This window comes from Chlorocebus sabaeus, chromosome 23 (assembly GCF_047675955.1).
Source record: "Chlorocebus sabaeus isolate Y175 chromosome 23, mChlSab1.0.hap1, whole genome shotgun sequence".
Lineage (NCBI taxonomy): Eukaryota > Metazoa > Chordata > Mammalia > Primates > Cercopithecidae > Chlorocebus > Chlorocebus sabaeus.
The window spans coordinates 27,360,323-27,636,668 of record NC_132926.1 but is presented as its reverse complement, the minus strand read 5'-3'; the positions used below and the strand labels follow the sequence as shown (position 1 = coordinate 27,636,668).

At 46.9% G+C, this 276,346-nt stretch overlaps 2 protein-coding genes and 1 long non-coding RNA gene across 12 annotated transcripts; 1 reads left to right on the top strand and 2 right to left on the bottom strand.

Moving 5' to 3' along the window:
- Window positions 1-99,339: 99,339 nt before the first annotated feature.
- Window positions 99,340-237,488, top strand: LARP1 (La ribonucleoprotein 1, translational regulator). Of its 9 annotated transcripts, none has more exons than XM_038005679.2 (19): window positions 99,340-99,396; window positions 210,572-210,633; window positions 210,892-210,957; window positions 212,784-212,958; window positions 213,767-213,895; window positions 213,972-214,073; window positions 214,272-214,434; window positions 215,308-215,452; window positions 219,830-220,004; window positions 220,118-220,287; window positions 222,263-222,655; window positions 223,546-223,669; window positions 223,796-224,001; window positions 224,457-224,563; window positions 226,066-226,217; window positions 228,646-228,790; window positions 231,122-231,231; window positions 231,386-231,513; window positions 233,743-237,488. In XM_038005679.2, exons 4-19 carry the CDS (start codon window positions 212,835-212,837, stop codon window positions 233,950-233,952), a joined length of 2,583 nt encoding a protein of 860 aa, XP_037861607.1. In that variant the 5' UTR covers window positions 99,340-99,396; window positions 210,572-210,633; window positions 210,892-210,957; window positions 212,784-212,834; the 3' UTR covers window positions 233,953-237,488. The 9 variants fall into 9 exon arrangements, with proteins under 9 accessions (XP_037861607.1, XP_008013288.1, XP_037861608.1 ...); XM_008015097.3 differs by having other exon boundaries at window positions 213,972-214,172; XM_073010565.1 differs by lacking the exon at window positions 99,340-99,396 and adding an exon at window positions 130,603-130,891 and having other exon boundaries at window positions 213,972-214,172.
- On the bottom strand, window positions 172,449-176,927 carry LOC140709963 (uncharacterized). Its single transcript, XR_012090805.1, has 2 exons — window positions 176,503-176,927; window positions 172,449-174,554 (listed from the first exon to the last, which is right to left on the bottom strand). It is a non-coding gene; the product is annotated as an uncharacterized lncRNA (long non-coding RNA).
- An 867-nt stretch (window positions 237,489-238,355) lies between the features above and the next one.
- FAXDC2 (fatty acid hydroxylase domain containing 2) lies at window positions 238,356-269,985 on the bottom strand. 2 transcript variants are annotated; one of them, XM_008015101.3, is made up of 9 exons: window positions 269,785-269,985; window positions 257,366-257,413; window positions 255,044-255,135; window positions 254,822-254,925; window positions 250,642-250,763; window positions 243,252-243,457; window positions 242,339-242,444; window positions 241,122-241,288; window positions 238,356-240,328 (listed from the first exon to the last, which is right to left on the bottom strand). In XM_008015101.3, the coding sequence occupies exons 2-9, from the start codon at window positions 257,411-257,413 to the stop codon at window positions 240,172-240,174; spliced, it is 1,002 nt and encodes a 333-aa protein (XP_008013292.2). In that variant the 5' UTR covers window positions 269,785-269,985; the 3' UTR covers window positions 238,356-240,171. The 2 variants fall into 2 exon arrangements, with proteins under 2 accessions (XP_008013292.2, XP_008013293.2); XM_008015102.3 differs by lacking the exon at window positions 257,366-257,413 and having other exon boundaries at window positions 240,038-240,328.
- Between the last annotated feature and the right edge of the window lie 6,361 nt (window positions 269,986-276,346).

Sequence of the window (276,346 nt, the reverse complement as noted above, 5' to 3'; positions counted from 1 at the left end):
GAGGGTGGGGATTTGCAGAGCACAGCCAGGAGGAAAGAAGAAAAATGAAAAGGAGGAAGAAATGGTCGGGCACGGTGGCTCACACCTGTAATCCCAACACTGTGGGAGGCCGAGATGGGTGGATCACCTGAGGTCAGGAGTTTGAGACTAGCCTGGCCAGCATGGTGAAACCCCATCTCTACTGAAAATACAAAAATTAGCTGGGTATGGTGGCACGTGCCTGTAATCCTAGCTACTTAGGAGGCTGAGGCAGGAGAATCGCTTGAACCTGGAAGCCAGATGTTGCAGTGGGCCGAGATCGTACCACTGCACTCCAGCCTGGGCAACAGAGTGAGACTCTGTCTCAAAATAAATAAATAAATAATATGAGGAGGAAGAAAAAGATCACAGAAAGAGGAGGAAATGGACATAGCCAGCTTGATCATTTTCAGAATCTCTGGAAAATCCCCAGCCTCAGGGAGGTTGAACCTGGCAGGTCTTCCTGAAGGATGGCAGCCTCCCCAGCAGCAGGTGAGGTTGATCCAGCAGGACTTCCTTGAGGAGGCACCAGGAAAACGTGTCTTTCCTTCTCAGAGAGCCACCATGAGGCAAAAGATCTGGGTGAGGGCTTGCCTTTCTGTCTCCCGGCTTCAGCCCAGCATCCCGGGCTCTGAAAAGGAGTCAAGTATCTTCACACCACACACCTGCCTCCCAGGGGCAGGCAGGGCTGGCAGGCCTCAGGGGACCCCCCTCAGTGCTGGCTGCACAGACTGTCCGGGGGTCCCACACTGTCTGTACCGGTTCCTATGACTGCTGTGACAAAGTACTCCAGACTGGGAGGCTGAAACCACAGTTCTCACCATTCTGGAGGATAAAAATCTGAGGCCAATGTGTTGGCAAGGTTGGTTCCTTCTGAGGGCTGTGAGAAAAGGATCTGTTGAGACCTCTCTCGTCAGCTTATAGGCTACTTCTCCCTGTGTTTCCGGATTTTCCCTCATCTTCCTGGGTCTGGACATCATTTTCCCTCTATGCATATCTCTGTGTCCAAACTTCCCCTTCTTATAAGGACTCCAGTCGTACTGGATTGAGGCCCACATTGACGACCTCGTTTTAACTTGATTAGCTCTATGAAGACCCTCGCTCCAAATGAAGTCACATTCTGAGGCCCTGGACTGAATAGTGTGCCCCCCTCAAATTCAGATGTTGAACTTTACCCCCCATTTTAATGGGATGAGAAAATGGGGCCTTTGGTGGGCGATTAGGTCAAGAGGGCAGAGCCCTCCTGGATGGGATTAGTGCCCCCACATATAAGTGACCCCACGGAGCTCCTCCAGCCCTTCCACTGTGAGAGGACGCAGCAAGAAGACGGTCATCCATGAACCAGGAGCAGACCTCACCAGACCCTGAATCTGCCTGTGCCTTAAGGTGGACCTCTCAGCTTCCAGAACCTGGAGAAACAAATCTGTAGTTTCAGCCACCCAGTCTATGCCATCTTGAACAGACTAAGGCAGGGCTTCAACATATGAATTTGGTGGGGTGGGGGGGGGGACACAATTCAACATATCACACTGTCCGTGGGGAGTTCCCCACTGCTGTCTTGGGGAGGGGAGGGGGAGGAGAGACAACAGTCCTTGGCAAAACTCAGCACTCCCTAGCTCCAAGCCTTGAACAAATCATTTCACTTTCAAGGGCCTTGGCTTGCTCATCTGTGAAATGGACATGGTAACACCACCACCACTGGCTGGAGAAGAGGTGCAATAACACCATGTTTCCATCCCTTTTACATTTCAGAGCTGGAACACATCCTTGGAACTCCTGTGTGCTTTCCCTTGCCAAATTTAGGTTCCCCCAAAACTGAGAACTGCTTTCCACATCAGAAGGTCCAGCTCTGATAGCCTTTCTTGCTCCTTCATGTCCTTCTCCTCCTCCTCTTCCTTCTCCTTTTTCTTTCTTCCTTCTTCTCTTCTTTGTTCCTGTTTTATTGATTCCCGAAGCTATCATTATTTGTTGTTATTGGCTACTGCTTATTAAAGACACTGTACAGACATTGTGCCAAATGCTTTATAATCTTTATCTCATTTTATTCTCACAATAACCTTACAGGATAGGAACTACTAATATTCCCATTTTATAGATGAATAAACTGACGCTCAGAGAGTTTGGGGGAGAGGCCCAGAGGACAGAGCTAGGAGGCTAATGAGGAAAAGAGCAGAAGGCAAATCTCAGCTCCAAGGAAGAAAAGTCTTCCTCCCGGGCTGCCTGGGGAGGGAGGAAGATGCCCACTCCAGGATGACAGCAGAGGCTGGATGACAAGATAGCAGAAGTTAAAGAGGAGCTTTTGCACAGGGCTCAGGGGAGGCGCTGACCTTGGCAACTTCTCAAATCCCTTTCACCTCGAGACTCCAAGGGTCTCAACCTCAAAGCCCCAGCTGAGGAGAGACCTGCAGGAAAAGAAAGAGACTCTTGCAAACCCTCCCAAGTCAAGCTGCCTGGTCGCCTCTCCTAGAGGCACAGCACATAGCAGGTACTAAATAAATATTAAATAAACAAATACATATGACAATCCACTGCAGTCACAGAAATCTTGGCTATTGCTGTGAGAGGAACATCTGCTGGGAGTGGGCTAAGTTTCTCACCTAGAATATCTCATTTCATTTCCTCTTCTCCCAAGCCCTTACCAGGTAGGTGCTATTCTTATCCCCATTTTACAGCTGAGAAAGCTGAGACCCAGTCTGCCTGACTCCAAAGCTCTTAACCACTGTGTTAGCAGATATCAAACCCCGCCCACAGATTCATTTAACCATTCCAGCAGTCTTGGGTCTCCAGAAACAGCCAGCATACAGTGGGTGTTTAATAATACTTAATGAATCATTGAATTGATCCATGCATCAAACCTAGCCTACTGAGGTAGACATACAGCCTAACAAACAAAATCTTTGGTTCCATAAGAGTCCCCTAACCCAGTGCCTGGCACACAGTAGGCACTCAATAAATATTTGTGGAAAGAATGGCCTACTGGCCCCTAATGTAAGCTCCTCTGCACATAAATTTCAGCTCCAGGCACTTTGAAGTTCCCCCAGGGGACAGCTGCTTTTCCTGTTATCGATGCTCCCCCAGCCCCTCCTGGCCCCCTGGGCCCATCCAGGCCAGGGACCTGGGGCCGCCACAGCCAGGAGATAAGAATGATGGATGGCCAGCCTCCTGGCTCCACAGAAGCCTGGGGTTTCCTGGGAGCGGGAGACAGTCTAGTGATTCCAAAGCCCCTCGGAATTCGAGTGGAGAGAGCTCAAGGCGGGGGTGGAGGCAGCAGCAGAGGCGTCCCTATCTCCTCAGAGATGCTGGACCCGACAGGAGGTTTCAGCACCCCCCCAGCCGCCTTGATCTCCTTCTATGTTGACAAGGCTTCCTTTCAGCATGTGCTGGACACCAGGACCCATCACTGGAGCTTCCAATGGGAGAGGGGAAGATGGCACCCCTCTCCCCTCCTCTCCTTTCCTCCTACACCCCAGAATCTGGAAGCAGGGCAGGCTTCCTTCCCAGTTTGTAATTCAGGCCCTATCATTAATTAAGCCCTTGGCAAATTAAAAAGTCACAATATCTGAGCCTCAGTTGCCCCGTTTGCAAAATAACACTGGGGGAAGTGTTCCCTTCCAGCTCTGCTGAGGCAGGACTCTAAGTGGCTAAGGAGGGAACCTGCTGTGTGGCTGAAAGTAGTGGTTGCTGCCTAGATGGGGAGGCCAGGCTTGCTGTTAGACTCAGGCAATAATACACATAGGTTTGTTTAATTTAAAATCTCTGAACCCCAAACTGAGATGCTTCCTAACTTTGGGTAGAACCTGACCATGTTAGATTTTGAAGGACTCCAAAAAATTGAAACCTATTAATTTGTTTTTGTCCTTCCCTGCTCTCTGGACCTAAGTTTATTGTAAATTTTTTTTTAAAAAAAAGTTTTAACGGCAAACAATACTTGAATGTGTCTTCCTTGTTTTAAAAAAAAATGCTGATGAAGTTAAAATGCTCCAGACAAGTCTCATCCTAAACTATTCCCCTCTCTTTCCAAAGGTCACACCATCATTTGGGGATGTATCCCCAACACTTCCACAGCACCTCTTCATATGCCTGTCTACCCACACACAAACACACACAGATTTGTCCTGTAGGAAATGGGATTTTATTAAAGGAGTCGTCTCACATTGGGTGTGGCACCTTCCTTCCACCACTCACTCCCGGGCCTGGAGACCCACCCATGCTGGGACACCAGGATCTATCACCTTTCACCTACTGGGAATATAGCTCAAGACAGAGCAGACCTGCCTTCCAGGTAAGCTTAAAGAGAGTGGAAACTTGGTCTATTTTGTTCACCACTGATTCCCAATGTCTAAAACAGGGCCTGGCAATAGTTACTCAATAACCACTGAATGAATGAATGAATGAATGAATGAAGAGATAAATAAATGAATGATTCAATGCATTTAACCCACCCACTCCTGGTGGATATGTCAGTTGCTTCTATTAATAATTTTTGGGCCGGGAGTGGTGGCTCACGCTTGTCATCCCAGCATTGGGAGGCCAAGATGGGCAGATGACTTGATTTCAGGAATTTGAGACCAGCCTGGCCAACATGGTGAAACCCCATCTCTACTGAAAATAAAAAAATCTCTACTGAAAATAAAAGCTAGACATGGTGGTGTATGACTGTCATCCCAGCTACTCAGGAGGCTGAGAAGGAGAATCACTTGAACCCAGGAGGCGGGGCTTTGCAGTGAGCCAAGATCACACCACTGTACTCCAGCCTGGGCAACAGAGCAAGACTCCATCTCAAAAAATAATAATACCTTTTCAACAACACAAACACAGGTATCCCTGAATATGCCTCTCTGTGTTCATTTTTGAGGAGCTATAACATGTGGGCCCCAAAGGGCATTGTTTGAAATCCTCTGGTTAGGCCAAAGCCTTCATTTCACAGGTGAGCACAGGGAGCCCAGGTGGTGCAAACACCTTGCCCCAAGGTCACCTAGCACATTAGGGACTGAATGAACGGGACTTTGGGGATAGTGTGAATTTCTCTTCTTTCATTCACCCTCTTAGTGCTTACATTTTCTCTCTCCCACCACCCTACTCCACCCCAAAACTCCAGCCTATGTACATCAGGAGGGGTGACTTTAGGGGCAGAAGTCTCATTCAGTCACAAAGAGAAGGAAGCTCCCACAGCATCAGGTGGCCAGGGGTTTAATCCCAGTGCCAAAGCATTTATTTTCCTCCCTAGGCTTTCATTTCCCTAACCTGTAAAATTGGCCTGATGAATCTTGCCTAACTCTTGAAGTGAGGACGACGAGAAAGAGTTTGTAAAATGGAGAACAGGGATAAAAATCTAAGAGAAGGCTAGTTCAGTTCCTGCCTAACACAGTGAAACCCCGTCTCTACTAAAAATATGAGAGGAAAAAAATAGCCGGGCGAGGTGGCGGGCGTCTGTAGTCCCAGCTACTCAGGAGACTGAGGCAGGAGAATGGCGCGAACCCAGAAGGCAGAGCTTGCAGTGAGCCAAGATCATGCCACTGCCCTCCAGCCTGGGCGACAGAGCAAGACTCCGTCTCAAAAAAAAAAAAAAAAAAGAATTTTGAAAAAACAAATTTCAGCTGGGCACGGTGGCTTACTCCTATAGTCCCAGTGCTTTGGGAAGCCAAGGCAGGTGGATTGCTCGAGCCCAGTTGGAGACCAGCCTAGGCAATATGGTGAAACCCTGTCTCTACAAAAAAAAAAAAAAAAAACACAAAAATTAGGCAGGCGTGGTATCCTGTGCCTGTAGTCCCAGCTACTCTGGAGGCTAACTAAGCTGGGAGGATAGCTTGAGCCTGAAGGGCAGGGCTGCAGTGAGCCATGATCATGCCACTGCACTCCAGCCTGGGCGAAAGAGCAAAACCCTGTCTCAAAACAAACCCAAAACAAAATTCAGGTTAAAAGATAAAGTATGTTTCTACCTTTATAAAAAAGAAAAAATGTGTGTGTGTGTATACACACACACACACACACCCCCCCCCCCCATATATACAATTATATATATAATTTATATTTGAATGTTTGTGTAAGTACAGAAAAAGTGATGGCAGTTACCAACTGCAGAGGAAGAAAGGGAAGGCTATTTTCTTTCTTTTTTTTTTTTTTTTTTTGAGAAGAGTTTCATTCTGTCGCCCAGGCTGGAGTACAGTGGTATAATCTCAGCTCACTGCAACATCTGCCTCCCGGGTTCAAGCAATTCTCCCTGCCTCAGCCTCCTGAGTACCTGGGATTACAGGCGCCTGCCACCACGCCCGGCTAATTTTTGTATTTTTTAGTACAGACGGCGTTTTGCCACATTGGCCAAGCTGGTCTTGAACTCCTGACCTCAGGTGATCTGCTGGCCTCAGCCTCCCAGAGTGCTGGGATTACAGTCGTGAGCCACCTGGCCCAGCCCCGGGAAGGCTATTTTCTAACATTTTCTTGTTACATTCGCTTTTGTTACATGCTTTGGTAAAAGCTTGACAAAACAAAAGACGTAATTATATATTAAGTATGTAACCTCAAAAACTCAAAAATAACAAGACAAATACTGCTCTAGAAAAAAAAAAAAAAAAAGCCAAGGCCACAAATAATCCATTTACAGAAGTAAAAATACAAATAGTGAAACAAAAAAAAAGTAGTTAAATCTTAGAAGGATCAAATAGAAGCAAATTTAAAAAAAAATAAAATTCTCTTTTGCCTATCAAAGTGTAAGAAGTGATATGAAATAAAGGCCAGTGTTTTCACTTTGGGTACTGGTGATGGAGATTAGCTGGAAGGTGGGGACTCTGCACCCCTCACAGTGATGACATGTCCTTCCTATGCTGCCCCCCAGCACTCTGATAGAGCCATCTCGAGGCCAAGGAGAGATGACAGGTCAGTCTCCGCTTCCCTCGGTTTCCACCTCCTTCCCATTATAGAGACCAACTGTGGCGTCCTCTAGCCCACTGCCCCAGCCAGAAACACTCTACCCTCATCAGACCTAAATCCCCCTTCCTCTGATAAAAGAGCCCTGTATCCTGTGACACAACCAGAAATGATTGGTAAGGTGCCTGGTGCCTGAAGACCATCTCCAAAGGAATCCTTCCCAAAGGAATTGATAGATTCAGAACAGAGAATCCAGTCGCTGGGTCAGAGGTCATCTCTGTTAAGCCCCTGCCTCTAGGCAAAACCACCCCCAATGGCTTTATTTTGGTAGGTTTTTAGGAAAATACAATAGCACACTAGGAAAAGCCATTAGCAGTCATCCAGCCCCATAAGTTTATTTTACATAAGGGGAAACAGGAATAGGACAGCTATGAGAAACCCAAATCACACAGATGAAGCTGTATCTAGAAGCAAAGTCTCTTGACTCCCAGTCCAGTGCTCTTTCTGCTCAGACTCATTGAGACCACATCTTTTTTTGTTAGCTGGCTCTGTTCCCTTAATCCTTATATATCAAAATCTATCTCCCTGGTTGTGGCTAAAAATCTTGCTTGACCATTTGGGGAAGGAAGGGTCCCTGAGGTTTTATACATATACATAGATCATATATTTAAAAGTAGAAAAGATATAGTTCTGATACAGTAATAATAAATCACTTTTTTTTTTCAAACAGGATCTTGCTTTGTTGCCCAGGCTGAAGTGCAGGGGCTCAATCATAGCTTACTGCAGCCTCAACCTGCCAGGCTCTAGCAATACTCCTGTCCTCCTGCCTCAACCTCCCAAGTAGCTGGGGTGACAGGTGCATGCCACCACATCTCTTTTTTTTTTTTTAATTTTTAGTAGATATGAGGTCTCACTATTTTTCCCAGGTTGGTCACAAACTCCTGGGCTCAAACAGTCCTTCTGCCTCAACTTCCCAAAGTGCTGGGATAGCAGGCATGAGCCACCACATCCGACATAAATAGCATTAATTTTAAAATAGTAAATATCTGAGAGACCAAGACAGGAGGATCACTTGAGGCCAGGAGTTTGATATCAGCCTGGGCGACGTAGCGAAACTGACTCTACAAAAGAAAAATAAACAAAAACAAAAACCTGGCGTGGTGGCCCACGCTTATAGTCCCAGCCACTTGTGAGGCTGAGGCAGGGGGATCGCTTGAGTCCAGGAGTTTGAGGTTACAGCGAGTTATAACTGCGCTCCAGCCTGGGCAACAGAGTGAGACTCTGTCTCAAAACAAAACGAAACAAAAATGTAAGTATCAATCAAGAAGTAATAAAATTAGAAATCATTTAAAATAATAAAAAATTGTTAACTAAAAAATTAAATTCTGCTGATTGTATCATAGCGTACAAATGCAAAACACAGGGGTCTGTTAATATGCTTGGCACACTGCCTTGTGTTTATTTTACCTGGCACAAACCCTTGACCAAGATCTGCTTAGAGGGAGACAAAGAAAGGGTGGAAGACACACCCGGCAGGAGTGGAATCTCTGTCTATCCCAGGAGTCACTCTGAGTACCTCCTGCCTGAAAATGTGTCTTGGTGTTAAGCAGATACTATTTTAAAATTCTTAAGAAAAGGCTATAAAATGGTGATTAAAAGCAGGCGTAGGCAAATGTTTTTGGTAAATAGCCAGAGAGCAAATATTTCCAACTTGTGAGTCACAGCGTCTGTTTGCAGTGACTCAGCTCTACTATTCTAGTTCAAAAGCAGTCAGGAACAATACATAAACAAATGAGCATGGCTGTTTTCAATAAAACTTTATTCACAAAAATAAGCTGTGGGCAGGATTCGGCCCACAGGCAATAATTTGCCAACACCTGTTAAGAGTATGGGCTTGGGACTCCGACTTGAATTGGAATTCCAGTTCTTCACTTGTGAGACCCTGAGCAACTGGTATAATCATTTGAGACTCATCTGTAGGATGCAGATAATTATACCTGGTTATAGAGTACCTACTCAGTGGGACATCACTCAGTTCAGGCACGTTCTAAGTGCTCAGTAAGTGGGATTAGACAGATAAGCTACACCCCCCTTGGATGAAGGAGACTTGGGTTCTGATTCTTTTGTTTGTTTTTGGAGATAGGGTCTCCCTCTGTCACCCAGGCTAGATTGCAGTCGTGCAATCTTGGCTCACTGCAACCTCCGCCTTCCAGGCTCAAGCAATCCTCCCACCTCAGCCTCCTGAGCAGCTGGGACCACAGGTTTGTGGCACCACACTCAGCTAATTTTTGTATTTTTTTTTTGGTAAAGACAGGGTTTTCCCATGTTGGCCAGGCTGGTCTTGAACTCCTGGACTCAAGTGATCTGCCCACTTCGTGGCCTCCCAAAGTGCTAGGATTACAGGCGTGAGCCACTATGCCCAATCGTGTTCTGATTCTAAATCGATTGTGGCTACCAGCCATTTAACCTTGGGCAGGTAGGACGCACAACAGCTCCAAAACTCTGTTTCCTCCCCCGTAAAATGGGAATGGAAACTCTTTTGTTGCCAGGACCTTTATATGCATCATCTTACTTAACTCTCACAACAGAATCTTGTAGTTGTTTCTATCCCTGTTTACAGAAGAGGAAACTAAGTCACAGAGAAGTGAAGGGCCATTTAGTTAGTAAGTGGTGAAAACCAGAAATTTAAACAGGGACTTTTTGGCTTCAAAACTTATGATCTTTCCTTCCACTAAGTCATGCTGCCTCCTTAGAAAATGAGAAGAGCTAGCTGGGCGCAGTGGCTCACGCCTGTAATCCCAGCACTTTGGGAGACCGAGGCAGGCGGATCACCTGAGGTCGGAAGTTCAAGACTAGCCTGACAAACATGGAGAAACCCCATCTCTACTAAAAACACAAAATTAGCCAGGCATGGTGGTACATGCCTGTAATCCCAGCTACTTGGGAGGCTGAGGCAAGAGAATCACTTGAACCCCAGAGGCGGAGGTTGCGGTGAGCCAAGATTGCACCATTGCACTCCAGCCTGGGCAACAAGAGCAAAACTCTGTCTTTAAAAATTAAAAAAAAAAGGCCGGGCACGGTGGCTCACGCCTGTAATCCCAGCACTTTGGGAGGCCAAGGCGGGTGGATCACCTGAGGTCGGGAGTTCAAGACCAGCCTGACCAACATGGAGAAACCCCGTCTCTACTAAAAATACAAAAACTAGCCAGGCATGGTGGCGCATGCCTGTAATCCCAGCTACTTGAGAGGCTGAGGCGGGAGAATCGCTTGAACCCGGGAGGCAGAGGTTGCGGTGAGCTGAGATCACGCCATTGCACTCCAGCCTGGGCAAAAAGAGCGAAACTCCGTCTCAAAAATAAAAAAATAAAAATAAAAATAAAAAGAAAGAAAGAAAGAAAAGAAAATGAGAAGAGCAAGAGGTGTGGGGCTTCCTAAAGTACTCCAGTCCATACAACCATAAATTCCTGCACATCTATCTGGTACATGAATCTCCTCCCAACATCCCTGCGCAGCCTCTACTTCCACACTCTGGAGAGATGGGCGGCACTGACTGCGATTAGGTTTGGACTGAATAGATCTCCACCCTGTCACTTCCACAAATCCAAATGCTATTTGAGGACCCCTCCCAACCCTTTATCATCCTCATGGCACCTCCACCCAGGGGACAGAGCATGGAGCCCCCCTCCCCGCCCTTCCTGCTGCCCCACCCTGGGACTGTCTCGGTGTGTCTATAGTCCTGGAAGACTGTGGCGCCCAAAGCTGCGTTCCTGCCCAGCGGGCTTAGATGTTGCAAGGGTGAGTCAGCTCATGCCCATGATAACATCTGCACAGTCCGCCTGGGAGGCAGGTGCTTCTTGAATTGGTGGGATGGGTTTGGGACACAGAGGAGCCTATTCTGTCCCTGCTGAGCCTGCCCTTCAGGCAAGGAGTGGGGGTTGGGAGAACAACAGGAAGAAAGGCCCCCCAGCTCTCTGAGAACCTCCCGAGAAAGGAGTCTCTCCCTCTGACTCAAAGAAACCGAGTCTTTAGGAACCTGCCTGGAGAAGTGAGATAGGAAGTACTGGCCAGGAAGGGGACAAGGTCCTTGTGAAAATGAGCTCTGTGTTTTCTGAGGCTGGCAAGGTTGGATCATACCAATGTGATCATTCAGAAGGCACTGGATCTTCCCAGCTGCTGGCAGGGGCAGGGGGATGGAGCCAGGATACCTGGGTTCCATTTCCAATTCTGTTGAAAAACTCCTGTGATACTGAACCAATCCTGTCTCCTCTCTGGGCCTCAGTCTTTCCATCTGCAGGATGACTGGGTGGCGCTCCTTAAGCCCCTCAGAAGGATGGTATGGCAGAGTGGCAGGAGCTTGGAGTTCTGGTCAGACAGCCCTGCATATGAATCCAGCTCTGCCTCTTCCTAGTTGTTTGTGCACAAGTTACTCAACTCCCTGAACCCTGGTTTTCTCATCTATAAAATGAGATAATGAGTGTTTCATGTGTCTGGTTCTAGTAGGTGCTCAATAAACAGTGCTTGGTCTGGTGGCTATCTAAGGGTTCACCCACCTCAACATCCCTATGAGTGACAGTGGGAGAGATTAGGTACGTGAGTAGGGTGGGGCAGCTGGTAAGACCCTGAATGATCCCCGGGCCAACTTTGACGGCACTGGAACTCTGGCTGCTTCTGCTCTCTGTGCACTTCCTGCATGCTCCTCCCTCTCTTTCTCTCACCTCTCAGGATCTCTCCCCAGTCCAGATGCCTTTTGTGCTCCATTGATTCAGTCCTGTTCACCCCCTTAGGGCTCTGCTCCTACCATCTCCCCTTGAGCCCTCTCTAACCTCTCCTACCTCTGCCATCCTACAGCCTCTCTTTCTGAAACACATGCTTGGTGACAGCCACCTTATGTTTTGTATTATCTGGTGGGTAAAGCTGAGCTGCAGGCTGGACCAGTTTACCCATTAGGCACAGTATCAAGGCCCACAATACATTTAGTAGTCCATAAAAATGGTTTAATGTTCCTATCTTTTTAAATCAGAAGAGAAAAAGGAACATAAGAATTAATATATAATAATGAATCCAATGTGGATTCACAACACAGTGGCAAATATTTTAAAATTCTTTCTAATCGAAGAAGGGACACATGAAGGCAAAGTGTCCAAGACCCATGAAAGTCACAATGTGGCCCCGACAACAGGGTTGTGTCTGTGCCCTGCTGCACCCCCAGGTCTGGCACAAGTCTCGTCCCAGTACTGCTAGACCATATGCTCCATGGAGGCAGGGAAGGGTCATCATGCTCACCACCATACCCCCAGTGCCTAGCACATAGTAGGGGCTTGAAAAACCTATGTATGTCAAAGGAAAGGCAGTCAGAAGGCCTGCTTGTGGGTACCTGTAACATGCAGACAGGTGTTTCTCCTGCAGATCTTTGTTTCTGTCTGCAGAACATACCTAAGCAGAATGAAACTGAGTGTTTAGAATGATAGACTCTTGGAAGGTAGGAGTTGGAAGGGATCATTCATTAATCCCACAAACATTTCTTGAACACCTATCAGCTGTGGTCAAGGGCTCTTATGGAGAGTCCTTAGAAGGACTTCAAAGGCTGGCATGGTGGCTCATGCCTGTAATCCCAACACTTTGGGAGGCCAAGACTGGCAGATCACAAGCCCAGGAGTTTGAGACCAGCCTAGGCAACATGGAAAAACCCTGTCTCTATAAAAAAATGAAGGGCCGGGCGCGGTGGCTCAAGCCTGTAATCCCAGCACTTTGGGAGGCCGAGACGGGCGGATCACGAGGTCAGGAGATCGAAACCATCCTGGCTAACTCGGTGAAACCCCGTCTCTACTAAAAAATACAAAAATCTAGCCGGGCGAGGTAGCGGGCGCCTGTAGTCCCAGCTACTCGGGAGGCTGAGGCAGGAGAATGGCGAGAACCCGGGAGGCGGAGCTTGCAGTGAGCTGAGATCCAGCCACTGCACTCCAGCCTGGGCAACACAGCGAGACTCCATCTCAAAAAAAAAAAAAAAAAAAGAAGAATAAAAAATGGGCAACTGGGAGCAGTGGCTCATGCCTGTAATCATAGCAATATGGGAAGCCGTGGCAGGCAGATCACTTGAGGTCAGGAGTTCAAGACCAGCCTGGCCAACATGGTGAAACCCCATCGTTACTTTAAAAAAAAAAAAATTAGCCGGACGTGGTGGCGGGCACCTGTAATCCCACCTTCTAGGGAGGCAGAGGCAGGAGAATCCCTTGAACTTGGGAGGCGGAGGTTACAGTGAGCCAAGATTGCACCATTGCATTCCAGCCTGAGCAACAAGAATGAAACTCTGTCTCAAAAAAAAAAAAAATTGACCTAGTGTAGTGACTCATGCCTGCAATCCTAGCACGTTGGGAGGCTGAGGCGGGTGGATGATCTGAGGTCAAGAGTTCAAGACCAGCCTGGCCAACATGGTGAAACCTTGTCTCTACTCTAAAAATACAAAAATTAGCTGGGTGTGGTGGCAGACACCTGTAATCCCAGTCACTCTGGAGGCTGAGGCAGGAGAAATCGTGAACCCAGGAGGTGGAAGTTGCAGCAAGCTGAGATTGCACCACTGCACTCCAGCCTGGGCAACAGAGCAAAAACTCTGTCTCAAAAAAAGATTTAAAAAAAGAAAAAAAGAAAAATTAAAATTAACCAGACTTGGTGGCATGCACCTGTAATCCCAGCTACTCAAGAGGCTGAGGTTGAAGCTGTAGTGAGCCATGATCATGCCACTGCACTCTAGCCTGGGCGACAGAGACAGACCCTGTCAAAAAAAAAAAAAAAGAAGAAGAAGAAGAAGAAGAAGAACTTCAAAGCCAGGCATAGTGGCTCACGCCTGTAATCCCAACACTGGGAGGCTGAGGTGGGAGGATCGCTTGAGATGAGGAGTTTGAGACCAGCTTGGGCAACATAGAGAGATCCCATGTCTGCTGAAAGAAAAAAAAAAATTAGCCAAGCATGGTGGCACATGCCTGTGGTCCCAGTTACTTGGGAGGCTGAGGCAGGAGGATTGCTTACACCTAGGAGGTCAAGGCTGCAGTGAGCTGTGATGGCACCACTGCACTTCAGCCTTGGTGACAGAGTGAGACACTGTCTCAAAAAGAAAAAAAAAAAAAGAGGACTTCAAGGGTTCTAAGAACCCCTGAATGTGTAAGTAAAACTTGGAATCTGCACATGTAACCTGCATTTTCTAGAGAGATATTCTGACATCAGACATCAGATTGCCAAAGGCCAATGTCCCCAGAATGTTAAAAGCTACTGGTTAGAACCCTCTACCCAACAGGTTCTTTTTACAGTTTGGGGAAAACTGAGGCCCAGAATAGGGAAATGACTTATTCAAGGTGGCACAACTAGTCAAGAGCAGCAGCAGCCTCCCCATACCTTGACATCCTCAAGAAAGGACTCCTCCTGGCTGGGCGGGGCGCAGTGGTTCACACCTGTAATCCCAGCACTTTGGGAGGCTGAGCCAGGTGGATCACAAGGTCAGGAGATCAATACTATCCTGGCTAACATGGTGAAACCCCATCTCTACTAAAAATACAAAAATTATCTGGGCGTAGTGGTGTGTGCCTGTAATCGCAGCTGCTAGGGAGGCTGAGGCAAGAGAATCACTTGAACCAGGGAGTCGGAGGTTGCAGTGAGCCGAGATCACACCACTGCACTCCAGCCTGATGACATAGCAAGACTCCATCTAAAAGAAGAAAGAAAGAAAGAAAGAAAGAGAGAGAGAGAGAGAGAGAGAGAGAGAAGGAAGGAAGGAAGGAAGGAAGGAAGGAAGGAAGGAAGGAAGGAAGGAAGGAAGGAAGGAAGGAAGGAAAGAAGGAGAGAGAGAGAGAAAGAATGGAGAGAAAGAGAAGAAAAAGAAAGAAGGAAAGAAAGAAAGAGAAAGAGAGAGAAAGAGAAGAGAGAAAGAAGAGAGAGAAAGAGAAGAAAAAGAAAGAAGGAAGGAAGGAAGGAAAGAAAGAAAGAAAAAGAAAGAAAGAAAGAAAAGAAAAGAAAAGAAAAGAAAAGAAAGACACCTCCATTCATTGGCAGGGGGTGGCAGGAGAAGGGCCAGAAACCAGGGTGATTCTGTGGGTCTCTGGATTCCAAGGAACCTCTCCTCTGAACCCCTGACTCCCCCACCACACACACACACACACACACACACACACACACACACAGACGCCTTTCTCAACATCCCCCAAGTTCCCCCATTGGAGGCCTGGTGTTGGTTCAAGTCAAATGGAGATAACCTCTCCCAGGGATGTGTAAACATCCAGTGGGCGTCCGGGGCAGAAGAATGTGGAAATGGAATTTTTTTTTCCCTCTGAGGGCTGCACATCTTCTGCCAGACTGTGTCAAAGTGGTAGTGGCCTGAGGTCCTTGGGGTCCCCATCTGTGTGTGCCCTGATGCTTTCTCACTGTGGATGACATCTCCAGCCTTAACAAAAAAAGGCTTCTTAAATGGCTGTGACCCCACTCTCTCTCAGCACACGCCTTTTCCTGAGCCACACACCTTCTGTGGCTTGCAGCCAGGGGTTGCCAGCTGGGGCTGGCCCTTCCTTCAGAAGGGTGTTAAAAGGGGTGGGGAGATTTTATGTGGAGACAAGTGGTTTGAATTTAGGAGGAGGACACAGGGGAGCTCATTAGAAAGCCCAGTTGTGGTAAAGAGATATTTGTTTTATCCTACTTTTTAGAAAACCAGATCTTAGAAAAATAGCACTGAGCTTGAAATGAAGCAACACCTTTTTTTCTCCCTCAGCTACAATTTGTTTTCAGGTTTAAAAGAAGAAAAGCACCTCTTTTTTCAAAAATTTGGCCAAAAGAATCAAGCAGAAATGCACTAAAGTTCCATTCAAAACACAAAATGCGACAGTTGATCCTCCCGGCCACTCCTGGGGTTGTGGGTTTGCACATTCACCCTACATGCCCTCAGCCCTGAGTAGGTGAAAGGGAGGCAGACACCGAGTGGCTTAGAGGGTTGGTAGACCTGGGCTGTCCACCTGGCACTCAAAACAGTGTTGCAAACTGTTGCCAATGTTTGGAAAGAGAAAAAAAAATGGATCCCACCCCCTATCTTTATTCTTCTTGCTCTTTGCCCATTGTACTTAATCTAGAAGTACCAAGATGATTTCCATATATGTTTGAACGGGCCTGGAATTCACTTTTGGAATCAGAGACCGTGTCACTGAATTGCACAAAACTTTTGCATGGCCAGCGTGCATGGGCATGTGTGCACATGCACACACACACACACTCCGCGCTGAACAAATGCCACCTTTCTCACATGGCCCTCTCCTCAGCCCCCCACTCGGACTCTGCTTCTCTTCCTTGGGATTTGCAGAGAACTTGGCAGGTTCCTCTTTCCTGGAGCTGATTATGCTCGGCCTCACATCAGAATCACTTGTGCAAATGAAAATCCTCTCCAATCATCAGGAGAAAATTCAAAGTCCCCTTCACATGGACAACAAAGAATAATAGCATTAAAATGTCTTAGAGTCGGCCAGGTGTGGCGGCTCACGCCTATAATCCCACCGCTTTGGGAGGCCAAGGCGGGCAGATCACAAGGTCAGGAGATTGAGACCATCCTGGCCAACATGGTGAAACCGCATCTCTACTGAAATACAAAAAATTAGCCGGGCATGGTGGCGTGGGCCTGTAGTCCCAGCTACTTGGGAGGCTAAGGCAGGGGAATCGCTTGAATCCAGGAGGCCGAGGTTGCAGTGAGCTGAGATCGCACCACTGCACTCCAGACTGGCGACAGAGCAAGACTCCATCTCAAAAAAAAAAAAAAAAAAAAAAAAAAAAGTCTTAGAGTCAGAGGCACTTATAGAACCTCTTCATGGGGTTATTGTGAAAATTAAGTGCCGTAGCTTGGCCCAGAATATAGTGAGCACTCATTGCAAATATTACCAGTATTTGCTGCAATGCATTATGGCAGGAAAGGAAACGCTTAAGGTTGTCACTTTTCAGCCAAGCTCCTTCCTTCCCTGTAACAAAATTAAGACAGTAACATGTGGGGATCCGTTGAGTCTGTGTGCCCAGGGACACACCTTTGAGGACCAACCAAGCAGCCAAGGACCATACATAGAACATGGAAACTGAAGTGATCATTATTCAGTTGTGAATTCGAGTAATATTTGATAGTTGTTGTTATGTTATTAGTTTTATGGTTGGATCCTAAGTCATAAACCTGTGGAGTTGTTGACTCCAAGCTGGAAAATATCTCAGAAGCTCAACTTCCCATCTTCCTCAGGTATCTCCCTAATGGATGGCCATTCAGCTTTCTAACCCCTTCCACCATCGACACCCAGAGGAGTGAGAAGGTACATTCTGGTGTTGAGCTGAAATCTGTCTTCCTGCAACACCCACCCACTGGAGACCCACTTCTGTCCCTCAGGACTCCTCAAGTCTGCTGCTCGTCATCAGCAGGGAGCCTTGAGTTGTGTGGAAACAGCTCTCCTGCCCCCACCTCCCAAACTGCAAGTCTTTTCAGGCCCGAAGTGAAAACGTTAGAAAAGGAAAGGAGACGCTCCCTCATCATTGTGGTTCAGGTGACTTCCCAGGACATGTGTGCATCCTGTGTTTTCATTTGGCAAAAATAGCCTGAGTTGTCCCCAAGTCCTGAGTCTGTGGGCTCAAGTGTCATGTCTCTCTATGCATGTGGAAAGATGGAGTCACCCATGTCCCTTCTCCCTTTTGGCCAGTTCTCCCAAGGCATGTCCAGATGAGAGAAATCCCCATCTTAAAGAAGGGATGAGGAAAGGATCCAAATGCGGTCAGGAGGACTGGGTTCCCCATGGGCAAGCTGTGACCTTAGGAAAGCGCCTCCCTATGACTCAGTTTCCCCATTTATTTAAAGGACTGAGTGATTCCTGAGAGCCTTTCTAGAGATAAAGTTAGGACAAAGAAAAGGGCTGTGGTGTCTCTGGGCAGAGGTGCGTGATGCTGGGTTTCCATGGCAACCATGTTCTCCATCTCTGATGTTCTCCTACATCCGAGGGGAGTTGCTGCTGCTCCTCCTGCCTGGATGGTTTTCCCTTGCTTTTCATAAGACTGACTCCTCTCTTCCTCTAGGCCTGAAGGTCTTTCGTGGCCACCTCCAAACAAGCTGGTCTCTCCTGCGCCCTACTGCTTTCCTCCCAGTGCTGGTGGCCTTCAGAGACTATCTTATTTCATTTGATGTGTTTGTAACATCTGTTCCCACTGGTAGGCACTCCATGAAGACAGGAGCCCTGTCTGCCTTATTTGCTGCTGCATCCCTTGCCCCCAGCACGGGGTCTGGCATGTGGTAGGCATTCAGTGCATGTTGAATGAATGAACGAATGAATGAATGAATGAATGAATGAATGAATGAGTTGATGGACCTGGCTGGTGGTTTCCTGTGAGCCATGTCCCTCCCACCAGCCACTTCCTTCTCTTCCCTGCTTCTCTGCCTCCCTTCTCCCCTCTCCCTCCCCCTCCTTTGTCCAAATCTGTCATTTTTATTCCAGGTGTTTTGTACCAGGTGTTTTACTCCTGTTCTTCTCTCTCTTCCTCTCTACCTGCCTGCTTCACAAGTACCCTTCAAGGTCAGTGTGTGCCCCATCACCAGCACCTCCCTGGAGCCTAGAAGGATAGGTTCCGACCACAGGACCCTCTGCCCCTTCAAACATCTAAGCCTTATTCACCTGGTGCCCTGCCATTCACTGCAGACTTTTCTGGATGGTTTCTTGGCCACAATCTCTGGAAGGGACAGAGCAGGCACACATAAAATGCGCCACTTCTGGCATACAGTGGTGCTAGATCCAAGTTACTGACAGGTAGCTGTAGATCGAAGTCTTCAACACTACATTAGTGTAGTCTAAATACACTAAACCCATGAGTGGGGAGGTGCACACCAGTCCCCAACCCCAGGCCATTGGGCTTCCCTGCACTCCATGAACTCCAATGTGCTGTTTTTAGCTTTTCTTATGAAACCTATCTATTCAAACGTAAACCAAAAGGAATAGTATGATGGACGGCTACATGCCCATTTCATGGCCTAGTACAATATCTTAGCCCTTCATTAACCATTGTTCTAATCTCCAGGATGAGTTTGTACGTCTGTTTTTTTGTTTTTTTGTTTTTTTTTTTTTAGACAGAGTTTCGCTCTTGTTGCCCAGGCTGGAGTGCAATGATGAGATCTCGGCTCACTGCAACCTCTGCCTCCCAGGTTCAAACGATTCTCCTGCCTCAGTCTCCCGAGTAGCTGGGATTATAGGCGTGTGCCACCACTCCTGGCTAATTTTGTATTTTTAGTAGAGACGGGGTTTCACCATGTTGGTCAGGCTGGTCTCAAACTCCTGACCTCAGGTGATCTGTGCCCCTCGGCCTCCCAAAGTGCTGGGATTACAGGTGTGGGCCACCACACCAGGCCATATCTGCTTCTTAGATCTCAGATTTGCAAGGTCAACTTAACCACCTCCTCTGTTCATGGCATATTACCACTGTCAGTCCACAATGCCTGAAGCTTACAAATTTGTTTTCTGTCTTCCCATTTATCCTCATCACTCACTCCCCTACTCACATGGGACACACACACATACAACACAACACATACACATACAACACGCACATTTACAAAGGCAAGCGTTATATTGGCTTAATGTACACCTTTTAAAAATAAAATATGCATCATAATTTTGTGTGTGTGTGTGTGTGTCTGTGTGTGTGTGTGTTTACTTTTTTTCTGAGACAGAGTTTCAGTCTTGTTGCCCAGGCTGGAGTGTAATGGTGTGATCTTGGCTCACCGCAACCTCTGCTTCCTGGAGTCAACTGATCCTCCTGCCTCAGCCTCCCAAGTACCTGGGATTACAGGCATGCACCACCACATCTGGCTAATTTTGTATTTTTAGTAGAGACGGGGTTTCACTATATTGGCCAGGCTGGTCTCGAACTCCTTACCTTGTGATCCACCCACCTCAGCCTCCCAAAGTGCTGGGATTACAGGCATGAGCCACTATGCCCAACTTGTTCTTACTTTAAGTTCTGGGATACATGTGCAGAATGTTCAGATTTGTTACACAGATATACATGTGCCATGGTGGTTTGCCGCACCTATCAACCCAGCATCTAGGTTTTAAGCCCCAAATGCATTAGGTATTTGTCCTAATGCTCTCCTTCTCCTTGCCCCCCACCCCCCAACAGGCCCTGGTGTGTGATGTTCCCCTCCCTATGTCCATGTGTTCTCATTGTTCAACTCCCACTTATAAATGAGAACATGCGGTGTTTGGTTTTCTGTTCCTGTGTTAGTTTGCTGAGAAGGATGACTTCCAGCTTCATCCATGTCCCTGCAAAGGATATGAAATCATTCTTTTTTATGGCTGCATAGTATTCCATGGTATATATATGCCACATTTTCTTTATCCAGTCTATCATTGATGGACATTTGGGTTGGCTCCAAGTCTTTCGTGTGTGTGTATGTGGGGTTTTTTGTTTTTTGTTTTTTTTTTGTGGTAAAATATACCTAACACAAAGTTACCACTTTAACCATTTTTAAGGATGTTATTCAGTGACATTAAGTACATTCATGATGTTGTGTAACCATTACCACTATCCGGCTCCAAAACTTTTTCATCACCCCGAACAGAAACTGCGTACCATGAAGCAATAGCTCCCCATTTCCCCCACCCTTGATCCCCAGTAACCATCATTCTACTTTCTGTCTCTATGAATTTGCCTATTCTGGATACCACATATAAGTGGAGTCATATAATATGTGTCGTTTTGTTTCTGGTTTATTTCATTTAGCATAATGTTTTCAAGGTTAATCCATATTGTAGCATGTATCAGAAGGTCATTCCTCTTTAAGGTTGTATAATATTTCATTGCATGTACAGTAGTGTCCCCTTATCTGCATTTTACTTTCTGTGGTTTAGATTACTGGCAGTCAACCACAGTTGGAAAATATTACGTGGAAAACTCCAGAAATAAAAAATTCATAAGTTTTAAGTTGCATGCCATTCTCAGTAGTGTGATGAAATCTCACAATGTCCCACTTCATCCTAGCCAGGACAATGAGTCATCTCTCAGTACAGCATCTCCATGCTGTATGTGTATGCATAAGGAAAAAAAACCAGCATATATAGGGTTCAGTACTATCTGAGTTTCAGGCATCCACTGGGGGTCTTGGAATGTATCCCTTGAGGATTAGGAGGTATTACTGTATATGCCACATTTTGTGTACCTATTAATCTGCTGACGGACACTTGGATGGTTTCTATATTTTGGCTATGGTGAATATGAACACTGTTGCTATCAACAGTGTTATACAAGTATCTGTTGAGTCTCTGTTTTCAATTATTTTGGGTGTATACCTAGGAGTGGGATTGTTGTATCATATTGTAACTCTACGTTTAACTTTCTGAGGAACTGCCAAAGGATTTTTCACAACAGCTGCACCCTTTCACATTCCCACTAGCAATGCCCAAGGGTTCCAGTTTCTCCACATCCTTGCCAACACTTGTTATTTTCCATTTTCTGGTTTTCGTTTTTTTAATAATAGCCATCCAAGTGGATGTGAAGTGGTATCTCATTGTACTTTTGATTGGCATTTCCCTAGTGACTGAAGATGTTGAGTATCTTTTCATGTGCTTACTGGCCATTTAGGTATCATCTTCAGAGATACGTCTATTCAAGTCCTTTGCCCCTACTCTCTTTTCTTTTTTTAAGACAGGGTCTTGATCTGTTGCCCAAGCTGGAGTGCAGTGGCTAGATCATAGTTTATTGTAACCTCAAACTCCTGCGCTCAAGCAGTTCTCCCACCTCAGCCTTCTCAGTTGCTAGGACTATTGGCGCATGTCACCACGACTGCCTAATTTTTTTCAATTTTTTTTTTTTTTTTTAAGAGATGGAGTCTCTGCCAGGCATGGTGGCTCATGCCTGTAATCCCAGCACTTCGGGAGGCTGAGGCGGGCATATCACCTGAGGTCGGGAGTTGGAGACCAGCCTGATCAATATAGTGAAACCACGTCTCTACTAAAAATACAAAAATTAGCTTGTCTGTGGTGTCACGTGCATGTAATTCCAGCTACTCACAAGGCTGAGGAGGGAGAATCACTTGAACCTGGGAGGCAGAGGTTGCAATGAGCCGCGATCGTGCCACTGCATTCTAGTCTGGGCGACAGGGGGAAACCCTGTCTCAAAAAGAAAAAAAAAAAGAGAGAGTGAGTTGGAATCTCACTGTGTTGCTCAGGTTGGTCTCAAACTCCTGGCCTCAAGTGATCCTCCTACCTCCACCTCCCATAGTGCTAGGATTCCAGGCCCGAGCCACCACACCCAGCACCCCATTTTTTAATCGGGTTGTTTGGTTGGTTGTTGTTGAATTGCAGGTGTTCTTTGTATATTCTGGATGTTACTCCTTTATCAGATATATGATTTGCAAATATTTTCTTCTATCCTGTGAGTTTTACTCCTTTGATGGTGAGAGAAAACCTTCAGTGCACAAAAGTTTTAAATTTTGTGATAAAATCCAGTTTGTTTCTGGCATGTGTGGCCTGCGCTTTTGGTGTCCTATTTAAGAAATTAAGGCCAGGTATGGTGGCTTATGCCTGTAATCCCAGCACTTTTGGAGGCCAAGGTGGATCGGTCACCTGAGGTTGGGAGTTCGAGACCAGACTGACCAACATGGAGAAACCCCGTCTCTACTAAAAATACAAAAATTAGCTGGGCACGGTGGCGCATGCCTGCGATCCCAGCTACTCGGGAGGCTGAGGCAGGAGAATCACTTGAACCCAGGAGTTGGAGGTTGCAGTGAGTCAAGATCTTGCCATTGCACTCCAGCCTGGGCAACAAGAGTGAAACTCCACCTCACAAAGAAAAGAAAGGCCGGGCACAGTGGCTCATGCCTATAATCCCAGCACTTTGGGAGGCCGAGGCAGGCAGATCACAAGGTCAGGAGATCGAGACCATCCTGGCTAACACGGTGAAACCCCGTCTCTACTAAAAATGCAAAAAATTAGCCATACGTGGTGGCGGGCGCCTGTAGTCCCAGGTACTTGGGAGGCTGAGGCAGGAGAATGGCGTGAACCTGGGAGGCGGAGCTTGCAGTGAGCCGAGACTGCGCCACTGCACTCCAGCCTGGGCAACTGAGCGAGATTCTGTCTCAAAAAAAAAAAAAAAAAAAAGAGAAAAAAGAAAAAAAAAAAAGAAATCAACACCAAATCCAAGCTCATGAAGATTTCCCCCCATATTTTCTTCTAAGCGTGGTATAGTTTTAGCTATTAAGTTTAGGTCTTTGATCTATTTTGAGTTAATTTTTGTATATAGTGTAAGGTAAGGGTCCAGCTTCATTCTTTTGCATGTGGATGTCCTGTTGTCCCAGTACCATTTGTTGAGAAGACTGTTCTTTTCCCATTGAATGGTCTTGGCGCCTTTGTCAAAAATCAGTTGGCCATATATGTAAGGGTTTATTTCTAGACCCTCTATTCTATTCCATTGGTCCATACATCTACATTTATGCCAATACAATATTGGATTTTGTTTGTTTGTTTTTGTTAGTAGAGATAAAGTCTCGATACATTGCCCAGATTGGTCTCGAACTCCTGGTTTGAACTTGCCTCAGCCTATCAAAGTGCTGGGATTACAGGTGTGCGCCACCATGCCCAGCCAATATCATACTGTTTTGATTAGTATGGCTTTGTAGTATGTTTTGAAATCAGGAAGTATCAGCCAGGCACAGTGGCTTACACCTGAAATCCTAGCACTTTGGGAGGCTGAGGTGGGTTGAGCTCAGGAATTCCAAACTAGCCTGGGCAACATATTGAGACCTTGTCTCTGCAAAAAAATTTAAAGACAGAAAAGCTAGCCAAGCATGGTGGATCATGCCCATAGTCCCACTACTCTACAGAAAAATTAGCTGGGCATGGTGGCATGCACTTGTGGTCCCAGCTACTTGGGAGGCTGCGGTGGGAGGATGGCTTGCATCTGGGAGGTTGAGGCTGCAATGAGCCATGTTCAAGCCACTGCACTCCAGCTTGAGCAACAGAACAAGACCCTGCCTCAAAAAAAAAAAAAAAAAAAAAAAATCCATACTAATTTTAGGATGGGCTTTTCTATTTCTGCAAAAATGTTTTTGAGGTTTTTTTAGGGATTGCATTGAATCTATGTGTAAGCATGTATTTTTAAGTCATGTGATTGCTACTGTGTCATTGCTGTATCTCTTTTCACTCTACTTTTAAGATACATTTATGGTACTGTATGAAGTTAGTCTGTCATATTTAACTTCTGTAGAATCCTTCATGGTTACCCATCTTTTGCCTCAGTGAGAGGCACTAAGTTTCCTTCTAATTCCCTATGACCACCATAAAGCTGCAACACATACCCTAGGGCAGTCCCCATCATGTGAGAATCTCTGGCATAGCCCAGTGTGGTCTGATAATAATGCAATTATTACTACACTATTCCACTCATGCAATAATTATGAATAACTAATACTTCTGGACTCCTTCCTAGGGGCCGGGTGCTGTGTAAGCATTCTATATGCATTCTCTCATTCCATTATGACAGTAATAACTCTGTGAAAACTGTACTATTGTTGCCATTTTAGACATGGGGGAACTAAGGCTCAGAGAATCATAGGAAATATCTGAGCCAGAATCTGAAATAAGGGCAGCATTCCAGGCCTGTCCCTCCACCAAGGCCAGTTTCTAGTTCCTTTGGCTTCCCCACATGCTCACGGTATGTCAGCTGATCAATGAACACCTGGCCTTGAGGGGTCTGGAGCCCAGAGAGGGAAAGGGAGCCATCCAACAGCAGCAGTACAGTTGAGGGAGTAGAGTGGGGCCCTGCATCCAGGCAGCATGACCCCTGCCCATGAGGATGCTCCGGCTAGCGGTCAGGAGGAGCAGGGTCACTCCATGTACACCCCCTGTGGTGAAAGGCCTTGCTGGCAGCCCATAAATCTGGCTGGGCCCTGCTGATCCTGTTTACCAGATTAGTGGACTGGGTGTCTCCGTATAAATCACCCAGGGTGATTTACAGGGAGGCCCTGGAAATTTCGAAGTCCGGACTGACTCAGGCCCCCAGGGAGGGGCAGATAAGGGCCGCCCGAGCTCACTCAGCATCTCCCGACCTAGTGAAGGCTGATGGTGGGGACCCTCCTGCTCCACCCGCCCCCACCGCGTGAGTCTCTCTACATTCCTGTTTAAAGCTGATCCTCTTGTTGAGGGTTCCTGGCATAGTTTAAAAGTTCCCAAGGCAGGCCAGGTGCAGTGGTTCACACTGGTAATCTCAGCACTTTGGGAGGCTGAGGCGGGCAGATCACTTGAGGCTGGGAGTTCGAGATTTGCCTGGACAACATGGTGAAACCCCATCTCTGCTAAAAATACAAAAATCAGCCAGGTGTGGTGGTGCATGCCTGTAATCCTAGTTACTTGGGAGGCTGAGGCATAAGAATCACTTGAAACCAGGAGGTGGAAATGGCAGTGAGATCATGCCACAGCACTCCAGATTGGGGCAGCAAAGCAAGACTCTGTCTCAAAAAAAAAAAAAAAAAAAAAAAAAGTTCTGGCAATTTTAGGAACAGCCAGTATCAAATAATGTACAGCAGGAATGATAGGCCAGCCTCCAGGGCTCACACCTATAATCCCAGCACTTTGGGAGGCCAAGGCAGGAACATTATTTGAGGCCAGGAGTTTGAGACCAGCCTGGGCAATAAGCAAGACCCTGCCTCTGTAAAAAATAAGAAAAGAAAAGAAAAAGAATGTAAAATAGGATAGGCAAATTGTGAAAAAACAATAAAGGTAAATTGTGAGATAGATAAGGTTGCAATTTTTTTTTTTTTTTTTTTTTTTGAGACAGAGTCTCACTCTGTCACCCAGGCTGGAATACAGTGGCGCGATCTTGGCTTGCTGCAACCTCTGCCTCCTGGGTTCAAGCAATTCTCTTGCCTCAGCCTCCTGAGTAGCTGGGATTACAGGCGTGTGCCACCACGCTCAGCTGACTTTTTTGTATTTTTAGTACAGATGGGGTGTTACCATGTTGGCCAGACTGGTCTCAAACTCCTGACTTTGTGATCTGCCTGCCTTCGCCTCCTAAAGTGCTGGGATTGCAGGCATGAGCCACCATGCCCTGCCAAAGTTGCAATCTTTATACAATAAAATGAATAGCTAACTTTTATGAGTTGCTTACCATGTGCTATCCATCAAGCTACCTTTTTTGACATGAATCATTGTTTAACTTCACAATAAAACTAGGAGATAGGTACTATGATTACCCCCATTTTATACACAAAACCACCAAAACATAGAGAGGCTAATTGACTTGACCAGGGACAAGGTCACCAAACTTGAGTCCCAGTAGTGAAGGTGAGATTCAAATCAGACAGTCTGCCCGTCAGAGCCATGAACTTACCCACTTCAGTGTGCAGCATTCCTCCTGCTTATCACTCACTTGTTGACACAGGATTACGAGGGTAGAGGATGGCTAAGGCAGTAAGTGGTGCAGTGTTTAAGAGATGGCATTTGCAGTTGGAAAGCCTAGGATGTAGGTCCCAGCTCTGCCACTTACTAGCTTGTGATACGGGCAAATCACTTAATTATCTGTGCCTTGGTTTCCTCATCTGTAAAATGGGGATAATTAATAATAGCACCTCCCTAGTAGGAAAGCTCGTCCCCTTCTGTGTATTTTGACTAATAAATAACAGAATGTATTTAAAATGTGTTCATCACAATATCAAGCATGTAGTTGTGAACACCAAATATGTGGTAGCCTATTATTATTTATTTTAATTCTGACCTTAAGAAACTCCTGAGCCAGTGGTGGAGACTCGAATTTACACAAGGAACTCCAAACAAGATGGAATACAATACTGCAGAATAGAGGTCCAAGCTAGAAGGGGTAGTGAACTCTAAGAGGAAGGACCATAAAAGTTCCATGGAGCAGTGGCTGGGACCTGAGCTATGAAACCTGAGCGAGATTTCCTAAAACTACGAAAATGGGGAAACACTGAGAGCACTTTCTTATCAAAAATACATGGCAAGTGATGGAGTACACACTATCAACTGCCAGGCCATACACTGTTTGCACCTGTTGACATCTCCCCTTTGGCTGTGATATTCCTATCAGTGGAGATGGTATCTAGTTCTTCACAACATTTCTTCCATGCCTCCCCATGACTGAATCATAACAGATCCCCAGTACATGTTGGATGGAGGGATGGATACATGGATGGATGGACGGATGGCGGGGAGAATGGGGGGATGAAGAGGTGAGTGGATGGGTGGATGAATGAATGGATGGATGATAGCTGGATAGATGGGTGGATGGATGGATGATGGCTGGATAGATGGGTGGATGGATGGATGGATGGATGAACAGTTAGATGAGTAAATGGATGGATGGACAGGTATACAAAGTAGATGGACAGGAGAATAAGTGGATGTTTGTTTGTTGGATGGATGGATGGATGGATGGACGGAAGTTTGGGTGGATGGGTGGATGGAAGGATGAGTGGGTAGATGAGCTCAGGTGGATGGATATATGGATGAGTGGGGTAAGTGATGAGAATGTGACTGGAAGTCAGGTGCACGCATGGTGGCTGCCTACTGAGTTCCCACCTCAGGGCCATTGTCTTTAGGGTTATGCTCCAAAATATTCCCTTGCCTTGGCTTAACGCCCTTATTTCATGTAAGGCTGCAGTTAAATGTCACTTCCGCAAGGGAGCCTTCCCTGATCACTCAATCTAAAACAGAACCTGCTTTGACTTTGTGCCTCCCTATGTTTCTAGCAGTGTTTAATCCTCCCTAGCATAGCAGATATTTGCTTGTTTGTCCTCTCCCATCGAATGTAAGCTCCATGGTGGCAGATGCTTTCTCTGTTTTGCTCACTTCTCTATCACCAACACCTAATACAAAGCTTGACACAGGGAAGGTCTTCAATGAACATTTGTCAGATAAGCAGCGAGGAAGGAAGAGTGAGGTCTGATCTTGGAAATCTCTGAAACCTCAGCAAAAACTGAAAAAGTGCTCTATTAATGATAATGCTGATGTTTTCTCTCATTTGTTCCACAATTTACACATCACAAAGGACTTTGTCATTCATTATCCCATCTGCACACATTTGAAGTAGGCAGGAAAGACAGTTGAGTCATTTTTAAAGTTTTCACAATAGTGATATTGTATTGTTCGTACTGATGTGTTGCAAAGTTCCCACTTGATACTGGAAGGGTAAAAAATACAGTAAAATTTGGCCGGGTGCGGTGGTTCATGCCTGTAATCCCAGCACTTTGGGAGGCTAAGGCAGGCAGATCACGAGATCGGAAGTTTGAGACCAGCCCGGCCAAAATAGTGAAACCCTGTCTCTACTAAAAATACAAAAATTAGCTGGGTGTGGTGGCACGCACCTGTAGTCCCAGCTACTCAGGAGGCTGAGGCAGGAGAACTGCTCGAACCCAGGAGGCAGAGGTTGCATTGAGCCAAGATGGTACCATTGCACTCCAGCCTGGGTGACAGAGCAAGACCCTGTCTCAAAAAAAAAAAAAAAAATACATATATCTATAGTGAAATTCTTTCCATGAGCCTCCCACCCTTCTTTTTGCCTTGAGATATTCACTGTGGAGAGCTGAGGGCTACAGTTACAATCCTCACTTTAATGTGTGGGGAAACTGAGACTCAGATAAGCTAAGAGACTTGCCCAGAGTCACACAGCTACTCAACAGCAGAGGCAGATGTATTTGTTTATTCCACCTTGGGTATCTTTTTTTTTTTTTTTTCGGTAGAGACAGTCTCATTGTGTTGCCCCGGCTGGTCTAGAACTCCTGAACTCAAGCAATCTTCCTGCCTCGGCCTCCCAAATTGCTGGGATTACAGGTGTGAGCCACCATGCCTGGCCCACCTCAGGTATCTATTAAGCACCAATTACACAGCCCATGAGATATTATTTCTTGGACCCCCAGTTCCCCTTAACCCAGGGCAATCCCAGGCAGAACTAAGTAGGGTGGGTTTAAGAGGGACTCAGTTGTCTTCCAGCACATCCAGCAGAGGTGCTTTTCCTGCTAATCCCCAGTCTTGGATGAGCCCACTCAGCCCCACATGGCTCCTGGGCAGCCAAGATGGGGAAGGATGCCAATCTGGGCTGATTGGAAATATTCTGAGCACCTCTGCTGGCGCTCTCAGCTGCCTAAACATCCTTTCTCCCCTCTCTTGTTGATCAGCTACTCACTGTGTGCCAGGCACTTGCCGTGCAGTATCTTCCCTAGCACTCGCAATAATGACCTATTTATTTATTTATTTATTTATTTATTTATTTATTTTTATTTATTTATTTTTTTGAGACGGAGTCTCGCTCTGTCGCCCAGGCTGGAATGCAGTGGCGCGATCTCGGCTCACTGCAAGCTCCGCCTCCCGGGTTCACACCATTCTCCTGCCTCAGCCTCCCGAGTAGCTGGGACTACAGGCACCCGCCACCAGGCCCGGCTAATTTTTGTATTTTTATTAGAGACGGGGTTTCTCCACGTTGGCCAGGCTGGTCTCGAACTCCTGACTTCAAGTGATCTGTCTGCCTCAGCCTCCCTGTGCTAGGATTACTGGTGTGAGCCACTGCGCCTAGCCAGGCCCTCCTTGATTGTGACAGTTAATTTTTCTTTTATTGTGATAAAATATGTGTAACATAAAAGTCACCATTTTAACTATTTTAAGTGTGCAATCCAGTGGCATTAAGTACATTCACATCATTATGCGGCCATCACCACCATCCGCCTTCAGAACTGTTTAATCATTGCGAATTCACACTCTATACCCGTGAACAGTAACTCTCCAGTCCTCCTTCTCACAGCCCCTGGTAACCACTGTTCTACTTTCTGTCTTTGTGAGTTTGACTATTCGAGGTATTACACAGAAGAGGAATCATACAATATTTCCTTTGCGATGGTTAATTTTATGTCAATGTGGCTAGTCTATGGTACCCAGCTATTTGGTCAAAAACCAGTGTAGCCGGGTGTGGTGGCACATGCCCGCAGTCCTAGCTACTCCAGAGGCTGAGGAGGGAGGGCTGCTTGAGGCCCAGAGTTCGAGGCTGCAGTGAGCTATGATGGTGCCACTGTAACCTAGTTTGGGCAACAGAGTGAGACTCTATTTCTAAGGAGAGAAAAACAATAGTGTAGATGTTGCTGTGAAAATATTTTTTAGATCTGATCAACATTTTAAACCAAGAAACTTTGGGTAAAACAGATCAGCCTCCAGGAGGTGGGTGGGCTTCATCCACTCATTTGAAAGACTTAAGAACAAACACTGAGGTTCCCCCAAAAGGAAGAAATTCTGCCTGAGTTTCCAGCTGCCAGACTCAAGATTCAGCTTCAACTTTTGCCTGAATTTCCAAACCTAGAGATAGATGTGTCAACTCCTACAATTATGTTAGCCAAGTCCCTAAATTATCTCTCTCTTTCTCTATCTATCTGTGATACATGTGTATGCTATTGATTCTGTTTCTCTGCAGAACCCTAACACACTGGCCCTACGCCCTCCACATACACTCTGTCCCCTTCTCCTCCCTCTGCCCAGATACCACCTCCTCCAGGAAGCCTTCTGGAGCATCCTCTCTTGGGATACTTACTGCATGTGGCCTCATGGAGGGAATTTTATCCACATGAGCAGGGACCACTTTTGCTCTTTGCTTCAAATGTTTGTTTCACTCTGTTTGCTCTCAGCAGTACTGGAGAGCTGTACTTTGTAGGTGTGCATAGTATTTGTAAACTTTGGTTAATTTGTGTAATGGCTCCAGGGAACTTTGTAGAAAAACTATCCCCATCTCAGGAAGAGCTCTGTCCTCACACCAAAAGTTGACTCAGAGGAGGATCCCAGCCAAGGGGTTAAATTCCACACCACCCTCCCCAAAGCCAATTCCTGGGACTATCCCACCCTCAGCCTAGAGCCAGAGAAACCCTTCAGGCCCATGTGAATAAATGAGACCCTTCCCCTCTTAGACTTTGCCAGGAAGCTAGATGGAAGCAAAGGCCCCAGCGCCCCTGTGTCCCCACCTTGCCCTTCGCCAGTCAGAAGGCCCTGGGATGTGCCAAGGATCCTTGTCAGGCCTGGGATCTGACAGCAGGGCGCCCAGGACCACTCTCTGGCTCCCTGGAACATGATGGAGACTGTGACAAGGATGAGGAGGACAGGTCTGCCCCTCAGAACCCCACCCAGGCCCCAGCCACAGGAGTCTGTCTTGCAAGGTAATTGGGAGCCAAGTTTGGCTTTTTTTTTTTTTTAAACCAGTCAGATTTAGCAATGGGGGTTGTATACCAAAGATCTGCTTTTGAATCCCAGCTCTGCCACTTACCAGTCATGTCACCTGGAGAAATCACCCAACATCTCTCAGACTATTTTCTCATCTCCAAAATGAGAAAAATAAGGCTTACCTCATAGACTACATGGAAGAGCAAATGACGTCACACACAAAGTGCCTGGTACGTGGCAATCACTCCATAATGACAAATATTGTTGGTGAGGCTATTTTTATTACTAGCTGTGTGACTTTGGGCAAATGACTTAACCTCTCTGTACCCTCCTTTTCTGATATCTGAAATGAGGATAAAAATAACAATAAATGCTCCACAGGGTGGCCATAAGGCATTAACTGAGATGCAACACACAAAGTGCCCTAGAGATAAGTAATCTCTCAATACACAGCTATTATTAGTCATCCATATTTATTATTGTCCTTATTATTATTTGGGCTAAACAGCTGAGGTAGCCCCTTGATCCCTCCAGCTCTGATGAGACATCCAAGGCTCTGGGTAGAGGAAAAGCCCCACTCAGAGTCCTCCAACCCCCACCGCTCAGGCCCCTTTGAAGTCCCCAGGGGCCCCAGGCCGTGATAAATGTCCCAGCCCTATAGGTTATGACTTGCTGCCAGATTTGACGTTAACCATCATGCCCTGACTGGGTGTTTGAAGAAAGTGGCTAAATGCTGCTGGGGCTGATGGGGGAGATAGCAGCGAGGCCGGTCTTTGAAAGCCCCAGCCGGCCGCCCTGGCGAGAGGGAGCGAGGAGGCCGGCTCCGCTCCAGCTGTTTAGTCTACCAATCATGGTGGTGACAGGGAGTCTGCGCTGGCAGGGAGAGGGCTGCTGGGCGCTGGGTGGGGAGGGGCCGCCCCGTGAGTTCCTCGCTTGCTTGCTTTTTCTAAAGTGTGTGTATGTGCGTGTGCTTTTCACACCTTCAGGGCAAGCGGAGAAAAGGTTGTAAAGGAGAAAGAGTGCTGAACTGGGAGCCCAGAGACGTAGGCACTGCCACTGTCCTATCTCTGCTCCTTTTCCCCTAGGGAAGGAGGCCACATGTCACGAAGGGGTTCAAATTCCAGGCTGCAGAGTCAGCCAGGTCCTCCTTCCACCCTGACTCTGCCTCTCATTGCAGTGAGTCACTGGGAAAGATCCTTGACTTCCCTAAACCTCAGTTTCTTTACCTTTAAAATGGGAGTGAATAACTGCCCCTCCCCCACAGGATCAAAGGCAGATTAAATAAATCGATGCATGGAAAGCATCTTGGATGGAACTTGGTGCACAGTAGGGACTCAGTCGATAGAAACTGACCTTTCAGATCAGATGAGAACACAGGGACAGAGAGCCAGGTTTGCTTCTCAGCTCCCAGTGTGTCCTCAGGCACCAAATCCCAGCTTCCCCTTCACTCTACCTTTCTCCACTCATTTGTTCTCTCAAACAACTTCCATCAGAGGCCGAGTAGCATCAGAACGAAAAACAATAGCCAGCACTTTACATGTCACAGCCAACTTGAGAACAAGCATTATTATTAAGCCATTTTACACTGTGGAAACTGAGGCTCAGACAGAAGTGATTGGCCTATTGAGTTGCAAGACAGACCCCTCATCTGTGGTATGTGATATGTGACTCTTCAAGTAAAGCACTAGAGATTACAGACTGGCTTCCCAGGCCACTTGGTAGCCAGAAATGTTCCTCATCTGCAAAATGGGAATAGTGATGCCTGACATACAGGTGGTTGGCAGTTTTAGATGAAATAACAGGGAACCAAGCCTGGCACTTAGCAAGGTCTCAATAAATGGGAGCTGGTGTGATTCTTGAGCACTATTCTGTGCCAGCCTCTGCCAGGAACTGGAGACAGAAAGCACAATCAGAGAGGGCCTCAGGCTTCAAAGCACCTATATCAGTCAGGACAAGCCAGGTTATCCTACAGTAACAAAAAAACCAGGCTTGGCCAGGCGTGGGATTACGCCTGTAATCCCATCACTTTGGGAGGCTGAGGCAGGCAGATCACTTGATGTCAGGAGTCTGAGACCAGCCTGGCCAACATGGTGAAACCCCGTCTCTACTAAAAATACAAAAATTATCCAGGCACGGTTGCAGGTGCCTATAATCCCAGCTACTGGGGAGGCTGAGGCAGGAGAATTGCTTGAACCTGGGAGGCAGAGGTTGCAGTGAGCCAAGATCATGCCATTGCACTCCAGCCTAGGTGACAGAGCAAGACTGTCTCAAAAAAAAAAAAAAAAAATACCCCAGGTTTATTTCTTACTCACACTGCATGTCCAACACAGGTCAACATGAGTTTCTGTTCACCTAGTGACTCAGGGACAGGGGCTGATGGACCCTCCACCTTGACACATTTTCGAGATCACTGTGGCAAGGTGAAGCAAACTTGGGGACTCACACACTGGCTTGTAGTTTCTACTGCTAACATTTCATGGTTAAAATAATCATGTGGATGTGTCTAACCTCAAAGGGGACAGGGCAGTATAATCCTACCTCGTGCCGGGAAGGAGGAGGAAAATGACTTCCACATGCCCCACAGTCCAGGGCGAGAGGCGTAAACAGGGTAAACCACAGCTCTGATGGAGTTGAGTCCTTACTGCATTGCAGGAACACAGAGGAGAAGCAACTTTGTTGGGAGGCCTGGGGGCCTTCATTGCCCAGGTGACCTGTGAGGCTAGCATGGAGATCAGGGGTTATTAAGCTGGGGTCTGAGGATCCATAATTGCATGGCTGAACTTCGGGAACCCAAAATTTCCACAAACTTCAAAATCTTGGATATAGGTGAGTGTATGCATTTTCCCAAGAAGAAAGTCCTTAACTTTCATCATCTAAGACTTGGGCTGCCAGATAGTCACTATGTCTTTCTTCTGGCTTTAGTCTTTCTATTATAGTGTACCATATCTTAAAGTGCAATGATCAAACCACCTGCAGCAGACAATCTAGATAGTTGTCAAAAATGCATAGCCCGAGGCCCAGCCCTGACCAACTGAATCGGAATCTCTGGGAGTGGTTCCAATCTGCATTTTAACAAGCTCCCCAGGTAGCCCTCATACATCTTGAAGTTTGAGGTTCTCTCAGCAGAGATAGCACTCTCCCAGCCCGGTTAGACTGTGAAGAAAGCACAGAGAGAGCTGAGCCACATGGTTGAGAAGAATCCTCCATGGCCAGAGAGTACTTTACAGTTTCCAGAGGGCTGCCAACTCGTGCCTTATCCAACCTCACTGCAGAAAGGTGGGGTGGAGGTGCCAGCTCTCCAATGGCACAAAGGAGGTGCTCAGTGAATACCACCAAGCGAAATGATGACAGGAAATGAAAAGGGAGCCAAACAAGACAGCATGGCCTAAAAATGACATGCCCTGAAATCAGACCACCCTGAGTTCAAATTTCAGTCTTGCCAGTTCCTAGTTGGGTAATCTCAAACAAGTTACCCAACCTCTCAGGACCCCAGCTTCCTTGTCTGTCATCAGGAATGTGTCTTTCTTCCCTCTAGGACTGTGTTGGCACACAGCACAGCTTCTCTAAAGGTCGCCAGAAGGATCCTAAGTGCTTTAATAATTCTCATGTCAGGCCTCCACAACTCCATTCTAGAAGTGAGGGAAGAGAGACCTGGAGACAGCTCCCCTGGAAGCACTAGAGGGTTAATTCACGCCCTGGCAAAGCCATCCCCACCAAGTCCTGGGTCTTGTCCTCGTCTTCCCAGAGTCATGCTGGCCAGAGCTGAGACTGCCGTGCTATCATGTGAGCAGTCAGCTCTAGACACTCACATTCACCCCTGCCAGGACAAGGGGATTCCTTTGTCCCTGATAACTCCTGGGGACCCACCCTCGCACAGGTAGGCAGACCCCCAGGAGGCAGGGCTGATGGTTAAATCAGGGGTTCCAGCCTAGCTCTGCTGAAGAAGAACCTGGAAAGTGTGTTCAATGCCCAAATTTCTGGTCCCACCCCAGGCAATTCTCATTCTGCAGGTTTGGATTAGAGCCCAAGGATTGCATTTTAACAAATTCCCAGGGATTCTGATCTTCAGCCACATCCTGGAGCTGCTGCTCTGACCTCTAGGTGGTTCAGAATGTGTGGTTTGGGGGCCAGGTGCAGTGGCTCATTCCTGTAATCCCAGCACTTTGGAAGGCTGAGGCGGGCAGATCACCTGAGGTCAGGAGTTCAAGACCAGCCTGGCCAACATGTGAGACCCCATCTCTACTGAAAATTCAAAAATTAGACGGGCATGGTGGCAGTCACCTGTAATCCCAGCTACTTGAGAGGTTGAGACAAGAGGATTGCTTTATTTATTTATTTATTTATTTTTGAGATGGAGTCTCACTCTGTCACCCAGGCTGGAGTGCAATGATGCAATCTCGGCTCACTGCAACAGGATTGCTTTAACCCAGGAGGCAGAGGTTGCGTTGAGCCAAAACTGAGCCGTTGCACTCCAGCCTGGGCAACAAGAACAAAAAACTTAGTCTCAAAAAAAAAAAAAAAAAAAATTGTGTGGTTTGGAATGTCTGGTAGGCAGATGGAATCCTGGCCACCCAGGATCTTATCCCCAGTAGGGATGCTGCTTCATGCTGAGCCCTTTCCCTCTTCAGGTTGCCACCGGCCCACCCATCTCCACTATGCCCCATGCTACCCTTCCTTGCGGCCTGAGCCTGGGGGTGGGAGCAGGTCTGCAAGGAGAAGGGACAACTGGATTTTTAGATGGGTTGGGTGGTAGAATGAGCTCTGGGCTGGGGGATAAGAAATTGCAGCAGAAACCCTTCTGTTTTCTATATCCCTTTCAGGCTCTCAGAGCCTCAACTTCCTCATCTGTATACAGGGCTTATTCCCCTGATGGAAAATTAGAGATGGACAATTACCATGGAGCTAGTGAAACTTAGGTATCAGGGGACCTCATGTACACATGGCCCTTCTAAAGCCCTGCACCTAATTTTGTTTTCTCTTCCTTACAGGGGCCCATAAAATCCACACCAGGCCCTGACTATAAGAGTGGCTGTGAAATGTCAAATGAGGGATAAAACCAGAGAGCTTTCACCTAGGGAACTCACCACCTCCAAAAGGGTAAGAGAGCCCTCCGAAGGTGCTCCTGGAGCCCCCCTCCTCTCCAGCTTTGGTTTCTCCACTTTCCTACCAGATGAGTCCTGCCTCTTCCTGCCTGGGAGTTTATCAGCAGGGAGTGGCAGGGCCTGCTAATCAGGGGCCGCTCCAGGCCCCCGGGATTAACCCTGCAGACCCTGGGCCAGGGTCAGCAGCCCTGGCTACCAGTTATGCTCCCGGGTCCTCAGCTGTGGATGAGATTGCTGGGGAGGGAGGAAGGGGAACTTTAGGGAGGGACTCACTAGCAGCCAGAGAGATTAAAACTAAATGAGAATACCTCACTCTCCTACTTAGAACCCTTCAGGGGGCTGCCTCTGCATCTAAAATGAAACCCAGATCTTGCCCCACCCATCAGGCTGCCCTTCTCTCTGATCTCAGCCCTGGCTCTAGGATGCTCCAGCTTTGCCTGCCTGCCTGCCTTTCCTGCCAAACCCCTTCCCTCCTCATTCGCTCTTGCCCTGAGACTTTGGCGATGGCTCTTCCTGTACCTGGAACCCCCTTCCCATATCTTCAAAAGGCACCTCCTGCAGGTCTCTTCTTAAAGATCACATCCCAGAGATGCCTTCCCTGGCCACATTTCTAAGTTCATCCCCTACCCACCCCACTGTGCCACTCTCATTTTTCCCTGTTTAATTTTATAATCAGAGGCTGACATTCGTATCTATTTTCTGCTATTCATCTGCCTCTGCCATGAAGAAGTGAGCTGAGATTCTCCCCTCAGCACTTCAGACAGAGCCTGGCGCATAGAGGGGGCTCAGTAGTAATTTGTAGAAGGAAAGGATGAGGGTGGTAGATCTGTCAAACCACCCTCCTGGGTTCTCAGCCAGGCTTGGGGTAGGGGGATAGAGGGTGGCTAAGCCAGGATCCCTGCCCAACAAGCCACATTCTTCCTATTGTGAGAGAGCAGATCGCATAGGTGGGTTTGGAAAGACAAGCAACACTGCTGGTTTCAGCTGCAAGCCGAGAGCTGGTTTGGACCTGCTGGTTTCAGCTGCAAGCCGAGAGCTGGTTTGGACGAGGTGGTTCCCTGCCTGCCTGTGTTAGAACCCTCAGGGAGCTTATTACAGAGGTGGCTGCCTGACCTGCCCCTCCAGTGGAAGGGAAGGCTTCCCAGAGGAGCTGGGCTGGGACATTGGTAATCAGGCACACCTGCCGGGGCAAGGAACTACGAGATCATGAGGAGAAGACAAGTGGCCTGGCTGCGGAGGGCTGGGAGCAGCAGGGCACCTCCCCTCCTCCCCAAGCCCAATAGTCCCAGGTGGGTTATGCTGAAGACCAGGGAGGCCCGAAATGGAGGAGCCTTGGGCTGGCTTCAGACCCCTGCTGGTCCTGCCAGCACCACCTCCTGCAGCAGGTGCAGGTCTGCCCTCAGCTCCCAACAAGCAGGGTCAGAGACCAGCTCCTAGCATGCCTCCAGAACAGTCCCAGGCAACCCTCAGCCCTTCTTCCCCTTCCCTACAGCAAGAGCCTTATTTTGCTCACTCTGAACTGGACTTGGGCCGTGTTCCTGCTACACACAAACTGGGTGACCGTAAGAAAGCTACTTAAGGCCTAGTGCAGTGGCTCAGGCCCGTAATCCCAGCACTTTGACTTTGGGAGGCCAAGGTCGGGGGATCACAAGGTCAAGAGATCAAGATCATTTTGCCTAACATGGTGAAACCCCATTTCACTAAAAATACAAAAATTAGCTGGGCATGGTGGCGGGCGCCTGTAGTCCCAGCAACTTGGGAGGCTGAGGCAGGAGAATCGCTTGAACCCCGGAGCGGGAGTTTGCAGTGAGCGGTGATCGCGCCACTGCACTCCAGCCTGGTGACAGAGTGAGACTCCGTCTCAAAAAAAAAAAAAATTCATCTCTAATTCTAAGTTATGGAATAATAAACAAGACCATGGCGGGGGGCGGTGGGGAGCGTGAACAAGTTCATCGTGAAAGGCCCGAGCACATGGTCCCAAGCACGGCGAGAGCTCCTAACTGCAACTGCGATGTTTGCCCTCTTTCTCCAGAACCCAAAGCGCCCGGGCCTGCGTAGCGCTGGCCTCCAGCGTCACCTGCTGGTCCAGTGGGAGAATGACGCACCCTGCCGTCGTAGGGTGAAGGACTCCAGAGCCCCGAGTGCCAGCCTCAGCCCTGCCCCAGCTCCCACCCTGCAGCATGCGAGACGAGCCCCAGCCCCAACCCCCGCCGCCGCAGGCCGGACCTTCGCATCTGTAACTTGGACACGGCAGTCCCCCTCTGCCCGTTAGCAGGGTTCGGGGGCTTCCCGAGAGCCGGGAGAGCCAGGAAATAAATGCCCTCTGAGGGACGGGACTGGCTCAGCCACCGGCGCCCATGGAGCAGGGTAGAGCAGGTGCTCCGACCCCCGTTTCACCTGCCAGGCGCACAAACTCCCGGACCCATACCCACGCCCACGCGCCCAGCAGGTTCCTGGGTGTTTTGTTTTGTTTTCTAGCATGATTTGTTTAATGTTTCTCCCCTCAACCCTCCCCATCCCCTCAGCGTCACCTCCTGGAGAGAGGACAGAGCCTGGACTGCGTGTCCCAGCCCCTGGATTCCAAGCCCCTGGCACACGACTATGTGTTAAATAAATAAAATAAATACTGTTTAAGAAAGAAAATGAAATATATTGAATTAATAAAATAGAACAATTCTGACGACACACACAGGCACGCCAGTCTCAGTCACACTCGCCCCCGGCACAGACACTGTCACCGTTATTTGGCCCCCTGCCGCCCCACGCTGGAGAGCAGCGCCCTCACAGAAGGAGACTTCTGCCCAGCCGCGGACGGGCCGCACACCCGCGTGCACACACAGTCCGAGAACGCACACACATGCGCACCGCCTGGCCTTCACGCACAGCCAGCCCATCCGGTTTCCATCCCAGCTCCACAGCTTCCCCCACCCTTTGGTACTAAGGGCTCAGGTGGATCCTTTTGAAGCCATCAAGGGAGGGAGTTGGGAAGGGCCCCAGTGACAAACAGGGGGACGCAAGAATTTTATGAACTTAAGGGCTGTAAATTTCCGCCAGCAAATCCCCGCCCCTGTCCGTCCGCGGCGCCTTCCTTCTCACGAGGAGGGGGGGCGTATCTTCCCACCCTCTGCTCATCCCCACCCTTCTCAAACTAATCAGCCAGTTCAAATCGTACCCTTCACCTATGATCACACCATTGTCATCACCGCCACCGCCACTTAGATTGCCAGTGTTTGAATCCAACTCTGCTCTGAACAGTAGGTGCCCTTAGACAATTGACCTCTGTGTCTTCCACCGCAAAATGTGAATAATAATAGTGCTTACTCCTGGGGGAAGAAGTGAGAATGAAGAGATCATGCACTAAAGCCTGGGGTCGCTATGCCTTGTCATTGTTAAATACTCATAAAATGGGAGGTATAGTTATTCTTATTATAGAGTCTTTAAAATGATTATTCTTAGGATGCTATTTAAACTTAAAATAGCAGAGTTGGACAGGTTCTTAGAGACCCCTATTCCAGCTCTGTCTTCGTAAGTTGGAGATAAAGAAGTCCAGAGAGTAGCTTGCTCGAAATCACACCGCTAGTTGGTGGTAGACTCACGTCAAAAGTTCAGATCTCCTAGGTGAGGAGCTGTCAGACATAACACCAAAAGCACAATCTGTTTTCCGAAATTGATAAACTGGGCCAGCCACGGTGGCTAACGCCTGTAATCTCAGCACTTTGGGAAACCAAGGCAGGTGGATCATTTGAGGTTAGGAGTTCAAGACCAGCCTGGCCAACATGGTGAAACCCCATCTCTACTAAAACTACTAAAAATTAGCCAGGTGTGGTGGTGCACTCCTGTAGTCCCAGCTACTCGGGAGACTGAGGCACGAGAATCACTTGAACCTGGGAGTTGGAGGTTGCAGTGAGCCGAAATTTGTGCCACTGCATTATAGCCTGGGCCACACAGTGAGACTTTGTCTCGGAAAAAAAAAAATGAAATTGATGGATTTTATTGAAATTAAAAACTTCTGTCCTTTGAAGGACATTGTTAAGAGGATAAAAGAAAACAAGCCACATATTGAGAAATATTTACAAGTCATATATCTGATATATAAGTTGTATCAAACATACATAAAGAACTTGCAAAAATCAGTAATACAAAAACAATCAAATTTTTAAATAGTCAAAAAACTTGAACGGACACTTCGCCAAAGAAAATGTATGAATGGCAAATAAGCACTTGCAAAGACGCTTGTGATTAGTCATTAGGGAAATGCAAATTAAGATAATAATGAGATACCACTACGAATTTATTAGAATGACTAAAATGGGGCCAGGCACGGTGGCTCATGCCTATAATCCCAGCACTTTGGGAGGCTGAGGTGGGCGGATCACCTGAGGTTGGGAGTTCGAGACCAGCCTGACCAACATGGAGAAACCCCCATCTCCATGGCAAAATTGGCAAGGCATCGTGGCGCATGCCTGTAATCCCAGCTACTTGGGAGGCTGAGGCAGGAGAATCACTTGAACCCAGGAGGCAGAGGTTGCAGTGAGACAAGATCACACAATTGCACTCCAGCCTAGACAACAAGAATGAAACCCTGTCTCAAAAAAAAAAAAAAAAAAAAAAAAAAAAAGACTAAAATGGGAAAAGAAAGCCAACAATACCAAGTGCTGATGGAGATGCAGAGCAACTAGAACTCTGATGGATTGCTGGTGGGAACACAAACAGGTGCAGGCACTTTGGATTACAGTCTCACAATTTCTTGTAAAGTTAAACATACTTACAGTAAAACCCCAGAAGGCTGGGTGTAGTGCTCACATCTGTAATCCCAAAACTGTGGGCCGCCAACATGGTAGGATCACTTGAGGCTACGAGTTTGAGACCAGCCTGGGCAACACAGTGAGGCTGCCCTAGTCCCATCTCTACAAAAAAATTAAAAATTAGCCAAGCATGATGGTGCACACCTGTAGTCCCAGCTACTCATGAGGCTAAGGTGGGAGGGCTTCCTGAGCCCAGGAGTTTGGGGTTACAGTGAGCTAGGATCTGGCCACTATACTGCAGCCTGGGTGACAGAGCAAGACCCTCTCTCTAATAATAATAATAATAACAACATGTAATGGGGCCGTGGCAGCCAGGAAGGGGAGTGAGCACAATAGAAATGATATTCCTTGCCCAGGTGTGGTGGCTCACACCTGTAATCCCTGCACTTTAGGAGGCCAAGGCGGGTGGATCACCTGAGGTCAGGAGTTCAAGACCAGCCTGGCCAACATGGTGAAACTCTGTCTCTACTAAAAATACAAAAATTAGCCCAGCATGGTGATGAGAGCCTGTAATCCCAGCTACCTGGGAGGCTGAGGCAGGAGAATCGCTTGAAACCAGAAAGTGGAGGTTGCGGTAAGCTGAGATCGTGCCACTGCACTCCAGCCTGGGCGACAAAAGCAAAACTCCATCTCAAATTTAAATAAAGGAAATGACATTCCTTAAGGGCCAGTGACCTTTCATGCTTAGCCCCAACGTGTTTGGTGATTTGAGGGTGATAGTCCTACTTTGAATAATAATAACAAAACCCAGGGATCCCATTTCTACTCATTTATTTACCAACTGAAATGAAAATGTATATTCACACAAAAATCTGTATATAAATGTCTGTAGTAGCTTTATTTGTAATCAGCAGGAATGGAAAAGAACCCAAATGTCCTTCAACTGGTGAATGGATAAACAAATCTTGGTACCTCCTTATAATGGAACACTACTCAGTAATAAACTTTGCTACTATATGTATTATGCTGACTGAAAGAAAACTCAAAAGGCGACACACTCTATCATTCTGTGTATAGAACATCTGCAAAAGGCAAAACTTTGGAGACTAAAGAGAGTGGGCAAAAGGACTGACACAGGAATTGGGTGGTAATTAAATTATTCTATGTCTTGATTGTGATGTTGGTTACATGACTTCAGCATTCATCAAAATTTGCAGGGCCATACTTGTGGAACCATAAAAAAGGTAATTTTTGCTGTAAGTAATTATGCCTTATTTTAAAAGAAGAATTCAGATCTCCAGGCTCCCAGCCCAGCATGCTTGTCACTGTACCCTCTCCAGGTGCTGTGTGATCTGTGGGCCAAAGTTCTGCCAGTGATTCTTAAGCTTATCTGGGTTTAGAAATCCTTTCCAAGAAAGCTGAGGCTCAGAGAGGGAGAGGAACTCACCCAAGATCACACAGCCAGTTAGTGAGAAAGCCAGGATGAGCTATTCAATCTTCTGACCCACATCCTGAGCTTCTTGCATGTCACCACGTTTCATCATTCACCTTTATGTTTCCTTGGAAATAATTTTTGGTTTATTAATCACATTTAAGTGGTAAAAATGTGATGTAGCATAGGGACGCTTCCTCCCCTGGCCAACATTCAGGGAACCACCCAGGGCACAAGAAAAAGCCTGGGTGAAAATCACAGCTCCGCCTCTTGTAGCCCTGTGACCTCAGACAAGTGCCGTGACCGCTCTGAGCTTCAGCTCCTCCAATTGTGAGATAGAGATAGAAATACCAGTGCCACTATGGGAGGCCAAGGTGGGTGGATCACAAGGTCAGGAGTTCAAGACCAGCCTGACCAGCATGGTGAAACCCTGTCTCTACCAAAAATAACAAAAAATTAGCCGGACTTGGTGGCAGGCATCTGCAATCCCAGCTACTCAGGAGGCTGAGGCAGGAGAATTGCTTGAACCCGGGAGGCGGAGGTTGCAGTGAGCTGAGATCGCGCCACTGCACTCCAGCCTGGGTGACAGAGTGAGACGGCGTCTCAAAAAACAAAACAAACAAACAAACAAAATATCAATACCTACTCTATATGATTTTCAGGAATGCTAAATAAGATAAACCATAGACAGCACCTAAGTGCCGGGCACATCACATGTCCTCAATAAATAAATGATAGCTATTTTTATTATTCCTATTAACTACCCAGGGACTCAGACTGAACCGCTATGCAGGGTGACAACAGCGGCTCAAATAAAACCGTGGAAACCACTCCTTGACCCCATGATCTCAATGGGACTGTGAGTGTGCCACAGTAGGAACTTTGATACAGGGAGTGTATTTAGGAAAGGAAGGACAGGGTAAGGTGGTCCAGGAGTGTCCCATTGCAACCACTGACTGCCTTGTAGCCTTTGGCAAGTCCCTGCTTCTCTCTGGGTCCCAGTCTCCTCCTACTGATGGAATTGAACTAAATAATCTCCAAGTGCCCTTTCAGCTCATGGCAGGGATCTCAAAAGTCAGGGTGCCTAAGGAGTTTGTCAAAATGCTAATCCCCAGGCCCACCATGGATTCTGGAGCAAGGTGTGGAAATCTGCAGTTTACACTCACATACCCCCAGGGGTACACTTTAGAAAGAGCTAGGCTTGTGCTCCCTGACACCGTGTGCAATCACCCTTCTGGGCCCCTGCACGTGCTGTTCGTTCCCGCTGCTTAGAACGTTTTTATCCAGATCTCTATCTGGTTAACAGTACTCATTCTTCAAAACCCTGCTCAGAGTCCCTTCCTCCAGCCTTCCCTGATTTCCACGTCCTCCAACTGGATTGGGCACCCGCAGCACTCTAGGCTTCCCCTTCTTTCTTAGCATATATACCACATCATGGTGATTGTTCTTTTAAAATTATGCACACATTTTCTTTGTAAAAACTGAAAACATGGCAATGGAACACTAATCCCCTTGACAACCTGCCCCACTGTTTAATGTACTTTCTTCCACACACATTTCAGTGCATTTACAAATATATCCCTGGTGTATCAAAAAGCTAGGATACTGTTGGTGGAATTTTATTTTGCATAACTGGTATCATCCTTGCTTTTCCCTCATAGGATGCATAGGAGACCCATCTGCATCGGTACCCACCGTATTCTGCTTAAGTATTGCACAGCATACCAGAGTGGGCCCATACCTCCACAGACTTAACAACCCCTCTCTTAATGAACATCTTCCCTTCACTATTGTGTTTTATATCTCCACCTTTCTCCCTCAACGGTCCGCTGTTTGATCCAAATAACAGGCTCTGGAGTCACTGCCTGAGTTCAAATGGCAACTGCCATAGGCAAGTTCCCACTCTCTCTGTCTCATCTGTGAAATGAGGGCAATGATAATTGAGACCTCACAGGTCTGCTCTGAGTTACAACAAACAAGTACTTAGCCCAGGTTCCTGGTGCATAGTCGGTGCTCAATAAATGTTTGTTAGATGAATCAGCACGGATATGGGCAGAAAGCAAGTCCCATTGCACCCCCCAGAGCATAATGGCCCTAAATAATAATGTAAAGGGCCATGGTTAGCAGATAGGCGATGCCTGGCTTTAGAATGCCTACATTCTCCACAAGCTAAGAAGCACCGGAAGCTGGGTTAGCACGGAGTTCCTTCTGGTCAACAAGGAGATCTGTATGGCAGGTTTGCCATCGACGTCTGTACAGCCTACAGCATAGTCACAGGGAGTTAAGTTAGGGGGCCAGGATTTGCCTAATGGTAAAAAGTCCAGCCTTGGAATCAGACAAATTCCAGACAGAACTGGGTTCAAGTCTGGTTCTGCTGTTTGCTAGGTGCACTGACCTTGGGAAGCTCCCTTAACCTCCCTGAGCCTCGGCTTCCTCCTGTGTAAAGTGGGCAAGTGCTGATGTATGTTTGGAAGGACGTCATAAGGATAATGTGTAAACAGCTTGCCTTGGTGCCTGGGGTATTGATGTTGCTCAGTTAATACTAGCTGGAGTGGTGATAGTGATGATGAAACAACGAAGAAGCAGGGTCGGGGAGGATTAAAGATGGCAGCCAAGTCTTAATTACTTTCATCACTGAGGAGGGTGTCTAACTCCTCTTCCCTAGAATCTGTCCTGGCCTTAACGACTTCTTTGACCCATAGAATGTGGCACAGTGACATTCTAGGAATTCCAAGATAGGTTATAAGAAGTCTTGTAAGGCTGGGCATAGTGGCTCACACCTGTAATTCCAGAACTTTGGGAGGCCGAGGTGGGGGTATCAGATCTTTATAAAACCATCAGATCTCATGAGATTTATTCACTATCATGAGAACAGCACAGGAAGGACCTGCCCCCATGATTCAATTACCTCACACCAGGTCCCTCCCACAACATGTGGGAATTGTGGGAGCTATAGCTCAGGATGAGATTTGGGTGGGGACACAGCCACAGCGTATCGGCTGGTTACCTTAGAATAAAATAAGTTCAGTGTTTTGCATGTTCCATCTTTTTCTTACTTGTTGAAACCCCATTTCACATGGTCTTGGGAAGCAGAATTTATTCCAGTGAGTCACCATGAAGGCATGAGCTTTCCCATGTGCTTTCAGCAGCTCAGGCATCCTGGCCCTGGAGAAGCCCTTTCATGAGTCTTTCTCCACAAAGCGCCCTCCTCAACTACTCCTGAGTAAGCAAGCTGTGTCTCTCTGCTTCTGGGGGTATCATGGGAAGCATGGAAAGGAATAACCTTGGATCCAATAGTGCTTCATTTAAAACTCAATTCTGCTACTCACTTGCTGTGATCTTGGGTGAGTTACTTGTCTCTCTGGTCTTCATCACTTCTACTACTAAAATAAAAAAGGAGACAATATTATCTGTCTCAGGAAATTTTGACATAAATTATATATGATGTTAGTACAGAGTAAGTCTTCAGGAAGTAGTAATTATTGTTATTAATAATAGCAAAATGGCCTGGCGCAGGGGCTCATGCCTGTAATCCCAGCACTTTGGGAGGCCCAGGCAGGGGTCTCCTGAGGTCAGGAGTTCGAGACCAGTCTGGCCAACATGGTGAAACACCAACACTACCAAAAATGCAAAAATTAGCCAGGCACAGTGGCACGCACCAGTAATCTCAGCTACTCAGAAGGCTGAGGCTGGAGAATCGCTTGAACTCAGGAGGTGGAGATTGCAGTGGACTGAGATCGTGCCACTGCACTCCAGCCTGGGCGACAGAGCAAGACTTCATCTCAAAATAATAATAATAATAATAATAATAGCAAAACAAGAAGGATTGATTGAGTCCAAGAGATCAAGTCTGCAGTGAGCTATGATTGCATCACTGCACTCCAGACTGGGCAATAAAGTGAGCCTCTGTCTCTGAAAAACTAAAAATAAATTATAAATAAAAATAATAGGTCGGGCACCATGGCTCATGCCTGTTATCCCAGCACTTTGGGAGGCTGAGGCAGGTGGATCACCTGAGGTCAGGAGTTTGAGACCAGCCTCACCAACATGGTGAAACCGTGTCTCTACTGAAAACACAAAAATTAGCCAGGCATGGTAGCACGCCTGTAGTCCCAGCTACTCAGGAGGCTGAGGCAGGAAAATCACTTGAACCTGGGAGATGGAGGTTGTGGTGAGCCGAGATTGCGCCATTGCACTCCAGCCTGGGCGACAAGAGTGAAACTCCGTCTCAGAAAAAATAAAACAATAAAAAAAGCAAAACATTTAGCACAATGCCTTGCATAGAACAAGCAGGCACTGAACAAATATTTGTTGAAATTTTGTAAGTTCAAGTCAATGTCATGAAAATGAGGTGAGGGGGAAACTGTGGTATATTTTTAAACACTTTTTACAATATTTAAAACATATAAATCAATGCAAAGAGTAGACTTTGTTTGGACCTTCATTACTATAAGCCAACTGTAAACACAGTCTTTTTGGCATTTGGAAAATTTTAATTTGACTTGAGTATCAGATGACATTAAGGAACTTTTAATTTTGGTAAGGGTAATAATCACTTTGTGACTAGATTATGCAAGAAATTGCTTCTCTGTTTTTTGAAATGCATACTGATGACTCTGGAGGTGACAGACACCATCTCTGAGATTTGCTTTATAATACCCTCCCCTTAAAAAAAGAAAATTAAAGATGGGTAAGGTTAGATGAAGTAAGTATGGCAAAACGTTGATGCTTATTGAAGTTGGGTAATGGATACATGGATGTCAGTTGCACTCTGTACTTTCGTGTATGTTTGGAAATGATCACAATCTTAAAAAATAAAAAACTGAAAAACAACCGAAAAAATGAGGCTGGACACAGTGGCTCACGCCTGTAATACCAGCACTTTGAGAGGCCAAGGAAGGAGGATCACATCGAGCCCAGGAGTCCAAGACCAGCCTAGGCAACATAGACCTCCACCTCTTCAAAAAAGTTTAAAAATTAACCAGACATGGTGGTACTCCCCGGTAGTCTCAGGAGGCTGAGGCAGGAGGATTGTTTGAGCCCAGGAGGCTGAGGCTGTAGTGAGCTGTGATGGTGCCACTGCATTCCAGCCTGGGTGACAGAGTGAGACCCTGTCTTAAAACACACACACACACACACACACACACACACACACACACGCCTCTTCTTGTTGTCCAGGAACTTGGTTCTCCCTCACTGGGGCTCCTGACTAAGTAAGACACAGGCTTGATGGTGAGCTGAACAGCCCATGATGCAGCTAAATTGGGAGTCTCAACCAAGATGCCTCTTGGGCACAGGGGTCTCCTGGCGGGGACAGTTTCCCATCTGATGGAAACACAGACTGATGGAATACCCCACGGACTCCCCACCCCACCATGCCCACTTTAACACACACAAAACTGGCCCCAGGACTAGTAGAAAACCAGAGCTGCTTCTGACACAACCCCTAATTAGAGGAGGCCTGGGTGGGATTAAACTTCTTAAGTACATTATTAATTCAGACTAGAGACCCATTGTGATGTGGCTGTTTATGACGACATCTAGAATTTGTGGTCACTTCAGAAATACCCACCATTTGAGAAGTCTGCCACGAACATTGGGAGGTTCCTTGAGGTCACTGCGATCCCCGGGCTAACCCTGGAGAATCCCTGGTTGGATCAAAAGGAAGGAACACAGCAGGGTGGGAAGGTGCACTGGGAAGGGAGTCAGGAGCCTCAAGCTCCACTCCTGATCCTGCAGCCTCTTTGGCAATGACCGCGGATAAGGCACTCACGCAGGGTTAGAAGGGGACCTCTGGAGTTGCACAGACCGGGCACAGAACTGGTGCCAATTCTGGGAGAATCAAAATGACGTCCAAGCTCTTTCACTCACCTACTTCGCCCATCTAGGCCTTGGTTTCCTCTTCTACCAAATGGGGAGGTGGACCTTCCTGAGGTCCAAATGCATGTCACCTCCCTGACCTCCCTAAGGGGGGTCCCACTCATTCACTCACTGCCCCCACGCTTTGCCCAGTTTGCAATCACACAGTTATGTTTACTTGCTTATTCCCCGTGTCCCTCTCCAGCCGTCCCCACCCCAACTCTCAGCTCCAGTGGTTGGGCTCCATTTTATCCCCGTTCTTTTTTTTTTTTTTTTTTTTTTTTTGAGACAGAGTCTCGCTCTGTCACCCAGGCTGGAGTGCAGTGGTGCGATCTCGGCTCACTGCAAGCTCCGCCTCCCGGGTTCACGCCATTCTCCTGCCTCAGCCTGTGGAGTAGCTGGGACTACAGGTGCCCGCCACCACGACCGGCTAATTTTTTGTATTTTTAATAGAGACAGGGTTTCACTATGTTAGCCAGGATGGTCTCGATCTCCTGATCTTGTGATCCACCCGTCTTGGCCTCCCAAAGTGCTGGGATTACAGGTGTGAGCCACCACACCCGGCCTTTATCCCCGTTCTATCCCTGGCACCCAGCCCTGTGGCTGACAAAGTAGGCCTTCAGTAAATATTTATTGGATGGAACCATGAACAGGTCTTGGCCCTGTGTTGACACTTAGTAAGTGCTCAGTAAATTACAGTTATGAATATGATCATTCTTACTATTATTTCTGGGTTTCAGTTTCTTCTCTGAAACATGAAGTTGCTCTTACTTATACCTCTAGAAGTATCCTGAGAATTGACGGGATTAGTGTTTGGAATAGCCTTGGTGAGCCAAGATGTAATGCAAAGAATTGCTGGCACTCCTTGCCTAGAATGCCAAGCCAATGCCAGTGAGCTGCCAGGCTGTAGGGAAACAAGGTTAAAATGGGTGCAGGGCACCAGGCACGGTGGCTCATGCCTGTAATCCCAGCACTTTGGGAGGCCGAGGTGGGTGAATCACGAGGTCAGAAGATCCAGACCATCCTGACTAACATGGTGAAACCCCATCTCTACTAAAAATACAAAACATTAGCCGGGCGTGGTGGCAGGCGCCTGTAGTCCCAGCTACTCTGGAGGCTGAGGCAGGAGAATGGTGTGAACCCGGGAGGAGGAGCTTGCAGTGAGCCGAGATCGCGCCACTGCACTACGGCCTGGGCGAGAGAGCGAGACTCGTCTCAAAAAAAAAAAAAAAAAAAAAAAAAAAAAAACCTTGGGTGCAGGGCTACAACCTAAGCACAGCAAGGGAGGCATCTCTGTGAGACGTTGGGCATGGTCTTTCTTTGCTTTGCTTTTCATTCTTCATGCAAGGGTTATGACTTTTATACCGTTGCACAACAAATAAAAGGGATTCGTATTTCACAATTTTCAAGAATCTTTTAACCATTCTAGCCTGGGTCTGACAATTGTGGTTTCCCCCTCTGGAATGATACATGAAGACACTCAGGAAAGAGCACTGAAGTGAAGAGGAGTCCTCAGCTATGATTATGGGGACACCTACACTCTCCTGGGTAGAGTACAGAAGACAAGCCATTCCCAAGGCTGTGGGAGACAAAAATCAGTGGGGATGGTGGAACAAAATGCTACTGTTTATCTCCATCATCCAAGATCTAGTCTCTCCTTCTACCTTAGCAACAGAACAGAATTGTCAATGTGCCCAGTTGAAAAACTGAATTTCTCAGTCATCTTTGCGCATAGAGGAGAACAACAAGATCGAAGCAAAAATCATCAGTTAGGACTTTCAGGAAAGTACCTGAAAGACAACTGACTAGGAGGGCGAGAGACAGATTGATGCTGCTTTTTTTTTTGCTTTTCTCCTCCTTCTTTACATAATACTAGAACTCAGATGCAATGGCTGGAGCTCCAACAGCTATCTTGGACCATGAAGTGACCTCAAGAATAGAAGCCACGTACTAAAGATGGCAGAGCAGAAGGAGCCTAGGCTCTCGATGCTATCATAGAGCAGCCATCCCCGTCATAGACTGTCTAGCTGTAGGTTCTCAGGATGGGAAAAATTTGAAACTCAAATTTGTTGGAACATTAGTCAGATTTGTGTGATTGCATGCTCAACACAATTTGTCACAGGCACAGGACTGATGGAGGAAAGGGTTTGGCACAGTATCCAACACATAGTGAGTAAATACATGGATGAAATAATTAACTATTGGCCCAGCGCAGTGACTCACGCCTGTAATCCCAGTACTTTGGGAGGCCAAGGTGGGTGGATCACTCAAGGTCAGGAGTTCGAGACCAGCCTGGCCAACATGGTGAAACCCCATCACTTCTAACAATACAAAAATCAGCCAGGTGTGGTGGCACCTGCCTATAATCCCAGCTACTCAGAAGGCTGAGGCACGAGAATCGCTTGAACCTGAGAGGAGGAGGTTGTAGTGAGCCGAGATCACACCACTGCACTCCAGCCCGGGTGACAGAGTGAGACACTGTCTCACACACACACAAAAAAAAAAAAAAGAAAGAAAGAAAAAGAAAAGAAATAATTAACTATTGAGTAAGCTCAGGAAGGAAGGGTAGAAGGGAGGGAGGAAGAAGGAAGGGAAAGAAAAAGAGGAAGAGAGGCTGGGCATAGTGGCTTACACCTGTAATCCCAGCACTTTGGGATGCCAAGACGGGTGGATCACTTGAGAGGCCAGGAGTTCAAGACCAGTCTAGCCAATATAGCAAAACTTCGTCTCTACTAAAAACACAAAAATTAGCCAGGCATGATGGTGCATGCCTGCGATCCCAGCTACTTGGGAGGCTGAGGCCCGAGAGTCGCTTGAACCCGGGAGGTGGAGGTTGTAGTGAGCCGAGATAGTGCCACTGCACTCAGTCTGGACAAAAGAGCAAGACCTGTCTCCAAAAAAAAAAAAAAAAAAAAAAAAAAAAAAAAGCAGGGGATTGGGTGGGGAGAGAAAGGAGGAAGAAGGAGGCAGTCTGTGATAGCTCGAGAACATTTCTCTGTTCTGCAAGTGGGCTGAGGGTTTGAAACGAGGGATCTTTTGGGCAAATTCAAGCCCCGACCCACTCCATGCCTCACCCTTAGGTCACCTTCCTAGAAGAAGCCATCATTACCATGTGCTCAACGACCCCACTGTCCCGGGTGCCGGGAGCTGACTCAGCACGGAGCAGGGCCCAGACCAGCAAGCAGCCTGGCCCCAGCTCCACGTCTGCTGCAGAGAGGCACTGCCGAAGTCTCCTTTCCTGTCTGCGCTAGTTTCTTCATCTTGACAGTAACACAGACCCTCTGGAAGGGTCTTTCCAACTGTGAATCCTACGGTAAGATGTTTTCAAACTTGCCCCAGAGGTGGCTCTCCTATGAGAAATGTAATCCTTATGTGCTGAGCAGGCACATTTTCCATCAGGACAGCCCAGAAAGGCTGATATTACAACAGACATGGAGACTGAAGTTCCCTGGCACCCAAAGCTGAGGAGGGCAGAGCCAGCTTTTGGACCCTTGAGGGTCTGGGACACCAAAGCCATGTTTTCAGCCTCTGCATTTTACTCCCTTTCCAGACTTTTTTCTTCATCCCCTCCCTGAGTTGAGGCCCTGACAAGAGGAAGAAGCTGTATGGGAGTTGGGGACAAGTTGAGGGTCGTCCATGCCCCCAACACACACCCCGCCTCTGTCCCCAGCTTCTTCCCATCTCTGGTTCCAGTCCAAAGGCAGCTCTGGCCCACTCAGCCCCACCCAGGCGCCTCTGGGGGGAAAACAAATAACAATAAAATGGTAATAACTGGCTAAGCAAGAGCATGGGCAACAGCTTTAGCCAATTAACATTCCTTCAGGATTTGAGGCGGCCCCCTTCAGCAGCACCTCATAAATGTCAGGAGGGACTTGGAGGCGACTGGGGTTTCTCTGTGGCCTGGCTAAGACCAGTTCCCTGAGCTGGAGTTGTCCAAGTGGCTTCTCCAGGAAGACAGGGGTACACACAGCCATCCAGGGGCTGGAAGGAAGCCAGAGTGAACACCCTTACCGGGAGCCCTAGTCAGCATCACATGGGTGGGGGACAGATTTATGGTGCTAACCAGAGGCCCAAGAACCTTCCTGATCCCAGCCTGGGGTGTGGTGGACCTTTCTGCACCGGGAAGCAGCGGCAAGGCATGGTCAACCCCTCCCTGCTCTGACAAGAGATTATAAAGCCTCAACCAATCTCCTCTCTTTGACCAGCTGCGCTGTGGTGGTTAATTTATGTCAGCTCAACTAGGCCACAGGGTGCCCAGATATTTGGCTCACCACGATTTCTGGGTGTGTCCATGAGGGTGTTTCTGGATGAGATTAGCATTTGAATCGGCGGATTGAGTAAGGCAGACTAGCCTCCCCATGTGGGAGGACCTCTTCTGATCCACTGAAGTCCCGAATAGAACAAAAGGCTGAATAAGAAAAAATGTTCTCTCTTTCTGCTGGGACATTGGTTTTCTCCTACCTTCAGACTCAGGCTGGGACTGGAACTTACACAATTCATTGGCTCTCGTGGGTCTCAGGCCTTCAGACTCAGACTGGGCTCCCCTGGGTCTCCAGCTTGCAGCGATCTGAAGACTGGTCGGCCTCCAAAAGCACGTGAGCCAATTCCTTATAGCAAATCTCTTTATATGTCTATTTTCTATATCCATACCTATATCTTCTTCCCTTTACTCTGAATGCCCAGTCCATATACCTTAGCTTATGGAAGGGATCTCCCCAGTTCGTACTTCTTCCTCCCTCTAAGCTCAGATTCCCTGATACCCCAAGCAGAGCCTGGACCCCTCTGATTCCCTCTCATTCCTCTCCATATTTTTCTTTCATAGCACATCTTAGATTGCATGTCGGTTACTTTCTGTCTTCCCCGGGAGACTGTATGTCGAAGGCAGGGGCAGGGTCTGGTATACACACTGTTGAGAGCCCACCATAGTGCCTTGAGAATGGGTGAATAAACAAGTGGACAATGCCCACTTCTGCCTGAAGGCTCCCAAATGCCCAGTGGGATGGAGGGTTTCCTGGAGTCCCTGTGTCGTCCCTTTAGGGCAGCCCTTCTTAAAAACCAGAGGATCCCAAACCTGCCAGTGTCAGAGAATCTCCTGGGCTGCTTGTGAAAATGCAGGTTCCTGGCTCCACGGCCAGAGATGCCGATGGCTGGGAAGATGCATTTTGCAAGCAACTTGCAAAATTCCCATGCAGAAGAAAAGCAGTGGCCCCTGGAGGGTGGACCTGGAATCTTCTCTGGGTCCTCCCACCTCTGCCATAGTACCCTGTCTGGTAGAGGCTCCCTGGAAGATGCATCTCTCCCGGAGAGATGAGTGGAAAGGATGGGACTGGAAGTCACTAGGGTCTGACATCCAGCTTGAGCTCTGTCCCCTAAGGAGCGGTATGACCCTTGGCAAATTGCTTCCCCTTTTATTCATAAAATGGGGGGTATAATACATATTCCAAGGGCTGTAGCAGGAATAACTGGAATTTTATGCAGGGTTATAGAGTCATATGTAGTGTACTATCACTGTATTCACCATTATTGTTACTATCGTAGTGATTGGCAGTTTTGGACAGAATCAAAGAGGGCTTTGAATGCCAGAATGAAGGATGTACATTTAGATTTAATGTCACATACGTGTGTTTATTCATTCATTGATTCACCCAATGTTTACTGAGTTACTGCCATGTTCCAGTCCCAGGTTCAGGCCCTGGGGATAGAGACACCGCACCTGGCCTGAGAAGTCTCCCCTGCCCAGGGGCCACAGTGATCACAGGGCCAGGCAGCTCATGTGGGTGAGTGTCTAGGTGGGGCCTGCAGTGAACCAGGGCCAGAGTCCCCATCTGCAGAGGGCAATCGCCTCTCAGCCCCGTGCCAAAGAAGTCAGGCCAACCGGGTTGGAGCTTCTGATTCTACAAAAGCAGCTCAGAATTTATATATAGCTGTTCTGATTTTTAAATGTTGGCCTCTAAGGCCGGGTGCAGTGGCTCACACCTATAATCCCAACACTTTGGGAGGCCGAGGCAGACGGATCACTTGAGGTCAGTAGTTCGAGACCAGCCTGGCCAACATGTGAAACCCCAACTCTACTAAAATACAAAAATTAGCCAGGCGTGGTGGCGGGTGCTTGTAATCCCAGCTACTCGGGAGGCTGAGGCAGGAGAATCGCTTGAACCTGAGGTTACGTGAGCCGAGATTGCAGTGAGGGTGTAGTGAGCTGAGATTGTGCTACTGCGCTCCAGCCTGGGTGACAGCGAGACTCTCAAAAAAAAAAAAAAAAAAAAAAAAAAATTGGCCTCTACTTTTAAAAGTTAGTTTAAGCTGAGAACTGAAGAACTGAGTGAGAATTATGCAGGCGCTGAGAGGGGCAAAGCCTATTGGCCTGTGGACTACCCTCCCCAGAGGAGTGGCTTGGCCCTGGATCCTAGATACTACTTCTCCCTGGACAAATGTTCACTGGGACAAGAAGCCAGCCCCGGTCGAGCTTGGCCCACTCACCAGGAGGAATACCAATCCCGAGGAGGAACTGAAGGTGCTTCCAGAAGTGATCATCTGGGTGAAAGGTGACTTGGGAATGCCACAGCTTGAGGGAGGAGGAGACAGAAGTCCAGGGAGGATTAAGACCAAAGCAAAGTTACACCGCAAATAACAGCCGAGCTGGAGTCAGAACACAGCCTACAAGCTCCCTGCCTAATGCTCTTCCCATTCTTCCAGGAAACCTCACCACGTGTCTGTTCTTGGCTTGCGGCTGCTCTGTTCACATCCTGAGGGACGCTGGGATTAGGGCCAGCCAGGCCTGGGAGCAGCGGGCAGTGAAACACAGATACCAGCTCCACTTCTGAGAAGAGCAGATGTTCTAGCATAGAGGGTGGTCGGAGTGGAGGGGACAAATGGTCATAATATAAAAAGCTGTTGAGAGGACAGGCACAGTGGCTCACACCCATCATCCCAGCAATATGGGAGGCTGAGGTGGGAGGATCAAAGGAGCCCAGGAGTTCAAGACCAGCCTGGTGAACATAGGGAGACACCATCTCTACCAAAAAAAAAAAAATTTTTTTTTTTTAATTAGCTGCAGTGACCTGTGATCATGCCACTGCATTTCCAACCTGGATGACAGACCAAGACCCTGTCTCAAAACAAACAAACAACAACAACAACAAAATAACTGTCAAGGACCAGAAGCCACTAGAGGACCGAGGTGGAGTCTGAGCTTGCTTTGTACTCCCCTTTGCCCAACAGACACACACAGAACTCACTCGGGGCTGGACAGGTGAGACATGTGGAGGTTAAATGCGTGTTGACTGACAAACTTGTCTTGGCCGGACTTCACAGATTTCACCCATGGAGTGAGTGCTCAGCCATGCTTGGTGGGCGGAAGTCGGTATCTCCCCTGTTCTGACAGATCCACTTTGGGGAACCCAGGAGAGTGAGGGGATTTCTCCCAGCCGGTGTGTTTGGTACATCAAGACCAGCAGTGACCTCATAGCTGTCTTGGGCTGTCGCCACCTGCGCAGGTGGGAGTGAGGTGGGCGCTGACAGCTCCCTCCAGGTTGGGGCAGTAGGCCGGAGCCCTGGAGACAGAGGTCGTGCTCCTGGAGGCTGGGCTCCTGTAGGAGCCCTAGCACCGCCACGAGTCGCCTTGGACCACGCAGCTGCCAAGGTCCCGCAGCCCTTCCCGGCGCCTGGAGTGTGGGCATTGCGGGAGAGTGCCCCTTGAAGGCTGGCGGCCCCGAGTCCTGCGAAACAGACGTGCATGTTAAAAGCTGGCGTGGGCCGGGCGCGGTTGCTCACGCCTATAATCCCAGAACTTTGGGAGGCCTGGGAGGGTGGATAACCTGAGGTTGGGAGTTCGAGACCAGCCTGGCCAACATAGTGAAACCCTGTTTCTACTTAAAAAATACAAAAATAGCCGGGTGTGGTGGTGGGCGCCTGTGTTCCCGGCTACTCGGGAGGCTGAGACAGGAGAATCGCTTGAACCCGGGAGGTAGAGGTTGCAGTGAGCCCAGATGGCACCACTGCACTCCAGCCTGGGCGACAGAGCGAGATTTCGTCTCAAAAAATTAAAAAAAAAAAAATTTAAAAATGCTGGCGTGGCGGGAGGAGGAGAGCAGAAGGTGATGGGCGTCGGGAAGGCCACGGCATCATTGATGAGCCACCCACAATAAAGAATAAAGCGCATTTTGACTCTTCTGATCCGCGTTTCTTTGTCTCCTCCTAGTGGACATCGAGGGAGCTTTAAAACATTTTAAAGGAGGAAGTTTAAGATACCTTTATTTTCCTTTTCCCTCCCACCCTCCCACTCTTCCTCCCTCCCTTTCTTCTTTACCTTGCTTTATTACTTGTCTTTCTTTCTTTTTCTCCTTCCCCCCCTTCCTTCTTCCTTCCTTCCTTCTTTCTCCTCCCTCCCTCCCTCCTTCGTCCTTCCCTCCTCCTTCCTTCTTTCCCTTCTCCCTCCCAGCTTTCCAAAGTGCTAGGATTATAGGCATGAGCCCCCGCGCCCGGCTAACCAATCTTTTATTGATGGATGTTTAAGCAGCTTCCAATATTTTCTTATAAACAATATTGTAATGAACATCTTTCATTACATAAGGATAAATTCTCAAAGGGCAACCTCTAGGTTGAAGAGGTGACAACCTCTAGGTGCCATAGCACATTAAATTTGGATACATATTGCTAAATTGCTGCCCAGGCAAGTTTAACCCACTCACTACACCTCCTTCCAAGCAATGTGTAGAGCATCTGTTTTTCCACTTACTCACAAACACTGGGAATTGTCATTTTTCTTCTTTTTTTTTTTAAAGAATAGAGGTGGGGTCTCGCTATGTTGCCCAGGCTGGTCTCACTCCTGAGCTCAAATGGTCCTCCTACGTTGGCCTCCCAAAGTGCTAGGATTACAGGTGGGGTCTACCATGCCCAGCCAGAATGGTCATTTTTAATTTCTGCCAGTCTGTTAGGTATAAAAAGCTATCTTTCACAGGCCGGGCGCAGTAGCTCACGCCTGTAATCCCAGCACTTTGGGAGGCCAAGGCGGGTAGATCACGAGGTCAGGAGATCAAGACCATCCTGGCTAACACGGTGAAACCTCGTCTCTACTAAAAATACAAAAAAAATAGCTGAGCGTGGTGGCGGGCGCTTGCAGTCCCAGCTGCTCGGGAGGCTGAGGCAGGAGAATGGCGTGAACCCAGGAGGCAGAGCTTGCAGTGAGCCGAGATTGCGCCACTGCACTCCAGCCTGGGCGACAGAGCGAGACTCTGTCTCAAAAAAAAAAAGAAAAAGAAAAAGCTATCTTTCTTTTTTTTTTTTTTTTTTTTTTTTTTTTTTTTTTTTTTTTTTTGAGACGGAGTTTCTTTTTATTGCCCAGGCTGGAGAGCAATGGCATGATCTCAGCTCACTGCAACCTCCACCTCCCAGGTTCAAGTGATTATCCTGCCTCAGCCTCCCAAGTAGCTGGGATTACAGACATGTGCCACCACACCCGGCTAATTTTGTATTAGCTGGGTGTCTTAAACTGGTCTTAAACTGCCAACCTCAGGTGATCCAGAGTGCTGGAATTACAGGCATCAGCCACCATGCCCAGCCAGCTATCTCATTTTAATTTGTGTTTCTTCTATAACCAAAGTGGTGAAATGGAAACACAGGTTTTCTTTATGCCTTCTTTTTGTTTTTTGTTTGTTTTTTGTTTGTTTGTTTTGAGACAGGGTCTTGCTCTGTCTCCCAGGCTGAAGTACAGTGGCGTGACCTGGGCTCACTGCAACCTCCATCTCCCAGGTTCAAATTAAGTAATTCTCATGTCTCAGCCACCCAAGTAGCTGAGATTGCAGGCGTGAACCACCATACCCAGCTAATTTTTGTATTTTTAGAAGAGACAGGGCTTCACCATGTTGACTAGGCTGGTCTGGAACCCCTGGCCTCAAATGATCCTCCTACCTCAGCCTCCCAAAGTGCTGGGATTACAGGCATGACCCACTACGCCTGGCCTGGCTTGCTCTTTCCTAATATGTATTTGCGACACAATATTCTTTTAATTATATAAAATAAGCCTTTATACTAAGTCTTGTTATTTGATAGAAGTGCCCCTCCTAAGTCTTCTAGTTTCATAAATTTCCTATCCTTGCTCTCCCATGTGACTCTAGAATAAGTGTATTAAATTTTGCAAAAGATTTTGGTGATGTTTGATTGGATTGCTTTGTACTTACAGATTAAACTGGGGATAACTGATATCTTTTTTTCTTTTTTCTTTTTGAGATGGAGCTTAGATCTTGTTATCCAGGCTGGAGTGCAATGACGCAATCTGGGTTCACTGCAACCTCCGCCTCCCAGGTTCAAGCAATTCTCTCACCTCAGCCTCCCAAGTAGCTGGGATTACAGGTGTGTTCCACCACGCCCAGCTAATTTTGTATTTTTAGTAGAGGTAGGGTTTCACCATGTTGGACACACTGGTTTCAAACTCCTGACCTCAGGTGATCCATCCACCTCAGCCTCCCAAAGTGTTGGGATTATAGGCGTGAGCCACCATGCCCAGCTGAGAACTGACATCTTTTGCTCATGATCATGATATATCTTGCCATAATTCAGATTTTTTTTTTTTTTTTGAGACGGAGTCTTGCTCTGTTGCCCAGGTTGGAATGCAGTGGTGCGATCTTGGCTCACTGCAACCTCTGCCTCCGGGTTCAAATGATTCTTCTGCCTCAGCTTCCTGAGTAGCTGGGATTACAGGCACATGCCACCACTCCCAGCTAATATGTGTGTGTGTGTGTGTGTGTGTTTAGTAGAGATGGAGTTTTACCATGTTGGTCAGGCTGGTCTCGAACTCCTAACCTCCTGATCTGCCCACCTCAGTCTCCCAAAGTGCTGGGATTGTAGGCGTGACTCACCACACCCAGCCTTAGATCTTTTTTTCTTTTCTTTTCTTTTTTTTTTTTTTGAGATGGAGTTTCACTCTTGTTGCCCAGGCTAAAGTGTAATGGCTCAATCTCGGCTCACCGCAACCTCTGCCTCCCAGATTCAAGCAATTCTCCTGCCTCAGCCTCCCGAGTAGCTGAGATTACAGGCATGTGCCACCACGCCAGTTCATTTTTTTGTATTTTTAGTAGAGACAGGGTTTCTCCATGTTGGTCACGCTGGTCTCGAACTCCTGACCTCAGGTGATCTGCCTGCCTCAGCCTCCCAAAGTGCTGGGATTACAGATGTGAGCCACCATGCCTGGCCAATTCAGATCTTAATTAACTTTTTCAGTAAAGTTTCATAAATGCCTTCAGAAAGATGCTTTTTGGTTGGAGGATTTCTAGATGTTGTATGTTTGGTTTTGCTTTGCTTTTGTCAATATGCTTTTTTTTTTTTCCCTACTATATATTTAGGATTGGTTTTTTTTGTTTGTTTGTTTGTTTTTTAAATTAGAGACAGAGTCTTGCTGTGTTGACAAGGCTGGTCCCAAACTACTGGCCTCAAGCGATCCTCTTGCCTTAGCTTCCCAAAATGTTGGGATTATAAGCATGAACCACTCTACCTGGGCTATGATTAATTATTATTGCTGGATTTCAACAAAGCTATTGGTTTTTTCCATGTTGAGCTCATAGCTTAGCACTTGCTGAAATCTCTATTTGGTTTTAAAGGTTTGTGTCATTAATTCTCTTGTGTTTTTAAGACCCCTAATCCTATCATTGACAAATAGAGTTTTCTATCTTCCTTTCAAAGAGTTACACTTTTTTTCTTTTTCTTGTTTCATTACATTAGCTAGAACCTCCACTATAATGTTGGGTAGAAGCAATAATAGTGAGAATCCTGTTTTTTCCTGACATGCGTGGGTATCCTTATAAGTTTCTCCATGAAATATGATTGTAAACATACTATTTCTACTTTTATCTTATTCTTTAAAATCAACTTTCAGTATTCTGAAAACCACCTTCCTTTTTTTATCCAAGACTAATCCAAATTAGTCTTGATACTAATTTACACAGGGAATATGGAAACGAGGCAGTATGCTAAAACAAATAGAAACTTCTGCAATAATAGAAATATTCTACGTGTGTGCTATCCAGTATGGTAGCCACATGCGGCTCTTGAGCATTTGAAATGTGGCAGTACAACTAAGGAACTGAATGTTACATTTAATTTAATTTACATTTAAATTTACAAACTTATACTTGATTCAGTTATTGGAAAACTTTTAAGTATGCTTGGAACAACTTGGGTATGTGAAGGTATTTTTCAAATGTAACTTTTATCATATAAATACTGATCAAGTGTTTCTAGTGAACATTTAGTGCCCAATTGAGATGTGTTGTAAGTACAAAATACAAACCAGATTTCAACGATTTGGTTCCAAAGAAAAGGAGGTAAAATAGCTCAGTAATGATTTTATATTGATTACATGTTAAAACGTAATATTTTTATATAGTGGATTAAATATCGTATTAAAATTACTTTCATCTGTGTGCTTTTATGATTCCTAATGTGGTTATTAGAATATTTAACATTACATTTGTGATTGCCTTTATATTTCCCTTGGACAGTATTTTAGAGAATGTAGTGGTGAGAGGAACTGGCTTCCCTGAACTTGAGGTTATGGCCCTGTGACTTAGACCAGGCCTCTCATCCTCTCTGAACTTTGGTGGCTTTGTGTTAAAAAAAAAAAAAAAAAAAAAAAACAGAGATAAGTCCACCCCTGTACATCCTCTCAATGCTATTGTGAGAATCAAATCAAATATGCACACAAAGCTGTTTTGTAGGCTGTAAGAATAATTAAGAGCAACAATTACGTATTTTTAGCTTTTGCTAGGAGCCAGGCTCAGCGCTAAGCGCCTCCATGCATTTCTCTCACAGGCCCTATGAGGCAGGTGCTACTCCTATTTTGCAGATGAGGAAACTGAGCCTGAAAGAGGCTGAGTGACCTGTCCCTTGACCCACAGCCAGAATGTGGCACTGCCAGGGTCCCAAATCAGGCTGACTGAGTCGAGTGCCCACATCCTCAACTCACAGCACATCAAAGGGACAAAAAAAAAAAAAACCCAAAACCAACCTACCGAGATTTGAAAAGCCGAACCCCAGGCAGGCCACGGTGGCTCATGCCTGTAATCCCAGAACTTTGGGAGGACTAGGCAGGTGGATCACCTGAGGTCGGGAGTTCGAGACCAGCCTGGACAACATGGTGAAACCCCGTCTCTACCAAAAATACAAAAAATTAGCCAGGCGTGGTGATGGTCACCTGTAGTCCCAGCTGCTCAGGAGGTTGAGGCAGGAGAATCACTTGAGGTGGGGAGATGGAGGCTGCAGTAAGCCAAGATTGCTGTCCACTGCACTCCAGCCTGGGCAACAAGAGTGAAACTACATCTCAAAGAAAAAATGAAAGGAAGGAAGGAAGGAAAAAAAAAAAAAAGAAAAGCCAGACCCTAACTCCCAATCAATGTCAGAATCACAGACATCTGTCCACAGTTTTGCAGGTAGTGGAGTACTCTGCTGAGGAGGGTTGGCTGTGGGTCCATCCACACTCCAGCTAACAAGCCTGGGCAGGCCTGTCAGTCTCTCTAAGCTTCCTCTAAAGAGTTAATAGTGGTCACCCTCTGCTGGTAATTAAGTGAGATAATGGCTAGAAAAGTGTTAGCACAAGCCGGTCATGGTGGCTCATGCCTGTAATCCCAGCACTTTGGGAGGCCGAGGCAGGTGGATCACCTGAGGTCAGAAATTCAAGACCAGCCTGGTCAACATGGTGAAACCCCGTCTCTACTAAATACACAAAAATTAGCCGGGCATGGTGGCGGGCGCCTGTAATCCCAGCTACTCGGGAGGCTGAGGCAGGAGAATCGCTTGAACCTGGGAGGTAGAGGTTGCAGTGAGCTGAGATCGTGCCATTGCGCTCCAGCCTGGGCAACAAGAGCGAAACTTCGTTCCAAAAAAAAAAAAAAGAAAGAAAAAAAGAAAAGTGTTAGCACAATGCCTTGCACGCAGGAATAACAATTTTTTTTTTTTTTTTTTTTTTTTTTTTTTTTTTTTTTTTTTTGAGATAGAGTTTCGCTCTTGTTGCCCAGGCTGAGTGCAATGGTGCAATCTCGGCTCACCAGCGGAACCTCCACCTCCCGGGTTCTAGCATTTCTCCTGCCTCAGCCTCCCAAGTAGCTGGGATTACAGGCATGCACCACCATGCCCAGCTAATTTTAGTATTTTTAGTAGAGACGGGGTTTCACCATGTTGGTCAAGCTGGTCTCGAATTCCCTACCTTACAGGATCCGCCCGCCTCGACCTCCCAAAGTGCTGGGATTACAGGTGTGTGGGATTACACCTGGCCGGAATGACGATTTTTAATTGTGGCCTTTCCTCCTTCCAACGTGGCACCAAATACCAACTGTGTGGTTTGGAAACCTTGCTCAATCTTTTGGTTCCTAGGTTTTATTTTGTCGTGTAAACAGGGATGAAGGTAGCTTCCGCCTCAGGATTTTGCATGTGGGTTAATTGAGAGTAGGATACTCCTAGATACTGTCAATACTGAACAAATTTGGTCATTTCGTACCCGTGATGTCCTTGATCAAGCGCTCTCCTCGGGTCGGTGGTCGTTGCAGAGAGAAGCCCCGCCGCCGTGCGCTCCTCGGAAAGGGAAGTCGCGGGTGAGCAACCGAGTATGCGATGCAAAGGGCAAAGTAAGAAAGCGCACAGCGGCCCCCGGCACCGTGGCGCGCGCCTGTGGTCCCAGGCGGGAGGATTGCTGGAGCCCAGGAGTTGGAGGCTGCAGTGAGCCGTGTTCGCGCCGCTGCACTCCAACCTGGGCGGCAGAAGAGCGAGACCTCGTCTAAAAAACTCAAGATACTAAAAAAAGAAAGCACATCTCTTCCAGCAGAGGGCTCCCGGAGGCCCGGGCTGAGGACGAACTGGGAGAATGGGGCAGGTTTGACCTGCGGCAAAGAGGAAGCGGGAGCAGCTTTGCGTCTGAGGCGGCCTTGGCCATTTGCTGTAGGGCCTCGCTGCCTTCTCACTGCGGCCACCTGGGTGAAGTTTACCCTGGCTCCCGCCTGCTGCACCGTCACCTCCGGCCCCTCACTACAGAAATGAAGACCACTAAGGAGCATGAGCGTCGTAACCGCCCGCCTGGGGTTGACTTCTCTTGGAGTGATCGGCCACGTGACCCTAGCCACCCTCTCCTTTAAACTGCGACCCAGGATCCCCGGCGGCAGAGATAAAGCCACCCTCTCCTTTAAACTGCGACCCAGGATCCCCGGCGGCAGAGATAAAGAGCTGGACTTTAGCCTCAGACGACCGCGCTCTTAAACCTTAGATGGACCTCATCCCAGCCTGGTGACCTCACAAGCGCCCGGCGCTGTGCTCAGCTACCGTCCCCTGCGCTTGGAAGCGCTTCCTAGCCCGCCCCGCCAGGGTTCCGCGGAGGATTGAATGGCACTCTTCCCACACTGTGTCTGGCGCGTCCAGGCTCGGTCACTTCAGGCTGCTTTCCTGAACCACCGCAGGTCCCTTTTCCCACAGCCGCACGAGTCCCCCTCAGCAGGTTGCTTGCCCTCTCAGGACTTGTTTAAAGGGTCTAAAATGGCACTGGGGCTGTGGTGGCTGGCAAAGCACCCTGCAAATGTTAATCCCCTTTCCATCCCTAAAAGTTTGAGACCCGCCATTTAGCCTTACAGGGCCCGGTTTCCTCCTCTAGAAGCTGAAGATAAATGAGACACTTCTACATGAGGTTCATTTACTATTCATTCAGCCAACCGTGTTTTTGAAGTGCTGGGTAGGGTGTGGTCTCAGGCAGATGCTACCCATATCCTCCTCTCTCCTTCCCCTGGCGGGTGTGTAGGCCCTGGCGGTTCCCAGGGCTAGTCATGGCACCAGAATGCTGCAGGGTGAGAAATCTCAGAGCAATGTGGAAGCTTCTTATAGAGCTGCATTAACTCAACCACGAGGGACTAGTCTTTATTCTGAAACTTTCTCTTTGTATCTAGTTGTTAAAATGTCCGTTTCTTTTATGAAATGAGAGTAACCAGGGCTGGGAGTTTTCTTTTTTCTTATTTATTTATTTATTTATTTTGAATTGAGATGAGGTTTCCCTGTGTTGTCCAGACTGGTCTCGAACTCCTGGGCTCAAGCAATCCTCCAGCCTCCGCCTCCCAAAGTGCTGGGATTACAGCCCTGGGCCACTGCGCCTGGCTGGGAGTTGATTTTCTAAATGATCTCGGGTTCCCAGGCGGTGGCTCACACCCCCGTAATCCTAGCACTTTGGAAGGGAAGGCAGATCACCTGTGGCCTGGTGACCAGCCTGGCCAACATAGTGAAGCCCCGTCTCTACTGAAAATACAAAAATCTGCTGGGCGTGCTGGTGCTCACCTGTAGTTCCAGCTACTGGGAAACCTGAGGCAGGAGAATCGCTTGAACCCGGGAGGCAGAGGTTGCAGTGAGCCAATGTCAGATCGCGCCACTGCACTCAAGCCTGGGTTATGGAGTTTGACTCTGTCTCAAACAAATAAATAAATAGATAAGTAAATAAATGTTATTTAGAAAAATTAAAAGTTGACAGGCAACTCCAGTGTGACAGGAAGGCCCTAGAATGGCCTCCCGCGATCCCCTTCTCCTGATATTCAAGCCTTTGTGTGATCCCCTCAAGAGTGACTGGGGCTGGTGACTCACTACTAAGAAATAGAATGTCGCAATAATGACCTCTGTGATTAGATTAGCAATGACTGTGACTTCCATCTTGCCAAGTGACTCTCGCTCTTCTTGGCTTGCACATTTTGATGAAACAAACTGCCACACTGAAAAAGCAGCCAGGCTGGTGGCAGTGGCTCACACTTGTAATCTGGCATTTTGGGAGGCCAAGGCAGGCGGATCACGAGGTCAGGGGTTCGAGACCAGCCTGGCCAACAGGATGAAACCCCGTCTCTACTGAAAATACAAAAATTACCCAGGCATAGTGCCTGGTGCCTGTAATCCCAGCTACTCCGGAGGCTGAGGCAGGAGAATCACTTGAACCCAGGAGGTGGAGGTTGCAGTGAGCCGAGATCGAGCCATAGAACTCCAGCGTGGGAGACAGAGCAAAACTCCCTCTCAAAAAAAAGAAAAGAAAAAAAGAAGAAGAAGAAGAAAGGCAGCCAATGATGTAGTAAGGAGCTGGTGGCCTCTGACCAATAGCTAGGGGTTCTGAGGGCCTCAATCCAACAACCTGGGAAGAACTGAGTCCTGCCAACAGCCAGGTAAGCTGGAAGCAGGTGGTTCCCCAGTTGAACCTTAAGGCTACTAAAGCCCAGCATGTAAAGTTTCAGGAGGCACTCACTTGTAACAAGTGAGCCCTGACCCCACCCTGTGTGGCCAATACCCTGAATGGCGCCTGTGAGATACCCTGCAGTGGAGAAGCCAATGAATCTGTGCCTACTGGGTTTTGGGGTGATTCATTATGCAGCTATAGATAACCTATATATCTGGGTATTTTTAAATGTTCTTGGTCTGTGGAATCCAAAAACCAACTCCTTTACAGGAGGTCATGTGAGATGGTATCTTAAGGGTGAAGAGGCAGCCCCAGGACAGACCTAGATTCCTTTTTGTTTGTTTGTTTTGAGATGAGATCTTGCTCTGCGCCCAGGTTGAAGCGCAGTGACAAAATCTTGGCTTACAGCAGCCTCAACCTCCTGGGCAGTCCTCCCACCTCAGCCTCCCAAGTAGCTGAGACTACAGATGTGCACCACCACACACAACTGTTTTTTTCTCTTTTGTATTTTTTTCTTTTTTCTTTTTCTCTGGCTATGTTGCCCAGACCCAGATTCTAATCTCAGACCCTCCTCTAGTTAGCTCAGTAGCCTTCGGCAAGTTACTTTGATTTCTCTGAGCCTCAAATTTCTCACGCAGAAAAATGGGTATAATACTGATTTCCTAAATTAAATTATATATGTGTAAACACCAATAATAACCATTTCTAGAGCATTCTTTTGTGTTAGAGCCAATGTTAAAGGCTTTACAGGCATTGTTGCATTTTATCCTCACAAACTTATGGGGCCAGTTCATTTATTACCCCTATTCTTCAGATAAGAAAACTGAGAAGGCACAGGCGATGTGTGTGCCAGATACATTGTAGGCCTTCAATAAATTGTGTCATAAATAAAGAAAAAAAAGCAAGCCTTCCAACATGCGCTTTCCTACCTGTTACCACTAGGTGGCAGCAAAGACAGGCAGAGGAACCAGGCTTTAAGCTTAGTTGAAAATGTATTCCTGAAAATAAATTTGTTTATTTAGATGAAATTGTATTCCTGCATTCTTTTTTATTTTATTTTTATTTTGAGACGGAATTTCACTCTTGTTGCCCAGGCTGGAGTGCAATGGCGCCATCTCGGCTCACCGCAATTTACGCCCCCAGGGTTCAAGCGATTCTCCTGCCTCAGCCTCCTGAGTAGCCGGGATTACAGGCATGCGCCACCACGCCCGGCTAATTTTGTTTTTGTAGTTTTAGTAGAGACGGTGTTTCTCCGTGTTAGCCAGGTTGGTCTTGAACTCGAACTCCTGACCTCAGGTTATCCGCCTGCCTCGGCCTCCCAAAATGCTGGGATTACAGGCGTGAGCCACCACGCTCGGCCTCCTGCGTTCTTTTACTAAGTATTTATGTGCCAAGTGATCTACAAGAACTAGTTATATTCTCATCACAACCATATGTGAGATTTGTTATTACCAGTTTACAAAGGCGGAGACTGGGGCTGAGAGGTGTGACTTCCTAAGGTCCACACAGCTAGAAAATGACATGAATTAAGTTAAACGTGTGGTATGAATACTTCTAAAACTTTTCTATGCTGATATATCTGAGTTGCTGTATAGATATTTCTAGAGAAAAAGGGAATAATTTTGTGTGTGTTTTAAGAATTCTGATCATATTATTATTAATTTTATTTATTTATTTATTTATTTATTTATTTTGAGGCAGAGTCTCACTCTGTTGCCCAGGCTGGGGTGCAATGGCACCATCTCTGCTCACTGCACCTCCATCTTCCAGGTTCAAGCAATTCTCGCGCCTCAGCCTTCCGAGTAGCTGGGATTACAGGCACCAGCCACAACACTCAGCTAATTTTTGTATTTTTTTCATAGAGGCAGGCCTTCACCATGTTGGCCAGGCTGGTCTCAAACTCCTGACCTCAAGTGATCCACCCGCCTCGGCCTCGCTAGGAGCTGGGATTACAGGTGTGAGCCACCGCGCCTGGCCCATATTATTCTTTAATTTGCTTCTTTCACCTGCCAGTGAATCTTAGAAACATTTCCAAGGAATCCATTCTTTTTGGCATCTGTACAGTATTCTATAGTGTGGGTGGATCACAAAATGTCTAAATAATAAACCTTCTGTGGCTAGTCATCTGAATTACTTCAAATTTTTTGCTTTTGTCAAAAAACAAAGAAAAATGCTTCCAGAAATATCCACAAACAGATGTCACTGTGATGGTGTTTCTGTCGGTAGACTCCCAGGCGTGTGATCCCTGGGTTGTGGGGTGTGTGTAGCTGTGTAGCATGGCCAAGACAGTCCCTAGGGGGAGAGACGAATGAAGACAATGTCTCAGGTCCTTTCCCGGCAGAGATCCCAGCTGAGTGCACTCCTCTGTCTGTGCCTGGGGCACACGCACATTGCCACCTTTAAGGTTTTACTGTGCAAGCCCCATCACCACAATCTGACTAGAAGCCCCCTAAGTTACTTCTGTGCTTTCATTGACATGAGAATTGTGCATGATTCATCCTGTGGGGCAGTGTGGATGGGAAGGACTGGCCCACTGCCAGGGAGTGGGGAGGGTCCCTTCTACTCCCCTGACACCATGCCGCACCTTAGCTCATTCATTCTTCACTGTCCCTATCAGATAGGAGCTATGATTTTCCCCATTTTACAGATGAGGAAACTGAGGCTCAGGGAGGTGGAAGCACCCACTGGCATAAAAAGCATGGCGTGGTGGGCAGTGCGGACGCAGGATAAGGTCAGGAAAACCAAGCTAACTGGCATGGGGCGGTGGGGGCACTCCTAGACCCACAAGGGATGCAGAAGCACCCCAGGCAGGGCCCACAGGTGCCAGGTAGGGCCCACAGCAGTGAGGCTGGCAAGGGTTTTCCCAGAGAGAGCAACCTGGGTGTTCTTGCCCCACCTCTCCTAGGGCTGCCGGTCCTGCCCCCAGGAACATGTTATCTGTGTCCTGGGGACACAGCTGCAGATTCTTACCAGCTGAGGCCCTCCTGGCAGGTGCTGTATGACCTTTGGACATGTAAACAGCCTTAGCCTGACCAGGGGTGGCCCAGCTTGGCACTGGGGCCTGCAGACCTGTGTGTGCCCACGCAGGTGTGTGTGAATATGTTCAGGGCCATGACGGTGTGTTTGGGTCTCCACACATCCACTTGGGATTGGACCTGGGGGCTGAGGACATCTCATTCATCCTGCTGCCTCCCCATACCCTGGGGAATCCTCAGGTTAATTCCTAAAAGAGGACCAGGCTGGAACCAAGAAATCCCAGAAGCACCCGAGGACCAGAGAGGGGCTGACATGTGCCTAGGGCCACCCAGCAGTCAGAGCCAGCTCCATAAATCTCTCTGCTGCAGACCCTGACCCTGCTGGTCCTACTGCCTCCCACCCACCACCTGCAGCTCCTCTTATCTCTGGGGCCCCGGAGCCTGCTGATTCCTGGGACAGGGCCCACCCTCCCTGGGGGGACCAGATGGATGGGACTGCAGGGCCTGCTCAGACCTGATAAGGGACTTGGCTCAGGCCTTTATCAGTGGGACTTGCGGCTCCCGACAGGCATGTGTCCCCGTTTGGGAGAGGAAGCTGTGAAGAGAGGGTGCCCAGCCCCTGAGCCAAAAAGATACAGCACAGAGACTTTTTTTAATACTTTTCTTTTTTTTTAATCTGTATTGCTTTCTCTGATTACAAAGGCAATTCAGGCATGTTACAATTAATTAGAACATAACAAAAATAGATGGTATGGAAAGTGAAAGTGCCTGTAAATCTGCCTTCCAGACATAATCCCCAGGCCTGGTTTAGGGTCATCTCTCAAGATTTCTTTCCACACATAGATTAACATGGTCAATTAATTAATGAATTGGAATCATACAGAGCACAGTGTGGTGGCTCCTAGTGTGTCCCAGGTCCCAGTCATGTGGCTCCTTAGCGTCAAACCCAGACACATTACTAAATCTCTCTGAGTCTCAGTTTTCTGTCTGTAAAACCTCGCATGGATATCGCCGAGAGTAAACAAAATTACACATGCCAGGCACTTCATGGGCCTACACCCAGTTCAGTGAGCTCTTGATAAATGGCAACATCACCAGTGTCATCACACAACCTGCCTTTATTTTTCATTTAACAACCTCATGTGTGTTTTTCTTTTAATTACAAAAAACAAAAACAAAAAACAAGGACATCTCTCCATATTAGTGCCTAGAGATGTAGTAAACTCCTTTTGAAAAATTCAGAACTTTCTGTGTATGGGTGAGTCATCATTTTTTTTTTTTAATCAATTGTATTGCAGTATAATTTACATACAATCAAATGCACCCAAAGAAAGAGCACAGTTGAATGAGTTTTGGAAAATTATTTGGCCGTGTAACCACTGCTACAGTGAAGTCTGGAACATTTCCGTTGTCCGGAAGGTTCCTTCATTCCCCTTTGCAATTAATCTGCTGCCCCCACGCCCAGCCCAGGCAACCACTGAACTGTTTCCTGTCCCTGTAGTGTAGATTTCCCTTTAGTAGAATATCGTAAATGAAATCACACAGTATGTTCCCTCTCGGGGAAGGGTTCGTCCACTTGGCATAATGCTTTTGAGCCTTCTCAATGTTGTCACTGTCGGGTCACCAGTAGCTCATGGCTTTGCTGTGCTAAAGAGCGCCCCATTGCAGGACATGTAATCTGTATCCCTTCACCTGCTGGGGACATTTGGATGGTTTCCAGTTTAGGGCTACAAATCTCCTATTTTTAAAACCCCAATTAGGAAGGACATCAAGACTGCTTCTAGGCCAGGTCTGTGGTGGTTCACACCTATGATCCCAGCACTTTGGGAGGCCAAGGTGGGTGGCTCACCTGAGGTGGGAGATCGAGACCAGCATAGCCAACATGGTGAAACCCTGTCTCTACCAAAAATACAAAAAAAAAAAAAAATTAGCCAGGTGTGGTGGGCACCTGTCATCCCAGCTACTCAGGAGGCTGAGACAGGAGAATCGCTTGAACCTGGAAGGCAGAGGTTGCAGTGAGCCAAGATTGCGCCACTGCACTCCAGCCTGGGCAACAGAGCAAGATTCCGTTATAAAAAGAAAATAAATTAGAAAAAGAAAAACAAACTGTTTCTAAATGTTTACTGTTAGCTTATAAACAATACTGCAATCACTGGCTATACAAATTTGCATGGACGTTTTGTGGGAGGAGTGTCATAACACTAGAGGTAAAACAGAAAAAATACATTTCTTTTAAAATTTTTTGGTAAATCCAATGCTTTCTGAAGAAACACTTTTTAAAGAATCTCTGCCGGGCACAGTGGCTCACACCTGTAATCCCAGGACTTTAGGAGGCCAAGGCGGGTGAATCACCTGAGGTCAGGAGTTAGAGACCACCCTGGCCAACATGGTGAAACCCCATCTCTATGAAAAATATAAAAACTAGCCAGGCGTGGTGGTGGGCACCTCAAATCCCAGCTATTAGGGAGGCTGAGGCAGGAGAATTACTTTGAACCCAGGAGACGGAGGTTGCAGTGAGCCGACACTGTGCCTCTGTACTCCAGCCTTGGTGACAGAGTGGGACTCCATCTCAAAAAAAAAAAAAGATTCTCCTTGGCCAGCCTGGCATGGTGGCTCACTCCTGTAATCCCAGCACTTTGGGAGGTTGAGGTGGGTAGATCACTTGAATCTAGGAGTTCAAGATCAGCCTGGGCAACATAGTGAAAATCCTTTTTTTTTTTTTTGAGACAGAGTTTCACTCTCCTTGCCCAGGCTGGAGTGCAGTGGCGCAATCTCGGCTCACAGCAATGTCTGCCTCCCAGGTTCAAGCAATTCTCCTGCCTCCACTCAGCTAATTTTGTATTTTTAGTAGAGACAGGGTTTCTCCGTGTTGCTCAGGCTGCTGTCAGACTCTTGACCTCAGGTGATCCGCCCACCTCGGCCTCCCAAAGTGCTGGGATAACAGGCATGAACCACCAGGCCCAGTCTTTTTTTGTTTTGTTTTGCTTCTTTTTTTTTTTTTTAGATGGAGTCTTGCTCTGTCACTCAGGTTGGAGTGCAGTGGCACGATCTCAGATCACTGCAACCTCTGCCTCCCAGGTTCAAGTGATTCTCCTGTCTCAGCCTCCCAAGTAACTGGGATTACAGGTACCTGCCGTTATGCCTGGCTTATTTTTATATTTTTACTAGAGAGGGGGTTTCAACATGTTGGCCAGGTTGGTCTCGAACTCTTGAACTCAGGCGATCCACCTGCCTCGGCCTTCCAAAGTGCTGGGGTTACAGGTGTGAGCCACCATGCCTAGCCACAAAACCCCATTTCTTAAAAAAAAAAAAAAAAAAAAATAGCTGAGTGTGGCCTGGTACAGCGGCTCACGCCTGTAATCCCAGCACTTTGGGAGGCTGAGGTGGGTGGATCACCTGAGGTCGGGAATTCTAGACCAGCCTGGCCAACATGGTGAAACCTTGTGTCTACTAAAAATACAAAAATTAGCCAGGAGTGCTGGCGGGTGCCTGTAATCCCAGCTACTCAGGGGTGCCGAGGCAGGAGAATCGCTTGAACCTGGAAGGCAGAGGTTGCAGTGAGCTGAGATCACGCCATCGCGCTCCAGCCTGGGCGACAAGAATGAGACTTTGTCTCAAAAAAAAAAAAAAAAAAAAAAAAAAAAAAAATTAGCTGGATGTGATGGCGCACACTTGTAGTCCTAGCTGCTCAGGAGGCTGAGGTGGGAGGATTGCTTGAGCCCAGGAGGTAAAAGTTGCAGAGAGCAGAGATCACACCACTGCACTCCAGCCTGAGTGACAGAGCGAGACCCTTTCTCAGAAAAAAAAAATTCTCCTTGTTCCAGCTGGAGACCCAAAGACCCAGAGAAGGCAAGCAATGTGCTCAAGATCAAGCAATGAGTGAGTTTCCATGCAGAGGCCAGAACTCAGCTCGGCCTTTACCCATGCCTCCCCAAGCCCTTGCACAAAGCAGGGTGGGTACACCACAAAGGGTATCCCCAAATGATGCTCAAGACCTTGATGATGATGATGGTGATGGTGCTCACTACTGGTATTAAGTGCTTACCCTATGCTAGGCAGTGTTCTAAGTTCTTTGCCTGGATCCGCTCACTTTAATCCACACATATCCCAACGAAGGAGGTAAACTTACTATTCCCATTCTATAGATAAAGAAACTGAGGCACAGAGAGTTTAAGCACCTCACCTAAAATCACACAGCCAAGAAGAAGCAGGGCTGAGACTCACACAGGGTAGTCGGGCTCCAGTGCTACAGAGTAAGGAAGAGTCTGAGTCCCTGCTGAGTAAGGAAGGTGACGTGGCATGGTGGATGCAATCCGAATCAGATGCCAGGTGGCCAGGGAGTCTGTCCCCAGTTTGCTGGGTAATGTGGTCAGTTCCCACCCTGGGACTCCCTTTACCTACCAAAAGGGAAAAGAGGCAGTTTAGCAAGAGGCTCTCAGGATCCCTTGGAAAAGTGGTTTTTTATTCCATTTTGTTTTGCTTTTTCAGACAGTCTCATTCTGTCACCCAGGCTGGAGCACAATGGCATGATCTCAGTTCACTGCAACCCCCGCCTCCCAGGTTCAAGTGATTCTCCTGCCTCAGCCTCTCTTACGAGTAGCTGGGACTACAGGGACCCGCCACCACTCCCAGCTAATTTTTTGTATTTTAGTAGAGATGGGGTTTCACCATGTTGGCTAGGCTGGTCTCGAACTGCTGACCTCAAGTGATCTGCCCACCTTGGCCTCCTAAAGTGCTGGGATTACAGGCATGAGCCACTGTACCCGGCCTGGCAATGTGGTTCTACATGTATTTTCTTTCTTTTTCTTTTTTTTCTTGCCCTTTGTGAACCAAGCTAGAAGTATTTTTGTAGAGCTGAGCTGACAGGAGAAAAAGAGAACTAGAGCTTGTGGCTTCACTCCTGAACTGGGTCAGGAGAGATGAGTGGTCTGGTGGCTTTTCTGGGATGGACATGGGAGGCCTGGACTCATCCTCAGTGGGCAAGGGATGTGGCCTCTGTGCCCTGGGACTGGCTCTCTTGTCATACTGTTTTCCACTGCTGGTTTGGATGCCTGGAATCCATGGGAGGAGGGTGACAGCCTGTGCCCTCCACCTGATGGCAACATGTTGTCAGTCTCACAGCCCCTCCTCCTCCAGGTCACCCATCTCCTCCCTCCCCTGGGCCCTGCTACTCAGGGGGCTGAGCTGAAAGAATCACTTGAGCTCAGGAGGCAGAGGTTTGGTGAGCCAAGATCGCACCACTGCATTCCAGCCTGGGCAACAGAGCAAGACCCTGACTCAAAAAACAAAAAACAAACAAAAAAAGGAATTTATATGAATGAATATTCAATTCTCCTAAGGACCCTATAATGTAAATATCCTATTACACATTTTCCAGATGAGATATTTGAGACCCAGAGAGGTAGAGCACCTTGCACCAGGTCACACAGCATCTATGGGGCAGAGCCAGGATGTGGGTCCAGGCAGACTATTCCCCAGCCCACACTCTTTTTTTTGATCTGTCGCCCAGGCTGGAGTGCAGTGGCCGGATCTCAGCTCACTGCAAGCTCCGCCTCCCGGGTTCACGCCATTCTCCTGCCTCAGCCTCCCGAGTAGCTGGGACTACAGGCGCCCGCCACCTCGCCCGGCTAGTTTTTTGTATTTCTTAGTAGAGACGGGGTTTCACCGTGTTAGCCAGGATGGTCTCGATCTCCTGACCTTGTGATCCACCCATCTCGGCCTCCCAAAGTGCTGGGATTACAGGCTTGAGCCACTGCGCCCGGCCAGCCCACACTCTTAACCAACACACTGTATCTTCCTTCCCACTTATGGCACCCCAGAGCCCCTGACTCCTTCCCAATCCTGTCCTTCCTACAGTGTCAGCCCCTCCCCATCAGCCAGGGGTTGGAGTACAGTGCTGCTGGTTGCTGTTTTTGTTTTTGTTTGTTTGTTTGTTTTTTGAGACAGAGTTTCGCTCTTGTTGCTCAGGCTGGAATTCAATGGTGCGATCTTGGCTCACCACAACCTCCGCCTCCCGGCTTCAAGCAATTCTCCTGCCTCAGCCTCCCAAGTAGCTGGGATTATAGACATGCACCAGCATGCCTGGCTAATTTTGTATTTTTAGTAGAAATGGGGGTTTCTCCATGTTGGTCAGGCTGGTCTCGAACTCCTGACCTCAGGTGATCCACCTGCCTCGGCCTCCCAACGTGTTGGGATTACAGGCGTGAGCCACCGCACCTGGCCCAGTGTTGCTGTTAATATTAAGAGCACAGGAGCCAAAGTTGACTGTCAGGTTCAAGTCCTAACTGCTACTCACTGGCTGTATGTCTTTGAGCAAGCCTCAGAGCCTGTCTGCTGTTCTATAGAAAATGGTAACAGGATCCACCCCACAGGTTTATTGTGAAGATTAAATCAGTAGTGTAGACCAGTGGCTCTCAAAGAATAGTCAGGAGACCTCTGAGGATCCCCAAGACTCTTTCAGGGGATCCATGAAGTCAAAATTATTTTCATAATAAGACTAAGATGTTGCTAGGCACGGTGGCTCACGCCTGTAATCCCAGCACTTTGGGAGGCCGAGGTGGGCGGATCACTAGGTCAGGAGATCGAGACCATCCTGGCTAACACGGTGAAACCCTGTCTCTATTAAAAATACAAAAAAAATTAGCCGGGCATGGTGGTGGGCGCCTGTAGTCCCAGCTACTCAGGAGGCTGAGGCAGGAGAATGGCATGAACCTGGGGGGCGGAGCTTGCAATGAGCAGACGTCACGCCACTGCACTCCAGCCTGGGCGACAGAGCGAGACTCTATCTCAAAAAAAAAAAAAAAAGACTGAGATGTTATTTGCCTTTTTCACTCTCATTTTCTCTTGAGCGTATGGTGTTTTCTGGAGGCTACATGTCATGTGATATCACAACAGACTGGAAACAGAGACAGATAGGAGAATCCAGCTGTCCTCTATGCAGCCAGACATTAAAGAAATCTGGAATAATGTAAAACAAAGCTACCTTCACACTATTTTTTTTGTTTTTGAAAATATGGTTATTTTTCATAAAATAGATGATTTATGTTAACGTGTAGTGTCTTGTTATTTTTACATTAATTAATATTTATAAAATTTCCCAATTTTTTTTTTTTTCTTGAGACACAGCCTCACTGTCACCCAGGCGGGAGTGCAGTGGTGCCATCTTGGCTTACTGCAACCTCCACCTCCTCGGTTCAAGTAATTCTCTTGACTCAGCCTCCCAAATATCCAGGGTTACAGGTGCATGCCACCACTCCCAGCTAACTTTTATATTTTCCGTAGACACAGGGTTTCACATTATTGGCCAGACTGGTCTTGAACTCCTGACCTCAAGTGGTCCATCCTCCTCGGCCTCCCAAAGTGCCAGGATTACAGGCATAAGCCACTGCGCCCAGCCCTCAGCTTTAATTTCTAATACAGTCAGTATTGATAGATATATAACCCACATAAACAAAAACTCTTTGGGGTCCTCAATAATTTTGAAGAGTATAAAGAGTTTCCAAGACTGAAAAGTGTGAGAACTGCTAAGTGAGTGCAAGTTTCTGGCTACACATGTGGAAGAAAGCGCCCCGATCTTGGGCTCCCTAAAATGCATCAATCCCCTGTTCCCGGGCTGTGTCTCCCCTCCTCTGCCTGCCCTGCTGGAGGCAGTTGCTAAACCACAGGTGGCCGCACAATGGCCAGGATGGTGGCTGCTCAGTGACCCTGGACTAGACTCTGGGATGCTCTGAGCTTCCTGTTTCTTCACCTGAAGGACCAGCGTGATCAGTCAAGCAGATTTCTCAGCCACCTTGAACTGTTGACATGTGGAGAAAGTGTGAACGATAAATCCTAAATCTGGTGTGTTAGGCTGTTTTTGCATTGCTATAAAGAAATACCTAGCTGGGCACGGTGCCTCATGCCTGTAATCCCAGCACTTTGGGAGGCCGAGGCGAGCAGATCACCTGAGGTCGGGAGTTCGAGACCAGCCTGACCAACATCAAGAAACCCCATCTCTACCAAAAATATAAAATTAGCCGGACATGGTGGCACATGCCTGTAATTCCAGCTACTTGGGAGGCTGAGGCAGGAGAATTGCTTGAACCCAGGAGGCAGAGGTTGTGATGAACCAAGATCGTGCGTGCCATTGTACTCAAGCATGGGCAACAAGAGTGAAACTCCGTAAAAGAAAAAAAAAAAAGAAAGAAAGAAAAGGAAGGAAGGAAGGAAGGAAGGAAGGAAGGAAGGAAGGAAGGAAGGAAGGAAGGAAGGAGAAAAGAAAAGAAAAGAAAAGAAAAGAAAAGAAAAGAAAAGAAAAGAAAAGAGAAAAGAAAAGAAAAGAAAAACCTGAGGCTGGCTAATTTATTTTAAAAATGGGCCAGGCGTGGTGGATCAGGCCTGTAATCCCAGGACTTTGTGAGGCAGAGGCAGGCGAATCACTTGAGACCAGGAGTTCGAGATCAGCCTAGCCAACATGGTGAAACTCCATCCCTACTAAACACATGAAAATTAGCCAGGCATGGTGGCATGCACCTGTAGTCCCAGCTACTCAGGAGGTTGAAGCAAGAGAATTGCTTGAGCCCAGGAGGCAGAGGTTGCAGTGAGCCAAGATCACGCTACTACACGCCAGCCTGGGTGACAGAGGGAGACTCTGTCTCAAAAAAAAAAAAAAAATCAGGTTTAATTGTTCACAGTTCTGCGGGCTGTACAAGAAGCATAGTGCTGGCATTTGCTTCTGTGAGGCCTCAGGAAGCTTACAATAATGGTGTAAGGGGAAGGGGAAACAGGTACCTCACATGCTCACATGGTGAGAGTATGAGAGAGAAAGGGAAGGTCCCAGACTCTTTTATTTATTTATTTATTTTTAATTTTTTTATTTTTATTTTTTTTTGAGATGGAGTCTGGCTCTGTTGCCCAGGCTGGAGTGCAGTGGCGCGATCTCGGCTCACTGCAAGCTCCGCCCCCAGGTTCACGCCATTCTCCTGCCTCAGCCTCCCAAGTAGCTGGGACTACAGGCGCCCGCCACCATGTCCAGCTAATTTTTTGTATTTTTAGTAAAGTCGGGGTTTCACCATGTTAGCCAGGATGGTCTCGATCTTCAGACCTCTTGATCCACCCGCCTCGGCCTCCCAAAGTGCTGGGATTACAGGTGTGAGCCACCACGCCCGGCCTATTTTTATTTTATTTTAAATTTTATTTTATTTTTGAGATGGAGTCTCACTCTATCATGCAGGCTGGAGTGCAGTAGTGCAATATCAGCTCACTGCAGCCTCTGCCTCCCAAGTTCAAGTGATTCTCCTGCCTCAGCCCCCCGAGTAGCCAGGATTACAGGCACCCGCCACCATGCCTGTTTTTTTTGTTTGTTTGTTTGTTTGTTTTTTTACCGGAGACGGAGTTTCACCATATTGGCCAGGCCGGTCTCGAACTCCTGACCTCAGGTAATCCACCTGCCTCAGCCTCAAAGTGCTGGGGTTACAGGTGTGAGCCACCACCCCAGGCACTTATTTATTTATTTAGACAGAGTATCACTCTGTCACCCAGGCTGGAGTACGCTGGCACGATCTCAGCTCACTGCAACCTCCACCTCCTGGGTTCAAGCGATTATTGTGCCTCAGCCTTACAAGCTGCTGGGACTGCAGGCACACACCACCATGCCTGGCTAATTTTTGTGTTTTTTTAGTAGAGACGGGTTTTACCATGTTGGCCAGGCTGGTCTCGAACTCCTGACCTCAAGTGATCTGCCCGCCTTGGCCTCCCAAAGTGCTGGGATTACAGGCGTGAGCCACTGCACCCAACCCCAGACTGTTTTAAACAACCAGATCTTGCATGAACTAACAGAATTCACTCCTTCATCATCCAAAAGGATGATGCTAAGCCATTCATGAGGAATCTGCCCCCATGATCTAATTACTTCCCACAAGGCCCTACCTTGGGAATCACATTTCAACACGAGATTTGGAAGGGACAAATATCCATATCATTCCACTGCTGGCCCCCCAAATCTCATGTCCTTCTCACATTTCAAAATACAATCATGCCTTTGCAATGGTATCCCAAAGTCTTAACTTGTTCCAGCCTTAACTCAAAAGTCCCAAACTCCAAAATCCAAAGTCTCATTTGAGACTCAAGGTCAAGTTCCTTCCACCTATGAGATGGTACAGGCATTGGGTAATCCTTCCTGTTACAAGAGGGAGAAATTGGCCAAAAGAAAGAGGTAATAGGTCCTACGCAAGTCTGAAACTCAGCAGGGTGGGCATTAAATCTTAAAGCTCCAAAATAATCCTTGACTCCATGTGGTGTCTTTCTAAAGCCTTGGGCAGCCCCACCCTGTGGCTTTCCTGGGCATAGCCCATGTGGTTGCTCTTGTGGGTTGAAGTTGAAAGCCTGTGGCTTTTCCATGCTGAAGTGGAATTGTAGAATTCTGGGGTCTGGAGGGCGGTGGCCCCCTTCCTGCAGCTCCAATAGGCAGTGCCCTGTTGGGGACTCTGTATGGGGGCTCCAACCCCACATTCCCACTCAGCATTGCCCAAGCAGAGTTTCTCTGTGGGGGTTCCACCCCTGCAGCAGGCTTCTGCCTGGGTACACTGGCTTTTCTATACATCCTCTGAAATTTAGGAGGAAGCTGCCAAGCCTGCTTCACTCTTGTATTCTGTGCACCTGCAGGCTTAACAGCATGTAGAAGCCACTAAGGCTTATGGCTTGTGCCTTCTGAAGTGGCAGCCCAAGCTGCACCTGGGGCCCTTTGAATCATGGCTGGAGCTAAAGCAGCGAGCATGAGGGGAGTAGCCTGTGGAGGGGGTGCAGGGCATTGGTGCCCTGAGCCTGGCCCAGAAAACCATTCTTTCCTCCTAGGCCTATGGACCTGTGATGGAAGGGGCTTTCCAAAAACTTTCTGAAATAGCTTTGAGGCCTCCTTCCTGTTGTCTTGGATATTAACACCTGGCTGCCTTTTAGTCATGTTAATCTCTGTAGCAAGTGGTTACTCCACAGCCTACTTGGATTCTTTCTCCACCACTGGGCCAGGCTGCAAGTTTTTCAAACTTTTACGCTTTACTCCTCTTTTAAATATAAATTCCAACTTTGTTATTTCTTTGTTCCCATATCTTATTTAGCTTATTAGAAGCGGCCCGACCACATCTTGAACGATTTGCTGCTTAGCAGTTTCTTCCACCAGATACCAGAGGTCATCATCCTTAAGTTCAAACTTCCAAAGAGCCCTCAGACATGGACACATTGCTAGGTCATAAAACGGGTGTCCTTTACTCTAGTTCCTAATAACTTCCTCATTTCTTTTCCTTTTTTTTTTTTTTTTTTTTTTTTTTTTTTTTTTTTGAGATGGAGTTTCTCTCTTGTCACCCAGGCTGGAGTGCAGCGGCACGATCTTGGCTCACTGCAGCCTCCACCTCCCAGGTTCAAGTGATTCTCATGCCTCAGCCTCCCGAGTAGCTGGGATTACAGGCATGCACTACCGTGCCCGGCTAATTTTTGTATTTTTAGTAGAGATGAGGTTTCACCATGTTGGCCAGGCTAGTCTCGAACTCCTGACCTCAGGTGATCCGCCCACCTCAGCCTCCCACAATGCTGGGATTACAGGCATGAGCCACTGTGCCCTGCCTAACTTCCTCATTTCTATCTTAGACCTTGTCAGCCTGGCCTTCACTGTCCATATTACTATCAGCATTTTGGTCAAAATCATTTGTCTTCTCATCTTCTTGTCTTCTGAGCCCTCCAAATTCTTTCAACTTCAGCCTGTTACCCAGTTCCAAAGTCACTTCCACATTTTCAGGTTATCTTTATAGTAACATCCTACTCCCATTACCAATTTTCTCTCTCTTTTTTTTTTTTTTTTGACATGGAGTTTCACTCTTGTTGCCCAGGCTGGAGTGCAATGGCATGATCTTGGCTCTCTGCAACCCCTACCTTCTGGGATCAAGTGATTCTCCTGCCTCAGCCTCCTGACTAGCTGGGATTACAGGCGTGAGCCCCCACGCCTGGCTTCTGGTATCAATTTTCTGTGTTAAGCCATTTTCATATTGCTATAAAGAAATACCTGAGGCTGGGTAATTTATAAAAAAAAAGAGTTATAATTGGCTCACAATTCTGCAGGCTGTACAAGAAGCATAATGCCAGTAACTCCTTCTGGTGAGGCCTCAGGAAGCTTACAGTCATGGTGGAAGGCAAAGGCGGAGCAGGTACATCACAGGGCAAAAGTGGAGCATGAGAGAGAAGGGGGAGGTCCCAGACTCTTTGAAACAACCAGATACCAGAGGTCATCATCCTTAAGTTCAAACTTCCAAAGAGCCCTCAGATATGGACACAATGCTACCAAGTTCTTTACTAGGTCATAAAATGGGTGTCCTTTACTCCAGTTCCTAACAACTTCCTCATTTCTTATCTTTTTTTTTTTTTTTTTTTGAGATGGAGTTTCGCTCTTGTCGCCCAGGCTGGAGTGCAGTGGCACGAACTCCATGAACTAAGAGGATGGTGCTAATCCATTCATGAGGGGTCTGCCTCCATGATCCAATCACTTTTCACCAGGTCCCACATCCAACATTGGAAATCATATTTCAATATGAGATTTGGCAGGGACAAACATTCATACCATATCATTTGGGGAGATGAGATTCACTCTAGGCTGGTCAAGAAATAGTAGAGAAATAGTACATAAATATAGAAAAAGCTTCACACTGGGGTCACCTGGGCTGGGCTTCTAGCCCCTGCAAACTCTCTGTGAGTCAAGGCCTGCAACCTCACAGCACCTCAGTTATCACATCTGTGAAATGGGTAGGTTGAACTCTTGCTTGACAGTATTCTTGCTAGAAGTAGAAAATCTCTAGGCATCCAGGCCTCCTTTTCCTTCTCTCACCTGGAAGGCAGCAAGAGGTGGTGGGGAGAACACTAAACAGGGGAAAGGACTGAAATGGGAGCTGTGCAGCCTCATTCTGGCTCTGCCAATATCCTGGGTGACCTCAAGCAAGTTCCTCTTTCTCTCTGAGCCTTGGCTCCCAGGAATTTGAAACATGCACAGCAAGCAGAGCTGGCTTCTGCCTGCCCTTAAAATCTGATGGTCAAGGATTCAGTGTTCATTGGATTCTCAGGGCCTCATGTGCTAGGCTGAAATTCCATCCCCATTCCTCCTTGTTCCTTGTCAGAGGACCAGACTGTACACTACTCACTCAACAAATCTTTATTCAGTACCTCCTATTTCCAGGCCACAGGGCAGACCGGAGCCCAGAAGAGAGAAAAAACAGGTATTTTCTATTATCTATATTCCATACCACTTAATCAGGATTCCATATTCACTTGGAGTTCAGAGCTAAGCTACGGAAAAGAAAGGAGTCAAGTGTAGACTTTTTCCTAAGAGGAGCTTGAGACCTCACGGAGAAAAAACATTTGTTCATCCATTCACTCACTCACTCTTGTATTCATTGAACAAATACTTATTGAGCACCTACTCTGTACTGGGTCCTGTGATTTGTACAAAACAGACACAGGCCCTGTTCTCAAAGAAATTTCAGTCTAGGCCCCGCACAGTGACTCATGTCTGTAATCCCAGAACTTTGAGAAGCTGAGGCAGGTGGATCACCTGAGGTCAGGAGTTCAAGACCAGCCTGGGCAACATGGTGAAACCCTGTCTCTACTAAAAATACAAAATATTAGCCAGTTGTGGTGGTGCACACCTGCAATCCCAGCTACTCAGGAGGCTGAGGCAAGAGAATCGCTTGAACCTGAAAGGCAGAGGTTGTAGTGAGCAGAGATCGTGCCATTATACTTCAGCCTGGGCAACAAGAACGAAATTCTGTCTCAAAAAAAAGAAATTTCAGTCTAGTGGAAGAAGCAGACCCGAAAGAGATAAACACACCATTACAAATATTATTACACATTGCGATGGCTTACATTTTAAAAATGGTATGAGAGGCTGGGCACAGTGGCTCATGCCTGTAATCATAGCACTTTGGGAGGCCGAGGCAGGTGGATCACTTGAGTCCAGGAGTTTGAGAACAGCTTGGGCAACATCATGAGACCCTGTTTGTAGAAAAAAGACAAAAATTAGCTGAGACCAGGCAGGGTGGCTCATACCTGTAATCCCAGCACTTTGGGAGGCCAAGGAGGGTGGACCTTTTGAGGTCAGGAGTTCAAGACCAGACTGGCCAACATTGTGAAACCCTGTCTTTGTGAAGAAAAAAGAATAAATTAAGATAAGGTCTCACTCTGTTCTCCAGGCGGGAGTGTAGTAACACCATCATGGCCTACTGCAGCCTTGACCTCCTGGGCTCAAGTAATCCTCCCACCTCAATCTCCAGAGTAGCTGGAACTACAGATGTGTGCCATGACACCTGGATAATTTTGTAAAATTTTTTTTTTTGAGACAGTGTTTCACACTTGTCGCCCAGACTGGAGTGCAATGGTACAATCTCGGCTTACCACAACCTCTGCCTCCTGGGTTCAAGCGATTCTCCCGCCTCAATCTCCCAAGCAGTTGGGATTACAGGCATGCACCACCACGCCCAGCTGATTTTGTATTTTTAGCAGAGATAGGGGTTCTCCATGTTGCTCAGGCTGGTCTCCAACTCCTGACCTCAGGTGATCTGCCCACCTCGGCCTCCCAAAGTGCTGGGATTACAGGCATGGGCCACCATGCCTGACTAATTTTGTAATTTTTTATAGAGATGGGGTCTCCCTGTGTTGCCAAAGCTGGTCTCCCACCCTTAGCCTCAAGCTATCCTCCCACCTTGGCCTCCCAAAGCTCTGGGATTACAGACCTGAGCCACTGTGCCCGGCCAGAGAAATTTATTTTCTTACAATTCTCGAGGCCTGAAGTCAAAATCCATATCACTGGGGCAAAAAAAATTTGTTGTTGTCGTTGTTTTTTTGAGATGGAGTTTTGCTCTTGATGCCCAGGCTGGAGGGCAATGGCACGATCTTGGCTCACCGCAACCTCCGCCTCCCAGGTTCAATGATTCTCCTGCCTCAGCCTACCAAGTAGCTGCGATTACAGGCATGTACCACCTTGCCCAGCTAATTTTGTATTTTATTAGTAGAGACAGGGTTTCTCCAGTTTCTCCATGTTGGTCAGACTTGTCTCCAACTCCCGATCTCAGGTGATCCGCCTGCCTTGGCCTCCCAAAGTGCTGGGATTACAGGCATGAGCCATTGCACCCAGCCATTTTTTTTTTTTTCAGAGGGAGTCTCAGTGACCCAGGCTGGCGTGCAGTGGCACAATCTTGGCTCACTGCAACCTCTGCTTCCCAGGTTCAAGTGATTCTCCCACCTCAGCCTCTCAAGTACCTGGGACTACAGGTGCCCACCATCACGCTCGGCTAATTTTTATATTTTTAGTAGAGATGGGCTTTCACCATGTTGGCCAGGCTGGTCTTGAACGCCTGACCTCAGGTGATCCGCCTGCCTTAACCTCCCAAAGTGCTGGGATTACAGGCGTGAGCCACTGCAACTGGCCACTGGGCCAAAATTAAGGTGTTAGCAGAGCTTCCCTCCCTCCACAGGCTCTAGAGGAGAATCTGTTCCTTGCCTCTTCAACTTCTGGTGGCTGCTGGCATTCCTTGACTTGTGGTCACATTGCTGCAATCTTCAAAGCCAGCACATCTTCAAATCTGTCTGCTTTGTGTTCACATTGTCTTCTCCTCTGTGTGTGTCACAACTCCCTCTGCCTCCCAGTTAGAAGGATACATGTGATTGCATTTAGGGCCCACCCTGATAACGCAGGATAACCTCCCCATCTCAAGGTCCTTCCTCACATCCACAAATGTTACCCTTTATCCAAAGAATGTAACATTCACAGGTTCCAGGAATTAGGGCCTGATATCTATAGGAGGCAATTTCTCAGCCTACTACAGCAGGTTACGTCAGTGTCTGTTTGGGGAAGCTTTATTTAAACTGGGGATGGTCAGAGAAGGCCTCTCCAAAAAAGAGATACTGTCCACAAGATGGAAAGGATGAATAGGAGTTCGCCTGGGGAAGACTGGGGAAGAGTGTGCTAGAGAGAGGGAATGGTGTGTGCAAAGCCTGAGGTGAGAAAGCCTGCCTTGTGGCCAGGAGGGCCAGCAATGGGATCAATAGAGAAAGATGAGCTGGGACCTGAAAACCAGGAAGCCACATTAGGGATTTTTGTCTTTAAGAATAAGTTAGAGGCTGGGCACAGTGGCTCACGCCTGTAATCTCAGCACTGTGGGAGGCTGAGGTGGGCGGAGCACCTGAGGTCGAGACCAGCCTGGCCAACATGGCGTAACCCCTCCTCTACTAAAAATACAAAAATTAGTGAGGTGTGGTGGTACATGCCTGTAATCCCAGCTACTCGGGGGGCTGAGACAGGAGAATCGCTTGAACCCGGGAGACGGAGGTTGCAGTGAGCCGAGAGCATGCCATTGCACTCTAACCTGGGCGACACAGCAAGACTCCATCTCAAAAAAAAAAAAAAAAAAGAAAAGAAAAGAAAAGAAAAGAAAAATAATAAGTTAGAGCCAAATAATAAGTAAATAAAAGCCACCAGAGTCAAACACAGTGGCTCATGCCTATAATCCCAGCCCCTTGGGAGGCCGAGGTGAGAGCATCACTTGAGCCCAGGATGAAACAGTTCAAGACCAGCCTGGGCAACATAATGAGACTCCATCTACAAAAAAAAATTTTTATTATTAATTGGGCGTGATGGCACATGCCTATAGTCCCAGCTACTCTCGGGAGGCTGAGGCAGGAGGATGTCTTGAGCCTAAGAGTTCAAGGCTACAGTGAGCTATGATCATACCACCATGCTCCAGCTTGAGTAAAAGAGCCACTGAAGGCTCTGGCATAGGGCAGGACAACATGGTCTCACATATTTTGTTTGCTTGTTTGTTTGTTTGTTTGAGATGGAGTTTCACTCTTATTGCCCAGACTGGAGTGCAACGGCAGGATCTCGGCTCACTGCAATCTCCACCTCCCAGGTTAAGAGGTTCTCCTGCCTCAGCCTCCTGAGTAGCTGGGATTACAGGCATGCACCACCACTCCTGGCTAATTTTGTATTTTTAGTAGAGACGGGGTTTCTCTATGTTCGTCAGGCTGGTCTAGAATTTCCGACCTCAAGTGATCCATCCACCTCAGCGTCCCAAAGTGCTGGGATTACAGGCGTGAATGACCATGCCCGGCTTTGCTATGCTTTTTTTTCACATGCTAACTAAACATTCATATTAGCACCTAGTTTTGTATTTATTTATTTATTTATTGAGATGGTGTCTCACTCTTGTTGACTGGGCTGGAGTACAGTGATGCGATCTTGGCTCACCGCAACCTCTGCCTCCCAGGTTCAAGTGATTTTCCTGTCCTAGCTTCCTGTAGCTGGTATTACAGGTGCCTGCCACCACACCTGGCTAATTTTTTGTATTTTTAGTAGAGACAGTGTTTCACCATGTTGGTCAGGCTGGTCTCAAACACCTGACCTCATGTGATCCACCTGCCTCAGCCTCCCAAAGTGCTGGGATTACACATATGAGCCACCACACCCAGCCTAGTTTTCTAGTTTCGTATTTATAATTTTGAATTTTACTTTTTTTTTTTTTTTTTTTAGGAGTCTCACTCCGTTTCCAGGCTGGAGTACAGTGGCACAATCTCAGCTTACTGCAACGTCTGCCTCCTGGTTTCAAGCGATTCTCCTGCCCCAGCCTCCCGAGTAGCTGGGACTACAGGTGCGTGCCACCACACCCAGCTAATTTTTGTATTTTTAGTAGAGACGGGGTTTCACCATGTTGGCCAGGATGGTCTCGATCTTGACCTCGTGATCCACCCACCTCAGCCTCCCAAAGTGCTGGGATGGCAAGTGTGAACCACCATGCCCGGCCTTACTTTCTTTTCTGAAAGAAGGCTCCTGAGCTTGAGTGAGCTTTAGGCCTCACCAAAGCTACACCTGTTAACCCAGTAGCTTTAACTATTTTAATTTGCCCAACGAAGGACTGAGAAGGGCGTATTGCTAGCAGCCTTGCCTAGTCTGGAGCCAGTGCGTGAACACAGCCAGAAGGCATCAGGAGCCCTTTCTCTTCCCACTCCCACACTGAGCTCCATGAGCGCAGGAACTTCTTGTCCCTTTCTAGGCACTCATCACAGCACCTGGCATATGGCAGGCCTTCAGTCCAAAGATGGTAAGTGAATGAACCTGTGATGTACAAATGAAGGATGCTGCTGCTTGGTTTCTGGGAGTTGGGAGTTGGGGAACACACTTAAAGGCACTATGGCACATGAGTTGGCTGACCTGAGCTTTCCCAGGAGTGTGTGGGGCTGAGCCTAGACCAACGCCCCAGGGGCTGATGAAGGAGGGAGGGAGGACAAGATAAGACAGCCTTGGCTGATGAGCAGGAGGACATGTGCTTCCCTCTTCACTAAGCCACAGAATCACCTCTCAGAGATTTTTCTGGTAAGGGTTCCTGACCGCATGTCAGTGGGACCTAAGCAAAGGTTTCCTCTGTCCCCTGACCTGCAGCTGAACCTCAAATCCCATTGGTTCTCAGGGGTACAGGATGGACAGACAGCAAAGCACTCAGCAAGTGAAGTGGGAAGAGACACAGTTTACACAGCCTCTCTGGGTGTCAGATTCTGGGATATGTGTAACTTTAGGCAAGTTGCTTCACCTTTCGGAACCTCGGCTTCCACATCTGTGAAATGGAGCAATAAAAGTTTCTACTTCACAAGGTTGTGATGAGAATTAAGTGGAAAGAGACCTGTAAAGCAGTTAGCACAAGACTTGGCACATAGTAAGTGCCTGGTAAGTATTTATTATTAAGACCAGGCACAATTGGCTGGGTTTGGTGGCTCACGCCTGTAATCCCAGCACTTTGGGAGGCTGAGGCAGGCAGATCACCTGAAGTCAGGAATTCGAGACCAGCCTGGCCAACATGGTGAAACTCCGTCGCTACCAAAAATACAAAAATGAGCCGGGCATGCTGCTGCCCACCTGTAGTCCCAGCTACTGGAGAGACTGAGATGGGAGAATCACTTGAACCCGGAAGGCGGAGGTTGCAGTGAGCTCAGATTGTGCCACTGCACTCCAGCCTGGGCAATGAAGTGAGACTCCGTCTCAAAAAGTAAAATAAAATTAAATTAAGTTAAATTAAATAAAATGGACTTCCCTATGTCAGTTCCCAATTTCTTTTTCCCTGACATTTCATTGGTTTCTGAAGTCTTGCTGTCCAATAACAACCTACCATTCTTGTCCAATCACCCCATTTTATTTATTATTGCCATTATTTTGAGGCAGGGTCTTGCTCTGTTGCCCAGGGTAGAGTGCAGTGGCACCATTTCAGCTCACCACAATCTCTGCCTCCCAGATTCGAGTGATTCTCATGCCTCAGCCTCCCAAGTAGCTGGGATTAGAGGCATACACCACCATCACTGGCTAATTTTTTTGTATTTTTAGTAGAGATGAGGTTTCACCATGTTGGCCAGGCTGGCCTCAAACTCCTGACCTCAAGCGATCTGCCCACCTTGGCCTCCCAAAGAGCTAGGATTACAGGTGTGAGCTACCATGCCTGGTCTATTTATTTATTTATTATTTTTGAGACAGAGTTTCACTCTGTTGCCCAGGCTGGAGTGCAGTGGCACAATCTCAGCTCAATGCAACCTCTGCCTCCCAGGTTCAAGTGATTCTCCTGCCTCAGCCTCCCGAGTAGCTCAAATTACAGGTGCGCGACCCCACGTCTGGCAATTTTTTTTTTTTTTTGAGACAGAGTCTCGCTCTGTCGCCCAGGCTGGAGTACAGTGGTGCAATCTCGGCTCACTGCAAGCTCCGCCTCCCAGGTTCACTCCATTCTCCTACCTCAGCCTCTCAAGTAGCTGGGACTACAGGTGGGTGCCACCATGCCCAGTTAATTTTTTGTATTATTAGTAGAGACAGTGTTTTACTGTGTTAGCCAGGATAGTCTCGATCTCCTGAACTCGTGATCTGCCCACCTCGGCCTCCCAAAGTGCTGGGATTACAGGCGTGAGCCATCGTGCCCAGCCCCCGGCTAATTTTTGTATTTTTAGTAGAGATGGGGTTTCACCTTGTTGGCCATGCTGGTCTTGAACTCCCGCCCTCAGGTGATCTGCCCACCTTGGCCTCCTAAAATGCTGGGATTACAGGCATCAGCCACTATGCCCAGCCTATTTATTATTATTATTATCATTATTTTTTTTTGAGACAAAGTCTCGCTCTGTGCCCAGGCTGGAGTGCAGTGGCATGATCTCAGCTCACCTTGTTGGCCAGGCTGGTCTTGAATTTCTGACCTCATGATCTGCTGCCTCAGCCTTATTTATTATTTTTCATCCATAGGATCCTGCTACCCCCAAGTGAGATTTCCCTGTTTTCATTCTAAAAATATAAAAAATACAAATAATAATACTGCATAATCCAAATCATACTACTCAGAATTGACAACTGTTAAAGGTTTATTATATCTGGGAGGCTGAGGCGGGCGGATCGTCTGAGATCGGGAGTTCGAAACCAGCCTGGCTAACATGGTGAAACCCTGTCTCTACTAAAAATACAAAAATTAGCCAGGCAGGCCTGTTATTCCAGCTACTTGGGAGGCTGAGGCAGAAGAACTGCTTGAACCCAGGAAATAGAGGTTGCAGTCAGCTGAGACTGTGCTACTGCACTCCAGCCAGGGTAACAGAGTAAGACTCTATCTCAGAAAAAAAAAAAAGAAAGTTTATCATATCTGCTGAAACTTAATGTTATATTTTTTAGTTACAGAGTTGAAGCCCACTTTGTCCCCCATTCTCTGTCCCAGCTCCTCCCCGCTTCTCCCCCTAATGTCCCCACACTTACTATCATACGTAGCATATGCAATCAAAGAATAACATGAGTACTACTGTTCAGTGTATGCATTTCAAAATTGCACACATGGCATCAAATTGCACATATCATTTTACCACTTGCTACTTTTTCTTTCAACATTTTTTTTTTAAGATGGATTCTTGCTCTTGTTGCCCAGGCTGGAGTGCAGTGGCACTCAATTCTCCTGCCTCAGCCTCCCGAGTAGCTGGGATTACAGGCACGCGCCACCATGCCAGGCTAATTTTTGTATTTTTAGTAAAGATGCGGTTTCACCATGTTGGTCAGGCTGGTCTCGTACACCTGACCTTGTGATCTACCCACCTCGGCCTCCCAAAATGCTGGGATTACAGGCATGAGCCATCGTGCCCGGCCTGCATTCCCCTTTGAGATGCATTTAGGATCTTTCCAGATGACTTGTCCAAGGTCACACAGGAGTCAGATGGCCTTTCCGCTACCCCATGGCATAGATGCATAGTTACTTTGTGAGGTAATACAATTCAGAATTCAGAGTTCTTGCCCATGGTCACCAGTGGAATCCACCAGCCATCTCCCTGGCCCTGCTCTCCTCTCTTCTCCTCATCTCCTGGGATCCCATGATTCAGGGCAAGCTGGGCTTCAGGATGTGGGCAAGAGGGGTTTTAGATGGAAGGGTCTTTCCTCCAGGACAGAATGGTAAGCCACTCCTAGTCTGGACTTAATTGTTCCAAGATGTCGTTAGCATTGGTAGACACTTTTTTTTTTTTTAATGATTAGCAAAGGACAAGGCTTTTGGTGGTCATTAGTACTGTTCATCAAATATTCCACTTCTCCCCATTGTGGGTACATGGTAGCATGAACTTCCCTGTCTCTTCAGAGTTAAGTGTAGCTCTGTGATGTACTTTGTCAAAAAAAAAAAAAAAAAAAAAATCAGAGGAAATAACATGTATCACTTCCAGGTGGGTGCTCTAAGAGCAACATGCAATTTACTACATTTTCTCTTGGCTCCAGGAATGACAACTGGCAATGTTCAAGCTGGTGGCTGCTCTATCAACTTTGAACCTGGAGTAAAGACAGCACAAAACAGAGCCCACGACAGTCCCACAATGCATGTTTGAAGCCACTCACTAGGCGGTTGTTACTGCAGCACAATGCAGCCCATCCTGACTGATACAGGGTCATGTCTGGTGAGTCAAAGCCACGAGCCTGGTGAAAACCTACCATGGCCCATCCTTTTCTTAAATCTGAGTTTGGAGACTCCAAGCTCACTTCCCTGGTCTCTCAGATAAACCTGCTGCAGAGGAAAGAAAGATATTCCCTGGTGGCCTGATTGGAATGAAAAACTTCAGGATTGAGAAGGCAGGGGATTCTTAGACCTTAAAAAGCATTCTATGTTAGACAAGTTAGAGGCTGAGTGAGCCATTTCCCAGTTGAACGTCCTTGGGCTGGTGGAAGATTAAATGAAGTACGTACACCAAGTGCCTAACATAGCACACTGTGAGCTCTGGACACAAAGATACCCACCAAAACCTTGTCATTAATTAGAAACCAAGAATCCAACAATAGAGGAACAGTTAACTAATTATGGTACGTTTATGTACTGCTACATAGCTAAAAGGGGGGGAAGAAAGGAAGAAGGTAGGGCAATGTAATATGTAGGTTATGATAGAACATTGTTAAGTGAAAAGAGCACGTTATCAAACAGGTTAGCTTTGGAAACAGACCCAGAATTGAGTCCCAGCTCTCCTAGCTGTGTGTCTTGGGCAAGGCTTTTTTTTTTTTTTCTTTTTTTGAGACAGAGTTTTGTTCTTGTTGCCCAGGCTGGAGTGCAATGGTGTGATCTCAGCTCACCGCAACCTCCGCCTCCTGGGTTCAAGCGATTCTCCTGCCTCAGCCTCCCGAGTAGCTGGGATTTACAGGCATGTGCCACCACCCCCGGCTAATTTTCTATTTTTAGTAGAGATGGTGTTTCACCATGTTGGTCAGGCTGGTCTTGAACTCCCAACCTTAGGTGATCCGCCCACCTCGGCCTCCCAAAGTTCTGGGATTACAGGCGTGAGCCATTGTACCCGGTGAGCAAGGCTCTTAACTGCTCCAAACTTCACAGATTGGTAAAACAGAAGCTTAATAAATGTGAGCTCTTACTCTATTGTTGTCATTATTAATAATAAATCTATGGGTCAGCGTTGGCTGGGCACCTGACTTCCATTATCATAGCTCTGTGGTCTTGTAATCCATCTCCCCCATGACCTTGTGAAGTTGATCTTAATCCATTTTACACACAAGAATACTGAGGCTCAGAAAGGTTAAGCCAGTTGCCCAAAGTCCCCAAGTCACGAATAGGAGAGTTAAGATTTGAATCCAGTTTTGTCTGGTTGCAAAATTCACTCTCTTAACCATTGTGCCCTGCTGGCACCTGGCACAGGTAATACACTTTCATTGTCATAGGATTGCAGGGCTTTGTTTCTGATGGAGTCAGGGTGACTTTGAGACAGGGTGTCACTCATATTCCCTAGGCTAGAGTGCAGTGGCACCATCTCGGCTCACTGCAACCTCTGCCTCCCAGGCTCAAGTGATTCTCCTGCCTCAGCGTCCTGAGTAGCAGCTGGAACTACAGGCACACACCACTGTGCTGGCTAATTTTTGTATTTTTTTGTAGAGATGGGGTTTCACCATGTTGCCCAGGCTGGTCTCGAACTCCTGAGCTCAAGTGATCCACCTGTCTTCATCTCCCAAAGCGCTAGGATTACAGGCGTGAACCACCGCACTCAGCCCATCCTGGGTTACGTGACTTGTAAAGTCATGCCTCCAAGGGAATACCACAGACAAGTCCAGGTAAATAAAATTGTCTGGTGAGCAGCTCTCAACTTTTAAGTGCTTACAGCCCACTTTTGAGTACTTGCAGCCCACTCACTTTCATGATAGTAAACAAGTCAGCAATGAGGAGCCCAGCCTCCAAGATGGCCTCATGATCTTCACCTCCTGGTGCTCACATACTTATATGGTCCTTTCCCACAATGAGCAGGGCTGACCTGTGTTACCAACAGGATATGCAGGAACAATAGTGCATAACTTCTGAAGCTAGACATAAAAGACAATGTGGCCTCCACCTTGTTCTTCCTTGCTCTGGAGGAAGCTCACCTCCATGATGTAAGGACATGAAAGAAGCCCACCAGAGGCCGGGCGTGGTGGCTCATGCCTGTAATCCCAGCACTTTGGGAGGCCACGGCAGGCGGATCACAAGGTCAGAAGATCGAGACCATCCTGGCCAACATGGTGAAACCCCGTCTCTACTAAAAATACAAAAATTAGCTGGGCATGGTGGTGGGTGCCTGTAATCCCAGCTACTCGGGAGGCTGAGGCAGGAGAATCATCTGAACCCAGGAGGCGGAGGTTGCAGTGAGCCGAGATCAGTGCCATTGCACTCCAACCTGGGTCACAGGGCAAGACTCTGTCTCGAAAAAACAAACAAACAAACAAACAAAAACAAAGAAGCCCAACAGAAAGGTCCACATGGTGAAGAACTAAGGCCTGCTGCCAACAGTCATGTTGGTGCACCATCTTGGAAGCAGATCCTCCAGCCGCAGTCAAGCCTTCAGATGACTGCGGACCTGGCTGACATCTTGGTTACAACTTCATGAGTGACCCCATGCCAGTAGAACCCACCTAAATCACTCCTGAAATCCAGATCCACAGAAACTGTGAGGTAATGCATATGTATTATTTTAAGTCACTAAGTTTGGGGTAATTTGCTACACAATAATAGATAACTAACACAACCATATTATCACGTACAAGGGAAAAAAACTTCCTCAAAGATATTTTTTTAAAAAAATGAATTATCACATGGTCTCCTTTGTCCCTTTTGGCACATGGGCTGGAAGAACTAACCCTTCCATACAAATCATCCTCTTGTATGTACTCACCTGGACAAACTCTCACAGCTCTTGATAAACACACCACCTTTCTCCTGCATCCACTCCAGAATAGGCCTCCCGTCTATCCTCTGACTTGCAGCAAGTGAATGCCTTTTTGTACCATTCTGACAGTCCAATTCAAACAAAAAGCACTAGAACAATGTATACCCTGGATTATAGCAAAAATAAATTTTATGTGCTAGTAAAAACTTGGCAAGGCCAGGGGTGGTAGTGCACACCTGTAATCCCAGCACTTTCAGAGGCTGAGGCAGGCAGATCGCTTGAGCATAGGAGTTCAAGACCAGCCTGGGCAATGTGGCAAAACTTCACCTCTACAAAAAATACAAAAATTAGGCCGGGTGCAGTGGCTCATAACTGTAATCCCAGCACTTTGGGAGGCCGAGGTGGGTGATCACCTGAGGTCGGGAGCTCGAGACCAGCCTGACCAACATGGTGAAACCCCGTCTCTACTAAAAATACAAAATTAGCTGGGCATGGTGGCTCATGCCTGTAATCCCAGCTACTCAGGGAGGCTGAGGCAGGAGAATCGCTTGAACGCGGGAGGCAGAGGTTGCAGTGAGCTGAGATCATGTCATTGCACTCCAGCCTGGGCAACAAGAGTGAAACTCCATCTCCAAAAAAATACAAAAATACAAAAATACAAAAATTAGCTAGGAGTGGTGGCACATGCCTGTAGTCCCAGCTACTTGGGAGCTGAGGTGGGAGGATGGCTTGAGCCTGGGAAGTCAAGGCTGCAGTGAGCTGAGATTGTGTCACTGCACTCCAGCCTGGGTGACAGAGTGAGATCCTGTCTCTAAAAGAAAAAAGAAAAAAAAAAAAGGCCAGGCGTGGTGGCTCACACCTTTAATCCAACACTTTGGGAGGCCGAGGTGGTGGATCACTTGAAGTCGAGTTTGAGACCAGCCTGGTCAACATGGCAAAACCCTGTTCTACTAAAAATACAAAAAATTAGTCGAGCGTGGTGGTGCGTACCTATAATCTCAGCTACTAGGGAGGCTGAGGCAGACGAATCGCTTGAACCTGGGAGGCGGAGGCTGCAGTGAGCCAAGATTGAGCCACTGCACTCCAGCCTGAGTGACAGAGCGAGACTCCGTCTCAAAAACAACCAACCAAAAAACCCTTGGTGATACCTTTCGGAGGCCATCCATAAGACCACAGCTTACCGTACTAGGTGGTTTCATCAATAGCTGTAAAAGAAAAAAAAACTTCACTTCCTTTGAGCCCAAACCCCTCCTTCTGCGCTAGCTGGGGATGTGGGGGTTCTGTCCCCTCAACACAATCTTCTTCTAGGCCTCTCAAATCTATTCAGGACAACCAGCTGGAGAGAAGCTCCTCCTTCCTATGGTGAAATCTGCTTTCAGTGGGGAGGAGCAGGTCGTGAGACTTCACAGTGGCAATACTCTGGTTCAGATTCAGAGCTGCTGCTTCTTAGCTCTGTCACCCTGAGTATGTTACTTAACACCATTGTACCTGAGCTTCCTCTTCCCAGCTACGGAGCTAATAATAGCACTTTCCTCACAGAGTTGTTGAAGGGACCAAACAAGAAAAGGATCGTCCAGAGTTTAGCACATTGCTTGGCAATTAGTACGAGCTCCTTCTCTTTTTATTGTTAATCAAGAATAATAGCAATAGCAGGGCATGGTGGCTCATGCCTGTAATCCCAGCCCTTTGGGAGATCAAGGCAGGAGGATCACTTGAGCCCAGGAGTTCAAGATCAGCCTGGGCAAGAAAGCGAGACCTCATCTCTACTAAAAATTAAAAATATATTGGCCAGGCGTGGTGGCTCATGCCTGTAATCCCAGCACTTTGGGAGGCCGAGGTAGGCGGATCATCTGAGGTCAGGAGTTCAAGATCAGCCTGACCAACATGGAGAAACCCCATCTTTACTAAAAATACAAAATTAGCCAGGCGTGGTGGTGCATACCTGTAATCCCAGCTACTCAGGAGGCTAAAGTGGGAGAATCCCTTGAACCTGGGAGGCGGAGGTTGTGGTGGTGAGCCAAGATCACACCATTGCACTCCAGCCTAGGCAACAAGAGTGAAACTCTATCTTTAAAATAAAATAAAAAAAATAAAAATAGCTGGGCATGGTGGCACATGCCTCTAGTCCCAGCTACTTGGGAGGCTGAGACAGGAGGATCCCTTGAGCCTAGAATGTTGAGGCTGCAGTGAGCAGTGATCACACCACTATACTCCAGCCTGAGTGACAGACCAAGTCCCTGTCTCAAAAAAAAAAAAAAAAAGAATAATAGCAATAATGATAGCTACTAGGCCACGTGTGGTGGCTCACATGTGTAATCACAGCACTTTGGAAGGCCCAGGCAGGCGGAACATCTGAGGTCAGGAGTTCAAGACCAGTCTAGCCAACATGGTGAAACCCCGTCTTTATTAAACAAGCAAACAAAAATTAGCCAGGTGTGGTGGCACATGCCTGTAATCCCAGCTACTTGGGAGGCTGAGGCAGGAGAATCACTTGAACCCAGGAAGTGGAGGTTGCAGTGAACCAATATCATGCCACTGCACTCCAGCCTGGGCAACAGAGTGGGACTCTGTCCCTAATAATAATAATAGCTACTATTTAGTAAGGGCTTACCACATGGCTAGCATCCTTTACATGCACTGTCTCATTTAATCTTGTGAGATAGAGCCTCTTACTTCTCCCCATTTTAGAAGTGAGGACGCTGAGGCACAGAAAGGTGAAGTGCTTTGCCCCAGATTACACAGACTCAGGTAATCAGGCAGAGGAACTCTCACCCTTAACCACTTTGCTCTGCAGCATCCCAAGAGGAATGGAGCGAAGGGCCCTGTAAACACTAGGAATGCTGCAGGGATTGAGGAGAACAGAAGGGGCAGAGTGAGGTCATGCAGTAAAGGAACAGTCCAGAGGAGAAGAGACTTTCCCAAGTGGCAGACACAGCGGTGGCATGGAGTCCTCTGTGAGCACCACCATCTGTCTGTCTTGTCTGTAGTGGGAGTGTTGGGCCTCTTGTGTGTGTGGCAGAGCCACCACACTCTCTAGCACCTGCTCTCCAGGACCCTGAGCTGCTACAGTGGCAGGGTGCCACAGCAGCATGGACACCCCGCTGAGGCCTGGGTTTGCCCATGCCAAGAGCCCTGCTGACAGCTCCGCCTTCCTGAACACCTGTTGTGGCCACAACACAGCACTGGCTCATTAAAATCAGGGTCTGCCAGACGGGAAAGTCAGGCCATTTCATTTGCCAAGATGCAACAGCATAAGATGGTTGGACACAGTGGCTCACATCTGTAATCCCTTTGCACTTTGGGGGGTGGAGGAGGCCAGATAGATTGAGCCCAGGAATTCAAGACCAGCCTGGGCAACATGGTGAAACCCCATCTCTACCAAAAATACAAAAGTTAGCCAGGAATGGTGGCATGTGCCTAGTAAGCAGCTACTCAGGAGGCTGAGGTGGGAGGATCCCTTGAGCTGGGAAAGTCAAGGCTGCAGTGAGCCGTGATTGTGTCAGTGCACTCCAGCCTGAGCAATGGAGTAAGATATAGTAGCATAACATGGGACCAGTTTTGGGCCAACACCATCGTCTAGTGTTGCTCAACCAGGAAAACAAACTCACAGAACCAGCAGTGTCCACAGCTCTGGGCCAGAGAGGGTCAGCAGGTTCGGGGCACTCCTCCTCCAGGCTCTGACCCCAGGGAACTCCTGTGATGCAAATAAATAATAATAAGAGCTATAGAGGTGTCTATCAGGCCCCAAGCCCTGTGCGTTCTGTGCCTGGGAGTCAGGGAGGTTGAGTTGCTAGGAAAGGTGGCCCGGCTGGTAAGCCTTCTGTTGACTGTGGTAAAGACAAGGGGCTACCTGCATGGACATGAAGATCACTGCGAAAGAAGAGGGACAGCTGAAGCCACTGGACAAGGTGGATTTGGTGCAGCCCCTCAGAAAAGACTTATATGTGGGGAGGCAGGACAGTGTAGTGCTCTGGCTCTCAATCTAAGACGATTTCGTCCCCAGTGGACTTCTGGACATGTTTAGAGACATTTTGGTTTTCATATCTAGACAGGGAGGTGCTATTGGCATCTGCTGGGTAGACACAAGGGATGCTGCTAATTATGCTGCGATGCACAGGACAGTCACCCACAACGCTGAATTATATGGCCCAAAATATCAATAGTGGTTGAGAGGGCATCGAGCCTCATAATGCACCAGGGGCATCACCAACAGGTGCTTAACCTCGTGCTCCCCCTTTGTAAAACTGAGGATACCAAATTTCTGCCTCACAGAGCTGACCTATTGCCCGTTAAGTGCTTTCTGCAGGCAGGCTCATAGTAATACTCCATCATTGTTGCTATGTTCATTATCAAGGACGTGCACTCTTCAGAAGAGCACTGACCAGGTAGACCCTGAGGAGGGCCATGAGAGAAACTGATCCAACGCTTGAGAGGGTGGAAGATGCCGGAAGAGGCCACAATTACCCATTCTGGCATTCGGTGCCTTCCCTGGTCTTGTTTCAGCCTACTTTGCTTGCCTGGCCTCCGGCTGCTCTGGGTGGTCTATTCAGTGGGCCAGCACACATGCAACTTCTTCCTATGTCCACCGTCCCCAACCCATAAGAACCTCTTCCTCCAAGGAGCCGTCTTGACCAGCCCAACCCTTAAGAATCACATAGCCCTTATCACAAATGGATCAATAGGGTGGCTACAGAGATACAAGACACAATCATATCCATAAAGACTCTGAAAAACAGACATACATTCTCAATTATACACACAGACACACACATGCAACCTCAAGATGCCCTATAGCCCTGGTCACAGACTGATCACAAATGTATTACCATACACATGCACACACACAAATACACAAGCATAACATGATCTCAGACAGGAGTCCCGTATACACATACACATTTATACAATACTGGCACACACAAAAAACCCCGATACATACCCCCCAAGGGTATGCTGTCACATTCACACACTCATAAATTCACATAAATATGCATATTTAAATACAAACCCAGGAAAGCCCATAGGTCTCATACACACAGTTAACACCTAGGCATATAAAGATACACACCTGTCTATATACACAGAAATGTATTCTTGGCACACAACCTCATATACAGCTATTAATGTGCTTACATACATAAGGCATACATATATATACATTATTCAATGACACATACACTCCTATATATTCACTCAAACACACACGTAACAGACATACAAAAAGACATTTAAAAAAATTCCATTTGTCCGTTTCTATACACATAGACGTCCTCCCATAGTACATTTTATTCATTCATCATTTATATTACAAAACATTGCTAAGGAAACTTCCTTGGTGTGACTTCCAAATTCAACCTTGTGTTATAGCTACAGGTGTAGACTAGCAAAAATGCATCGAGTAGGCTCACTTCTCCCTTTAAATTTCCACTTGCGGACACGCCTTGTGAATTTGTCCTCTCCCCGGCGAGCCCCCGGACCTCTCTGTGTTCCTTTTTTTTTTTTTTTTTTTTTTTTTTTTGAGACAGCGTCTCACTCTGTTGCCCAGGCTGGAGTGCAGTGGCGCGATCTCGGCTCACTGTAGCCTTCGCCTCCCAGGTTCAAGTGATTCTCCTGCCTCAGCCTCCCAAGTAGTTGAGACTTCAGGCGCGCGCCACCAGGCCCAGCTAATTTTTGTATTTTTAGTAGAGACGGCGTTTCGCCACGCTGGCCAGGCTGGTCTTGCACTCCTGACCTCAGGTGATCCGCCCGCCTCGGCCTCCCAAAGTGCTGGGATTGCAGGCGTGAGCCACCGCGCCCGGCCCCCCTGTCCCATTTTGACTGCCCAGTCCCCCAGGCCTCCGCTGGAAGGCGCTCACTAAAGGTTCACAGTCCGAAGCCGCATTCCCGGGCGCCCTCCCCGGCCCCTCCCATCCCACAGAGGTAGGGGTGGGTCCGTGGGTGTGGCAATGAACCACGTGTACCCACAGGACTCTCGAAGTGGGGGAGGGGGAGGCGGAGGGGGAGGGAGAGGGGGGCGCAGCACGCCACCCTCCTTTCTCCGCCCCAGCTCTACCCTCTCCGCTGTTCCCCCAGCGGCCTCCCCCAGCCCAGCCCAACCTCAGCCGGCCGCGGGAGGAGGCGGGAGCTGAGGCTTCGAACTGCCCCCTCCCACCTCCGCCTCTCCCTCCTCTTCTCTCCCCTTTTCCTCTTTCTCCTCCCCCATCCCACTTCTCTCTCCTTTTCCTCTTTTTTTCTCCCCTCCTCCCTCCACTCCACCCGCCTCCTTTTACCCCGCCCTGCCAGTCCTCCTCCCACTCGCCCCCTCCGCCTCCCTCCAGCTCCGCCGCCAGAGGCTGAGTCATCGCTGCGGCGCTGCCGGCCGTGCTGGGAGAGCGGGCGAGCAGGTAGGGAGAGTGTGAAGCAAGCGACGCCGTGCGACCCGGCGCCGCCGTCTGGGCCCTTTCCCGGAGAGGCCTGGGGAGGGGGCACCGAAGGGGGTTAGGGCTGCGGTGGGGGACGGGCGACGGGCCCCGGAAAGGCACAGATCTTAACCCTCAATCCCCATCCTTACAGGAGCCACTTTGCAGCATTCTCAAAGAGCCGCACATGCAAACTAATACCTAACATTAGGGTGGCATCCGGGCCAGGCATCTCAAACTGATGGCCCATGGACTGATCTGGCCGGCACCTGATCTTTATTTGGTTCACACAGTGTTGTGTTTGTTTGTTCTGAAGTTTTAACTATTAATAGTTGCCAATACTTAAACATCACTCATTTCTTGGAAAATCAAATTCCCAACTCAAAAAATTAGAATATATGGCAACGCATTTCCCATGATAACTCTAACCTGTTTCTGAGTGGGGATACCTTTGTGTAGTCAGGACATTGCACCCTCCCTACCTGCTCACCCTCTAGTTTGCCACAGTCTCCGCTACTCTTTACGGTTTCACCTAGGCCACTGAACTTCCTTTATGTTTCCTGCCAGGCCTCATATGGAATGATTTGTAGTCTAGTCCACCCCATTCATATTTTACATAGGGATTAGGAAGTGAGGGTAGGGCATTTCCCAAAGTCACATGTGGCCTTAAAGCTGAAGGGGAACCCCGCTTTTCCTCACCCACTAATCTTTTCTACCAAACCATTCTGACTCCTTTGGTATGCAGGCTAACATAGGGAATTCTTTTGTGAAAAGTGGGTTCCAGAAAATGATCTGGGGATCAGAGTAGACCCCAAATGGAAGGTGATTTGGAGTGTACAGCAGCTCCTCTTTGGAGTTGATGGTAGCTTCTCACACAGTCTTTCCCTTGGGGAGGCAATAGATGACAAAACTAGGGTGGATAGATGGATGGAACAGCTGGCCAATCTGGTATATTTGGTTATAATAAGTTGTTTTCGGGTCATTGGAAACCTGGCTTATGAGACACTGTTGCATAAGGGCTACAAAGGCAGTATGCCACTTTGCTTGGATTATTCTCTAGACTAGTGCTTCTCAGCTCCTAATGTGTACATGATTCCTATAAAGTGTAGATTCTGGCTGGGCATGGTGGCTCACATCTGTAATCCCAGCACTTTAGGAGGCCGAGGCAGGAGAATTGCTTGAGCCCAGGAAATTTGCGACCAGCCTGGGCAACATGGTGAGATCCCAGTCTGTACAAAAAATTTAAAAATTAGTTGGATGTGGTGGCCTGTGCCACCTACTTGGGAGGCTGAGGCAGGAGGATCCACTGAACCCAGGAGGTGGGGACTATAGTAAGCTGTGTTTGTGCCACTATACTCTAGCCTGGGCAACACAGTGAGACCCTTTCACAAAAAAAAAAAAAAAGAAAGAAAAAAAATTTAAAGTGTAGATTCTGATTCAGCAGGGCTGGATGGAACCCAAGATCCTGCATTTCTGACAAACTTCCAGGTGATGCCAGTGTTGCAGGCCCCTAGACCCTCCTGCCTTTGAGTGGCAAGGCTGTGTACTCCTTGCAGTTCCGGTCTATTAATGGGTATCATTGCTGCATGACAGCCAAGAGAAGGGGTTTGAAGTCCCACCGTGGACTTCACAGTGGATCTCAGCCTACCCCTTCACAGTCAGCTAACCTCAGGCAGGCTGCTCATCCTCTCTGTGCCTCCATTTTTCCATCTGTTCCATTGAAATCAAAGAATAGTTACTTCCTTAGGAGAATAAAACAGGCAGAATGAATGTGTGGCCCCAGCACAGTCTGTGCCTCATGGCAGGCCCTCTGTAAAGGTAGTTTCTACCATTGTGCACTGTCTTGTGGGCAGTGAAACCCAGAAGCGACGTGGTTAGGGAGTGGGATATGGAAGGGATATGTAAGGTATTTCAGGATAAGAATTGCACCCCTTGGCTGGGTGCGGTGGCTCATGCCTGTAATCTCAGCACTTTGGGAGGCAGAGATGGGCAGATCACAAGGTCAGCAGTTTGAGACCAGCGTGACCAACATGGTGAAACCCCATCTCTACTGAAAAATACAAAAATTAGCCGGGCATGGTAGCATGCACCTGTAATCCCAGCGAATCCCAGTTACTCAGGAGGCTGAGGCAGGAGAATCACTTGAACCCGGAGGGTGGAGGTTGCAGTGAGCTGAGATTGCGCCACTGCACTCCAGCCTGGGTGACAGAGCGACATAGCATCTCAAAAAAAAAAAAAAAAAAAAAGAATTGTACCCCTTAATGTGGGCTTCTGAGCCATGCAGGGTGGTCAGTGCCCAGCTTACCTCTTAATGCTCTCCCACCTCTGTCCATGCTTCCACCACAATGGCCACCTATTAGGTCCTTCAGCCATGGTGCCTTCTCCCCTCAGAGGCCTTGTACATGCTGTTCCTCATATTCCAAGCTGGCTGGCTCCTTCTTATCCTTCAGTCTCAGCTCCTGTGTTACTTCCTTGGGGGTACCTTCCCTGATCTCAGAAGTCTAAGGGTTTAGCGTAGAAAGTGGGGAGCAGGGAACATCTCTCTGGGCTGCATGTACATAGGGAAGTCACCGTATCTACTTAGATTCTAAGTTTATTTAGAGCAGCTTTGGGTAGGGGTGAACTAAACGCTGCCTCTGCTAGTCTATACCGTGCCTTTGTGCAGATTAGAAAAAGGGGTCGGACACAGTGGCTCACACCTGTAATTCCAACACTTTGGGAGGCCAAGGTGAGAGAAACACTTGAGGCCAGGAGTTTGAGATCAGGCTGGGCAACATAGTAAGACCTCAACTCTACAATTTTTTTTTTTTTTTAAATTTTAGAGACAGAGTCTTGCTATGTTGCCAGGCTTCGTGCAGCATATAAACTGTACAGCCTTAAGTGGCAACCCTACTGCTAATGCTTCCCCAAGCTACCTCGTGATTCGCTTAATCCTCCTGTGCCTAGATTAAGTCTCTTTTATAAACTTTCTTAACCCCATAAAACTCATCACAATTGGGATTAGATATCTAGGGAGTTATTTATTTAAAATCGGTCCCCTACACTAGATTGTATTGCATCAAGGCAAAGACAAATCCATCTTGTTCTAGGCTCTATCACTAGTGCTTAGCACGGTTCTTGCACCATAGCAGATGCTCCACAAATGTTTTCTGAATATTTCAGGAGCTCATTCTCTACCAGGAAAGCTAGGACTCTTACTGAAACAACTGTGACATAGGGTGAGACAGGCGCAGAGCTAAATGTGTGGTGCAGCCCCAAGGAGGAAGATGTCACTTCTGGCTGCGGGGATGCTCAGGAAGAGGTGGTGTTTTGGCTGGGTCTGACAGAACAGATGGAGTTCATTAGCCTTAGATGAGTGGGGGAGTGTTCTTGGCGTTGGGAATAGCAAAAGCAAAGGTGCAGAGGGAAAAAAGTTCAATGTGTTCCGAAGACAAGTCCCAAATTGTGATCAGCAGAGTGGCCAAATGTGTTTTGTGAATTACCTGCCAATATTTATTTTAAAATCAGGAGATTTCACATAAAGACCCAGATTTTCCAATTGTCTTGAAAAATTGAAAGCTCCCACCAGGTAGCAATAGACTGGCACTGAGAAGTGGCCGTTCGTTTTGAAAGTGTGGGTTTACTCCAGTTTGCCACAGTCCTCACCTTTCCCAGTTGCATCACACCCAGCTCTCTTCACTCATTACTGTCCCTTTCTGGCTTTGGAGATGGCAGACAGACCGTTTGATTGGCACACATGAGAGTTGTAAGGAAGATTGGTTCAGATCCTACAGAACTTTAAATGCCAGCTAATTAAGTAAGTTGGTAACTCTGCAGGGAGTTCAGGGGTCTTCTCCAGTCCCATGGAACACTGTCCAGGTATCCCTTGGCAGAGCCATGCCTGACTTCAGAAGAAGGAACTTCAGGCCAAGAAGGTTGGTGAAGTTCTGGAAACCATGGAAGCAGAGCTCCGCATGAGGCTTTCATAGAGAGAAATCAGTCTCTGTCTCTCCTAGACCGACCCATCAGTTTAGGCATGGTGCTGTGTGGTCTTGCTAAGAGGCAGGGGTGGGTCCTGGGGAAGATGGATGGTGCTTCCAAAAGGCTAAATTTTTATTTTTTGAAATGGAGTCTCACTCTGTTGCCCAGGCTGGAGTGCAGTGGCGTGATCTCGGCTCACTGAAGCTCCACCTCCTGGGTTCATGCCATTCTCCTGCCTCAGCCTCCCGAGTAGCTGGGATATAGGTGCCCGCCACCACACCCATCTAATTTTTTGTATTTTTAGTAGAGACGGGGTTTTCACTGTGTTAGCCAGGATGGTCTTGATTTCCTGACCTCGTGATCCACCCACCTCAGCCTCACAAAGTGCTGGGATTACAGGCGTGAGCCAGTGTACCCGGCCCAAAAGGCTAAATTTTAATCTCAAAGGTTTCTGATTACTGACACATAGGTGATATCTAACTTGCTTTTGTTTAGCCTTGAATATTTTCAAATATAATCTTTAATATTTCTGTTACAATATTGTAGTTTTCTTCTGTTTATAAAAATAATACATCATTTGAAAAAAAATTGGAGAACATAGAAAAATAAAGATGAAGATAATAATCTATAGTAATCCTCCCACCCAGATGTAACATGTTAACTTGTTGGTGAATTTCCTTATGTCTATTTTTTTCAGTGTATTTATACTTTTTTTTGTTTTTTTTTTTTGTGAGACAGAGTCTCACTCTGTCGCCCAGGCTGGAGTACAGTGGCATGATCTTGGCTCACTGCAAGCTCCACTTCCCAGGTTTACGCCATTCTCCTGCCTCAGCCTCCTAAGTAGCTGGGACTACAGGCGCCTACCACCACACCTGGCTAATTTTTTGTATTTTTAGTAGAGATGGGGTTTCACTGTGTTAGCCAGGATGGTTTCGATCTCCTGACCTCGTGATCCACCTGCCTCAGCTTCCCAAAGTGCTGGGATTACAGGCGTGAGCCACCACACCCGGCCTGTATTTATATTTTTTAAAAAACAAAGTTGGGAGGCTGGGCACTCATGCCAGAGCTTTGGAAGGCAAATGTGGCAGGATAGCTTGAGGCTAGGAGTTCAAGACCAGCCAGGACAACGTGGATAGAACCCGTCTCAACAAAAAAAAATTTTTAACTAGCTGGGCAGCAGCCAGCTCTGCCTCTGCCAGGGCCTGGAGTCCTGGGTGAATCCTGCAGGTTTTTGGTTGCACTGGCCCAGGAAGGAAGTTGGGGTTTGTCAGGTGGGCTCTCCTGGGGGTCCTCTAGTGGCAGAGGTGAGTAGGGGATTATCCGAGGCATCTGGAGATGCATGTCCCTCAGTTTCCCTGCCCCTCCCTTTCTGAGTAGGTGTACAAATGAGTGACCTAGGCTAAGAAGTGAGTTGCCACAGTGAAATGGGTTGGTTTTTGTCTTTGACACTTAGGGTCTGGGCCCCTCGCATTTGCAGCCTGTTGTGACAGACACAGGGAGCTCTATGTGCCAGCCTGTGGTTGCCCTGCTGTAGGGTGTCCTGGGGGTGGCGAGGCTCCTGTGCTCTCGTCCGGGGAGGGGGTGTGCTGTGCTGGGCACTCTATCCCTGAATATAGTTTATTTTTTCTACATTTGAATTCTGTTGTAGATTTATGTAAAAATACATTCTCTTTTTGAAAAATAAAAAATTTCACGTCTTAAAAAAAAAAATTAGCTGGGCAGGCCGGGCAAGGTGGGTCAAGCCTATAATCCCAGCACTTGGGGAGACTGAGGCGGGCGGATCACCTGAGGCCAAGAGTTTGAAACCAGCCTGGCCAACGTGGTGAAACCCTGTCTCTTTCTACTAAAAATACAAAAATTAGCCAGGCGTGGTGGTGGGTGCCGGTAATCCTAGCTACTCAGGAGGCTGAGGAGGAGAATCACTCGAACCCAGGAGGTGGAGGTTGCAGTGAGCCAAGATCACACCCCTGCACTCCAGCCTGGGTGGCAGAGGGAGACTCCATCTCAAAAAAAAAAAAAAAAAAAATTATCTAGGTCTAGTGGCACATGCCTGTAGTCCTAGCTACTTGGAAGGCTGAGGTAGGAGGATCTCTTGAGTCCAGAAGGTCGAGGCTGCAGTGAACCATGAATGCATCACTTCATTCCAGCTTGGGCGACAGAATGAGACTCTGGTTCAAAAGTGAAATAAAACAACATTGGAGTCATATTTCTTTTGCCCTTGATTTGCCCTTTTTCACTTAACATTATATGGTGAATCTTTGTGAGAATGTATTAATGCATTCCTTTCATAAAATTTTTACATAAAAATTAAATTCAGAAAAGAAAAATACTATATATTGATACCATTTTTCCAAGTTATTAAATATGCTTTGAAAAAACATTTTGTGCAGGGCGCAGTGGCTCATGTCTGTAATCCTAGCACTTTGGGAGGCCGAGGTGGGTGGATCACCTGAGGTCAGGAGTTCGAGACCAGCCTGACCAACATGGTGAAACTCGGTCTTTACTAAAAAAATACAAACTTCACCCGGTGTGGTGGCAGGTGTGTGTAATCCCAGCTACTTGGGAGGCTGAGGCAGGAGAATCGCTTGAACCCAGGAGGCAGAGGTTGCAGTGAGCCAACATCGTGCCATTGCACTCCAACCCAAATGACAGTGCAAGACTCTGTCTCAAATAATAATAATAATTAGCTGGGCAAGGTGGCAGGGACCTGTAATTCCAGCTACTCTGGAGGCTGATGCAGGAGACTCACTTGAACTTAAGAGGCAGAGGTTGCAGTGAGCCGAGATCCTACCATTTCACTCCAGCCTGGGCTACAGACCATGACTCCATCTTTAAAAAAAAAAAAGAAAGAAAAGAAAAGAAAAATCATTTTGCCTGTTTGTTTCCTTCCATTCTCCAAGTATAATCAGAGATCTAACTCTGTTCATTTTGCCTAAACAGATAAAATTAATATTATCACCTCCATTTTACAGAGGAAGTTGAGACTCAAAAATGAAGTGATTGGGCCTGGCGTGGTGGCTCACGCCTATAATCCCAGCGCTTTGGGAGGCCAAGGCGGGCGGATCACCTGAAGTCAGGAGTTCGAGACCAGCCTGGCCATCATGGTGAAATGCTGTCTCCACTAAAAATACAAAAAAATTAGCTGGGCATGGTGACACGCGCCTGTAATCCCAGCTACTCAGGAGGCTGAGGCAGGAGAAGCGCTTGAAGCTGGGAGGTGGAGGTTGCAGTGAGCAGAGATCGCGCCATTGTACTCCAGGCTGGGTGACAGAGCCAGACTCCGTCTCCAAAAAAATTAAAATTTAAATTTAAAAAAAATGAAGTGATTTACTCAAAATCAAGTAGCTAGCAGCCCTCGGAAGGCAGGACTACAAACCTCAGGCCTTCTGAATCTAGGTTAGTGGTGCAGGGGAGGGCACGCACACAAGCCTGCTCCCCCTACCCCACTGCAGTTAGACAATGACAGCTGTGCTTTAAGTTCTGAGAATTAAGGATTTAAACTGAATGAAGTTAATTTGGGTGGACTTCATGGAAGCAGCAGGCTTCACGTAGGATAGAGAAAAGGTCTATCAAATTCATAGGTACATTAGGCACCCAACCCTACTGATTCCTGGGCTAATAACAACTGGCCTTTGTCGCTGCAAGCCCCTTACTAAGGCCTTGAATACTCCTTATGTTAGTTAATCCTCACACCCAACTGTATGAAGCACTGTTATTTTCACCGATTTAAAATGAAGAAACAGAAGTACAGAGAGGGAAAGTGACCAGCTCAGGATGGCAGGGTACCAGGGCAGAGACTTGAACTTGGTCCGCCCGGCCCCAGAGCGGGACCCGCCACTGCCTCCAGGCACCCTCCCTTCCTGGGTGATGACTGAGCCCCAGGCGGAGGCTTTGTCCCCCCAGCTGCGGAGAGCAGAGACTCCCAGACACGAAGGGCCCCACCCGCACTGGTGGTGTGCAGAGGACACGCAGGCCTCGCTAGGATGATGCGGGCGGGGGTGCTGTGCGACAACTGCCTGGCGGGACAGGTCGCCTGAGCCCGTTTCCACTGCTGCGCCGTTCTCAGGATTCCCGAAGGGGGAAAATAGATTAAAAAAAAAAAAAAAATGGATTCCCCGGAGTATTCGGCATCCCAGCTGCCAGTCCACAGCCACAGTATCTTGATTCCTCTTTGATTCTGAAATAAATTCCATCAAGAAAGAGTATCATGGCTGGGCGCGGTGGCTCACGCCTGTAATCCGAGCACTTTGGGAGACCGAGGAGAGCGGATCACGAGGTGAGGAGATCGAGACCATCCTGGCTAACACGGTGAAACCCGTCTCTCCTAAAAATAAAAACATTAACTGGGCGTGGTGGTGGGCGCCTGTAGGCCCAGCTACTCGGGAGGCTGAGGCAGGAGAATGGTGTGAACCCGGGAGGCGGAGCTTGCATTGAGCCAAGATCGCACCACTGCACTCCAGCCTGGGCGACAGAGCGAGACTCCGTCTCAAAAAAACAAAAACAAAAACAAACCAAAAAAGAGTATCAGACTTGCAATCAAGAGATACGGCCTGAGTTCTAGTCCTGCCCCTGCCACGACCTGACTGTGTGACTTTGGGCCAGTCGCTTCCCCTCTCTGGGCGGCGGAGGTTAAAGCTGGCCCTTTTCCCTGTCTCTGCATCTCACATCCCCCTGCGACGTGGCCATCGAGCTTTCGGGGTGCTGGGGGGCACGAGCTGCACGCAGGTCGCGGGGTCCGCGGGTGGCGGCCCACTCTACTTCCGCCGTGTGCCCAGCGTGGGGAGCCGTTGAAACGGCTCCAGGATCCTGCGGAGACTCAGCCCCGCCCCACTGCCCTTCGGCGTGAAGATCTGCACAAGGTCTGGGAGGCTCTTGCATTCCTCCCTCGGTCCCTTTTCCCTGGGGCAGCTCACGTGAATGGGCACCTATCCTCCAACCTGATAGTGCTCCTAGGCAGCTCGGCAGCCCTCGGTTCATCCTCCACAGAGCCGCGGGTGAGCGTTGTCAGACACAGCCCTGCTGGCCCTTTCCATTCTTTTTTTTTTTTTTTTTTTTTCTTTTTTGAGGTAGAGTTTCTATCGCCTCGGCTGGAATGCAGTGGCGCGATCTCGGCTCACTGCAACCTGCCCCTCCGGGGCTTTTAGCCTCGTGCTTTAGCCTCCTGAGTAGCTGAGACTACAGGCATGCACCACCACTGTGACCGGTCACAAGCAGGTTTCTTTGTTTCATTTTGTTTTGAGACAGGGTCTCACTCTATTGCCCAGGCTGGAGTGCAATGGCATGATCTCCGCTCACTGCAGCCTCAAACTGTTGGGCTCAAGCAATCCTCCCACCTCAGCCGGCTAATTTTTGTATTTTTAGCAGAGACGGGGTTTCACCATTCGTTGGCCAGGCTGGTCTTGAACATCTGACCTCAGGCGATCCACCCGCCTCCACCGCCCAAAGTGCTGGAAATACAGGCGTGAGCCACCGCGCCCAGCCCTGCTGGTCCCTGTGGAAGGAAACCTTCGCTGGCTCCCTAGTGCCCTGGAATAACACTGAAACCCCTGGAATAACACTGAAGGCCTGTCTCCATCTGCCCCAACATCACTCCCCAGTTTCACGTTCCTCCCTCACCTTAAGGAAGTGCTTAGAGATTTTTAAAGCAGAGGTTCAGGAGTCTACCAGTTCCTAGCTATGTGACTTTAGGCCAGTTGCTGCTTATTGCTAAACCTTGATTTCCACATCCTTAAAATGGGGGTGGCAGCACCCATTCCACAGTACAGGCTGAGGATTAAGTGAGTCACTTAGCATAGTTCCTGGAACATACTCAACTCACCCTAAGTGCTTGTTGTTATAATTCTCAACCCACATTTGGCTACCACCTCCTACTTCCTCAAGCTTGTCATTGTCTTTCCCTACATTGTGACTCCACGCATACCTGGAAAGCCCTTACTCTTCCCTTCCCCACCCAGTAGGTTCTTACACACCCTTTAAAGCCCAAATCAAAGGCCATACCCTTCCTGCCAACAGGATGAAGAATTCTTCCTCTATCTGTTCATCATCACCTAGGGACCACACTTAACATCACACACGGTGGACAGCTAGCATTAAGTGCCTCCTGCCAACCTCAAAGAGGCTGGGGCACAAAATATAATTTAAAGAGTTTACTTGAGGCTGGGCGCCATGACTCAAGCCTGTAATCTCAGCACTTTGGGAGGCCGAGATGGGCGGATCACAAGGTCAGGAGATCGAGACCATCCTGGCTAACACCGTGAAACCCCGTCTCTACTGAAAAAAATACAAAAAACTAGCCGGTCGAGGTGGTGGGCGCCTGTAGTCCCAGCTACTCAGGAGGCTGAGGCAGGAGAATGGTGTAAACCCAGAAGGCAGAGCTTGCAGTGAGCTGAGATCCGGCCACTGCACTCCAGACTGGGCGACAAAGCGAGACTCTGTCTTAAAAAAAAAAAAAAAGAAAAAAAAGAGTTTAATTGAGTCAGTGTGAGGACAGCTGCTGAGAAGACTCAGAACCAAATAATCTCAGATAGGAGCTCCATTTGGCCTTTGTTACATACAAGCAGGTGTTTAAACATATATATGTGTGTATATATATTTTTCCTCCCACCTCAGCCTCCCTAGTAGCTAGGGACTACAGGCATGCACCACCATACTCAACAAATTTTAATTTTTAATTTTTTTTTTTTTTTGTAGAGACAAAGTCTCACTATGTTGCCCAGGCTGTTCTCGAACTCCTGGGCTCAAGGGATCCTCCTGCCTCAGCCTCCCAAAGTGCTGGGATTATAGGTGTGAGCCACTGTGACCGGTCACAAGCAGGTTTTTTTGTTTCATTTTGTTTTGAGACAGGGTCTCACTCTATTGCCCAGGCTGGAGAGCAGTAGCATGATCTCGGCTCACTGCAGCCTCAAACTGTTGGGCTCAAGCAATCCTCCCACCTCAGCCTCCTAAGTAGCTGGGACCACAGACATGAGCCACCATGCCTTGCTAATTTTTTATTTTGTTGTAGAGACGGATTTTGCCATGTTGCCCAGGCTCACAAGCAGGTTTCTAAAGACAAAAAAAGAATAAGGAGAGGGCTGTTACACAGTTTTGTGTCAGGAATTCTCATTGGTTTACAGAAATAACATTGGTTCGTGATTGGCCATACATTGTTTAGCTATAGGGTGTGGATTGTAGTGTCTGGTGTAGCATTATTCAGTTAATTTATAGCTACTGGAAGCAATGGCAATAGCATGTAGTTTTTGTTTTTTTTGAGACAGAGTCTTGCTCTGTTGCCCAGGCTGGAGTGCAGTGGTGCGATCTTGGCTCACTGCAACCACTGCTTCCTGGGTTCAAGCGATTCTCCTGCCTCAGCCTCCTGAGCAACTGGGACTACAGGCCACCTTGCCCAGCTAATTTTTGTATTTTTAGTAGAGACGGGGTTTCACCATGTTGGCCAGGATGGTCTCAATTTCTTGACCTCGTGATCCACCTGCCTCGGCCTCCCAAAGTGCTGGGGTTACAGGTGTGAGTCACTGCGCCCGGTCTAGCAAGCAGTTTTAAGAGATGAATACATAGCTTAAAGTGGGATGTAGGACTGATTACTGTCTCATTTATTAATTTAAGAGGACTTGAATTGCTCAGATGAAAGTTCTTTTCTCACCCCTAATAGGACGGAGTAGACTACATAGCTCCACCTATTTTTGCTCCTGTGGAAAATATTGAGCCTGAATCTAATGAGGCCTCTAAGAACTAGCTTCAGTTACAAGTTCAGGGGATAGAGGAGCACGTTAAACAACACACAAAGAAGCTATCAGATAAAGCCAGAATGTGCAACAGTTTATAAGACAACTGCCATAATCTCTTAAAAGCCAATGTTGTAAGAACAAAAAAAGTAATGGGGAGGAGGTTCTAGATTTAAAGAGACCTAATAGTCTAACAGCCAAATATAAGATGTGATTCTTGATTATATCTTGATTTATTACTATAAAAAAATAAGGACTACATTTTAATTTTTATCATATTTATTTATTTATTTTGAGACAGGGTCTCACTCTGTTGCCCAGGTTGAAGTGCAGTGGTGCGATCCTAGCTCACTGCAAGCTCAAATTCCTAGACTCAAGCCATCCTCCCTCGTCAGCCTCCCCACAGCTGGAACTATAGGTGCAAGACATCATACCTGGCCATTTTTTGTTTTTAATTTTAGTAGTGATGGCATCTCATTACATTGCCCAGGCTGGCCTTGAACTCCTAGCTTCAAGCCACCTTCCCACATTGACTTCCCAAAGCACTGAGATTACAGGTGTGAGTGACTACACCTGGCCCACCATGCTTTAGACAATGGGGAAATTTCACTATGAACTTAGTATTAGATGATACAAGAAAATTATTGCTAATTTTGTGAGAGGTGGTAAGTGTATTGTTGTTATGGAAGAGAATGATCTAATTTTTGGAAATACATGCTGAAGTGTTTAGGGCTGAAGTGTTAGAATATCTGTAATTAGCTTTAAAATGCTTTAGCCACAGATTTTATATATAGCGAGATGGAGAAAACAGTAAAATGTTGACAATTGTTGCTATGTGATTGATGTATAGGTATTTGGTTTATTGTTTTTTCTATTTTTCTGATATTTTCAAAATAAAAAATTTCTTTCCTTTTTTTGAGACATGGTCTCAACTCCGGGACTCAAGCAATCCTCCTGCCTCAGCCTCCCAAAGTATTGGGATTACAGGCGTGAGCCACTGCACCTGGCCCAAAATACAAAGTTTTTTAAAAAAACACTTCTCCAGTGCTCTAATAGCAAATTTGGGGCCCTCATTAATATCACAATGTGGCCACACGCGGTGGCTCATGCGTGTAATCCCAGCACTTTGGGAGGCCGAGGTGGGCAGATCACAAGGTCAGGAGTTCGAGACCAGCCTGACCAACATGGTGAAATTCCATCTCTACTAAAAATACAAAAATTAGCTGGGCGTGGTGGCACACACCTGTAAACCCTGCTACTCAGGAGGCTGAGGCAGGAGAAACACTTGAACCTGGGAGGCGGAGGTTGTAGTGAGCCAAGATCGTGCCACTGCATTCTGGCCTGGAAGACAGAGCAAGGCTCCGTCTCAAAAAAAAAAAGAGTTATAGACTACCCTGGCCAACATGGTGAAACCCTGTCTCTATTAAAAATACAAAAATTAGCCAGGCGTGGTGACGCATACCTGTAATCCCAGCTACTTGGGAGGCTGAGGCAGGAGAATCCCTTGAATCCGGGATGCAAAGGTTATAGTGAGCCAAGATCGTGCCACTGCACTCTGGCCTGGGCGACAGAGCAAGACTGTATCTCAAAAAAAAAAAAAAAAATTGTAATCTATTGCTGGCATACATCACCTCCATACACGGAATCACAATATATGGAGGTGATATAAGCTAGTAGCTCTTGCCATTCAGATGGCAGATTATGGGCTCCTGGGGATAGCAGCTAGGTTTAGATCAACTATATTTATCTCTGAGTGTCCAGTACATAGTAAATATTCAATAAACTCTCATTGAGGCTGGGTGCGGTGGCTCACTCCTATAATCCTAGCACTTTGGGAGGCCAAGGCAGGCAGATCGCTTGAGACCAGGAGTTTGAGACCAGCCTGGGTAACATGGAGAAACACTTTTTCTACAAAAAATTAAGGCCGGGCTCAGTGGCTCATGCCTGTAATGCCAGCACTTTGGGAGGCCGAGGCGGGCGGATCACGAGGTCAGGAGATCCAGACCATCCTGGCTAACACAGTGAAACCCCGTCTCTACTAAAAATACAAAAAAGTAGACGGGAGTAGTGGCGGGCGCCTGTAGTCCCAGCTACTTGAGAGGCTGAGGCAGGAGAATGGCATAAACCCGGGAGGCGGAGCTTGCAGTGAGCTGAGATCCGGCCACTGCACTCCAGTCTGGGCGACAGAGCGTGACTTCGTCTCAAAAAAAAAAAATTAAAAAAAAAATTAAAAAATTAGCCGGGCATGGTGGCACGTGCCTGTAGTCCCAGCTACTCGGGAGGCTGAGGTGGGAGAATTGCTTGAGCCTGGGAGGTTGAGGCTGCAGTGAGCTGATATTGTGCCACTACACTCCAGCCTGAGTACAGACAGAGACCCTGTCTGGAAAACAACAGCAGCAGCAACAGCAACAAAACCAAAACAAATGCTCATTGAAAGAATGAAGACTCTACTATGGCTGGAGTGCATGGTTCATTAGTAAACTTACTCTTAGGAATCTCTGAATGAAAGATGATAATGGGAAATGTTTTTCAAGCCCTTACTGTGTGCCAAGCTTGGTGCAAAGTCCTTCATATGCATTGTCTCATGGAATCCTCACAGTGGTCCTATAAGGTAAAGAAAATACTAGTCCCATTTTACCCCTGAGAAAACTGACACACAGAAAGGTGAAAGAGCTTGCCCCTACGTTATTCAGTTAGTAATGGCAGAAGCAGCAGCTGGTTCTCACCCTTACACTCCATTGACTGGTACCTTTCTTGTATCATCTGTAAATCAAGGAAAATGACCAAGGCAGGTATCAGTCATTTTAGGAGGAGGTTTACTTGCCAAAGTTAAGGACGCAAGCCTGGGAGACAGGTATATTCCTTTCTCCAAAGATGATTTTGAGGGCTTCAGTATTTAAAAAGAGAAAGGGTAGATATTGGGGGAATGCACAATTTTCATGTGAGGGGGTATGGAGGAAATCGTCATTCATTCCTTGACTGGCCCAGGGAATCTGCATTTTTACATAAGATAACGTAAACAATAGGGCAAAGGAAGCAATCCGATATGCATTTGTGTCAGGGGAGCAGAGAGATGACTTTGAGTTCTGTCCTGTGTCATGCACGTGTGATGATAAGCTGTCAATTTACATTGCCAGGGTGAAATTCAACGGAATTGTTTTAGGGTAAAGATCTTGGCGCCCACCAGGAATTTCCTTTTGGGCAGACTGTGAGGGAGGTATGTAGCTTTTTATCTTTTTTTTTTTTCCTTCTCTTTGTAGCCATCTTCTTTAGGAACCAAATGGGGGGCAGGTTTGCTTGACCCAGTTCCCAGCTTGACTTTTCCCTTTGGCTTAGAGAGTTTGGGGTCCCGAGATTTATTTTCCTTTCACACATCCTGTCGGCATAAGGAATTATGCGCATGTACCTGTCTTAGCACCTGTGTCTACTAGACTAGGAGCCTTTCAAAAGTGAAAGGAAGAAAACATGTCCACACAAAACCTTGTGCACAAATGTTCATAGCAGCATTATTCGTAAGAGCGAAAATGTGTCAGCAACCCAAACTGGATTGGTGACTGGATAGACAAAATATGGTAGATTCATACAATGGAATGTTATTCAGCCATAACAGGGAATGAAGGACTGATACATGCTATAATGTCGATGAACCTTGAAAACATTATGCTATGTGAAAGAAGCCAGTCTCAAATGACCACGTATTACGATTCCATTTATATGAATGTCCAGAATAGGCAAATTCATAGAGACAGAAATTAGATTCGTGTTTGCTTAGGACTTGGGGCGGGTGGAGGGGGGATAGAAAGACTAAGGGATAATAGCTAGAAGGCACAAGGATTTGTTTTTTGTTTGTTTGTTTTGTTGTTGTTGTTGTTGTTTTTAAAGACAGAGTCTCTTGCTCCGTCCTCCAGGCTGGAGTGCAGTGGCGCCATCCTGGCTCACTGCAGCCTCGGACTCCTGGGCTCAAGTGGTCCTCTTGCCTCAGTCTCCCAAATAGCTGAGACTGCAGGCATGAACCACTATACCAGGCTAATTTTTTTGTTTTCAGTTGAAATGAGGTTGGGTTTTTTTTTTTAATTACAAAATAATTTATTGCCAAAAATGCTAACAGTCATCTGAGCCTTTAGCAAGTCGTACACTTTGTATTTTTGCTTTTATTAAAATTTTTCATTGACACATAACAATTGTACATTTTTATGGCATATAGCATGATATTTCAATACATATATACAATGTGTAATCATCAAATCAGGGTAATTAGTGTATCTGTCACTTCAAATATTTTTCGTGTCTTTTTTTTTTTTGAGATGGAGTCTGACTCTGTCCTCCAGGCTGGAGTGCTGTGGCAGGATCTCAGCTCACTGCAAGTTCTGCCTCCTGGGTTCATGCCATTCTCCTGCCTCAGCCTCCCGAGTAGCTGGGACTACAGGCGCCTGCCACCACACCTGGCTAACTTTTTGTATTTTTAGTAGAGTTGGGGTTTTACTGTGTTAGCCAGGATGGTCTTGATCTCCTGACCTCGTGATCCGCCCACCTTGGCGTCCTAAAATGCCAGGATTACAGGGGTGAGCCACCACGCCCGGCCTATCATTTCTTTGTGTTGGGACAGGGATTCCTTTTGAGGTGATGAAAATGTTCTAAAATCTATTGTATGGCCGGGCATTGTGGCTCATGCCTGTAATCCCAGCACTTTGGGAGGCCGAGGAGGGTGGATCACCTAAGGTCAGGAGTTTGAGACCAGCCTGGCCAACATGGTGAAACCCCGTCTCTACTAAATACATAAAAAAAAAAAAAAAGGCCGGACGTGGTGGTGGGCGCCTGTAATCCCAGCTACTAGGGAGGCTGAGGCAGGAGAATTGCTTGAAGCCAGGAGGCAGAGGTTGCAGTGAGCTGAGATCGCGCCACTGCACTTCAGCCTGGGCGACAAGAGTGAGGCTCTGTCTCAAAATAAATAAATAAATAATAAATAAATAAATAAAAATTGATTGTAGTGACAGTTGCACAACTCTGTTAATATACTAAAAACAATTGAATTTACATTTTAGATAGGCAAATTATATTGTGTGTGATTATGTCTTAGTAAAGCTGAAAAAAAGGAAATACCCAGTTCACCAATGAATCTGCCAAGCTAGTTTAATGAATAAAACTAGTGAATGAATGGCTGTTTCCCTTGCAGTTGACAAAAATATGCCCTAGTTCCAAAGTCTGAAATGAATTCCCTTGACTGTGTCAGGGGCATGCTCGCGCCTAGCTCTCGGGAACCCATTAGTGTACTAATAAGAAACCTGATAATTCAGTCAATAATTCCTGAGGTTGTCAGTGCCACTCCGGAAGAAGAAAGAAATGCACAATTTCTTCCGATACAAGCTGTGGGATTGCAGAGCGAAGGGCCGCCAGGATGTTCTGCCTGGAAAAGGGCCCCCGGAGATCTCACTGTGGTCTGTTCCCACTTGGCTAATCTTGAGTAATTTATGTGGGCTTATCTGACTGTTCCTGTTTTTCCCCTCACCCTGGACATTCAGAGGGACTGTTGTAGTTAAAGCTCCAGAATAAAGCAACTCCTGAGGTTCTGTGGGAATAACTTCACTGGGAAGGACACGAACACTTCAATGGATGTCAATCACATGGCAGGGAAGGAGGGCTTGTTTAAAATAAAGATTCTTGGGCCCCATTCCTGGAGATTCAAATTTTGTAAGAGGCCATGGACTCTGCATTTTAAATAAAGCATTAGGCCAGGTATGGTGGCTCATGCCTGTAATTCTAGCACTTTGAGAGGATGGCTTGAAGCCAGGTGTTCAAGACCAGCATGGGCAACATAGCAAGACCCCTCTTTCTACAAAAAAAAATTTAAAAATAATTTTAAAATAAATAAATAAAGCACCTGAAGTGTTCCTGAAACAGAGAACTACTGGCCATGTGAGAAACACCGACCTAACTGAAGAATAGACAGGAGAAATTGAACATGTACATTATCTCAGGCATAAAAATGGGTTTGCTTAGGAATCTTAGAGACCATTGAATTGAGTAGTTTTCTGACTGTGTCCGCAGGAACTCCTTAGGGCTCCATGGAACACCTGGAGGGGACTGTTGCGTGGTGGAGGGACCGAGGTGCAAATGGGTCTACCCCAGCACATGCCCCTTCAACAGCTCCATTTTAATCCATTTTCTATACTGGAGATTGAGTTCTATTGCCTAAAAACCACTAAGCCTGCCCTGTCCCCTCCTATGCAAGTGGAGAAACTGAGGCCCGGAGAGGAAAACGGGTTTTCCCAAGGTGATGGCAGAACCAGAACTGATGCCAGGACTCTTGTTCCCATCCAGAGCTGTTCCCATTAGGGAATTCCAGTTTTTGATACATCCATTCATTTTTGGGTGGCTTTTCTTCTCTGCCTCCAGCAAATCCCACGTAAGACAGCAGGGTCTGGACTAGGGTGAGGGGAATGAGGTAACTGTCTCAGGCACAGAATTTTGAGAGCTGCAAAAAAATGCAGTAATCAAATAATATTTTAATACAATATTTTAAAAATCAAAATTAATGCAAAAAAGTATGATGAACAAAATGCCCAAATTTTAAATAAAAGCAGGATCAGTAGTTCTGATTTTTCCTTTTGCCCCAAGCTCCAAGATGGCTATATTCTGCACTATTATTCATCCTGCCTTTATTTAAAATTTGGGTATTTGAGTCATTGTGTATCTTTCATATTAATTTTCATCTTATAAAATATTGTGGCTGGTCACAGTGGCTCACACCTGTAATCCTGGCACCTTGAGTGGCTGAGGTGGGAGGATCACTTGAGTCCAGGAGGTTGAGGCTGCAGTGAGCCATGATCATGCTGGTACACTCCAGCCTGGGCAACAGAGTGAGACCCTGTCTCAAATGAGATAAAATATTGCATTAAAGTATTATTTATCTAGATTACTGAGATGTTACTGCTATTGTTGTTTGAGACAGGCTCTCACTCTATCACCCAGGCTGGAGTGCAATGTTGCAATCTTGGCTCACTGCAGCCTTGACCTCCCAGGCTCAAGCGATCCTCCCACCTCAGACTCCCAAATAGCCGGGATTACAGGTACATGCCACAATGCCTGGCTAATTTTTAAGATTTTTTGTTTAGCCGGGCGTGGTGGCACGTGCCTATGATCCCAACTACTCGGGAGGCTGAGGCAGGAGAATAGCTTGAACCCAGGAGGCAGAGACTGCAGTGGGAGCCGAAATCATGCCACTGCACTCCACACTCCAACCTAGGTGATGGAGAGAGACTTGATCTAAAAAAAAAAAATTTGTAGAGATAGTGTCTCGCTATGTTGTCTAGATTGGTCTTGAACTCCTGGGCTCAAGTGATTCTTCCTCCTCAGTCTCCCAAAATACGGGGATTACAGTTGTGAGCCACTGTGCCTGCCCTGAGTTGGTGTTTTCTTTTTTGTTGTTGTTGTTGTTTGTTTGTTTTTTGTCTTAATTTAATGCCAGTGGCAAGTGCCTCACTTGCCTTACCCTAATCTGGGCCCTATAAAACAAGTCTTTTGGCAGACAGTTAAGTAACGCCCCACCGCCCTCTGGGAATCCCTCCAGATCCTATCACTTAGTTTGTCTGACAGAATTGATGTTTACTTGGTCTCAATGTGACATTGCTTTTGTCACCTGACTTGCAGAGAGGTTTGCATTCTACAGTGGATATTTGTTTTGCTGACCCAGCAAAAGTCTCCCTTCTGGCAACTGCAACCATATGTTGCTTGGGAAACCTCCCCTCCCCGTGTTCAGAGCTGACTCCAGCCCATAGGGAAAGATGGGCCCATGACTCAGCTCTGCCAATCAGACCCCCCGGTCACAGTGATGGGCCAGGAATAGATATGTGACTCAGTTACAGCCAGTGAGACTCAATTCTGGGGATATGGTCTGAACTTTGGGAAGGGAAACTTTCTCTTTTGTTTTTTTTTGAGACAGAGTCTTGCACTGTCGCCTGGGCTGGAGTACAGTGGTGCGATCTCAGCTCACGCAACCTCTGCCTCCCAGGTTCAAGCGATTCTACTGCCTCAGCCTCCTGAGTAGCTGGGATTACAGGTGCCCACCACCATGCCCAGCTAATTTTTTATATTTTTAGTAGAGATGGGGTTTCACTATGTTGGCCAGGCTGGTCTTGAATGCCTGACCTCGTGATCCACCCCCCTCGGCCTCCCAAACTGCTGGGATTACAGGTGTGAGTCACCGCACCTGGCCAAACTTTCTCTTTTATCTGTAGTAGCTGAGAAGTTAGGATGTAAGCCACCATTGTGGACCTGAGCCTTTTTTGTGACAGGAGCTCACACAGACACAGCAGGATTGAGTGATGGGGACAGGGAGGAGACATCCTGATGATACTGCTTGAGCCACTGGGTCTACTGTGTACAAAGCAAGTCTACCCTCTGGACTTAATGGGTGCATGGGCCAACTCTTGCCTAAATGGTATGAGTTGTGTCTCTGACACTTAGATGGTTCACTCCTTCTCGCCTTCATTCTGGCCAGGTTGGTCCCAGGAGATGTTTAGTGGAGCCCAGCACCTATCACTAGAGTTCTGCCCTAAATATCTTCAAGTGGCCAGGTGCAGTGGCTCACGCCTATAATCCTAGCACTTTGGGAGGCTGAGGTGGGCAAATCACCTGAGCTCAGGAGTTTGAGACCAGCCTGGCCAACATGGTGAAACCCCATCTCTACTAAAAATACAAAAATTACCCGGGCGTGGTGGTGGACACCTGTAATCACAGCTACTAGGGAGTCTGAGGCAGGAGAATTGCTTGAATCCAGGAGGCGGAGGTTGCAGTGAGCCAAGACTGTGACATTGCATGCTAGCCTGAGCAACACGAATGAAACTCCATCTCAAAAAAAAAAAACAAAAAACTTCAAGTGGTGGCATTTAAATTACCCTTCATTCAAGGGCAGTCTTACAAGGCAAAAGGCAATGATAGCAACAACTCTAGAAAGCATGACTGAGCATTGGTGCCATTGTCAGGTCCTGTAATAAATATTTACACATCTACTTATTTGTCCCCTAACAACTCTGTGAAGTAGGTTACACTATTAATTGTAGGCTGAAATACAGTTTATCTACCCCCAGGCTAACTGTCCCAAATCACCAACCAGAGGCAAAGAGAGGACACCGGTTAACCAGCAGATGAGCCTGCTTTCCCCCATTTTGTGTCTTTTGTAAATGGATAGTTTTTCTAGGAGGCAGACTCTTTCTAAGAACAGCTGCGCTGGGCATTAGCAAACTCCTATCTATACACTTTGAGCATCTTGAAATAAAGAATCTTATGCCAGTTGCCTTTGGCCTGGGAATGGGTCAGCATCTAGGGTAGCTCAGGCCTTCATGATTGGCAGGTGGACTGACCAACTGACTGGGGCCTCCTTTGCCATCTGCACTCATTTTGACTGTGGCCACTTTTGCAATCTGTGCTCATTTATTCATTCAACAGATTGGGCATGGGGGCCTCTCTAATCCCAGCACTTTGGGAGAATGAGGCAGGAGATTCACTTGAGCCCAGGAGTTCAAGGCTGCAGTGAGCTGTGATTGTACCACTGCACTCCAACCTGGGAGACAAAGTGAGACCTTGTCTCTAAAATAATTTTTTTGTTGTTGTTTATTTGTTTTCAGATGGAATCTTGCTCTGTCTCCCAGGCTGGAGTACAATGGCGCCATCTCTGCTCACTGCAACCTCCGCGACCTGGGCTCAAGTGATTCTCCTGCCTCAGCCTCTGGAGTAGCTGGGATTACAGGCGCTCACCACCATGCCCAGCCAATTTTTGTATTTTTAGTAGAAATGGGGTTTCACCATGTTGGCCAGGCAGGTCTCGAACTCCTGACCTCAGGTGATCTGCCTGCCTCAGCCTCCCAAAGTGCTGGGACTACAGGCATGAGCCACTGCATCCAGCCAAATTTTTTAAAAATAAATAAATATTCATTCAACAGGCATTTATTGAGTGCCAGCTATATGCCAAGTACCATTTCAAGCACTGGGGATACAACAGTGAACAACACTAGGGGCAGTGTATGCCCCCAGGGAGCTGGTAGTCTTGTTAGAGAGGCACACATTAAGCAAATGATTGCATGTGCAATTATTGAACCCATTTCCCATTTACCCCCAGAAATGAACACTGGCAACAAGCTGCACTTTTTTTTTCTAAATGGGAAATAGGTTAATTACAAGTATGATAAGCACTGAGAAGGAAAAGTTCATGGTGTTAATGGGAGTGTGCAAATAGGTATCCTGAGTCTGTTGACTGTGAGACTAAGCAATTTTATTCATTTGGCAGATATGTTTGACTACAGGGCTAGGGACAGTGTTAGGTGGTGAGTGCTGGCCAAAGAATGGGGAACAGGCTGGGTGTGGTGGCTCATGCCTATAATCCCAGCACTTTGGGAGGCCAAGGTGGGTGGACCATTGGAGGTCAGGAGTTCGAGATCAGCCTGGCCAACATTGTGAAACCCGGCCCCTCCTAAAAACACAAAAATTAGCTAGGTGTGGTGGCTCACGTCTGTAATCCTAGCTACTTGGGAGGCTGAGGCATGAGAATTTCTTGAACCTGGGAGGCGGAGGCTGCAGTAAGCTGAGATCGTGCCATTGCACTCCAGCTTGGGCGACAGGAATGCAACCCTGTCTCAAAAAAAAAAAAAAAAGAGCTTCTATACAGCAGAAACTACAACAGAATAAATAGACAACCTACAGAACAGGAGAAACTATTTGTAAACTATGCATTTGAAAAAAGGGCTACTATTCACAATCTATAAGGGAACTTAATAAATTAACAAGCAAAAAACAACTCCATTAAAAAATGGACAAAGGACAGGGCCAAGCATGGTGGTTTACGCCTGTAATTCCAGCACTTCAGGAGGCTGAGGTGGGTGAATCACGTGAGGTCAGGAGTTTGAGACCAGCCTGGCCAACATGGAGAAACCCTGTCTCTACTAAAAATACAAAAATTAGCTTGGCCTGGTGGCATGCGCCTGTAATCCCAGCTACTTGGGAGGCTGAGGCAGGAGAGTCATGTGAACCTAGGAGGCGGAGGTTGCAGTGAGCTGAAATTAAGCCACTGCACTTCAGCCTGGGCAACAGATCAAGACTCTGTCTTGGCCGGGCACGGTGGCTCAAGCCTGTAATCCCAGCACTTTGGGAGGCCAAGACGGGCGGATTACGAGGTCAAGAGATCGAGACCATCCTGGCTAACACGGTGAAACCCCGTCTCTACTAAAAAATACAAAAAAAACTAGCCGGGCGAGGTGGCGGGCGCCTGTAGTCCCAGGTACTCGGGAGGCTGAGGCAGGAGAATGGCGTAAACCCGGGAGGCGGAGCTTGCAGTGAGCTGAGATCCGACCACTGCACTCTAGCCTGGGCAACAGAGCGAGACTCCGTCTCAAAAAAAAAAAAAAAAGACTCTGTCTCAAAGAAAAAAAAAAAAACAAAGGACATGAAAAGACACTTCTCAAAAGAAAACATACGCACAGCCAACTAGCATATGAAAAAATGCTCGGCCGGGCGCGGTGGCTCATGCCTGTAATCCCAGCACTTTGAGAGGCCAAGGCGGGCGGATCACAGGGTCAGGAGATCGATACCATCCTGGCTGACACGGTGAAACCCCATCTCTACTAAAAATACAAAAAATTAGCTGGGTGTGGCGGCATGTGCCTGTAGTCCCAGCTGCTGGGGAGGCTGAGGCAGGAGAATGGTGTGAAGCTTGCAGTGAGCCGAGATTGCACCACTGCACTCCAGCCTGGGGGACCAAAAAAAAAAAAAAAGAAAGAAAAAGAAAAAAAATGCTCAACATCACTAATCAGAGAAATGCAAATCAAAACCACGGTGAGATACCTACTTAAACCAGTCAGAATGGCTGTTATTAAAACATTAAAAAAAAGCCTAGTCTGAAGATAGTGAGTTATCTCAATTGATTGTTCAGTCAGTTACAGATCAAACTCCTTGTTCTTTTTATTTTTTATTTTTATTTTATTTTGAGATGGAGTCTCGCTCTGTCATCCAGGCTAGAGTGCAAGTGGTGTGATCTTAGCTCACCGCAACCTCCGCCTCCCAGGTTCAAGCGATTCTCCTGCCTCAGCCTCCCAAGAAGCTGGGATTGCACACGCCTGACATCACACCGGGTGAAGTTTGTATTTTTTTAGTAAAGACCGAGTTTCACCATGTTGGTCAGGCTGGTCTCGAACTCCTGACCTCAGGTGATCCGGCCGCCATGGCCTCCCAAAGTGCTGGGATTACAGCCATGAGCCACAGCGCCCATCCAAACTCCTTGTTCTACTCTTTCCCCCTTCTCACTACTGCAGTTGACTAGTCTTTTAAAAAAAAGGCAAAAAAATAACAGATGCTAGTGAGGTTGCAGAGAAAAGGGAAAGCTTATACACTGTTGGTAGGAATGTAAATTAATTCAGTCACTGTGGAAAGCAGTTTGGGGATTTCTTAAAGAACTTAAAACAGAACTATATATCAAAAACAAAATAAATAATTTTATCAAAAAGACAAATACACTCCTATGTTCTTCACAGCACTATTCACAGTAGCAAAGACGTGGAATCAACCCAGATGCCTACCAACGGTGGACTGGATAAAGAAAATGCGGTACATATGGCCGGGCACAGTGGCTCATGCCTGTAATCCCAGCACTTTGGGAGGCCGAGGTAAGCGGATCACCTGAGGTCAGGAGTTCCAGACCAGCCTGGCCAACATGGCGAAACCCCATCTCTACTAAAAATCAAGAATTAGCTGGGCATGGTGGCAGGGACCTGTCATCCAGCTACTCCAGAGGCTGAGGCAGGAGAATCACTTGAACCCGAGAGGCGGAGGTTGCAGTGAGCCGAGATGGCACCACTGCACTCCAGCCTGGGAGACAGAGTGAGACTTTGTCTCAAAATAATAATAATAATAAAATGTGGTACATGTACACCATGGAATACTACACAGCCACACAAAAAGAATGAAATCATGTCCTTTGCAGCAACATGGATGGAGCTGGAGGTCATTATCCTAAGCAAATTAATGCAGAAACAGAAAACCAAATAACCGCAAGTTCTCACTTGTAAGTGGCAGCTAAACTTTGAGTACATAGGGACTCAAAGAAGGGAACGGTAGACACTGAGGCCTTACTTGAGAGTGGAGGGTGGGAGGAGGGTAAGGATTGAAAAACTACCTATCCAGTACTATGCTTGTTACATGGGTGATTAAATAATCTGTACACCAAACCCCTGTGACACACAATTTACGTATATAACAAACCCATACACGCATCCCCTGAACCTAAAATAAAAGTTGGAAAGTTGGAAAGAGAAAAAAACCTTAACCTAATCAGAAGCAGAAGTAGCCAATAAACTTATATAAGTAGGACTTGTCTATAAAGTAAACAAACAAACAAAGAGGCAATTTTATAACTGCGACAAACCAAATAATTTTTAAATTTTGCTCCTGCATTTTCCTTGAAAAAAAGAAAGAAATCTATTTCATACCATCCCCCCACATTTATGGCCCCAAAATCAAAAGTACCATAATTTATTCATTTTGGTGTTTTCAGTTTTTCCAACTTTAAAAAATGCTTTGGTATGTCTCTTAATGGCCAGAGTTTCTCTTGTATATATATCCAGACATAGAGTTTTTGGATCATGGAGTATTCCCAAATTGCTCTCAGAAGTCGTAGGGCCTGGGAGCAGTGGCTGGAGTCTGCAATACCAGCACTTTGGGAGGCTAAGGTGGGAGGCCAGGGGTTTGAGATCAGCCTTGGCAATGCAGCCAGACCCGATCTCTAAAAAAAAAATTTTTTAATGTAAAATAAAATATCATTAAGAACTCATGGATTTAAATACGTTTGATATTTTTCAACTCCTTGCAGTTATTTTCTTTACTGATGCTCAGGTAGTCCTGCCTGTGACCAATGGGAGTCTCTTTGGCACAACTCTAGCTTCTTTGATTTGTGACACTAGACAATAGTCTAAGTACATATTGTACATTTTCTGCCCCAAAGCTGGAATTGGCTATTTATTTTTTCAAAGACACCTTGGTTCCTTTTTGTGGAAAGTGGTATTTAGAGACCACAGTCTGGGCACTATAGATGCTCACTATTTGCTGAAGCAGCAGTCCCCAACCTTTTTGGCACCGGGGACCGGTTTTGTGGAAGACAATTTTTCCACTAAACGGGGTGTGGGGGATGGTTTCAGGATGATTCAAGTGCATTACATTTATTGTGCACTTTATTTCTATTATTATTATATGTTCAATTTTCTGCAACTAGACGGTCCCATTTGGGGGTGATGAGAGAGAGCGACGCCCAGAGTGGGTTGCTTATGTCCAGTCTACTCCGTAATCTTGTTTTGGTTGCTGACACTGCAGAAACCCTGCTTCACAAGGATACGCTGTTGGAAATGGGAGGAAGCAGGCTTTTCAGTGCTTTTGTGGCAGTCTCAGGATATTCTGCCTTGACTTTAATCCAGAACGTATGGAAATTTGAAGTCTCAAACATTCCTTTTTTTCTTTTTTGAGACAGAGTCTTGCTCTGACACTGCCCAGGCTGGAGTGCAGTGGTGCGATCTCACCTCACTGCAACCTCCGCCTCCCGGGTTCAAGTGATTCTCCTGCCTCAGCCTCCCTAGTAGCTGGGACTACAGGCATGCGCCACCACGCCCGGCTAATTTTTTGTATTTTTTTTTTTAGTAGAGACGGGGTTTCACCATGTTGGCCAGATGGTGTCGATCTCTTGACCTTGTGATCTGCCCGCCTTGGCCTCCCAAAGTGCTGGGATTACAAGCATGAGCCACCGCGCCCGGCCCCAAACATACTTTTAAGGCCACCGTCATTTGCCCTCTCAAGCAGTTGATCCGCTTCTAGCATGGACAACGTCAAGTCAGTTGGCTTATTCACAAATGGGTCGTGGATCCATTCCTTCCCAGTTCAGGGGTCTTTTGTGGTTGGGAAGTAATGCTCAAACTCTTTTGAAAGCTGGGATAAGTGATCATGCACCAGCTGAGAGAAAGAAGACCCTGGCTCAGTCTTTTTCTTTCAAAAATCACTGCTAATGCTTGAAACCTGTCAGAAATCCCAAAGCTCATTCGTCGCTCCCATAATTCCAGTTTGGCTTTGAATGCAGCCACTTTATCTGCCAACTTGAACAGAGTGGTCGTTGTCCCTTGAAGTGACAAATTTGAGTTCGTTGAGCAGGTTGAATATGTCACACAAGTTTTGCAGCCCATTCTGTGTCACTGAAATGTGCTGCCAGTGGTAACTTTTTCTAAAAGAAATATCTAATAACTCAGAAACTGTGGCCAGTGATCTACCTTTAGAAAGCCATCTCACACCTGTGTATAAGAGAAGACATGTGTGCTCTGTGTCCATTTCCTCACAGCTGCACAGACGTGAGTTAAGGGCACGTACTTTAATGTGGCTGATCATTTTAATTACGTCCTGCAAAATGTGGTGTTTTTTTGTTTTGTTTTTTGTTTGTTTGTTTGTTTTTGAGGCAGAGTTTCATTCTTGTTGCCCAGGCTGGAGTGCAATGGTGATCTTGGCTCACCACAACCTCCGCCTCCTGGGTTCAAGTGATTCTCCTGCCTCAGCCTCCTGAGTAGCTGGGAATGCAGGCATGCACCACCACGCCCGGCTAATTTTGTATTTTTAATAGAGACGGGGTTTCTCCATGTTGGCCAGGCTGGTCTCGAACTCCTGACCTCAGGTGATCCACCCACCTCAGCCTCCCAAAGTGCTGGGATTACAGGTGTGAACCACTGCGCCCGCCCTAAAATGTTGTTAAGTTCAGGTGACATTTCAGCACTTCTCTATGGATAAAACAAGCATTGTTGCCGTGTTGTCAACATTGGTAGACTCGTCAACCTGGATTGCGTACCACGGTGACTCATTAATCCTCTCTAACAATTGTGTCTCAATATCCTCTGCCAGTTCATCAATTTGTCCAGTTGTGGTGCTAGCCAAAAGAGGAACACGTGCCACCTTTTGAACTGCAGCCTCTCCCAAAAGTTCACGACAAATGTCCTTAGCTGCAGGCAGGATCAACTCTTCACCAATAGTAAAGGCTTCTTAGCTTTAGCAATGCGGTTAACCACTAAGAATGATGCTCTCAGTGCAGACACATTTGATGAAGTGGTGGCCTTCAATAATTGCTTCTGTTCTTCGTGTTCACATTCTTTTCTTTTGAAAACTCCAAAAGCTTGTCTTTTGATGCAGGGTGCTTGGCCTTCATGTGGTGAAGCAGTTTTGAAGGTTTCATGGCTTCATTGGATAGCCAGTCGCCACATATTAGGCAAAGCAGGCTTGGAGAATGTGAATCACGTGTTGCAATGAACCCATAATTTAAGTAGGACTCTTGGTATTTTCTTTTAAATGCAGCTTTCTTTTTGTGGCAGTCTGAGTCTTCTGCTCTCTCATCATCGGGTCTTTCCGCCTTTTCAAATAAGCTCTCCAGTGAATTTGTTGTTTTTTTTTTACTCATTTTGGCTAGGGTTAGCTTGTGGGCTCACCAAAACTGTGACCAAGGCGAGTGTGCAGTGTGGGAAAGAGGCACAGATGGAAGCAGTAAATAAAATAATGAGCGGGTCACGCAATCACTAAAATAACTGTCAGATGCTGACCTAAAGCCTGCCACCAGATGCACCTTAATTGTCACTTGTCACTCACTGATAAGGTTTTGATACGAGTCTGCAAGCAACTGATTTATTATGGTCTCTGTGCAATCAAACCTCTCTGCTAATGTTAATCTACATTTGCAGCCGCTCCCCAGTGCTAGCATCATCGCCTCAATTCCACCCCAGATCATCAGGCATTAGGTTCTCATAAGGAGTGCACAACCTAGATCCCTGCCATATGCAGTTTGCAATAGGGTTCAGGCTCGTATGAGAATCTAATGCCACCATTGATCTGACAGGAGGCGGAGCTCAGATGGTAATGCAAGTGGTGGGGAGCCGCTGGAAACAGACAAGGCTTTGCTGGCTGCAGGCCGCTCACCTCCTGCTGTGTGGCCCAGTTCCAACAGGCCACGACTGGTACCAGTCCATGACCTGGGAGTTGGGGACCTCTGTGCTAAAGGATTGGTCATTGTTTCTAGACCTGAAAACAGTTCGAAACCAACCTGGTCAATATAGTGAGACCCTATCTCTTAAAAAAAAAGATTTAGGCCAGGTGCAGTGGCTCACACCTGTACTCCCAGCACTTTGGGAGGCTGATGTGGGTGGATCATGAGGTCAGGAGTTCGAGACCAGCCTGACCAACATGGTGAAACCCCGTCTCTACTAAAAATACAAAAAATTAGCCAGGCATGGTGGCGCACACCTATAATCCCAGCTACTCAGGAGGCTGAGGCAGAAGAATCACTTGAACCCAGGAGGTGGAGGTTGCAGTGAGCCGAAATCACGGCACTGCACTCCAGCCTGGGTGACAAAGTGAGACTCCATCTCAAAAAAAAAAAAAAAAAAACACACTGAAACCTCCAATACAAACACAGGATTATGCGTTTTTACTTAACCCCTTTTGTCTTTCATTTGTATTTTTCTCCCACACCAAAAGTCCTGATTCTCAGAAACACCAGCATAAACTCACTTGCTTTATCCCATCCTATATATTCAACAATCTCATAATAATACCAAAGCTACCACTAACAATATTAGGCTGAAAACAGACAGCCCTTTTTAAAAATCAGAGTAAAAAATTCTGAAAATGAAAGTGGAAAGGAACTCCACAGGAAAGGTCTGTGCTGATCCCATGTGACAGTGTGGTCGTTTGCATTACTGCTGGAATTTTGAAGACTACTACATATTCTGTCAGTGTCAGTCAGGATTTTTCTTCAGTGTGATACCTTTTTTTTTTTTTGGAGACAGAGTCTCACTCTGTCACCCAGGTTGGAGTGCAGTGGCGTGATCTTGGCTCACTGCAACCTCCACCTCCCAGTTCAAGTGATTCTCCTGCCTCAGCCTCCCGAGTAGCTGGGATTACAGGCATGCACCACCACACCTGGCTTATTTTTGTATTTTTAGTAGAGATGGGGTTTCACTATGTTGGTCAGGCTGTTCTCGAACTCCTGACCTCATGATCCGCCCACCTCATCTTCCCAAAGTGCTGGGATTACAGGCCTGAGCCACCGCACCCAGCAGTGTTGTACACTCTTAAAATCATAGTTCTTGCTGTCTGGGAGTTTACGTATGTCTACAGAGTGGAAGAAGCATGAGATTATAGCAGTGTAGGCTACTGGAATGATTGTTGGGTTGGTAACCCAAGTATGCTGGTCAGCCCCAAGCTTCAGTTTCCTTCTCTTCTACATGAGGATAAAGAAAGGAAGGAGGAATTTACAAGAGGGAATCTTGGGCAAGTTGAATCATCTTTCTGAATTCCTGAATTACCTTCCAGGAATAGATAAGGAATAGGTAAGATTCCTTATGTATTAAGAAGGGGTACAGGGATTGAACTATATTGTAGTGACAGCAGCTTTCTGTTCTCCAAATGTACCTGCTTTTCGGGGTCCTTACACTTGTGGTTGCTTCTGTGTGCATTGAACACTCTTGCTCCAGCTCTTCCATTGCCTGGTTCCTTGTCATCATTCATGTCTCAGCTTTAATATCACCTCCCGAGGGAGGGCCTCCCTTAGCACATCGTTGAAAATATTCACATCCACCCCCCATTATCATATCAACGTATTTCATTTTTGTGGAACTATTACCTATCTAATTGGCGTCTTTATATCTAGATCTCCTCTCTCCAGAATGTAAACTCAGTAAAAGTAGGGTCCTTGACTTCCTTGCTCATTGATGTGTCCCTAGGAACTAAAACAGGGCCCGACACATAGTAGTTGCTGAATAACAATGCCTGTTGAATAATGAATGCCTGATAAATGACTAGATGAGCTAGATACTCTCCAAAATGTCTTTCAGCTTTAAACCCAAGGTTATACACTCATTATAGTGAGTAGAGGATCACTGGCATGACTATGCCATGCTACAGATGCGGAAACTGAGGCAGTGACTTGCCAAAGGCTTCACAAACAGGAAAGTGGTGTGGTCCAGCAGCACTGCATGGGAAGTCAAAGGCAGGAGACTTGGGTTTGGATCCTCACACCATCCCTTTCTGTCGACCTTCCTTGCAAGGGCTGTGTGAACTGGACAAGCCACTTCACCCCTCCAAGGACTCAGTTGTTCCACCGAAAAGAGAAGACGTACTAACAGCTCTGCCCCAGGGTCACTGTGAGATCATGTAGTCTGAACCGCGCTGAGCACTTTGCAGAGTGTTTTGCTCTTCCTTTAGCCCCAGCTTGTTTTCCAGGGTGGAGAGTGGAGGTGAGGAAGGAAGCCCAGGACCAGGGCTGTGGAGGAGGGGAGACTCCGCGGGTTGCCACCGTTTGTTTACTCACCTAAGTCTCTCTGCCCCTACCCGATCTGTGCTCCCCGCTCAGGTAAAGAGGTGGGGGAGGCTTTCTCGGCCAATGAGCTGCCGTTGCTCTCTTAAAGGCACCCAGCATCTGGCAGGAAAACTAGCCTGGCAACCTGGAGAGCTCCCGGGCCAGAGCCAGGAGGCAGCTGTGCGATCTGGATGTGCCTAAACCCTCTAGGGCCACATCGTGACCCCAGGCCCTGGTCACTCCATTCTTTGGAGGGTGCTTTTGTCAGAGAAGCCTCCTTTCCCTCACCCAGAGCTGGATTTCCAAGAGGCTCCCACACCTAGCTGCCCTGGCAGACTTCCAGGGAGGAAAAACAGCGTGGCCTTGGCAGCTGCCCCGAGAAAGGAGCCCACAGGTGACAGGGAGAAGCCATTGCCATTCCCTGGCCTGGCCCCCTTCAGCAACCCTGGTGAGTCCTAGCACTCTGCGTTTCTCGAACCTCAGGACAGCAGGGTGTGGTGGGAAGATCCTTCTCCCTAGGGGCAGAAACCTTGGGTGCTGGTTCCAGCCCTGCTGTGTGACCCTGAGCGAGTGACTCCAGCTCTCTGAACCTCACATTCCCCATCTGGGAAAATGAGGAGCTCAAATTCCGCTCTCAGCTTTCCTCTTTTATTGTTTTCCCTTGTCACACCCCTTGTTCTGAAAGATTTAAGTCTGTCAAGCTGCACCTGTTACATAATAGTTCGTTAATTGGTTTCCCCTTTCTGTGTTAATTGTGGCCCTGTAATAGCCAATCAGTGTTTTTTGGTTAGCAGAAACCAACCACTAAATTGATGCAACTTTAGCCAAAAGCAATGTAGTGTTTTATTCTGTCTGTGAGATCTTATCTAGAGTTGATATTCGATTTTCATTTGACCTTTTGAAATATGAAAAATAGAGCATTTGTGAGTAATTTCCAGGGAATGGGGTCCCCAGGTGGGGAACTCCTAGATCTAGTTTGCATGGGGTTTATAAGGACACCAGCAAAATCCTGCCCTCACACCCAGCCTGAGCTTTGGTCTCTGCAGTGCTGCCTCACACACAGGGTTCATTCTTGAAAGTGAAAGCTTTGGACTTAAAAACTTCCTATGAGGAGATACTGCTCCCAGGAGTCCCCACAGTCAGTTTACCCCACCTCTAGCTGGCTGAGGCTAGGGAAGCCTGGTTGGAGTAGCTGAGGTCTCCCTCAGCCCTCTGTTAGGGTGTGGCCAGGAGGGTGATGGGAACAGGTAGGGATGAACACAGGGCCTGGAGGCCAGGAATATATGGTAGATACTGCTTGTGCTGAAAATCAGGAGATAGGCCTGCAGTTCTGGTTCTGCGCTGACTAGCTCTGTGACCTCAGGCAAATTGTTTACCTCTTTGAACTCAGTTTTCCCAGCTGCAAAATGGGGATTGTAATCTGGGCAATGCTTGTCTACCAGGATTTTTCTTATGACCAAATAAAGTCTTCCATGGAAACTTAGATTCCACAGATTTTAAGATAAATTCAGATTTAAAAATACATTTTGGAATTGATGAGGTAAGGTAATGAATGTTGTGTAAAATGTGGCCTCTGTAGTAATTATTTTCTCCAATCATTGTGTGATAATGCGATAAAAGAATTACTGATTATGATGGAATCGTGGATGCTTGTTTAAATCCTTTTACTTTAAAAAAAATACCATTTACTGGGACTTTTTGAAATGTAGAATCATATAAACAGAAAGAAAGGGGAAATCTCTCGCTGAGTCATGGTATTTTCTAGTGACTCCTGGGATGGGAACCCAGTCCTGGAATGTGGCCCCATTGGAAGCAGCAGGATAATACAGTGATTAGAACAGGCACTTTGGAGTAGAGGATCTTGGGCTCAAATATATATTGTAAGACCTACTGATGACCCTGGGTGTAAGTCACTTTTCTTTTCAAAGACCCTTCTATGCAGTCATTGAGCTTCAGCCTTTCCTGTTCTCTCCTTTCCTGTAGCTCCCTGCTGAGTAAATAAATCTCAGAGAATGTTGGTTTCAAGGGTTGTGGCAGCACCCTCCCTCTGGGTAGAGCCTATGGTAGAAGGAGTGCAGTGAAAGTGAAAGCCAAAACAGTTTCTAGGAATAGGGAATTTAGGCAGATATTTAGCAACAATGTGTGTGAGCGTTATGCGCATATATGCATATGTGCATGTGCACAGGAGCTAATGAAATTAAAGATGAAGCCGTGCATGGTGGCTCATGCCTGTAATCTCAGCACTTTGAGAGGCTGAGGTAGGCGAATCATGAGGTCAGGAGTTTGAGACCAGCCTGGCCAACATGGTGAAATCCTGTCTCTACTAAAAATACAAAAAATTTAACTGAGTGTAGTGGCAGACACCTGTAATCCCAGCTTCTCAGGCTGAGCCAGGAGAATTGCTTGAACCTACGAGGCAGAGGTTCCAGTGAGCCGAGATCACGCCATTGCACTCCAGCCTGGGCAACAGAGCGAGACTGTGTCTCAAAAAAAAAAAAAAAAAGGAAATTAAAGTTGAAGATTTTAAGGACCCTGAAGGGTCATGTTAGCCAGTCCTCTGCTCTGGGGCAAGGCTCTGTCTCTTTTTTTTTTTTTTTCGAGACAGTTTTGCTCTAGTTGCGCAGGCTGGAGTGCAATGGCTTGATCTCAGCTCACCGCAACCTCCGCCTCCCGGGTTCAAGTGATTCTCCTGCCTCAGCCTCCTAAGTAGCTGGGATTACAGGCATGTGCCACCGCACTCAGCTAATTTTGTATTTTTAGTAGAGACGGAGTTTCTCCAGGTTGGTCAGGCTGGTCTTAAACTCCTGACCTCAGGTGATCTGCCCACCTCGGCTTCCCAAAGTGCTGGGATTACAGGCGTGAGCCACCGCGCCTGACCAAGCCTGTCTTTTAATCAACACTGAAACATTGCTGCTGACCAGGGAAGGCTCCTAAACATTTTCCTTGGTAACCAGCCTTGGCATCTCAAAATCCTCCCAAGAGTGAATGCAGGGTGTGTGCGAGTATTTTTTGAGTGCCTTGGGTATCTGAGTTAGAGTTCCAGGGATATTGAGTGACCAAACCTTCGGGAAAAAGATTTGAAGTGGATGGAGTAGGGAGCAGAAGGGATTGGGAGTTCCTCCAATTAGGAACTTCAGTGGAGTAGCTGTAGTTATTGCGTACCTACGATGAGCTAACCATTTTACTAGATGTTTTAAAGTCATTACCTCATTTATCCTCACAGTAGCCCATTTTACTATTCTCATTTTACAGGAGAAAGTATTGAAGCTCAGGGAGGCTACAAATCTTAAATAAAGTTACTTAGACATGCAGTGGCAGAACTCCGACTCAGGTCTTTATATGTCTAAATCTGCAGCCTGGGGCCCTTACCCCTTCCACCAGAATTTACAAATCAGGCTAGACTGCAGTTCTCAGTTGTGTTTTGTTTGGCCTACACAGTGGTGTTTTACTATTTTTTGGTTTTTTTGAGATGGAGTCTTGCTCTGTTGCCCAGTTTGGAGTGGAATGGTGCAATCTCAGCTCACTGTACCCTCTGCCTCCTGGATTCAAGCGATTCTTGTGCCTCAGCCTCTCTAGTGGCTGGGATTACAGGCGCCTGCCACCACACCCATCTATTTTTCTATATTTTTAGTAGAGATGGGGTTTTGCCATGTTGGCCAGGCAGGTCTTGAATTCCTGACCTCAGGTGATCTGCCTGCCTCAGCCTCCCAAAGTGCTGGGATTACACACATGAGCCACTATGCCCAGCCTTTTACTGTTTAAAAAGTTAGATGCCAACATTTTATTTTGTTTTGAGACAGAGAGTATCACTCTGTCACCCAGGCTGGAGTGCAGTGGTGCCATCTTGGCTCACTGCAGCCTCTGCCTCCAGGGTTCAAGCGATCCTCCTGCCTCAGCCTCCCAAGTAACTGGGATTATAAGCACATACCACCACACCTGGCTAATTTTTGTATTTTTAGTAGAGATGGGGTTTCACCATGTTGGCTAGGCTGGTCTCGAACTTTTGACCTCAAGTGATCCACCTGCTTTGGCCTCCCAAAGTGTTGGGATTACAGGTGTGAGCCACTGCACCCGGCTGATGGCAACATTTTAACATGAGATTATTTGGCCAGGCACAGTAGCTCACACCTGTAATCTCAGCACTTTGGGGGGCCAAGGCAGGCAACTTGCTTGAATCCAGGAGTTTGAGACTGACCTGGGTGACATGGTGAAATCCGATCTCTACAAAAAATTTAAAAATTAGCCGGGTGTGGTGGTGTGCACCTGTAGTCCCAGCTACTTAGGAGCTGAGGCGGGAGGATTTCCTTGAGCCAGGGAGGTGGAAGTTGCAGAGAGCCAAGATCAAGCTGCTATACTCTAGCCTGGGCAAGAGAATGAGACCCTGTCTCCAAAAAAAGAAAAAAAAAAAAGGAGAGAGAGACTATTTAATATAAAAATCTAAAGTCTGACATGTCTCTAAAAACCAGAAGAAAGATCTGGCACTATATGTCCACATTCTCATATGCCAACAACCAACTTGAACTGATATTAGCTGCTGCCTTTAAACAGGGCATGTGACATCTAGTTTGCCACAGTCCCTACCATTCCCTACTATTCTACCTAGCCTACTTTCTCATTTGTGTTGCCAGCCTGGCCCCACAAGCCTGTGGTTATTCAACCTCTGCATTGCACTCTACTCCTTACTTACATAGCTGGGCCCTGGTCCTAGTGATGGCTTGAAACGGCTGTGACATTAGGTAAGTTATGGCACCTGTCTAGGCTTCTGCTGTAACTTGGGCTAGTCATACTCTGAAATAACTTCCTAAGTGGCTTTCTGCATTGCTTTGCAAGAAACCACAAGTGTCCAGCACATCTTGGCTACCTAGCTAATCTGAGTCCATGTAAATTATACCAGAAGTGACTGGTGTTATTCACTCTCTGTCACCATCACTGCTATTCTTTGTGACACAGGACATTTAGGGACAGGAAAGGCCCTGGTGATATCAGTACTGGTAGGATGCCAATTCCCAGTACTTTGATCAAAGAGTCTGACTTCCATGTGCCTCCACTCATCTGTTCCAGGAGGCCTAACTGAACCATGAGGAGCTCTACTGAGATTTCAGCTTCTGGGTGTCCTATTCTGACCCCATTTTTCCTACATGAGAGAAAATATGTAGCCCAGCTGAGAATGTTCTCTCTTTCTCTGACACATACACACACACACACACACACACACACACACACACACACACACCCCTATGGGTTAGAAATAGCCTTTTGTTTTCTTTTTTCTTTTTAAGAGTCAGTGTTTCACTCTGTCACCCAGGCTGCAGTGCAGTGGCACCTTCTTAACTCACTGCAGCCTCAAAATCCTGGGCTCAAGGAATCCTCCCACCTCAGCCTCCCTAGTAGCTGGGACTACAGGTGTAGGCCACCATGCCCAGCTAACTTAAAAAAAAATTTTTTTTAATAGAAACAGAGTCTCACTTTGTTGGCCAGGCTGGTCTCAAATTACTCTTGTCAAATGAACCTCTTGCCTTAGCCTCCTGAGTTGCTGAGATTACAGGCATGAGCCACCTCACCAGCAGAAATAGCCGCCTTTACAGGTCTCTGCATCTAGCTAGTATCTTACTTGGGTTTCTGAGATCAGATCTTTAAAGCGATAAAATATCAGAGATAGAAATGTAGGTGGTGCCTTATCATCTATTCTTTTTTTTTTTTTTTTTGAGATGGAGTCTTGCTCTGTCGCCCAGGCTAGAGTGCAGTGGCCGGATCTCAGCTCACTGCAAGCTCCGCCTCCTGGGTTTACGCCATTCTCCTGCCTCAGCCTCCCGAGTAGCTGGGACTACAGGCGCCCGCCACCTCGCCCGGCTAGTTTTTTTGTATTTTTTAGTAGAGACGGGGTTTCACCGTGTTAGCCAGGATGGTCTCGATCTCCTGACCTCATGATCCGCCCATCTCGGCCTCCCAAAGTGCTGGGATTACAGGCTTGAGCCACCGCGCCCTGCCTCATCTATTCTTTTGTCTTTCTTTTTTTTCTTTTTTTTTACTGATTTGTTCGAGATGGGGTCTTGTTATTTTGCCCAGGCTGGAGTGCAGTGGGATTCACAGGCGTGATCCCACTACTGATCAGCATGGGAGCACTGGAGTTTTGACCTGCTCCATTTCCAACCTGGGCCAGTTCACCCCTCCGTAGGCAAGCTGGTGGCCCCCCTCTCCAGGGAGGTCACCACATTGATGCCAAACTTAGTACAGACACGTGATTAGCATGGTGTACCATACCCCAGAACTCTTGGACTCAAGTGATCCTCCTGCCTCAGCCTCCTAGGTAGCTGGGACCAGAGGCATAGGCCACTGTGCCCAGCTAGATAATCTAGTACAGTAATAGCAAATAGGCTCCACTTCATTTGCCAATTCCAGTCGACAAGTAGAGTGTTGAAAAGGCTCAGAAGCTACCTATGGGCATGGAATGATCAGACTCTCAGATCTCTCAACAATGTCTGTTGTGGGTATGGCAAGGGGGAATGGCAGTATCTATATTAGAAATTTGCTATCCTTGAGCCAGGCAATCTCCTTGTTACACAGATATGAAAGCTAATGTGGGAAGGGGTGATGACTTGCCCAAAGTCATGTGGCAAGGCAAGGCAGAAGTAGATCCAGAAGCAGAGTCTCTCTTGACCTTGAAGTCATGATTGCTCCCACTGTATTAGCTGAGAGAAGAAAACTGAGGCTGGGAAGGGAAATGACTGAAGCAAGACTAGGACCTAGGAGTCCTGGGAAGCCTGGCTGGGGTGGGGGCTAAGAAATTCAGTTCGGTGCCCCTAGCCTGAGCCCTGCCAGCCTGGCCTATTGGCCTCTGCTCCACTTCTCAGAGTCCCTTTGCTCCTGTCCTAGTTTCCTGTCTCATTTTCCTCAGGCTCAGAGAGTACACATGGAAGCAGAGGGGCCTCTGGGGATCCTAGGCCCTACATACCCTCTTTTGGCAGCCTTCAGCAAGCTCCCAGCTCCCTCTCTTCTGGAAGAGAAGTCCTAGGACAAGGGTTTTTAACCTTATTGATTTCATGGATCCCTTGACAATCTGTGAAACCTATGGGCTCCTTCTCAGGGTATTTTTAAATACATAGAATACACAGGATGACAAAGGAAACCAATCATCCTGAAATACAACTATCAAAAGAAATTGCTGTAGTAATATGTGATTCTTTATTAGTACATTAAAAATGAAGTCTAGCAGCAGATATAACTATTGTAGCTGGGTGTGGTGGCCTCATGCCTGTAATTCCAGCACTTTGGGAGGCTGAGGCAGGCGGATCACATGAGGCCAGGAGTTTGAGACCAGCTGGCCAACATGGAGAAACCCCGTCTCTACTAAAAATGCAAAAATTAGGTGGACATGGTGGCACATGTCTGTAATCCCAGCTACACAGGAGCCTGAGGCACGAGAATCACTTGAGCCCAGGAGGCAGAGGTTGCAGTGAGCTGAGACTGTGCCACTGCACTCCAGTCTGGGTGACAAAGTTAGACTCTGTCTCAAAAAAAAAAAAAAAAGATATCGCTATGGTAATTTTATAATACTGGCCGGGCGCAGTGGCTCATGCCTGTAATCTTAGCACTTTGGGAGGCTGAGGCGGGTGGATTGCCTGAGCTCAGGAGTTTGACACCAGCCTGGGCAACACAGTGAAACCCCGTCTCTACTAAAATACAAAAAATTAGCCAGGCATGGCGGCATGTGCCTTTTGTCCCAGCTACTTGGGAGGCTGAGGCAGGAGAATTGCTTGAACCCAGAAGGCGGAGGTTGCAGTGAGCCAAGATCGCACCACTGCACTCCAGCCTGGGCAACAGAGCGAGACTCTGTCTCAAAAAAAAAAAAAAAAAAAAAATTAATACTAACCATAAATGGTATTTTTGAAAGATCTGCAACAACTATAATGTGATGTTAAAATATCTATGATTTCTTTTGGTGACACAGTCACAGGAACTGCCAATACTACTGTGGGTCATTGCCTACATTTATAACGAAACAAAATGCTAACTTGAGTTACAGGTTAGGGAAAATAAAGACAGTGGTTTGTAGTGGTCCATAACTGAAAAACAGAAGGTAGGTGTGGTGGCTCACACCTGTAATTCCAACACTTTGGGAGGCTGAGGTAGGAGGATCACTTGAACCTGAGAGTTTGGGACAAGCCTGAGCAACATAGGGAAACTCTATCTCTAAACATTTAAAAATTAGCCAGGTATGGTGGCACATGTCTGCAGTCCCAGCTGCTCAGGAGGCTGAGGTGGGAGGATCACTTGAGCCCAGGAGGTTGAGGCTGCAGTGAGCTGAGATTGTGCCACTCTAGCCTGGGCAACAGAGAGAGACCGTGTCTTGGCGGGGAAAAAAAAGAAAGAAAGAAAAGAGAAGAAATTTTTTTTTTCCTTCCAAGTTCAGAGATACCCTGAATTCTATCTGTGGACCCAGGCTGGGAACCTCTGTTTTGGGAGGTTCATGCAGGAGTCTGCTAGGCCAGTGGTTTGCAAATTGTGGGCTATGGAACCCTGGAGACTCTGGAAGTGTCAAGGAAGCTGTCAAACAGTGGATGAGTTGAGGTAGCAAGCAGGAAAACCATCCAACCAGATAGCCTCTGCGTCTGCATCCCTACTCTCTGCTTCAACTTGAGAAGGTTCTTTTCTATTTGAGTTCATTTCAGTGATTCATATGATTCCATTGTCTTAAAAAAAAAAAAAAAAAAAAAAAAGGGGGGGGTGCTGGGCCTGGTGGTTCACACTTGTAATCCCAGCTCTTGGGGAAGCTGAGGTGGGAGGATCACTTGAGCCCAGGGGTTGGAGACTTGCCTGGGCAACACAGTGCAACCTCATCTCTAAAAATATACATATTTTAAATTAGCCCGACATGGTGGTGCACGTCTATAGTCCCAGCTACTCCGGAGGCTGAGGTGGGACGATCCCTTGAGCCTAGGAGGTCGAGGTTGCAGTGAGCTATGATGGCACCATTACACTCCAGCCTGGGCAACAGAGCGAGACTCCGTCTCAAAAAAAAAGTGTGTCGTGGCGGGGGATTCCTCTGTTTGTTCGAATGTTGAAAACCTTCATTTGGCCCCACCCACAACTCCACATGACATAAAGGAAAGCAGAGGCTGAAAGAAGTGAAGGGGTCCTATGTTACCATTACCAGTTGGTGGCAGCTTTGGGGGCATAGGGGAGGCCAGGGAGAGGAGCTGGGAAGCACCTAGGCACAGGTGAACTTCCCTGTACCTCTTCCTGCCAGCCACTGCAAGGAAGCACCTTGTGTGGCTGAGTGCTGGGCCAAGGGTCAGGAAACTGGAATTCAACATCCTGGTTCTGCTGCTAACGTTTCTCATTTGCAAAGTTTCTCATGTCAAGTTTCTCATTTGCAAAACAGAGATGATAATGCACAAGTGTTGAGAGAACCAATCCAGAGAAAGCTGTAAGGAACATAAGGCTGTGGTTAAAGGGATTGTAATGTATTTGTCTCCACGGCCTGGCACCCTTTTTTCCATGCTCCCGGAGTCCTTTCTCTCCATACTGACAAACCAGGTATTCCCTGTATCCTATGACAGTATCATCCCAGTCACCCAGCACAATGACACAGTCAGATTTATGGTTGAATGCCCAGATACTCAGTCTACCACCTTACCTCCTAAATATCTCCTCTTTACTGTCTCCACTGCTATGACATTATCTTTGACCTTCGTTTCTCTAACAGCCGCCAGTTTCTCTCTGTCTGCCTTCCATGGAGCCAAAATACGTTCTGACCACAAGTTATGACCATGTCTTTCTTCCACTCTAAAGCCCTTGATGACTCCTCACTACGTGCAAGGCCAAGTCTAGCCGCTGCAGAATATGGCAACCCAGACTCCACATGATCTGCCTTTAGCCTCCCTGCCCTCTCCCTTTTTCCAGCATCCCTTTCTCCTCCTTCAGGGAGGCTGCTGGACTCCTTTTGCTGTCTTCCCTCCCTGCCTTCTTCATTACCCGGACAATACCCAATGCCAGGGAGCTATGAGAAGAGGAGATTCAGGAGCCTGGGAATATTGCTCTCTCCAGGCTGGTGGGTGAGCAGAGGAAGCTAAACACACAGAAGGCTCAGGAGTTCTGCTGATAGGTTAGAGAACAGGTGTGACCCTGCCCTCATTCTGGGCGAGACAGGGATTATTTTCAGAGACCAGCCAGTAGCACATGGAGAGGTCACCTACACAGTCAGGAAGAGTCTATCATTTCTTTTTTTTTTTTTTTTTGGTTGAGACGGAGTCTCGCTCTGTCGCCCAGGCTGGAGTGCAGTGGCCGGATCTCAGCTCACTGCAAGCTCTGCCTCCCGGGTTTACGCCATTTTCCTTCCTCAGCCTCCCGAGTGGCTGGGACTACAGGCCCCCGCCACCTCGCCCGGCTAGTTTTTTTGTATTTTTTTGGTAGAGACGGGGTTTCACTGTGTTAGCCAGGATGGTCTTGATCTCCTGATCTCGTGATCCGCCCATCTCGGCCTCCCAAAGTGCTGGGATTACAGGCTTGAGCCACCGCGCCCGGCCGAGTCTATCATTTCTATACTTACAGGAACCAGATCACCAGGAACAGGATATAGCCAGGCAGTGGAGAATTCATAGAATCCGTGATTCTTTTTTTTTTTTTTTTTTGAGACGGAGTCTCTCTCCGTTGCCCAGTCTGGAGTGCAGTGGCGCGATCTTGTCTCACTGCAATCTCCACCTCCCTGGTTCACGCCATTCTCCTGCTTCAGCCTCTCGAGTAGCTGGGACTACAGGCACCTGCCACCACGCCCAGCTAATTTTTTGTATTTTTAGTAGAGACGGGGTTTCACCGTGTTAGCCAGGATGATCTCGATCTCCTGACCTCGTGATCCGCCTGCCTCGGCCTCCCAAAGTGCTGGGATTACAGGCGTGAGCCACCGTGCCCATCTGAATCCCTGATTCTTAGAATGCTAGAGGTGAAAGGGACCTCATGCATCTTTCCTAGGGTTTTTTTTTTTTTTTGAGACAGAGGCTCACTCTGTCACCCAGGCTGGAGTGCAGTGGCACAATCTCAGCTCACTGCAACCTCTGCCTCCCGGGTTCAAGCGATTCTCCTGCCTCAGTCTCCTGAGTAGTGGAACTACAGGTGTGTACCACCATGCCCGGCTAATTTTTGTATTTTTGGTAGGGACAGGGTTTACCATGTTGGCCAGGCTGGTCTCAAACTCCTGACCTCAGGTGATCCACCCACCTCGGCCCCCCAAAGTGCTGGGATTACAGGCGTGAGCCAGCACACCCAGCCTCTTTCCTGGGTTTTAACTCTTCTCTGCTTCGGACAAAAAAGTAAAGTCCAGAGAAGGGAAATGACTTGGCCAAGGTCATACAGTGAGTTGAGGTAGAGTCTGACAAATGCCAAACGTCTGATTTTCTTCCCAATTTTCATGTTCTGGGCTCTGGCCTCTGGACTGTCACCAGGAGCCTAAGTAACTGGTTCCAGGACTCATTTACTAACAATGGGTTAATATGTCACTGCTGGGCATTACAAGTGCCAGTTGTAACAGGGGTTGTCAATGCCTTAACCCTAAGGTTTTCAGCTAGGGAACAGTGATGGGTTACAAGTGTGCTGAGATATAGAACCCTTGGGAGACTAGGGCAGCCAGAGCCCACAGTCCTGCTGGGATAGTCACCTTCAGGCCTCAGACAGCCTCCTCATAAGTTTAGCCCCACAGGTATCCAAGAATTACCATGGACTGGGATGGGGAAGGTTGGGTCCACTGTGTAAAGCACTGTGTAAGCACTGTGTAAACACTGTGTAAACCCTAAAACGTGAGTTGTTTTAGGGGTGGTATAGGCAAAGGTGGGGGAAGGGAGTGTGTGAAGATACAGGTTTTAGCTCTGGCTGTACCACTTCCTTCTGACATATATTCTAGGGGGAAAAATAATGAGAAAAAATAAGAGGTACCATTTATTATGTCTCATTTAATCTTTCAAACAGTTCTATAAAAGTAGATGCTGTTATCAACTTCATTATACAGATGAGGAAACTGAGTCAGGGAAATTAAGAGACTTAGCCAGGAGCCAACAACCAGGAAGTAGTGTGCTAGAATTGAAACCCAAGTCTGCCTTTATTTGGATTCTGTGTTCTTAATTACTCTGCCACATGGACTTGTTTGGGGACAAGTGGGGAGAAAGATGGGGCCCTTCAGCCACACTCCCCTGGCATGAGGGCTACTGATTCTCCCTCTACTCTGGATTCCCAGGCTTTAGGGAGGCCTTCAGCAGGGGGCAGTAGGGTCCAGAGGACCCCTAAGCAGTGAGGGCTATCCTCCAACCCTGCCTTCATGGTGTTAGATCATCCACAGAACTGTAGTGAGTATTTTGAACCCTGCCAGAGGCAACCATGATCTTCTAGGAGTGGAGTCTCCAGCCCTCAGAACAGGAAAAGTGGTGAGATTTCACTGGTTGTTGTGATACCCTAAAACTCGTAGAGAGAAAGCTGGAATAAGGCACCTTGTTTACTATACTAATCCTTCCTTAAACAATAACTCCTATTTACAGATCCAGTTACTCTGCCAAGAACTTTATTCACATTGCCTCATGGAATTTTTACAGCAGCCCTATCTTGAGTAGCTCCTGTTGTTATCATCTGTTCTTTACTAGAGGAGGAATCTAAAACTCTGACTCAGCTAGACTGCTGACTTTTCAGTGGACCTTAGTCAAGGGACTTTTAATTTTTTTTTTTTTTTTTTGAGACAGAGTCTCGCTCTGTGGCCCAGGCTGGAGTGCAGTGGCATGATCTCGGCTCACTGCAAGCTCCGCCTCCCGGGTTCACGCCATTCTCCTGCCTCAGCCTCCTGAGTAGCTGGGACTATAGGCGCCTGCCACCGCGCCCGGCTAATTTTTTGTATTTTTAGTAGAGATGGGGTTTCACCGTGGTCTCGATCTCCTGACCTTGTGATCCGCCCACCTCGGTCTCCCAAAGTGTGGGATTACAGGCGTGAGCCACCGCGCCCGGCCGTCAAGGGACTTTTGGGCAAGTCTTCTCTGGGTCCAATATCTAGGACTACAGAAGTAATTCCTTCCCTGCCTGGAGCATTGGATTATGAAAGCGAAAACAATTTACAAGTCGTTATCCATTTATTTAAATGGTGTCTATTGAAAACTTAAAGCGAGGAGGCCCTGGCACTACAGAGAAGAATAAAGTGTCGTTCCTGCCCATGGAAAAATGCAAGATAAATGTTAGGTAAACAAAGGCTTTCCATTTCCAGTAATTAGTAATTATGGACTAGAAGACTGCTCCCCCACTTCACTGGGATTTTTTTTTTTTTTTTTAAAGACAAGGTCTTACTCTCTCACCCAGACTGGAGTGCAGTGGCACAATCACAGCTCACTGCAGCCTTGAGCTTCCCAGGCTCAGGTGATGCTGCCACCTCAGCCTCCCAAGTAGCTGGGACTACAGGTCTGTGCCCTATACCTGGATAATTTTGCATTTTGTGTATAGATGGGGTTTCGTCATGTTGCCAAAACTGGTCTCGAACTCCCAAGCTCAAGTGATCCGCCCACCTTGGCCTCCCAAAGGCTGGGATTACAGGCGTAAGCCACTGCGCCTGGCCACCACTGGGAATTATTAAAAGAGCTGAACAGCCAGGACTGGTGGCTCATGCCTGAAATCTCAATACTTTGGGAGGCCGAGGCCAGCTTGGGCAACATAGTGAGACCTTGTCTCTACAAAAAATTTTTAAATTAGCCAGATGTGGGCCGGGTGCGGTGGCTCACGCTTGTAATCCCAGCACTTTGGGAGGCCGAGGCGGGTGGATCACGAGGTCATAAGATCAAGACCAACCTGGCCAAGATGGTGAAACTCCATCTGTACTAAAAATACAAAAATCAGCTGGCTGTGGTGGCAGGCACCTGTAATCCCAGCTACCTGGGAGGCTGAGGCAGAGAATTGCTTGAACCTGGGAGGTGGAGGTTGCAGTGAGCCGAGATCGTGCCACTGCACTCCAGCCTGGGTGACAGAGTGGCACTCCATCTCAAAAAAAAAAAAAAAAAATAGGTGTGGTGGCATGCATTGCCTCGATAGTCCCAGCTCCTTGGGAGGCTGAGGTGGAAGGGTTGCTTGAGCCCAGAAGGTTGAGGCTGCAGTGAGCCGTGATTATGCCACTGCACTCTAGCTTGGGTGACAGAGTGAGACCCTATCTCAAAAGAAAAAAAACGAAAGCTAAACAAAATGTGTGTGTGTGTGTGTGTGTGTGTGTATGTGTGTATTTGAAGGCATTAGAGAACTACCAAAGCAACAAGGACCTGAGGGGTCAAGATTCCAGAGAGATAAGAAGCCCCATATTTGGTCGCTACTTTCCTGCAGGAGGCGTAGGCTCTTTCTCAAGAAAAGGCTAAGAAACTGAGCATAGAGTCTGGTAGTGTTATGAGGCTGGGGAATAGAATAAAAATTGGATTTCAGAGTCTACCAAGAAGGAGTGCCCCTAATAAACGTTTCAGGTCTTCTTTTTTTTTTTTTTTTTGAGCTGGAGTCTCGCTGTGTCACCCAGACTGGAGTGCGGCAGTATAATCTCGGCTCACTGCAACCTCTGCCTCCCAGGTTTGAGTCATTCCCCTGCCTCAGTCTCTTGAGTAGCTGGAATTATAGGCACCCTCCCCCACACCCAGCTAATTTTTGTGTTTTTAGTAGAGACAGCAGTATCTCCATGTTGCCCAGGCTGGTCTCAAACTCCTGACCGCAAGTGATCCGCCCACCTTGGCCTTCCACAGTGCTGGGATTACAGGTGTGAGCCACTTCACCTGGCCAACATTTCAAGTCTTCAACTGGAGCCACCAAAGGGCAACACCCTAGGAATACATGTGAATTAGAATTACATCAGCCCTGACAAAACTAGCACCCAATCAATTCAATCCCTTAGAGGACTTAGGTGTAAATGCCTAGTAGAAGCAAAAGTAAAAATATTTCTCAAGGAAGATAATACCATCCAGGGCCTCAGATTTTTTTCATACACGATACCTGGTATTCAATCAAAATTTACCTGACATTTCTTTTTCTTTCTTTTTCTTTCTTTCTTTCTTTCTTTCTTTCTTTCTTTCTTTCTTTCTTTCTTTCTTTCTTTCTTTCTTTCTTTTTTTGAGATGGAGTTTCACTCTTGTCACCCAGGCTGGAGTGCGATGGCACAATCTTGGTTTACCACAACCTCTGCCTCCCAGATTCAAGCAATTCTCCTGCCTCAGCCTCCCAAGTAGCCAGGATTACAGGCATGCACCACCTGGCTAATTTTTTGTATTTTTAGTAGAGACGGGGTTTCTCCAGGTTGGTCAGGCTGGTCTTGAACTCCTGACCTCAGGTGATCCACCCGCCTCAGCCTCCCAAAGTGCTGGGATTACAGGGGTGAGGCACCGCGCCTAGCTTTATCTGATATTTCCACAGATAAAACCACATGGCTAAAAACCAAGTAGACAATAGCAATTGGCCCATAGGAGATCCAGATTTTGGCATTTTGAGGCATGGACTTTAAAAGATATGTGATTAATATAGTCAAGAAATTACATGACAAAATGGAGAATTTCTGCATAGAAGTACAATCTATCACGGAGAATCAAATGAAAATTTAAGCCCCAAATACAGCATCCAAAATTAAGACGCAATAGCTGGATATAACAGCATATTAACACAGCTGAAAATAAAAATTAGTGAACCAAAAAGCCAGTAGAAAGTTGTGTTAATTTGTTCTCATGCTGCTATGAAGAAATACCTGAGACTGGGTAATTCATAAAGAAAAGAGATTTCATTGACTCACAGATCCACATGGCTGGGGAGACCTCAGGAAACTTGCAATCATGGCAGAAGGCACCTCTGCACAGGGCGGCAGGAGAGAGAATGAGAGCCAGCAGGGGAAATGCCAGATGCTTTTAAAATCATCAGATCTTGTGAGACTCACTCATTATCACGAGAACAGCATGGGGGAAACCGCTTCCATGATTCACTCACTTCTACCTGGTCCTGCCCTTGACATGTGCGGATTATTATAATTCAAGGTGAGATTTGGGTGGGGAAACAGAGCCAAACCATATCAAAAGTATTCAGCACATATAATACATATTTTATATGGAGTGTGGTAAAAATTTCCACATATATATAATTGAAGTCCCATGGGAAGAGAGGGAGGGGAGGGGAGAAGAGATGAGAGAAGAGACGCAATGCAAAGAGAAATGAAGCCAGAAGCAATATTTGATGATGGTCAATAATTAAGAATCACTTGAAACCCTAAGCAGAAAAAATAAATAAAACAGAACTACAGAACTAGGGCCTATTATAATGTAACTGCTGATAGTAAAAGATAAGGGGAAATTTTTGAAGGGAGCAATAATAAAACTGTCTCCACAGAAATAATGAAAGCCAGAAGACAATGGAATGATATGTTTGAAGTCATAAATGAAAATAAATCATATCCCATTAGAATTAGAGAGTAAAATGGTAGTTACCAAGGTCTAGGGTAGTTGTGGGAGAAGGGAGAATTGGGGTGATATTGGTCAAAGGTTACAAAATTTCAGTTAGATGGGAGGATTAAGTTTAAGGAATCTATTACACAACATGGTGACTAAAGTTAACAACAATATATCGTATACTTGAAAAATGTTGGGGGCCAGGCACGGTGGCTCATGCCTGTAATCCCCGCTCTTTGGGAGGCTGAGGCGGGCGGATCACAAGGTCAGGAGATCCAGACCATCCTGGCTAACACAGTGAAACCCCGTCTCTATTAAAAATACAAAAAATTGGCCGGGGGCGCGGTGGCTCACGCCTGTAATCCCAGCACTTTGGGAGGCCGAGGCGGGCGGATCACAAGGTCAGGAGATCGAGACCATGGTGAAACCCCGTCTCTACTAAAAAATAGAAAAAAATTAGCCGGGCGCAGTGGCGGGCGCCTGTAGTCCCAGCTACTTGGGAGGCTGAGGCAGGAGAATGGCGTGAACCCAGGAGGCAGACGTTGCAGTGAGCCGAGATCACGTCACTGCACTCCAGCCTGGGTGACAGAGCAAGACTCCATCTCAAAAAAAAAAAAAGAAAAAAAGAAAAATGCTAAGAGAGTGAATGTTGTGTTCTCACAAAAATAATGACTATGTGAGCTAGTGTTAATTAGCTAGATTTACTTATTCCACAATGTATATATATTTTAAAACATCATGCTGTATATGATAAATACATACAACTTTATCTGTAAAATTTTAAAAATGATGATAAATAAAAGAAATGTTGCCTGTAATCCCAGCACTTTAGGAGGCTGTGTTGGGCAGATCACTTGAGGTCAGGAGTTTGAGACCAGCCTGACCAACATGGCAAAACTCTGTCTCTACTAATAATAGAAAAATTAGCTGGGCATGGTGGTGTGTGCCTGTAATCCCAGCTACTCCGGAGGCTGAGGCAGGAAAATCACTCAAACCCTGGTGGTGGAGGTTGTAGTGAGCCGAGATCACACCACTGTACTCCAGCCTGGACAACAGAGTAAAACTGTGTCTCAAAAGCAAGAAGAGAAAAGAAATCTTGTATGAGCATAGGCTAATGGCTCTCAAGTTGTAATATAAGTATGAATCACTTGGCAAGGGTGTTAAAATTTTGGATTCCCAGATCCCACTCTGTCGATTTAGCCCCTCTGGTGTAGGGCCAACGAACCTTCTTTCAACAAGCAGCCTGCGGATTCCGATGCAATGAGTCTACAGTAGAGTGTTTGCCATGATGGTTGCAACAATTCCTCCCATTCCTGTACCCACACTCCTTTGCAATGTGACTTTGTCACTCTTTCAATCAAGAGATTGAGTCAATTTTTCCTCCTTTTGAATCTCGCTTATCCTTTGGCTTACTTTGACCAATAGAGATCAGTTGACATGATTATGGGGCATCTGAGCCTTTGCCTTCAAGAGGCCTTGTGTTTTCGGTATTCACCCTTTTGGATCTCAGCTGCCATGTAATTAAGTTGAGCCTATCCTTCTTGAGAAATGGAGAGAGAGGCAGAGCCAACAGCCAACAGCAACCACCAGACACAGTATGAGTGAGGAATGGATCTGTTTGGGTCCAACTAGGAGAGAGAAAGCACATAGTACTTTGAATATGGAAAGTTGAGTATGAAGAATTGTTCATTATAATAGGGGATTAGAGTAACAGGGGATTGACTAATAAGAAGGAAAGAGAACGTTGAAGACTAGGAATAGCAAATATGAGGAACAGCCACTATCTTGAGGGTTGACATAGAGCACCCAAGGAAGAGCTCCTTCAGGGCTGAGATCCAGATCTTTTTGGAAAGGGCCCACTAAATGGCAGAGAAGTCACTGTGGTGCCCTGCCAGTTCAGTGGAACTGGTAGAAATCATCCTCTGGAACTTGCTGGAAATTGGCCCTCTCAGGTGCCAGGGAAAGTTGTTCATAGGGAAATGTCTCTTTATCGACAGTTGCTGCACAACAACTTGAGAGGGATTCTTGGGGAAGCTGCTAGCTACCAGATGCTGCTGGCCATGGTGCCCTGCCGGAGCCTGAAGCTGAAGAAGCCATTCACGTGCAAGAGTTGGGCATGGGGGAAGCACAACACTGCAGGAGCCTAGCGAGCCAGAACACAGTAACCAGGAAACAAAACTCTTTCTTCCTTTCAGCCGAAACTGCCACCTTCCAATAATTCACTCAAATGACTAACACAAAGGGAAAGAGAAGCACCTGATATATGTTCTCTAGGTCTTTTAGGAAACCTGGAATTGTTCCTTTGGCCACATACATGCAAATCTGTAAGATGATATTGTAGACATTGAGAGAATGGATACTGTTCAAAAAGGAATACCCCACAAATGTTACCATGGCAAAACTGAAGAGTCTACAGTGTTACCTAGCATGCTATTGGCCTTGTAAACAAACAAGAGCAAGATTCTTGCCAAGAGAGTTAATCTGCGTATGGAGCACACTAAGCATTCTAAGAGCTGAGATAGCTTCCTGAAAAGTGTGAAGGGAAATGATCAGAAAAAGAAGAAAGCCAAAGAGAAAGGTACCTGGGTTCAGCTGAAGCACCAGCCACTCCACCCAGAGAAGCACACTTTGTGAGAACCAATGAAAAGGAGGCTGAGCTGCTGGAATCTATTCCCTGTGAATTCGTGGCATAATAGGTATTAAAAAAATAGCTCTAGACTGTAAAAAGCAAGTAGACAAACAAAGAAAAAACTTCAATGTCTTCCCAGCACACTCTACTGACAAAGCTGGGCATCCTGCCAGCTGTCAAAGGAGAAAGGCATTTGAGGGGCCCAGATCCATTTTAATAGAGCCGGCAAAAAAGTAAATTTGCAGCTAAGGCAGTAAATCAATAACCAGCACAGGCCATCTTGGACCTCTAGTCCAAGTCAATCTGCATGACTACAACTGCATGAATGACTTTAGAGGAGACTGACAGAAAGAACTGTGTAGCTGAACCCAGCTGAAATTGCCACAGATCAGAATTATGAGCAAATGAAATTGCTCATAAATTTTAATCCCTAAATTTTGGGGTAGTTTGCTTACACAAAATATTATAACACCAATATTGCAAGCAACCTGGACTGTTGTCCGTTTCCTACTTTTATGACTTTCTTTGTGCTGTTCCTTCTGTCCAAAGAAACTTTTTTTTTTCCTGAGGTGGAGTCTTGCTCTGTTGCCCAGGCTGGAGTACAGTGGTGTGATCTCAGCTCACTGAAACCTCTGCCTCCTGGGTTCAAGCGATTCTCCTGCCTCAGCCTCCCGAGTAGCTGGGATTACAGAGAAACAGTCTTGATTATCTCTACCACATAGATGTATTTTTCTGCAACTGATTAATTAACTTTTTTTGACCTATAGCACACATGTAGAAAAGTGCACAAATCTTAAATGCATAGCTTGATACATTTTCACCAAGTGCTTATATTCTTCTTTTTTTTTGAGATGGAGTGTTGCCCTGGTTGCCCAGGCTGGGGTGCAATGGCGCGATCTTGGCTCACTGCAACCTCTGTCTCCCGGGTTCAAGCGATTCTCCTGCCTCAGCCTCCCGAGTAGCTGGGATTACAGGTGCACGCCACCATGCCTGGCTAATTTTTTGTATCTTTAGTAGAGACAAGGTTTCACCATGTTGGCCAGGCTCGAACTCCTGACCTTGTGGTCTGCCTGCCTCGGCCTCCCAAAGTGCAGGCATTACAGGTATGAGCCACCATGCCCAGCCAAGTGCTTATATTCTTGTGGTCTATAGCTGAGTGCCTCTCATACTCCCATCTAGTCGCAAACCATGCCCCTAAGGGTAAGCACCATTTGGACTTTTTTTTTTTTTTTTTTTTTTGAGACAGAGTTGTGCTCTGTCACCCAAGCTGGAGTGCAGTGGCGTGATCTCAGCTTACTGCAACCTCCACCTCCCTGGTTTCAAGTGTACCACCACGCTTGGCTAATTTTTATATTTTTAGTGGAGACGGGGTTTCACCATGTTGGCCAGGCTGGTCTTCAACTCCTGACCTCTGGTGATCCACCCGCCTCGGCCTCCCAAAGTGTTGGGGTTACAGGCATGAGCCACTGCGCCTGGCCTTTTAAAGGTTTTTAAATATCAAAATATAAAATGGTATACCTATCAATCATAACCGTGTGAAAGGAGAAAAAAAAAAACACCTGTGCATGGAGTAAAATGATACTAGAAGAAAAAAAAGTTGATGTGGTTGATGGGTAAAGGAAATAAGAATGATTTTTCTTCTTGACAATCTGTCTCTCCCAATAATTATGTAATGTCCATGTGCAACTTTTATAATCAAAAGAAACATTTAATCCTACTGATCTTTAAAGTCCTGTTCAAATGTCACTTCCTCCAAGTAGCCTTAGCATAACCGTATTGCTGTAGCCAGCCAATGCCTTCCTCTATTTGTACACCCCCTAGAGCAAAAACACATTCCAGAAGGAGCACAGTACCTTTCTTAGAGAAGGTGCTCTCAAAATGTCTGATCCTTTCCCTACAACCACAGACATTTCATTAGCAGCTCACATTTCTCCAAAGAGCATCTCAACCTGCCACTAAGACAGGCGGGAATCTGAAGCTGGATTGCTGTCTCCATTTTCTACTTGAAAACACCTAATACTGAAAGAGGTTAAGTCCCACTGTCATTCAGCAAATCATTGGTGGAGGCATTTAAAATAGCTCATTCACGAAAGATGAGCCAGCGCGGTGGATCACGTCTGTAATCCCAGCACTTCGGGAGGCCGAGGCGGGCGGATCACAAGGTCAAGAGGTTGAGACTATCCTGGGCAACCTGGTGAAACTCTACTAAAAATACAAAAATTGGCTAGGCATGGTGGCACGCGCCTGTAATCCCGGCTACTCCGGAGGCTGAGGCAGGAGAATCGCTTGAACCCAGGAGGCAGAGGTTGCAGTGAGCCAAGATGGTGCCACTGCACTCAAGCCTGGGTGACAGAGCACAACTATATCTCAAAAAAAAAAAAAAAGAAAAGAAAAGAAAAGAAAAGAAAGGTGAATCTGGGGTGCAAACCATATAATTTACCAATTATAGTCTGAACAGAGCAAAGAAGCAGGGATGGAGATTAAGGAAAAAGAAAAAATTTTGTAACGTGGCCTTTGCATTACCAGCTGTGTAATTTTGAGTGAGCTTATTTACCTTTCTGAACTTTAGTCTTCTATCTGACTCGTTGAAGGGATAAGAGTGAACTAATAACCAGAAGAGCAAATAGGATCCAACTCTGATGAACTAGTGGTGGCTAACTTGAGTACTACCAGGCGAAAGATTCTGAAGACACATGCAGCCTTCGTGGGAAAAAGTGCTGTGATTAATAATTTCTGCCATAAGCCAGGAATCTGAAATTGATGTTATAATTGTTAGATATTGGTCTTTCCTGGACAGATTGCTCTTCGAGATCTTTTCCAGCCTTGTGTATGGAATTCCCAGATTTAGATCTATTCATGTGTCTGGTGGGCAAAATATTCATCCTATAGGAAATCTTCTTAATTCTAAAGAGGAAGGAATTTTAATTATCTTTTAAAACAATAGACCTTGTCTCCAGCAATGGATGTGATATATATTTAAATAATCATTCTTAAGACTCTCAGAGCTCCTTAGAGATGGAAATGTCTGCATATGAAGTGTTAATTATACCAACATAATCATTCTTTTGAGATAAATTATATTATTACAATTACCATGTTTGACATCCTTCCCTGTGTGCACTTTGCCCTACCCTCAGATTGAAGTTGGTCCTGGGAGGAGGGTATGTGTCCTGGTTGGCTGTAATAGGTTGTGGAGTTAGTAAGTAAGGCGGAAAAGATGAATGTCTCATAAAATCCCAGTCTCAAGGTCCCCAGGATTGTCTCATTCATTGGCTTTGTTTGGACCCACCTGGAATGTTATGTGGCTTGAGATTTCTGGACTGAGGTTGACCCTTGTCTTATCTTTGAAACAAATATTCTACAGCCACCAGGAGAGTGGTAGGGGTATTGTTTGACCAATTTAAGTAACACATAAATTATAGATTCGTGGCTATTGAAGGAAGCCATGAACAGGTTGACAAGTTACGACATCATGTTGGTCTAGCAGCATAGCCAGGCTGTCAATAACATGGGCTTTGGCATCAGACTGCTCTGAAATCAGACATAGCTCTGACATTTCTATTTTTTATTTTTGTGTAGAAACGGGAGTCTGGTTATGTTGCCCAAGGTGGTCTCAAACTCCTGGCTTTAAGTGATCTTCCTGCCTCAGTCTACCAAAGTGCTGGGATTACAGCTGTGAGCCACTGTGCCTGGCCAGCTTTGACATTTCTAAATGAGTTTGCACAAGTTATATAACCTCTGTTTTTTGTCTTTTCTTTTCTTTCTTTCTTTCTTTCTTTCTTTTTTTTTTTTTTTTTTTTGGAGTTGGAGTCTCTGTTGCCCAGGCTGGAGTGCAGTGGCACCATCTTGGCTCACTGCAACCTCCGCCTTCCAGGTTCAAGCATTTCTCCTGCTTTAGCCTCCTGAGTAGCTGGGATTACAGGTGCCTGCCACAACGCCTGGCTAATTTTTGTATTTTTAGTAGAGATGGGATTTTGCCATGTTGGCCAGGCTGGTCAGGAATTCTTGACCTCAGATGATTTGCCCACCTCAGCCTCTTAAAGTGGTAGGATTACAGGTGTGAGCCACCGTGCCTGGCCATAACCTCTATTTTTTTCATCGTAGAAAGAGTTTTAATAATGGTACCTAACTCAGCACTTTGGGAGGCAGAGGCACGTGGATTACCTGAGGTCGGGAGATCGAGACCATCCTGGCTAACATGGTGAAACCCCGTCTCTACTAAAAATACAAAAAATTAGCCAGGCATGGTGGCACATGCCTCCAGCTCCTGGGGAGGCTGAGGCAGGAGAGTCACTTGAACCCAGGAGGTGGAGGTTGCAATGAGCCGAGATCGCGCCATTGCACTCCAGCCTGGGCAACAAAAGTTAAACTCTGTCTCAAAAAAAAAAAAAAAAAAGTACCTAACTCAAAAGGTTAATATGTGAGATAATTCATGAAAAGCACAAGTATCTTGCACTACATAGGAAGTATTACTATTATTATATTGAGATTAATTATTAGCATTGATTTCAAATTACATACAAAATAAAACTTCAAAAACACGAATTCAACTTATGTCAGTTTTGTGGACATCAAGACAGAGGCTGAAATAGGATGAAGTTTAATTGTTGTTTTAGTAAGTAACAAAATGTTCCCTAAAAAAAGTTACAGAGTACAGATTAGCAAAAGGGACAAAATCAGCACTCAGAAATATCCGCTGGTAATCTTTTGGTTTATGTCCTAATGATGATAATTTACATATATTAGAATAGAAAAGGACATTTGACAAAAATAGTATCACATTGAACAGGCTGTTTTGAAACCAGCTGTTTTTCAGTAAGTAAAGGCGGGTGTCTACAGGCAAATGTATTGTTTTGGTTTTGGGTTTTTTTAATTAAAAAAATCCTTTTATGGTCAGAGATACATAAAATTTACCATGTTAACCATCTTTAAGTGTACATTCAGTAGTGTTAAGTATATTCACGTTGTTGGAAACAGATTTCCAGAACTTTTTTTATCTTGCTAAACTGAAACTCTGCACCCATTAAAAAACAACTTCCCTTTTCCTGTGCCCTCCAGGCCCTGGTAACCAGCATTCCACTTTCTGTTTCTATGAATTTGCTGATTTTGATATCTCATATAAATGGCATCATACAGTATTTGTTGTTTTGTGACTGGCTTATTTCATTTAGCATAATGTCTTCAAGTTTCATTCATGTTGCAACATATAACATGATTTCCTTCCTTTTTGAGGCTGAATAATATATATATTTTATATATATATAATATATACCACATTTTGCTTGTTCATATATCCATCAATAGACATTTGTGTTGTTTCCATCTCTTAGCTATTGTGAATAGTACTGCTATGAACATAGGTGTACAAGTGGCTCTTTAAGACCCTGCTTTCAGGTGAAACGCGGTGGCTTATGCCTGTTATCCCAGCACTTTGGGAGGCTGAGGTGGGCAGGTCACCTGAGGTCAGGAGTTCAAGACCAGCCTGGCCAACATGGTAAAACCCCATCTCTACTGAAAATACAAACATTAGCCAGGCATGATGGGTGCCTGTCATCCCAGCTACTCAGGAGGGTAAGGCAGTAGAATTGCTTGAACCTGGGAGGTGGAGGTTGCAGTGAGCCGAGATCGCACCACTGCCCTCCAGCCTCGGCGACAGAATGAGACTCTGTCTCAAAAGAAAAAAAAGACCCGCTTTCAAATCTTTTGGATATACACACAGAAGTGGAATTGCTGGATCATATGGTAGTTCAATTTTTATTTTTATTTATTTATTTATTTATTTCTGAGATGGCGTTTCACTCTTGTTGCCCAGGCTAGATTGTAGTGGTGAGATCTTGGCTCATTGAAACCTCCACCTCCCGGGTTCAAGCAATTCTCCTGCCTCAACATCCCAAGTAGCTGGGATTACGGGTGTGGTTTTTTTGTGTATTTTTAGTAGAGACAGGGTTTTGCCATGTTGGCCAGGCTGGTCTCAAACTCCTGACCTCTGGTGATTCGCCCTCCTCGGCCTCCTAAAGTGCTGGGATTACAGGCATGAGGCACCGCGCCTGGTCAAGGTATTTCCATTTTTAATTATTTAAAAAATTTTTACATTTTTTCACTTTATTATTATTTTTAGGAGTGGAATCATCACTCTGTCTACCCAGGCAAGAGTGCAGTAGCACCATCTTAGCTTACTGCGGCCTTTACTTCCTGGGCTTAAGTGTCCTTCTGCCTCAGCCTTTCAAGAAGCTGGGACTACAGGTGTTTGCCACATACCCAGCTAAGTTTTTAAATTTTTTTTTTTTTTGAGATTGAGTCTTGCTCTTGTTGCCCAGGCTGGAGTGCAATGGTGCGATCTCAGCTCACTGTAACCTCTACCTCCCAGTTCAAGTGATTCTCCTGCTTCAGCCTCCTGAGTAGCTGGGATTACAGGTGTGTGCCACCACACCTGGCTAACAGTGGACACGGGGTTTCACCATGTTGGCCAGGCTGGTTTCAAACTCCTGTCCTCAGGTGATCAGCCCGCCTCAGCCTCCCAAAGTGCTGGGATTACAGGTGTGAGCCACCATGCCTGGCCCTATTTTTAATTTTTTGAGAAACTTCCATATGGTTTTCCATAGTGGCTGCACCATTTTACATTTCCACTGACAGTATACAAAACTTCCAGTTTCTACACATCCTTGCTAACTCTTGTTATTTCCTGTTTGTTTTGATACTAGCCATCCTAATGTGTGTGAGGTGAATAAATGTGGTTTTTTTTGGTTTTTCAAGACAGAGTCTCCCTCTATCACCCAGGCTGGAGTGCAATGGCACGATCTTAGCTCACTGCAACCTCTGCCTCCCAGGTTCAAGCAATTCTCCTCCCTCAGCTTCCTGAGTAGCTGGGATTACAGGCATGTGCCACCACACCTGGCTAATTTTTGTATTTTTAGTACAAAATTTAGTTTCACCATGTTGGCCAGGGGTTTCACCATGTTGGCCAGGCTGGTCTCAAACTCCTGACCTGAAGTGATCTGCTTGCCTTGGCCTCCCAAAGTGCTGGGATTACAGGTGTAAGCCACCGTGCCTGGCCAATGTGTTGTTTTAATGCAATTCTAGGGGGAACGTTTAAAGTGCTCAAAGGAACTAACCTTCCTTTTTGATAATCTAGAAGCATGGATTTTTTTTTTTTTTTTTTTTTTTTGACATGGAGTCTTGCTTTGTCACCCAGGCTAGAGTGCAGTGGCGAGATCTTGGCTCACTGCAACCTCTGCCTCCCAGGTTCAAGCAATTGTCCTGTCTCAGCCTCCCGAGTAGCTGGGACTACAGGCACATGCCACCATGCCTGGCTAATTTTTTTGTATTTTTAGTAGAGACGGGGTTTCACCTTGTTGGTCAGACTGGTCTCGAACTCCTGACCTCAGGTGATCCGCCCACCCCAGCCTCCCAAAGTGCTGGGATTACAGGTGTGAGCCACCGCACCCGGCCAGAATTTTTCTTTTTATGTATAAATGACTAACAAATTGTTCTGCAACTTAGCAAATTTCATCTCATTAAACATCTTCTGATATGTGGATTAGCCTTTCCCACCTCCACCACTCCTAATTTGAAGGACAGTGATTAGTTCTGTAATGCTGCAGTAGGTCAACACTTGGTACTTGCTTTCTCCTCAAAACCGTCTTCCCCAAGCTTCTGCTCTCTCTCTCTCTTTGATCTCCTCTGATATTCCCGGTTCCCTGCCACTGCCCCTCCTTGTGAATGAGCTGTCCTCATTGTTCAGCTTTCCAGCTCTGCTCTAACCGCCCCTCCTCAGCCCTCCCCTTCATAGTCCCTGAACATTCCCTTAGCTTCACTCACACTGCTGGGTCTGGAGAACTCTCAGATCCTTGTCTTCATCTCCGGGCCCTCAGTTAACCTCCTCCAGGAACCTAAGGGACAATGGGAGGCCCTTTAGGTTCTGTGGGCCTCCGTAAGACAAACAGGATGGGTCAGAACCACAGCATAGACACGTCTAAGTCACACACCCTCGGCTTCACGATCTGATGGACATAGACAGTATGGTAAACTATGCATGTGTGGGATACTGGATGCTGCCATTCCCTTAGCAGTCTTGGATCCCAGAGGTGTGTCTCACCACACTGAATATCACCTTATTGTAGAGCTAGCTGTACATTCCTTTTCTCACAACCTGAGCCCTACACACCAGCCAGCATCTTAATCTGGACCCTCAGAAGAAACAGGCAAAGCCGGGTGCAGTGGCTCATGCCTGTAACTTTGGGAGGCTGAGGTGGGTGGATCACCTGAGGTCAGGAGTTCGAGACCAGCCTGGCCAACATGATGAAACCTCATCTCTACTAAAAACACAAAAATTAGCCGGATTTGGCAGCACATGCCTGTAATCCCAGCTACTCTGGAGGCTGAGGCAGGAGAATCATTTGAACCTGGGAGGCGGAGGTTGCATTGAACCGAGATCGTACCATTGTACTCCAGACCGGGGGAAAGAGTGAGACTCTGTCTCAAAAAAAAAAAAAAAGAAGAAACAGCAGGCTGTTACAGCAATGTCCATAGACTGCTGACTCCAATATGATGACTTTCTGAGGGCTTTTCTTTTTTTTTTTTTTTTTTTTTAGGCGGAGTCTGGCTCTTTTGCCCAGGCTGGAGTGCAGTGGCTGGATCTCAGCTCACTGCAAGCTCTGCCTCCTGGGTTCACGCCATTCTCCTGCCTCAGCCTCCCAAGTAGCTGGGACTACAGGCGCCCACCACCTCGCCCGGCTAGTTTTTTGTATTTTTTAGTAGAGATGGGGTTTCACTGTGTTAGCCAGGATGGTCTCGATCTCCTGACCTCGTGATCCGCCCGTCTCGGCCTCCCAAAGTGCTGGGATTACAGGCTTGAGCCACCGCGCCCGGCCTTTCTGAGGGCTTTTCTTGAGGCTTTAGACCATATATTATTTTTCATCCAAAATGCTGATCCCCTTATGAGATAGGACACAGATGTACCATTTTACTATTTTTAAAAATGGGGTTAGCTGGGCATAGTGGCTCATGCCTGTAATCCCAGCATTTTGGGAGGCTGAGGCAGGAGAATTTCTTGAGCCCAAGAGGTCAAGGCTATAGTAAGCTATGATCATGCCACTGCTCTCCAGCCTGGACAAGAAAGACAGACTCTGTCTTAGAAAACAGAAACATAAAACAAAAATAATAAATAATTTAAAATTAAAAATTGAGCTAAATTTACAATAATATACTAGACAGTTGTTTGTTTGTTTGTTTGTTTTGAGATGGAGTCTTGCTCTGTCACCCAGGCTAGAGTGCAGTGGTGCAATCTGTGTTCACTGCAACTCTGCCTCCCGGGTTCAAGCAATTCTTCTGCCTCAGCCTCCTGAGTAGCTGGGAGTACAGGAGTGTGCCACCATGCCCAGCTAATATTTTGTATTTTTGGTAGAGATGAGGTTTCACCATGTTGGCCAGGCTGGTCTGAAACTCCTGACCTCAGGTAATCCACCCATCTCACACTCCCAAAGTGCTAGGATTACAGGCGTGAGCCATCGCGCCAAGCACTGGACAGATTTTAAGTGTACATTTCAATGACTTTTGACAAATGTAAACCCCTATGAATTACAGGATTTGGACACACAAGTAGCTTATTTAGAGTAATTGCAAGATGCAATAGAACTGTTGGAAAAAGCATGAAATTTGGAGTCAAACGATCTGCTTACTCATTCAAGCCTCTGCACTAAACAGCTGTGTGATTTTAGGCAAGTCCCTTCCCCTCTCTGGGCCTTGGCTTCTGATTTGTACAATGAGAAGGCTGACTCCCCTCCCCCAACCTTCTGCCCCAGCCCCAGGTCCTCATGTCAGAGCAGGTATTCAGCAAAGGTCACGCAAGATCTCCTGAAATTATGAAGAGTTACTGTGTCCTGCTGGCCTTTGCAAAGTGAATGCAGCTCACCTGGATCCTTCCAATCAAATTATTGGAGAAACTGGAGAAATAATAACTTTAACAATAAACCAGATGGCAGGAAACCAAACCAAGCCTTGTATTCTTTAGGAATGTACCTAAATGTTTGTAATCAAACCCTTCTCAATTTTTTTTTAAACTCTAGTACATAAATAAAAGAAGATTCTAAAGGGATTTGCTTCAAATTCACAGCAAGTACCAAAAGCACATGATCTGCCAAGTAGGTTGAGTTTAGCTGTTTTTGTTGTGTGGAAGCTGACTTGCCTTGCTAAAAGCAGTAAGGGCTTCTCCAACAAAATTAGATTAATTCCTCACATTTATGTAGTATTTTTCACTTTTCAAAGGCTTCCTGTCAATTAACACTTTGTAATTCTCCCAACAGCCCAATGAGGATTCTCCCTGTTTTATACTACAGGAAGCAGAGACACAGAGAGGTTTTACGGCTTGCTCAAGCTCACACAGCAAGTCGGCTGCAGAACTGGAATTCCACCCAGGCAGCCTGGCTGGAAGCCCAGGCCTTTCAACCCTATGCCACACTGCCTTGCATTACACCATGCTGCTGATTAAAGAACTTTCTGAACAAATCCATTCATTGGTGAGATGAGCAGCTCTGAAAGGCACTGAGGCCCCTATTCTGAGCACTTCAAGTGGAATCATGGTGGAGGCATCTTTAGAAGACAGTTAGGTTTAAGGCAAAGGGCTGGGCCAAGCATCCCTTTTACTCCAGAAATGAGGGGATTTGATGAATCTCTTGTGGATTCTAGCCTTTCAGGTCAGGACAGTGACAAGTCCTCCTTGCCCCTGGGCTTCCAGATCGAAAATGTTTTCCCAGCCTGCCCACCATCCTCTCCTCAGGGGCACTGGGATCAAGTGAGCTGGGAGAACAGGTGGCTGTGCATGGATCGTCCTGGAAATCTGACAGCACAGTCCCCAGTCCAGGGACTGGAGAGGAGGAACAGCAGAACACTAAATTACAGGGTGTTTGCTGCTTGATTAAATCAGTGTACTCTGTGCAGCACTGTGGAGCTGCAACACGCCGGGCTCACTCCTGGGCTTGAGGCCCAGATGTTAGTCACAGAGCTGCAGTCAGAGCGCCAAGGGCTCTCAGTAACACCTCTTTTAACCACTTCATTTCACTCATAGGCCTACAGAGTCCCAGAGAGGGAAAGTAGCTTGTCAGAGGCCACGCAGCATTCTTTCAATACATATTGAGTGTCTACTGAATGCCTACTAAAGGTGAATAAAATAGCCACGTGCTCCAGTGTCATGGACCTTACACGTTAGTGGAGGCAGTGGACAAAAAGCAGATAAACACACTAAATCAGAGGTTGTGATCTGTGCTATAGGGAACATGGAGTATTTCAACCAGGCTGATCAAGGGTGGTCCCTCTGAGAAGGGGCCATTTAAGCTGAGTCTTGAAGAATGCGAAATATCGAGTGTTTGTGTGTGGGTTGGGGGAGTGGGAATGCAGTGGGAACACTATGCCCTAGGGGCCCGCAGGCTGGGATGAGTTTCCATGTGTTTGTGGAACTGGCACAGAGCAAGGCCAGGGACAAGAAACAGGGAAAATCTGGAAGTAAATGGGTTCTGGAGCATAGAGGGTATGTGGGCCAAAGTGAGAGGTCTAGAGTTTATTCTTGTAATAGAAAGTTATGGAGGGTTGTTTGTTTGTTTGTTTTTAAGAGAGTGGCAGACATACTGCAACATTTCCTGCTTTTCCTAAGTGAGGGACTCCTGGGAAGTTTACAAAAAACACAGAAGGCAATGATACCCATGCAAAATTAGCCCAGCCCAGCTTTTCCTTGTCTTTATCTAAAGTCTCTATGCATTTTGTCTACATTAGGTAATTAGGCCATTCATGTTCCTTCTAAGGAACCTAGAGATATGTCTTAAATTGACCTAAAGATCCAAGTGCTGTGGAAATTGGCCAACCTCTCTGATCCATGCCTGTTGTTGGGACAGGCAGTTAGGCAGCCCCATCAACTTGCCACAGCCTTTCTGCACCTCACTCCTGTGATCATCCTTTTTTCCATAGAGATAGGAAACGTTAGAAACTATCAAGATTGCTAGAATTGGAGCCTGGGCACAAGACAAACCTGGGCAACATGACGAAACCCTTTCTCTACAAAAAATACAAAAAAGTGGCTGGGCACGGTGGCTCACGCCTGTAATCCCAACATCTTGGGAGGCCAAGGCAGGTGAATCACTTGAGGCCAGGGGTTCGAGACCAGCTTGGCTAACATGGCGAAACCCTGTCTCTATTAAAAATAAAATTAGTCAGGCATAGTGTCACATGCCTGTAATCCCAGCTATTCAGGAGGCTGAGGCATGAAAATCTCTTGAACTAGGAGGCAAAGGTTGCAGTGAGCCATGATCATGCCACTGCACTCCAGCCTGGGCAACAGAGCGAGACCCTGTCTCAAAAAAATGTATATATACAAAAAATTAGCTGGATGAGGTGGCTTGTACCTGTAGTTCCAGCTATTCAGGAGTCTGAGGTGAAATAATTGCTTGAGTCAAGGAAGTTGAGGCTGCAGTGAGCCATGATCATGCCACTGTACTCCAGCCTGGGCAACAGAGACCCTGTCTCAAAAAAAAAAAAAAAAAAGAAAGAAAAGAAAAAGAAAAAAGAAAAAAATAGTTTCTAGGATGGGAAGAAACTTCCAGAACATTCAGGCTTTTTTAGAAATAGGAAAATTGAGGTCCAAAGAAGAAAAGGAACTTTTCTTGGTCCCATAGGAAGTAGCAATAGAGCCAGAACTAGAAAGCAGCCCTTTTCCTACATCTCACTGCCTGGTACTGCCCCAGCCGAAAGGAAAGCAATGTGACAAACCTGAGGCGATGTTTCTTGTTCCACCTCACAAGAGTTTGGGGAATGCTGCAAATCATTACCCCTTTCTTAGAGACTGAGTATGAATGTTAAAGTCTTGGAGATGTCCTGCAGCCAAACACTCATTTAACATTGCTTAACCCAATGTTTCCCAGAATGATTTGATGATGGACTACATCTTCGCATATATTTATTCATATTCTGGGAAACGCTCCTTGAAAAGTGCCACCCTTAGCAAAAAAATCCACTATCCACTATCATAATGGTGTAATAAATGCTAGCTATTGTCATTATCATTATTACTTTTATTATTAACGGCAAGGGCTATAGTTTATTATTTTTATTTATTTATTTTTTTGAAACGGAGTTTCACTCTTGTTGCCCAGGCTGGAGTGCAATGGTGCAATCTCGGCTCACTGCAACCTCTGCCTCCCAAATTCAAGCGATTTTCCTGCCTCAGCCTCCCGAATAGCTGGGATTACAGGTGCCGGCCACCATGCCCAGCTAATGTTTCTATTTTTAGTAGAGATAGGGTTTCACCAGGTTGTCCAGGCTGGTCTCGAACTCCTGACCTCAGGTGATCCACCCGCCTTGGCCTCCCAAAGTGCTGGGATTAAAGGAGTGAGCCACTGCTTCTGGCCTATAGTTTGTTTGTTTGTTTAGAGACAGAGTCGCACTCTGTTGCCCAGGCTGGAGTATAGTGGCACGATCTGGGCTTACTGCAACCTCTGCCTCCCAGGTTCAAGCGATTCTCCTGCCTCAGCCTCCCAAGTAGTTGGGATTACAGGTGCCCACCACCATGCTCAGTTAATATTTGTATTTTTAATAGAAATGGAGTTTCACCATGTTGGCCAGGCTGGTCTCCAACTCCCCATCTTAAGTGAATCTCCTGCCTCGGCCTCCCAAAGTGCTGGGATTACAAGCATGAGCCACTACACCCAGCCAGGGCTATAGTTTATACTTTGGCTCATGTGATTTCAGCTTTCTCCAAGTGCCTTGCACAGTGCTGAGTACTCAGAGATGATGGCACAGACCAATTAATCAACAAACAATGACAATTTGTATTGATTCTGGATCTCCTAGGTCACATGGCCTCAACTGAGATAAAGGGCAGCTCATTTGTTTCCTGTCCTCTACCAAAGGAAAGGCCTGGGGGAAGCCTTGGCAGGGGAGGATCATAAACATATCCGAAGGTCACCAAATGCTAAAACAATCTGCCCTATCTCCTGCCCTCCTTTTTAATCTCAGCAAATCCTACTTCCCAGTTTTAAGTCCTAATTGAAGTCCAGGTACCTCCAGGAAGGCTTCCCTGACTACCTCTTTCCTCCCACTCTCACCTATGATACTCTGCCTCTTCTTTAGTCTCCTGAACTTGGCTGTTCCATATATTAACGACAGGTATGGCATTAGTTTGTGCAGGTGTCTAAAGTGTGCTGGGAGTAACACCAGAGGAGGGGTGGGGCCTGAGGCTCACTAGTGTTTGCTGGGCCCATCTAATCACATTTAAATTCAATTTAAAAAATACTGTGTGGACCAAACAAAATGTGCCTGTGGGCTGAAATTGGCCAGAGGACTGACAGGTTGCAACAGCTGGAATATTATCTGCAGGGGAAAGGGCACTGGACATGCAATTTTTTTTTTTTTTTTGAGACAGAGTCTCGCTCTGTCACCAGACTGGAGTGCAGTGGCACCATCTCAGCTCACTGCAACCTCTGCCTCGCCGGTTCAGGCGATTTTCCTGCCTCAGCCTCCCGCATAGCTGGGACTACAGGCAGCACGCCACCACTCCCAGCTCATTTTTGTATTTTTAGTAGAGATGGGGTTTCACCGTGTTAGCCAGGATGGTCTCGATTTCCTGACCTTGTGATCTCTGCCTGCCTTGGCCTCCCAAAGTGCTGGGATTACAGGCGTGAGCCACCGCACCTGGCCTTTTGGATATGCAATCTTTACAAGCCCTGGAGTTTCCACCAACTAGCAGTATGACTTCAGATAAAACACCCCATCTTTCTGAGCCTTAGTGTCCTCATCTTTAAAATGGGGAGACACTTGTTCCACCTTCTTTGTGGGATTTGAAGAATACTTCTCCTGACTCTATGCCAGTGACCACTACCCCCTTTACGATAATAGCAAACATTTATTCAGTACTCACTATATATCAAGCACTGTTCTGAGTACTTTGGGTGTATTAATTCAATCCCTACAATAATCCTTAGGGGTGCAGGGGTAGGTGTTATTATCGTCGTCATTTTACACAGGAGAAAACTGAGGCAGAGAGACACAAAGGAATTTGCCCAAGGTTATAAAGCTGGTAGGTGGCAGAGCTGAGACTATTAAACACTTTCATAAATATTGGCTCATTTAATCCTCTTAAAGACATAATGAATTTTACCCAGCAATTCCCTTTCTGATATTTTACAGATGGAGACACTGAAACTCAGAGAAACAAAGTGACTTGCCTGAGGTCATGCAGCTAGGAAGTGGGCAAAGCTGGGCCTAAACCTAACTTTTTTTTCTTTTTTTTTGAGGCGGAGTCTCACTCTGTTACCAGGGTATAGTGCAATGGTGCGATTTTGGCTCACTGCAACCTCCGAATCCCTAGTTCAAGCGTTCTTCTGCATTAGCCTTCCAAGTACCTGGGATTACAGGCACGCACCACCATGCCCACCTAATTTTTGTATTTTTAGTAGAGATGGGGTTTCTCTATGTTGGCCGGCCAGGATGGTCTCAATCTCCTGACTTCGTGATCTACCCACCTCGGCCTCCCAAAGTGCTGGGATTACAGGCGTCAGCCACCACACCTGGCCTAAACCCAACTCTTTTGACATCAAACCCTTTCCCCATTTTTCTGTGCCACATGTGAAGGACAGGCAAATGGTCTGTGAGGAGAACAACGTGCTGGTGTAGGGAGTTTTGTTTCCAGGTGCAGGGACCATGTCTTGTCCTTTATTGTTTCCACACTAGTCTCTAGGGCTGGGCCCTTCTGTCTTGGAGCTTGGCTCCCATGTTTGACTGAGTGACGGTTCTCTCAGGCAGTCTCACCCAGGGACTAGTTATGCTCATGTTGCGAAGAAATTTCCTTATGCCCTCATTTTGGCTTCTGATTTCCACTTGTCTCTATGAACTTGGATGTTTCTTGACCATGGAATGCTGAAACATGGTTACCTGAGTTCGTCCAATTGTGTGGTTTTTGTGTTTTCTATGAGTACTATCTGTGTCTCTTGTGATGTGGTGTCACCATCTGGAATGGGAGGGGTGATACCTGGGTTCTGATCTTGATTCTGCTGCCTTGGCACCCTGGAGCAAGTCACTTAACTTCTGTAGGCCTCAGTTCTTCAGCTGCCAACCAAAGATAATCATGTCTATCCTGTCTCCATGAAAGCCCTTTGGAAAATACAGGGTGATCCAAACAGCAAGTGGGTCACTGGCTGGGCACTGTAAGCCCAGCACTTTGGGAAGCCAAGGCGTGAGGATCACTCAAGTTCAGGAGTTCAAGTCCAGCCTGGATAAAATAGAGTGTCTCTACTAAAAAACTGAAATTTAAAAAAATGGGCTGGATGCAGTGGCTCATACCTGTAATTCCTGCACTTTGGGAAGCTGTGGTGGGCAGATCACTTGAGGTCAGGAGGTCGAGACCAGCCTGGCCAACATAGTGAAACCCTGTCTCTACTAAAAATACAAAAATTACCCAGGCGTTTGGGCACCTGTAATCTCAGCTGCTTGGGAAGCTGAGGCAGAGAATTGCTTGAATCCGGGAGGCAAAGGTTGCAGTGAGCCGAGATTGTGCCACTGCACTCCAGCCTGGGCGACAGGGCGAGACTCCGTCTCAAAACAAACAAACAAACAAACAAACCAGAAATTAACCTGGCGAGGTGGCGGGCACCTGTAATCCCAGCTACTTGGGAGACTGAAGCAGGAGAATCATTTCAACACAGGAGGTGGAAGTTGCAGTGAGTTGACATGGTGCCACTGCACTCTAGCCTGGGTGACAGAGCAAGACTGTCTTTAAAAAAAAAAAAAAAAGATGGCCATAGTGGATCACCTGAGGTCAGAAGTTCAAGACCAGCCTGGCCAACATGGCAAAACCCTGTCTCTACTAAAAATACAAAAATTAGGCCAGGTGCGGTGGCTCATGTTTGTAATCCCAGCACTTTGGGAGACTGAGTCGCGTGGATCACCTGAGGTCGGGAGTTGGAGACCAGCCTGACCAACAACGCGAAACCCCATCTCTACTAAAAATACAAAATTAGCTGGGCATGTTGGCGGGCACCTGTAATCCCAGCTATTCGGGAGACTGAGGCAGGAGAACTGCTTGAACCTGGGAGGCGGAGGTTGTGGCGGTGAGCCGAGATTGTGCCATTGCACGTCAGCCTGAGCAACAAAAGTGAAACTCCATCTCAAAAAAAGCAAAAATTAGCCAGGCATGGTTACGCATGCCTGTAATCCCAGCTACTTGGGAGATTGAGGCAGAAGAGCTTGAACCAGGGAGACGGAGACTGCAGTGAGCTGAGATTGTGCCACTGCACTCCAGCCTGGGTGACAGAGCGAGACTCTGTCTCAAAAAAGAAAAGAAAAGAAAAAGACACAGTGCCTCCCTCTGTCACCCAGGTTGGAGTGCAATGGCATGATCAATGGCTCACTGCAACCTCAAACTCTTGGGCTCAAGCCATCCTTCTGTCTCAGTCTTGCACTACAAATATGTGGCACCACACTCAGGTAATTTCTTTTTTGTTTTTCTTAAAGACCGGGTCTTAGTATATTGTCCAGGCTTGTCCTGAACTCCTGGTCTCAAGGGATTCCCCATCCTTGGCCTCCCAAAGTGCTGTGATTACAGTTGTGAGCCATTGTGCCCAGCCTAAAAAAATTTTCCAGTTTGCTAAAGTTAGCCTATTTTATTTTTATATTATATTTTATCATTTACAAAAGACATATACATATAAATATAATTTAGCATTTGGCCCTTGACAGTGTTGCTCTGGTTGCCAAAACATTGATGCAATCAGGAGTGATCCTGTATTCATGCATTTATTCTTTTGTTCAGAAAAGACTGAGGGCCTAATTAGTGACCATTGATAAGTACTCCAAGGAACACTAAGATGAGTAAGGTATAATCCCTGCCTTATGGTTACTTATGAACAAGGCATTCTCATAAGTAACCATAACTGAGTAGAGAAAATGAAAAATATATGTTTTAGGAAAACTGCCACTAGGAGATAAGAGTTCAGAGAAATATACTTTAACTATGGAGATTAAATAAGATTTTGTGAAGAAGTTGACATTTGGTGCTGAGCCTTGAAGGACAAGTAGAATTCAGGACAAGTGGAAATGGAAAGGTGTTATCGGTAATAATAAAAGTAATGAAAGGGAATATTACTTAGCATATACTCTGCTATAAATGTCATTGTGCTATTAAACACATCTCACTTAAGGCTCACTGAAAGCTCTATGAGATAAGTAGAATTATCATCTCCAATTTACAGATGGGGAAACTGAGGCTTAGAGAGAAGTTAAATATTTACCTAAAGTCACAAGGTAGTTGAGCCAGGATTCATAGTCATGACCTCACTATTAATAGCTATGTTATATGAATGGAGGCAGGAAAACATGGAGCCCACAGGGGTTTACATGGGAAACTTCTGGGAAGTAGGGAACATGTCTGTCTTGCTCACTTTTCTATGTCCAGGGCCTAGCAGTATCTGGTACATTGTAGATGCTCAATACATATTTCCTGAGTTAAAGAAGCAGTGAGTGGTCCACTGTTGCTGGAGTGTAGGGTATGCGCTGGAAGGCAGTAGGACAGGAAGTTTAGTTAGGGTCAGGTTGTGCTGGGTGTGAATGTGGAGATTCAAAGCAGAGGCAGGGTCTGAGTCCATCATAGAGCCAGAGAGCTGACACAGGCAAGTGTGGTAGACTGGATCACAGTGGGAGTACAGTTAGTGAGGAAGCCCATCATGGGACAACTTGGGAAGTACAAAACTCCAGGGAGGGTAGTGGGGATGGGAGAAGAGGCTGCATAGGTAGAACTGACGAGAAGAGGCTGGGATGGTGCTTGTTTCCAACTCAGAGGGGTGAGTGTGTTAAAAGTTATTTATCAGACCTACTTCATTGCAAACCATCCTCCTCATTGACCACCCCTCTTCCTCTGAGCCTCCTTTCTCATCTGTAAAGTGGGGATAGTCATGGAAAAGGATTGGCCTGGGGGTTAAACGAGGAATTATGGAAATAGTCAGTCCCCACCCTACCTCCTTCTTGTATGTTAGCTATTGCCGTTTACATCTACTTCACAAGAGGAGATCCTGGCTGAGCCTCTTCCCAAGAACTGAAATAATTATGTGATGTGTGCCAGAAGGCCCAAGAGTCTTCAGGATCTTGAAAAACACTCCCCAGCTGGCACTGTTTTGGCCAAGGCCCCTCCCTTTGCTAACCCCACTCACTTTGTGTCAGTGTAAGAGGCTTCATACCCAAGGGGCCCCATAGCAGAAGAAGTAAGTGATTAGCCCAAGCTCTTCCAGAAACACAAGGCTCTTTGGAAAACCAAACTCAAAGGGAATAAAAGTAGTACATATCCAAGCATGTTAAATTTTCCTTTATAATAAGCACAGATAAGGAACCATTCCTCTTTTCTTTACCTATTCACTGCTCCCCCTCCAATGGAATAAAATTTCATGTAAACTTTGTATTTTCTTCCTGCTCACAAGCCAGATGGGCAGATATGCTTCCTGTTTTGTGGATGGAAGGCTCAGGAGGCTGCCCAAAGTCATTCAGCAAACTTGGAGATGGGACCCCGGTTATAAATCAATTCCCCCAGCTCTCTAGTCTCTCACACAGCCTGCTCTCTCTTTAGGAAGTTGTCTGCACAAGGAGCAAACAAGCATATAATTAATTACAAATAGGTTTTTGTTTTGTTTTGTTTTTGAGACAGGGTCTCACTGAGTTCCCCAGGCTGGGGTACAGTGGCGAAATCATGGCTCACTGCAGTCTCAACTTCCCAGGCTCAGGTGATCTTCCCACCTCAACCTCCCCAGTAGCTGGGACTCCAGGTGTATGCCACCATGCCCAGATAATTTTTTTTTTTTTTTTTTGAGATGGAGTCTCACTCTGTCACCCAGGCTGGAGTGCAGTGGTGCGATCTCGGCTCACTGCAAGCTCCGTCTCCTGGGTTACACCATTCTCCTGCCTCAGCCTCCGGAGTAGCTGGGACTACAGGCGCCGGCCACCAAGCCCGGCTGATTTTTTTTGTATTTTTTAGTAGAGACGGGGTTTCACCGTGTTAGCCAGGATGGTCTTGATCTCCTGACCTCGTGATCCGCCCGCCTTAGCCTCCCAAAGTGCTGGGAATGTTTTGTATTTTTCTGTAGAGATGGTGTTTCGTCATGTTGCCCAGACCTACCTTGAACTCCTGGGCTCAAGAGATCCACCTGCTTTGGCCTCCCAAAGTGTTCGGATTACAGGCATGAGCCACCACGGCCCAGTCCAAATAGGTATTTGGACCCATTTTATTAATTTGGTGGGTATCGTTTTTTGAGACAAGGTCTGGTCTTGCTTTGTTGCCTAGGCTAGGATGCAGGGATGCAATCACAGCTCACTGCAGCCTCTACCTCCCAGGCTCAAGCAATCCTCCCACCAAAGCCTCCTGAGTAGCTTAGACTACAGGCATGTGCCACCACGATTTATTTATGTATTTATTTATAGAGACAGGGTCTCACTATGTTGCCCAGGTGGGTCTCAAATTCCTGGGCTCAAGCAATTCTCCCACCTCTGCCTCCCAAAGTGCTGGGATTACAGGCGTGATACACAGCACCTGGCCTAGTGTTTAAGCACATGATGTGTTTAAACTCTAGGCACAAGTTAGCCTGATCTTTGTCACTTTCTGCCTAAAGCATATTTTGTCTCTTTTTTTGGCCTCTCTTTTTTTTTGGCCGCAGGTTAAATATTGCTCAATTATTTGGTTCCTCTAATTAGAGTTTACCCTTTAGAAAGATAGGATTCAACTTGTTTGGTATCTTCCTGAGGCCTAATTATTTGAGGGATTCTCCATGGATATGGCAATGGAGGGAAGAGAGGTAGGCTGTACAGAGTGGTGCAGTGAGTAAGAACAAGGCCTGGAGATATAGAACACCCTGAAACACCCCACTCTGATAGTTAGCTGCTGCCTGTGACGCTGAGCACCCACCTTACTTTCTTTTCTGAATTTCAATTGCCTTCCTTTGTAATTTGAAGACAATAACCATTCCAGGACCTAGCCTGTAGAGCCTGGCACATAGTAGGGGCTCAGTAGACATTTAGGGAAATAATAACTATCCCACTGGGTTATCATGAGGATTAAATGAGATAATGAATGTCAAGTATTTCCCATAGAACCTAGTGTATACTAGTTACTCAATAAAAGTAGCTATTCCTGACTATTTGATCATGACTAGTATAGTAGTCCCCTCTTATCTGTGGTTTTGCTTCCTGATGTTTCAGTTACCTGTGGTTAACTGTAGTCAGAAAATATTATATACAATAAGATGTTTTGAGAGAGAAAGAGCACAGTTACATAAATTTTATTTATTTATTTTTACTTTTTTTTTGAGACAGAGTCTCGCTCTGTCGCTCAGGCTGGAGTGCAGTGGCGTGATCTCGGCTCACTGCAAGCTCCACCTCCCAGGTTCATGCCATTCTCCAGCCTCAGCCTCCTGAGTGGCTAGGACTACGGGCGCCCACCACACCCAGCTAATGTTTTTTTATTTTTAGTAGAGACGGGTTTTCACCGTGTTGGCCAGGATGGTCTCGATCTCCTGACCTCGTGATCCACCTGCCTTGGCCTCTCAAAGTGCTGGGATTACAGGTGTGAGCTACTGCGCCCAGCCATAAATTTGATTACAGTCTATTGTTATAATTGTTCTATTTTATTATTATTGTTTATTTCTTACTGTGCCTAATTTATATATTAAACTTTATTATAGGTATGTATAAATAGGAAAAACATGGTATATATAGAGTTTGGTACTATTTGGGGTTTCAGGCATACACTAGGATAAGGGAGGATGACTGTATTTAGAAATATATGCATATAGGCCGGGCGCGGTGGCTCAAGCCTGTAATCCCAGCACTTTGGGAGGCCGAGACGGGTGGATCACAAGGTCAGGAGATCGAGACCATCCTGGCTAGCATGGTGAAACCCCGTCTCTACTAAAAAAATACAAAAAACTAGCCGGGCGCCGTGGCGGGCGCCTGTAGTCCCAGCTACTCGGGAGGCTGAGGCAGGAGAATGGCGTGAACCCGGGAGGCGGAGCTTGCAGTGAGCTGAGATCCGGCCACAGCACTCCAACCTGGGCGACAGAGCGAGACTCCGTCTCAAAAAAAAAAAAAAAAAAAAAAAGAAATATATGCATATAGAATACTATAGTTGGTTAGGAATCAAAAAAACCTGAATTCAAATCCCAATTCCATCTTTTTTTTTTTTTTTTTTTTTTTGAGACAGAGTCTCGCTCTGTCGCCCAGGCTGGGGTGCAGTGGCGCAATCTTGGCTCACTCCCGGGCTGGGGTGCAGTGGCGCAATCTTGGCTCACTCCCGGGTTCAAGTGATTCTCCTGCCTCAGCCTCCTGAGTAGCTGGGACTACAGGCACCCGCCACAACGCCCGGCTAATTTTTTAAATACTTTTAGTAGAGACGGGGTTTCACCGTGTTAGTCAGGATGGTCTTGATCTCCTGACCTCGTGATCCACCCGCCTTGGCCTCCCAAAGTGCTGGGATTATAGGCGTGAGCCACTGCACCCGGCCCCATCTTTTTTTTATTAAAACTTAAAAAAAAATAGAGATAGGGTCTCACTGTGTTGTCCAGGCTGGTCTCTAACTCCTGGGTTCAAGCGATCCTCCTGCTTTGGCCTTTCAAAGTGTTGGGATTACAGGTGTGAGTCACTGTGCCCAGACCCAGTTTCATTATTTTAACATAGAAAAAGCTACTAGATTTAGGATAAAGAGATTCAGGTATGAGACCTGGCTCTGTTAGACTCTGCTGTGTGACTTTGGATAAGGAACTTTACTTTTCTTTTTCTTTTTTTTCTTTTCTTTTTCTTTTTTTTGAAATAGAGTTTTGCTTTGTCACCCAGGCTGGAGTGCAGTGGGGGTAGTCTTGGTTTACTGCAAGCTCTGCCTCCTGGGTTCAAGCAATTTTCGTGCCTCAGCCTCCTGAGTAGCTTGGATTACAGGTATGCGCCACTACGCCCAGCTAATTTTTGTATTTTTAGTAGAGACGGGGTTTCACAATGTTGACCAGGCTGGTCTCGAACTCATGACCTCAGGTGATATGCCCGCCTCAGCCTCCCAAAGTGCTGGGATTACAGGTTTGAGCCACCGTGCCCAGGCGGGAACTTTACTTTTCTGAACTTTGGTTTCTTCATCTGCAAAACAAGGAAAATGAGTAATCATTATGATTCCTTTTTCCAGTTCTAATAGCTTCTAAGTGTAAGATGTTGTCTCGGCCAGGCATGGTGGCTAACGCTTGTAATCCCAGCACTTTGGGAGGCTGAGTTGGGCAGATCACCTGAGGTCAGGAGTTTCAGACCAGCCTGGCCATTATGGTGAAACCCCGTTGCTACTAAAAATACAAAAATTCGTCGGGTGTAGTGGCAGGCGCCTGTAATTCCAGCTACTCAGGAGGCTGAAGCAGGAGAATTGCTTGAACCCGGGAGGCGGAGGTTGCAGTGAGCTGAGATCCCGCCACTGCACTCCAGCCTGGGCGACAGAGTGAGAGTCAAAAAAAAAAAAAGATGTTGTTTCACACAGGTCTCTTACTTTCTCTGGCCCTAGTTTGCCTCTCTCTGGGGGCAGGACCAGGGTAGGTAGATCTCAGTACCCCTCCACTCTCTACACAGCAGGGCCTGGCTATGCTTGTTCAACCCTGTCTCTGACTGCTGAGTAGCATGAACGAGTTTCTTGTCCACATAGTGCCAGCGTACCCTCACAAGTTCTCAGGGGTCAGGGAAGGGTACTTCTCTACCTCCAATTACAAAAAGAACGACTAACAATAATAATTATGTCCCCTATTAACAAAGTTTAGAGAGGGTCTAGAGTGAATAATCTCTTCAGGTAATATTTATCAATAAATTTTAAAAAATAAAGCTGTGCATGGTGGCACGTGCCTGTGGTCCTAGCTACTTTGGAGGCTGAGGTAGGAGGATAGCTTGAGCCCAGGAGTTTGAGGCTGCAGTAAGCCATGATCACACCACTGCACTCCAGTCTGGGTGACAGACTTTATCTCTTCAAATAAATAAATAGTGCATTCCAGTGGCAATGTGCAAAAATTTACCTTCTGATTAAGAGTACATGTAATGCACTTAGTAGATTCCTGGTGTAATTCATTGAGTAACATTACCTTCCTTGGTAGCTCTTTTGAAGTACTGGCTTGTCTATAAAATTTACACAGCACTTTGACTAACATTGTCTCACTTGACCCTTCACAGGAGCTCAGAGGGTGGAAGCAAGTCAGGCATTATTTACCCCCATTTTTCCGCCAGGAGAGGGGTCCAGGGAAGTGCGGTTAGCTGGCCAAGGTTTGGAGGCTGCATAACCCAAGAGTTGGAATTAGACATGGTATTACCTGGCTATCCCTACCAGTACTTCTACCCTATACAGGTTACAACAATCCTACAGCTCAGCCTTGCTGGCTGGGGCAGTTCCAAGAGGCTTTTCATTCAGTCTTCTCCTAGATCCAGCAGGTTGTGTGCTCTAATTCTTGTTTTGGAGATGGCCAACATTCCAGGCTGTTATGTTATGTGAGCACGTGGGATCACAGCCAGTCAGAAGCCAGGACTTCTCTAAGTGAAGTCATAAGCACCAAAGGGATCTTGCTAGACACACAGATTTCTGGGTCCAGTCCCAGACCGAGCCTGATTCCTTATACTTTGGCATGTGCGTTCAAAGAAGTCTTCCCTTATCACCCAAACAAAAGTAGCCCACCTAGTTTAACTGATTACCACAATTTAACTATTGTCTTCATAGATACTAGACAATAATTTATCACTTTTTTATTGTCTCTTTCCCCACCTTAGAATAAATTCCATGAGGATAGGGACTTCGTTAGCCTGGTTTATACCAAACCCGTTTCCTAGAACCCTGCAAGGCCCCCACAGTACGAGGTCAGTAAGTATTTATTGACTAGAATGTACATTGAAGTTTGAAACTGCTGTCATACGTTGTTCCTTCATTTTACAATAGTGAAACTGAGGTCCACGAAGCTGGAAGTCACTGCTGCAGATGGTAAGGGGCAGGGCCAGGATAAAACCTCAGATCTCAGAAGTCCCAATCCAGGGACGGTTCAACTCCGCCCAAAGCAATTCTTGAGGGAAAAAACGACATCCACTTAAAAGAAAAGACATTTTCTGCCCATAAATACAAGGTTTCGCGGTGGGGAGAAAGGCCTGGTCTGGGTGAGGGCTTTGGTAATTCCGTTCCCACTTCCTAGGCGCCCGCTGCCCTCAAGGGCTAAGGAATCGCCGTCCAGGCCCGGAGTCGAACCCATCTCCGGGTAGCGTCGAGGCCAGGCCCAGCGGCGGTGAAGCGCGGAGCACAACCCGCTGAGGTGCGGGCGGCTCACCCAACCAAGGTCACCCGGGCGGGGACCGAAGGGGCCAGGCCCGCCGCGCACAGGGGAAGGGGCAGCGTTGGTGGGTCCTCGGGACGGATGAGGGTCCTCCCTTCGGTCTCCCGGAAGTCAGGAATGACACTAATGGATCCTTCCCCTGAATCTGACACCCAGCCTAAAGAGCGCGAGCAGGCCCCGCCGCCCGCGTGGCCCGGTCCCATGTGCTCCACCTGAGGCCGCTCTCACGCGCTGGCCCTTTAAGACACCTCCCCTCCTCGCCCAGCCTTCTCTCCTATCCCCCTCTGCGCCCCCACCGACAACTCCCGAATTGCATCAGGCACGTGCTCGCCCCCGTCCGGTTTGAGCGTCCCTACCCCCAGCCCGGGAGGTGCTCTGAGGAATCGGAGACGAGGGGCGGGGCGAGGGGCAGGACCGCGGAGCCGTGCGCGCGCGCTCCCGCCGCCTCCTGCCCGCCCGTCGCCCAGGGCCCGGCCGGCGGGCGCGCCCCCGCTCCGCCGTCCCCCCTCGCCCGCCGCGTCGTGAGGCGCGCGCCCGCCCGCCGCCTGCCGCGGATCGCGTGGTCTGCTCGGCTCGCCGCGCCTCTCCCCCGTCCGTCCATATTGCTGCAGCCCCCGAGCCGGGAAGCCCGGGCCGCCCCGGGGGCGGGGGGGAGGGAGGGACGGGACTAGAAGCCTGCCGGGCTCGGGGTGGGGGCGTCTTGCGAGGAACGGGCGGGGGGGGACGCACGCCTAGGAGGCCTGGACCGCAGAGTGGGGGGCCTTCCTCCCCCCCCGCCCCGCTAGTGGGCCTCGGATTTACGGCGGCTGCATCTAACTGGGAGGGGGCCGCACCTCGCGTGAACCCCGACCCTTCTCCGCAGGGACTGGGGCCCGGCGCCCCGGAGGAAGGCGTCGCGGGCGCCGTGCTAGCCAAGTTCGAGGCGGGGGAGGCAGCTTCGGGCGCGCCCGGCTTCTCCGGGGGGGGCGGGCGCGCAGATGGCCACTCAGGTGGAGCCGCTCCTGCCTGGGGGCGCCCCGCTCTTGCAGGCCGAAGAGCACGGGGGGCTGGTGAGGAAGAAGCCGCCGCCGGCGCCCGAGGGCAAGGGCGAGCCCGGGGCGAACGACGTCCGCGGGGGGGAGCCGGACAGCGGCGCTCGGAGACCCCGGCCGCCCTGCGCCAAGCCGCTCAAGGAGGGCACCGGGCAGCAGGAGCGCGAGAGCCCGCGGCCGCTGCAGCTGCCCGGCGCCGAAGGCCCGGCCGTCAGCGACGGGGAGGAGGGCGGCGGCGAGCCAGGCGCTGGCGGAGGAGCTGCCGGAGCCGCGGGCGCGGGGCGCCGGGACTTCGTGGAAGCCCCCCCGCCCAAGGTGAACCCGTGGACTAAGAACGCATTGCAGCCGGTCCTGACCACCGTGAACGGACAGTCCCCCCCAGGTGGGTTTCCCTCCTTGCCCTCCTGGGCCCGGGGGCCTCTTCCGGGGACATGGGAGTCCCCTCCCCCAGCACCTCCAGGGCCCCGGGGTCCGCTACCGGTCATGGTGACTCGGGACTTTTTTAAATTGCCTCCTGGTTGATCCTGGTCGCCGCGCCCTCCCCCCACCGCACACTCAGGGATCTGCCCCTGCCCGAGGGCCCGGCCTCCGGGAGGCTACGGCCACCGCCTGGGCCTCAGCGGTTAGTGGGCAACGGTGTGATCCGGGCCTACCTCGTCGGCAGAGGGTGGGCGCTGGTTTCAGTGAAACGATCCCCACCGCATGCTGGTGTAGGAGACGGTTTCTGGTTTGAACCTTCCTTGGGAAGCCCCTCTTCCCACCCCGCCCGGCGCTCCCCGTTTTGGTAGCGTTGCGAGCGTCCCCATGTTGTAAATGTTTAATGAGCATATGTCACGGGCAACCCAGTGCCCGGCGCGGAGTACATGCCGGCCGCACGGATTCGGGGATTAAAAGTTAACAAGTTTTGTTCTCGGGGAGATGATATTGGGCGGTAGAATCGCCATTTGGAGACGGGTTGAAGGGTCAGTTATGGGGAGAAGAAACCCATCGTGTTACCGAATTCGGTGGTTTCCTTCCCCGATCCCGGGCACCTTCCGCCTTAAGAAGGAGCCCGACGGCGAGTGTGCTGGGGGAGCCAGTTAGGAGGTTGGCGGAAAATGTGAGGCGGGTGAGGGGCCTGCGGCGACTTGAGGGGCGTGTGGCGGCGGGGGAGGGAGTGGCCCGGCGGGCGGGCGGGTGACAGTTGGGCGCCATGCGCCGCGCCGGCGTCCCGCGGGTCGCTCGGCCTCGGCGTTCGGCGCGGGCCGCGGCGCTGGGGGTGGCAGGCGGGTGCGGGCCCGCGGCGCCGAGTGTGCGTGTGCGCGGCGCGGGTGTGTGCGCGTCCCCCCTTCCCGGCATTCCTCTGCAGCCGGGACAACGTGGTGCCTCCCCGCGCGGGGAGCGGCATGTGACTGCCGACCGGCGCTCCGCGAGTCCTCCCTCTCCCTCCTCCGCGTTTTGGTCCTTTTGGACCGTGCCCCTTTCCAGGGGGAGGTAAGGGTTGCAGGAAATCCCAGCAGAGCCGTGTCAGCGTGGGGAGAGAGGCGGTGCAGAATATGGAGTCTGCTCCTGGCCTGCCTTTGCCGAGAATAGATCGTCGGCTTGGATGGGGGGGCGCGCCCACTCTTTCCTCGGCCGGCGCATAGGGCGGGTCTCCATTCTTTGGTTTTGGGTCCGTTTGAGGTGGGTCGGTTTGAAACTGTCTTGTAGTTAGAATGATGGCCTCTGGTCGTAGCCCTGGTGCTTTTAAAAAAAACTCTCCTGCCGTAGCTGATTGAGGCTAACTGGTTTAAACCATTGAAAATAAAGGGGGTGCTTAATGCCTTTACAGTCAAAGAAGTAGAAGCACTGCTAGTCCTAGGGAAGCCAGAATAGCCAGTCCTAAAAACAGCATGTTGCAATTTTTATTTCTTTTCAGGTTGCTTCATTTGGAGGAGAGGACATTGGGGGTTTACTAACAGTCCCTCAAACTGTGTTCTCTTCCTTCTCCCCTCCTTCCCTTCCCCCCTTTCCCTTCCAGAGCCCTCTTATGCAAAAGACAGTGCTGAAACCTCCGTTTTCTTTCACATCCCTCCTATCCACCTACTGAATGAGGGAAAACAACTTTAGAACACTCTTTGGTCCTTCTCCACTCTTTAAACTCAAAAGGGTATAATCATCCCCGGGAGAGAGCACTCCTTTTAAATGGGGCTACTCATCCTGTCTGCTGCTTGGCTAATGGTGAACCTGCCTTGTGGGTTTTAAATCAGCCGTGACATCAGGTGGTATTGGGTGCCTGAGCTGGCATTTTGTGTAAGTCCAGGAGCCCTTGATAGTGTGCGTCACTGAGGCTATTGATCGTGGGAAGAAGACAGCTTGGCTGGCATCGCACCTTTTCCTCTGAGTGGAGAAGCTGACTTGCTTTAAGTGCCCAAAGCAAAATTCTCAGTAAGGGTAGATTTGCTCTGTTATTGTTTTTTGGAATCTTAAGGTAAGAGAGTGTCTACTCGTTGGTTTAGAACCTTTGGAATAGGTTTTGACAGCCTAACTCAAGTTAATTCCGTAGCTTCTCTCTCTAAGCTTGTTGTTAGGACTTGTGTGTATTTTGAGAGAGAATTCTGTGATTGGGCTGTCAGTCTGATGAGGCTGGATGGTGGCACTTTCTCTGGAGCCTACATGAATCTCTGAAGTGCTTTTCCAGCCCTGGTTTTATTTACAGCTTCGACCAATTTAAATGTGACACTAGTGGAGTGGCTGTGTGGTCTTGGGAATTTTTGTGTTCTGTGATGCATATGTTTTTGGGAGTCTACAGAAATGAGTACCTCATAAGCAAACTAAAAGCTTTCCAAAGCTTGCTGTAAATGCCTATTTTTAGCCTTACTTTTGGCTCAGATGTTGGTGTTTTAGTTCTTTAAAGGACACATGCAGTAACTAGTAATAAAATATGTTTTGTGATATCTCTCCTTTCTTGTGGGGTTCTGTATTCTGCTTTAAGCATCCAAGTCTTACATTTGTAGTTTTAAGTCTTGGGATTTGCATTTTGGTTTTTTAGATCTCCCTCCCTCCCCAGAGTATTTTTAAATGTTTAAAATTTTTGCCTTATCCTAGCCATACCCCTTCTAAGTATAAGGTCCAAGATGTCTAAGAGATGATATATAGCGAAAGTTCTGGGGTCAAACTGCGTGGGTTCAAATGCCAGCTCTACCACTTGTTAGCTGTGCCTCCTTGGGCAAGTTATTTAACCATTCTGTGCCTCACCTTCTTAATTTGTATAATAGGTATTTATGATTTACCTGCCTCATGGGGGTATTATGAGCATTCGTTGTTATGATAAGTGTATTTAGCCCATTGTTTGGCAGGTAAAAGTTGTTACTCTGGGTCTCTGCTTTTCTCTACCTGTAATATAATGGGGTTGCTGAATGCAGATCTTTTCTTTTGTTATATCAGTATTCCATGACATGTATGAGATCTGTCTCCTTAAAACTTGACTTTTGCTTATCCACAGACATGAAGGGCATGGGATGGATAATTTAAAGGTTGGTGACTCTTAAGAATTAGCTGTTTTTTGCTTCGGAATGTGGTGAGATGAATTTTTAAAAAATAAGTTTTAACTTTTTAATTTGCCTTTTGTGAAGATTTTCTTTTGGGGGGAGTTGCACGTGTGCTTTCAGGGATTTGAGGAAAAGTCAGCCTAACTGGACTGAAAGTTTGCTGTGGCTGGTACATGTGTAGTGCCGTGAGACTTGATAGTACAGATAGTCCCCAACTTATGATGGTTCAATTTGTGATTTTTTGACTGTATGTTGATGAGAAAGTGATACACATTTATTGGAAACTGTACTTCAGGTACCCATACAACCATGGTTTTTCACTTGCAGTATAGTATTCAATAAATTAATTACATGAGACATTCAACACTTAACATAGGCTTTATGTTAGATGCTTTGGCATCTGTAGGCTAATATCAGTGTTCTGAGTGCATTTAAGATAGGCTAGGCTAAGTTGTTTTATTATTATTATTATTTTTTTTTGAGACAGTCTTGCTCTGTCGCCCAGGCTTGAGTGCAGTGGTATGATCTTGGCCCACTGCAACCTCCGCCTCCTGGCTTCAAGCGATTCTCCTGCCTCAGCCTCCTGAGTAGCTAGGACTACAGGTGTGCGCCACCGTGCCCAGCTAATTTTTGTATTTTTAGTAGAGATGGGGTTTCACCACGTTAACCAGGCTGGTCTTGAACTCCTGACCTTAGGCAGTCCGCCCACCTTGGGCTCCCAAAATGCTGGGATTACAGGTGTGAGCCATGGTGCCTGGTGCTAGGCTAAACTTTGATGTTCAGTAGGTTAGGTGTATTGAATGCATTTTCAATTTAATTTATTTATTTTTTAGACAGGGTCTCACTGTCACCCAGGCTGGAGTGTAGTGGCACAATCATAGCTCACTGCAGTCTCAAACTCCCGGGCTCAAAGGATCCTCCCAGTTTAGCCTCCCTAGTAGCTGGGACTACAGGTGCATGCCACCACACTGGCTAATTTTTTTCTGTATTTTTTATAGAGATGGGGTTCTGCCATGTTGCCCAGGCTGGTCTCGAACTCCTGGGCTCAAGTGATCTGCTGGCCTAGGCCTCCTGAAGTGCTGGGATTACAGATGTGAGCCACCATGACTGGCATTATGGTATTTTCAGGATGTAACGCCATCTTAAGTCGATAAGTGTCTGTATATCATTTCCACAAGCCCGCATCCAACCCTAGCCGGGGTAGTCAGTAGGTTTGTTTTGTGTATACCTCTAACTTGATGTGTAGTAAGAAACCTAGTGCTGAAGTTTGGAACAAGGTCTGAGACTTAAATGTTTATGTTCTGAGCATCATTTTTTTCTGTGTCCCTTTGAAATGCAACCAACTGGCCCCAAATTAAAAAAGATTATAATTCAGCAATCCTGTGGTACCCCAGAGATCCTCTGCTGCACTGAACTGGGCCCATGTAAACCTCTCTGCTTTGCTTCCTGGGTGTGGGCCCTTCACCAGATTGCCCTGGTTGTACTAGCTGGGTGTCTGTGTGGATCTAGGGCATCACCATGACCTTGCAGTGTCAAAGCTACTTCACCGTTATTAAGAGCTACTTTTTTTTTTTTTTAGAGATGGAGTTTTGCACTTGTTGCCCAGGTTGGAGTACAATGGCACGATCTCAGCTCATCACAACCTCTACCTCCCAGGTTCAAGCGATTCTCCTGCCTCAGCCTGGCGAGTAACTGGGATTACAGGCATGCACCACCATGCCCGGCTAATTTTGTATTTTTAGTAGAACGGGGTTTCTCCATGTTGATCAGGCTGGTCTCAAACTCCTGACTTCAGGTGATCCACCTGCCTCAGCCTCGCAAAGTGCTGGGTTGGGATTACAGGCATGAGCGATCGTGCCTGGCCCTAGGAGCTACTTCTGAGCGTGCTCATGACCAGCAATGTGGACGCTGGCAAACCCTTTGCTTTCTCTGTGCCTCTGTTTCTTCATCTGTAAAATCTCAGCGTATTAGACTAGGTCTAAATGTCTTAAAAGTTTTCTAGTATCAAAACTTTTTTTCTAAAACTCCCTCCCCACAAAAGAAAGAAACCAAAGTAGAGCTTTATGTATGTGTAGCTTTATATTTGCTCATGATTAAGAATCCAAGCTCTCTGGAGACTGGAGAAGCTCTTCTGGCTTCAGGAGCCTAAGTCGATGGCTTGGGGGTGTATAATGGAGCAGCCAGACGTTATGTGCCTTACAGCGTCTAAAAGCACACAGCACTGCCGGAAAATTTCCTCCACCAATAAAAACTGAACCTAAATCTAACAGAACCATAGATCTGACTACCAGTTTATAGGGAAATGGGGCTACAGGAACAGACTAATCAGCCATGAAGTAGGCAGTTATTCAGTTTCTAAATGTGAGAAATTCTACAAAACACACTATTTCCAATAGATAAATGGCATTTTAAAAAGGAAGAACTGTTACTGAAGAGAGTTGAGACATCAGTCGTGCATTATTGTCGATCTTGTTTGGATCTTGATTCTTGACCAGATGTCCAAAGATGTTTTGATGACAACTGAGGAAATTTGACTATTTTAAGATAAGAAATTATCTTATTTTGTCAGGGATGATAATGGTATTATGATTATTTTCAACTGTGTAACTGGATATATTGTGCACCCCCAGCTAAAAACTGCTTGGTTAGTCTATTCAATAAGACTTAAGGCTTTTTCCTATCGTACACTTGATCTTAGTCAAAAGACCAAGAAGCAATATAGTGTGAATCACTTTCTCTTCTTCTAAGGAGAGGTCACAATTAGGACACCCTTTGAAGGGGAGAGTGGGAGGCAGCTTTCATCGGGAGCCTTCAGCTGGCCTGGCCCCTTTGCTTCTGGACAGGTAGTGTGAGTTTCATACTGACCCGGAAGTGAGTGCCTGCCAGGTAGGGGAAGGTTTTTAGGAGGTGGGGCCCTTTGGGAGGTAGAGGATAGCCACAAACCTTCTTGAACTCTGAACCTCCTGAGGGATGGGGTCTTTTTGCTGACCCACCCACTGTCTACAGTGGGACCTGAACTGGAGTAAGCAATCTAATAGCTATTACTGAGCACCCATTCCTTTTTCTGGGAGGTGGGCAGGGGAGGAGGAGGAGAAGGAGGAGGAGCCGGCCTGAAACCACAAAAACCTCTTTAAAATGAAGAGCTTGGCAGAGGGGAGTGCCCCTGTTTGCAAAACCCAAGACAGCTCAAAGGGAATAATTAGGGTGTTGGGGCCACTGGAGGTTCAGCAGGTGCCTCAGTCCAGACTCACAAACCTCCCTGGCTGGTCCAGAGTGATCTAAGGGAGTGGCCAGGAGAAAGGATGGCCTTACCTTGCCTGGCATTCAAGAAAGGAAGTAAGTGTTTGATACCTCGCTAGTGAAAACATGGGAAACAGCACATCAATGTGAAGGGGGACGGTGATGGAATTTAAATTAGAACATGAGCAGGGTACTTCTCTCTGCTCTCACTTTGTGACCTTAGATTGTTTGTCTAACTTCTGTTTTCCTTATTCACAGAATGGGGCTAATCCTGGTGCTGAGGTTGTTTAGAGGGTCAAATCGTTGTTAAGTACGCGGCAGCACAGGTGCAGTGGTTCACACCTGTAATCCTAGCACTTTGGGAGGCCGAGGCAGGCAGATCATGAGGTCGGGAGTTTAAGACCAGTCTGGCCAGCATAGTGAAACTTCGTCTCTACTAAAAATACAAAAAAATTAGCCAGGCATGGCGGCGTGCACCTGTAGTCCCAGCTACTCAGGAGGCTGAGGCAGGAAAATTGCTTGAACCTGGGAGGGGGAGGTTGCAGTGAGCTGAGATCGTGCCACTGCACTCCAGCCTAGGTGACAGAGCAAGACTCCGTCTCAAAAAAAAAAACATCCTACACAGATGTAAGATGTAAGTTTTTTTTATTTCAGAAGATTGCATTCCAAAGCCAGATACTGGTAATTACTTACTCTGAGGGTTTATCTGTGCCTTTCCTCAACTGAGTGGATAATCAGGAGTTAGCTGAATTTTCAAGAAGGGCTGTTTGTGATAGTTACCAGGGGCAAGTGACCAACTTCCCATGGCTAATAGCCTGGGATGTCTCCCTGAAAGATTTTCCCAGAATCAAGGACAGTACTAGTGTGGCACCTTTTTTTTCTTGGCTGAACCTTTAGACTGGCAAAGCCCTAGGTATGGGGAGGGGAGGAATGTGGGTCTTCATAGATGAATTTTGTAAAGCCAGCCTGGTAAATCTGTCATACATGGCGTGAGACTTCTCCATCTCAGTTTGATGTGCTGTTAGTAAACCTAGATGATTCCTCCATGACAGGCCTTGTTTACAGGCCACTTTGTGGTTACTCCCCAAACTAGTGGTAACAACCTTCCTCTCAAGACATACATTCCAGCCACTCAAAGTTGTCTTTTCTCTTTGCCTTAGAATGGAGTTGCAAGCTTCTCAGAGGAACTTAAGTCCCACAGTAGCCAGGAGCCATCTAGATAAATGATCTGATAGAGATAGGACTCTGGTTTTTGCTCTGCTTTTCACTTAAACTAATTTATTTAGGCTCCTGATAATTCAGAGATAGGTAATAGTGGTATAATAGTCACCATTTACTGAGTGTCTCACCTGTTCTAGCCCAAGTGATCTGCTAAGCAGAGGCTTTTTTTTTTTTTTTTAAATTGAGAAAGAGTTTCGCTCCTGTTGCCCAGGCTGGAGTGCAATGCGCGCGATCTTGGCTCACAGCAACCTCTGCCTCCCGGGTTCAAGCAATTCACCTGCCTCAGCCTCCCAAGTAGCTGGGATTATGGCCATGCGCCACCACCCCTGGCTAATTTTTTGTGTTTTTAGTAGAGACGGGATTTCTCCATGTTGGTCAGGCTGGTCTCGAACTCCTGACCTCAGATGATCTGCCCACCTTGGCCTCCCAAAGTGCTGGGATTACAGGTATGAGCCACCGCACCTGGCCCAGCAGATGCTCTTTTTATTCCCACTTCACAGATGAGGAAAGTGAGACTCAGGAGACGTTAAGCAATTCTATCCTTCTAATTGCTCAGACTAAAGACCTTAAGATCATCCTTGCCACCTCTCTTTTTTTCTGGCTGGTTGCAGTGGCTCACACTTGTAATCCCAGCACTTTGGGAGGCCGAGATGGTAGGACCATGTGAACCCAGGAGTTCAAGGTTGCAAGTGAACTGTGATTGTGCCACTGTACTCCAGCCTGGGCGACAGAGTGAGACCCTGTCTCTGAAAAGTAAATGTCTTTTGGTGACCCCACATGTAGTGTGCTAGTACATCCTTTGACTCTTAAAAACTATCCTGGCCGGGCACAGTGCCTCATGCCTGTAACCCCAGCACTTTGGGTGGGAGGCCAAGGTGGGCAGATTGCTTGAGTCTAGAAGTTTGAGACCAACCTGGGTAACATAGGGATACCCCATCTCTTAAAAAAAAATTAGTCGGGCATGGTGGTACGTGCCTGTAATCCCAGCTCCTGGGGAGGCTGAGGTGGGAGGATCACTTGAGCCTTGGGAGGTAAAGGCTGCAGTGAAAGATGAGTATGCCACTGCACTCATTCCAGCCTGGGCAACAGGGCAAGACTATCTCAAAAAGAAAAAGCTGCCTGTGTGCGGTGGCTCACGCCTGTACTCGCAGCACTTTGGGAGGCCAAGGTGGGCAGATCACCTGAGGTCAAGAGTTCAAGACCAGCCTGGCCAACACAGTGAAACCCTGCCTCTACTAAAAATCCAAAAATTAGCCGGGTGTGGTGGCACGCGCCTATAATCCTAGCTACTCTTGAGGCTGAGGCAGGAGAATCGCTTGAACCTGGGAGGCAGAGGTTGCAGTGAGCTGAGATTGTGCCATTGCACTCCAGCCTGTGTGACAGAGCAAGACTCCATCTCAAAAGAAAAAAAAAACCAAACTGCGTCCAGGTTGGGTGTGGTGGCTCACACATGTCATCCCAGCACTTTGGGAGGCTGGGGTGAGAGGATCACTTGAGCCCAGGAGTTGGAGACCAGCCTGGGCAACATAGTGAGACCCCATCTCTTTTTTTAAAAAAATTAACTGGGTGTGGTGGTGCACTCCTGTGTGGTCTCAACTACTGTGGAGGCTGAGGTGGGAGGATTGCTTGAGCCCAGGAGGTTGAGGCTATGTTGAGCTATGATTGTGCCACTGCACTCCAGCCTAGGCAATGCAGTGAGACCATGTCTCAAAAAAAACCAAAACAAAACTGGCTGGGCGTGGTGGCTCCCACCTGTAATCCCAGCGCTTTGAGAGGCTGAGGCGGAAGGGTCACTTGAAGTCAGGAGTTTGAGACCAGCCTGGCCAACATGGTGAAACCCAGTCTTTACTAAAAATAAAAAGTAGCTGGGTGTCGTGGTGCACACCTGTAATCCCAGCTACTTGGGAAGCTGAGGCACAAGAATCACTTGAACCTGGGAGGCAGAGGTTGCAGTGAGCCAAGATCATGCCACTGCACTCCAGCCTGGGCAACAGAGCAAGACTTTATCTCCAAAAACAAAAACAAAAAAAACACTAGGTCCAAATCTAAATGCTTTTACCACCTCATCTCTTGCTGGCCTGGACCATACATCATCATTTCTCATGTAGATTTTTGCAGCAGCCTCTTAAGTGGTCTCCTATCACTCCTACTTAAAGCCCTCTGGTGACTTCTCCGCAGAGTAAAATCCAGAGTCTTCAGAGTATTCTCTAAGACTGTACTTGATCTGGTCTCCCTCCATCTAACCTCTGACTTCATCTTTGATCACTTGCCCCTTCTTCACTCATTCCCTTCCAATATCAGTCCTCACTTCCTGAAATATGTCATGTACTCTTTGCTTCAGATCTTTTGTTCTGTAGTGCTCTTCCCACACATCACTGTGGTGGAAATGCCTTCCCAGACCGCCCTAGCAAGCCCTGACCTTGGATTCCCTATCTCCATCCCTCTTACCCTGCTTCATTTTTCTTTTTAGCTTTTTTTTTCCCCCAAGGCAGGGTCTGAGTCTGTCACCCAGCCTGCAGTACAGCAGTGCGATCACGTCTCACTGCAGACTCAGCCTCCCAAGCTCAAACAATCCTCCCACCTCAGCCTCCAGAGCAGTAGCTGAGACTACAGGCACACGCCACCACGACTGGCCAGTTTTTAATTTTTTTGTAGGGATGGGGTCTCACTGTGTTGCCCAGGCTGGTCTTAAACTCCTAGGCTCAAGCAGTCCTTCCACCTCGGTTTCCCAAAGTGCCAGGATTACAAGCATGAGCCACAACACCTGGCTATTTTTCTTCTTAGCTCTTATTACCACTGGGTCAGAGACTTTGATACTTGACTACTTTTGTATTCCCAGCACCTGCAGCAGTGCCTGGCACAATGTAGTAGGCAGCTTGGTGAACACTTAGTGAAAGAATGAATTAATTGCATATTTTTAATGGCATTCATTTATTACATTTTGAGTGCTTACCATGTGTCAGATATAGGGGATACTGCAGTGCATAATAAAAAGTCTCTGCAAGAAACACATGCACTCAAAATTCAGTATGGAATGTGCTGTGTAGGGAATCCCAAAGCATGGAATTCTTTGGCAGTGTAGCAGGGACACCCAATTCAGTATAGGTCAGAGAAGTCTTCTAGAAATGGGAAGGATGAGTAGCAGTCATCTGAGAAGAAGCCTGGAAAGAGAACTCATTTTTGGTTGAGGGAAGGCCCTGGTGTTCCGGGAACTGAGTTCCTTGTGGTTCTAGTGTGGATGATTAGAAAGTAAGGTAAAGTAAGGTAAAGATTACCTTGTAATCTGTGCTGAATTCTGATTTTAGCTGGAAGGAGTGGAGAGACATTGAAGATTGTATGTGAGGGGAGTAGCATGGTCAGATTTTTCCTTTTGAAAGATGACTCTGGCCACATGGCAGAACCTCTTGGGTTTAGAATAGGTGATTTGGGGTTTCCCATTTGATCCTTTAGGGCAAGGTTCCCAGATTACAAAATGGAGCAAATTTCCAAGTCATTCCTGAAATGTGGATCTTGGGCAATTATTAACTGTCATCATTTAGTGGTAGAGAGTGACTGGGGTTTATGGGATATCTCAGACCCTTCAGAAGGCTCCATTATCCAGAATGCAATCTCAGTTGCTGGAAGAAGCACAATTGCTGATGAACTGGTTGAGCTCATGCTTGCCTGCTTGCCCCTGCTGCAGCTGACTGGGTGGGAAGAACAAGAGGCCCTGAAAGTTGTAGAAGGGGCAGTGGGGCAGGCTTCCAGGTGGCAATCGTGTCCCCTTCTCCTGGGGAGGTCCACATGGCTGGGCTTCTAACCATCAGCTGGTTTCACAGCTATGCTGAGAACAGTGGGTTTGCATTTACCCACAGATAGGCTGCTACCCTGAGTTCTTGAGAACACTGGGCTATAGTTAGGCTTACCCAGCCCAGTTTCCTAGTTGTCAGCACTGTCTCCATTGCTGTGCCCTCAGGGCCTTGGTTTTCCCTTCCTCCTTTCAGAGAAGAGGGAATAGTTGGAACTGGAAGGGCCTCAGAGGTCAATCTAAACCTCTCACTTACAGGTTGGGTACTTCAAGCCCAGAAAGGAAATAGGAGTTGTTCAGGATTCCAGTCAATTCAAAGCAAGGCTGAGACTTGAACCTGCTCCCACTATAGTTCTGTTTTCTACCTCTGGAGGAAGAGGTAAAATGGGGTAGTTGAGCATGAGCTTGGGACAGTCAGTCACGGTTAGCCCAGCCATTTGCCAACTGCGTGCCCTCGGATAGGTTGGTAACTTCTGGGCTTCAGTAAATGGGGCTTTAGCTGGAGTGCCCACGTACTAGGATCATTGTTGAATGTGAGCTAGGTGAATATATAAAAACACTCAGCTGGAGCCTGGCACATAGTAATAATGTGATAATGGTAAGAATGTTGAATGTTCTTCTTTTGAGGCCCTGAGTTTGGCCCAGGTCTTCAATTTGCTTAACAAAAGTCAGGTGCTATAGCTGGTCTTCCTCTGTTGTCCTGGGTCCTCTGCCCCTTGATTGCTGCAGTTTGGTTCTGAGTATACACAGGAAGGTAGCCTACATGAACTCTCAGAGCCAGTTTTTCTGACCTTGCCCTAGGCTGGCTCATGCAACTCCATATTGAAGTGGAATTTAAGGACTCACTGGGGACCATAATCTTGACAGTGAGAAGCTCAAGTCGTGGTGCTTGAGAATGCTGTAGTGTTAGAATGTCAGAGATGAGCTCAGGCGTTTTGCAGTAAAACTCTCCCACTCTCTCTCATGGCTTTCTGCAGCTATGAGTTTGAAGAAGCAGAGCTCTCTCTGATTTTTCTGTTCTGTATGTGTATTTCCTGTTCTGCGTGTATATTAACAGTGATAGGAGGAAGAGACACCAATTACATGGACGGAATAGCCTGGTTTTGGAGCCCAGTGTAGGGGTGGGGTTTGGAAATGGTGAGTGCAAGGTTGGGTATGGGAGACTGGATGCTGCTTCTAGGAACGTGGGAGACAGGAAATCAGGAACACCTAGAAGAATTGGCTCTCTGGGCTGCATGCCTCCTTCTGTGAAGAAGGAATGGTTGAAGAACTAGGGTTATTTTGCCCAGGGAATCAAAGCTTGGGGGGTGGGGTGGGAAATGCTGCTTGTCTTGAAATACAGAATTTTGATAGATCTTTTGCACTTGGCCTAAAGCTCTGATGGCAGGTGAAAGATGAAGGGTTAGTAGGTTTTGCCTATAGTTAAGTAGTAACTTTTAACAGTGCCCCTAAATGGATTCAGTTGTCACAGGAGATACTGAGTTTCTTGACATGGTAATATTTGGGACAGTTTAGAGCATGATTTATTGTAGGGTTCTGCAGCTACAAGTTGGCAAAATACTTTTCAGATTTGTTCATTCAGAAAGTTGTGAATACTGTATCTGTTAGGTGTCAAGCCCTGAGATTCAGAGCTGTAAACAAGACACATTGCGGCCATGGTGGGGCTTATATTCTGAAAGGCAGAAGTCATCTGTCAGTGCAGCCTACTGACAAGTTTTGGTTGACTTGCATTTAAAAACACTTTAATTATCTTGTATTTAAAAATCAAGATTATCTGGAAACCTAGGGAATTCTAGCATTAAAAAAATCAGTCAATCAGCAACCACTGAATTATGTACCTTATTTTTTATTTATTTATTTTGAGACGAAGTCTCACTCTGTTGCCCAATCCGAGTGCAGTGGCGCTATCTTGGCTCACTGCAACCTCCACCTCCTGGGTTCAAGTGATTCTCCTGCCTCAGCCTCCTGAGTAGCTGGGACTACAGGCGTGCGCCACCATGCCCAGCTAATTTTTGTATTTTTAGTAGAGATGGGGTTTCACTATGTTGGCCAGGCTGGTCTTGAACTTCTGACTTTGTGATCCACCTGCCTCGGCCTCCCAAAGTGCTGTAATTACAGGCGTGAGCCACCTTGCCCAGCCGTATTTTACTTTTTTTTTGCCTGATCTAAGCTCACTGCAACCTCCACCTGCTGAGTTCAAGCGATGCTCCTGCATCAACCTCCCAAGTAGTGGGATTACAGGTGCCTATCGCGCCTGGCTAATTTTTTGTATTTTTAGTAGAGACTGGGTTTTGCCATGTTGGCCAGGCTGGTCTTGAATTCCTGACCTCAGGTGATTCGCCCACCTTGGCCTCTCAAAGTGCAGGAGTTAAAGGTATGAGCCACACCCCTGGCCAAATTGTGTACTTTAAATGGATGGGTTGCATGGTATGTACATTATGTCAATAAAGCTATTATGGGGAAAAAAATGAGAAGACCTAGTCACTCTGGGCCTCTCATAACTGCTGTCTGATGGCAGGGCCCAGCCTCCCTTTAGGTGAAGAGTGTCACAGCTTGGCTCTTGTAGGCCCTTGAGTTTGCTGTCTTTTATCCAGGCTTCCTTCCAGCATGAGGTCTGTGGACCCAGACTTTGTGTATTTCATCATAAAAATGAGAAAGGACAGCAGACTGCCTAGCTCACAAACAGAGGAACATCTTCATGGAAGAAGAATGAGAGGAGGCATTGGGGAAGACTTAAAGGCCTTAGGGTAGGAGTTGCACTCAGTAGAGGTGAAGTGGGGGAGTGAGTGTGATGGAGAGATAGGATTCACCTAGCTTTGTGGCCAGAGGCCCTGGAGCACCAATAGAAAGCTCTCTGAGAGTTAAGGGATGGGCTTGCCAGGTGAAACTGAGTTATGTTAGGCCCCAGTGAGACTTTGCTTCCCTCCCCTCATCTGCAAAATGGGTATAGCATCTTGGATCTCAATCTCTAAGGCTCTGTTAAGCACAAACACCCTCTAAGTGTGATCAGTCTCAGAGTATAAAGGAGAAAGATGTGGCTAGAGGCCTTGTGGCAGTAGCTGGGGGCAGCTTCAGTCAAAGTGTTAGGGAGTACCTCTCATGGTGAGCCAAGATGAGATTGATAAGGAGACTGGTGGTGAACCTTCTGGAGGAATAACAAATACCAGGTGATAATGAGTTTAGAGTTCTCCAAGGAACAAGGCCTATATGAATGAGGAGAGAGAGACACAAAGAATCAGAAACAGGAGGCCTTTGGAGGCCAGCTTAGGGAGTCTGGATCCTGTTCTGAAAGCATCGGAAGAGGTAATATCACCTGATTTCTGCTTTAGGATTACTCAGTTCTATGGAAAATGGATGGAGGAGGTAGGAGGAGGAGGCAAGGCGGAAGCAAGGAGACTCCTTAGGAAACTACTTCTGTAGTAGTTCAGGAAAAAGATGGAGAGTAGGGGGATGATGGCATAGTGACTTGGGCCTGATTTTTTTTTTTTTTTTTTAAACTAGCTGTTTTCTCCTGAGACTAGACCACTTAAAGAGGAAGCTTTCTGATTGCTGTTTCCTATTTCCTCCTCACTTCTTGCTGTGTCTAGAAGCTGAATTAGTTGCACTGTCTCGTGATCAGAAGGGTAGTTTAGGCAGGCATTTTCCCCCTGGTTTTGGATCTCTTGGCCCCAAAGCCAGGCTAAGGACAGGTGCTTCCCTGCCTAGGCTACCTCTCCCGGCCTGTCCCTGGCTCCCTTCCTGCCCCAGGATAGAAGTGGAATGAGAATGTGAGAGAATAGCCTGAGACACAGGCAAGGGCATGGTTGGGAGGGCAGTCCAGGAGGTGGGGACTGATCTTGACCCTGAGTCTGTGTGTCCTGGTTTTCTCTTCCTGACTTCTTGTCAGAAACTGCTATGGGTTTTTGATTTCAGGTAAGATCCTTAGGGCAGAGTCAGAGCAAGCTGCTGGAGTACAGTCCAGACTGGAGTTCTGATTTTTGTTCCATTCTCTAGTTTCTCCTGGCTAGAACTTCATTTCTCACAACTTTTATAAAAGGATTGGATCCTGACCGGGCATGGTAGCTCACGCCTGTAATCCCAGCACTTTGGGAGGCTGAGGCAGTTGGATCACCTGAGGTCAGGAGTTCAAGACCAGCCTGCCCAATGTGGTGAAACCCCATCTCTACAAAAATAAAAAAATTAGCCAGGTGTAGCAGCAGGTGCCCATAATCCCAGCTACTTGGGAGGCTGAGGTGAGAGAATCTCTTGAACACAGGAGGTGGAGGTTGCTGTGAGCCAAGATCATGCCGCTGCCCTCCAGCCTGGGCAACAGAGCGAGACTCTGTCTCAAAAAAAAAAAGGGGGGGGATTGCATCCTGTGTTGTCAAGTGCAGTGCTTATCAGTGAGTAATAGCCTTTGTCATGTCCCTGGGCTTAGCCAGGTGTCCTAGAGTCTGCCTTTTGGGTAGCTTGCTTTGGTGAGGACAGATGCCCCAGGAAGCCAGGCCAGAGTTCCTGGAGACCCTCTGCTAATCTCGTGATTATTGAACTTCCAAGCTACCACACACTCCTATTCACTGTCACCATTCATTTTCACAGTAACCCTATGGGATCTAGCTACAGTGACAGTCCTTATTTTACAGATGAGAAAACAGGTGTTCGTAGAGGTTCACTAATTTGCTCAAGGCTCCACAGTAGTTAGTAAGTAGCTGGGGTTTGAGCCCATGGCACACTGACTCCAGAGTTCATACTGGACACATCATCTGGCTTTGCATTCTCCTAGACCACAGAATTGTACATATCCTGCCAGGAAAACTGTTCGGGGAGAGAGAGGACTTGCACAGATCTTGAGATGCTGATATCTGTATAGGGCTCTTATGGCCCAGCCTAGACGCTTTAGCTCTGCCTCCACTGGCAGGGTGGGCTCTGGGGACATAAGCCAAGTGGGTATAAGCCAGGCACTGATCCTGCTGGGGAGTCCTGACTCTTCTTCACTTAGAGATGTTCCTCTTCAGCTCTGTGGGGCCACGTGCAGGTCTGCTGGAAAGACCTTGTGGGTTTTCAGGCATGGCCTTAGGGTCAGTAGGAAAGGTTGGGGGTGGGGTTCTCTACAGGCTTTGGGAGGCTCTCTTTGTGTTACCAAAGAGGATGGAAAATACCCTATGTGTTGGGCCTTTTAACTTCTTTTGAAGGGGAAATCTTCAGGTTGCTCAAGCAACACCAATTCATTGTAGAAAAATGTCCAAATACATTTTAGCAGAAAGAAAAACAACCTCTTGGTAATCTGCCCACTAAATATCCAACCCCCGTGAACATAAATACACATGTAAATATAATAAGCCTTGATGGGATTGTATATCTTTATAGACCAGTGCCAGCCACATACATTAAAATTTTCTAGTAGTCATATTTTTTAAAAAAGTAAAAATGGGAAATCAGTTTTAATAATTATTCAAAATGCTGTTTTAACATAATGTAAAAATAATGAAATGTACATTCTTACTAAGTTTTTGAAATTTGATGTCTTTCACACTTAAACTTCTCAATTTGGACTAGAAATATTTCAAGTGTTCAGTATTCACATTTTGTGGCTCGTGACTATGGTATTGGATAGCATATTTCAAGTGTGTGTGAGAGTATACATATATATACACCTTTTAATAAAAAGACAAAATGGGATCATAGTATAGTAGCCTTCCCCTTGTCCATGGGGGATACATTTCAAGACCCTCCAGTAGATGCTTGAAACTTCAGCTAGTACTAAACCTATGTGTTTTTTCCTGTACGTACATAACTATGATGAAGGTTAATTTGTAAATTAGGCACAATATATTATAATAAAAGTTATGTGAATGTGGTCTCTTTCTCAAAATACCTTTTTTTTTTGTTCGGTTTTTTGAGATGGAGTTTTGCTCTTGTTGCCCAGGCTGGAGTGCAGTGGCATGGTATCAGGTCACCACAACCTCTGCCTCCAGGTTCAAGCAATTCTCCTGCCTCAGCCTCTGGAGTAGCTGGGATTACAGGCATGCACTGTCACGCCCTGCTAATTTTGTATTTTTAGTAGAGACAGGGTTTTTCCATGTTGGTCAGTCTGGTCTCGAACTCCCGACCTCAGGTGATCTGCCTGCCTCCCAAAGTGCTGGGATTACAGGCGTGAGCCAACGCACCTGGCTTTTTTTTTTTTTTTTTTTTTTTTTTTTTTTTTTTTTTGAAGACCTTGCTGTTCTATCCTTTGAGTTACTGTTGGGACAGCTGGGAAGAGGGAGAAGTTGAGATAAACAACGAGGAAGACTCCATGACTGGAAGTTTAGTCCACCCAGTTTTTGTACTGGAAGGGCTTGTTGCTGATTTCATTAAGAAAATGTATGAATGGGGGCTTCTGTCACCTCAGTATATCTTATTGTACTGTACTATTCTATTTTGGGGCCTCAGTTGACCATGGGTTACAAACTATGGCTGGCGGGGTGGGGATCCACTGTATTGTAAGCTATATGTTTTTTCCATTTAGAAACATAGGCTTTCAAGGGGACTTAATCTTTTGTAACCCTCAAAGCCACCTTGGGAAGGAAGGTAGCAGTTTCCTGTTGAGAGAAAGGTTAAGGAACTGTGGCTGTGCAGGCACATACCCAGCTGCTACCTGTGAGCCCTCCACTCTTTCCCTGCCCTTTGCAGGCATGCTGGGGTTGAGGCCTCTGAGCCGGGGCCACAATTCACATGCATACTTGTGTAAGTGCATGTTACCAAACACAGCACTGTGCTGGGGGAAGCAGGCCCAGATAGGGGAAGATACCGAGCTGCCACACAGGGATAGGATATTTAAAACACAAGCACTCTGAACTCCCAGTCCAGTGTTCTTTCCACTCGTCTGCCAGATTCTGAGAGCTTCCTGCCTGGTTTTGGAACTACCTGAAGTACAAAGGGGAAACTAATGGAGGGTGGACAGAGACCTTCCACTTGGTTTGTGTGGGAGTGCCCCCAAGTCTACAGCCCACTCTGCTGGTGGAAGCAGGGCAGCACTGGCCTGTCTCATGGGGAGGATAAATGTGGATAGGCAATGGGAAAAAGACCAGTTGGGCCAGAGTAGTTGCAGAAAGGGACGTGGGTTGACTTGAGTCAGGTTGGGACTTAGACATCTCTAAATAATTGGTTTGTCCAACAATGCTGCACCCCAGTGTGGGCGCAAGTGCCTCACACTAGGCCACTTTGTGACAAGAACGTCATGCAGATTTGAGATTTGTAGGAGCCTGGTTTCATTTTTTTTTTTTTTGTTTCTCCACACCCAAACCTGTGCCTGAGTTTTTCAGCCTGTAAAATTGGGCTGCCTCTTAGGTGTGCCATTGGCCTGCTGCTGGCCTCCTCTGCCCCTTTGGAGGAGGGTTGAAGATGAGCAGCTGACTTGGGTTAGCCCTCAGATGAAAAGGAGGAGAGTACTGTTGATTGGGAGTTTAAAGACTGGATGGAGTTTAAATACTTGATGGATCCAGGGAAGCCAGCCCTCCTCTACATCACTGCATCCCTGCCCCATGCTTGTTTGCACTGCAGGAAATGGCAGCTATGGCACTCAGCAGCCCTGTGCCAAGTCTCCAGGCTGGGGAGGGCCTGCTCCAGGGAGTGAGGGGGTGCCTTGGTTTGCACTCCTCTGGGAGCCAAATTGCCTCGAGGTGGGATATTGCTCAAGACGGCATTTGCCAGAGCTGAGGAGTCTAAGGCACCATCTTTTGATTTCTCCTGGGGTCTAGTCTTATTAATCAAACCCTTGGATTGAAAGGGTTGGTATTACCTTTGGGAAGACTTCATCTCTTGCATTTCCTCTGCGGTGGGATTGGAGAGGCAGTAAAGGTCCCTATTGGCTGTTGCTGGGTTTGTAGTTGCTCTGGGATGTTCTCTGCTATCCCTGCCCCAGGCCTTTTCTGCCCACATATCATCACTGCCATTGCCCCTCTGAGGTGGCAGCTCTTTGGAGATCCTAGACTTGAAGCAGGTCGGAATCTAAAAGGGCTTTGGTCACTAAGAAGCCATCTGTTTACTTCTAATTTTACAGAAAACAAAGTCTGTATCTTGGACAAAGTGTCTCAGGTGGCACCAGGGGGATCACAGTGCCTGCATTAGGATTTCTAGACTTTGTTGCCTTGAGGAAGGAAACAGTTGAAACTCAGTAATTTCAGGGAAAAAAAGGAAAACAGGAGGCCCCTTTGAATGGTCAGTGCTGCCAGAGTGGAGATTAGAAGAGGACTAGGGCTGGATATGGTGGCTCACACCTGTAATCCCAGCACTTTGGGAGGCCAGGGCGAGAGGATCGCTTGAGCCTTCAGTCTAGCTTGGACAAGATGGCAAGACTGTCTCTACAAAAATTAAAATTAGCTGGGTGTCACAGCTAATTTAGTCCCAGCTACTTGGGTGGCTGATCCAGGAAGATCGTGTGAGTTCAGGAGCTTGAGGCTGCAGTGAGCTAGGATTGTGCCATTGCACTCCAGCCTGGGTGACAGAGTGAGACCTCGTATCTAAAAAACGTAATACAAACAAGAACTTCAAATAGAAAAATTAGTTGGGTGTGGTGGCAAGCACCTATAGTCCCAGCTACTCAGGGGACTAAGGTGGAAAGATCACCTGAACCCAGGGAGGTCGAAGCTGCAGTGAACTGTGATCACGCCACTGCATTCCAGTCTGGGTAACAAAGTGAGACCCTCCCTCAAAAAAAAAAAAAAAAAAAGGCAACTCCCCTGGGGCTTTGGTGCTTGCCGGAGCCCAGGCCTTCAGGTTGCAGGTGGCACTAGAGCATTGCCTTTGCAATACACAGTGCTTTTGATTCTTGACTGTTTTTACTCACATCATTCCCTTTTCTGAGTTGCATTATCCCCACTTGGCAGGTGAACTAACAGGCTCAAGAGGAGTGGATTCTGGTGGCCTCAGTCCCCTGTAGGGCCTACAAGCTTGATCTGGAGCCCTTTGGGGACAAGAACCTAATGTTTGTTTCCTGCAGTGCTGAGAGGGGTTTGGGGTAGCCTGGGATTTCATATCCTTGGGGTCAGATGCCTTCTCACGGGGTGACCTTTGGCTAACCACTTAGCTGCTTTGAGTCTTCTAAAACTGGGATAATAGTCCCTCCATTGTGAGGACTGAAAAACTTACTGCACGAAAGGCCCATGGCAAGAGGCCTGGCTTCCTGCGGTAAATTCCTAGTAAGTGGTGGCCATTATTACTATTATTAATATTTTAAAATAAATATGGCTGGGCTTGGTGGCTTACACCTGTAACCCCAGCACTTTGGAAGGCCAAGGTGAGAGTATCCCTTGAGCCCAGGAATTCAAGACCAGCCTGGGCAGCATAGCAAGACCCAGTATCTATTTTATTTTGTATAGAGTCAGGGCATTGGATGAGCACAGTAAGATTTTTAGGGTAAGAGAAGCTGTTTGGCTGTGAGGCAAAAGCAGGTGGACAATTTCCTTCAGAACCTTCATTCTTCTGGCACAGCCCAGTTTTGGAGCTTGTTGTAAAACTTAAGCCCAGCCCAGACTGGTCCCTTGTGACCTCATATCTGTCAGGACACTCATCATGTGGCTTCTTGGATCAGTGTTGGTTCCTGGTGCTGGAGATTGGACTGGTGGGTAAAGGAAGAGTATCTCCTGCACCTCTCTTCTGGCTGCTGTTTATATGTGTAATTGAAACTACCTGCTCTTGTGAACCAATGAAGTCTTGTCTATACAAGTGAGACCCTGCACTGGGGTTTGGAGACCAGGGTTCCTTCCTGGCAGTCTCACTCATTGGCAGCTCAGTTCTCAAACATTAATCTGCCATGAGCATTGCACAGGAAGCTTACAGCTGCAGGTGTTCAGTTTCTGCCCACCTTCCTAAATTGATTTCTGGAGTTTATAGAGGGAGTCAAGAATCTGCATTTCACCCAAGCCAACCCCTCTTCCCAGGTGCTCTGTAGACCACAGAAGTGGTACTGCAAGCCTGCTAGCTCACTGATCTACAGTTTCTACAACTGTGAAGTGAGTGTTTTTCAAACTGCCTTCTGCTCAGGAACTCCTGCTGAATGGGAGTCACTCAGTTTAGTAACATTTCTTTTGGAGCAGCTCTGCTATTTTATTTTTCTTTTCAAGAAATTTAAGTGTTTAATCCATACTAAAGAATATAAATGTAAAACAACAAAACAATAACCCAAATACAGTCTTGTGTCACTTAACAACAGGGATACATTCTGAGAAATGTGTCATTAGTTGATTTTGTCATCGTGTGAACCTGGAGTGTACTTACACAAACAAATGGCACAGCATACTATGGACTTTGGGTGTATGGTATAACCTGTTGCTCCTGGGCTACAAACCTGTGCAGCATGTTCCTATACTGAGTACTGTACGAATTGTAATACAATGGTAAATATTTGTGTATCTAAACATAGAAAAAGTATTGTAGGCCAGGCGCAGTGGCTCATGCCTGTAATCCCAGCACTTTGGGAGGCCGAGGCAGGCAGATCGCCTGAGGTCAGGAGTTCAAGACCAGCCTGGCCAATGTGGTGAAATGCCATCTCTACTAAAAAAAAAAATGCAAAAATTAGCTGAGCGTGGTGGCAGACACCTGTAATCCCAGCTACTGGGGAGGCTGAGGTGAGAGAATTGCCTAAATCCAGGAGACGGAGGTTGCAGTGAGCAGAGATCACGCCGCTGCACTCCAGCCTGGGTGACAGAGCGAGACTCCGTCTCAAAAAGAAAAAGTACTGTAAAAATATGGTATAAAATATGGAATAAAAAGTGTTCCTTCTTCATACCCACTGCTTCAGTTTATTAGCCTTAAAATGTTTAAAGATTTTAAAAAGTGGCACACTGACTACAGTCAGCAACAATTTATTGTGCATTTAAAAATAACAAAGTGTAACTGGATTGTTTGTAACACAGAGAAAGGATAAATGCTGGAGATGATTTATACCCCATTTACCCTGATGTGATTGTTATACCTGTATCAAAATATCTCATCTACCCCATAAATATGTAAACCTACTATGTACCTACACAAATTAAAAATTAAAAAATACATATAATAAAGTGGCACACTGGCATAGGGCAGCTCCATTATAATCTTACGGGACCAACTGTCATGTTTGTGGGTAGGGATGTCATTATTTGGCTCATGACTATACTTACCACTGGTTTAAGAAGTACAGCTCTGATTTAAAAATATTAAATATGGTATTGTGGTTTTGGGTAACCCCTGTCAATTTAACAGTTGAAATTCACTAGGTGAAATCAAAATAACTTAAGTATGTACAGAGAAAACCTACCTTAGAACTACCTAGCAGATTCCTGACTCCACCATTGCTGAGCAAAAAATCTCTGAGGGATGGGACCCAGGAATCTATATTTTGACAAGCTCCTCACATGGTAATTCGAATGCATGCCAAAATCTTAACAGCGTGTCCTGGAAAGCAGGCTGCATTTGTGGAGATCAGTGGGTGTAAGGACAAAATCACAAGATGTTAGGCCTGGAAGGACTGTAGATGATAGGATTCTGCCCACCCGTACCACAGGCCTCTGAATAGAGAGACTGAAGACACTGGAGGGCAATTCTTGCCAGGCATCCATAGCAAGAGCTCTGGTGTCTGAGCCAGGACTGTCAACCAGTCTCTTGACTTCTAGCCCAGGGCTCTGGTCACAATTCCACTTTCAGTTTGGAACATGGGGCAATAGTCCTTCCTTGCTATGGTGTCGAGATGTAACTAAAAATATAGGGGACACCCAGTTAAATTTGAATTTTAGATAAATCAAATGTTAGTATAAGTATATCCCGGTACTGCATGGGACATATTTAGTCTATAAAATTACTGTTTATCTGAAATTTAGATTTAGCAGTATCCTAATCTGTTAATCCTGTGAGTTGGCTGTCATGGACCCCATTCATGGTTCAGGAAAGTGAGAGGTTAAATCTGACTCCTGGGATCATCTCTGTAAGCTGTCTTTTTGCTTCCTTATGAACCTAGTTGCTTGGCTCTCATTGATGTGTGGCCCATTTAATGCCTATCAAGTTACAAGCTGCATGAGAGATTGCTCAGTTTTGACTCATCTGTCCCTGACCTTGTGAGTTACTTAATTGATGGTGGCTCTTGGTTAGTACATCCGAGAATGGACTCCAAAGTCCATGCTGTTAACTGCTGCTCTAACCTGTCTCTTAACCCAGTGGCATAGTAAATTGTTGGTAGGGTGGCTTTGGGACACAGATCGGACAACCTTTACATTCCCTTTTTTTGTTTGTTTTTGAGACAGAGTTTTGCTGATGTTGCCCAGGCTGGAGTGCGATGGCATAATCTCGGCTCACTGCAGCCTCTACCTCCTGGGTTCAAATGATTCTCCTGCCTCAGTCTCCTGATTAGCTGGGAATACAGGCATGTGCCACCACACCTAACTAATTTTGTATTTTTTAGTAGAGATGGGGTTTCTCCATGTTGGTCCGTCTGGTCTCGAACTCCCAACCCCAGATGATTTGTCTGCCTCAGCCTCCCAAAGTGCTGGGATTACAGGCGTGAACCACTGCGCCTGGCCCCCCTCTACATTCTCTAAAGCGGTGTGCTGGTGCCTTGAGAGCATCCGTGTGCAGGGTTGGGGAGTCTGCAGGTGGAGCAGCACCCCGGCTGCTAAGCCTGTACTGTCTCCATGTTCGTGGCATCCCAGGACTCAACTCTTTTCCATTTGGGGTGTAGCATATGAACTGAAGGAGCCTGTAGGCCAGCCTGAACTCACTGAGAGAGGCAAATTAGCACCTCCTGGGAAGCAAGGCTGAATGGCCAGGCTGGCCTGGATTGGAGGAACTAGTTGCTACTCGAGAACTCCAGCTTCCTATCTGCTTTTGGGATGACCCTCCCTGGAAAGTCCCTCCCGTTGCTGTGGAATTTTCAGGCTACCAAATGTGCCCAGTCTACCTCTCAGGACAGACAGACAGACAGTGAGAAAAAGATCTCCAGGGCCCACCAAGTCTTCCAGAGGGAGCTGAGAAATTCAGTCTTCCCTGGCAGGGCTCAAGAGGAAAAAAGGGATTGGAAATGGGGCCCCTCCCAGAGCCACTTCAAAGCACTCTCCCCTGTGGTCATGTATTTCAGTTCCATGTGAGTAGTTTTTCTTGACAGTATGGGTAGTTTTGGGGAACAGTTCCTGTGACACTTTGGGTCCCTAAGGCCCTGCCCTGACCCTGTGAGTGGATATAGTTGGGCACAAAGTATATTTTGTTGAGGAGGAGATGTTAGCTTCCCGGTTTGCCAAAGAGCTCTAGATTGGGAAACAAGGCCTTGATGTTCCAGTGCCAGCTCTACAGCAAATCCCTGGTGACTTTGGCCTCTCCTCGTCCTCAGTTTTTCTGTATGTACTATGAGATTCTCAAGTCTTTCCAGCCCTGACTGGGTCTGGGATCAGCCTCTCCACTTCAGTAATAGGAATAATCCAAAGTAATTTTTGGGGGATTCAGAAGCCTCTTCCAACAAAGGATGCCCTAAGATTGGAAGGACAATAAAAATGAGTTTGTGGGCCGGGCGTGGTGGCTCATACCTGTAATCCCAGTACCTTGGGAGGCTCAGGTGGGTGGATCACTTGAGGTCAGGAGTTCAAGACCAGCCTGGCCAACGTGGTGAAACCTGGTCTCTACTAAAAATACAAAAAGTTAGCCAGGCGTGGTGGCTTGCGCCTGTAGTCTCAGCTACTCAGGAGGCTGAGGCAGTAGAATCGCTTGAACCTGGGAGGTGGAGGTTGCGGTGAGCCTAGATCGTGCCACCCACTGCACTCCAGCCTGGGTGACAGAGTGAGACTCCATCTCAAAAAATCAAAAAATGAGTTAGTGTTACCTGACGTAGTGGCTGACCACCAAGGACAGGAAGAAAACCTCTGAGGTTGGCAGCCTCCCACATCAGGGTAATGGAGTCAGGTGTGCATGGAGTTGTGCGTGCCTGGCAACCTGCCTGAGAGGATTGGCTTCTGAAGTCCAGGGCCTACGAGAGCCCATGGGAGCCCCACAAACTGGTTATGCATAGCTCATTTGTTTAACTGGGAATCATCATCATACCTACCTTCCAGGCTCACACCTGTAATCCCAGCACTTTGGGAGGCTGAGGCAGGTGGATCACGAGGTCAGGAGATCGAGACCATCCTGGGTAACGTGGTGAAACGCTGTCTCTACTAAAAATACAAAAGAATTAGCCGGGCATGGTGGCACACACCTGTAATCCCAGCTACTGGGGAGGCTGAGGCAGGAGAGTGGCATGAACCTGGGAGGCGGAGCTTGCAGTGAGCTCAGATGGCGCCACTGCACTCCAGCCTGGGTGACAGAGCAAGACTCCGTCTCAAAAAAAAAAAAAAAAGAAAAAGAAAAAGAAATGAGCTACTACATGTAAAAAACTTTGGCACCATGCGAAGACATAGTAAGGCAAGCTTGTCCAAAGGACGCCTTTGAATGCGTCTTGACACAAATTTGTACTTTCTTAAAACATTGAGATTTTCTTGCAATTTTTGTTCTTTAGGCTCATCAGCTGTCATTAGTGTTAGTGTGTTTTACATGTGGTCCAAGACAATGATTCTTCCATTGTGGCTCAGGGAAGGCAAAAAGATTGGATACCTCTGTAGTGAGCGCTCAGTAATTGATTGCAGTCTAGTGGAGTTGAGATACACACAGAGGCAGCCATTTCAGGCTGCAGTGAGTGCCCTGAAGACCTTAAATTGTAGACTGAATTAGAACTTGATCCAGAGTTGCTGGTTTTGTAGCACTTTACATTGGGCAGTCAGGAAGCCTCCTGAGGAGAATTTATATTGAGATCTGTGACTAGGCCTGAGGAATCAGTCATCTTGCTCTTCAACATTGTGACCTTGGGCGAGTCCCTTCCTTCAGTGTCATTTTCTGGACAACTGGAATAATTGTGTCTTTTTGAGATGATTAAGTGAAATCATACATAGACAGCAACTTAGTTTTTGGTACCTAGTCAGTATGCAGTAAAAGGTGATTTTTATTACTGTTCTAACTAGAACCAAATGTGCTCGTTAGAAAAGGCTGGGTTAGGGAGCTGGCACTTGGAGGCCAGGAGCTTTAGTGGCCACTGATATATTTCAGCTGTGTTGATTATTGATCAGCTTTGGACCAGGATTTCAGGGACTGGTACCAGCAGTGGGAGTGGCCACAGCCACCTGAGGGTGGCTGGGTCCACGTCTGGGCAGGGAGAGTGGGAACACTGGGCCACCTGGGTCACCACAGGCTAAAGATAGTCAGCTGGGGCTGGGCCTGGGCTGGGCCAGGCTGGCCAGCATCATGTGACTGGAGCCTGGCCCACCCTTGCCCCTCCTCCCAGGCCAGCAGCTCCTGAGCTGACTGGTGGCCTGCAGCTTCCTTTCAGCGGGAACTCAAGATGATCTGACCTTCTGAACATTTCTCTCCTTCCCTTTCTCTGCCCACTCCTCTCCCTAAGAATGCCCTTCCGGCCCCTCCTGCATTTCATCTGCAGGTCTAGGGGAAATTTGGGTGGGAGGACTGGGCAGAGAGGCCTCTGAGATGGTACCGACAGCAGCAGCTGGTGACCAAGGTGAGGAGGGCTAACATGGCATTCTCTTTACTCCATAGAAGAATGTTCCTGCTTGGGGGGCGCTGGGGTCAGTCAGCATGGGAGGAAAGGCTTGTGGGTCTCCAGGCTCCCTTCTATGACTCCACCCTATCCCCAGGATGAGTGACAGCTGAAAGTAGCCAGGCTTTTCCAATAATCTGCCCCCAGGCTGGCCTGGGAGGGACAGGCACAGGTGGGTAGTATAACCCAGGCACTCTTTCCTGCCTGCCTCACCCTCCAGATGGTATTGCTGCCTTCCACAGTCAGGGTCCCTGGACACAGGCTCAGGGAGATAGTGGTGGCCTTCCTCATATCTGGGGGCTGAGGGAGGGGCATAATCCATGTCAGCTGGATCCCCCTGAGCAGCCTCTGGGAGAACTGGGAGGAACTGGGAGGTGGGTCTGGAAGGAATGTCTCTTTCCTCATAGGGCTGCTAGTGCCAGAGTTCTGGAGTTAGACTCAAGCTGGGTGTGCTTGGTGGTGGTTTCTCTTGCCTCTCTGGGTAGGGAAACTAGGCACTTCCAACCACTGAAGTGCCACTTGCCCAGCTGTTAGCTTAGGCGTCACTGCAACAGGCTTTGGTTTTCCCCAGTATGTAGAATGATGCCCGGGCATCCCTGCTGTTGAGAAACTGTCCTGTTGGCTACAATAAGGTGGTAACTTATACCCCTTAGCTTCTCTTCCACCTCCTTTTAGTGGTTAAGAGCACAGGTTTTAGAGTCGGACTGCTTGACTCCAAATCCTGTTCTGCTCTTTGCTGGCTGTTATCTTGGCAAATAACCTTTCCACCATGTGTCTTGGGTTCCTCATTTTAAAATGGGACCAATGAAAGAAACTAATTCAGCATGATCAAGATTAAGAGAATCCCTGCCGAGAATTTAGAACAGTGTGTGATGTCTAGTAAATGCTCACTACATATTGTTTACACTTTTCATTAATTGTGCATCTACAATTGGCTGCTAGCATTTCTTGTGCTTTGGTGAGAAATCTAAGTGGTTGAGATCTTTCTTTCTGTCCTCACACCTGTAGACCCAATGTTAGTAAGGAGGGTGATGCTGGGGTAGAATGGTAGGTAATGCTCCCAGGGGTCATACAACTGGTGAGTGTTGCATTCTGGGCTGAGGTGCAGCACTGATATCAGGCAGTTGGGTTGCCTGTGAGTCAAAGCTGGGCTAGGGCATGCATTCCTCTGGGAGCCAGCAGTTTCTAGGACACTAGCAGTTTCTCTGTACTTGGGAGGGCCCCAGCTGAAGGCTAAGGGTTGAGGCTGTAACCTCAGGAATTAGCACTTGACAAGCAAAGCCTCTTCTGGTGTGAAGTCACCATTCATTAAACAAGTGTCTGCTGTGTTGCCAGGCCCTGAGCTAGACACTGGGTTAGTGCTATGAAAGCAGCCCTGTGGTCCCTACTCTCAGGGAACGGGCAGATAAGTAACCAACCAGTTAACATTTACAGTACCGTGGGAGCACATAGCAGGGTACTTCACCAGACTTGAAGTCTGGGAGGTCTCCCCCAAGGAGGTCGACCTAATGGCCAGGTGTATGGTAGCAGATGGGTGAGTGTGAATGTAATACAGCCCCTAAACCCAACAGATTACCTTGTTTCTCAAGGTAGTAGTTCTTAGCTCTCTGGTAAACTCAGCCTTTTCAGATGCCAATCTCCAAGAGATGATACCAGTCCCCAAATAAGCATTTGGTCTTCCTAATTTTCCTGGCAGTGCTCAGGGCTGAAATCTGGTAGTCTTTCTAGTCACCCACTCTGGGTACTGAAGGCTTTCTTTGGATAGCTCTGCCTTTTTTCACCTTTCACGCACCAGTCCCTCAGTTTTAATTCTAGCTTCTTCCTGCCTCTTACTAGCTTTTTTTTTTACTGTGACCTATGAGTTTGAATCACCCATGTGCTTTCTACCTGTTGGTTGAACCAAGTTCTTGCTCCTCAGACCTTCACATCTGGAACCTCTGGGTAGCTTTTGTTTCAAAAGTTCAGCAGCCTTAGGATCTTTTGAGAACAAGACAGTAGTGAAAACACCTTTAAATCTTTTTACCTGACTGTGTACAGGCCAGAGTTATGGGTTTAGTAAGCTGAGAGAGACTCCTTGAGCCTGGGCTGTTTTCCTTTTCTGTACTGAGTAAAAAGTGGAATGACCAAATTTCAACTGAAAGGGAACTTTGTCAGCCTTCTCCATGTTCTTCCTTCCTCCCTAACAAAGCAGGGCTTTATGTCAAAGCACCCCTGGGGGACCTGTGGTAAATTCCCCCATCTTTCTTTCCCCATTTTAAACTACAAAGTTCGGAAGCCTTCCTTTCTTGGGGAAACTTGCCCTGGGGCCCAGGTGCCTCCTGTCTCTGGAGGGCAATGTGGTGGTGTGGTATCCCCACCCAGTGGGCATGGATTACCACTCAGAAGAGCCAGGTGAGGGGGGTGGCCTCACTGGCAGTCTGGACTGGATGAATTGAACCAGTTGATCCCTAAGAGAAATTTTTCCCATACGTTCTGATTCTTTCATTTTGAGAGATGATTTGGTGTATCTCCCTGCCATCCCCATCTCTCTCAGAGTGAGGGTGGTGATTGCTTGGAAATAGTAAGCTTCCTTTGTGAATTGTAATATTAGCATTTGTTGGGCATTTATTGTGTGCTAGGTACTCTTACAGTGAGCTGTTCATTTAACTGTTCCAGCAGCCATGTAACTATGACTTCAGTTTTACAGAGGAAGGTGAAGTTTAGAGGGACCCTGTGAGGAGCAGAGTAGGTAGGGACTCCACCCTAAGTCCATCCCATAGCAAAGTCCACGTGCTTAATGGGGCCCTCTGACTTTCCTAGGTGGTCTTTGAATGAGGGGGTGTTAGACACACTTGAAAATAGAGGCTCAAAGAATCTCGGGGTTAGACAGTCAAGGTCGTGTGGTCATCAAGCACTCCACTTTACAGAGGAGCCGCCATCCCTACTCCAAGCATCCCAGTTAGTAATTCCTCTCTGCCCTGCCATTCCTTAGCACCCACCTTCTACCCCTCATTTCTCTTCATCCTTCATTAGCAGTAGTATCATTAGCTCCCTGCTTGACACTCAAAATAACCTTAAGTAATCCAAGTGAAAATAGTGGGTTTGCCATGCAGATAGTTGCCAGAAAAGCCCTCGAGTGTCCTCACGACCACCACATTCAGATTGCTTCTTGCACATAGCAATTTTGGTATGCTTCACTTTTATTTTATTTTATTTTTTTTGAGATGGAGTTTTGTTCTTGTCACCCAAGCTGGAGTGCAGTGGTGCGATCTCAGCTCACTGCAACCTCCACCTCCCGGGTTCAAGCAATTCTCCTGCCTCAGCCTCCTGATTAGCTGGGAATACAGGTGCATGCCACCACGCCCGGCTAATTTTTTGTATTTTTAGTTACAGGCAGCGTTTCACCATGTTGGCCAGGCCAGTCTGAAACTCCTGACCTCAGGTAATCTGCCAGCCTCGGCCTCCCAAAGTGCTGGGATTACAGGCGTGGGCCACTGCACCCGGCCGGTATGCTTCATTTTTAACAAAGGCGTATGTGTATTTAAGAAGCCCCTGGACCTCCTGGAACTAGAATTACCAGAATTAGTACTGACTCCTGGCTATAGTCCTTTGGGACAGAAGGTGGTTTTCCTTCTCTTCCAGATACCCTTTAGGCTCTGGTTTGCCTTAGTTGAGGAAGAAGACCCTCCTAGGGACTCTGTGCCATCCTCCCTCCTACAGTCTGGGCCTCAGAGACCTGTGGGTGGATAAGCTGCTGGGCCCAGTCCATCAGTAGCTGTTTACTCAGAAAAACCAGGGAAGTGCTCTTAGATTACACTAAGAAGGTTTTTGACCCATTCCTCACCAGTAGACACATGGAAACCACTGGGCTTCATGGTATTTCTGGTGAGCTGTGGAGGAGCTTTGGCAAGGGAGTCAAGATTTATAGCTTCTCATCTTAGCTCTGCAGCTAGTCTTGAGGAAGTCCCTTCCCTTTTTCCGGCCTCAGTTCCCTATCTACAAATTGAGTGGATTGGAACTATGGTCCTGTCATTCTATAATTGTTTTCTTCTTTTTTTTTTTTTGAGACGGAATTTCACTCGTGTTGCCCAGACTGGAGTGCAGTGGTGCAATCTCTGCCACCACAACCTCCTGCCTCCCGGGTTCAAGCGATTCTCCCACCTCAGCCTCCCAAGTAGCTGGAATTACAGGCATGCACCATCACACCTGGCTAATTTTGTAATTTTAGTGGAGACGGGGTTTCTCCATGTTGCTCAGGCTGGTTTTGAACTCCCGACTTCAGGTGATCTGCCCACCTCGGCCTCCCAAAGTGCTGGGATTACAGGTGTGAGCCACCATGCCCAGCTATAACTATTTCCTTGACCAAGTGAATGGTGTTTCCTGACTGGGCGTTGGGTCAGTGGCAGCAGGCATGCAGGTTTCAGAATGCAGGGGTAGAAGGAGGAGAATTATCCCCTGATTTGGTTGGGATGGTGCTAGACATGGGGATTGGTGCCGGTGCAAAGGATTGGTTTGTACTGGCAGCCATTATAGATGCCAGGCCCAGTTGAACCTGTATATTCTGTGTGTGCGTGTGTGTACCTGTGTGCACGTGTGCACACCTGCTCTAGTGGGTTACCTGGTGAGGGTTGGTGGCTGAGATGGATAATTGAAGTCATCAGAAAGCCTAGTCTTCTTTCTGGTCTCTTGCAGGGCCTGACAGCAGCTCATCTGAACCCTTCTGGGTTTCCTTGAAGCCCAATAGGATTTTAACAAATCTATGAATTTTAGATTTTAAAGGCAGAAGTGGCTCTTGCTTCCCAGTGGATTTTTCTGCCTTTCTGGGGGCTTTTTTCTACTTGTCAGGGGCAACCTGAAGCCCCACCTGGGAGCAGAGAAAGAATGGCACCATGGGTTTTCAGGACAGAGGAATCTGGGGATGGACCTTTTTCAACAAACTCACACAGGACTAATTTAAGAATATTCAGGCCGGGCGCGGTGGCTCAAGCCTGTAATCCCAGCACTTTGGGAGGCCGAGACGGGTGGATCACGAGGTCAGGAGATCGAGACCATCCTGGCTAACATGGTGAAACCCCGTCTCTACTAAAAAATACAAAAAACTAGCCGGGCGAGGTGGCGGGCACCTGTAGTCCCAGTTACTCGGGAGGCTGAGGCTGGAGAATGGCATGAACCCGCGAGGCGGAGCTTGCAGTGAGCTGAGATCCGGCCACTGCACTCCAGCCTGGGGGACAGAGCAAGACTCCGTCTCAAAAAAAAAAAAAAAAAAAAAAAATTCATGTGTATGCTCAGACTGTATTCTCATCAGCTTGGGATTGGTGGTAGAGTAGGGAATTGGTGAGGTCTTTTCATGGCAGGAGGGCTCTCAAAACGTTGATTGGAGGCTGAGCTTTCTATACCGTCTCCTTTTGTGATCAAACAATAATCTGACTTTGCCTCGCCTTTTTAAGGAAAAGTCTTCAGGAATACCTTGCCCTCTGCACCTGATTCCTCTTTATAACATCCTGTTAGTGAAGTTGGTGGTGGTGGTACACAGGCCCTTTGGCCTGCTCTCCTGGTAGCAGGCACACAGTATTGCTGGGTACTGGGAGAAGTGATTACCAGCCATAGTGCAGGTATACACGAACCTGGTCCTGGTTTGAAGCAGACAAAGATTTTATCAGGGGACTAGATGGTATTAGGCTCATCCAGGCTAACCCAGAAGTTGCAGGAGTATGGGTGCAGAATGGCCCCTTGGGCCTAAGAACTCTATCTTCTTGGAATTGAGATTTTCTGGTTCACCATCGCCCTGCACTGGGGGTGTGGGATGCTGTTGGCTGGGTTCCACAGCTCCAGCTCTCTAAGGCACGTGGGATATCTTGAGGGGGTAGTGGCCCTGGTAGGGGGTGGAAGCCCATGTCTGTCTGTTGAAAAACTGAAGTCCCTGTAAATGTTATATTTAATTCCTGGTAGTCCTTACATGTCCTTCTAGAGTTTGTACTGTATGTGTGTGCATGTGCACATTTTTGTTTTACAAGAAGGGTTTTTTAAAAACTTCAGCCAGGCGTGGTGGCTCACGCCTGTAATCCCAGCACTTTGGGAGGCTGAGGCAGGCAGGTTACTTGAGGTCAGGCATTTGAGACTGGCCTGGCCAACATGGTGAAACCCATCTCTACTAAAAATACAAAAAGGAACCGGGCATGGTGGTGTGCACTTGTAGTCCCAGCTACTTGGGAGGCTGAGACAGGAGAATCGCTTGAACCTGGGAAGTGGAGGTTGTACTGAGCCGAGATGGCACCACTGCACTCCAGGCTGGGCGACAGAGCGAGACTCTGTCTCAAAACAAACACTTTTTTTTTTTTTTTGGAGACAGAGTCTTGCTCCGTCACCCAGGCTGGAGTGCAATGGTGTGATCTCGGCTCACTGCAACCCCCGCCTCCTGGGTTCAAGTGATTCTCCTGCCTCAGCCTCCCAAGTAGCTGGGATTACAGGTGCCCAACACCACGCCCAGCTAATTGTTTGTATTTTTAATAGAGTAGAGACAGGGCTTCGCCATGTTGGCCAGGCTGGTCTCAAACTCCTGACCTCAGGTGATCCACCTGCTTTGGCCCCCCAAAGTGCTGGGATTACAGGCATGAGCCACCGCGCCTGGCCACAAACAAACTTTCCATTTGTTGTGTCTGTCTTTTTATATTAGTAGAGATCATTGTCTTTTTAATGACTTTTCTAAAAATGGATGAACTTTAGTCAGTCCCCTATTTTGGGGTATGTAGGTTGTTTTCCATTTTTTGCAGTTATAGATAATATTTTAGTAGGACATCTCTGTACATAACTCTTTATCCGATAAATTCTTAGAGGTAGGACTGTTGAGTCAAGTGGGAGTCCACTTTTTCGTTGGAAACTGAGAAGGCAGACAAAAATCATTCCTGAGCAGCTGGCCCTGGTGTGGTCCCTAGATTTCTTGATGGCTCACTTAGGGTTTTTACTTTGCCTTCCCAATGATCACTAGTCCTGGTCTGCTCACATCAGACTTCTAGAATATTAGGGCCACAAATGATCTTTCAGACATCTGCCATGATTCAGGAACCCTGAATTATAGTGCTGACTCTGGTGACATGGACTTCTTTCTCCAGGCCTCAATTTCTGTTAAAGAACTATTCTCTCTAAGGGCCTCCCACCTGAGTCTGGACTCCTGGGGTTTTGGCTGCTGGTTGCTGGCTACTGGCTCCTGGCTCTTTGCATGATCTTGCTTTCTATGACTTCTTTAGAAATGGGCTGGTAAAATTGTTACTGGTGTTTGAGCATATGTCTTTCCCTTCTCTACTGTGTCTTTCTCTTCTGGGAACTTGCAGGTTGCTTGGAGTGGGGACGATGATGAGGGTGAGGAGCTGGCAGTAGCCCTATCACATGGGCTTTGCATTACTAACTCTCCCTTCTTGTTCCCATAGAACACTCTGCTCCAGCCAAAGTGGTGAGGGCAGCTGTTCCTAAACAGCGCAAAGGCAGCAAGGTAAGGAATCAGAGTGGGCAACCCAAGGGGACTTTCTGGAGGTGGTGGCCTCTTTCCTGTTCTAGTGAATGCTCCTGGACTGCCAACAAGTTCTGGATTGTCTGTGAATTCCAGGGGAGCTCCTTCTGGGTATCCATTGTGAGTGGTCCTGGTGAACAGACTGATGTGGCCTCTGATCTCTTGGTGAAGCTTGGGTTGGGGGCTGAATAGCAAAGGCAGGGTCACTCCTGGGGCCCTCATAGTGTATGTTCCCTGCAGGTTGGTGACTTTGGAGATGCAATCAACTGGCCCACACCTGGAGAGATAGCCCACAAGAGTGTTCAGGTGAGTCTTTGTGGAAGGATAGGCAGGTTTGAACTCTGTTGACATACACACATTTAGCTCCTCAAGCTTCCAGAGAACTTTAGCTCTAACCTTTCTCAGTTTTCTTTTTTTTTTCCCCCCCCGACAGAGTTTCACTCTTTTTGCCCAGGTTGGAGTGCAGTGGCATAATCTCAGCTCACTGTAACTTCCACCTCCTGGGTTCAAGTAATTCTCCTGCCTCAGCCTCCCAAGTAGCTGTGATTACAGGCACTCACCACCACGACTGGCTAGTTTTGTATTTTTTGCAGAGATAAGGTTTCACCATGTTGGCCAGGCTGGTATTGAACTCCTCACCTCAAGTGATCTGCCTGCCTCAGCCTCCCAAAGTGCTAGGATTACAGGTATGAGCCACCGTGCCTCCTGGCTTCTCAGTTTTCTTTTCTTTTTTTTGAGATGGAGTCTCGCTCAGTCACCAGGCTTGAGTGCAATGGTGTGATCTTAGCTCACTGCAACCTCCGCCTCCCAGGTTCAAACGATTCTCCCGCCTCAGCCTCCTGAGTAGCTGGGATTACAGGCACCTACCGTCATGCCTGGCTAATTCTTGTATTTTTTAGAGATGGGGTTTCACCATGTTGGCTAGGCTGGTCTTGAACTCCTGACCTCAGGTGTTCTGCCCACCTCGGCTTCCCAAAGTGCTGGGATTACAGGCGTAAGCCACAGTGCCCAGTCCGCCAGCCTCTCAGTTTTCTAAATGGAGTGGTTAATACAATCTGAGCAACATTGAAATAGCTAAGAACTGTCATCATTTGAACCTTTGCTTTGTGTCAGAGACTGCCAAGTACAGTTTTCCTTTGTTATACATGGCGGGGCTGGTGGCCGGTGTTGGTTCCGGGACCCCTGTGTATACCAAAATCTTTGCATACTCAAGTTCTGCAGTTGGCCCTGCAGGACCTACATATATGAAAAGTTGGCCTTCTGTGTATACAGGTTTCACATCCTGCTAATGCTGTATTTTTGATCTGCATTTGGTTTTTAAAAGTCCTGGATATAAGTGGACCCACACAGTTCAAAGCCATTTTATTCAATGGTCACCTGAATTGCCTGTTCGTCATCTCATCTAACCCTCACAGTGACTCTGAGATAGGTCCTTTTATAATTCCCATTTTACAGATGAAGCTGCTGAGACTTGCAGAGGTTAATTACTAGCCCTTGATGGCCAAGTGGGGATTGGAAGTCAGGTGTGTTGTATTATTCCCCAGCCTGTGTTCTCCATCACTACGCTTGGGTTTTCTGAGTGAAGTAGGAGAGTGGTCATTAGGCCAAGCACCGACCTCCAGACCACATGTCTTGGGGAAGCTTATAAAATTCTCTTGGGCCCTAGCAAAGAGAGGACTCCTAGTCAGTTCTCTTCTTCCCAGCACTTTTGTTCTGGGCCAGTGGCTTAGAGTCTTTACTCACTGGCTGTGGCCGCTTTTACTTCACAGACAGAGTTGTTGTTCATAGGCCAGAGGGCATCTCTTCCTTCCCACAGACGACCTAGACAACATGGCCCTACTGCAGGGAATAATTTTGCCCCCGTGAGCCTCAGCACTGCTGTCCTGAAGGTTGTCTCTGTCACTTAGACTTAGAAGCTGGAGAGATAAGTTGCCTTTCCACCTTCTGGCCTATTTGACCATGCTTCCCAGTGAAACCATCTCAGGTGTGAAAATGACCTTAGAATACATCCTGTCCAGCCTGCCATTGCATGCTGTGGCTCCTGCCTGCCTTTCTAGTGACAGGGAGTGCCTTCCCTCCTATACCATGAGGCACTCACACTCACCTCCCTGTTACTTTACTTCCTGCTGTAGCCACAGTCCCACAAGCCTCAGCCTGCTCGTAAACTGCCACCCAAGAAGGACATGAAGGAACAGGAGAAAGGAGAAGGGAGTGATAGTAAGGAGAGTCCAAAAACCAAATCGGACGAATCAGGGGAGGAAAAGAATGGAGATGAGGATTGCCAGCGAGGCGGACAGAAGAAGAAAGGTGAGTGACTGGGAGCAGATCTTGGGAGAAAGTGACAGGGTAGAACTGTGAAATGTTAGGACTCCAGGGGACTGCTGGAGGAGTTTTAGGTACCCCCTCTGAAAAGGCAGAGGGGAACTGATGGATGTAGGCTGGTGAGACAGCAGTCTTCAACCATCTGTCATTAATCAGTCCCTCCTCTCAAACACAAGAGTTTTCAAAAAACCTGCTGAAAATTTGGCTTCTCTAATGCTGATCTAGAGTAATCATGGTTTAAACGAGGTAAAACTTTCTTTGATGTAACAGCTTGCTGTAAATATGGCAGGCCTAGTATGGCAACTCCTGAATCCCTTCAGCTTGCTGTGGTACACTGGCTCTTTATATGATCACTGATGACTTCCTATTTCCTTCTCCTTCTAGCTAGGAGGAAAGGAATAGGGAAGGATGGCCCCTTTCCTTTTAGGGACTCAACCTGGAGTTGGTTGCTTCAGCTTAACTCTCACAGGCAGTGTTTTGGCACCTGTGTATAGGGAGTCTGGAAAGCATGGTCTTCATTCTGGGCTGCCATGTGTCTGACTCCTGAAGGGGATTCTGTGGCCATGGAGACACTGATCATAGGAGTTAACGAGGAGTCTCTAACACACTGAGGGCCACTGACCAGCTTATTTTAGAGATGAAAAAGAGGGCTAATGTGTGGGAAAGGGGTCTGCCCAAGGTAACCAGATTGTGATTTGGGCCCAAGTACAGGGCAGAAGAGGAGGAGTAGGTAGAGCTGGCTAGGAGTGGCCTCTCCCTCAAGCCTTTCTCATGTGCCCATGCTGTCTCCCAGGAAACAAACACAAGTGGGTTCCGTTACAAATAGACATGAAGCCTGAAGTACCCAGAGAGAAACTGGCTTCACGCCCCACTCGCCCGCCGGAACCTAGACACATACCTGCCAATCGCGGAGATATCAAAGGTATGCACTACCCACTATGGAGGGCCTGGACTTGGGAGACACCCTCAGGCCTGACCTGGTACCCCTCTCCCCATAGGGTCTGAGTCTGCCACCTACGTGCCCGTGGCCCCCCCCACCCCAGCCTGGCAACCAGAGATCAAACCGGAGCCTGCCTGGCACGACCAGGATGAGACATCGAGTGTGAAGAGTGATGGGGCTGGTGGGGCGCGGGCTTCCTTCCGTGGCCGTGGACGGGGGCGTGGTCGCGGCCGGGGACGCGGCCGGGGTGGCACTCGAAGTACGTGAGGCCCCTTTGGGCTCCGGGATGTCCAAGGGTGTGCAGCGGGGGTGGTGGGCAGGAATCTCCTCTCCCTCATGGCACCCATTTCCCCCATAGCCCATTTTGACTACCAGTTTGGCTACCGAAAGTTTGATGGTGTGGAGGGACCTCGTACGCCCAAGTACATGAACAACATCACCTACTACTTTGACAATGTCAGCAGCACCGAGCTTTACAGCGTGGATCAGGAATTGCTCAAAGACTACATCAAGCGCCAGATGTGAGTGCGCGGAAGCCTTCTTACCCTGGAGGAATGAGTGAGAGGTTAGGGGTTGCTAGAGTGTAGTAGCTGGGCAGGCCCTTCTGGTGCTTGGCAGCAGTTTCAGCCTCAGGCTGAAAAGATAGATTTTCTCATTGTTTATTACAGAAGTGGTACAACATTTACCTTAAGAAAATTAGAAACTACACCATTACAGAAAGGAAGGAAAATATTTAGAATCTACCCCCTTCTGTGCTTCCATTTGTAATGACAACATTGATAGAATACTAATGAACATTTATTGGATCCTTACTGTCGGCCAGCCTCAATGTTAAGTGTTTTAGAGGCATTGTCTTAGTCCTGTAATTCTTATCTGTTGAATTCCTGTGAGCTAAGTCTTTTAGCCCCAATTTATAGACAAGCATACTGGCCCAGTAATTTGCACAGAATCTCACAGCTAGTAAGTAACAAAGCACAGATTTAAATCCTTTTCTGTCCTTTTGTTCTTAACCACTCCGATATATTGTCTCTCAGTCCAGTAAGGAAGTCATATAAGAAAATAAATGGTTGTAATGGAGTGTTTGTAAGTGTTTTAGGAGCAGAAGGGAAAGTGACCAACAATATTTGGACTGGAATTTAAAGGAGGATGATGAGTTTGACAAGCATGCCAAGGGGCTTAGGGCAGAGGGAGTGATTTGACCCAAGCAAGGTAGGGTGCCATGAAGGGATCACATCATTTCTTTTCGGCCCTCAATACTGTTGGTATATAAGACAGCGATGGGCTAGGTCAGAGGCTGTGTGAGATCGCTGGGATGTGTAGCAGAAGAAGGAAGGCATGCTCATAAAACTGATGCAGCAATCCCTCGGTGATAACTGCTTCTTCCCTCCACTTAGTGAATACTACTTCAGCGTGGACAATTTAGAGCGAGACTTCTTCCTGCGAAGGAAAATGGATGCTGATGGTTTCCTACCCATCACCCTTATTGCTTCCTTCCACCGAGTGCAGGCCCTTACCACTGACATTTCACTCATCTTTGCGGTATGTCTTCCTCCCTGGAGCTGGGATGCAGGGGAAAGAAAGGTCCTTAGGGAGTTGGAGTTTGGGCCAAGGCAGAAAGCCCTGGAAGAGTCATGATCTGATGAAGTCTCAAGGCTTGGCTAGTCTCCTCCTCTCCCTCCTTCCTTCCTCTCTCTCTCGCTCATTATGGAAAATGTCAGACACTTACAAAAGTACAGTAGTATAATGAGCCCATCATCAGCTTCAGCAAGTATCAGTTTATGGCTAATCTTATTCCATCTGTACCCTCATCTGTTTAATCTCACATACTACATTGAAGAAAATCCTAGAAAACCTGGCATTTTGTTCACAAATATTTCAGTATAGATTTCTAAAAGATAGACTTGTTAAAATAGCCACGATATATCATTATACCTAAAAATATTAACAGTTCCTTAATATCATCAAATATTTAGTTCCGATTCACCCCAATTGGCTATATATATATATATATATGTTTTATATATAGTTTGTGAGAATCAGAATCCAAATAAGACCTATAGGCTGGGTGCAGTGGCTCACACCTAATAATGCCAGCACTTGGGGAGGCCAAGGGGAGGGTCATGTGAGCCCAGGAGTTCAAGATCAGCCTGGGTAACATAGCAGGACTCCGTCTCTACAAAAAACAAACAAGACCTGTGTATTGTCTTATTAAGTCTCCTCGTGTCTCTATTTTTCTTTTTCTTTGCTGTTTATTATTTGAATAGACTAAGTTATACATCCTGTAGAATTTTCCACAGGGCACAGGGGTGTCATTTTAACATGTTCATCTATACTCCAAGTTTTTTGTAAATTGGTGATCTAGAGGCCTGATGAGATTCACATTTTGAAGTTTTTTGCCCTCCTTTATCATAATGATGTATTTTCTCTCAGTTGGCACATAACATTTCATGTGATTGTCTCTTGTGATATAAGCTGCCAGCAGTGCCCTTAGGATTGCAAAATGACAACATACTGATTATATCAATCGGTCTTCATTTATTAGGTGGGATACCTCTTCAAGAAGTAACTTTGCCTCAACTGTTCAGTTACCAAGAGGTATAGTTTGTACAGGAAGGGCAGATTAATGTTTGATCTTCCTCCCTTTGTTAGCCATATTTATTTCGGTCCATTGCAGTTAAGGGATTGGATCAAATTGTCCCATCTTTGGTCAGTGGGACCCTCCACATTTCCTGCCCCAGATGTGGAACTGGCCACTTTTAAAAGGAACTCTGGGTCCTTTCTTTTGGGAAATGCTATTTAGATACCAGTCTGGGTTATAGGGGTGCTTTGTTGCTACTTGGTTGGTCATTCTTTCTAGATGATTTTTTTGTTTTTTTGGTGAGATAAAATACATTATGGGGTTATTCTGGTATTTTCTTTCTTTCTTTCTTTTTTTTGAGATGGAGTTTCACTGTTGTTGCCCAGGCTGGAGTGCAGTGGCACAGTGTCAGCTCACTGCAACCTCCACCTCCCGGGTTTAAGCAATTCTCCTGCCTCAACCTTCCAAGTAGCTGGTATTACAGGCATGCACCACCACGCCCAGGTTATTTTGTATTTCTCGTAGAGATGGGGTTTCACCATGTTGGCCAGGTGTCGAACTACTGACCTCCGGTGATCCACCCACCTCGGCCTCCCAAAGTGCTGGGATTACAGGTGGGAGCTACCGCGCCCGACCTATTCTGGTATTTTCTATTAAAGGGTCTTTACTTAACCTTGTGGGTGTTTTATTTTACCTACTCCTTTATCCCATGCCCATAATATTAATTCCTAATGATATCAACATAATTACTCATTTTGTTTTATTTCACAGTATGTCTACAGTCTTTTTTGTGGTCTTCCCCCCCGCCCTTTTTTAAAGAGATAGGGTCTTGCTCTCACAGGCTGGATTGCAGTGGTGTGATCATGGCTTACTGCAGCCTCAACTGCCTGAAATCAGGCAATCCTCTTGCCTCAGCCTCCTGAATAGCTGGGATTACAGGTGCACGCCACCATGCGTGGCTAATTTTTAAAGTTTTTGTAGAGATGGAGTCTTGCTGTGTTGTTACCCAAGCTGGTCTCAAATTCCTGGGCTTAAGCCATCCTCTCACTTCGGCTTCCAAAGTGTTGGGATTACAGGCGTGAGCCATTGTGCCAACCTCTACATTATTCTTAAAGTACCTCCACTACCACTGAAAACAGTTTTTCCACTTATACAGTCAAATAACTGTATCTTCAAGTCATTTGAAAGAATCTTTGTGTGGTTACACATTTAAATTTATATATATTCGTTTTATTTTGCTCCCAAGTTTTAGAGATTGTTTTCTCCCTACCCCTATAATTTTCTAAGTTGTTTTACTTTTGTGTAAAACATTTACATGGTTCTAGAGTTTCCGCATGGTATAGTCATAGAAGCCTGACTTAACTTCTGTCAGGCCGGGCATGGTGGCTCACTTCGGTAATCCCAGCACTTTGGGAGGCCGAGGTGGGTGGATCACAAGGTCAGGAGATCAAGACCATCCTGGCTAACACGGTGAAACCCCATCTCTACTAAAAATACAAAAAATTAGCCGGACGTGGTGGCGGGCACCTGTAGTCCCAGCTATTCCGGAGACTGAGGCAGGAGAATGGTGTGAACCTGGGAGGCAGGGCTTGCATTGAGCCGAGATCTCGCCACTGCACTCCAGCCTGGGTGACAGAGCAAAACTCCGTCTCAAAAAAAAAAAAAATTTCTGTCACATACACCCTTTCTTTTCTTATAGGCAAACTTTTTAGAACCTTTCCGTTTAAGAAAAAAGCAAATGCTTCTATATGTATTTGTATCCTTCTTCTTTCTTAGGTAAATGGAAATATACAGCACATGCATTTCTTCAATTCTTTTTTGTGTTCACTTAATATATCTGGGAGCTAACTGCAAAGTAGCAGTATCTAATAGAAAGATATTCCTCATTCCTGTGTACAGTTGCATAGTTCACCATTGTGTGGAATGCTCCATGGTTTTTTCAACTGCTGCTCGTATAGATGGGTGTTTTGGTTGTTTTTTGGAGACTGGGTCTTGCTCTTTTGCCCAGGCTGGAGTTAGTACAGTGGTGTGATCAAAGCTCACTGCAGCCTCAACCACCCAGGCTTCCAAGTAGCTGGGACCACAGATATGTGCCAGCCACCATGCCCAGCTAATTTTCTTTTACTATTTGTAGTGATGGAGTCTCGCTATTTTGCTCAGGCTGGTCTTGAACTCCTTTGCTCAAGCGATGGTCCCACCTTGACCTCCCAAAATGTTGGGATTACAGGTGTGAGCCACTGTACCTAGCCTGCTTTTTTTTTTTTTTTTTTTTTTTTTTTTTTTTGAGACGGAGTCTCGCTTGGTCGCCCAGGCTGGAGTGCAGTGGCCGGATCTCAGCTCACTGCAAGCTCCGCCTCCCGGGTTTATGCCATTCTCCCGCCTCAGCCTCCCGAGTAGCTGGGACTACAGGCACCCACCACCTCACCCAGCTAGTTTTTTGTATTTTTTAGTAGAGACGGGGTTTCACTTTGTTAGCCAGGATGGTCTCGATCTCCTGACCTCGTGATCCGCCTGTCTCGGCCTCCCAAAGTACTGGGATTACAGGCTTGAGCCACCGCGCCCGGCCTAGCCTGCTTTTTTGATTAATATTTTGTGAGTTTATCCACCTCAGCACGTGTAAAGTTGGTTGGCTTTTTTTTTTTTTTTTTTTTTTTTTTTGAGGCAGAATCTCGCTCTGTCGCCTAGGCTGGAATGCAGTGGCGCCATCTCGACTCACTGCAACCTCCTCCTGGGTTCAAGCGATTCTCCTGCCTCAACCTCTTGAATAGCTGGGACTATAGGTGCATGCCACCACATCCAGCTAATTTTTGTATTTTTAGTAGAGATGAGGTTTCACCATGTTGGCCAGGATGTTCTCTATCTCTTGACCTTGTGATCCGCCCACCTTGGCCTCCCAAAGTGCAGGATTATAGATGTGAGCCACCGTGCCCGACCTGTGAAGTTTTTTAATGTCTGAGAAGTGTTCCATCAAATGCATATGCTGTGAATATTTAAATTGCCTATGGGATGGCAAGTTAGGTATTTTCCAGTTATTTTCCTACTCTAGTGTTACTGTGAATGGCTTTTTGTGCAAATAGTATACATACTGCTGCCTGTTTGTGCAAGTGTTCTCTAGGGTAGATTACTGGAAGTAGGATTGCAGGCTCAAAGAGTAAAAGGGCAGGTGTATTTTTTATGCTGGTACCTCCTACAAGTTTGAACATCTCACATATCTACCAGTCGTGGAAGATGGTGCAAATTTTCTTATACCAAACTCAGGGGAACCCAGTTGTCCACCATTTCCAGGATCTTTCTGTCCGAGATTTTCTTCTTAATCCCTTGTTCCTCCTCCCCTGCAGGCCCTAAAAGACAGCAAGGTGGTGGAGATCGTTGATGAGAAAGTTCGTAGGAGGGAAGAACCAGAAAAGTGGCCTCTTCCTGGTCCCCCAATAGTGGATTATTCACAGACTGATTTCTCCCAGCTTCTCAACTGCCCTGAGTTTGTCCCCCGTCAGCACTACCAAAAGGAGACAGGTAGGTACCTGCTGGCATGAGGATTGCACTTGTCCTCCGGGCAACAGTCCTCCTCAGGGCTGGCAAAAGGAGGAGGACTGGAGGGATGAGGACTTCACCTTTCCACCCTTTAGAGTCAGCACCTGGCTCTCCTCGTGCAGTCACCCCAGTGCCAACCAAAACAGAAGAGGTCAGCAACCTAAAGACACTACCCAAGGGCTTGTCTGCCAGCCTGCCTGACCTGGATTCCGAGAACTGGATTGAAGTGAAGAAGAGGCCTCGGCCATCCCCAGCACGGCCCAAGGTGGGTGAGGCCTTGTCCTTTGCCTTGGTTTTAGCACTCTGAGCTAGGGTGCTTGAAGGGGATAACACATGGGCACAGCACTCTAGCTCTGAGGGGCCAGCAGGAAATCTCAGTAGTTCAGGATGATAGTGTGAGCTGAAGTTACCAGTAGTGGCTGCAGAAAGGTTGATTTGGCCTGTTTCCATTTCCTGTAGGGAACCATCCTTTAAGGCACCCTACTGTGTGAGTTCCTCAGTGACATTTTTCATAAGGGATCATGCAGCATCTGGCAGCGATGTTTCAGGCTTCTTGATTCTTGGCTCTTCTTTTTGCTCCATCTAAATTTCTGGGGCTACATTTTCAGTGTCTTTTCCCTGAGTATTTCCCCACTGTCACATATGTAAGCCCCTTAGGTCCTCAGAAGAAGGAAGGGAGAGGGAGCAGATGCATAGCCCAAATATGGAGTTAGTCTACACAGGTCTGCTGCACTAATGGCAAGGTGAGCTTGGGAAGCCTGTTTTATACCTCAGGGCTTCAGTTTCCCCATCTTCAGATGAAGAAGGAGAGGGTAGAATATTCTAGAAATAGTTTATATACATAAACAGATGAAGTTGACTGTTAAAGAAGTATTACAATCTCTAACTCAAATTACTACTTCCTTTTTAAGTGCTGAATTTTTCTCCACATACCTGCTCACCCTCACACACTTTGGTTGGAGACCTCTGGCCTGGGGCTTGTGAGGAGACTTCAGAATTGACCTGGAACTTTGGGTCTATGGAATTCTATACTCCCTTAGCTATTTTCCCACAGTGACTACCTCTCATCTCCTTTCTCTCGCCTGCCTGTTCATACGCAGAATTGCCCACAGTTGCGGCTTCAGCCCTTAAAAAGTGTTGGAGATCCAGCCAGAGACATGAGGAGAAAGGTAGTAAGTGGATAAGGGTCTTACAAAGTCCAGGCCTACAAAGTTTTCTTTGAAACAGGGGTCAGACTTAGTTCCCATTCCAGAATTAGAGCCACTACTCCGACCTGGTCTATCTTAAACCTTAAAAAAATATAGGTTTAGATTTTTTGTAGGAAGCCCTTGGCACAGCAGGGAATCTACTTTTGAATAAATACTGTGAGTTTAGACAAATGCTTCTCTCTCAGCATCTCATATTCAGTCTATCAAAACAAATAGTTTCTCTTTGCTGAAGGCACCTTGTTTTTTCTTGCCTTTGGAACAATGGTGTTCTTTCTGCCTAGCATACTCTGTCCCTGTCTTCATCTGGCTTACTTATGTTCATCCTGTGGTAGTCACTTCTTGAAGGAGGCCTTCCCTAACCATTCTTAGTCACAGTTGACTAAGCTCCTTTCACTGTGTGCTTCCACAAACCTGTGTATAGCCTTTACCATACCACAATGCACTTGGCTGTTTGGTTGACTTTCTCCCACTGAGCCCCCTAAGTAACAGGGACCTTGTCTTATTATTCTGCTTTTAGGTTTTTCATACAGAGCTTAGGGCTAATGGGTATTCCCTCATTTATTATATAATTGAACATCTGCTATTACCAGATCCCCATCTAGGTTCTGAGTATATAATGGAAAGCAAAGCAACTGTGGATCATGGAGCTTTCAGTTCATTGTGAGAGTTTGAGTAGATGGATAAAAGGATGAATCAACCCCATGAACTACTGTGTGTCCACTCCTAGGCTAGGTGCTATGTAGGACATAAAGGTAAATGAGAGCACAGTTCCTGCCTATAGAGAATTCATCATCTGGTTGTTTGTGCATGACTGTGATATGAGCTGTGAGTGGAGGAACCTGGACTTCTATGAGACATCCTTTATCTTAGTCATAAAGCTGACTCCCAGGATGACACTTGTGACCTGCTGGTGTTACCGGGTCTTGAACAGTCTCATGCTGAGGGGCTGGAGCCTCCCTCTCATGGAATAGCTACAGAATCTGGGCCAAGGACCTCCGGTGATTCCTTTCCCCTTCGTCTGTCCTATTTTAGAAGTCAGAGGAGCCCAGATTTGCCCACCTGACCTCTCTGCCTCAGCAGCTGCCCTCCCAGCAGCTGATGTCCAAGGATCAGGATGAGCAAGAGGAACTGGATTTTCTGTTTGACGAGGAGATGGAGCAGATGGATGGGCGGAAGAACACCTTCACCGCCTGGTCTGATGAGGAATCGGACTATGAGATTGATGACAGGGATGTCAACAAGATCCTCATTGTCACCCAGACACCACATTACATGCGCCGGCACCCAGGGGGGGACCGCACAGGCAACCATACCTCGCGTGCTAAGATGAGCGCCGAGCTGGCCAAGGTCATTAATGATGGCCTCTTCTACTATGAGCAGGACCTGTGGGCTGAGAAGTTTGAACCTGAGTATTCCCAGATCAAGGTGAGGCTTGGACATAGCAGTGAGTGTGGAGCCTGGGGTGCCTGTAGTGTACAGAGAAGAGGAAGATTGATTAACTGTGCAACTTGAGGCAGGTCCTTATAATTCAGAGTCTCAGAATTTTTATATATGGGAAGGGGATGATGACTGGTATCTAGCGTGGGCATTAGGAGTGAGGGGTGATGTTTAAACACTGCAAACTCTTCAGGTGAGGAAGGGGTGATTATTATCCTACCTGCGGATCCATAGTTAATATTATGAAAGTTGGCTAGACCCTTTTGTGGGGAATAGAATAAGGGGTTAGATTGTTATTTCTAGTCTTAAATATTTAGGCGTCTAAAAATTTAGAAGCCTTTTAAGAAGCTTGTGTTGAGTATGGAAAATGGAGAAGAGATAGGTCTTTTGAAAAATTGCTGCTGCCTGGAAACAGTCAAAACATCTTTGTTGTAGGATTTTACAGAGTAGGTATGTTTGGTAGGTTATCCTAGGGTGAGCCTGTGTAACAAGTAGCAGTGCGTTTACTGGAAGTAAGGAGGAAGGAGAGTTGCCGAGCCACTGTGTGATAAGGCAGTAGCAGAAAGAGAGATGGGGAAACACTGGAGCTTTCAAGGGAGAGTCTGTAGTGAGTTCCTGAGGAACTCCTGTAAGCCTGACCTCAGTCTTACTGCAGGGAGGGCAGGGCAAGTACTGTCTTTTTCTGGGCTAGCACACTTGTGCCAAGGTACCTGGGGTGAGGAATGGTGACTGGGCAGCTGAGAGCCTGGGGACCAGAATTCCATGTATGTCGATGTGGGAGCTGCCCTCTCCAACTTCCTGCCAGTCTTGATTCCTTAAACAGGCTGGAACAGCTTCCTTACTTACATCTTTCCCCACCCATCTCATAACCTCTGCAGCAAGAAGTCGAGAACTTCAAAAAAGTCAATATGATCAGCCGGGAGCAGTTTGACACACTGACCCCTGAGCCCCCTGTGGATCCCAACCAGGAAGTTCCTCCTGGGCCACCTCGGTTCCAGCAAGGTGAGAAGCAGACACCTGAGATCCTGACATGGATGAGAGGGTCTGGGGCCCTTGGACTAGGGGCTATCCAGGGGTGGATGCTACAGGCCTTTCCTTGCTTCCTGACTCCTCTCTGTGCCACTGCAGTTCCCACGGATGCCCTGGCCAACAAGTTGTTTGGTGCTCCTGAGCCCTCCACCATCGCCCGCTCTCTACCAACCACTGTCCCAGAGTCACCAAACTACCGCAACGCCAGGACCCCCCGTACTCCCCGGACACCACAGCTCAAAGACTCAAGCCAGACATCACGGTTTTACCCAGTAGTGAAAGAAGGACGGACACTGGATGCCAAGGTGAGGCATTTCTGTCAGGCTGCTCAGAGTCTTGGGCCTTCTTGATTGCATTCCAGTGCTTTGCTTCTCTCCTTTGCCTTGTCTGAGCCAAGGAAGTGCCAAATCCTTTACCTGCTCTGTGTTCTGAGGCTGGTGGGCTTGTCTAGGATTAGGTGGCCACATCTGCAAAATATACTGGGTGTGGGAGTGGTGGCCCCATGTAGAAAGGCCTAAGGAGGATTGACCAGGTATGAGTCCTTGGGCAAATCACTTCATTCCCAAACCTTGATTTCTTCACCTGTTTGAAATAGGCATACCAGTTCCTAGCTCACCGCTGTGAACATTATAAGAGAATGAATATGAAAGTGCTATTGTAAAATGTGAGAGATCATGCCCATCTTAGTCCTACAAGTGCTTGATGCTCCTCAGAGTTGTAGGAGTACAAATAGTAACAAACCCTGGGCTAACCTTTGCAGATGCCTCGAAAAAGAAAGACAAGACACAGTTCAAACCCACCCTTGGAGAGCCATGTGGGCTGGGTGATGGATTCCCGTGAGCACAGGCCCCGTACTGCTTCCATCAGGTACCTGGGGCAGTGGGGGAAGAGTGATCAGGCTGCCTGTGGGATGGGTGGGCAAGCATGAAATTGACTAGACCAAGAAGATTGGTCTGAAAATTAAAGGGACCCTCATTTAAGAGATTTTCAAAAAAGCAGTGGTGTGGAAAGCTCAGCCCAGGACCTGGGAACGAGGTGGAAAGCTCAGCCCAGGACCTGGGAATGAGGTGGAGGCTTTTTTCCTAAAGAAGTGGTGTGGCAGTCACATGAGACCATATTTTCATACATGCAGAGAGAAAATCTCTCTGAATTGGTTTCCAAGCCTGAGTGTCTACTTTCTACCTGAGGAAGGATAGCCAGGTAGTTGAATAAACAGATTTCTGGGAGTCTCTCTGAGCCTACTGTGTCTTGGGAGGCTACCTGAAAAGTTTTAAAAATTAAAAAAATATATATTTATTGGCCCCAACCTATATCTACTGACCCTGCTTCTTGGGGTAGGACCCATGCTCTTTATTTATTTATTTCAGTAAGTTGGCCCCAGTATGTGTTTCCTGTTTCCCAAAGCAAGCTTTGATAGCCACCTACCTATGCTCTCTACTCCCTGCAAAGATGACACAGACTGCAAATAGGCATGCTTTTGAAGAAAATAACAATTGATCTTTGAACAACGAAGGGCCTGGGGTGCCCACCCCGCACACAGTTGAAAATCTGTGTATAACTTTTCACTCTCCAAAAGCCTGCTGTTAACCAGAAGCCTTACCAATAACATATAGTGAATTAGCACGTTTTGCATATTATGCGTATTACATACTGTATTCTTACAATAAACTGAATAAAAAATGTTACTAAGAAAACCACAAGGGAACAACAGACACTGGGGCCTACTTGGGGGTGGGGAGAGGGAGGAGAGTGGGTGCAATTTACCTACGTAACAAACATACACATATACCTCTGAACCTAAAATAAAAGTTAAAGTCATAAGAGAAAATGTTTACTGTTCAGTCAGTGGAAGTGGAATCATCATAAAGGTCTTCATCCTCGTGGTCTTCACGTTGAGCAGGCTGAGAAGGAGGGGTTGGTCTTGCTGTCTCAAGAGTGGCAAAGGTGGAAGAAATCTGCATATAAGTGGATCCATGCATTTCAAACCCATGTTGTTCAAGACTTCACTATATAGATGGGTTGACCCATGATGGCTCATTAAGGAAGGTTAAATGCTCAAAAGTTAATAAATGGTTAAAAGCTCAAGTTTTATCATTGGACACGTTTCTGCCATTAAATAGTCTTATGACCCTGGATGAGTCTCCTAATCTCTGTAAGCCTCAGTATCCTCTGTAAAACCCTCTGAGAGTTAATGCAGAGTTAATCAGTCCCATGGATATAAGTTAAAGACCTGTAACTGGGCCTCCTTGTTTGATACTCTGTGAGAGGATGGATCTTGGCTGACAGAACGAATCAGAGGGACCCCTCCTAACCTTATGGTGGGGCTGCTGTAGGGTACCTGGTGACAGTATTTTTTGTGGTTTCTGTAGCTCCAGCCCCTCAGAAGGGACGCCTACAGTTGGCAGCTATGGCTGTACCCCTCAGTCATTGCCCAAGTTCCAACATCCTTCCCATGAACTGCTCAAGGAAAATGGCTTCACACAACACGTCTACCATAAGTATCGTAGGCGCTGCCTTAATGGTAAGAAATGAGGGGGGCAGGGGACGATCCTCTGGGCCCCTTATTTAGACCCAGAGTGTAAGGGTTCGGGGATATGGGGATAGGTGACTTTTTTCTCTGACTTCAGAGCAAAAAAAGACATGACATTATAGCGAGAAGGACTGAAGTTAGACTTGGGCCAGGTAGTTTTAAGCTGTAGGAAGCTAGGGGAATATGGCACTCACAACATTTGTGTTCCTTGATCTTCCTCTGTTATTAAAACTGTCAATTAAGTATTTCTGTATCTCTGACAAGATTACTGACTCAGCCATTGTCAGGTCTAGTCCACTGTCCATCACAAAAGGGTATGTAAGAGGTGGCATATGCTCTCTAGAACAAAGGTTGCCAAACTGTGGTTTGTGAGTCAAATCCAGCCAGTGTCTGTTTTCATATGGCTTTGGAGCTAAGGACAGTTTTTACATTTTTAAGGGGTTGTAAGAAAAAAAGATTTGTGACAGAGACTATATGTCATCTATAAAGCCTGAAATATTTGTTCTCTGTCCCTTTACAGAAGTAGTTTGCTGATCCCCCCCTGCAGATGATAGTGTAAGGAAAGAGCCTGTCTAGATGCTCTTGTCTGTCCCCCTCTTTTAGCATTCTGATTGGTTTTGTGCATCTTTACAGCCAACCTGTCTTGTCACCTGTAGTTACTAACTCATTCATCTCCTTTCATTCAACAAAACATGGCTGCTAAATTCTTGATTCATCCACTTCACTTCTCTCTTTCCTACTTTGTGTGTAATAACAGCTTTATTGTGATATAATTTACATATGATGCAACATACCTGAAGTATGCAATGTAATAGCTCTAAGTATATTCATATAGTTGTGTGCCCATCACCAGAATCAATTTTAGAACATTTTCATTACCCCCCAAAATGCTATGCCCCTTACCACTCATACTCATTATACATGCAAACTACTCCCCACCCCCAAAATCCTACCAGTCCTATGAAACTACTAATCTACTTTCTGCCTCTAAGGATTTGCCTATTCTGTACACTTCACATAAATTATACTGTATGTAGTCCTTTGTTACTGGCTTCTTCCCCTTAGTATATTTGGTATACTGACAAATACACAGCAAGGTTCATGTCATAGCATGCATCAGTACTTTATTCTTTTTATTGCCAAATTGTATTCCGTCATATGGATGTATCACATTTTGTGTATCCATTCATCAGTTGTTTGGCATTTGGGTTGTTTCTACTTTTTGTCTATTGTGAATAATGCTACTGGGCATATTCACACACAGGTTTCCTGTAGACATAGCTTCTCCTTTATTTTGGATGAAAGAGTATTATTTCTGGGTCATGGGATAACCATGTTTAACCCCTTGACAAAATTAAACACTGTTTTCCAAAGTGGAAATTTTGAAATTTTATATTGAAATATAAATTTTTATATTGAAACATAAAATTTTCATTTTATATTTCTAAAAGCAGTATGTGAGGCTTCTGGTTTTTCACATCCTTCCAACACTTGTTATTGTTTGTCTATTTTTATTTACTTTTATTAACATTTGTTTTTGAGACAGGATTTTGCTCTGTCACCCAGGCTGGAATGCAGTGACTCAATTATAGTTCACTGCAGTCTCGAATTACTGGACTCAAGCAATCCTCCTGCCTCAGCCTCCTGAGTAGCTGGGACTACAGGCATGTGCTACCATACCTATCTAATTACTGAAAGTTTACTGTAGAGACAGCGGTCTCACTATGTTGACCACGGTGGTCTTGAACTCCTGGCCTTACGCAGTCCTCCCTCAGCCTCACAAAGTGCTGGAATTACAGACGTGAGCAACCTTGCCCAGCCAAGATCTTTTTTTAACTGGATTGTTTTCGTAATTATTAAGTTGTAGGAATTCCTTTATCAGATACATAATTTGCAAATATTTTCTCTGATTCTATGGGTTATCTTTTCACTTTTTTGATGCGCAAAAATTTTTCATTTTAATGATACTCATTTTCTGTTTTGTTGCTCGTGCTTTTGGTGTTGCGTATTTTTTGATATTACTGTTATGTACTTGTGAATATTGTAGGACTCTTGAGGTAAATATTGGTAATGAGCCAAATACTGTTTGTTAGAATTTCCAGACAATTTGTTCATGCCTTGTCTTGTCTCGATGGCACTTGAAAGCAGTACCAGTTGAGGTGAAGAGCTAGACTGCCAGCCTGGTTCAGAAGCTGCTGCCACCTGCTTCTGGAAAAGTACAGGCCCAGCTCCCAGCATCAGGGCCTGTTGCAGAGTGGTTAGTGCTCAGTAAACATCTGCTGAATGACTGAGTGGCAGATGATGAGTGAGGGAATTTGGAAGTACAAGAGAAAGGACCAAGTCTTAAGTTCCAGAATCCTTTGTCCCTGAAGCAAGGGCAGCCTGAACCTGAGACATGTCTTTCCTCCTTTCCCATCAGAGCGGAAACGCTTGGGCATTGGCCAGTCTCAGGAGATGAACACACTCTTCCGCTTCTGGTCCTTCTTCCTCCGAGATCACTTCAACAAAAAGATGTATGAGGAGTTCAAGCAGCTGGCTCTGGAGGACGCCAAAGAAGGCTACAGGTGAGCAGGTTTGGGGTGGGGGACTTAGGCTGGTGCTTAGGGATGGTGTGGGATCCCTAGTTGGTCTGCTTCCAGAACTGTAGTTGGAAATTCCTTGCATGTGTATTTTCATTCATATACTTGATGAAAAATTTGTTTTTAAATGAGTAGTATATTCACATGGTTCAAATTTCAAACAGTTTAAAAGGTTATGTAATGAAGAGTCATCTCATCCCTGTCACCCACCCATCTGGTGTCTTTCCCCACAGGCAACCAGTATTAGAATCTTGTGGGTCCTTTATAAAGGACCCTGTGTAAGTAAGTAGATATCTGTGTAATCTTCCATGCCACTACCACTCCTTTTGTTTACATAAAAGCTGGCCTATGTTATAATATTTTCTACACCTTGCGTTTGTTTTTGTTTAATACTATATTTTGGAGATCATTCTATATCTGTACATAATTAACTTTTCTTGTTCTTTTTTTATAGGCTGTAACATGGTCTTATACTATATGGATGTACCATGATTTATTTAGTCAGTCTGCTATTAATAGATACTTAGGTTGTTTCCAATATTTTGCTATTAAAAAAACCTTAAGAGTCCTTTTTTCCTGGCTGGGTGGCTCACGCCTATAATCCCTGCGCTTTGGGAGGCCAAGGCAGAAGGATCACTTGAGCCCAGGCTGGGCTCTGTTAAATTAAAAAAAAAAAAAAAAAGAAAAAGACCTCCCCATGCCCCCACCCCTTCCCTGATTTTCAATGCAAAATGTGCTGTCTGTAAACTACTTGAAAAAAGACAAGTTTGGAAAAGCTGATGAAAACATCCATCATTCCAGAGACAGCAAGTGTTATTCTGCCATTAAGCTTCCTAGTTTCTTCTTGGCATATTTAATGTATTTAGCTCACCCTGTAAAGTTTGTGCTCTTCCAGACTTTGTATGCATGTGTAGTTGTATAATATACCTATTTGTTTACAAAAATGGACTCACGGGATCATTCTATGTCTAACATGCTCAAACGTGTCTTTTCCATTTGATAATATATTGTAGGCATTCTTCAGTATCCTTAAGTATACATTTATACTATTAATTTCTAATAGCTTTTATTACCCTATTGTATAGATTTACTATGATTTTTCTTAATTGCATCTCTCTTCGTTGACATTTGTATTCTGCTTAATAATGCTGCTGTAAACAGTTTTGTACATCTGTTAAGATCTAAATCTGGGCTGGGTGCGGTGGCTCATACCTTTAATCCCAGCACTTTGGGAGGGCGACGCAGGCGGATCACTCGAGGTCAGGAGTTTGGGACCAGCCTGGCCAACATGGTGAAGCGTCGTCTCTACTAAAAATACAAAAATTAGCTGGGTGTGGTGGCACATGCCTGTAGTCCCAGCTACATGGAAAGCTGAGCCAGGAGAATGGCTTGAACCCGGGAGGCAGAGGTTGCAGTGAGTCAAGATCGTGCCACTGCACTCTAGCCTGGGTGACTGAGCGATACTTTGTCTCAAAAAAACAAAAGATCTAAGTCTGCAGTTTTGGCCATTTCCTTGGCATGTATCTTTTTTTTGGAGACGAGTCTCGCTCTGTCGCCCAGGCTGGAGTACAGTGGCACAATCTTGGCTCACTGCAACCTCCGCCTCCCGGATTCAAGCGATTCTTCTGCCTCAGCCTCCCTAGTAGCTGAGATTATAGGCACCTACCACCACACCTGGCTAATTTTTGTATTTTAGTAGAGATGGGGTTTCACCATGTTGGCCGGGCTGGTCTCGAACTCTGGTCCTCAAGTGATCCGAGTGCCTTGGCCTCCCAAAGTGCTGGGATTATAGACGTGAGCCACTGTGCCTGGCTGCATGTGTTCCTTGAAGTGAAGTTTCTGAGTCAGATAAATGAACAGACCTACTAATTGGCATGGTTAAATGGCTTTGCAGAGTTCTTATACCAGGGATTGGCCAACAACTTCTGGAAAGAGTCAGTAAATACTTTAGGCTTTGTTGGCCATAAGGTCTTTGTCGTAACTACTCAACTCCGTTCACTCTGTAACTGTAGCAGAAAGCAACCACAGACAGTTCACTCTCTAACTGTAGCAGAAAGCAACCACAGACATTTCGTAAAAGAATAGGAGTAAACAAATGTCTGTGGCAGGGGGCTGTGTTCGTTGACCCCAGGAAAGCTCTGAACATTTTATGCTGGACCCACTTAGACTAGCATCCTTAAAGTGTATATACTGTTTTTTCAATACAGAAATAACACAATGTTTAAACTGTTTCATAGTTCCTCTGTTATAGAGGCACATTTCCCATTTTACAGATGAAGAAACTGTGCCCTGATTTCACTGACTTGTGTTCTACAGATATGGTTTGGAGTGCCTTTTTCGATACTACAGTTATGGCCTGGAAAAGAAGTTCCGGCTGGACATATTCAAGGATTTTCAGGAGGAAACGGTGAAGGACTATGAAGCTGGTAAGAGCCAGAGTTGGATCTGAGTGAGGCTTGGTTGTGTAGGCCTCCTCTTCCCCAGTTCTACCTGGGTCTTTCTGTGTATTACACAACACCTCCCTCTCCTCTGAGCGTCTTTATGCTCACCAGCTCAGCTTTTATGTACCTCTCCCTACAGGCCAACTGTATGGGCTGGAGAAGTTCTGGGCCTTCTTGAAATATTCCAAAGCCAAAAATTTGGACATTGACCCCAAACTGCAAGAATACCTCGGCAAATTCCGACGTCTTGAAGACTTCCGAGTAGATGTAAGTGAAACTCTTTCTCTCACCCTACTTGTCCTGGAAAGAAAACTGGACCAGGAATCAGGATACTTGGATTCTGGTCCAGCTGTGCCCCTAGCCAAGGAACCCCTCTCCCTGCTTCCCACAATTTGGGCTTTAGTTTTTTTCACCTTTAAAATGGAGAGTGGCCAATGAAGGCTAGTAGGAGATAGTTGTATGGTTGCTCCTGCTTCCCCCTTCTGTGGTACCATCATATAATGCTCTCTCTCCTGTGTCACCACCCTCCTTGCTATTGTGCCCAAGTTAGCCACTACTAGTTGGTCAGGATGGGTATCCAAGATACACACATTTGTTCTTTTTGGAAAAGGCCAATTCCAACCCCAGTTTATAAATAAATGCCCAGGTCTCTATGTACTTGGAGCAGCACCTCAACGGTGACATCCAGTGGCAGGGCTGGGTTATTACTGCTGGGTATATCAAGGGAAGATGGAGTGATTTAATTGATTCAGCAGATACTGATTGGATGTCTCTGTGCTCAGTGCTTTGGAGATAAGGGAAAGAGACTCAGTTTTTCCTTCTGAGAGTTTATAATGTAGTAGAGATGTCTGTTTGTCTTATTCCCTTCAAACCTTTTAGCAAAAAGGCAAATGTAAGTAAATGACAATACTAGCCCTTACATTTTGTGTTAGTCTGTTCTCACTCTGCTAATGAAGACATACCCGAGACTGGCTAATTTATAAGAGAAAGAGGTTTAATTGACTCACAGTTCTGCAGGGCTGGGGAGGCCTCAGGAAACTTAAAATCTTGGCGAAAGGGGAAGCAAATACATCCTTCACATGGTGGCAGCAAGGAGAAGTGCAGAGCGAAGAGGGGTAAAAGCCCCCCCCCCCCTTTTTCTGAGATAGAGTCTTGCTCTCTCACCCAGGCTGGAGTACAGTGGCACGATCTCGGCTCACTGCAACCTCTGCCTCCTGGGTTCAAGTGATTCTCCTGCTTTAGCCTCCTGAGTAGCTGGAATTACAGGCGCACACCACCACGCCCGGCTAATTTTTTTATTTTTGGTAGAGATGGGGTTTCACCATGTTGGCCAGGCTGGTCTCGAACTCCTGACCTCATGATCCACCCACCTCAGCCTCCCAAAGTGCTGGGATTACAGGTGTGAGCCACTGCGCCCGGCCCAAAAGCCCCTTATAAAACCATCAGATCTTGTGAGAACTCACTCATTATTATGAGAACAAGATGGAGGAAACTGCCCCCATGATGCAATTATCTCCACCTGTTTTCTCACACAACATGTGGGGATTATGGGAACTACAATTCAAGATCTAGATTTGGGTGGAGACACAGCCAAACCATATCACATTTATTATTTTAAAACTGCCATTTATTGGGTGTTTATTATGTACCAGGTACTTTACATTGACCTTATTTAATTCTTATGTGGTGATGCAGACAGGACTTATTAGACAGGTTAACTGAGGTTTGTGGCCATCCAGTGACATAATGGCAGAACCACTCAGGTCTCTCAGTATAAAGACAAACCTGTTTTCTTTCATTCTTAAGCATTTCCACCCTTGGGGAGGAGAGGGAAGGGGAGCAGGGTACAAGTTACAAAGAACCCTTGTGATAAGTAGACCTATTAGGGTGGAACAAGGACTCAGTTTTGGTTACCAAAATGGGAAGGAAACATCTGTCTTCGGGGTTATAGGACCTTTGTTAGTGCTAAGGCCAGGCTAGAGCATGATCTGAGTCTTAGTTCAGGATCCTCTGGACATTGAAGAGAATGAGGTGATCCTCAGAAGGATCTGGGCCTTCTGAGCTGAGACATAGCAGCATACTGCATGCCACATTCCACATTTCTGAGCAAGAGATCCCTTCTTGGAAGGGAAGCAGAAATGAGGTTGGCTAAAAGCCTGGCCTTTTGGGGCAGATAGACCTAAATTTTATCTTTATCAGTTACCAACTGTGAGACCCTGGGGAAGTTACTTTTTCTGCTTCAGTTTTCTCATCTATAAAATTGGATGTCCATGGGTCCACATCAAAGGGTGATGCTGACTCCACGAGAGAATGTGCATAAAACAGCACAAGGTGTGGCATGGAGAAACACTTAATAACTGATCATTTATTTTTAAGGTTAAACCCATTCATTATCTATATTTGGAGGTAGAAAGTAGGAAGTGTCTAGACGGGCCTGGCAAGGAAGAGGGCGTAGATAGTGCCTCCGATCACCTGTGACTCCTTCCTCTGTTGCAGCCCCCCATGGGTGAGGAGGGCAACCACAAGCGACACTCAGTGGTAGCAGGAGGTGGCGGCGGTGAGGGCAGGAAGCGGTGCCCCTCCCAGTCTTCCAGCAGGTCTGCTGCCGTGATCAGCCAACCCCCTACACCACCCACCGGCCAGCCCGTCCGGGAAGATGCCAAATGGACAAGCCAGCACTCGAACACACAGACTTTGGGAAAGTGAAAAGCTCCTTAGCCCTGGGGCTTGAGGGGGGAAAGGGGTAGGGTGGGTAAGAGTCCATGGGGGTGCCCAGTCCCAGGAGAGGGGACAATGAAGGGACAGGCCTGGAGTTACTAGGACAGGCCTTTGTGCTGAGTAGCAATGTGTGCACCATTTGGGCTATCAGAGGTACCCTTGGGCAGGAGCCTCTACATCCCCTTCCCCCTCCTCTCTCCATGACTCTTGACATCCTAGCTTCTTCTAAGGGGGGAGGGAAAGGGGGGAAATTTTTATATATATATATACATATATATATATCAAGTTTTAAATTATTGATAGTTCATCTGGATTACCAAAATCACTCTGCAGCCCTGCCCGCGGCTAGTAGGCTGCAACCCTGGTCCCCACCCCTAACCTCCTCCTGCTCCCCCTCAAGCCAACTATGCAGCCCACAAGAAGGCCCTGCGGGCCCCCCATTGCCCAGCACTGTCCCATAGAAGGCTCTGGTGGTACCTCTGGGCCCCAGGAGCATCAGCCCCTTGATCATCTGGGGTTTGTCATCACCATGTTTTCTCCCTGCTGTCCCCACCCTGCCCTTCTGCCATCTTCTGGGAGAAGGAAACCAAAGGATCTAAAACTGGGGTTTGGGGGAAGGTTTCAGCCTCTCCTCACTCCCTTTGCCCCACACCCTTTACTCCCCAGCCCAGAGACGCTGCTTTTACCAGGAAAGACTATTGAAAGATGATTTATTTTATTTTTCTCTGACCTTTCCATCCTCGAGAAAATGGGGAAGAAAAAACAAAAAAAAGACAAAAATCAACCATAAAAGACCAAAAAAAAAAAAAAAAAAAAAATCAGATAAACCCCCACCTAATCCACAGAAAGTGATGTCTTTCCCCTCCCCTTGGAATTTTTGTTTTGTTTTTGGAAATAATATTTTTTTAAAAGTTGCCTTATTGTGGAGCGGGAATCTGAAATACCCAAATGCCTGTTTTCCTCGGTGGAGTCAACGCGAAGAGCTCCCACCTTCTCTGGATGTGCCTGGGCTTGGACTGGCTAGAATCTTTCTCTGGACTGTTGCATGTACAGTGCCTCCATCCTGGAGGCAAGAGAGTTGGGAGTGGCTCGAATCAGAGCCGTGCCCAAGATATCCCTGCTGTTGCATCGTTTGAAGCTGACGTCCTGTGTCTGTACACTGCTGCCACTGTTGTGTCCTCGCTCTGCTTGCTGTTGCCTCACGCCAGGCCCCGTCCTGCCGTGACACCCTTCATCCTACCCTTGGAACCCCAAGGCCAAGTTTGCTTCAAACTGTTGGAGAACAGAGTTGGCCTGCATCTGGAACACACTTGTCCTCAGCTTGACCGTCTCCCCACACCCCAGAGTGGAAAGGTGAACACCTGCAGCTGAGGCTTGGAAACATTTCTTGTGTTGCCCTGAAAAATCTGAGAGACCTCGGGGAGGCTCTGTCTCTCTTAAAAGGTGGAGAAAGATGCCATTCTCTTCCTAAGGTCTGGTGGAGTCTCCCCATCTTGCATACCCTTCTGCAAGCCATCTATCTCTGCTCACTCTCCAATTGACCCGCCTGGGAACAAGGGATGAGGAGGAGTTGGGGGCTGGGGGGAATCCTGCCAGTTGGTGAAGCCCTGTGGCAGGAAGGTATATGTGGACATAGAGTATACCTGATTCTCTTCTTCAGCCACTTGACTGTTTGGGTTGGGCTGTGAATGACAATGGAATGGCTGGAGTCTGCTGTTGTCAGAAGGCAGGGAGGGTGATGAAGGACTGACCCACATGGACTGGGATGTATGTCGGGTATGGGCATGACTGCACGCTCACTCTCGGTGGGATCTGGGCAACACGGAGGAGTTTATGGTCCTGTTGCTTACTTACTGCGATGTCTTTGGCCCTCCTTTTCAACTGGTTCCTCTGTTGGGCCCAAAGGTTGGGAGTAGGAGACAGTATCCCAGGCTGACAAGGCCTTGCCCTTTACCTTGGGCACCTTGTTAATTTTTAGCCTGTGCCCTTCCCCACCTTTGCCCTCCCAGTGGTTGGTATGTGGGAAGCCCATCTCAGTTCTGTGACTTCATGTCTCAAACCAAGGATGAGCGTCTGGTCTCTGCTATGATGGTGGTATCTGAGGCCTTTCCCTGCCCCGTCTGGTGCCTGCCCCACATTGTACCAGACACTGGATTCCTGGATCCCCTTCTCCTTTCCTTTCTTTCCTTCAGGTCACGCAGCCCTGTACTGTATCCAGCACCACAGAAACCTCAGTGTTTTTCGTCTGCTGGTTTGGGGCACAAGGAAGCCTTAGGGTATGGGGAAAGGCTGTTATTACTTAGAGTTTACTCCCAGGCCAGGGGGCTGCCATCTTTTTCACAGACATCCCTGAAAGGAAGCCCCTTTGGGGCAGGGAGGCGAGGACTTCATCTCAACATAGGCTGGTGGTTGGTAGGGGAGCTTTTTCTTTTTTTTCTTTTCTTTCCTTTTTTTTTTTTTTTTTTTTTAAGGTAACATGTTAGGAGTTAATGTTGCAAAGAGTAGTTTACATCTTCACTTTCTGAAGACACTTGAATTTAGGACCGATGTATCTGTGACAAGCATGCCAGAAGTGGCAGGGGCCATCAGGGCTAACCACTTAACACCCACCATCCTCCCATGGGGATCCAAGACCTGAGATAAAGCAACAGCCTGCCCAGATCCCTCTGTTCTGTTCATCCTATCCCTTCCAAGGTTGGTCCATGCCAACATAACCTCTGGGCATCAGACATCAGCAGGTCTGTGTGCCTCAGCCCTGTTAAGGGGAAGGTTTCTCTTTCGCCCTCTTCCTGCACCTGGGAGCAAAGGCACTACCAGTAGAGATGGGCCATCCGGCCCTGCCCCAGCCTGGACCCCTGGGGCTCAGATAGAGGTGCTGAGCCCCTATGTCAAAGTTGTTAAATGTTTTTGTTTTGTTCCATTGTAGCTTTTTTTTTTTTTTTTTTTTTCCCCTTTCCTGGTGATTGATTTTACAAAAGAAAGTAAGCTGCTTAGAAGGCCCTGGAAGGGAAGTGAGGAGGAGGGACAAGGAAGATGACTAGTTACGGAGGGTGAGGGTTGTTTTTTTGCCAAAAAAGCCTGGGTAGAGTGATCTGAATTATCTGGCACCCTCCTGAATGGAACCCCAGAGTACCTCCTGTGTGGAAGGGTCCCTGGATTTTCCCTAACACCCACCCTCTCCCCCTTCAGCCATGCTGATGGCAGAGAAGATAAGAACTTGGAGCCCATTTCTCACTGGAGAGGAAAACTTGTCATCTGGCTTTGCGGAGAAGGTTCCACCTTACGCTCGTAGTACATTATCTTTACTATGTGCTAGGATATCATATTTAAAAGGACAAAAAAATGTAAAATACTTGAATGAGCTTGTATTATAACATTAATATTATTGAGAGTATCTGCTTTCCAGGCTGAAGTGATTCATTCATTATTCTAGTCCTGCTTTAGTCCTTTGTAATTTGTGGTAATTATGCTTTTCTTTTTAATACAAAAAAAATGTATAAAAATAAACACTTGAAAAGGCAAAATACCGGCTGGTCTTCCATCTAGGGTACTGTTATTTGTTGTGAAGGAGTTTCTGGTAGGGTTCCCCCAGATCCGGAGGAACCCTGCACTTAGTGTGTACATGAAACCTCAGCAGGGGTTCTGTCATTGGGCTTTGAGGAGTCTGCCTAAGGCAGGGGCTTCTACAAGCCTTGAATTCATGTCCACCCTGTGTCTTAAGTGAGACGTGACAGTCATAGCCAGTGCCACAAAACAACAGTCCAGCATAATGCCAGGATTTCAGTGCACTTGTCAGCTTCCAAGTTTTCCATCCCCTGGTTGTGGCCTGCATTGTGTTGAGACGGCCAAGAAGAAAAAGGTTGATGAGGCTCCTTATGGAGGGTTGCCACAACCCCTCTATGAACAGACTTTTCCCCGGGGTGAAGGAGGAATGATCCAGCACCGTGTGGCCTTACGGAATCCTGGTCAGCCCCTGAACCCTGAGATGTGATGCTGGGGAGGGATGGAACAATGAGTCCCCCATTCCCTGTGTAAATTACAAAACTCGGGCATGGCTTTATGTGTTCATCTGACAACTGTCTCCCATACCTGACTTGGGACAATGGTTTTTCTAGAGAGTTCTTTTTCACTGTTCTTGAGGTGGGCAGGTGCTTCAGTACCACCAGTGACTTCCACAGGCCAAAGGAAAGTTTAGGAGATAGTGTCCAGGGCTGATGCAGACTGGTCCTTTGAGAACAGAAAGATGAATTAATTGAACCTTACTTTCACACATCATTAGGAATGCTCATGGAAGCTTAATTTTACAGCCTGAACTTCCATATGTTTTGTCTGAAGTATTAGAAGTCTGGTAGTAAACACCCCCATCTAAAAAAAAAAAAAATCCACCGGAATTCATGAAGACCAGTTTATTTTACATGCTTGCTTTCACGTTCTTTACTGGGAATTTAAGGCCTTTTTTCAGCCTTAACTTGTATACCAACCTCAAGGATTTTGTTTGATATAGAAAAGGACAGAGCTGGGCCCTTCTGCCAAGGACTGATCACCTGCCTGCCAAAAGGAAGAGGGAATGACAGCCTTTTGTCTTTCTAGGCCCCTTACAGTACCTCAAAATCTAAAGGCCTTAAAGGGAAAAAAAAGCATATCTGTTCTTTCTCCTTATCTCCTACCCTTCTCTTTAAGCATACTGAAGATGGACTTCTTTCCAAATGTTTATTTGTAGGAAGAGGTGATGGGTGCAGGCCAGCAGCTGAGAACTTACAGCTTTGATGCACCAGGAGTTGTATTCAAGCTGAGGGCACAAGCCTCCTAGGGAGGGAGCCAGGTCCACCAAGGCCAGAGACAGGCAGGCGAGACTGGAAAGCCAGGGAGATGCTGCCTGGTAAGTGCTTAGCTGGCCTATTGGGCAAGTCCTCTGGGGTTCTAGAGCTGATAGGAAGAAGGAGTTCATTTTGATAGTCCTGCCTGGAGACTTGGACCTATCTGATGATAAGGTATTTTATAAAGCTACAGTGGATGTTTTTCTTAAGAGAACTGAAAGTTGGAAAAGGTGCAAATATATATAAGAATTTAGTAAAATGATAATGATGGTCTTTCAAATCAAAGAGTGATCTTTAAATTGTTCTTGGGAACCACAGGGTTTCTGGCCATGTCTGGCAGCTGAGGGGAGGCCAGGATGGGGACTTCAACCCAAGCAGCTGTGGTTTTTGCTTTTGATAAGGTTCCTGGTAAAAATCATTTTGAATAAACGTTGCTGAGAAAGTGGTAAGCATTCGGGGCAGAAAGGATTTTGCCCTTTGCTCCGCCATGTTTTTCCAGGCTCTTTCTTCAGGGAGGAAGAGGGTTCTAACCTTTGGTCCTCATTCAGATGGGCTAATTGGGGGTCTCGGGTGTCCCCAAAGGGCAGCAATTTTGATCCTTCCCCTTGTGGGTAAAAGGGATTTTCACAGTTTCTCAGCAGTTGGTTTTTTGGTTTCCACATAAGGCTAAAGGTGTTAAAGTTTGGTCTGTACCTCTTTGCTTTTAATCCAGGGAGGAGCTCCTGGATTTCCCCGCCCCCCCACAGAGGGAGACCTTTTGTTTGCAGTGTGCCGGAGTTAAAATGGGGCCTTTACCACTCCCTCAGTGTTTGGTGTGTGTATGTTTGTGTGTGTGTTGGGTGAAGTGGCGACTGGCATCTGGTATTCCGTGAATTGAGACCTATAACGGTTTGCCAGGGTGTCTTGGCCCTCGCCTGAGGTATGTGAAAGCCTTTTGGGGCAGGAAGGGGTAAAGCAATACCTGGCCCTCCCACCCCCTCGTCCCAGAAGAAGCTCTCCCTGGAGCCAGGCAGCCTCCAGTCCCCCTCCTTTCAGCTTTGTCATTTTCTGCATCCTGCCCAGGCCACAAAGGAGTTATCTGGGGCTGAACCCCTCTCCTTCCACAGCAGAGGACCAGGGGTCTCCTCCCTCTGACCAGCCTCCAGTCTGGGGAGCTGTGTTTTCCTTTTTCTTAAGCTAACTCCTGATCCCATTGAGGGACATCAAGGGCAGTAGTTTGGAGGAAGCCTCATCCTTAGCCCTGCTTTTCTGGGAAGCCCACCTTCCCTCTACCCTGGTGGCACCATCATTTGGGAGTGTGGCTGAAGGAGGCAAATTGTTAGGAGCAATCAGGAAGCCGCATCTGTATCCCATGGCTGAGGGACAGCCAGGATGACACTTGGGCTCTCTCTCAGTCCATCCTCTTTGGGGAGTCTGGGATGCTCTCAGAGAGCGGGGTGAAGCCCAGCAGGAGGACATGTCTCTCGTAGGCCTTGGTCTGCTTGAACATGATGTCAGTCCCATGGAGGTGGTCCAGCACACCCAGCACACCATAGCACTGGTTGAACCTAGAAGAAAGAAGATGGTGCTGCAGTGCCAATGCCGGAGGCCTCTGTGCAGATCCCATTTCATCTGTGCCAGCCTCACACATTTCTCAGCCCTCCTACCCCACACCTGTCACCACCATCCTGACCGTCTGCATCAGAATAAACTGGGGAGTTGCTACAAATGCACCTTCGTGGGGGGCACTCCAAACCTGCAATTTGCAGTATCTGCAGTCTTCCTTTGAAAAGCTTGCTGTATGATTCTGATGCCCACTGTCTGAGGATCTCTAGCAGAACTAGGCTTCTTCGGGCATGAGATCACCAGCATCAAAATCCCCTGGAACACTTACTAAAATGCAGGTGTCCAGGCCCTGCTCCCCCAGATACCTTAGTTCAGCATATTTGGAGTGGAATCCAAGAGCCTAAATGTTAAACAAGCATCTCAGGTGATTCTGGTATAGGAGGTTTGTAGACTACACTTGAAAAAGTCTGGGGCTTCCAGACAGTATATGACTTCCTTGTGATTGCATGCAGGAGTTTTATGCATATGTATACTTTTCTAAAGAGAATGTCCAGAGCTTTTTCAAAGGGCCCAGAGCCCAAATAAAGGTTTAAAATCCCCAGTTGGAGGAGGACCCAATTTCACATGGAAAAGAGGAAGGTCATCCCAGTGTGGTTATTATTTTCCCGACCATCAGACCTCTTCCCCAACTAGCACTCACGTATAAACTGAGACACCAGTGTCTGCTATCAGAAGCTTAAGGAGGAAGGGTGATCGTTATTGCCCAGGGACCCATTGTGGGGAGAGGGTCCTTACTTGAGATGGTGGTAGTCGTGGAATTCAGGCGAAGGCAGGAAAGGAAGGTGGTAGCCACAGTGGGAGATGGTGGTGATGATGAGGGCCAAGGAAAACCACATGGTGATGGAGGACAAGTGGGAGCCCATTACTAATGGGCCCACTATCGCAGGTAGCATGTTGGAGACCTGCAAGGGGAGGGATGATTGAAGGCAGGGCCCAGGGAGATGAAGGGACTTAGTTGGGTGTACACTTAGCCCCAAGGTGGTACCAGAGGCAAACTTCATTGACCCAGATCTGGAGAAGGTGAGAATTTCAGGACTTTGATTTGTTGAAGGCATTCACCTTTGTAACTTGGGACAAATTACGCAGTTTGAGCCTCAGTTTTCTTGTTAGCAAAATTAGGATTAAAAAGGTTGTTGGAGGAGCCAGGTGTGGTGGTTCATGCCTGTAATCCCAGCAATTTGGGAGGCAGAGGTGGGAGGATTGCTTGAGGCCAGAGGTTCCAGCCAGCCTGGGCAAAATAGCAGGATCCTGACTCTATAAAAAATTTAAAAATTAGCCAGATGTGGCCGGGCGCGGTGGCTCACTCCTATAATCCCAGAATTTTGGGAGGCCAAGGCAGGTGGATCACGAGGTCAGGAGTTTAAGACCAGCCTGACCAATGTGGTGAAACCCTGTCTCTACTAAAAATACAAAAATTAGCCAGGCGTGGTGGCACACGCCTGTAATCCCAGCTACTTGGCAGGCTGAGACAGGAGAATCGCTTGAACCCAGGAGGCGGGGGGTTGCAGTGAGCCGAGATCACACCATTGCACTCCAGCCTAGATGACACAGTGAGACTCTATCTAAAAAAAAAAAAAAAAAAAAAAAAAAGGCCAGATGTAGTGGTATACACCTGTGGTCTCGGCTATTTGGAAGACTGAAGCTAAAGGATCACATGAGCCCAGGAGTTGGAGGCTGCAGTGAGCTATGGTCACACCATTGCACTCTAACCTGGGTGACAGAGCAAGACCCTGTCTCAAAAAGAAAAAAAAAAAGTTGTTGGGATGATTAAATGAGACAACTGTGTTAGGCACTTAACATAGCCTGGCATATGGAAGGCTGACAATAAATGGTAGCTATTTTTAAATGGGAAGTAAAAGGGCCGGTGTGGTCTAAGTTCTCTGCAGAAGAGCTTCAGGAAGGTGGTTAGGGCCGTCTGCCCTTTGCTATGGGGAGAGTAGAGCTCTACTCACCACATGCTCTATAGGATGGGCATAGAGAGAGATCACGCCAATGGGAGCTGTCCACTCATGGTGTTTCTTGTGGATTTTCTTGTAGAATGTTGGGTGGTGAAGGAGCCTGGGGAAATAGTTAATAGTTAATAACCTGCTGATTCCTCTTTCTCCCTCCCCGACCAGTCCATGAGAAGCCAAAAATAGGAACTAGGGGTTACATCCATGGAGCAAAGTTAAAAACACCCAGACCTGCTTCAAATTTCAACCCCAGCCCTTATACTGCATAGTTTGGGAGCGGGTTGCTTTGCCTCTCTACCCCAGTTGTATTTGCTATAAAATGGGATGCTGCCCAGAAAGGATTGAATAAGGAAATGGATGGGAAACGCCCTGGCCCCCAACAATCGGAGAGGCCTTTTCTCTTCTGGACATTCATTCCTCACTTGTCCCAAGTTGTCAGTTATGAGACAACTGTTAGTCTTCCTGTTAACCGTTTAATGGGAGACTTGAGGCCAGGGAGTATTTTATTGGCCTACACTCAATTCAGAAGCCTGTTTCCTTTTATTTTTTTTCTTTGAGACAAGGTCTTGCTCTGTCGCCCAGGCTGGAGTGCAATGGTGTGATCACAGCTCACTACAGCCTTGACCTCCCGGGCTCATGTGATCCTCCCATCTCAGTCTCCTGAGTAGCCGGGACTACAAGTACACACCATCATGCCTGGCTAATATTTTTAAATTTTTTTGTAGAGACGGGGTCTCCTGACATTCCCCAGGCTAGTCTCAAACTCCTGGGCTCAAGTGATCCGCCCACCTCAGCCTCCCAAAGTGCCAGGATTACAAGCGTGAGTCACTGCACCTGGCCTCAGTTTCCTTGTTGATCAGTGAGCCCTAGACAGGGTGAGGAGACAGCTGTGCCTCAGGCAGGGACTGCTCACCGGTGTGAATAGTAGAACAAGACTTCCTCGATCAGCGTGAAGATGGCCAGCTCCAGGAGGAACCAGTGGAAGGTGGGTAGCTCACGGCGGCAGGGGTCTCCCCACCATTTGAGGAAGGGATAGAGGAAGACCACCATGGGGAAAGATACCATGCACTGGTTGAAAAGAACTGTGCGGATAGACTGGCGCAGTTTCACAGGATCCACCTGCCCAAGGGAAGGGAGGAGATGGACAAGAGTGTGAGAAGTAGGCTCCACCGTGACCTGCTTACAGGAGGCCCTCACTCCGGTTGGATTCTGGGAGAGATGTTGGGACACAGCCAATAGCTCCTGACTGCAACCCAGCTCCAGGCCTGGGAACGTTGCAGAATAAGGCTCTGGCTGCTAGGCAGGTGAGTAATACCCCTGTCCTTGGAAACTTCAGCAGCCTTCAGTCTGTGCTGGAACCTGCCTTCTTCCTAGTTCTGCACATTCTCACCACTGCCCTCCCCATTTCTCTGGCCAGGCCCCATGTATTTACAGGTAACTGGGGTAGCCTCCGTGGTGCTTGGAGAAGGCTGTGACTTTCTGAGTGACACCCCATTTCAGCCGTTTAGCCCCTCTTTGTCAGAGAACCTTGTCCATGATTGGATGCAGAGATCAAGGTCATCTGCCTCCTCACATGGTCCAGCCTCACTGCAATAGGCCCAGAGCAAAGAAGCAGGTAAGCCAAGGAGCTGCTTATTCAGCTTCTTCACCAACTTCCTGGTTTTCACAGTGATGCTATGAAGATGGGGGCCTGCCCAAACATTTCCACCACGGTCCACTGTACAGAGCTGGCCCCAAGTGTCCAAACTCCATTTGGCCTCAATATTACATCCAGTATTTTCCCCCAGAATCAGCAACTCTTTGACCCTTCCTTTTGTTAGATCTCTGGGGCTCCAGGGAACAGTCCTGTGACCATAGAAAGTTCCTGGATCCTGATGAACTTGTTTGGTTAGAAATGATTTCTCCAAGTACCCTCTGTGAGCTCGTGGGATTTCTGCCCCAAAGCGAGACGGGGGCTCAGAACAGTCCCCAGCTTGAGGCCTGCTTCTTCCTCCAGCCTTTCCAGGCACTGCATGCATTAACTGATTTCAGAATTCACTCTTTGTTTACTTCCATCCCATTGTGAGACCAGGTCTCGCCAGCCTGTTGTGAGAGGACATGTTAGGTGAGGCCATTACACCTTCTGGAAACCTTGACCCAGAGGTGGGGTATCACATGTGTCTATTCATTTGTTTATTTAACTGATATTTATTGAGCACCCACTATGTAGCACTCAGTGTTCTGGGTGTTGAAAATAAAGCAATGAGCAAAACAAAGATTCCTGCCCCCATGGAATTTATATTCCAGTGAGAAAGGTAGACTAAACACAACAAATATAAAAACATATATATCAGGCTAGGCATGGTGGTTCACACCTGTAATCCCAGCACTTTGGGAGGTGGAGGTGGGAGGATCACTTGAGGCCAGGAATTTGAGAGCAGCCTTGGCAACATAACGAAACCCCATCAAATTTTTTTTAAAAAGCTGGGTGTGGTGGTGTGCACCTGTCATCCCAGCTATTCAGGAAGCTGGGGTGGAAGGACCATGTGAGTCCAGGAGTTTAAGGCACTCCAGCCTGCATGAGAGGGTGAGACCCAATCTCTTTGGGCGGGGGGGGGGGGGGGGGGGGGAAAGGCCAGAGGCTGTGGCTTATGCCTATAATCCCAACACTTTGGGAAGCCAAGGTGGGCAGATCATGAGGTCAGGAAATTGAGACCATCCTGGCTAACATGGTGAAACCTCATCTCTACTAAAAATACAAAAATTTAGCTGGGCGTGGTGGCATGTGCTTATAGTCCCAGCGACTTGGGAGGCTGAGGCAGGAGAATCACTTGAACCTGGGAGGCATAGGTTGTAGTGAGCCACTGAGATTGTGCCACTGCACTCCAGCCTCGATGACAGACTAAGACTTCGTCTCAAAAAAAAAAAAAAAGGGCAAAAAAGGCAGGCCGGGCACTGTGGCTCACTTTGTAATCCCAGCACTTTGGGAGGCCGAGGCAGGCAGATCACGAGGTCAGGAGTTTGAGACCAGCCTAACCAATATGGTGAAACCCTGTCTCTACTAAAAATACAAAAATTAGCTGGGCATGGTAGCATGCGCCTGTAATCCCAGCTACTCAGGAGGCTGAGGCAGGAGAATCGCTTGAACCCGGCAGGCAGAGGTTGCAGTGAGTCAAGATTGCTCCATTGCAGTCCAGCCTGGGTGACAAAGTGAGACTTCATCTCAAAAAAAAAAAAGCAATAATATAGACAAGAGATGATGGTGAATTGGACAAGGGTAATAGTGATGGAAGTGACGAGAAGTGGTAACAAGTGATTGGATTCTGAATTTGTTTCGGAAATAGAGTTAATAGAGTTCCCAGATAGATTGGATGTGGAGTATGAAGGCAAGAGAGTAGTCAAGAATGACTCCAAAGTTTTTGGCCTGAGCAACTAGAGGATTGGAATCGCTGTCCACTCAGATTGGGGAAGCTATGGGTAGTAAGTAAAGGCTTTGGCAGAACAATCAGAAATGCTCTTTTGGACATCATGAATTGGCAATTGCTATTAGTATCCATGTGGAGATGTCAAGGAGGGAGTTGGATATTTCAGCTTGGAATTCAGTAGAGAGTTCTGGGCTAGAGAGATAAATGTGTGAGCTGTCGGCCCATGGATGGTATTTAAAGTCATGGCACTGAAGAGATAACTGGGAGAATGAATACAGAGAAGAGGACCAAGGCCAGAACCCATAGAACATTCAACACAAAGAGGTTGGAGAGAAGAGAAGGAATCAGGAAAGCGACAGTGAAGAAGTGAACAATCAGATGTGACAGGGAGCCAGGTGTGGTGGCTCATGCCTATAATCCCAGCAGTTTGTGAGGCCAAGGTGGATGGATCAGCTGAGGTCAGGAGTTCAAGACCAGCCTGGGGAAATTGGTGAAACCCTGTCTCTACTAAAAATACAAAAAATTAGCTGGGCATGGTGGCAGGTGCCTGTAATCCCAGTTACTTGGGAGGCTGAGGCAGGAGAATTGCTTGAACCCGGGAGACAGAGGTTGCAGTGAGTCAAGATCGTGCCATTGTACTCCGCCTGGGCAACAGAGCGAGACTGTCTCTTAAAAAAAAAAAATTAAAGGGGTACCTAGAAAGCACGTTGTCCTGGAAGCCAAGTGAAAAAAATATTTCAAGGCTGAGGGAGTCAGCAGCTGTGGAAATGTCTCTGCTGCTCTAATGAAACCATATCATTGGCGAACTTGCCAAAAGAAATGTTGCTAGAGCCTTTTTCTAGGTGTGACACCTGATTTGGAGGTTTGTAAAGAAAATGAGACAATGCTTTTTGTGATTAGGAGAGATGCAGGCTGAAGGATTTAGGGGTCAAGTTTTATGATGTCTCAAACTTACTTTCAAATAGGCAAAATGTATAGATGCATATATATATTTTTCTATATAAAGCAAAAATAAAATGTTTAAAATTGGTGAATCTAAGTGATATGTAAATGCATAATTCTTACATTATTTTTCAACTTTCTGTATGTATTTTTAACGTTTTTCATAATTACAAAATGTTGGGGAAAAGAGTAGACAGATGGCCGGGCGTGGTGGCTCACGCCTTTTATCCCAGCACTTTGGGAGTCTGTGAGGCTAGTGGATCACCTAAGGTCAGGAGTTCGAGACCAGCCTGGCGAACATGGTGAAACCCCATCTCTACTGAAAATACAAAAATTACCCAGGCGTGGTGGTACGTGCCTGTAATCCCAGCTACTTGGAAGGCTGAGGCAGAAGAATTGCTTGAACCCAGGAAGTAGAGTTTACAGTGAGCCAAGACTGCGGTGCCACTGCATTCCAGCCTGGGTGACAGAGGGAGACTGTCTCAAAAAAAACAAACAACAAAACCCAAATAAGAGTGGACAGAGAGGAACTGGAAACTATATAGATAACTCTTTTAAAGAACTTTGCTAGTTAAGGGTTGTTTTTTCTGTTGCTTTGGTTTGTGTGGCGTGTGTGTGTGTGTCTGTTTTTTGTGAGACAGAGTCTCACTCTGTCACCCAGGCTGGAGTGCACTCTTTGTTTACTTCCATCCCATCGCGAGGCCAGGTCTCGCCAGCCTGTTGTGAGAGGACATATTAGGTGAGGCTATTACACCTAACTATAGCTCACTGCAGCCTCAACCTCCTACGCTCAAGCAATCCTCCCACCTCAGCCTCCCAAGTAGCTAGGACTACAGGTGTGCACCGTCACACCCAGCTAATTTTTGTATTTTTTTTGTAGAGACGTTGTTGGGTGGGGTGTTTTGTCATGTTGCCCAGACTGGTCTCAAACGCCTGAGCTTAGGCATTCCTCCTGCCTCAGCCTTACAAAGTGGTAGGATTACAGGTGTGAACCACTCCACCTGGCCTGTTTTTTTTCTTCTTTTCGAGTCAGTGTCTTGCTCTGTCACCCAGGTTAGAGTGTAGTGGTGTGATCATAGCTCACTGTAACCTCAACCTCCTGGGCTCAAGCAGTCTTCCCGCCTCAGCTTCCCAAGTAGCTGGGACTACAGGCACATTCCACCTCGCTTGCCTAGTTAAAATTTTTTTTGTGGAGATGGGATCTCGTTCTGTCGCTTGGGCTGGTCTCGAACTCCTGGGCGCAAGTGATTCTCCTGCCTCAGACTCCCAAAGTCTGGGATTACAGGTGTGAGCCACCACACCTGGCCTGTTTTATTATTTATTTTTCTTTTTTAGTCAGGATCTCACTCTGTCACCCAGGCTGATCTCAAACTCTTGGGCTCAAGCGATTTTTCTGGCTCAGCCTCCCAAAGTCTGGGATTACAGTAGTGAGCAGCCACACTTGGTGGATTTTTTTTTTTTTTTAGATGGAAAAAAATTACTGCATGTTTGTAATAATCTAGAGAGGAATAATGAGAGAAAGAGAAGGAAAAGAAGATACAAGAAAGCAAAGAGAGAATTACTGCAGCCATTTCCTGGATGTAGTACACGGATAGGGGAGGAATCACCCACAGACAGGAGCAAGGAGAGTTCACCTGTCGTATGAGGTGGGCAGGCAGAGCATGTGGGTGCAGGTGCTGATCATTGGCCAATGTGGTGTGCATCTATAAAACTCTTCTACTTGCTTTTTTTTTTTTTTTTTTTTTTTTTTCTAGAGATAGTGTCTCCCTCTGTCTCCAAGGCTGGAGTGCAGTGGCACAATCATGGCTCACTTCAGCCTTGAACTCCTAGGTACAAGTGATCCTCCTGCCTCGGCCTCCTGACTAGCCGAGACTACAGACACACACCACTGTGCCTGGCTAATTAAAATAAAATTTTTTTGTAGAGACAGGGATCTCACTATGTTGCCCAGGCTGGTCTTGAACTCCTGGCATCAAGCAATCCTCCTGTCTCTGCCTCCCAAAGTGCTGAGATCACAAGCCTGAGTCACTGTGCCCCAGCCTGCTTAAATTTTCTTTTTCTTTTTCTTTTCTTTCTTTCTTTATTTTTTTTGAGACAGTCTTGCTCTGTCACTCAGGCTGGAGTGCAGTGGTGCAATCTCGGCTCACTGCAACCTGTGCCTCCCAGGTTCAAGTGATTCTCCTCCAGGCATGTGCCACCATGCCCAGCTAATTTTTGTATTTTTAGCAGAGGCAGAATTTTGCCATGTTGCCCAGGCTAGTCTTGAACTCCAGAGCTCAAGTGATTTGCCCACCTTGGTCTCCCAAAGTGCTGGGATTACAGGCATGAACCACCACGCCCAGCCTTAAATTTTCTTAGTGAAATGGGAAGCAAGACCTTCCCTCTGCCAGCGGTTAGGGGAGGAAGTGTTAGAGAGGTGTGAAGTAGCCATTCAGGCAGTGGGAGAGTAAACAGAGCAGGGATGGATCATAGGAACACCAGGTAGCATTCAGCTCCCACTTGAGGATCTGTTTCTGATGTCTTAGTTCAGGGGCCAGTCCTTCCTGGAAAAAGCCAAAGATTAAATGGCCTCGTGAGTTTTTTTCCTACTTCTCTGCCCACCTGAGGGTGCACGTGGTACAGAAGCACTGGACTTGGTGTCAGATGGGATGAGCCCTGGCTCTGTTTCCTAGTAGCAGTCTGATCTTGAACTAGTCACTGGACATTTCTGAACCTTAGCTTCTGCAGAATGCAATGAGATCTTCCAATGTAGCTCTGTAGTCATTGTGTAGACTATAAGGTTGTACAGGCGGCAGGTAATATTCTGGAGAGCCGATTAAGAATGTGAGCCCTGAAGTCAAAAATCCTGAGTTTGAATCGTAGTTTACCCATGTAACACCTGTTTCCTCATCTGAATAGTGAAGGTTCTTGGCCTCAGTTGAAGATGTGAGCATTAGTCAATGGTGCTACAACAGCCATGGTTGACAGATGAAGGGTTCTCGAGGACCAAGCACAGGGTTTGACACTTTAGGCTCTGATTCATGTCCTGCCAAGCTGGGCCTGGAGGAAGCCCCTGAGCCTGGCTGGCAGCTGTTGTCCCAAGTGAGGGGGATGGTAAGCCAGGCCAACAGCTCTAGTTCAGGAAGGGGCCCATTTCAAAGGAGTGGGTCAAGAGCACTGTTTGCCTTTCTGGAGTGCTGGGCTGGGGCAGAAGGACCTGAGAGCTGAGGTGGTTCACCCAGACACCTGGGCAGATTACTAAAAGATGATTGTCTTGTCTGGGAAAGAAGCCAGGATGTGGTTTAGGTGGAGCTGGGGAAAGAACCTGAGTTTCAGAATCAACTTCTTCCTTATTGTGTAAGAAAAGGCGAGCCAGACTCAGGGAACAGTGGGACCCACTTCCTGGCACTGTGCAAGTCGGAGTGCCCTGTAAGCAGGGTCTGGGCCTCACTTATGGATTTGCCCTGGTGCCTTGCATTATTGGTCGAATTGAGTATTTAGGAAGGAGGACTTGTTTAAAAGACAGCCGCCGCCCATACATTCAGAATCTATACTATCCACCTATTATAGTGGGGTTATCCATTGTTTTTGCAGCTGTCTCCCTCTCTCACAACAACAGCCGTTACCCATATTCTAGCATCCAGCCATTGCTGTCTCCATTCCTATGGGTAAAGTGGAGTTGCCTGCCTTCTCAGTGCCAGGCTGACCACAGTCCCATGGGGCACCACAAGCAGGTCCAGAGCCTGGGCCAGGAATCAGCAGACCAGAACATTGGTTTTGACTGGCTACTAGCTGAGTGACTCTGAGATTGTGGGCAAATTATTTCCTCTCTTTAACCTTCTAAACTGGGGGAGCCTTGTTGCTAATAACTTGGCTCACACTGGCCAGGTCTCTCCTGGGCCAGTGGTGAAAATTCTGAGTGTAGCTTTAGCTCCTGCTTCCTGTGCTTTGACCAGGAGAAGTTGCAATAATACTTACAGGTTCATTCTTGCCGACCTGAATTCGGTAGCGAGAGATGAAGTTAGGCTTTCCTGTTGTGTCAACCACCAGTAGAAGCCCATTGAAGCTCCAGAAGAACAGACAAGGTACTTGGATGGCACCTGAGATTGGGAAGCAGAAACAGTCAGGGCGACTTTGGGTTCTCGCAGCACATAGACTAACGGAACACACTTTTTTATGGTGACTGAGGCTTCATCCTAGACATTTCTTTGCCAGGGAGGTCTTAGGGGTTGGGACCAAGGGGTTACCTGTAGTCTTGGGTAGGAACTGGGACAGTCCACTTAAGGAGTGTCTCCATTCATTTTCTTAGCTGTAAAATGAGGACAACCACCTTCAAGGTGGTTGGTGGTTTTCATGTAAATACATACGAAAGTATGTTAAGATATATAATACACTCTAAAATAGAAATTAATTCAGGTTGACATTTGGGAGTCTGCGCCCACTGAACCCTTTATGAATTGCCAAGGAAGGAAAAGCAAAGGAAGTACTCTGTATGGTATGGGTCACAGTGAGCCCTGGGCTAGGAGTCAGTCAGGAAACGTAATCCCTGTCATCCTACTAACTGACCAGCAGAACCTCAGGTGTCATCTAGTCAGTATCTCCCCAAATGGAAAACTCATCTTTCTTTCTTTCTTTTTTTTTTTTTTTTGTTGAGACAAAGCCTCGCTCTGTCACCTCAGCTAGAAGTGCAGTTGTGTGATCATGGCTCACTGTAGCCTCGGCCTGCCAAGCTCAAGTGATCCTCTTGCTTCAGCCTCCTGAATAGCTGGGACTATCGGCACCTGCCACCATGCCCAGCTAGGACTAGGCTTTGCTTAATTCTGTGTCTGTGCCCCTCTGCCAGCACCCTTCATGCTCCATCAACTGAAGTATCTGTGGCAGCTGGGGCTTGGAAAATACTTGCCGGCACTGTAGGGGAGTAGTTTTGGTACAAACTTTCTAGAGGGGAATTTGGCAGTATCTGAAGTAATACAGTGAGAGAGTCAGAAAGCTAAGACAGAAAGGGAGAAAGAAGAAAAGGAGACACATCTATTTGTATACATAAATGTCCGTCACAGCATTAAAAAAAAAAAAAATTTAAAGCAGCCTAAATACCCATTAGTAGGGATGGACTAAATAGATTAGAGTATTTCCATATAATGGAATAGAATGGGAAGCTTAGAGTATTAAGTAAGTCTACATTAATAGGCATGGAAAGATACCTACAACCTATTCAATGAAAAAAAGATTTAAAAATAGTTGGTATCTCATAAGTACAACTATATACCCAATATATAAAAGATGTACACTAGGCCGGGCGCGGTGGCTCAAGCTTGTAATCCCAGCACTTTGGGAGGCCGAGACGGGCGGATCACAAGGTCAGAAGATCGAGACCATCCTCGCTAAACCAGTGAAACCCCGTCTCTACTAAAAAATACAAAAAACTAGCCGGGTAAGGTGGCAGGTGCCTGTAGTCCCAGCTACTCGGGAGGCTGAGGCAGGAGAATGGCGTGAACCCGGGAGGCGGAGCTTGCAGTGAGCTGAGATCCGGCCACTGCACTCCAGCCTGGGTGACAGAGCGAGACTCCGTCTCAAAAAAAATAAAATAAAATAAAATAAAAATAAAAGATGTATACTAATATATAAACAGTGGTTATTTCTTGAAGATAAGAGAGAGGGTGATTTTCACACTTTCTATGCTTATTTGAATTGCCTGATTTTTATTTTTAACAATGAGCACATATTTTATACCCAGAAAAAATAAACTATTTTTTACTTTGGAAAAAAAAGGTTAGTGGTTACCCAGTGGGCCAGCCAAGGTGTCTACCTACTTGGAACTCCAAAGGCTGCCTGAGGAATACAGATGAAAAGCACACCATAAGATGATCTTGAGCTTCTTCTAGCTCTAACACTTAAAATTGGAAACATTTTTTCCCTCTCATATTGGCTTATCACATAGGTAATAGGTAATTTTCACAGGATTGTACCTAAAGTATATACAATATTTGGCGTTTTTTTAGATTGCAGCTTCAAGCTAATAAAGTTTTTCTACCACTTTCCCCATATACATAGGTAATCTGCATTGTTCAATGACTGCTTAAGATCCCATTAAATCTGTCATATTTAATGTTCAACCCATTGTCAGACTTATCCTTCTAGTTGAAAACAATCCTCAGGGGCATTTTGCTTTGTGGCAACTGACACTTTTTATCTTCCCTTCTAGACTGTGACATCATTTTTTAATGGGGGAGGGAAACATTTCATGTAAATATTTCTTTTTGTGTTGTTTTTTGAGACAGAGTCTTTTTTTTTTTTTTTTTTTTTTTTTTGAGACGGAGTCTCGCTCTGTCGCCCAGGCTGGAGTGCAGTGGCCGGATCTCGGCTCACTGCAAGCTCCGCCTCCCAGGTTCACGCCATTCTCCTGCCTCAGCCTCCCGAGTAGCTGGGACTACAGACACCCGCCACCTCGCCCGGCTAGTTTTTTGTATTTTTAGTAGAGACGGCGTTTCACTGTGTTCGCCATGATGGTCTCGATCTCCTGACCTCGTGATCCGCCCGTCTCGGCCTCCCAAAGTGCTGGGATTACAGGCTGGAGCCACCACACCCGGCCTTGAGACAGAGTCTTGCTTTGTCACCCAGGCTGGAGTGCAGTGGCGCTATCTCAGCTCTCTGCAACCTCTGCCTCCTGAGTTCAAGCGATTCTTGTGCCTCAGCCTCCCGAGTAGCTGGGATTACAGGCATGCGCCACCATGCCTGGCTCATTTTTTGTATTTTTAGTAGAGACAGGTTTCACCATGTTGGCCAGGCTGGTCTTGAACTTCTGGCCTCAAGTGATCTGCCTGCCTCGGCCTCCCAAAGTGCTGGGATTACAGGTGTGAGCCACCAATCTTGACCCATCCTAATTTTTTTTTTTTTTTTTTTTTTGAGACAGAGTCTTGCTCTATTGCACAGGCTGGAGTGTGGTGGCACCATATAGGCTAACTGCAACCTCTGCCTCCCGGGTTCATCAGCAATTCTCATGCCTCAGCCTCCCGAGTAGCTGAGATTATAGGCACATACCATCACGCCCAGCTAATTTGTGTGTGTGTGTTTAGTGGAAAAGGGGTTTTGCCATATTGGCCAGGCTGGTCTTGAACCCCTGACTTCAAGTGATCCGCCTGCCTCGGCCTCCCAAAGTGTTGGGATTACAGGCGTGAGCCACTGTGCCCAGCCCCATCTTAAATACTTCTTTCTTTTTTGTCTTTTTTTTCCGAGGTGAAGCCTCACACTGTCGCCTGGCTGGAGTGCAGTGGTGCAATCTTGGCGTACTGCAACCCCCCTCCCAAGTTCAAGCGATTCTCCCTGCCTTAGCCTCCCCAATAGCTGGGATTACAGGAGCCTGCCACCACGCCCAGCTAAATTTTTTGTATTTTTGGTAGAAATGGGCTTTCACTATGTTGGTCAGGCTGGTCTTGAACTCCTAATCTCGTGATCCACCTGCCTCAGCCTCCCAAAGTGCTAGGATTACAGGCGTCAGCCACTGTGCCTGGCCTCCCATCTTAAATATTTCTATATCTTCCAAACAAGTTTAGCACATAGTAACATTATATATCATATTAATAATATAAATAAATGTATATTACATATAATATATATTAAATTGTGTATAATTATGATTTGAGTGAATGTATGATTGAGGACAATCACTATTATAGATAATGCTATTATAAATATCTATGTTTGCATGGCTTTTCCTTCCGTTTATTTACTTAGGCTTGTTTGGAGCCATTTAAGCTGTCAGTAAATATTTATTGAGTGGCCACTTGCTGTCAAGCACTGACTGTACCAAGTACAGGGTACATAGTCTCAGACAAGACAGGGCAGCCCTCTGTGCTTGTGGAATTACATGTAGAAACAGGATTATTGCTCTAAACTTGCATTCATTTTTACATAAAATATTTCTTATTTTTCTATATTTTGGGAGGAGTCTCAACTTCTCAGCTTCTTTTTTTAGACATCCTGTTTCCAGACTGCCCACAAGTTTAGTATTCTTTGGAACTACCACTTTTTTGAACTTCAAGTCCTCATCCCTTGGAATAATAAACTGAAAATTCCCAAAGTAGAGAACAAAACAATAGAAAAAGAATTAAGTTATAATCATGCACCCACACGCTAGGTGCTGGTGGTCTGGGAACCTCACCTATAAAGAAGAGGATCCACTCCTTCCCTTCAAATGTAGTCAGTAGCCTCTCCCACTGGGCTTGCCAAAAGTAGCCAGAAGCACCCCAAAATTTCTGAAGATGCCTTGGAAGAAAAACCATTCAGGTTTCTGGGTGAAGACTAGTGGGTGGACAGCTCCTTCCCCTATGATCTACCCCCAACCACCACCACACTGCACCCTAGCTGGGTGAAGCCAACTTACCATGTCACTGAGTTCCAGAAGGCCACAAATGAGAGAAGTCCAGAGCCCAGGATGAAAGCTGTCCTCCTCATAGAGCCCCAGATGTGTCCCTCCTGGAGGAGGGCAAGGAAATGTCAAACCCCAGCAAGCCTCCTGCCTTTACACCCAGCTCACTGCTGAGGCACAGCAGGAATGCTGTAGGATCAGGATCTCAACAAATCAGCAAGGCACATCTGACCTTTTCCCAGCTTCTGTGGGAGCCTCTTCCTTATCAGGAGCTCTCAGGCTGTACATGGGTGTGTTTGTGAAAATTAGAGTTCAAGTTGGGGGAGGGAAGGGAATTAGACTGACTCCAGAGAAACTAGCAGGCAATTCTGTCAGTCAGAGGACAGGCAAACCTCTGTTCAGCCATAGGATTTCATCACCAGTCCTCTTGGCAAATAGGGCTACCCATTATCTGCACATTGGAATCACCTGGGAGCTTAAAAAAGTCCCAATACCCAGGGTCCCCTCCAATCCAATTACATAAGAGTCCCTGGGGGTGGGACCTGGGCTCCCCAGGCAATTCCAATGGGCAGGCAAGGTTGCGATATCATGGCAGCATCTGCCAAAACCATGATGAGGAAATCCTTTCCCAGTCATACGGGCTTCACTGTGTCCATAGGCCAGGCCTATTTTTTCCATTCCTACCCTCCTCTTGCTTTGGGAGAAAAGAGTGAATTGTACACCTTTTCTGACTTTTTTTTTGAGGCAGAGTGTTGCTCTGTCACCCAGGCTGGAGTGCAGTGTCACCACCTCGGCTCACTGCAACCTCTGCCTCCAGGGTTCAAGCGATTCTTCTGCCCCAGCTTCCTGAGTAGCTGGGATTACAGGTGCCTGCCACCATGCCCAGCTAATTTTTGTATTTTTAGTAGAGAAGTTAGCTGGGGTTTCGCCATGTTGGCCAGGCTGGCCTAGAATTCTAAACCTCAAGCAATTCACCCACATCAGTCTCCCAAAGTGCTGGGATTACAGGCGCGAGCCCCTGCGCCCAGCCACTTTCTGACTTTTAATAACCCCTCTCTGCCTTCCAGTAAGATTAGCCCAGGCTCCCAGCTGGACAAGACGACTAGCCATTCTGTGGGTCAAGGAGAGACCACTGGAAATCACTGGTAGGTCCTTATATATTCCCCTCCAAAAGGTTCTCCTCTAAACCAGAAGTCATTGTGAGCTTGATGACCAAAAAATGCCCCAGATTCAGGGAGGGAAAACACCAGCTGCCAGGTGTATCACCAGTTTCCATTGTACCACTGACAGGAATTACAAATGACCACTCATATTCTGTTTCTAAATTCAGATGGGGTCTGCTCATATTCTTTCATAGGAAATAACTGGAAGTGGTGGTCCCTACAGTGTGTGTACCTGGGGCTCATCTGCAATTAGCTAATGGGGCCATGTACAGGGTGTCAGAGGGGGTGTTGGAGGTGCTGATCTAATAGGACACTAGTTTTTTTTTTTTTTTTTTGGAGACAATCTTACTCTGTTGCCCAGGCTGGAGTGCAGTGGTATAATCTCGGCTCACTGCAACCTCTACCTCCCAAGTTCAAGCGATTCTCCTGCCTCAGCCTCTGGAGTAGCTGGGATTACAGGTGCCTGCCACCATGCCCAGCTAATTTTTGGATTTTTAGTAGAGATGGGGTTTCGCCATATTGGTGAGGCTGATCTTGAACTCCTGACATCAGGTGATCTGCCTGCCTCACCTCTGAGGGCTATTTTCAGAAACTTTTCTAGACTCCTTGGAAGTTTTAATCTTCTGAGTTTGATCAAACCAAACTCAGATTCAAACCTCAATTTCACATACAGAATTAGGTATTTGTTCGGGGATGCTGGGTTTTTTCATCTCTCTAGCAGCCCAGATGAAGGAAATATAAACAGGACAAAGGTCCTCTGTGATGTGCAGGAAAACGCAGTGCAGGAGTTAGCTGGGGTCAAGAGCCAGTTCTCAGCTACCCCCAGAAAGCCTCTGTTGTCCCGGGGAAGTTATAGAAAGGGGTTTTCCAAAGGCCTGAGGCATAGGGCGTGCCAAGGGCTACAGGCAGGATAGCCAAGAAAAGAAGGGAGGGACAGTTACAGTGCTTTTCAATTCCATAACGCACATTTGCACTCTGCATTCAGGCAAATGGGTTGTGGGTAAAAGGCAGTTTGGAGTCAAGGGGACTCTGCTCAGTTACTGAAATGAAGACATTACCATGTGTCAGCCACCCCGAACCCTTGGGGGAGATGTTGGATGCATAGCAAGTGCAGCTATGGCAAGAGCCACTGACTACATTCTCACCAATTTGGGGGTGAGGTGCTGGCATTTACCTGCTTTGACTTTTCATTGTGTAGCATATGTCCAGCTTCTCCCTTCATCTGGAATGAGAAAGCACAGGCAAGCCGGGGAGTTATTTTCATAAACATCTAAGGAAGTAGGGAGTGGAGAAAATCAAAGTGTATGGCTAGCAGTGATTTTTGAAAAAAAAAAAAAAAAAAAAGGTTGGTTGTTCTTCCTGAAACCAGACAAATTGATTTGAAAACTTACATGGAAAGATAAATGTACAAGAATAGTTAGAAAAATGCCAGAAAAGAAAAAGAGTGATGGAAGGGAGGGAACTGCTAGGTCTACCAACTACAAAAATGTATGATAATGCTTTTTTAAGAGGCAGGGTCCCACTATGTTACGCAGGCTGGTCTCGAACTCCTGGACTCAAGCTATCCTTCTGCCTTGGCCTCCCAAAGTGCTGGAATTACAGGCATGAGCCACTACGCCCCGCCAAAAATGTATTCTAATGCTTTTTTGAAAAACTTATTTATGCTCTCTTCATTTCTCCCTTTTATTAGAGAGCTGTTGCTGTAAGAGAAAAAAAATGAACTTACTCAGAACGCAAAGAGTAGTTCTAGCAAGTTGGTTTGGTTTGCTCTTTAGTATTACTTGTTGGTTGGTTTAAAAACATGAACCAAGATTTTTCGGAAACCAATCAACAGTTCTATGGAAAAGAAAAAGGATATGAATATCAGGCATTAACCTCATTTAAAAATGCAGCCTAACAAGAATTGGCTAGAAGGACAATCATTAGAAATATGTCTGAGGGCCGGGTACAGGTGGCTCACGTCTGTAATCCCAGCACTTTGGGAGGCCAAGGTGAGTGGATCACCTGAGATCAGGAGTTCAAGACCAGCCTGGCCAACATGGCAAAACCCCATCTCTACTAAAAACACAAAAATTAGCCAGGCATGGTGATGCATGCTTGTTGTCCCAGCTACTTAGGAGGCTGAGGCAGGAGAATCGCTTGAACCTGGGAGGTAGAGGTTGCAGTGAGCCGAGATTGCACCACTGCACTCCAGCCTGGGCAACAAAGCAACACTTCGTCTCAAAAAAAGAGAAAAGAAATACGTCTGAGGCTAGGTGCAGTGGCCCACACCTGTATTCCCAACACTTGGGGAGGCCAAGGCAAGAGGATCATTTGAGTCCAGGAGTTCAAGACCAGCCTGGGCAAACATAGAGACACCCTGTCTCTACAAAAAATAAAAAACAATTAGCCAGGTGTGGTAGCACATGCCTGTGGTCCCAGCTACCTGAGAGGCTGAACTGGGAAGATCACTTGAGCTTGGGAGATGGAGACTGCAATGAGCCATGATCACACCACTGATCCAGCCTGGACAACAGAGTGAGACCCTGTCTCAAAAAAACAAACAAACAAAAAAACAATACTGGCAATAAGTATTTTCTGTTTTTATATCGTTGAAATTTTGGACCATATGAATGTACTAGTTGTTCAAAAATTTTAAATTTAAATAATAGTAATTGAAACTTAGATGACGAATTCTCCTCCGTCACTCTGTCATCCCTAGTAGACAGCACCTGTCATTCCCAGCATCTTTCACCTGAGCCTAACTAAACTCACAGACCCAACCACAGCATTCAAGGCAGGCACACCAGTCCAGAGAAGCTACCACATGTTATCCCATTGGCCTTCCCTATTACATAGTGTCATAACCTGGCTGGAGACGAGCAGTACAGATCATCTGGTCCCGCCATGTTACAAGGATGAAAGAATCTAGATAAGAAGAGGCAAGTGACCTCCCAGAGTCTATAGATGATAAGTAGCAGAGCCAGACTTAGGACCCAAGTTCCAAACTGGACTTTGTGCCACTTATTTCCATTACTGCGGATGTTTTATTGTTTTGTATATGATCGTACTTGGTTTTATTATTCTAAATGCATGTTTATCACCTATGACCTTAGGAAATAACTGCTCCCCTTTGACCCATATTTTTTTAATTTTTATTTTAACGATCAGGAGATGGGGGTCTTGCTTTGTTGCCCAGGGTGGTCTTGAACTCCTGGCTTCAAGCAATCCTCTTGCCTCAGCCTTCCAAAGTGTTGAAATTACAGGCGTGAACCCTTTTTTTAAAATTGATTTTTTTAAAGAGATGGGGTCTCCCTATGGTGTCCAAGCTGGACTCAAACTCCTGGGCTCAAGGGATCCTCCTGCCTTAGCCTTCTGAGTAGCTGGGACTACAGGTGTACACCACCATGCCCAGCCTCATTCACATTTCTTTTTCTTTTTTTTTTTTTTTTTTTTGGAGACAGGGTCTTGCTCTGTTGCCCAGGCTGGAGTGCAGTAGCCTGATCATGGCTCACTGCAGCCTCTGCCTCCCAGCCTCAAGCTCCCCAGACTCAAGCAATTCAGCTTTCTGAATAGCCTACAGGCACAAACCACCATACCCAGCTAATTTTTGTATTTTTTGTAGCGACAAGGTCTCACTACATTGCCCAGACTGATCTCAAACTCATGAGCTCAAGCGATCCTCCCACCTTGGCCTCCCAAAGTGCCAGGATTATAGGCATGAGTCACTGTGCCCAGCCCACATTTTTTTTTACAGATTACTTAGGCTGAAGAAAGGAAGAGGGAATGGTGACCTATAAAGTGTCTTTCAGTGTTCGAGGAGTTAGGACACCAGAAGGAGGTGATAAGCAAGCTGCTTATCATTACCACTGTGAGTCCCATTATAGTAGGAGGGGTGCAGTTAGCTTAGAGGAAGAGCCTCTCAGGGAGAAATACCGAGACATCTGATACCTTGTCAGGGAGACAGCCTCTGACTTGAGAGAAGGCGTCAGGATGTTTGGTGTGGCGTGGGCCTAACCCCCACCTGGAGGCAGGGGAATGGGTTTCAGACACTCTAGATAATACAGGGCCCTGTCCACACTCCTAGGCCTGCTTTACCTATGCTCCCTTCCGCTGCTCCCTTCCCAAATATTGCCTGACTGACAGCAAGGGAAACTACTGTGGCTTGTCAGTGTGCAGTTTTTGCCTCAATGCAAGTTCTGGGAAAACCAGAAAAAGAAAAGTTAGTAGAGTGCAGCTGCAGGCATTCCTTCACTCCAGGTTCTGATACTGAACGGCGGCTGGGATTCCTTTGTGGACTTGGGGGTTAGCGGGTGCTCTGTAGTCATATTCTGCACCCCCTGAGCTTCCAGGACAGCTGAGCAAGCATTTCAGGATGGTAAGTCTCAGCCTAAACCTATGTAAACACCCCAGCCCCACAACTAGGACAACAGATGTTAGTTAATAAATTGGGCTTATGAAGATTCCAAATAATTATTCTTTAAATAATTATTTTCTTCACCATCATTGTCCTAAGCAGTTCCTGTGGCTCGATTCTGAGTTTGGCCCGCATCTCCAAGGTAGATAAGGGTCCCTTCAGAGAAGCTGCCCTTCACACAGTGCTAGGATTCTGGAATGAGGCAAGGTCATATTCTTTTTTTTTTTTTTTTTTTTTTGAGGCAGTCTCACTCTGTCACCCAGGCTGGAGTGCAGTGCAGTGGCACAATCTCGGCTCACTGCAACCTCCGCCTCCCTGGTTCAAGCGATTATCCTGCCTCGGCCTCCCAAGTACCTGGGATTACAGGGGCCTGCCACCACGCACAGCTAATTTTTTGTATTTTTAATAGAGTCGGGGTTTCGCCATGTTGGCCAGGCCAGTCTTGAACTCCTGACCTCAGGTGATCCACCTGCCTTGGCCTTCCAAAGTGCTGGGATTACAGGCATGAGCCACTGTGCCTGGCTTGGGTCATTTTCAGCCTGGCACTTTGTTTGCTGTCCAGAGTCCCAAAAAGCATGGACCATTAAGCACAAGGGAGGTAGTGGTGTTAGGTACTTTTAGGGCTAAACCTATCAAATGTTTCATTTCCCCCCCACGCTTTTTGTTTGTGTCCTTTTTTTTTTTTTTTGAGATGGAGTCTCACTCTTTCACCTTGGCTGGAGCGTGGCAGCACAATCTCGGCTCACTGCAACCTCCACCTCCTGGGTTCTTGGAATTCTTCTGCCTCAGCCTCCCTAGTAGCTGAGATTACAGGCATGCCACCATGCCCAGCTAATTTTTTTGTATTTTTTTTAAGTAGAGATGGAGTTTCACCATATTGGCCAGGCTGGTCTCAAACTCCTGACTGTGTGATCCACCCGCCTCGACCTCCCAAAGTGCTGAGATTACAGATGTGAGCCACTGCACCCGGCCGTTTGTGTTTTTTTTTTTTTTTTTTTTTTTTGAGACGGAGTCTTGCTCTGTCACTCTCGCTGGAGTGCAGTGGTGCCATCTCGGCTCACAGTAACCTCTGCCTCCCAGGTTCAGGCAATTCTCCTGCCTCAGCCTCCCAAGTAGCTGGGATTACAGGCACACGCCACCACGCCCAGCTAATTTTTTTTTTTTTTTTTTTTTTTACTAGAGATGGGGTTTCACCATTTTTGCCAGGATGGTCTCGATCTCCTACCTCATGATCTGCCTGCCTTGGCCTTCCAAAGTGCTGCGATTACAGGTGTGAGCCACTGCACCCAGCCCTCTTTAAAAAAAAAAAAAAATAGAGATGGGGTCTTGCTATGTTGCTGAGGCTAGTCTCTAACTCCTGGGCTTAAGAGATCCTCCTGCCTCAGTCTCCCAAGCACTGGGATTACAGGCATGAACCACCAGGCCCAGCTCAAATATTCTGATGACAAGGAACCAAGTGTCAAAACAAACACCTCAACTTGAGAAATACTTGGGAGATCTAAATGTCTGCAAACCATCTGCAAACAGGCAGAGCCTTCGTGTCAAAGTGGATTTCCCTCTTCAGTGTAGGAAGTATAAAAGGTTCTGTTGACCCTGTTGAGATAACTATCCTGTTTGGGAAGGGAGTAGAGAGGAATTGGGATTGGTTTGTTTGCTTTTCAAGCTTATAGAACTCTTTCTGCTATGCAATGCCACAGGGAACTTCACTTACAAGTCCAAGTCTCCTAGCCTTTTCCCTGTCTTATCAACTCCATTATCTTTGCTAAGAGCTTGCAAAGCAAATGAGACATGGCCTTTGATCTTTAGGAGCTCATCCATTCCTTCCAAAAACATTTATGAACTTACTATGTGCAAGGAGCTGTAGAAATTGCCGAAGATGCAAAAATGAGAAACTCTCAGTCAGGATACATATTCATCATTCCGAAATTTATATCCAAAGTACTGGGCTAGAGGTCTGGGCCAGAGCTAAGAAACTACTAGACAGGCAGGAGATCTGGTATACCAAGAAATCTCTATAGGAAGACAGTGTCCAGGCTTTCTTCATGCTCTTGGATACATGGTCTCCAACTTCAAAACTGAACTTTCTTCCCAGACTGCATTTTAGCTTATCTGAAGAATGCTGTTTTTAGTCAGACCATAGTTAAACAAACAAGATAGACAGAAGAGAAAAAAATATTTAACAGTCTGCCACATGAATACCAAAACAGCCATTGAAGACATTCCCTACTCCATTATTTAGTTGTTAAGAAGAAGCAGTATACTTTTTATGAGGATACAGAAGATGATTCCAATAAAGAAGTTAAGTATGGCCGGGCAGGGTGGCTCATGCCTGTATTCCCAGTACTTTGGGAGGCCAAGGCAGGAGGATTGCTTAAACCTGGGAGTTCAAGACCAGTCTGGGGTCGGGTGCAGTGGCTCATGCCTGTAATCCGAGCACTTTGGAGGCCAAGGTGGGTGGATTGTTTGAGGTCAGGAGTTCAAGACCAGCCTGGCCAACATGGCAAAACCCTACTTATACTAAAAATACAAAAATTAGCTGGGCATGGTGGCGGGCACCTGTAATCCCAGCTACTGGGAGGCTGAGACAGGAAAATTGCTTGAACCTGGGAAGTGGAGGCTGTAGTGAGTTGAGATTACGCCGCTGCACTCCAGCCTGGGCAACAGAGTAAAAACTCTGTCTCAAAAAAAAAAAAAAAAAGACCAGCCTGGACAACATAGTGAGACCCTGTCTCTTCAAAAAATTAAAAAAGATTAGGTGGGAAGATCACTTGAGCTGAGGAGGTGGAGGTTGCAATGAGCTGTGATTGCATCACTGCACTCCTGCCTGGATGACAGAGCAAGACCCTGCCTCCAAAAAAAAAAAAAAAAAAAAAGAAACAAGTACACATAGAGACTGAGTCAGATAAAGACCAAAAAAGAATAAGTGCACAGAAGTTTTTCCTCTTTGGAAGAAGTGGTATGCTTTCTTATGGTGTGCAAAGAAAATTGGATAATCCATTTTTACCCCTCTTTTTAAAGCACCTGTTTATTTTCTCTACAAATCACACCTTCCCCACCAAAATGATATAGGTTATTGTCTGATGGTTTCTTATCAGTTTTTATTTATTTGAAGCTGTTCTATATATCCTTTTATTGGAAGCTACCTCAACCCTTTTGACATACAGGCTGGGTATAAAGTATAAAGAAACAGAATCAGATATTGCAATTAAAAACAAAAACCAAGAGGAACTAGATGACTGTCAGTACAATAAGATCTTGGCTCTGGAAGAAGGCAGCTCTGGTTCACTCTACAGGGCAGAGTGTTGATCACGCCCACTGTGTCCATGTTATGGAAACCGGGTATTGCTGAGACTGAGTGATTAGGGGCTGATAAGTATGTTTGACACTGGACTCCTATGCTCCACGTACGCCTTCTGGCCAAAGGGAAAATGATTGCTTACTTTCTGGTAGTGGGAATGCTTCTTGGCTGTAAGAGCAGCAGCATTTATCTGTTGACATCTCATTTCATTAGAACCAACGAAGCATTTCCTGACATGTCATTTATTCTTTAGTTATGCCAATATGGCCATATGCCATCTCCAGAGATACTTATCTAGGTACTGAGTCCTCCAACTGTATTGTTCTGCTGAATATTTTATGCCAAAGCAGCTTGCTTTCTGTGCCTCTCCGCCTGCCTGAGGACACGTTTTCAGTTTTACATGAACATGGTCAGTCAGAAAGGTTCTAGGGGAGACCTCAAACATGGTAGGCAGATGGGTCTTCACCCAAAGAAGCTCCTTAACACTCTTTGCTAATGATAGTGTTCAAGTTAGAAATTTTGGCAATAAAACTAGCAACAACATTTACTAATACACTGAAGTACCATAGTCATTACTTTCTCTGACTTGACTAATTCTTTTTTTCTACCTTTTGAAGTGTGCCGTCTTAAGAACTAGAAGTTGGACTGGGCATGGTGGCTCACGCCTGTCATCCCAGCACTTTGAGAGGCTGAAGCGGGAGGATTGCTTGAGTCAGTCTGGGAAACATAGGGAGCCCTGTATCCACAAAATGTTAATATAAAAAAAATTAGCCAGATGTGGTGGCTTATGCTCCAACCTGGGCCACAGAGCAAGACTCTCAAAAAACAAAACAAAACAAAAAAAAGAAAACAAAAAAACTGGAAGTCGTATTAGAGCTCATCTATTCAGATGCCTCCATTACCTATCTGAAGAAGTGGAGGTGCAGAGATATTCAGTATTTGGCTTCCAACTGAACACCTATTTTTTTTTTTTTTTTTTTAAGATGCAGTCTTGGGGGCAGGGAGCGGTGGCTCAAGCCTGTAATCCCAGCACTATGGGAGGCCGAGACGGGCGAATCACGAGGTCAGGAGATCGAGACCATCCTGGCTAACCCGGTGAAACCCCGTCTCTACTAAAAAATATAAAAAAACTAGCCGGGCGAGGTGGCGGGCGCCTGTAGTCCCAGCTACTCCGGAGGCTGAGGCGGGAGAATGGCGTAAACCCGGGAGGCGGAGCTTGCAGTGAGCTGAGATCTGGCCACTGCACTCCAGCCTGGGTGACAGAGTGAGACTCCGTCTCAAAAAAAAAAAAAAAAAAAAGGTGCAGTCTTACTCTTTTGGCAGGCTGGAGTGCAGTGGCGTGATCTCGGCTCACTGCATCCTCTGCCTCCCGGGTTCAAGCAATTCTCCTGCTTCAGCCTCCTGAGTAGCTGGGATTACAGGCATGCATCACCACGTCCAGCTAATTTTTGTATATATATTTTTTGAGACAGAGTCTCGCTCTGTCGCCCAGGCTGGAGTGCAGTGACGCGATCTCGGCTCACTGCAAGCTCCGCCTCCCAGGTTCACGCCATTCTCCTGTCTCAGCCTCTCGAGTAGCTGGGACTACAGGCGCCCGCCACCTCGCCTGGCTAATTTTTTTGTATTTTTAGTAGAGACGGGGTTTCACGGTGTTAACCAGGATGGTCATTTTTTTTTTTTTTTAGTAGAGATGTGGTTTCTCCGTGTTGGGCCAGGATGGTCTCAATCTTTTGACCTCACGGTCTGCCTGCCTCGGCTTCCCAAAGTGTTGGGATTACAGGCGTGAGCCACTGCGCCTGGCCTAGACAGATATTTAGTGGCAGAACTTGAATTCAGTGCTCATTATATCAACTGAGACTACAAAAGTATAGAATACATTGATGTTGATGAACACAGGGTTAAGTGTCAGGGATTGAAAGGGACACAAAGGAATGAGATTGGCTTGTATTAGCCATGAATAGTGAAGTAGATAGTGTGTGTGTGTGTGTGCACACGTGTGTGTGTGTGTGTGTTTTAATACCAAAGGACAGGTTTTCTCTAAAATACTAATTATTCTTTCAAGAAATATTTATCACATGCCAGAGACAATGCTAGGCACAGGGGATAGAAAGATGAATAAGACATGCTTTTTGCCCTATTTTATAAAATCGTATAACTTTGATTTTCCAGAGAAAGGAGGATAATGGCATACTTATTTTAGAATGGAATACATTCAGAGGACAGAAAGAAATGAAGTGCACTAAAAGTAAAGATTTTTAAAACATTTATTTATTTTTTTAATTTTTAGAGACAGGGTCTCACTACTTTGCCCAGGCTGGTATCAAACTCCTGGGTTCGAGTGATGTTCCCACCTCAGCCTCCCAAAGTGTTGGGATTATAGGCATGAGCCACCATGCCTGGCCAAAGATTCTAATATTTTACAACAATGAATAGATACTCCCTTAATGTGAATTTGATATCTATTATGAGTTTATCCAAATTTTATTTATTTATTTATTTTGAGACAGGGTTTCACTCGGTTACCCAGGCTGGAGTGCAGTGACCCAGTCATGATTCACTGCAGCCTCGACTTCCTGGGGTCAGGTGATCCTCCTGCCTCAGCCTCCATAGTAGCAAATTAGATGCTTTTTAGTGTGGTTCTGGTTTTTTGTTTGTTTGTTTGTTTTTTAGTGTGAACCAAGGATTTTATTTATTTTTTAGAGATAACATGTTGCTCTGTTGCCCAGACTGAAGTGCAATGGCTCAATCATAGCTCACTGCAGCCTCAATCTTCTATGCTCCAGTGATCCTCCCACCTCAGTCCCCTGAGTAACTGGGACTACAGGTCTGTGCCACCATGTCGGTGGTGAATTTTTAAAAAATGTTTGTAAAGATGGGATCTCCCTACATTGCCCAAGCTGGTCTTAGACCCCTGGGCTCAAGCGATCTTGGTCTCCCAAAGTGCTGGGATTCCAGGCGTGAGCCACTCTGCCCTGCCTATGTGGTTTTGTTGAAAGCAGATGATTCTCAGTATGCAGGCTTTTTATTAAGGAATCCCCAATCTAGATAAATGACACAGTGAAGCTATAGCTAATGTTTACAACCTCAAGAATCTGAGTAAAGGACATAGGAATAAGGTGAGGCTGGAAGGAATACAGATGGTTTAATCTTGAGTTTTATTTATCTACAGCTCAACTCTTTCAGATTTTCTTTTTCTTTTCTTTTCCTTTTTTTTTTTTTTTTTTTTTGAGATGGAGTCTCACTCATGTTGCCCAGGCTGGAGTGCAATGGCATGACTGGTTCACTGCAGCCTCCGCCTCCCAGGCTCCCAGGTTCAAGCGATTCTTCTGCCTCAGCCTCCCAAGTAGCTGGGATTACAGGCACCCACCCCCACCACATCTGGCTAATTTTTTGTATTTTTAGTAGAGACGGGGTTTTACCATGTTGGCTAGGCTGGTCTAGAACTCCTGACCTCAGGTGATATGCCCACCTCGGCCTCCCAAAGTGCTGGGATTATAGGTATAAGCCACCATGCCCGACCCAGATTTTCTTTCATATTCTTGTTTCCTGGATATTCTGCATGATTGATGAATGTTCCTATTTTATAAATATAAATGCATCACCTTTATGTGAAAGTGTATTATTTTGTAAATAGCTTGTAAAATTATTGAGACAATTTACTCTTAAAGGGGGAAAAAAAAGACCTCATGTTCATCTGGCTTACCCCTTCCATTTTATAAGCTAAGGAGGAAGCCCTAGATAATAGAAGTGACTTGCTCCAAACTCCACATGGTTTCTGGCAAAATCTAGGCTTCTTAACACTTTGCCTAGTGCTGTACGTATTTTGGGAATAGCATAAATTCTATTTCATAAGAAATGACACAGGGAGAGGGCAACTGTCCCAAAGATTAGAACTCACCTTACTTCAGCCTCTGCTCTCAGACTGTATGCTAGGAAAAAGCTGAGCAGTCGGCCTCCAGGGCTGAGACTGACCTGTAATGTAATTACACAGCTTAAAGCCTCTGGTGAAGAGGGTTTTGAGGAGCTGCTTTGACTCAACATCTGTACTAATCTGAGGCTTATATAGAAGACAGAGTGGCCGATATTCATTTAAGAAGATGAAATGCGGCCGGGAGCGGTGGCTCATGTACGTAATCCCAGCATTTTGGAAGGCCGAGGTGGACGGATCACCTGAGGTCAGGAGTTTGAGACCAGCCTGGCCAACATGGTGAAACTCCGTCTCTACTAAAATACAAAAATTAACTGGGTGTGGTGGTGCCCACCTGTAATCCCAGCTACTCTGGAGGTTGAGACAGGAGAATCACTTGAACCTGGGAGGCGGAGGTTGCAGTGAGCCAAGATCACACCACTGTACTCCAGCCTGGGCGCTGGAGCGAGAGTCTGTCTCTGAAAAAGAAAACAAACAAACAAACAAAAAAAGATTAAATGCAGCTGGGCACGTTGGCTCATGCCTGTAATCCCAGCACTTTGGGAGGCTGAGGTGGGTGGATCACCTGAGGTCAGAAGTTGGAGACCAGCCTGGCCAACATGGTGAAACCCCATCTCTACTAAAAACACAAAAATTAGCTGGGTACGGTGGCAGGCACCTGTAATCCCACCTACTTGGGGGGCTGAGGCAGGAGAATCATTTGAATCCAGGTGGTAGAGGTTGCAGTGAGCCAAAATTGTGCCACTGCACTCCAGCCTGGGTGACAGAGTGAGACTCCATCTCAAAAAACAAAAAACAGAAACAAAAACAGAAGATGAAATGCATGAAAGGAAAGGTTAAAAATGATTCCCATGGGCCAGTTTTAGTATACTCTCTTCACTCCTTTTGCTGCATGATACTCGCACACTTTGCGCTTACTGTTCTGCTTGATTGCATGTCCATGAGGCCGAGAACCTGCCTGTCTTGTTTACCATGAGATCCACGGAATCAAGCCCAAGCCTGGCATGTAGCAGATACTCAAGAAGGATTTGTCGAATAAGAGATACACGAATCAAAAGCATTGCTTTTTGCCCTCAAAAAGTGTCCAACTTTTGCTATTGAACATTTTAGCACCATTCCCTTGTGCTAATTACTTTCCTAAGTAAAGTTAGAAGCTGATGCTTAGTGCATTTGTGTTTTAGCAAATTGAATCGAATCTGTATATCCCACTCAAAGAAATTTAATTGGAATTGCACATTAAACTGAAGCAACCCACAAATCAGCATCTTATCTTGCTTGCCTTAAGCCCCAAAGGGCCTATAAGGAGCACCCAGAAAGCCACTGTTCAATTGTTCATCTCCATCTACACACCTTACTGTATGCCCTTTACCCAATAACCTTCGTGGAGTGTTTCCATAGGTACTATCAAGCCACTAACGATGTAACAACTGGAGTCACTGTCGGTAAATCCAAGTATATGTTGCATCAAAAGAGTTTCGACCTACTTGTCTAGCTCATAACCCACACATCTATCCAGAGACTTTAAAACTGTTGTATTTTGCCCCCTACCTTCCAGGTGATGGCAGATTAGAGGTGAGAAGCAATTAGGCAGCAGTTGCTTCCCAACAGTCTCTTCCAGTTTGTTCTGTCTCTCATTTGAGTTCTGACTTATGAGTTGCTCCTTTACATGGTTTTAAAGTCAAACAATTACTTGTCCATTACAATCACCTGTCAATTGCTAGCAAAATTAGACTACTGAGGAGGTAGATGGTACAAACACAGGCAGAGGATGCAGACATTAGTAAGAGACGAGGCGACTGCACTACAGAAATGTCCTAGGACACTGTCTGGAGGCAAATCTAACCCTGACATAAGTAGAGAGGACAGGGTGGTGGCGGAGGTGGGAAGAGTGTGTTTTGCCCTTACTTTAAGGGAACTTGGACATGTCCTGACCTTTGCAAACACCACCCCTCCCCCGTAGTTCCCACTTACCTCAGCAGTGGGCTGTGTCCAGGCTCCTCTGTGGTCCTTGCACAGGTCAAATCTAAGTTCTCTTCCCTTTCAGCCCCCGCTTTGGTGGCTGCTGCTGCTGCTGTGCTGCCGGCTAACCTTGTTTTTGCTCGGGTGGGAGGTTGGCCATGGTGATCTCATTACAGAGCTGCGTACTGGCTTGGGCCAGGCACGTGATGAAAAAAGTTTGGTTCCGTGTTGGCTGGAAACAAAACACCCTTCTTTCCGGAGGGCATGTCCTTAAAGCGGAAAGGAAATCTAAGCTCAAGCAAGAACTTGAAAAAAGTGCATTTGGCCAAACTCTGGGCTTCCCTCCCCCTGCCAGCTTTTTTTCTTTAAAAATTTTTTCTCCATCATCTGCAACTTAAGAAAATGTTGCTGTCCCATAGGAGGAGGCAGATTCAAGAAAAGATGTGGGTGTCAGATAATGGCAGGTAGTACAAGTTGATAAAGAGGTGACAGAGACCAGAGGATCTCATTTTCTTTTTTTTCATTGCTTCTCTTCCTGTGGAGGGCAGGCAAGGGAGGAGAGATACATCAGCTATTTCTAGTAAGTCTAGATGCAGGAGAGGCACGCCTGTGAAGGATGAATTTGCACTGTGATTGAAATAGGGGAACTTAGGATACAGGACCCACGACATGAAGTGAGGAGCACTTTGGAAAAAGAGCTGCTTTTAAATTTCTGAAAACTATTTTTAAATAAATGTGCAAATGATATAAAATACAATAGGGTCAAAAGAATGTACAATGAAAAGTCTTTTTTTATTTCTCCTCAGTCCCCTTTTTTTCCTCCCAAGAGGCAACCCCTGTGACCAGATTTTTGTATATCCTTCCAGAGCTTACATATGTAAATAAAAACGTGTAGGCCTTGTGCTTCTCCTTTAGCAACAGCTCCATAGTATGTTTATTGTGCACTTTGCTTTTTCCACTTAACAATCAAACATGGAGATTGGCTGGGCATGGTGGTGCTCACCTGTAGTCCCAGCTATTTGGGAGACTGAGGTCGGAGGATTGCTTGAGCCCAGGTATTTGAGACCAGCCTGGGCAACATAGGAAGACTCCTTTCTAAAATAAACAAAACTCAGAAACTTGGCTGGGCACGGCAGCTCATGCATATAATCTCAGCACTTTGGAAGACCAAGATGGGAGGATCACTTGAGGCCAAGAGTTTGAGACCAGCCTGGGCAACATAGCAAAACCCCATTTCTACTATGTATACAAAAAATTAGCTTACTGGCGCATGTCTGTTATCCCAGCTGCTCAGGAGGCTGAGGTGGGAGAATGGCTTGAGCCCAGGAGTTGGAGTCTGCAGTGAGCTATGATTGTGCCACCGCACTCCAACCTGAGTGACAGAGTGGGACCCTGCCTGTCTCTAAAAAACAAAACAAAAAAATGCTGGGTGCAGTGGCTCATGCCTGTAATCTCAGCAATCTTTGGAAGGCTGAGGCAAGAGGATTTCTTTTTGTTAATTTTTTGAGATGGAGTCTCGCTCTGTCACCCAGGCTGGAGTGTAATGGCATGATCATGGCTAACTGCAACCTCCGCCTCCCAGGTTCAAGCGATTCTTCTGCCTCAGCCTCCTGAGTAGTGCCACCACGCCCGGCTAATTTTTGTATTTTTTTTTTTAGTAGAGATGGGGTTTCACCATATTGGCCAGGCTGGTCTTAAACTCCTGACCTCGTGATCTGCCCGCCTCAGTCTCCCAAAGTGCTGGGACTACAGGCATGAGCCACTGTGCCTGACCTGGCAGGAGGATTTCTTAAGCCCAGGAGTTAGGGACCAGCCTGGGCAACATAATGAGGCACTGTCTCTAAAATAAATACAATAAAACTGCCAACAACAGAACATGGAGACTGCTCCACATAGTACCCTTAAGAACTGCCATGTTCTGTTTAATGGCTGCCTCCTGTCCCATTGTATAGATGTGTCATACTTTATTTGCCCAATAAAGGTCCATGTCTTCCTCATTTTCCTTGCCTAATTCGTTGCACAAAGCAACGGCTCAGTAAACATTTAATGCTTGCTCACAAATTAATTACATTTTGTACAACTCATTCATGTTTTTCCTCATCTCTCCTTTCAGAGACACTAATTTTTTTTCAATATTCCAGATAATATAGAATGTCTATAATTTCCAGCTGACCAAGTCTGTCTTGTGCACTGAACAAACCTGTGCTACCAGACTTCCAAGACTCACTTTAGTTTGGCTCCTCTCAGATGATATTCTTTCCTATTCCCTCCTACTTTCTATTTTTTTAATTTTTAAATTTTTTTTGAGATGGAGTCTCATTCTGTCACCCAGGCTAGAGTGTAGTAGCACGATCTCAGTTCACTGCAACCTCCGCCTCCGGGGTTTAAGCGATTCTCCTGCCTCAGCCTCCAGAGTGGCTGGGACTACAGGCACCTGCTACCATGCCTGGCTAATTTGTGTGTGTGTGTGTGTGTGTGTGTGTGTGTGTGTGTGTGTGTTTAGAAGACACAGAGTTTTACCATGTTGGCCAGGCTGGTCTCGAACTTTGACCTCAGGTGATCTGCCCGCCTTGACCTCCCAAAGTGCTGGGATTACAGGTGTGAGCCACTGCACCTGGCCTAATTTTAAAAATTTCTTGGCCGGGCGTGGTGGCTCACGCCTGTAATCCCAGCACTTTGAGAGGCTGAGGAGGGTGGACCACGAGGTCAGGAGATCGAGACCATCCTGGCTAGCACGGTGAAACCCCATCTCTACTAAAAATACAAAAATTAGCCAGGCGTGATGACGGGCGCCTGTAGTCCCAGCTACTTGGGAGGCTGAGGCAGGAGAATTGCTTGAACCCAGGAGGCAGAGGTTGCAGTGAGCTGAGATTGCACCACTGCACTCCAGTCTGGGCGACCAACAGAGCGAGACTCTGTCTCAAAAAAAAAAAATTTCTTTAGACACAGGGTTTCACTCTGTCACCCAGGCTGGAGTGCAATGGCTCAACTATGGCTCACTGCAGTCTCAACTTTCTGGCCTCAGATCCTCCTGCCTCAGCCTCCCAAGCAGTTGGATGACAGGAACACACCACCATGCCCCACTAATTTAAAAAAAATTTTTTTGTAGAGACAGAGTCTGGCTATGTTGCCCAGGCTGGTCTTGAACTCCTGACTCAAGCAATCCTCCCGCCTCAGTCTCCCAAATTGCTGGATTACAGGTATGATTCACTGTGCCTAGCTTCCTTCCTACTTTCTAATGCCAAGCATCACTGTCATGTGCAAACATTTATTTTTCACTTACTATGGTGTGCAGAAACTTTTTTTCCTATTTCCTATTGTCTCTATGTCCATATCTTTGCTTACGCTAATCCTCTCACCCAGAATTTCCTTCCTGTTCCTGTCAAGTATTGTGTCTCCAGTTCTTTTCTCTCTCTCTCTCTCTCTTTTTTTTTTTAAGATATGGGGTGTTGCTATGTTGTCCAGTCTTGTCCCAAAATCCTCAAGTGATCCTCCTGCCTCAGCCTTCCAAAGTGCTTTAGCCTCTGAAAGTGCTAAGATTACAGGTGTGAGCCATTGTGCCCAGCCTAATTCTTTTCTTCTTGAACTTTTTTTAGCTTAAGTGGTCAACACTCCCTGGAGTAGTAGGTACTTTTTTCCTACAATAATTTTCATATAGGGTCTTTATGTATTTCCATGGCAGTAATAACTCTGGCACTAGTAACACTGGTCTTCAGTAAATAGTTGATTGCTGAGCAAGCCTTAGAGAGAAGAGCATCTCTCTAGTGAGAAGGTCTGCAGTCTTCCTGGGTGTTCTCTCCATCCTTTTTTTTTTTTTTTTTTTTTTTTTAAATGGAGTCTGGCTCTGTTGCCTAGGCTGGAGTGCAATGGTGTGATCTTGACCCACTGCAAACTCCACCTCCCAGTTTCAAGCGACTGTCTTGCCTCAGCTTCCTGAGTAGCTCGGATTACAGGCACCTGCCATCATGCCTGGCTAATTTTTGTATTTTTGTAGAGACTGGGTTTCACCATGTTGGCCAGGGTGGTTTTTAACTCCTGTCCTCAGGAGATCCACCCTCCTTGGCCTCCCAAAGTTCTGGGATTACAGGCATGAGCCACCATGCCCGGCCTCTCCATCCTATCTTCAAGGAATTGCTCAATCCTCCTGGTTGATCTCCTTGAAACGAAGTGTTCCTGAGGAGAGACCTTGAGAGCCTGGGAGAATGCAGATCTGAGTTGGGAATAATGGGAAAGCCTGATTGGTCTTTCTGTTATCAGAGATCAGACATCAGACATCAGCGGTTTTTTTTTTTTTTTTTTTAGACAGAGTCTGGCAGTGCCGCCCAGACTGGAGTGCAGTGGCATGATCTCAGCTCACTGCAAGCTCCGCCTCCCGGGTTCACACCATTCTGCTGCCTCAGCCTCCGGAGTAGCTGGGACTACAGGCGCCTGCCACCACGCCTGGCTAATTTTGTGTATTTTTAGTAGAGACGCAGTTTCATCGCGTTAGCCAGGATGGTCTCAATCTCCTGACCTCATGATCCGCCCGCCTCGCAGGCGTGAGCCAGCGCGCCTGGACAGCTGTGTGGTTCTTAAGGGGTCCCATTCATTTTATAACTAGTGTTTCTCAATTTTCTTTTTTTCTTTTTGAGACGGAATCTTGCTCTCTGTCACCAGGCTGGAGTGCAGCGGTGCGATCTCGGCGCACTGCAACCTCCACCTCCCAAGTTCAAGCGATTCTCCTGCCTCAGCCTCCCGAGTAGCTGGGATTATAGGCGTGCGCCACCACACCCAGCTAATTTTTTTGTATTTTTAGTAGAGAAGGGGTTTCACCATGGTCTCTATCTTCTGACCTCGTGATCCGCCCACCTCAGCCTCCCAAAGTGCTAGGATTACAGGCGTGAGCCGCTGCACCCGGCAGGAGAGTATAAGTTTAAGAAAATTGAGAAGACCTGGCGCGGTGGCTCATACCTGTAATCCCAGCACTTTAGGAGGCCAAGGCGGGCGGATCACCTGAGGTCGACAGTTCGAGACCAGCCTGACCAACATGGAGAAACCCCGTCTCTATTAAAAATACAATATCAGCTGGGCATGGTGGCGCATGCCTGTAATCCCAGCTACTTGGAGGCTGAGGCAGGAGAATCGCTTGAACTTGGGAGGCAGAGGTTGCGGTGAGCCAAGACCGGGCCATTGCACTCCAGCCTGGGAAACAAGAGCGAAACTCATCTCAAAAAACAAACAAACCAAAAAAACACCAAAAAACAAAAACGTATACTCTCCCAAATGAGATTTGTTGGAACCTGACTTTCTATAGTTTGCAGCTCAAAAACGGTAGGGGCCAGGAGCAGTGGCATGCACCTGTAATCCCAGGTACTCAGGAGGCTGAGTGGGGAGGATTACTTGAGCCTGGGTGCCCAGGGATTCAAGACCAGCCTGGATAACGTGGCAAGACCCTCATCTCAAAAAGCAATAGAGTTTTCTTCTCAAATATGAAATGATATCACTGAATATATTCTTTTCCAACTACCGTCTCATTCATTTGGGACCTCCTTCCGACTGGGAAGCAGTGACTTCTGGAAAATTATTCTAAGTTTGCGATATCCATGAGTACAGCATCATATCCAATGTTCAAAAGGTAACACTCTAGGCTGGGCGCGGTGGCTCATGCCTGTAATCCCAGCACTTTGGGAGGCTAAGGCGGGTGGATCACTAGGCCAGGAGATCGAGACCATCCTGGCCAAGATGGTGAAACCCCTTTTCTACTAAAAAAAAATACAAAAAATTAGCCAGGCGCAGTGGCGGGCGCCTGTGGTCCTAGCTACTCTGGAGGCTGAGGCAGAAGAATGGCGTGGACCCTGGAGGCGGAGCTTGCAGTGAGCAGAGATTGCACCACTGCACTCCAGTCTGGGTGACAGAGCGAGACTCTTGTCTAAAAAATAAAAAAATATAACATTCCAGCTCCTCCTAAAATATAATCCATCTATGCTTGCTTTATATTTGTTTTCAATAATTTGAGAAACGAGCACCCAGTTCTGGGTGAGGGGTGGTGGTGGGGCTGGACACGGTGTTTCCTGTTTGTTTTAACACACACCAGGCACAGTGCCACAGGAAAAAACAAAATTCCAAGAAAGGACTGGGGAGGCCACTTTTCATGTGACTACTGCCTGCCTGTCAGTGCTAGCCTCTCCTGACTCTAATTATAAGTGGGCGAAAGCACGTTAGAAACCCACAGAACTGGCTGGTGAATGGGAAACTTGCCTGCCTTCTTTATCAGTGTATTCCTCAACCGAATCACTGTTTATTATTTTTTTGAGACGGAGTCTTGCTCTGTTGCCCAGGCTGGAGTGCAGTGGTGCGATCTAGGCTCACTGCAACCTCCGCCTCCTAGGTTCAAGCAATTCTCCCTGCCTCAGCCTCCAGAGTAGTTGGGATTACAGGTGCCCTCCACCACGTCCAGCTAATTTTTGTATTATTTAGTAGAGACAGGGTTTTGTCATGTTGGCCAGGCTAGTGTTGAACTCCTGACCTAAGGTGATCCGTCCGCCTCGGCCTCCCCAAGTGCTGGGATTACAGGCTCAGGGAGTCACCGCACCCG

What these genes read in the sequence shown, in the direction of transcription:
- LARP1 (XM_008015093.3), top strand. Translation starts at nt 175,796, where the DNA reads ATGGCCACTCAGGTGGAGCCGCTCCTGCCTGGGGGCGCCCCGCTCTTG. An exon ending in GACGGACACTGGATGCCAAG is followed by an intron (nt 224,002 to 224,456) that starts GTGAGGCATTTC and finishes TAACCTTTGCAG; the next exon opens with ATGCCTCGAAAAAGAAAGAC. An exon ending in GGTGAAGGACTATGAAGCTG is followed by an intron (nt 231,232 to 231,385) that starts GTAAGAGCCAGA and finishes CTCTCCCTACAG; the next exon opens with GCCAACTGTATGGGCTGGAG.
- FAXDC2 (XM_008015101.3), bottom strand. Translation starts at nt 257,413, where the DNA reads ATGAAGGGAGAAGCTGGACATATGCTACACAATGAAAAGTCAAAGCAG. An exon ending in TTCTGGAACTCAGTGACATG is followed by an intron (nt 254,926 to 255,043) that starts GTAAGTTGGCTT and finishes TTTTCTTCCAAG; the next exon opens with GCATCTTCAGAAATTTTGGG. An exon ending in CCCATCCTATAGAGCATGTG is followed by an intron (nt 241,289 to 242,338) that starts GTGAGTAGAGCT and finishes CTCCCCTTGCAG; the next exon opens with GTCTCCAACATGCTACCTGC.